The sequence below is a fragment of the Microchirus variegatus genome, assembly GCF_963457635.1.
Source record: "Microchirus variegatus genome assembly, chromosome: 9".
Taxonomy (NCBI): Eukaryota; Metazoa; Chordata; class Actinopteri; order Pleuronectiformes; family Soleidae; genus Microchirus; species Microchirus variegatus.
In genome coordinates this window covers 20,019,415-20,307,772 of record NC_139810.1, presented here as the reverse complement: position 1 = coordinate 20,307,772, position 288,358 = coordinate 20,019,415, and the positions used below count along the sequence as shown (strand labels likewise).

General features: G+C 41.7%; 6 protein-coding genes across 13 annotated transcripts; 4 read left to right on the top strand and 2 right to left on the bottom strand.

Moving 5' to 3' along the window:
• Positions 1-9,030: 9,030 nt before the first annotated feature.
• On the top strand, positions 9,031-81,617 carry rerea (arginine-glutamic acid dipeptide (RE) repeats a; the record flags this gene model as incomplete). Of its 6 annotated transcripts, XM_083894646.1 has the most annotated exons (22): positions 9,031-9,391; positions 18,339-18,409; positions 44,586-44,691; positions 46,213-46,309; positions 48,036-48,140; positions 53,264-53,312; positions 53,958-54,082; positions 54,950-55,049; positions 55,701-55,799; positions 63,560-63,640; positions 73,475-73,637; positions 73,757-73,849; positions 74,363-74,562; positions 74,811-74,972; positions 75,067-75,180; positions 75,268-76,646; positions 77,184-77,406; positions 77,499-77,646; positions 77,722-78,216; positions 78,899-79,063; positions 79,157-79,337; positions 79,442-81,617. In XM_083894646.1, the coding sequence occupies 22 exons, from the start codon at positions 9,031-9,033 to the stop codon at positions 79,473-79,475; spliced, it is 4,551 nt and encodes a 1,516-aa protein (XP_083750772.1). In that variant the 3' UTR covers positions 79,476-81,617. The 6 variants fall into 6 exon arrangements, with proteins under 6 accessions (XP_083750772.1, XP_083750770.1, XP_083750771.1 ...); XM_083894644.1 differs by having other exon boundaries at positions 77,499-78,216; XM_083894645.1 differs by having other exon boundaries at positions 77,499-78,216; positions 79,157-79,353.
• Positions 81,618-150,617: 69,000 nt separating this feature from the next.
• samd11 (sterile alpha motif domain containing 11) lies at positions 150,618-205,155 on the top strand (the record flags this gene model as incomplete). The annotated part of the gene is made up of 13 exons (XM_083895280.1): positions 150,618-151,320; positions 152,349-152,440; positions 163,518-163,693; positions 175,406-175,515; positions 183,129-183,221; positions 187,548-187,712; positions 194,992-195,145; positions 200,367-200,482; positions 200,723-200,801; positions 201,810-202,600; positions 203,529-203,662; positions 204,480-204,590; positions 204,841-205,155. 13 exons carry the CDS (start codon positions 150,618-150,620, stop codon positions 205,117-205,119), a joined length of 3,003 nt encoding a protein of 1,000 aa, XP_083751406.1. The 3' UTR covers positions 205,120-205,155.
• A 2,518-nt stretch (positions 205,156-207,673) lies between these two features.
• On the bottom strand, positions 207,674-225,973 carry noc2l (NOC2-like nucleolar associated transcriptional repressor). Its single transcript, XM_083895377.1, has 18 exons — positions 225,946-225,973; positions 225,426-225,566; positions 225,138-225,321; positions 224,597-224,840; positions 223,912-224,002; positions 223,739-223,817; positions 223,510-223,620; positions 223,287-223,400; positions 222,129-222,317; positions 221,215-221,354; positions 218,872-218,983; positions 216,898-217,011; positions 215,491-215,592; positions 214,783-214,926; positions 211,635-211,748; positions 211,340-211,478; positions 209,286-209,384; positions 207,674-207,909 (listed from the first exon to the last, which is right to left on the bottom strand). Exons 1-18 carry the CDS (start codon positions 225,963-225,965, stop codon positions 207,779-207,781), a joined length of 2,268 nt encoding a protein of 755 aa, XP_083751503.1. The 5' UTR covers positions 225,966-225,973; the 3' UTR covers positions 207,674-207,778.
• Positions 225,974-229,103: 3,130 nt separating this feature from the next.
• Positions 229,104-236,553, top strand: klhl17 (kelch-like family member 17). Its single transcript, XM_083895288.1, has 11 exons — positions 229,104-229,332; positions 230,090-230,211; positions 230,295-230,516; positions 231,809-231,925; positions 232,013-232,226; positions 232,447-232,591; positions 232,815-232,982; positions 233,091-233,179; positions 234,241-234,314; positions 234,448-234,629; positions 236,259-236,553. Exons 1-11 carry the CDS (start codon positions 229,119-229,121, stop codon positions 236,485-236,487), a joined length of 1,776 nt encoding a protein of 591 aa, XP_083751414.1. The 5' UTR covers positions 229,104-229,118; the 3' UTR covers positions 236,488-236,553.
• A 9,153-nt stretch (positions 236,554-245,706) lies between these two features.
• On the top strand, positions 245,707-259,293 carry plekhn1 (pleckstrin homology domain containing, family N member 1). The gene is made up of 16 exons (XM_083894467.1): positions 245,707-245,822; positions 247,483-247,573; positions 247,735-247,896; positions 248,868-248,948; positions 249,342-249,432; positions 251,211-251,338; positions 251,904-252,053; positions 254,176-254,256; positions 254,348-254,423; positions 254,666-254,811; positions 255,065-255,217; positions 255,730-255,972; positions 256,551-256,706; positions 257,846-258,097; positions 258,290-258,350; positions 259,100-259,293. The coding sequence occupies exons 1-16, from the start codon at positions 245,749-245,751 to the stop codon at positions 259,282-259,284; spliced, it is 2,130 nt and encodes a 709-aa protein (XP_083750593.1). The 5' UTR covers positions 245,707-245,748; the 3' UTR covers positions 259,285-259,293.
• Positions 259,294-259,300: 7 nt separating this feature from the next.
• Positions 259,301-267,065, bottom strand: perm1a (PPARGC1 and ESRR induced regulator, muscle 1a). Of its 3 annotated transcripts, XM_083894466.1 has the most exons (5): positions 266,981-267,065; positions 265,064-266,205; positions 262,709-264,979; positions 261,520-261,636; positions 259,301-261,210 (listed from the first exon to the last, which is right to left on the bottom strand). In XM_083894466.1, exons 2-5 carry the CDS (start codon positions 266,178-266,180, stop codon positions 261,074-261,076), a joined length of 3,642 nt encoding a protein of 1,213 aa, XP_083750592.1. In that variant the 5' UTR covers positions 266,181-266,205; positions 266,981-267,065; the 3' UTR covers positions 259,301-261,073. The 3 variants fall into 3 exon arrangements, with proteins under 3 accessions (XP_083750592.1, XP_083750590.1, XP_083750591.1); XM_083894464.1 differs by having other exon boundaries at positions 262,709-266,205; XM_083894465.1 differs by having other exon boundaries at positions 259,309-261,189; positions 262,709-266,205.
• Positions 267,066-288,358: the final 21,293 nt, after the last annotated feature.

Sequence of the window (288,358 nt, the reverse complement as noted above, 5' to 3'; positions counted from 1 at the left end):
CTGCGTTTTCTCCAGCAGAGCAACTGGCATCATAAATAAGCGAAGAGCGCGCGTTCTTAGAGGGACGAGGTGTCTCCTGCTTTGACGTCGAGCAGAGAGGAAGGGTTGAAGGGCATGTTGACCCACATGTTCTGGAAAGCGAAAAACAGACTTTTCGGTGGCCCTTGTTCCCCATTAATTATTGTTTGATGCTAATAAAGGAGGGGGATGGGGCATGTTATGAAACCTAATTATTCATTGCAGAATTTCCCCTCCGTGAGCATCGGTGCCCCTCCCCTTGTGCACAGAGAGGAAGCTGCCTGTGTTGTCAATTGAGTAAAGCAGACAACAATGTCCCCTCAGCCTTTTAAGGAGGGGACGGGGTGAAGGGCACAATTTTCCTGAGTGATATACGAGGAGAGACGGCGATATATGTAAGGAGCTGCTGAAAGAAAAAGATAGAAGGTCAAGGCACATTACACTCGAGCCATTTATTGGCTGAGCACATTCTCTCACCTGGACTGCAAATACAGTTGCTCAGAGGCTGCGTTTGTGTGTGTGAGTATGTATTTATATATATATATACGTGTATGTGTGTGTTACACATTTTAGATTGACACGTGTATATGAATGCAGCACTGTAGAGAATGTGCTCTCAGTGACTTTTTATAAGCTTACAGTTGCTGTTGGAAGCAATTTTAACAAGGCTAGCTCCACAAACCTGCCCGTTAGATTTCCAAAGGCATAAGCACTGGAGGCTGATTTCCCATTCATGAGAGCAGCATCTGGTGTGCTTAAACACAATGCAAGCATGGGATTAGTTAAGAATTGTGTGTCATAACATTGTGATAATTGGGTTCACTTTGAACGCTCACTCCAGCACCGTATATATATATGCTATATGTCTTGTTGTTTTCGTCTGCTTTTGCTTTGTTAAATATTATGAAGACAAATCAGCCATGTGATGTCTATGTTTAAAAAGCATGTGTTATTGCTACAGGCAGGGCCAAGTACTGTTTCCATTGTCATTAATGGCCCAGTGACAAGAGAAGCTGGTGAGGCTGCCATGGTCAAAACGTAACATTAACATTCCAAGAATATCTGAGGCTTATTCACAGCAACTGCACAGCCAGTTCACTTCACCTTTGGTGAAACAGCAGCCTTGTAGTCAGCCTGAGCTGTGTTGTTTGGGCAATATTAATGTACCATTGTTTTTGCACAACGAAGGATGCAATGTGTAATCTAATATATTGCAGTTGTTTAGTGTTTGGAAAAGATGAAAAGTATGCAGCTTGTGTTTGCTGGAGGCATAACACACTATCAGTTAGGGATCAAGTCTCCATTTCACACATGAACAAGCAGAGTTAATCTGTGCCTCACTACTGTACACTGTGCAATATCCAACCTGTCTCTCTATTGTCCCAAAACCCCACTGTTCCTGGCTCCTGCTGTTAAAGATTTGGAAAACAGTCATATGCTGTCGCTGATGTATATTTTTATCTTGAAGACCCAAGCATTCATAGCTAGTAAACCCAACAGGTCTGAGACCTTCAGACTCTTTAAAATTAATTATGTGTATTTGCAGTCTCCCTGTGTGTGGCCTGTGTGTTTGTGGCAGCGTGCACTAAAATGCCACTGCTGTAAGAGGCCCAGTCCCAGCCACTGCATGTTTTATGAGCTGTCCTCAGAGGATATGGGAGCTGCGAGCTCAGATCCTGCTTGTTGTAGCAGTGTTTTCATCACTTCTGACCACTTTCCCTTACCTTTTTTTTGAATGTGGGAGAGGAAGTGCATACAGAATCAGGCGATAGCTACAACACAGCTGTGCCTGTGGCTATAGTTATAAGAAGAGTGGCCAGCTGCATGGAGACCTCACTGACTCATGATTCATATTATTCCCCTCCTGTGCGCTGCTTTCCCCTCTGCCTAGGATCACTGGCCTACACCGCTGAGATGGTGGATGACAAAGCTGAATGCTACACTGAATATTGCACTCGACTCGTCAGCCACCCAACCTCCACCCCCACTGGCTGCTGTCTTCTCCTTAAACAAACACATAACCAACTGGAGAACGTTCAGTGTCTGTTTGCAGTGCTCACATATTGACTTGTGAGTTATAGCGCTGCACTGTGGAATAATGCTAAGTATAACAAACAGAACGACATGTTAAATTCTTTTTATTTTGCAAATGCTATTCATCGGTTGGTTGGGTGGAGGTTGGTGGTTAAAGAAGAGACATTGGGATAGGATATAATAGCTCTTCCTGATCAGTACCAGCTGCTTTAAGACTGAGTGCAGTTTGCTGCCTCGCAGCTAAATAATACAGACAGAAAGAAGATTTTGTGCACTGACCGAGTGGCTTTTGTTTTTGTTCTTGAAGACTTTAATCAAAATGACATGCTGTGTCAGTCTGCAAACCCCAGAACTATGTCATCTATCACTGTGATCGACTGTGCTGCTTGTGTTAGTTTTTCCTCTGTGTTGGCTCGTCACTCTGTGTGGCACGGTGATTAGAGTTGGTGGAAGATGTAGGGCAGCCGCGTGAATACATTTCCTCTTCTCCTTCACTCATTTGGACTAGCAGTTGCCGTTGAAGTGACGAATAGAATCATTAAGTTGATAGGCAAATCTGGGAGGAAGAGACGGGGATATTTGATTGCACAATATCAGCTGAAGTGGTACATGATTGAGTGCTCAAATATTAAATTCTCAAGAGCCCTTTCGTTTTATCAGATGAAAATATCTGTATTTCCCTCCCCCAGAAAATCTTTTTACTCGACACATCTGATTGAGAAAATGTCATTTAACTCCTCTCCTCCTCCCCCTGCTTGAGCTTTCTCCTGTTTTGGAGAGGGCGATATGGCAACAATATGATATCAGGTTATTTTTATTCATATTTTTTCTTGTATGATTTTGTTTTTTACATTGATTTTTAACTATAGATCTTTTACTATTTTGCTATGTAAACATACCCCTAAAAGGAAAAAAAAATCTATAATGCAGCATTTAGGCCACAAAACAGTTGGCAATTTTGCCAACAAGTACGTAAGTACACTCGGTCTCAGACAGTTGGACTTTTGCGAGATAAAAGGTACTTCTTTCCACTACTTGCTTGTCTGGACTGCCTTTATCAAATGACTGTGTTAAAGTGGTTTGTTTTGGTCTAAAGTTACCTGTTGCCTGGGCTGGCTGCAGTGTGGCTACTCTCTCTCATCTGTGTCACATTCAGTTTATTGTTTAGGACGCTGTCTCTTCAGGTAGTTCCGTTTTTATTTAATTTTCAGCCACGGCTTCCCATTACGTACACTCAATCATGAATCAAACAGGGTGACGATTGAAAAATCCATGGCACTGCCTGTAGTACGCTATGGATGGTTAATCACCTTTTCTTCAGGGTGGGCATGGAATATGTGAGCAAAAAATAAACTGATGCACCTCTCTGGATCTCTCTGCCTTGACAGATCATCAACACCTTCTTTTCCTTCGTGATCCAATATTGTCACAACACCCACCCCTACTCCCATTGTATGGAGATAAATGTTTGCATATATGATACAGATATTTTCTTGAACGTGTCCCTGGTGTGTTTTACCGCTTATGACCCCCGCTTCACCTCTGAGCAAATTCCAATTACAACAGCATATAATTCACCAAAAAATTGAATTGTCACCGCCTCCCCAGAGGTGAAAGACACTAGAAAGCCTTTTTTGATTCAGAAACGTTATTCACACTGCAGAAAAGCAGCCCACACATTTGCAAGGAAACCCAATTAAAAGCCACATTCATGATAGTGCTGTCTGCTGCCACATACTTAGCATTTTTTTTGCCTCTCTTATCAATGACACATTGGGAGAGGTCCTTTTCTGTAACTGTGAGCAGGCTTACGATTATATTTCTCAAGAGGGCCTCATTTAGAAGAAACTGGAACGGTGACAGTGGACAGCCCTGGCCTTTTCCCCCCAGGAGTCAAAACACAATGCCCCGCAAAGCAGTCAGAGTTACTGATATGGCATTCAGCTGTGCTCCACCCAAACAAATGTGGCAGACTGAGAAATACTGTGTCTTGACCTGCGTGGTATTAGGCTGTGAAATTAAGTTCTCCTTACAGACTCTTAAGGTAATAGACTTCTTTGGCTTTGAATCCCTTGGGGAAACCATACAAACGGGGTCTACAGTAGGATTTAGCCTTCTTTCAGAGAGGTAGAGAAGGCTGAGATCACACCGTTTGATCACAGTTTCTGTGGTTAGAAGGACCTGTGGCCGCTTAATATTACACAAAGTATGAATTTATCAGGCTGTAGCAAAAACTACTAAAATTAAATACCGCTGTATTAACAGGACTAAGGCATTGTTTGGTTTGGTGCAGTACGGTACAGTTTAGAATGGCAAAACCCTCTCAGGCCAGTGTTTTGACTGAGAACAGTACTTTTATTTGGTAGACAGGGAGTTTAGTGATGTAGTACTGGTGAGGTTGAGTGCATCACAGCAGACAACACAACATCCAGCAGCTCGTTTTTTTCAGTTTGTGGCAGTTTGTCACAAGATGTCAAGCTTTGTGCGAGAGCAGTCTGCTAGTGACATTTTTCTGTTGTCCAATCAGCTGCCTGTTATGGGTGGAACATGTCTAGCTCCACCTGGACCGGACCATACCATTTTACTCTGGTACCCCAAGGGAAGGGTACTAAAAATGGAATGGTTTGGGACAGTTATTTTGGTGCTTTTCCTAATGGAAACGTTAAAAAATAGATACATACCGCACCAAACCGAACCGTTCCACTCGATGGAAACATGACTTAAGAAGACAGGTGGTGTGTCAAGAGCACCAGTGCTGAAATACTGTGCAAAGGTATTTTTCACTTCCTCTTAGACTGGCACAGCCTCGTAATATCTTGCACTACGGTATTAAACTCCGTATTCACAGTGATAATACCTGTTATTGACCCAGGTATATTTTTTTGTTTCATCATTGTTGACTTTGGCAGATTATTGTTGCCAACACCGTCATTGTATATGGGAATCTGTTCTCATGAAGCAGCAGGGACTTTGCTTTTTTACCATGGGAGTCTCCTGGCAGGTTTAAATGTTGATGTTGCAAAGCCCCAAGCTATCTTTTCTTGAGAATGGCTTCTACCTACTAAACTAACCCCGGATGCTGGCTAAAAATAGAACCTTTGTGAGCTCGGCTTTAGCAGAGGGGAAAAAGATGTGGGTACTCATCAGTGAATTGAAAAACAAGTGGAGCAGACAAGTGTCTTTGCCCTGCCAATGTGAACTAAAACAGAAAGGGTCTTGAGAATAAAGAGAGATTGCAGCAGGTAAGATAATGCACACAGGACTACTGAGAATCCCTCATGAAATGGCCTACCCTCCTACCTCCAGCTGAGCCTTTCATTGTGCTGTTGTTTTTTAGGGGCTTTGGATGGCAGCTTAGATTAGATCGCACTGAGTAATGGATTGGAGCTGACAAAAACCTGCTGCAGCTCAACATCACCACACCTAGGATCAATGCACTGCTGAGGATCTTGTGGGTTTATTCAGATCAATTTGAGTTGCCCCCATTGTTATTAACCCTGTATGTATTCATGCTAACATTGTTCTCCTCTAATCTGTATTCATGCAAGTATTTCATTCAGTCCCTTTGCAAAGCCGGGCCTTAAATCCTTGCCAATCACATTTTGCCACTTCATAATTCTCCAACTGAATATGCCATGAATTACTTTTCAGTTTCTGTCCACAAAACTGTGTGGATCTCTGTGCCAGTTAATTTATTTTTCAATTCTATTTTGTACTTTAATGCAGATATTCCACCTTTCTGTTTTCTATAAAAAGCACACCATATGAATCAATGCCTGCTTTTGCAAATTTAATCCAAAACAAACAATTACTAGAATTTTGGTAAGATGAAACACACATGCTACAGCTTTATCACACTGAAGAGTGATTATGTGTATGTCCTTAGATATTGATTAGGGCAAAGGTTGAACATTTTTTCAAATTAATGCTAAGTGATGATCTTCTCAATTGTCTTGTTTTCACTACAAACCAAAATAACAATAAATAAATAAATAATAAACACCCTTAAATGTACAATTTTAAGAATATGTGAACGTTTAATTATTTTTTCAAAAAAATATATTCAAACCAATTAATGGATTATACAATTAGTTGATTATTTTGTAATAAATTAATTTGTTGTCACAGCCCCAGTTTTCATTAAATCTACAAAGATGAGACGAGAGTGGATTTGTATGTGGGAGTAACTGGAATGAATAAAACATTGCGTTTTAAAAGGCTGTTCAGTTGAGAGAGAGAGAGAGAGAGAGCGAGGGAAAAAAAAAATGTTCACTAACTGAAACCTGCTGTGTGGCCATTGTGGGGGATGATGTGTTAATCGAGCCACAAACTGTGTGGTTTTTCAGGCCAGAGGTCTCATTTAAACAGGCAGCGAAAGGAGAAATGTATTTGAGCAGGGCCCTGCTGGCTTCTAGCCCTCGACTCTCCATTGCACTAATGTAAATGGTGGATTAGGTGCTGTTGGCTGGGACCTCCTCTGCAGCCACTGCCCCCGCCTTTATTTCTCCACTAAGACAGCTGGTATCTTTCAAAGGCTCTTGGCCAAGTGATTGATGTGTAATAGTTCCAAGCCTCACCTGCCCCTTTACAGCGTTATTCATCGCACAGGCCGCTTTCTACCAAGCACTTTGTTTCTCTGTTTGTGTGTGGAGAGCCCTCTCTCTCTGTGTCCATTGTCCCCGTCCCCTGGTCTTCTCACAGCCATCAATACATTATGACTTTTCATTGCCGCGCTGTTACTACCTCACTTCTCACCGACTCGCTCCTTTTTCACTCGCTCAATTTGTGCAGCTTCACATTGTGCTTTTAGCTCTATCAAGCCATGGCGACTGAGGTGTAACAGATTACCCATAAGCCACATGGGCATATTGTTAATTGTCTAATAAAACACAAACATGAACAAGAGAATGTGCTTATGAAGAATTATATTTGCTTTCAGGCTTAGTAAATACAATTATTTTAACGTCAGCAAGGTGCTTTGAAATTTAAAAGTTGGATTGAGGCAGTTATGTAAAGTGTATCCAGATGCTAACTAATAGCACCTAGATTGTAAAGATACTTATTGAGGCTCGTAGCTGCCCACAACTTCAAAGGAGAACGGCCCAGACCTCCATTTGCAACAGTTCAGAGTCCTCTTTGGTTTCAGTGGAAGAGGCTTATGTTACTGATTAGAGGAGAGAAGAGGTGCTTAGCTCATACACAGATTCTGGCATCCTCCAGGATTAGAGCTGAGCTATCAAATGGTACCTTCACAAATGTTTTTTATGTACCTCACACTTCCAAGACACGCAGCCAGATCAGATACTAAAGCGAGGTGCAGTGTTTTGGCACGACAATTGAGGAATACAGTAATATTCAGGGTGGGTGTGTGTCCTTATGTGCAAACGCAAACCTGTGTTAGTGAGCCCCTTGCAGCTTCTGTATGAACTAATGTGTTCTTCTGTGTATATGCTGGCAGCCCAGTGGTCGCCGTGGTAACTCATCATTAGGTGATTAATGGGGCTGTGACGAGGCTGCGGTGTAATCAGTCCCGGTGTTTGTGTTGAAGTCGACGACAAGAGCAGCTGCCCTGTCAGTTGGTGTCTGCTCAAGAGATGACAGCACCCGCTGCTGAGGAGCGTCGTCGTCAAACGTGCCTCATTGTGTGTCTCTGTGTGAGTGTGTGCGCGCCTGCCAAAAGCTTTTCTTCCACCTTCCTCTTCTATTCTTCACCTCACATTGTTTACCTGGCTCACTCTCCGTTCCTTCCCCCCTTTGACACTTCCTCTTCCATCCTGCTATCACGATTATACTAATGTGGAAGCTGATTGCCTGGTCTGATCCCTGTGGGGGCTGAAATGATTATTTCTACTTAATTCATTGTGGCGGTGGCGTGGGGGGCACAACAGTAGCAGTAAAAGAGAAGCCTCTTTTGTAGGCACAGTGTGTCGGAGCAGTGTAGTGCAGACAGCGGGCGGCTTTAGATTTACCCACTTTACTATTTATGGAGGATTTCATTACTTTGCGAGAAAGTGGTTGCTGAACTATTTTGAGTGAACGACGATAGCTGGAAATGGCAGTGGTCCGGGCATGGCAAAATGACTGTCCTAGCTTTGCTCCTCTTCCTTTCCTTACCCAGTGGATTGCTGTTCTTCCCTCAAGAGCTGTCATGTCACATTAACACAGTGGTGACTGTCAGCCAGGGCAGAGGGCTGGGCTTGGGTGCAGTCCAGTGAGCCTGAGTACACACACACACACACACGGGCACACACAGATGAGTAAAAGTGAGCCTGGTGTCATCACAGATGGTCTTCAGAGAGGCTAGCCAGTTAACTCTGTCATTGAGCTTTATGCTGCAGCTCTCCTGTGGCATTGCAAACGACAAGCAGCGTCTCGTGCTGAAAATCCCCCATGATATATAAAGTCTGAGCAATTCTGCCGGCTTAACGCAGCACTGTCTTTTTGTGTTTGCAATTACAACTTCCTTTTAGCTTATTGTGCCATTGTGCACTGTACAAACAGCATTTGTCTTTCTACTTTTCCTGCTCTCGTTTTTTTCACTCTAATAACTCTGCTTCGCTGCCTTCTTGAGCGAATGGAAATGTTTGAGCAGGAAACTGGGAGTTTTTGTTCTTTGATAAAGCTACTCTGTGCTCTCCTGAGTATACTTGGATGTGGAATGGAGCCAAGAATGGCTGTGATGTTGAGAAGAGTGCCTGATCTCTAGTGCTTACAATGTACAATCTCCTCTCGCACAAAATGGTCCTTTTTTTATACTGAATGTAGTTCATGTACTGTGTGGAAAATGCTGTCATTACTTGATGTTAATTATCTTTCCTTTTCTTTCTTTAACAGCTTTTCTGAAACACTGGGGTTGTTGGTGTGGCCAAGTTTTCCCTGGATTTGATTGGTAAATTCAGAAGACTGAAGCCCAGGCTCACAGTCTACCTTTCACGGAGGCCCAGCCGTGAGAGGACTGAGGAAGGCACGTGGCGGATCATGACGGCCGACAAAGAGAAGGAGAGGGAGAAAGAGCGGGACAGAGACAGGGACAGAGACAAGAGAGAGGCTGGAAAATCCCGCCGGCAGGACGGGGACAGGTGCGACCGTGAGAGCGAAAGCTCCAGGCCCCGACGTAGCTGTACGCTGGAGGGCGGAGCCAAGAACTATGCAGAGAGTGAACACAGTGAAGACGAGGACAATGACAATGGCAGCACAGGTGGAGGCAGCGGCACAGCCGAGGAGACTGGCAAGAAGGGCAAAAAGAAGACGCCTAAGAAGAAGTCGCGCTACGAGCGCACAGAGAATGGAGAAATAACTTCTTTCATCACAGAAGATGATGTTGTTTACAGACCTGGAGGTAAGTCCCAGTCATGGCAAATCCAGTGGTCAGCAAATGACTCGCACTCATTGGCCAGTCATTTTCCATGTCGGTTAACTGATATTTATAGAGGTTACTTAAAACAAAAGGTCACACATACACTACTGTTCTAAAGTTTGGGGTCACCTATACAATTGTTTTGTGTTTTCCAATAGAAATAATGATTTTTATTCCAAATAATAATTTTGCCCGTCAAAGAACCAGCAACACTGTTTTCAGCTGTGCTAACATCATTGCACAAGGGTTTTCTAATCATCCAATAGCCTTCTGGAAATGGGCTTCCATACACCTATGTATGTATTCCATTAAAAACTAGACGTTTGCAACTAGAAAAGTCGTTTACCACGTTAACAATGTATAGGGTGTATTTCTGATTCATTTAATGTTATATTCATTGAAAAAAATGATTTTCCTTCAAAAATAAGGACATTTCTAAGTTACCCCAAATTTTTGAAGGCAAGTGTAGTTTAGTCCACTTGCCTGTTTTAAAGATTCAAATGCTCGATTGATCAGTAATTAATTTCTCCACTGAGGGACTGCACATTTTCGTAAGCAGCACCTCAAACACAACAGTACACTAACATCGAGAGGCCAATATGTCACACAGTCAATTCCAAGTTGGCCCTTTCTGCTTTGTTTCGGGCAATAAAAAAAAGATTGGTGGTTCACTAGATGACGTGATGTGACGACGACCATGACAATGATTCCATCAGAACCTTTTGACTCACTGAGAGAGTGCTTTCTTCTCCGGAGCCTAAAGGTACTTTTGTTTTCATGGAGAGATGTTTGAGCGGCAGTACATCGTCTTTATTACATCAGATGAATGAGGCTAAAAAGAGAGCTAACCTTTTCAGCTGTAAACATGGCCCTTCCTTCCCCTACTGTTTATAAATTAGCTGTATTAGAGTGGGGGAATGTCAACGCTCACTGTCGGTTAGAAGCAGGGCATGCTGGCGGGGTGTGTGCGTGTGTGTGTGTGTAGTCTTCTCTCTCATTTTCTCGCCTGCTGAACAGTGCTGCCATGCAACTAAATCATTGTCGCTATGTCTTTTCGTTTATGTAGCAGCTAGCGAAAGGTCAGGTGGGAGATGGGGGGTGGGGGGGGGTGCGTTGTTTGGATATTTAACAGGAGGAATAGAAATTACAGTCTCTTGTGTTTTCAGGTTTCTTCTACCGTCTCACACACACGTTCACACAAACACTCAGCCCTCCTTTTATGCCCTCAGCCACTTAACAGACGGCTTAAAGTAGGTGCAATGAAACAGCTAGACATCCCTACATTACACACTCTGTCTTGCTGTGTTATCTGGTTGGCTGAATTATCTCTGCACTGGTATCAGTGGAGGTCCTCAAGCAAGCAGTCACACTGAACTAACGCCTGGTTGTTGCTCACTCTCTATTTCTGTCCCTCTAACGCTCTGCAACGGACTATATTGAAGACATTCTTTGCTCCACATTTCATGTTTAATAGAGAGAGCACCAGTGCTTTGTCTCATAGTCAATCATGCAGAGAGGGAGGGTGGGGGTAGAGAGAGAGGGAGAGAGGTGTGAAGAAACATCGGAAGCAGTCAGTCACATCAATGAAACATTCAAAAGGCATATAAACAAAGTCGACTGTCTCAGTGGATTTGCTCTGCTGCATATTTATATTTCCACGTTGGAGGAAATGGTTTCCTGTCTTCTCATTCAATTAGTTTGGCAGGTTTAGAGTGGCCTGAGTGTCAAAGCCTGCTCCCACCATGTTTACTAGACCTGTTAGATTGGTTTAGATTAGGGATGAACCAGGATTGGCAGCCCCAGCACTGCAATACTAGTTTGTAATTTACCTCCTATTGTCAAAATGGAAGATCCTCTACCTCAGCAACTGACCTCCCACTGTCTCTGCTGTTAGCTGTTCAAGTGAAAAGCTCTGTTATGTGTGTGTCTATGCAGCATGTGTTTTCCTCCTCCTGCTTTGTTCAATGGTAGCAACCTTCTTGCAATCAGATTTGATGTGTGCAGCTTAGGCAGGCACAAAGCCTGCGATGGATTATGCTTTACTAAATGTTAAATCCCTTTATAGCCGTCCAGTGACACACAATATGTAAAACTGACCACCCTCGGAGAGGGATTTACACTGCCCCAGACATGGGGAGAGGGAAGGAGTTGTAATAGTGAGCAGTGCAGGAACTATAAAGAATCTTTTAATTGCTTTTGTCATATTAAGGTTTAGCAACATACATGGCCCACATCAACACAGAAGAAATGGGTAATCTACTGTTAAAATCTCCTGTGTGCTCCCACTCTCCAGCCATCCACCAATCTCTGCTTAGCCGTTAGAATCCCTTGAAGATGGCTCGGGCAGCTTAATACACATTGATTGGATGGGGAAGGGTGTACGGAGAGGTTCAGTTGGCCAGCAGGTGGGCCTGCAGCTAACTCTAGTGCTGCTCCTCTTTATAAAGCATGGAGGACGTGTCTGTGGTGGAGAACTGCATCACGAGACATTTGCTTGATTGAGTGGAGGATGAACAGACCAACTGGATCTGTGGTTGAGCTCTCACTGCTACTCCAGGCCTCCAGAGCTTCTTTTTTTTTTTCCACACTCGCCTTCCTCCCCAACCCCAGATTATAGTTTCTACAGTGGGGTGAATACAAGGCACCCACAGAGTAGATCCACTCACTTATTCACACACACACACACACACACAGCATGTTGATCATCAGCGTTTGCGCAAACTCACAATACGTGCTTTTAACTGTCTGTTTATGACAAGCACACTCCTGCAACACACATTAAAGCTCAGACACACACAGCTCTAAGCATATTGCTCCCCCCTCCCCCCACTCCACTGCTGCAGGACTCTGCCTGGCATTGCAGATGGCTGGGTGCCATAGCATGTCTCCTTGCTCACTAACTAAGTGGCTGGCTGGTTTGTTAAAAATGTAGACAGCTAATGAAAATCACCTGCCTCGCCTCCTATGTGCCTGTAACTGGGTGTATGTCACACAACATGGATGTTACAGTCAACCAACTGAGTTTCAGGGCAATAAGGGAATACTTGCACTAATGTATTAATTTCTGTTATTAGCTTTGGAACAAAAAATTGCTTCAGAGTTGGGACTAATTTAGTTTCTATGTGCCAGATTCCAGGTACCTATATGAACATTTTAATTCTATTCCACTTATCTGTGTCTTGAAATGTATGTATTGCAAATAGGCGTTATACATATGCAAGCACAGTACATGGCTGCCTGCCAGGAGGTTTTTATTTATCTTCCAGGACCTGTCTTTTCAACATAACAGCGTCTATGTTTGAATATGAGCTAGCCATAGAGCTTGTACTTTGCAGGTTCCAAGTAGCCACGGGTAGCAGAGTGAGAATAGACTTTGGAAAATGGTCAAAAGCCTGGCTGCACTGCAACAGACAGTGCAGCAAGGACTTTGCCGGCATCGCTGAGGACAGCACGGAGCCTGATGCGCTGTTCTCTGTAGTCCATCCTCACTCCACTGTGAGAGGGTTTTCTTCACTGCTGTGGGAGCACTTTTTTCAGAGTCAATAGGCAGATTGAGAATCAATAAAATTTACCCAACCCTACTTATAATAATGCATTGTCTAATACAGAGAGAGTAGACTTTGTTGTTTGCACTGTAGATGCAGGCATTAATTTAGTTTTAGCTCAGTCAACAACTGAGCAATTGTAAAAGCTTAAAAACATACATTTATTTTTAAACCAAACACCAATTCAATTAGACAAATGTGCTATTATGCAAGCACGAGCAAGGAATCGATGTATTAAATAAAGTGTGTCCACCTCTGCTACACCAGCTGGCGATTTCATTCAGCTTATTGTTAGGTGGTTGCTGGTTTAGCTGGTGGCTAGTTGTTAGCATGTCCATCACCATTCATTCAGTCTTGCTGCCAGCCATGAATGTTTTAAATGTTGAACTCTTTCACCTGACAGAGCCAAAAATTGGTCTCCTCGTCAGTCCGACAAACGTACCATGGATTTTGTCGTGTTTTTGTCACTGCCTGCTACTTCTCTTATTTGTGGGTTTAAACTGGGGGAGGGAGCTGTGGTGCTTTCACAGAGCCACCATGATTCTGACTCTGGTCCGACTAAACATATACATGCAGTAGAGCTTTGATTCCCAATCACATTAACTGGATGTATGAGTCCAACTTGTTTACATGGTTTTCATTAGTCTGGTTTTAGTTGAACTTACACAAAATATTTTCTGACTGATGCTGAAAATGACTGCACCCAAGCATTTCATTATTATACAACTAAACACATTTTTCCACAGATGGCCATTGAAATCAGATCAAAGTAAATTATTCTTCATAGGAACACATCACATCTGAGTTTTGTTTTCACTATGTATTCTCTTGAGAAGTCGGTGCAAGTGTTTCAGTGAGCGTTGGATTGGTTATTCCACAGCCAAGACACCGGAGGCTAGAACTTGATTAGCATAGCATATCCCCTCTGCTACAAAGGCTAGCTGTCGATCATTTTTGCTGTTTCCAGTCAAGCTAACAAGAGGGACAAGCCCTCTGAGTCCTCTCACATCGAAACAGCAGTGTGAATCTCTAGCCTGTCGCTAACTGAACAGATCTATTTTTAAAAAGCCCTCTCTGCTCTCCCATCTCTCCCCACGCAAGAGACTCTGGGAAAAGGGCTTTTTAGTGAAATCCAACCACCTGCCGACTGCTAAATGAGAAAGTGTGGGCTAGCCGAGAGGGAATGGAGAGGGGGAGGTGGGGGTGGTGTTGTCAAAGAGCCTCTGTTCTCCCTTAGGAGCGCAGTCAGCTGTGGGCCTGCCCTATTGTAGAGAGCTGATGGTATCACTTGCCAGGTATTTCCCTCTGCTTTTCCAGTGAGAAGAAGGGAGATTTGTTGGGCTGGTGGTTGAGGGGAGAGGAAGGAAAGTTGGGGAAGAATCAAGTGTCTATGTGCCTCCAGGGCTCGACTGCCTACTACCCCACCCTGCTGGGATTGGCCCAGCAGGAAATGGCACACGGCAGCTTTGGTCATCAGCAGGTCTCCTTCACAGAGCCACTGTGGGTGATGGAGGGTCAATAAATAATACCAACCTCTCCTTAAGATTTCTGTCTTTTTTTGGCCCTCCAGTCTGCTCACACCCCCGTGGTTCCATTATTGCATTCCTTGTGCTATTTAATTTTAGGATCAGTGCACTCAAGGGGGTGCAGCTCTACTGAAGCTTTGCGCTGCTCTGCAGCAAGTGCAGTTTGAGCCAAGCACCACTTATAACAATGCAGGTGCATCCCACTTCATGGCTAAGACTCCCCAACCCTAAGCGCAACTTAAACAAACAGCCCCTTGATTTAATAAGCCTAGAATGTCCTCGTATTATTGTTGTGTATAGCCAATCTCATTTCATAGATCCAACCACCCAGCCTCACTGTAAACAAAACACTGGCATATACAACTGTGTTCACAACGTGACTCTTCCATTGTTGCTGCGTCGCAAAAGAAAGCCAGGCTGATATCGCCTAAGCACTCCCCCCCTCCCTTCTGCTAGAATGCTGCAGCAAATTAAACAGCATCTTATTTGCTTGACACACAGAGGAGGCTTCTCTCTTTAGCTGAGACTAGGTGTGTTTTAGATTAGACATGCTTGGCAGTCATGCGAGAATAGCTGGCTGAACAATGAGTTACAGCTGAGAAAATTGCTGTGTACGTGTGTGTGTGTGTGTGTGTGTGTGTGTGTGTGTGAGGGTCACGTGGGCCATAACAATGAATATTCTGTTGCTTGAGCTCCGCAGTGACAATGTCATTGGAGATTCAACGATCGTGAGGATCAGCTTTCAGTGAAGTGTCTGGGTCTGAGACGCTGAACTCGGTAGCTTCATGATTATCTCGCCGTGTCGAAGTATTGAACTTTCTTCGCCCCTTAATCTGTCCAGGTGCTATGGCGGTCAGCAGTGGGGCCGAGCAATGTAGAAGTTAGATGTATGGCTGCTGAGGGAGTAAGAACATTCGTCTTTAAAGCCCTCCCTCAGTGAGTGCTACATCCATCCAGCTAACACATACTTCAACCCTAAAAAACTCCCATCCCCCACACGGACCCCCACCGGAGCTAAATCCATAGTCCCTCCCTTTTCCACTTCTCCACTTGAGCGAGGAGACCCACTTCCAAATGCACAAAACGGCAGGAATGTTTAACAAGCCAGGCAGACCCTGGAGGAACTGTGTGGCTGTGCTTCGATAGCCCCCTCCCACCCCCCCCTCCCCCACCTCCCTGAGCTCTGCAGCCTCCTCGTCTCGTTCAAATAGCTGTGTTTGAAACACTAACTTGGTTTTAACTTTCACATTCACTGAGATTCGTCTTGTAGTCTCATTCAGAGAAATGCCCTTGAGGTAGTAGATTTTAGTGCCCAGGATGAATTTAAAATGGGCTTTTCGACGTTCGAAGAACAGACTTGCTTGCTGGCTGTGAATGATTAAACTAGATCCCCGTCTCTCTCTCTTTTTTCTTCTTCCCACCACCTATCTTTTTTGTCTATGGCCCTGTCAGTCCTTTATGCCTGTTGATGTACTCTGGGGTGTAGACACAGAGATCTGGCCTCTCTAAATGAATGTGGCGACAAGGTGAAAGGACACTAAACCCTAATTCCCCCAATTTGACTCCTCCGAAAAATGTCATCTCATTCAGATTAGTCTCTTTTGTTCTCTGCCCTCCCCCACCCCTTCCCTCCTCCTCTTCCCTCCTCCGCCTCTACCCACTTCTCTCTCTCTGTCTCAACACACACACACACATGTCGCTCACAGATCACACAATAGCGCTGATGGATATTTTCATTCATGTTATCTTGTAAATGACTTCCAGGGATGGTGTAGAGGAGAGAGAGAGAGGGGAAAAAAGCGAGAAGAGGGGCAGTCATGAGAGCGATATAATGCGTCACTCAAAGCTACTGAGGGTGATAAACCCTCCCTCCCTCCTGTTTCCCTTAGAACAGCTCATTCAGCCCACAGCAGATAACTGGCCCACCCTGAGGTTACACACACACACACCCACACACACACACTCTCAAGAACAAAGCCCGTGATGTCACAGATGCACTCACCAGACACCAGCCCCTCTACAAATGGTATCTTGGGTGTCGGAGCCATTTAATATCTTTGCCACCCCTCTTTTCCTCTGCATGCGGTAAGATAAACCACAGCCAGATCGATAACTCTGTTGACACAAACAAATAAATAACAGATGATGGCACTGCCAGACACTGAAAGAAGCTCGCTGCACATCTTTGACTTACAGAAAGTGAGGCTTTAGTCTTTCACTAAAGAATAGCTCAGCCTGTGTTTTGGTGAAATGAGCACCTGCAGTTTTGTGTTGTCAGTGTAAATCATACCTATGGTGGCCTTTTTTTTTTTTTTTTTGTAATCCAACCTTGCAGCGCTGTGAGAACGTGGAGCAGAGACGCTTTCCATCTTAGACGGCTTATGTACTGTATATATGAATGTGAGCACCGGCGCTGTGCTCCATTGACCCAAGTAAAATGCATTTTATCTCAGTTTGATAACAGAACGCTTGTGTGTCACAGAAGTCAATGATAGTCTGTTATGCTATACTTACAGCCAATCTTTGATAATAATCCTTAAAAAAAAACGCTGAACAATCATTCAATAAACATCATATTTCATGCAAATTTTGCAAATGTTATGTGAAACAATTTCATTTTTAATGTGCAATTAAATTCTTCTATTTTTTGCTCTGTATTTTATGCAAATCCATTTTTTTTAAATGTAATGCAACCAGGATATGCAGTAGTAATGTTTTGACGGTGTTGTGGTATATGCTCATTAAAATGTTAAATCTGTTACACAGTGAATATTGAACTGAACCTTGGATTATATTCAATGATATCTCCAATTGCAATATTTATTTGAAAAAAAAGTATTTTCCCCAAATTGTTCAGCTGTCGTCTTGTAGTTTCTAGACTAGAGCTGCAACTAACGATTATTTCCGTAATTAATTAATCTGTCGATTATTTTCTCGATTCGTTTGGTCCATTAAATGTCAGAAAATGTTTAAAAAATGTTGATCAGTCTTCTCAAATGGTTTAGTTTGTCCACAAACTAAAATTATTCAGTTTTAAGAATTACTTTGTTATGTGGAGCAAAGAAACAAAGAAAATATTCACATTTAAGACGCTAAAATGATTAGAAACCTTGTTTTAATAATGGAAAAAAAGCTTCATCGAGTAATAATCGATAAATTGTTTCAGCTCTATTGTAGACTTAGCAGTGACCACTGATCACCTCCACCTTCTCCGCCCCGTCTTCTGCTTCTCAACAGAAGTGGCCGATGTGTGTTTTTGTCCTGTGCAGCATGAATGTTGTTAAGGAAACAAGGGTTCACGACCTGGCCATACCACCAGTCACATTCAATTAAACAGCACCGTCAGCCAGGGACACCTCCACACACACACACATTACAGGGGCTGACACCTGAGAGTTATGCAATGTGGTGACATTCTGAAACACGAACGAGAATGTTTTGTTTTTGCGATAAGCTAAGCCAAAGTGAACTGGATAAAGTGTGTACAGATGTGATGATAGAAGTTGTCATCTGATGGAAATGGGTTACGGTGATGGCTGCGGGGTGGGCTGAGGTTAAAGTGAGTATTGCTCACTGGTGTATAAAAGGAGTGGAACAATAACATAATTCCCCCTTGGGCGTAATGTTTGCTTTGGAAAGGCAACCTTGTAGCGTTCTGAAAAGTCCTTAATCCTATTACTCGCATTCCAATTGAATTTGACTCAAGGAGAAAAATGTCTTTTTAGTAGAGGTAACGGCACACAGAATAATGTATTACAGAATCTGTACGCAGGGAAATATGAAAGCTTTGGAAAATGTGAACATTATTGTTCAAAGATAAACATCTCTCTTCTTCCCCCTCTCTCTTCTCATTTGCAGATTGTGTGTACATCGAGAGTCGGAGGCCCAACACTCCCTACTTCATTTGTAGCATTCAGGATTTCAAGTTGGTGAGTACATGTTTTTGCATTCAGCGTTTTTGAGCTCTTTTATGTCCCTGTGTCCTCACACCAGCCTGAGGTTTAGCACCAGCCCACGCACTCATTCACCCACTCATTCACCCACCGACTACACGTCCCCTGCTGAAAAACACACCACCCTTTTTCTAGAGAGGGGAAGAGCGTGTGCATAAGTCATCAAACACAAATCATTTTGAAGCGGATGTTTTCACATGAGCTGATTTCGTAAAGATCATTTCTTTTGAAGGGATTAGACTTAAATATTAACCACCTTTGTGATATACTGGCAGTGTAATAATGCTCAAAGTAGAAATCGAGATGTTTGTTCATGCACTTAATTGATTTAATGAATGATTTTCTTTCTCTTTTCTGTACGACCTAATGTCCTTTGCTGAACAAAGAATGAAATTAGTTTTTAATTTGCTGCTTAGGATGGCTGATTCATCAGAATCGGCCTGATTAAGTGAGGTGGTGCTTCGTGTGAGGTGATCTCTATCTCTGCAGTTTTTTAATATGTCCAGGATATGCAAAGTTGATTGTGGCTCGCATATACACATACTGTATATAGCCAGACACAGTTAGAGTAAGCTGAAGCTACTTTGACAGTCTGTTGGTGTGGTGTGTGTATGTGGCTGTGTGTTTTTGTGTGTGTGTGTGCTCGCCGTCCAGAGTCGGATGACGAAGTCGCTCCGTCAAAATGATAAATGACAAAAGGTATTGTTACGTCCAGGAGGAAGCAACTTCTAGCCCCACGATGAACACACACACACACACAGCACACAAGTCACACACCTTACGAGTTATGAGCAGCACTTATGAGTGTAATAAAATTTCAGACTCGCCATTAACGACCATCAGTTCTTCTTGATTAACTTTTGTTTAACTGTAACCACTGATAACTGTTGACAAAACCCTACCATGATGGTTTATCTGGAGTTGTTTTGTGGACGACTTCAATAGCCTGTGTTTTGGCTTCCCCGTCCCGTCGTAAAGTGCTTTCCTAAACACCTTTTGCTCATTATTATCACTTATTTTGAGCTTTTTATGACATGTTCACACTGTAATTTCAATGAAGCAATTAAAAAAGCGGTATTTGAAATATTTTAGTCTATATTTAACTCAAAGAAGAACTTGAAAATACTAGATTAACTGGATTTCTAAGGTTTTGTCTTCAGAGGTCATTGCACTCAACCACGTCTAGAGTTCATCAAATGTCTAAAATTGATTATGGAAGTGAAAGTGATTATTTTTAATTGGTCCTTTGTATGGTTTCCACCTGTCATGAGTGAAGAGTGGAACATTTTTTGTACGTGTGGGTCATGACCACAATTTAATGGGCTGAAGTATATTGGATATAGGGCTGGGCAATATAGCGGTAATATCTATATCATGACAGATCAGATGAGAGAGATTGTGATCTGGGATGATTTTTTTCAGGTTTTAAAAGGCACATTTTTTGTGTGTTTATAGGCAATTTCAATACATCAAAATATCCGTCATTTAATATTAAAAAGCCAAAGAAATACACTACCATTCAAAAGTTTGGGGTCACCTATACACTTTTTTAAAACACACTTTTATTCATCAAAAGAGTTGCAAAATGAATAGAAAATATAGTCAAGACATTGACAAGATTAGAAATAATGATTTTTATTCAAGATAATAAATTTACCCTTCAAACTTTGCTTTTGTCAAAGAACCAGCAAAAAGTTTTCAGCTGTACTAACATCATTGCACAAGGGGTTTCTTATCATCCAATAGCCTTCTAATGTGATTAGAAAACACAATGTACCATTAGAACACTGGAGAGATGGTTGCTGGAAATGGGCCTCTATACACCTATGTACATATTCCATTAAAAACCAGACGTTTGCAGCTAGAATAGTCGTTTACCACATTAACAATGTATAGAGTGTATTTCTGATTCATTTAATGTTATATTCATTGAAAAAAAGGTGCTTTTCCTTAAAAAACAAGGACATTTCTAAGTGACCCCAAACTTTTGAATGGTAGTGTATAGTATTTATTAAAAGCCATGACACCTAGCCTTACAGAAATATTGACTTGATTTATGTGGTCATATATATCAATATATTAAACAAAATCCCATATTGCCCAGTCCTAATTGGAATATGTAGTCGTGTGAGTGTTTGGTGCCAGATGAATCGGTGTCTGTGAGCAGTTGCTGTTCTTTGAACAGATGAGTTGAGTATGGTGCAGAGGGGCTGCTGAGGATCAGCCAGGCCCCAGGGGGCCAAAGTAATGGCTGCCAACAGCCAGGGTGATGATGGGAGGTCAGCTTCAGAGGCCACACACACCACTTTTGCAAAAGGTGTAGTAGTATGAGTGTGTGTGTGTGTGTATATATACAGTATGTGTGTCTATACTTACATGTGCAGGATGCTGTTTATTTGTGAATACTTGAGTGTGTGTAAGTGTGAGAGTGTGTGTGTGTGTGTGTGTGTGTGTGTGTGTGTGTGTGTGTGTGTGTGTGTGTGTGTGTGGAGGGCAGTTGTTGTGTGAAGAAAGGGGTTGTAAGGTGAGCCCTGCAGAACTGAGGACAGCCTGGCCCTGCGGCAGAAGCAGGGCTTTAATCGGATTGCTCCCAGAGAGTGCTGAGGATTGCAGGAAAACCCTCCCTGAGCTCACACATGCGCCTACACCCACTCACACAAAACGCCATGCACCTGCACCTTGATTAAGAGCACCAGAAGAGGTCTGGGGCAGACATAGATAATTGTCCAGGGAGAGAGAGCGGGAGAATACGGGATCCATTAGCTGACCTCTATCTCTCTTTTCTTTCTTTCCTCACTGTGTCTCTCGCTCGCTGTTGCTCCCTCCCCCATCCATCTGTAATTAATGAACAGCCATCTGCATGCCTGTATGTGTTTGAGCAGGCTGTACCCTTGTCGTCCTATGTTAAAACAACAAGTCCCGCTGGCTCTCTAAACAACTACAGTGTTTTTCAATGAGCCCACTTTGTGGCCGTGCTGCAAATCACAGAAGATTGGCACTGCAATCTCTATTTACTAGACCAGCACAAAATCTTCTTTTAGAGTGATAGCTGCATTAGCTTGTAATTGCACAATATAAACTGCCATCTACTTGGCCAACCTCAAATCTGCTCCTGTCACCCTGCTCTCAAAAACTGGAACATGTGCTTGTGCCACTGGAAGAGGGTAAAAAAAAAAAAAAGCATTCATCCACACATTCTGCTATTTTGTTGAACATCATGGTCGGTGTAATCGCATTTGCTTCTCTGGCCTGATTTGACTGAGCAGGACAGGGAGCAGGCACATTTGAGGTCTGTGTAAGTGAACCACACATTAGACGTCAACTCATTCCCTTTATTTCCTGTCCGCTCGTCTCTTCCTGTGTCTGTGTCCAACCCCCACTTCTTCTTGCTGTGCAAATTATCGATCAGCCAACCTCTGTGCGGGGGCCAAGGCTTTAGAGGCAACCGAGGGGAGGGGATTTTCACTGGTCTTAAAGCAAACAGCCTAATCAACATATTGATGAGGTTGCCCTCATTTTCCGTGTCTCTTTTTTTCCCTCCCTCACTGTGTAGACTGTAACAGTCACACTCTGTACTTTATCTAATGACCTGTGAATCCAATTAGTGCTGTGTAGAAATCCTGAACGCAGCCATCAATCTCTCCCGTGGTGGTGGAAGAACAAGGATTGAGGCCCCACCTCTCTGTCAGTTCATATCTTTTCTCCACTGTGTGTCGTCTGTATTGGGACGATTTCGAGTTTACCTGAGGCTTTTATGCACGTGCACTTCCTTATTGCATCCGTGCACTAAAGAGGAAGCCCATCAAGCAATAATGCACGCTAAAGAAACATTGGGGTCATTCTGAACTTCAAGGACAATCGTTTTCTGTCGTTTGTTTACTCCACAGTAGCGGCTACAGTGTCCACAATAACCCCTGTCACATATTGATCCAGCACAGATTTTAGCCTCCTGCCTTCCTCCTAAAATGTCTGCCAGCACACAGAGGTGAGCAGCAGTAGGAGGCCATCTTAACCGATGAAGGAAAGAAAAGTGTAATGAAATTGTCAAAATGTAGACGCTCGATCGCTGTGATTCTCCCACGTCTTTGTTTAGATAATTAGAATAGAATAGGGATAAAAATAGACGATATGTAATCTGAAAAGTCTGCATAATTAAGCATTTAATAACATTTATATTCTGTCAGTATAGTGTCTATAAAGGTGCATTCTGAAACAAAATGTGTCTATTGTTTCTGCAGGCTTCATTTTAAACCCAGTGCCATGACCGTGTAATCAATGGTATTTTGGATTGGATTATTGCCGTGATCCAGTGGTCATATTTATATAGCAATCATTCATTTTAACATGCTCACACATACGAACAAACCTATGTGAGACAAGAAAATAAGCTGAAAAACAAAAACAGGACAGAGAGCAACCTGCAGCCATATCTTCCCACTGACCCATGACTTCACCAATCCATCCTGCTTTTCTCAACATGATTGTCTCCTCCATCTCCATTTCTCTCACTCTCACTGTCACTCCTCCCTCATCCCCGCTCCTCTTTATCTACTGTCACTCACCCACCTCTCTCCCCATGTTCTGATTATTGTGTCCGTGTCCTCGAGGCTCATTGACCCCCACCCCCCTCATAGGAAAACAAAAAAAAAAGAATCTACCTCCCTCTTTGCTTGTACCTAACCTCGTTTGCTGTTATTGGCCAAGTCAGCTGTGTTTCCTCCTCCTTTACCTTCCCCTCATTCCTCTCTTGCTCCCTTTACTTTCGCGTAGCATTCCCCATGTTCTCCCTCCCTCTTTTGCTAATGGAGTGATTGCAGTCTTTCTCCCTCTGGGAACGAGAGATTGAGGAGGTGCCCAGTACACCAACACGCACACATATTCTATCTCTTGCTGTTAGTCTCTCTCTCTCTCACACACACGTAAACAAACATGCATCTTCAGACCTGGATCTCGGTGCTCATGGACATTTAATTAGATGCCATGTGCAATGCAATTATCTTTCCAGGAGTCCACCTCGTATGTTGGGGACCTAATGAGCTTAGAAGAACGAGAGATTTTCTGTGTCATATACTCAGTGTATTGTGTGAACTGTGTTCACTGCCTTCTCGTTCTGTTCCCCCTCATCTTGGCATCAGTTTAATAATGCAGTATAATGTAATGGCCATCTCAAGGTTGAACTCACTCTGTTTGCACTGTGTGCGATGTGTGCAAGCGGATCTGCGATACGCTGTGCATTCACACATGTCCAGTGGATATATTCTGCAGAGGTGTGTTTGTTCAAGCTCCTAACACCGCCAGATAACACATACGGAAATGCATGTGTGTGCATCAGTTACCTCTAAAAATACACGTGCTTGTGGCAATAGATGTGCGTGTCATCTGATTAATAAGATGTCTTGAAACATAAGCTGTATATATTGGAAAATGGGTTAGTATTTCTCAGTTGTAGGTGTGGGTTTGCATGATCCCTGCATGCCTAATCAGTAATTTGGGTTTACTCGTATAAAGAAATAAAAACCGTAGGGGCATCTTGATTACTCATATTGCAAGTGTATCCCATGTATTTTCAGCAGTGAAGAACATAAAGAGAATAAAAGACCACAAGACTGAATCATCAGATAGCTTAATAAGGAGGACGACGACACCAATTAAGAGTTTTCTTCCCATTTTTCACATAACACTGCGGTGTGACACAATAGCTTTGAGAACTAAAACAGAAAATGGAGACTTTGAATTTTCTTTTATTTCTTAATGAAGCACAGAATACCAGATATTTTATGCTAGATTACGTATTCCTGCACGGCTTTATCTGGCTACTTAGGTTTAAAATACATGGACATGTGAAATGTATTATTTATGAATGTCCTCAGCTCTCGGTGTGTATTAAGGACATATGTCCATGTGTGGCTACAAGTACTGTAATATCTTGTTTGTATTGGACAGATATGACGGCATGGCTTTCCAATTGTCATATAAACAATGTGTGTACATCTCCCACACACACACACACACACACACACACACACACACACACACACACACACACACACACACACACACACACACACACACACACACAGTGTTAAATGTATCACACACAACTGTTTCCCGATGGTCTTAGCAGGTGCTTATCGTACAGCGCTGGAAAATACCACCTTTTCATCGCCCATAATTAAAAATGTTTGATAAAGATGCAAATATATGTGCATAAATATGCATGCCTAACACGCGCAGTTATTGGGCTTTCTATGGAGCCTGAGTGTAGCCCTAATGGAATCCAAAGTGTTGAGAAACAATGTCGTTCGTTGGTGAATCAGTTTTGCAGCTACCTTGTCTGCACATATTCAGATTTATGCAAAAATATCACTCATTATACAATTTGGCATCGGGAAGTAGGGTTCCTCTCCATCCCCCTGGTTCTTGCCCAGATTTCTCCCTTTATTTTAAGCCGTAGCCCAGTGTGAATCTTGGAGTCCATGAAAACCAGATTGTATTGAACAACTTGTTCATTTCTTTTACCTGGAGAATCTCTGATTGGTGGTGTGCTGATATTCAGATGACAGAAAGAGGCCGACTAGACACAGGCATCACTTGTTTCTTGTCAGTACCTAGAAGGCTGGGTTCCCTCTTTTTATCTTCCCATTTCTTCCTCTGTGACCACTCTGCACCCCCCCCCCCAACATTTTGAAATGCAATTATGGATCAGTGAGCACTGCCATCAGTCGCACTTCTTGTTAATATTTATCGAGTGGAGCAGCAGCCGCTGCCATCTCTTGAGAGAGGGGCGCTATAGTCATTATGGGCAATTGTGTGTGTGTGTGTGTGCACACCGTGTGCTGCTCAGCTCTTTCTTTCATTCCAGGGTCCATTCAGCTGCTGTAAGGGAGCTGGTACATTTCACAGGCATGAACATGTGGAGGTGCAGCCTTTCACGATTGTGTGTGTGTGGCTGTCTTAAGTGTCTGCTTGTCTCAGTGCTCTCTGTGAGGAAGCAGCTTTGACAAGGGCATCTAGGCGTCTATAGACACGGCTGGGCGACTGAGCCTGCTGCAAGCTGTTTGATTGAAGCGTTCTGCCTCTAATGTTCCCCATTGAGTTGCAGCCTTAAAGCAATAGAACCATGGCACAACAGCCACTAAGCAGTGAATGGCCATTCAATGTCACTTTCCTCCAAAAGGAAAACGGACCAGAAATGGTTACTGACATTAAACTTCATAACTGAGGTGAGCAGGCTAAACACATGAGAGGAACACATTTTATTTATTATTTGAACAAATTAATTCTGCTCTGATTACCAGGGTTTATTTGACAAATAGCCCCCTCCCTTTGTTTTTCCTCACAGTTGGCTGTGACTAAACCCTGTGAGCAAAGGATTTTTGTTTTACTGCTGCTTTGGCAGTATCAGGTGACTTACCCCATTATGAACATTTTGATTAATGCTCCTCTGTGTGGAATTCACCCCAGCAATCCTGCCGCCCCTCGTGTTCACTCCCACCCACCTCTGTCCATACACACTTGACATTTCACTGAGGTGAAGCTATCACTGCCGTTCTTTGTAATAACATTAGGTCATTAAGCTAAGGTGGTGGGTTATTTGGTGCCGCAGCTGCTTGTTTCTATGCGAGCATGTCCTAAATCTGAGTGACTGACAAGTGCCTGTCATTACTTGAGTGTGTTTGCAAGCCCAGTGCATTTCTCAAATCAGATTGGAGACAGGCATGGCATCTCTCAGACTACTACAGCCTCTCTTTAGGGAGGTAGGTTAGATTGATTGTCCGCGTGAACACAGAGATGAATAAATACAGCAATATAAATGACAAGGTTGAGATAACAACACACTTCAGATCTAGTGAGTGGAGGAGGCTGTATTCGGCTATCCTTGTGGGTATTAATCCAAGCCAACTCTCGCCTTGGCGCATCGCTTCTACTCTCCCTCTCTCACATTTCCCTCTTTTCATCTTTTTGGACAGATAACACTTTTTTTCCTCTCACCCTCACTGCCCTCCCTGTGCATTAGCTAAATGCTGCTATGGAAACTAGTTGTTCAGCCAATAGGATTATCTCTTTCTCTGGGATAGAAGGCAGGAGGGGAGGGAAGTAGAGACGGACTGAAATCAAAATGGGGTTTGTGTGTGTTTTTAGATGGAGAGGGTGCGGCCTCTGGACAGTGGGGGTTGGTCAGACTGAAGCGCCAGGCAAGCGCCCATAGCATTTTCACAAGGCTCTTTAAAAACTCAATCAATAGCCTCCTCTTTGACGCACCACTGTTAAATTATTCAGCAGAGAGGCCCCCTTTGCCCACTCTTTCCTCTTGGAGTTTCGTTAATTGAGTTTACTTTCAACGAGCTTGGCTACATCTCTCACACAGTTGCATGCAAATGTGTCATATCTTTTGTGTGTGTGTAATGGATGACGTTTGGACCTTGCTTATACATACATCCCTAATGCTAATTCCACCTCTTGTTGCCGTGTTGAAATATTCAGCGGTGTCTCTGGCACTTCTCAGTATTTTTCCCTGACGCATCACAAGTAAAAAATGCTTCCTCTGATGTCTTCACCAACATCTGAAGCACATGCACTGCGCTCTGGCGTGGAGCACTACATTTTATCTCAAAAGCAGAAGAGCAAACAGACGGCGTTATCTTCTTTGGCACCGACTTTGAAAAAGGTGGGGGGGGGGAACAAATGTACCAGGGATGACAAGAAAGACGGGAAGATTTGATGCTGTCAAAATGTACAGACCTCCCAAACCTAGCTGTCATATGTGAAAATAATAATTATAGGGCATGTTTAACTACCTGACCAGGTCCTTCTGTTGAAAAGAGTAGACTCCTGCATGGGGGGGCTGCATGCTAAATTAGAGGTTGAGGGCTCCTTTGAAGTAGGGCAATGTTAATAGTGCCTCGGGATCACTGGGGCGAGATGGTTTTCACAGCAGATGTCACAGACTTGTGAGTAATATATATTTTAGTAGTTCTATGGAGAATTGTTTCATAAGTCTCTTGTCGTTGTTTGGCTTCACCGTGTTGATTGTAGTCACCAGACACTAAACACCTCTGCGTGGACTGGTCAAGCTTTAATTGGATTGGCCTCTGTTCTGAAAATGGTCGGCTAATTTTAACCCGCCTCCTTCTCGTCCTCCCCTGACATTACATTTCCACTTCTTCCGGCCTTTTTTTTTCAAAAACCCCTTACCACCCTATGTGCCCCCCCCCTCTCACCTAGCTAAAGTGGGTATCTGGCTTGCTTCACCACTGGTTCTCAGCTCTGCTCAGTTTAATTTCCAGCTTGTCCAATGTGTGACATACCAATAAAAAAAAAAGATGGAGAGAACAAGAGAGAGAGAGGGGGGGAGGTGTTCTAAGAGGGAGGAGGTAAAGCTGTGGAAGTGCAGATTTACAGTGGTATCGGGTTCACACGCTTCCACTAGGGCCCAATTTTTTTTCCCCACTCTTTCTCTTTTTGTCCATTAAAGAACACATGGTGCAAATTAACTCTCGTTGGTTACGGGACCAAAGGGAGGAAGGGCAAGGACATTGGTCAGAGAGAGGAGCCACACACACACACAAGAACAGTAAATTTCAGGGTTTGTTGTGAGGTATTTGGAATGTCTATTATGTTGTGCCTCAGAGGCTGCTGCCTCACACTAACCTTAAAACAACAGCAACATCACCACAGGCTGCCATCTTAAGCAGCTCCCCTGCAGCAGTGATCAACATTCATACAAACCCTCTGACATTCTGTACATGTGTTACAACTTGACTCGTTGCTAACTTTATCTCCTTCCCATCTCTGAGTAGTTGTTGATCTAATGCGACACAACTGGCTAACATGTGCTTGCGCTTTGATCGTGAAAGGGTAAGATCGCTCAGTTTAAGATGCGTTTTGTGTGCTGTGTGTTTGCCTTCCCCCCTAACCCCCCCACCCCAACAGTGGACTGGACTCAGTTAAAATATGTGGACAAGAAAAATCTCTTTTAAACCTAGAAACCATCAAACCAAAAGCCTTCATGTCATCATGATTTAGACATTGGAGTTCCTCCATAACCAATGGATAAAAGCCTCGAGTGGCTCACAACTCAAACTCCTGTGCTCATATGAGGATTTTAAGTAGGTTTTGTTAAAATCTTTTGAACCGTGAAATGCTCCATTATCCCCACAACCCGAGTCACATTTTCTCACACAAACAGACGATTATCCTTAAAACTATGAACAATAACAAATATACACAAATTATACATGGAAACCGAGCAGACGGGTGGTACAAACAGGTATTTTAGTTGATGACACATTTAAACAGGTTTTCCCTTGGACATGGAAAGGCTGTGTGTTTTCCATGCAGTGCGTCACATTTCCGCCCACAGTGGCTGTGACTGCTGTTGTATGTGCTTTGATGGGTGAGTCTAAATTGTGTTTGCCTGTCTGTCACCGCCGAGGGATCACACGGACCGAGGGAACCACAGCTGCGAGCGCTTGGAGACGCTTCGCCACTCTTTCACACACATGCATACACATGATTGTGTAGCAGTCTTAGTAAGGACACTCCTATACTTAAAGCGTTCCCTGGCCGCTTACCCTAACCTTAACCATCACAACTAAATACCTAACTGTAATCCTAACCATAAAACCAAGTCTTAAACTTCAAAGCCAGCCAACATGTCCTCACAAACATAGGTTTGGATGAATTTCTTCTGACACTGAAAACATTGCACACTTAATTATTCTGTTATGTGAAACCCTCAATCCTTTGTTGTGCTTAGCAAAAACCATCCAGCGCACACCTCTTTATTCTCTCGTCTTCTCCTCTCCACCCTTAGTGCAGCACATACCTCAGCCTCGTTTTCTCCACAACACTGTCTCTCCACTGAGACTTCACACTACCACTAGTTGATATTATTCTGGCCTGGATCTTAAACAGTGCACTATGAAGAAGTATAAACACTATCCACAATGGTAGAGACATTTCCTGGCATCAAAGGGCCAGGCTGTGCTATCCCCTCAGTAGCTGTATTCATTTCTGCACCCGTCACGCTCAAACGCTCTTTGTTCTTCTCTTTATAGGAATGTACTTAACAGTTTGGCAGTGTTGTGTTTGTGAACAGAGCTGCCTTTGTTCCAGCAGACAGTTAACACTTGTGTACAGAGCAGAGGGAGGAAAGTCTGTGTTTTTCAGCCTACTGTTAAATTAGCCTAAGCACTGTCTTAATGAAATGAAAAAGAAAGTATTGACCTCCCGTGAGTCCCTCTTTTTTTAATACAGTTGTCAAATCCTTGTGTCTTTTATCCATTGGTTTCTCCTCTGCCCCTGCGCTATTGTAAAAACCAAGCTGCCGTTCATGGCCGTGTGCGTGAGGAACTTGATCTGATATGCTGTTTAATTCCTTCTATTACTTGCATTCGAGCTAATTGAAATAATCATAGCGCTTTTTTTTTTATCCAGATGGGACTGGCTGTGTGTTTATGGGATGACTAATACATTCAGCTATATAGACTTTCATGGCAGCATCTCGAAAAGCTAACCTCGGGCTATTGAGCTTAACAGCCCATTTATAGATTGCTGTAATACCCTCCCCATTTGAGGGTGAATAACTCTTTATAGGCTCTTGCCATTTGCACTTTTCATATTCAGTCGCATCGCGCACCTTACACCACGCTATTTTTCCTCAGCTTCTCCCATCTTAGTCTCCTCTACTGTCTGGTTCTTGTGATGTATCTTCTGTCTTAATGCGCTGTGGGATGTGGGGCCTGATTAGTGATGTCACAGCACGTGGGTATGTCCGAATCAGTCCACAAGAACACAAGAAAGAACACAATCCCTCTCTTAAGGAAATCTTGTCTTACTCCTACCTTCACCCTCCTCTCCAGGTGGAATGGCATGATTTAATGTGCAGCCCTGTCGAAGAGGGTAATGGAGTTGGCGGATGAGTGCGAAGAGCTCTCTCCATCAGCAAGTAGAGGGGGGTGTTGGAGGTGATTGAGACCCCTGGCTGTCTTGGTGTGCTCCATGTATAGACGGTGACCTCTTGTCATCTCTCCCCTGCAGGGCCAGGGTATACACATTTACACACAACACACACCTCATTTCTTAGTGGTGTGCACTTGTGCTTTCACTCCTCTAGCTGTAGATCTGTGACGGTACCTGTAGGAGACTGATGGATCTTGCTGTTAACAGATGGCCAATTTTTTTATATTTTTTTTAGCCCAAAACATAATCTCTAAAAATGATGAGTTGTTTTTTTGAATGTGTGATAATGAGGCATAATATTATTTATTTGTCAAATCCCTGTTTTGAAACTGCTAATTCATTTAAATTAATTGAAGTCCCTTTGTTTATCAGATCACATAGCTTAAATACAAAGTCACTTTGAGCCATGTCTCTGAGGTTAAATTGCAGTGCAGTGCAGTGCAATGCAAGTGCAAATTCAAACAGTGAGAGCTACAGAGGGAGAATATTGATTACTTACATTGATCACACTTGCACCGTCCTTGCTATCTTGTTTGGGTTCCTGGCTACCTGGTAACATTTACAAACGGTGGAGCTCAATTCTCCACTCTTGCATCCAGTCCACTTGAACATTAAGTGGAAAGGCAGATCTGTTGGATATTCTTTAGAGATAAGATTTAACAGTCATTCACTGCGGACGGCTCAGAGACTCTGCTCAACTCAGAAATACAGCAGCAACTGTCCATAATTAGGTGCAAACTGTTTGCTTCCTGCCAAAATGACATTTAAATGCCAAATGGCAGAGCCTGTGTATATTATGTGGGATCTCTGGCCTTGCTGTAGACTCTCTGCTAGATTATTGCTGCTGCCAGAAAGATGTTACACAGAGATAAGTGTTCGTTCTTGTGGCATTGGCCTACATTGCCCTTGTTAGCTCACCAGCCAGGACTCCCCGTCCACAACCTTTCACACTCTATTGGCTATTGTTAGCAGAGATGCTGTCTGGTAACCAGGAGAGGGTTGCTATTTAACTCGATAATGTGCAAGTGTGCACAGATGACTCCTGCTGCTTGCACACATTATCCAAAGCAGTGTGGCTTTATTCCAACCTTTAATTCTCCTCACACAGCTGATTTTGGATTTGGTCTTTTGTCTTTGTGGCTCTGACACCCACTCTCTGCTGTTTCATGTAACTGCTCCGACTTTAGCAGGCTGGCTGTTAGCTTTAAGATGGTGAGTGAAGCACTGCAGGCCCATATAAGGAGTGTGTGTGTGTGTGTGTGAGAGAGAGAGAGTTTTGTGAAAGCTCTGCTCAGAATCACTAGGTGTCTCGAGCCCACCTGTCAATCCGCACCACCCTTACAAAAACCATCAGAGCACAGCCAGCTTAATGCTAGCCTGCTTATGTGTTATTGCTAACATGCTATGACAATAATGTTTATTCTGGTCATATGTCATGCCAAGCATGCTGTCATTTGCTTAAATGAAAAGAAGCAGTGTTTTCTCTGGGCTGGTGCAGCAGCCACTGCGATTTAAGGCTTTTAAGCAAGGCTACGCCTCCCTACATCCCTGCTATGGGTTCCAGCATGAGTATTGTGCACTTGCATCACTGTGTGTGAGCAGCTTGTCTAATCACTCCTAGCTGGCGGGCTTGGAGGGAGAGGTGGAATCAATGCAGTGGGGCTATGAAGAGGGGAGAGAGAATGGAATAGAGGGAGGGAGGACGCTGATCAATATCATAGCAGCAGGGTGGGGTAATACCCACTTCATGTAGCACCTCCACACACGAGGTGGATTGTGGGAGTGAAGCAGGGGGTTAACAGAGGAAGTGAGAGGGAACAGGAGAGGGAGGGGCGACAGTAAAAAAAAAATAAAGAAGAAGAAAAATAAATCTCAGTGCCACATGGTAAACAAGAAGCTATGTGTCACTCACCAGATGAAGTGGCACATTTAACATTCTCCTCTCTCCTTCAACCATCCCAACACTGCTGGGGACATTTTGCTTGGCAGCTGCCTGCCCATTGGCTCAGGGCTGGTGACGGGCGTGGCTACGCTGTGATAATGTATGGGCTGTCATGGCAATGATATCCAGTGTTTAAGAGAGTCATCAATAACCCCACCCTGTTGTGTTCCACAGACTGTTAGTCAGTGTCTACTGGATCATCCCATCATCAGCCTATCATATCAGTTCTACACACACAATCTATTACAAGCATCCACTCTGTTACAAAGAGCCAGCTGTGAGAACATCACCCCTCCACCCAAGGACAGGTTGATGTCAGTCATTACACCAGAATGGAAAAGAAAAAAAAAACGCAAGAAGCTGCCAATAAGACAGACTGAACACGGAATAGCTTTGCACCCAAGCTGTAGTGCATAAGACTCTCTTTATTCTGCCTGTGCTTTGTCGTTGAGGTTGCGTGCACCGTGCTAGATCTTGCGCTGATGCTGATTGCATGGTATGGTGAACTGTGTCTCCTTTCCGCTTGATTTAACTCCAAAGCCATGACTAGGCTGAGCCAAGCAGGCTTCACATGGCCGTTTAGAGCTGGGAGACAGGATGTGATGGCGGACAGCTAAACTGAACACTGTAAACGGACACTTCCTCTGCGGTGGGTAGGAAGTCCCCGCCAAACCATATGGTCACACTGGGATGCACAGATCCTCTGCATGTGTGTGTGTGTGCGTGTGTGCGCATTCTTTGTTTTTTTTTCCCCTCTCTGTTGGTTTCTAAATGTGTTTGTACATTTATTCCTCTTCCTTGGCCTCTGAATCATGTTGCTTCAACTAATTACACTGAACGGCCTGTTATCTAATATGCTTTACAGATGGCCTTAAAGGTGTAGGCTGATGAGTCTGTGTGTGTGTGTTCTTGTATTTGTTACCTCTTTAGGAACTTTTCTGGCTTAAACACTGGCCCTGTCAGGATCATTAGTCATCATGGAGACCAAGACCAATTTCTGAGTAGCTGGTTATGGTTCAATTGTGGTGAGGGATAAGTCTTTGTTTAAATGAATGGGAGTCGATGCAGAGTCCTTACAAGGATAGATGTGTGAACCTGCGTGTCACCTTTCAGTGATGTTGGCAGGGGCAAGTTGAGGGTGAATGTGAGGCAGTAGGTGAGTTGTGGAGAAGAAAGAACATTCTCAGACACACCACTGACCTCTGTGTCCTTTTGCTCCTCTCTCTTTTTTCTCCCCCTCTCACTCACTGTGGGTAAACAGTCATTTCCCTGTTCTCCCTGACAGAGTGAGTCGAGGCGAATGATTCCCCCCGTCTACATCAAAATCCTTTGCCTTCCCCTACCCAACCCTGGACACTGCAACACAAAGCAAATGCAGTCTGAGCCTGTGTGGGTGTGAGTGCCTTTTCAAAGTATAGCTTTTGATTTACAGGCACACACACACAGATAAATGGGAGGAGAAGACTTTGATGTGCCTGGGTTGCAGAGAGTAGAGACGTTGGTGTGTTGTTCAGCCTCTTTGTCTGGTGTTCTCTCTCAGTGGGTGCTCTGTGTGTGTGTGAACCATAACCAGTGTGTTTGACATGCTGCTCATCATGACTTCAATGTTTTTCCCATGTTCTCTGTGAGTACTTGTTTACTTTGCTTAAGTATTATAAGTCTTCACAGAAAAATACAAATAGCCATGATATTTTAACAAAATGTCCATGATTACTGAACAAAAGAAAGAAAAACTTGAAATGATACAAAGAGTAATTGGGAGACATTGTGACAACCTCTGCCACTGATTGGTTGCTGGATCTCTTACAGAAATGGCTCTCTTTCACTTGTCTGTTTTCAAGTTGTCTGAGTTAGCAGATGTTCTTGCACCTCCGTATTTAGCTCTCTATCAGTGCTCATTAATAACCATTTTAAAACTTAACATTCTGTGCTGATGTGTGTGTGCTTTCTGCTGCCTTGCTGTAACACTCTAGACTTTTGCCTCAAACGTATTTTATTCTGACACTGGGTAACTCATTTGGCTCTGAAACGCTGCGGTAACCTTCTGATTTCATCATCCCTTTGATACATTCAGAGCACCAGAGGCAGCAAAGCAGCCCTACTGCATGATAGAATCTCCCAAATGTTTTTTACTGTGCTTAGGGTTAAAAACAAAATATTATATTTATGTTGCCCACTAAATTCATGGCCACTTGTCATATGGTGTGACCCTGGCCTCTACTGTCACTAATTTCCCATTGCATATCTGTTTCCTCTGCTCTGTTTCTCCATGTCTAAGCCTTTTAGCCCCTCCCCCCACACATGGTGCAAACACAGGTCAACATCTTTTTACGCTGTGTGCAATAGTGTGTTATCAGTCTCTCTAACACTAACTAAACATGGGCTGATGTTGACCCCAAGTGTCAGGTTTATAATATCAGCATCAGTCTGCTGTTACACCTGATAAATATGGGAGGTTTTAACCAGGCTGAACTCATAACATTATACATTTAAATAAAAGTGCTGTCAACAATCTATTGTACATTTAATGTGTTTATATTTTTCTCTACATGAAAACATTTATTTGCTGCTTTTCAACAACTTTGGACATATTATGAAATATTCTGAACATATAATTGGTTCATTTGCATTTATGTCTGAAGGTATACTGTAAAATCGAGGTGTCCGAATAACTAGGAACAGGATTGTGCACAGTTTTATATTTCCAACCTCTTTTTGACTGTGCAGAAATTTAAAAACAAGGTTATATATTATTTTTTTTGTTGGATGTATGCAAATCTGTTTTAAAGGTATTTTTCATTTGACAAATGCAGTTGTATTCACAACACATTTAGTAATGTGTTACTCCCTTTATTAATGCAACATTTCTTTTTACCTTACTGCACGTTTTATCTTGCACCTGCACTGGTGATTTTTTTTCTTTCTAAACATTAATCATCACATACTATTTTATTATATTGCTTGTGTTGATTTTTAAATTCAAATTAGCTTAACGAGGATGCAATAACAAATACCCAGTTGACAGTGTGCGATAAGCCATAGGCAAACCATTGATGTTTTTTTTGCTGCACTGCAATATGTGAAATCTCTTAATTGGTGTTTTAATTGCTTTTGGGAATAAATAAAAATGTCAGCCAATAATGTGATCACCAAGTAGTTGACAAGTCGTCCTTTTCTGCCAATTTAAAAATGCCTTTTGAAATTTGATTCCAGATTTGTTTCATCCCATGTAATTATTGAGTTGAGGAAGCGGAGCAGACAGTGCTGTTCCGCCATGAATTAAACCTCATTTCCAGGTTTTCTCATTTCAAATAGACTGAAATGTGCCTCACTGACACTCACCAAAAGCCCATCTGTAATTGAGTTACAATATGGTGGCTGTTATTGCCAGTGCAGACTGAGAGTCATGCGGTACAGCTTCTTCTAGTATTGGGTTGGGCCTGCCTTGTTATTGCAGCTGTGTTGTCTACAATACATCTCTTGTTGCAGCACAGCGGGAGGCTGCTTAGAGCTTCTTGCCAGTGTGTGTGTGTGCGCCTGTGTGTGTGTGTGTGTGCGCCTGTGTGTGTGTGTGCGTGCGCACTCGCACATGTTTTACAATTACATTCTTCCACAGCACTGAGACTACAGTGACTGTGAGTATCGTTTCCATTTTGTGAGCTTTAACTGTATTTGGTGAGAGGTCTGTAACATCTTAAAGTCATTTGCTAACACATACTCGCCTGTTATCCTGCTACATTTGCATCCACTCTGATATATCGTGACACACGCGGGGTTGGTAATTTGCATGCGATTATTTGCATATTGTACAAAGCAAGCTTGCCTGACAGACCACCCACTGCTCAGCGAGTGTGGCATCTGGCTTATACACAGCTTACATGATGTATTGCTGATAGGGCCAGTGTCATCACCAGAGACTGAAAAGCAGGCAAGGTCACCTTCAGACACGAGATAAGGGGGGGGGGGGAGACACACGGAGATGGATATCTTCAGAAGCAGTGACCAGATAAAAACAATACTATCAAAACTGGTTGAGCTCATGGTGATGTGATCCCTTCAAGGCTGTTTGCCGGTTTCATGTGCAGCATAAAGATCTTTTTTCTGCATGCTTGAGCTCTCAGTCTCTAGCTGTGCATCCCACTCCTCCTTCTCCTTGGTGTGTGTGCTCTTAGAAAGTGCATTTAGTCTGTGTGTGTGGAAGCTTCATAAATATTCCTCTCACCTGTGAGCTGACCACACACACCAGCACACTGCCTATAGACACTCCTCTGATGGCCTGACAGCTGCTCTTGAATAGAAAAGACCTAAGCATTCATGAACACACACTTACACGTTATTCTAAATCACCGCTTTCAAAGCACAAAACCCATCACTCTTTTTGAAGTGGCACACGTCCATGCGCAGACACCTCTCCGACTCCCCTATGAGTTGATATCATTCACAGGCGCACACAGCGCTCTGCTCTGGGTCAAATCTTTTTTCTTTTTTTTCTTTTTTTGCTTTTCACATTTATTACAACTGCATTAACCTTCACTGTAGCCTGAAATTAAATGTACATATACTGTATATGTGTGAAGACGGTAGAGAGATTAGCATTGGTTTAAGCAAGACCTTCTCATTTCCTGTCTTCCATTACAGTGCTCAATCAGCCCTTCTCTGCCTTGCCCCTCTGTGGGCTGCCACACACACACACACACACACACACACACACACACACACACAGGGTCTGGATTAGCTGGCTGGGCAGACATCCAATATGACAAGTACACTCACACATAGAGAGAGAGAGAAAGCCAGAGATAAAGAGCTTGATATTCATGTCCTTTTCTGCACACCCCTCTCTCTCTCTCCCTCTCTCCAAGCAGTTCTCCCCTCTATTCTTCCACAGCAGTAGTTCAGTCAGTTTTGGTAAGATGTCTTATTAGCTCACCAGGCTGTGCTAACAAGGCAAAGCTAACATAATGGATCAAAGACAAACATGCTCCCAAACAAAACACCAGACCGTTTAAACACAGACACAAAGTGCACAACCCAAAGGAAGCCCTTGGCATCCAGAAGAGCATTCCTCGGTCTTTGTGTTTTTGTGTCTAACTCTGAATTCTGACTCATTGTTATTAGGTTGACTGTAGACCAAACGCTGCTCTAAGAAAAACATCTTGTGCTGTACACAGACACACACACATATGTTGTTGTTCTTGGGTGTTGTTATGGCAGTTGGCATCCGCACTGCTGCATTTCGGCTTTCTCGTTCCTGCGTCTTCTCTGCCTTTTTAAATGACTGGGTTTGTTGATCATCACACTCCAGCAAACACGCACACAAACCGTAGCCAGATATCAAAGCAAGGTGGCTTCGAAGGCGGTAAATGAATGACTATAGGCAGAAATGACGGTCCTTTCTGGCAGGTTTTAATTGTATGTCGTCTGAGAGTGAAAGCTTGGAAAATGAAGTCAGTATTATCATCTGAACACCCAGACATGAGCTCCACTAACTGCCTCCATCTGTCCTCAAGCAGCCCGTGTTTGAAGTCTTACTTGGATCTGCATGTTGGTCCGTACCCTGCTCGTGCTGCAAGCAGTGACTGACATTGACTTTTTGACTCAAGGTGGATGGTAAATCACCAGCATATTTTATATCATCATTTCCCTTTTTTGTGACACGTTTAATGTGTCATTAAAATAAAGTTTTACCTTGAAATCAAACTTAAGAGAGGCCTGATTAAATGATTAAAATCTTTTAATATATTGGTTCAGAGGTTAATACATTTATTAAAATCCAGAATGCAAACAGAAGAGGTTTCAGTTTTCAGTGTAGAGGCTCTGATTGATCCTAGGACACAGACATTCAGGCAATGTAACGCGTTTAGTTCATTGTCACAGATGTTCTCCTGTTACATTGTTTTATTGTCAATGACAAATTCTTGTTTTTGTCAATGGCATACGGACAACACACAACTCGTCACCACAACGTCTACATTATAGCTTCGCCCCGATCATGTCAATCAATTCCTTTATCTCCAAACCTCCAGTTTCTCACAGGAGACAGGAGTGGCTTCATTCTACTTTTCCTCAGTGGGTATTTATAATTTTTAAACGTTGCCTTGTTCCCTGTAAATGTCGCCACATCACTGTTAATTAATCTAACGGTAGCTAGCAGTGTACCAGCGGCAAGCGGTAGTTAACCGCTTTCAACAAAGGCCCTACTCTCTGCCTCTTATTGGATGTTCTTTGTACGGTTGTTGGTTTGGTGAGATGATTGTGAGATCGCTGTGGATGTGTTTGTGTTTTACATTACATGACTGGTTTAGTATAAACATTTGCCTGCCAATGTGCTGGATACACTCTACACTAGAGATTTACTCATCTATCTGAAAATAGATGGAATAGTGTGTTGATTTCACACCCTGGAGTTGTGATTGTGCTCTCACTAAATGAAGAGAGAAGTGAGCGTGTGTGTGTGTTTGTGTGTAGACTAAATCCCTGAACACGCGTCGTCAGATCCCTGGTGTCCCTTGGCTGTGTTGTGCTGCTAATGATCATCATTATGCTACAGATCTTTAGAGGTAGTCCTAAAACACATTCTCTATTCTTTTATCCTCTGTCCGTGTGACTTTCACAGTGCCGCTGCCTGAACCATCTCTTAACTCTGGTTAAATTGCGTGAGGAAAAGAAATCCCTTGCAGAATAAGTGGACAAAGCCTGGCTATTTTATGAAGTGAGCAGCTCAGGCTGGTGTTCTCCGTCCTCCCCTCCCCTCTCTGTCTGGAAGGAGGGCAATGTGGTCAACATCATGCTTTTGTCTTGTTATTTCTGCCATTTATTTAGACCCATTTGAAACAGAGGAGAGATGAAGCAAAGACTGTTGCTTTTCTAATTGTTTGTTATTAGCATGGCGTGAGGCAGGGTTAGAGTCATGTGTGGTGCTTGTGACTCCAGAGTGTTTAAAGTATGCCAGTGGTTGACCGTATGATCCCTCAGCCCTGGGTTTTTAGCCTGCATCATCTGTGAGCTCATGTGACACAAACCCTTCTTGGTTTTATTTCCCCTCTCCATCTCTGCCACCATCACTCCTTCTATTTCCAGGATGACAGCAGAACCCTGTTGACATGCTCTGATGTGTCGGTGTAAGTCGACAAATTGTACAGTGACGCGCGTATGCCATGAAGTGATTAATGCACGTCTGCTTGATTTGTTGAAAAGGAGGTTTAAATTTGAGGTAGATATGAGCTGTCAAGTTCAAAGTCACACACACACAAAGCGCCACAAAAAAGCCCACTTTGAAATGGCAAATGCTCATCCAATCAAACACAGAGCCTAGTGACAGATGGGCCTTGTGCTTTCAAAGCAGAGGTCGTCGATTTAATATCCAAACAGGTCAAGCCAAAGAGAGAGACACCCCTGTGTAGGCATGGTGCAAAGGTCCTGCTAGCACCGCCACCACAGCTGGGGCTCACCTCACCACCTCCCTCCCTTCCCCCATTCCTCTCCCTGCATTCCACACTCTACATTTGTTCTTGTTGCCAGGCGAGGAAGCAGACTGCACTGTTCCTCCTCTCAAATATTTTAATCTGCATTGTTTGGGGTTATTATATGTGCATAACAGAATGTAGCTTGAGGGGCAGGTTATCCTTGGTTGCACCAAATAGCTCGAGTTCTCACCGAGAAGCCATTAAGGAAAGGAGGATTGCAGAGTGGAAACCTGCTGCTGCCTCTGACAACGTGATTTAGAGGTGTCTCCTCTTACCTCTGACACAGAGTCCCAGCCTGCCCTGCTCTACTGCAGGCTGCGAGAAGAATGGTGGTGCTTATCCTGAAAGCCTGTTATTTGTGTGTGTGTGTGTGCGTGACAGAGCGTGCTCATTCACTTGTGTGTGTGTGTTTGCTCAGCATGCTGGCATTTCTTTGTAACAACCTCCTTTGTCAGTCACTGAGATGTCAAAGATTGCGTGAGCACAGCAGATTCTTGTACCTCACCAGTGTATGTTCACACACAGTTTTCCAAATGTGTGTGCACGTGTGTGTGTGTGTGTGTGTGTGTGTTCTGTTGTCCAGATGGAAGTGCTTATTGCTGGCGGATCCCTCTGTCTCGGGGAGAGCGCAAGAAAATAAGAAAGAGGGAAAATGAGGAAAGGAAAAAGCAAAGTGGAAAAGCCTTCCAATCAGATCCATCTTCTTTTGTGTGTGTGTTGGTTTATGTAAGTGTATGTGTGATCGTCCCAGCCAGCTCTTCCTGCCTGCCTCCCTCCTCTAATCTTATCATGTCGAAGCAGCAGATTAGTCCTCCCAGATCCCATCTCTGCCTCCAAATGCCACAATCAGCCTTTTGTTCTTTGCTTGTGCTTGCTCTCCTCTGGTGGCGGGCAAGGTGAATACTCCCACAGTCCACCCTCCATGCCAGTTTGAGCTTCTCTCTGTCAATGTCACACAGCTACCAGGCCCTGATATGCCATACCTGAGCCTCCCCTGCCCCTGAGGTGTTGGCTAACTAAGCTGTTAGCTCTACATCCTGCTAGCCTAGCTTATCTGCCTGACATTCCTGGCTAACACTGAGCTGCTGTTGCTGCTGCTGCTCTGTTTGACCTCCCCCCCTCTTCCCTCCCTCTCACCATCTCCTTTGTCTGTGTGTTTGGGATCTGTCTTTCCTTCCTTACTTCTGGCTGCCACCATCTGAAGGAAGTCATAGATCCTGGCTGCTGATGTCACCAGTTAGAGGGGGGGTCACTAACAGAGTTAGCAGAGGAAGAAGAGAGTGTTTGAAAAGTAGAGAAAATAAACAGAGGTTTCCTGTTAACGAGGTGCACTGGGGTTGTCGTGTTTTGAGTGAGAGCGTCTGGTTTTGTTTAAAGCGCAGCTCTGGTGCTACAGTGCAGAGAGGGGAGAGAGAGGAGCAGGGCGTCGGGTTTGAGGGTTACAGGTTGTAACAACGCACTCTTCGTTTTTGTCACATCTCGGCTTTGCTGCGACGTAATGAGCACATTGTAAAGGCCACTGTGAACAGATGCGGGAGAACTTGACGGCTTGCTGTTGCTGCTGCCGTGCAGTCCAAATACCAACAAATTGACAGGAGTAGTTGCAATGAAAATCACTGTAGTCACCTGATCTTTTACCAATTTTCTTTACAAATACAGCAAACTGGTTTCTTTTCAAATGTAAAGCTTTTCCTTGTTAAGAAGAAGAAAAAAAAAGAGGAACATCTGCCCTGTGTTTCCCCCTTACCCTCCAAGCTTTGTAGTGGTGTGGTCATACACAGAGGCCCCAGCTCCAGAGTTGACTGCACACATGCAGTCACACAAAGAAAATTGCACAGCCATTATGGATTCAAGGGGCCAGCCACCTTTAGCTCGTCAGAGGGTGAATTAACTCTCTCACACAATGCCTCATTTGTCCCTGAATGCTTTTAGAAAAGCATTGATTTGTTCTGAATTGTAAAGGAAATATTCTTCTTATAACCTTGAACTATTTTCCATCATATCCCTTTTAAAGATCCCCCTCTATAATCATAGCCCTGTGTGATGAGTGTGCCCAAGAATGCCACAGGCCAGGCTGAGCCACTGGAGGGAGGGGAGGTACCATTGTGTTCGGCCCCAAACCATGACTCTCAGATTTATATCTCCTCTGTGAATAAAGGGGGGAGCCTTGTACCCTGGGGGTTTCAGCAAAGCAGGAGGAGGATAGTTGTAATTTTAAGTCAGAGGAAATGAGAAGGTCTTGCTCCTCCTACCTTAATCCAACAGCTTTCTCTCTTTCCTCCTCTCATATGTCCTTTGCTCTGCTCCCTTGCGCTGTCTTTTTTTTTTCTTCTTCTCCTGTTTCATTTCTTTCTCTCAGTAGTGGGTTAGTAAGTCTTTTGGCCTTTCCGCAGCGAGTAGCATTCCCAGGGTTTAGGGCCCAGGAGGAGGGAGTGCAGGGCCATGTTTAGCCTCTGGCAGGACAGACAAAGATGGCTGACATTGTGCGGGGCTCTACAGGCAGCATGGAATGTCTCTAATCAATTCAGCTTTGTGGTTCCCTGTTATATAGTCTCTCTCTGTCATTTTCTATGGCAGGCTTAGCAAAACCCCAGACAATACAACTCGTCGTTTTTGTGGCGAGTCTGAGCTGTCTGTCATCCCCCTTCATTTTCTCCTTGTGTTATCTACTCATTTTTCCACCCCGCGTGTTTATAGAATTGTGATAATTGAAACCTATGCTTCACTCCCACTACGTGCTCCATATGTTGCATTCTGTCTTTCTCTCCATCTCCCTCCCTCCCTCCTTTTTTTTTTTGCCTGAGAGGGCTTAACGCCGCTGTGAGCTTCTAAACAGCAATCTGCTCTGGAGAGCAGCAGCTACTCTGTAGTGACAAGGTTACTGATTATAGCTGAAGTAACACTCTCTCTCTGCTTTGGTTCATTTGCTAGGTTTTAAAATAATCCTGCCTTGTGAATAAGGTGCAAAACCTGTGTGTGTGCGCGTCTTTCTTCCCTGCTTCTGTTTTTCCCTTAGTGTCAGGTTGTTCCAGATTACTTTAGCACCGGCAGAAAATGAAATGTTTAGGGTAGCAGAGCAGCAGCATTTACAGCTGCAGCTCAAATATTAATTATGTACAAACACCGCATAACAACTCATGCTGCCTTTTAGTGTCGAAGGCAGCGATTTCTATACAGTGGATAGACAAGAGGTTGGGATGGGTGGGTTAACTGCAGGGAGGGGGAGGGACATGACGTCATTGCACACATTTCTTCACACACAGTATGTCTACGTGCTCAGGGGTCTGTGTCTCAGTCCATCAGTATGGCTCTCCGCTGAATCACAACCTGTGTGTGTGTGTGTGATTGTGTGGTGTCGTGCGCATACTCACACAACCATTTAGAGCAGTATATGCAGCTGACTGACTGCCAGCTGCTGTGTAACATGTCCAGCCTCACTTACTCACTCCCTTCTTCCTGCTCAAGGTTTGTGAACGGGAGGAGCGAATGAAAGAAAATGGTGGAAGAGGTGGTGGAGTGGAGGGGAGGTTTGGGCTGGGAAAGGTGGAGTAGAGGTAGAGAAAGGGGGGAGGAAGGAATGGAGAGAATGGGAAAAACAGAGGTGGACTTGAGGGTTTAGGCAGATGATGATTTGCTTGGCTGCGTGTGCTCACTCTCCTCCCCAGTGAATTAACAGAACAATGTACTGTAAAGACTTTCAATATCTTTACCATGACCTCATGTTCCTGCACACACACACACACACACACACACACACACACACACACACTTAAACAGATACAGTTATGAATCTTGAAAGTGCAGATGTTAAACAGTCTTAGATTACCATAGATTTTTTTTTTTCCCCCTTATTTAATTTCTTCCATATGCTTATTTCTTCTGCACTCACTGTGATGGTGCAGGTGTCCCACTTGGTTAGTTCAATGCATTGCAGTGCAGCCGAGTCTCTAATAAAGATGACTGGGGGCCAATAGGACTGTGTCGCAGCACAGCATTCCTTCTAATGTTCTTTTCAAACTGCTGTGACGGTCAGTTGGGCTTATGTGAAGGCACAATAAATATTTTACAACATGAAATGAAAACAGTATTTTGCCCTTTTCATCTCTCACCTCAGTGTTGGCCCCAGTTTCTACCATTTTCTTCACACCCACCCCCACCGCACACTTTCCTTTTCTCAATTCCCTCTCCAGTAGTTTTTCATTGACTGGTCTCAGTGAAGCTCTCTTCTCACCTCAGTGGTGCCACTTGCTGGCCGTTTGGAGAGTTGCAGGCCTTTGCTGACTTGCACATTATTGAATAGCCAGTAGGTGGCAGCACTGAGGGATCATTGCCAAGTGTGGCATAAAGTCTCTGTATCTTTCCATGAGCAAACTAATATACACACACACACCTATATATATGTATATAGGTGTGTGTGTGTGTGTGTGTGTTGAATTAATTGCTTATTTGATTAGTGTCATAAAGTGAAAATAAACCAAGATTGGAAATAGATAGAATAGATGTCAAACATTTAAACACTTATCCTTATCCCTGGTTATTCTCTGTCCATATTACTTCCTCCAGCAATTTCCATCCCACTGTTTACTTCATTAAGGCTCCAAATGCTTTTGGCAATCAGCGAGTGTGACTCATAAACAGTGTGTCTGCACAGCATCACAGCTTGCTGCGAGACAAGTTTGTGACATTGTAATCACACGAAATCATCTCGCCTTATCCAGCGTGTCAGTTTGTTTTCTTTGTCACCTGCTTACCTGTTCTTCTCTGTACCTCTGTGTTGCAGAGTAAACGGGACCATCTGCTGATGAATGTGAAATGGTACTACCGCCAGTCAGAGGTTCCAGACTCCGTCTACCAGCACTTGGTGCAGGATCGCAACAATGAGAACGGTGAGACTGCCTTGTGCACACTACATACATATTTATTATGTATATATACTGTATATATAGATACACAGTACACACTTGCATTCAAAGTAAATACACTTGCACTTGCGTTCTCTGTAACACAACACTCCGTTTGTCTTCTACACTTACACGCACGCGCACACCTGCCTCTGCACTCCAGGTTGTACAAAGATAAAAGAATCAATTGCACTTCAAACAGAAACCAGAGGACAGTGTCCCAGACAGCTGAGCCAATCCTAAGGCTCCGTGCTGTTCCCTGGGTAACGCTCCTTCAGGCCAGACAGCAGTGCTGTCAAGTGTTAATACCCTACAGTGTCATGAGGCCCTTGAGCGCGCGCGCACACACACACACACACACACACACACACACACACACACACACACAGCCAGTGGACTCATCGCACATACGCAGCCACTGTTTTAGCAAAGGAATATCAAATCCTGATGGCAAAAAAGGAAGCTCAACATTTATTAGAATAATCAGATTAATCGGTTATGACATCTGTTGTAATTTTCTCAATACTCTTTTAAATTGTACAACAGAAAGTTAGCTTGTACTTTGCTTATGTGACTGTAAGCACTTATTGTTCTCACTGTGAAGGTTTTTTTTGTAATATTCAGATACTTAAAGCTTGTTTTTAATGTTTTCTTCATTTTCTAAAGGCACAGACTCTTGAGTCTATTTCTGTTAAGAATGCTTTTTTTAAGCACAGTTTTGAGAAAAAGCAGCAGTGTTTACACATCATCACAACACATACACACACACACACACGCGCGCGTGCCTGTAAGCAGCTGGCTGTTCTCATTAACTAACGTGCCCCTAAAGGTTGAGATTTTCTCAGTTTGCCACAGTGAATACAGTAATCTCTAAATATATTCTGAATACAAACAGCCTTGAAGCCAGAGAGTAAATGCTTATGCAGTCACGGTGACAACTTAAGAGGATTTTTCTTTCTATTTCTTTCATATTTCCTTACAATTATTTGTATGTCTCGTGTCAGAGGGAAGGAGTACATTCAGGTGTGCCATTGAGGTTATCAACCAAAACACCACGGATGCTGCTCCCTTTAGACGATGTTCCAGTGCAACTTGACACTCGGCTATTTGCAGTCCTTCCTCGCAGCAGGAACTTGGGATTATTAGAATTGATGTCACAAGGCCACAGCACAGTGGCCACGGCATGCGACTGCTCGGGTCGTTTGTCAACGACAAGTCCAAGCTCATTCGTGGTGCAGCTGATGTGTCTTAACCCCACAAGGGTCATTTCACAAGAGAGCTGAACATTATGTTCTCTCCTTAGGGAACTGTCCTTTATTGGCTTTATTGAATTATGTGGCATAATATTGTTACTTTGGGTGTACGCAGGACTGTGCTCATAATTTTATTAGGGACTTCAAGTTCCCTCTTTGTCACAGATGAATGACTCTGCTGTTGTTTAGCATAATATATATGTATATAAATGTGTGTGTGTATTCATTGTACCTATGTTTTCCTTCCTTACAGACTCTGGCCGGGAGCTGGTTATCACAGACCCAGTGGTCAGGAGTCGAGAACTCTTCATCTCTGACTATGTGGACACTTATCATGCTGCTGCTCTCAGGTCAGCAATCATATCATACACTTACAGTACACACACAAACTGGCAGCAATACCAGTTCATAAGTCGTCATAGCGGCTGTGGTAGGCATAGAAGCTGTGCATTCAACAACATTCAGTCTCATGAAGAATTTAGTGCCCTAGTAACATCAGTCAGCTTTTATTTGTGCTGTTTTTATTGCTGTACCTTGAGTTCAATTCACATACAGAATACAGCAAAGCACTGTTCTGTTCCGTTGAAAATTGTTTCTTTTTTAACTCTTGTGGTGACATGTACTATAATGTAGGATGCATGCAGTCCTGTTAGACATGAATTATATTCATCTATATGCATTATTGGAAAACAATATGCCCTTTTATGACGACCGTATTTTACATAAATTTAGCGATGTTGTACCCAACAGTCACACAAATTCTGTGTCAAAATGCTTAAGCATACGAGCTAACTCCATCTGTGTTTAGATGAAATACAGACAGTGTTATAACTCTTTAATACAGTGCATTATATTTACCACGATACATCTGTGTTTTAAGGTAGATAAAGTAGTAAAATACTGCATAACTCCTGTGTTACTGGAGGCTCTACATAAACTAACTGGTGTTGTTTTTATAGTAATTTGCTTTGTAGTTCCAGTAAATTACAGGTATAAAAACTATACCAATGCAATCATAAAAACTTCATGCAGTATAAATGTCAGCACACACAAAATGTTATCTTAATGTGTTAATGCTTCTAATCACTGTACGGGCTCTTAAACAATAGTTTTCAGTGTGTCTTTGTTGTATATGTGTATACGGTATATATTCTACATATTAAGTGCTTTCAGGCAGTGCTGTGAGAATAAAGCTGATGTGCATACACACACACACACACACCTGTCAGCACACAGGTCCTTACACAGGAGAACTGTTAGCACCCGCTCATTTGCTCCATATATTTGTCAGGAGGAAAGCACTGGGCGGTGAATTCTTTTGGTGCACTGAATTCATATTTTCTGTGTCCCTGCCTGTGGCTCTTCATTCATGCCTGGCTGAACGTCTCCCCCTCTGTCTTTTACCAAAACCATCTGTGAGCAGCACAGCAGCGTGCAGTCAGAGTCGTGTCTTACAGAAACCGCTGATTTCAGGGCAAATTAACTGCGACTTCTCATACACAGAGCAGCCTTTGATTTGACTTATTCTCCAGGCTTTAGATAAACGGGAGGGAATTCCAGCGGGATGCTGTAATGCTGCAGCTTTGTGAAGACGGCCCTTACGTACCACCCATTAATCTTTTCAGGGGGGGGAGGAAGATACTGTTTTCTCTGTAAGGCAGCGCAGCTCCATATGCCTAAGATGTATGTTATTTTAAAACGAGCCAGACTCCAGTTCACTGGAAACAGGAAATAGCACTAAGATGTGGTCAAGCCTCTGCAGGAGCGAGGCAAACAGGTTGGATACCTGTCCAGATCTCTCTGATGTGCGTCTCCCACACTCTCCTCAGCTACATTAGTCGAGACAGATCTGACATGTTCAGCTGGTGTTCACGGGTTGACTAGCTCCAATCTGATGTCTCACAGCAAAAGTCAGCAGCAGGCACTGACAGGAACCAGATACCTGCCGCTGTATCCGTCACCTTTAGTTAATGAACATCTCCAGAGCGTCTAATTACATGATCTACATCTCCTCCTGATTTTGGCCTCACATAGTTGCTTTTGTTGTCTAATTAAGCCTTATCTTTTCTGTTACAGGGGGAAATGCAACATTTCCCACTTCTCAGACATTTTTGCTGCCAGGGAGTTCAAAGCCCGCATTGACTCCTTTTTCTATATCCTCGGATATAACCCAGAGACCAGGTGAGGAGCTTTTTTATCTTGTCCATTACACTGTTACAGTGCCTTTACGAACCCCCCCCCCCCTCCCAGAAATGCCAGAAATCCTCACACCTCTCACAAAATAATTTTCATTATCAGTAATCTGACAATTATTTTACCAATTAATGTTCTCTCCATTTTTTTGGCCAGAAAATTGTGAAAATGTAAATTTCTGGTGTTGTCCTCAGGGACACTTGTGATTTTCTGAGCATCATAGAAATGATCTATTTATTTTAGCCATTAGCTGAGGCTTTACAGTATCCTGACCTAATTTACATAATGATGAGACCAGATGTTGCTGTATTTATTATAGCTGCAGCAGGCAATAGATGTATTACTGAATTACTGAACGTCTTCGCTAATCAATGAATCATGTTTTGTTTTTATATAATTATGTGATTATGTAATTTGTGACATTTGAAGACATCAACATTTTAATTTGGTTTAGGAAACACTGACCAACATTACTTAGTTGAACAATCGATAATCAAAATAAGATTATAATGGCCACAAAATACATTCTTTCTCTACATATTGTTCATGTATCATCTTTACTGTTTTTAATTCTGTCATATATTTGTTGTAATATTTATAGCAGTAGCAAAATGCTATTCAAGTTAATGAAAACATCTTCAGCATGGGAAAGTCTTTTTTTTCTCTGCTTTTGTTGACTTTTTGGCACAGCAGTTTGTCTAATGATGCTCTCTGCTCATTATTGCTGAATCGGTCTTCTCAGTGCACCAAGAAAGGTCCTAATGTTGTATAATTACGGGGAATGAGCCCAGGAACCCTCCCGTGGTTTTGTAATTGTTTGAGCATTTGTTGATATTCGTCAAATTACATGTCAGCTTTTAATCACCGATCTCTTGAGTTAAATTAGGATTAGAATGGGGGAAAAAAAAAAATCTTCATGGAGCTCATCACTTTGAAGTCATTAGTGTAATTAGTTAGATAAGTTATTTTGACTTGTCACAGTAGGAAAAGTATAGTTGTGGATAATAAAATTAATGGGACTGATTTATTTAGCTGCTTCAGTTTCAGGACCATGGTGTTGTTGATGATAGTGGTAACTGGTAACACAACCAGCAGTCACTTTTTTCCTGCTATCTCCTCAGAAAAACACATGCTGTAGTAAATGATGTGCCACAGTGGTTTTATTACTGCACAGCTGCAACGGATAATATTGACCATAACCCATCATCTACAAGTGCAACGCTTTCCTTCCATGGCACAAAGAAAGAAGTTTGAAAGCCATTTGCAATTAATAGCCTTCTATCTTTGCAATGTGGGCACACATTTCTTCTCTTTAAATGCAGAATTGAAAATGTCTCATACATAAACCTTTATGATACCTAGATCATCAAAATTGTATCATCCAATCACAAACCAGGTCAAAAATAACATAAAATTGCATAAACAATATTGCAAAACATACTGATTTGTTTTGTGTGTAGCTCACAGGCTTTTCTGAAAAGCGGGTTCAAGAAGGAAATTAGTGTCGAGCTTGATTTATGTATCACAAAAAGTGAGATTGCTTCACTAATCTGCAGCACTGCCCCTGGATGTTAGAAAATAGGATTATATCAGTAAATGTGACCAAAATTAAATGGTCCTTTACCTGTGATATAAATCTGGATTGTTTTAAGAGTGTTGGAAAGAGTTTGGCTAATGTAAATACACAACTTAACAAAAGATCTAACAGTTTAATATTATTCTTGTTGGTTGTTTTTCATCATTTTGAAAGCCCCCTCAGATCACCTGATCCTGGTGACTGAATGAATGTAGACGTTCAGGGAAAATTATTTTTTATTATCCACTGTTGGAGTCTCACGTGTTGCAGTGACAGCTGCCCTTGTTATTGGCAGTGAGGGTTGCCAGTTGGAAACCCCCCTCTCCAGGGCCCCGCGGAGTCTCAGTCAGTCTTCCCCTCCCACCCTTCCTTCATCCTCTGATCGCTTGGTATTCAGCGCGTGCTGTCTGCAGCCTTGCAATTTCACTCATGTTTATTATGGCGAGAGATGAATTCCGTGTCCTGCACGCGTGTCTGTCTGTATGTCTGCCTCCGCGCGCGCGCTTGTGTGAGTGAGTGAGTGCGCGCGCGCGCGCTCTCGTGCGAGGTCGTAGCACATGCTCAGTAGTGTCCGCAGAGAAGCGAGCGGAGCTCGCGACGCCGTACGTGCAGGCTGAGGTCACAGCACAAGCTCAGTGAACACCTCCGGAGCGAATGCCTGGTTCTCCATTTTGAGCACCTAGAAATAGGTGGGAGAGGGGAGTTGATTCCAACGAGAAGTGCACACTCACAGTGTCACCAGACAACCTTAGGGCTCGATGTCAGACATGGACGATTTGTTCAGTCCCCGGAGGTAGGTCCGCCATCATATTCTGCTGCTTTCTTCTGCCGTTACCAGTTGCTGCGCGAGTGTCTGCTCGTCTCTTGTTCTCATTCCTGCTGCCCGACAAATGTGCGCGATGTTCGCGAGCCGTCTGCATCACTGTCACGGCGATGAGCGCGTGTGTTTGTGTGGAGCGGCTGCGTGTGTACATGCGCTGGTGTGCACTTTGTGTCTGCAGACGGACAGACTTGTCACTGCAGCTCGCTGCTTTGCGCCATCACACAGGCAAATCCCGTCGCATCAGTCCCGCATCATTGTGCTGCAATCACAGTCCCGACACATGCCAAGTGTCTGCCGTACAGCCGCGTGTGTAACGCGGATAAATGCGCACAAACCGTGGTCACAGGACGGTGATGGGAGCCGGAGCGTCTGCTCCTGGCTCCATTTTGCAGCCCGTGTTTACAGAGTACAGTCAGGATGACATGGCGCATGTTGCTCCGCTGTCGCTGCACACAAAGCTCAGTCGGCTCTGCAGCCAGATGTCGCGTGCACACGCTGTTTGTTGTGCTACTTTAATAACATGAAGTTGGGTCTGTTTTTGCTGTGCTGCAATTATGTCAGTGTGCCACGGGCTCGCTCTGTGATTGGCTGAAATTGATGGAGGGGGTGGGGTTATCCTTGATTACACACACACATACACGTTCTCTCTCTCTCTCTCTCCCACACACACACACACACACACACACAGTTGACTAGACAGATTATCACGTCGTTGTTTAGGTTTAATAATAAGCCTGTAATTACTCGTACAAGATTGTGCGCTAATGTAGAGTTTGGTCTGAACTTGTTGTGTTTTGTGTTGTTTGTTGTGTAAGGCTGCAGGCTTTGAGGAGCTTATTACACATGAGAAACAGTATGACTTGGCACAGTGTTATAACTCATAACAACACAGATAATACCTTTGTTATCTGTATTTAATACAAGCCTCTGATTCTTTTGTAGGTTGAAAGTATAAAAATTAAATAATATAAATGTATTAAACTGGGACATTTCAGCAGCACAGTACCAGGTTTGTAATAATAATAATAATGATATAATATGGATATGTAATATAGTCTCTGTTCATGTTTGCCTGCAGCCTTTCTCGAAACTACTAAGGGTCTCAATACCGCCGTGCAATTGTATTCTGACTCCCTCGACTGTCTGCTCTCAGGATTTACCTGAATAAAACACACCTGTCTTCAGACGTGCCGTTCATATTCTGGTGCCCAGGTTCTCATTTGTCATCCTTACAGTCTCCTGCCAGACACACAGCAGACCTGGCCACCTTCATATTGTCAGGAACACATTTGGAGAACTTTCTCTGCAGGATACACATACCAGACTCACTCGTATATATGATGATGTACAGCACTGTGACAAAAAATGAATATGTCAATAATAGGTTGCGATACTGTGAGCATGTAAAATGCACGATAATGTATTACTTAGTTTTATGCTTCATTCAGCGCTAATTTAATCTCAGGGAACACTTTATTATTAGTTTATTATTTTCACATTATTCACTTGTGAAAATCCTTTCACTACGTTCCCTCAAATCGTACAAAATGGCACCTGGTTGTGTGAAAGGGAAAAGTCATTACAATACCTTAAAATTTAAATCTGAAGCACTGATGACGCAGGAAGTATCCACATATATCTTTATTAGCATTATTTATTGCCTTGATGTCTCGCAGTCAGCCAAGTTCTGATCGCTTTGAATTTAGTTTGTCTTATCTGTTGAGAATGTTTGCAATAAAATCAAAGTATTTCAACATGTTCTCCTGGCAGACCTCAGGTCATTCACTGCAGATGAAATCCAGTCATTGGCCTGTGCTGGTATCGTCCGTTCCAGTGCTTCTGTCAGCCATAGTTCATAAGGGTATGAATTACCCTTTCTAATCACTTTACCCCGTCAGAGAGGAGGTGGTGGTTTGTTAAGAAAGGCGAAAGGTGATTTAAGTCAAATGTATGCCCATCATGGAGCTTTGTGGTTGTAGGACTATAAAGAGACCAGAGGGCTGCGGCCTCTTAGGTTTCCACCAGGTCTGCATGATGGAGTGCGAGCTTCTCTGGGTGCAAATCACGTTGACAGATTCTGGGCCGCCCCACACTTGGCTGTATGAAAATCGGCGCTGTTACCTAGGCAACAGAGGGAAAGGCTTTTCAAAAGGAACATCTTGTCATTTTCTTTAATCCACTGCAGCTGGAGATTCAGAACACTATTATTAAATTGCAGTTGCTATGGCTACCGAAATTTGTACCGGCAGCCGTTTCGGAGGCTCTCGCCTTGCATATCCAGAGCCAGCTCCCTCCCTCCCACTCCTCCTCCCCCCTTTTGGGGGATTCTGTTTTATTGCTGTATTCGCAATATTAAACCTGCAAATGTGCTCCGCTCAGCTCGCTATGCAGGAACAGACGCCCAGGAATATTCTCCTGAAATATTTATTTTATTTTTAGCATAAAACACTATACCCTCACATAACCATAACTGTTTTGGCATCTTAAAGTATAATCCTGGTCCCTTCTGAATGTGCAGTGTTTTTGTCCCATTCATGAGTTTTCTTTCCTTTTGTTCTCCTCACAGTTATGATGCCCAGTTGTGATGTGGTAGTTTATGCAGTTGTTAAGCTGATTCAACAGGCCCAATGCAGGCAGATCTCTTTTAGTTAGCTTTGAAATGTGGCCAAGAAAGTATTCTGTTTCAGTCTGCTGTCTTTTGTCTCTTCACAGGCGACTAAACAGCACACAAGGGGAAATCCGAGTGGGACCCAGTCACCAAGTAAGTCACTGAATGACACGCGTATCATGCAGCAGCTGACTTGATTCAAAATTGCCTTGAGGATTTCAGTGTCACACAATTAACTTAAATATGACAAATGTTTTTTTCATGAAAAGTTCTTATCATTTAATATAAATAAAAACAAGATATACTTTCTCCCACAACATGGCTGCCAATAATTCCCTGTGCAGTGAATTTAATGTGGATCCATCCCAATTTTTGAAACGAACTGTTAAAAAAGGAACAGTATTTTTTTCATTTATGACACTTTTTTTTTTTAGTAACAGCTGTTTAATCAAGACCCTTGAAACTCAACATATGGCCTAGTTCACATCGAACTTCACTTGTGTTTTTTTCACGGTAGTGTACTTGGTAATACTGCATTACTCATTAATGGCCCTTGTCAGTCAGTCAGATTAGTGTGAAGGACACAGAAGTCATATGAGTGCAGTCTTGTGTTGTGTTAAGGTATTGAATCACTGCGACTGTAACTTGTCCCCATTCCCTGCTGCCAACACTCAGCCACAGTGAAACGTTGATGACATGTGGTTGAAAGCTGATGTTTTCTTCAAGCTTGCGTGCTATTTAGAGTGTGACACCACATGTCTTTTTTTTTTTTTTTTTTTTTTCCCCGACCCTCATCAGGCCAAGCTCCCAGAGCTGCAGCCTTTCCCCTCTCCTGGTGGCCAAGCTGTGACCGAGAATGAGGAGCTGGTGTGGATGCCTGGTGTCAACGACTGCGACCTTCTCATGTACCTCAGAGCCGCAAGGTAAGGACACACAGGAATTCAGATTTTTCAAACAGGGCAAGGTCTAACCTGGTTGGCGGGTATCACAACTTGGGTTAAATATAGATGGATAACTAAATATACAACCCCTAAACAACCCCTTCTATTTAGCCTGGTGTCAGACTACAGCTGTGGTAATTCACAGACAGAAAAATAATTGATATTCACATTTATAATCAAAAATATACTATACATAAAAGACAATAAAATAAATGGAAATGGTATTCAACAACAAAGAAAGACAAAAAAACAGTACAAGTTTAGTATGCCTACCCTTTACATCCAAATTGGTAGAAGAATTGGTTGGCAAGGAGTTAAATCTGTCAACAGAAATTAAATGTACATTTACCACATTTATTTATTTATTTTATATATTAAGATTCAAGAGTCTTTTATTGTCATTATGAGAGCATAACAAGACTTTGCAGAGAATCCCGGCTTAAAGGCACACACAAAAAAAACACAATAAATAGCAGTAAATGCCTATTTGCCTATTTGCCTATTTTACTGTTTTATTTTATTTATATCTGTATATCTAGCTCTTGTTTCCTCATGCTGTATTTTCTTCTTACTTTGTAAGAAGCATCTGGAACAAAAACAATTTCCCCACAGGGATTAATAAAGTATTCTGATTCTCATTCTGATTCTAAATAGAACACAAATACAGACATAAAAAGCCAAAATTCACTGAAGTGACAGAAACATGCTGAGTCATCACCATGTATTGTTTTTCAGATCTGAAATTGTCTGTATTGTGATATGAGATTGTGTTCATGTTGCACAACTGTACTGTAACCAGGTGTCAGTGGTCTTTTTTTAATGCTGATTTCCTCCTCGTTGTGTTCACAGGAGTATGGCTGCCTTTGCAGGGATGTGTGACGGAGGCTCGACAGAAGACGGGTGTCTAGCAGCCTCTCGAGATGACACTACATTAAACGCACTTAACACTGTGAGTAGCTATGCAGGGAGACACAAAGGCATTTTCACTTCTAACCATGTTCCAGGTATTTTGTCCTTAGCTTAGTTAAAAGGCACATGTGCAGTGTTGGTCAATGTTCGGGTCCCTGAGCCAGGAGTACCCCCTTCCTCCCTGCAGTCAACCCAAGCTCAGAGGCTGACAACACATTAGATGTAATGAGAGATTTGTTCACCGCACTGACAATGAATGCAGAGGAATCAAGCACAAGGAAGAGATTAGAATCATCACAAACAGGGCATTTATATGCCGACTCTATAAACTGGAGAATTAACATAGCGGGCAGGTCATTGTCTCTCGACCTTCCTCTCCATTTGCAATTCCAATGAGCAGTGCTTGTTTATTCTCAGAGGAAGAGCTCCAGCGCTGCCTGTGTCACCCAATTGAATGCGACACAGAGCTGCACAGCGAATGCCTTTGTCACTGTGTTGTATATTTCCTGGCTGGTTCTTAAAGCTTTGTGCAGCATTTCCTCTGATGCTCTGAATTAGGTTGAGATTTCCAGTAAAAAAAATAAAAATTGTTTCATATAATTTATCAATACAATGGAAAAAAATACACATCCTGCTCTAAGAAAATGTGATTACATTTGTATTATTCATTTATGTATTTAATTGTCCACAGCTTCACGAGAGCAGCTATGACGCAGGAAAGGCTCTCCAGCGCCTGGTGAAGAAGCCGGTACCCAAACTGATAGAGAAATGCTGGTCGGAGGATGAAGTGGTAGGAGAAGCTTTGTATTTTACAGTGCATTATAGATATGGTGCTCAATAAATGATTTAAAGCTTATTATTGTATTTTGCCTTCTCCTGGTATTTCTTGCTGTCTGTCAGAGCTGCTTTTGTGTCTTTAGAGGGAGCTGTTGGGAGGAAGTTAAAACAGAGCTCTTGGCCCAGTCTCACGAGACATTAGTGAAAACTCGTCAGTTTCCAGCTCCTCCAAAGCTGAAGAGCAGCTGCATCCTGTTTATGACCCACAGAATAAATCTTAAGCATGGAAGTCTGGAAAGGGGAAAGATTGAGGCTTGGTAATGTTAGCCTCCATTTGAATTTAGATGTGAATTTCACCGCAGCTGCTGAAGAGCTGGAATCAGAAAATGGCAGCGCTTCTCCTTGATCAAACACGGAGGGTAGCAGGGGAGTGAAAGCGGTGGATACAACCGTGTCAAAACGGCTGAGTGCTGCGGCTTTGGCCTTGATGCTTTATGACACAGTGCACTACACATTTGTGAATCCACTCCCTTTTAAAGATAACACCACTAACTGATCTGAGGGCAGATCTAAGAAAAACACAAGGCGCCCCACCACTGAAATTGCTTTGGTTAGTTCTCCCTCCTCCCGGATGAATCATCCTTTTTTCCGCTTTGATATTGTTTTGTAATGCTGGAGCTTGGCAGTCTTTTCTTGAGCTTTGAATGCAGCAGCTAAGATCCAGTGCAAGTGAACGGGTGCATTTATCTTGTAATTGAACATGATAGGTACATTTGAATAAAGCCAGAGCCCCCTTAGCAAGGACCACAGTGAATCACAACAAATTAAGTCAGCCTTACCTTTGTTGGGCTAGTTATGTTTTTGCTTGTATCGGATGTTGGGCTCAGGCATGTTGATGGAAAGCTTTATTACCACACGTTACCACAGCAGGTCAACCACAGACCACTTGTCAAAGAAACAGTGCAGTGCAGAATCTGAAAATAACTTGTTTTTAAACGATTATGTGATCACATAAGTGATTCAGTGTTCCATTTTTTTTTTGTTTTTAAATCTAAATTTTGCATCCTAGTGTAAATTATCTGTAATGATGGATCCTTACATATTCTTTAAAAACTAGTAGGGCTGACATATGCTATCTCATAAATTAACATATGGCATATGTATGCAAGGCTCAAGCATGTCTTGAATAAACCTAGTGTAATTGACGTTGTTTACAGCAGATATTTTTCAACATAAATAGCAGGACAAACACAGGTTTAACTAATAGGGTTCTGCTCCAGGTTTAAGAGAGCCAGCAGGGTTGTGCTATTGTTCAAGTGTAAGGGAAGGTCACCCTAAATACTTTAGAGTAAGTTATTTTAAATCAACATACACGCTTCCCCTATTTTTCTGGATGTGTTCCAATAAAGTGGTTGTAAAATAATTATACTGTATGGTCATTATAGAAGTGCTAAAACAGGGCAACCCTGTCTGTCACACTCACACACAGGCAGCAGGAAGTGAAACCTTCAAAAGTCTGGTTATGTTTCACTGGAATTGATGCTGATAACAGTAAATAGTTGCTTGTGTTGGCTTTCCTGCTTAGCTTACAGACCTCGTTTTCGGCACACATAAACAGGAAGTCGGACCCTTAGTTATTTCTGTATTCAAAAATAAGGTCGACAGACCATGGTTGGAAATCACTGGAAGAGTTATATCCTCTGGGGCAGAAGCTGTAGCTAGCTGTTTTGGGCTCAAACACTTAGTTTTACAAGCAGGTGATGAACATGCAGACACACTGGGTTTTGATCACAAGGAGTCTCGGCATTTATTTCTTCCAACAAGCATAGAACATTTACATTAGTGCTAGAAACACCAAGGCGATTCAATTAAATGATGCAAACATGAGTTAATAGTAACAGCTAATCCTTGAAAAGAGCTGTTCCTGAATTCAATCATTAAAACAGTCATTCAGAAAGTAGATACATATGCAATTCATTGATTTATTGAGTCTGAGCTTCTTCAAGTCGACACATATATTGAATTCATCACAAATAAACTACATACAGTATATGAACAAACATGTATCCACATATCCATTTAAATATTGGCAACCTTTTTTTCTTAGCCAAAATAAGATCTGCATGCACATATTTTATTATTGTGACATTATACTTGAAATAGAACTGTTTAAATACTCCAAAATGAGTTCAACTGAAAGATGATTTATAACATTGGAAGCATTGCTTGGCTCGAGCCCATGTCATTTACTCTGGGTCAAGTTTTCGTCATCCACACAGGAGCTGTCAGGCACTTCTGTGCACACTGTTAGTCATGTGCTGTGTGTGTGGGTGGAGGCGGTCAGCAGGCGCATCTGTGCTCCACCTGCCCCTCCGTGTCCACCGCCTGGAGAAGCAACATCTTGACTCTGGCCAGCCAAGGACACCGCTCGCAGTGATTTGATCACCACTTGTGCCTTTTCAGTCCTGCGGCCTTGAGGGATGGGTGTAAATGTGGCATCAACCTTGACACACTCATGGAAACAGCCCTGCTGCTCTTCATTTATTTATCACCCCACACTTGGCCTTGCCTCTCCCTTCCTTTTCCCATCTCTCCCCCCCCCAGGACTTGCTTCATTATCCCTGCCTGCTCTTTTTTTTATCAACCCAACCCTACTTTTCTTTTAGAGATGTGAATAAAAGTGACAGTGGAGGCCACCGAAATGACACTGTCACCCTCATCTCGTCTTCCCCCTTTGACTGCTCTTGCGTCACCACCACCACCCCCAAAGAAAGATGAGACCATTGCAAGTCATCATTTGTGAGCGGTTTCATTACAGCTGTGGAGGAAGTGACACTGTTGTAAAGCAGTTTGTTTGTTACATTTTTATTGTCCTCTGGCAGACTCTCAAATTTATTTTGCTTCGGAAAGATTTGCGATACTCAACCTGCGATCAATCTTTCACTGAGATTATTGGTTCAGCTTTAACAAAAAATAAAATCCATCACCTTGATGCAAGCACCACTTCGACTGGTTCATCCATCGGAGGTGATGACTATAGAGAGAACCAAAGCAAATGATTTTAGAATAACGATTTCACAGATCTGTCAGGAGACTGTTGACGCTTGAGAAAGGATTAAAACACTAAGAAAAGAGAAAGTATTGTCATGGGATTGGAAAATCATCCGAGATATATACTAAGTCTAATCTGAGAGAGTATGTCTCACTTGTCTTATCAGAAGACAAAATCGATCCTTACTACGAACACAACTCTTTTATCCCATCCCTTTGAATTTGCAGTCGTTGACTGAACTCTTTGAAACCTGGAATAGACGACATTTAAAGTGTCAAACATATATATAATATTTTTTTTCCACTGATGCAGTCTCGTGAAGGACCAATACTTCTACTGTTTGAGTGACTGCTTGAAGTACAAGAGCACAATACGCTAACAGGATGTGATTATCAAGAGTGGGAACGACTTCTGCTTTTCAGATCAGTCTTGTTATAGCTTGTTTCTAGATGAACAGGTTTGCTGGCTGAAAGTGTGTGTTTGCACACACTTTCATAGAATGAAGTTGTGAATCCTTTCTTGTTTTGCTAATAGTGTGATCCTATATATACAAAAACTAGAAGTTACACAGGCAGCCCTTTTCGTGTTGGAAGTTATTTACAGTACCTTTTAATTGGACATGTTTAGTTACATTTTAAGATATGAAATGTTAAATCTAGGTATCACAAAGGCCATTTTATTCCTCCTTTGACATCACTACTTTTCATAGTAAAGCTCATTTTATATAAAGAGACATATTTTTTTTCAGCCTTGGTGAAGCCCCTGTAAAGGATTCTCGCACTGCCAAACGTGATATAATGGAATTGTCTCTGTGCATGGAGCTGCTGTCATTGCCGAGTGTAAATAAGAGCTGCTAATAACATATTGGCCAACAGGAGGTGCCATATAAACAATCAGTAGCAGTAGCAGCAGTTGAGCTGTGTGTCGCCATGTCAGACACAGAGGCTGATCTATGACTGCTGGGGAGCGGGAGGTCTATTCCTCAGCCAGCTGCACTATGCTGCGGCTTATCTCCGACTGTGTCTTCAGCTGATGGATGACTAGAGCAAGAAGACGACGGAGCTGCGATGAGAGGGAGGGGAAGAAAGGAAGAGGGCGTAAAAGGAGAGAGAGAGAGTAGCAGCCCCCCCAGTGGTAGAACACCAACCTATAAACCTGAGACACACCAACCACGCAAAAGCACCACGAGACGTGTCGCCCCCACATCAACTGCTGCAGGCTGTCGATAATTTTAAAGCAAATTGAGATGTTTTATTGGAGAGGGAGAGGGGAGATGTGTCTGCTCCTCTCATGTTTTTGTGCTCAGCAGTGCAGTTTATCACCCTTATGCTGCTTTGCCTGCAATTCTTTTTAGACTGGTTTAGTCACTTAATAGGAGGCAGGATGGGTGTGTGCTGGAATTTCCTGTCACCTTTTGTGTCCTTATAAGCCAAAGGAAGCAGATGATGTTACTCGATTCGTCAAAGCTGGCTAGAATATCTATAGGTTTAATCCATGAGCAACACCTTTTTCATTGTAGGCAAAGGTTGCAGAAGAAAATATTTATCAGCTTTTATTTATTGTGCTTTTTTTTAAAGTTTTGTAATGTAGAAACATCTCTCTCCCCTTAAAATATTTTTTTAAGCAAATCAAAACTTAGATTTATCTTTATCTAACGGTGTCAGTGCAAAGAGGATGTGGCAAGTCTCCCATCTGTCAGTCCCTCTTGAGGTGTGTTGTGATTTCCTCTGTGCTCACTGTGGCCAATTTTGAGCACGACTTGCTCATTCACATGAGACGCAGCAGTTTTCTCTTCAGTTTTGGCCATCAGAACCATTGTCCTCGGGCCTCTGGGTTTACACACAGCAGGCTCGGAAAGGTCAGCTTTTTAAAGACAAGTCAAATATAATGACTCCATATTGAGTGAAAGTGGCATTGTTTGCTGTTGTCAGTGTCGTCATGGAGTGACATTTAGCAGGAGTTATGTTCCATGTGTGAGGCTGCGCTCTGTTTGTCATCATGACACCATCTTTGTGCATATTACTGCATTATCTTAACCAGTTTTACAACTCCCGACAATCAACTCTGAAGCAGGAGGTGCGCTCACACAACAAAGCCCTATTGAGTATTTTTCTTTCTCATTCTCCGTCTCCTTTTATGTCTCCCCTCCAGCCTCACAATAGTGCACTGTTTGACTATGAGGGGAAACTTGGGGAGGGTGAAAAGTGCCAGCTCTCAACTCTGAGAGAGAAGCCTGTTGTTTCTGCACAGCGGATGGCCATTTGGTAGAACTTCTTGCTCTCTCAGCCCCTCCTCCATCGCTGCGTTGCCTAGCAACGGAGGGCTGGAGCAATCGGAGCAGGGGCAGAGCGATTCAGGGAGCAGATTGGCGGATGATTTATTAGCTGGGCTGGAGAGCAGTGAGCCCAGGCAGCTGAAATGGAGCCTTAAACTGGAGCCGACATGTAGAGAAGGGAGGGGGGAGCCAGCGAGAGAAAGAAAACAGAGGGGAGGAGGAAAGTGGGGAGAGGAGAAGAGAGGGGGAGCATGCACACAGCTCCTCTGTGGAGACGAACAGGCTGAACAAATACAGTTGGGCAACATAATTAACGTGACATAATTAGGACGTGGACAGGTCTAATTGATTTTTGTCACAGCCCAGTTTAAACCTGAGGAAAATGCTACCTTTAACAGAAATGTATTCCAGCCCACTTAAGGTCAAATCAAATCATTTTGCATTCACAGCTACATTTTTGAAGCTAATATTTATTTTTGACCGTTTGACTACGCTTGTCCTTCACTGTCAAACAACCCATGTGATGTTGATCCTCTGAATCTCTCGAGGTGACGGTTTACCTGCCGTGGAATTTTTGACGGTAAAAACGGTAATCTGCTCTCAACCCCTATCATGTGTGTGGTGGCTCCTGTGTTGGTGACGGCTCCATCTACTGGTTAATCAACTGCTACACCTTGGCTCTGATAAATGAACTACTGTCTCTCTCACTGATTAGATTAAGGCTTCTTTAATCAGCAGCTTACAAATAACTCTCACATCTATTTTTCTTGCATTTTTATGTTTGATTATTTACCGTGGTTTAAATTAGACTTATACTTATCTATTTTTCTCTTTATGGTAAAACTTGTTATGTTAATAATTCCTGTTGCTGAGATAAGGCACTTTTCTATAGCCTGTTATTATTTAACAGTTGTGTCTTGCAGCTGGCGTTGTTAGCTCTGCAAATTTGGCCTTTATTCCCCAGTAAAGCTGGTCATGTAAACAATCTGTGGTTACATAATGCACTTTAGATAGCATGGAGAATTAACTACTGAAACACTGAGCAGGCTCCATGTCTGGTTTTCCCTCCAACTCGTCTCCCTCCACCACGTCCGAGAGCTTTTTCCACACAAACTGACTCAGCCTGCCTCCGCTCTCAGACTGGCCGCTCGCAGGGCTTATGCTTCTCATGTGTTGTTATATGTTCACTCAAAACTGTGCATGATGCATTTAAAGGACCACTGTTTCCTCTCAGGGAAATATATAGAGCTTTGGTGGAGCTTTAATGACAGACTATGGCCTGGGACTTTTCCTGTGTGGTTCAGAGACATGAAGCCCTGCTCATGCAGCGCTACATGATCGAAAACAGGCTGAAATGAGCACTGTGACCAACACTAACGTGAAGCGTAGGACTCCACTCCGGGTTTTCCAGCCTACTGCGAACCAGAGGCTCTCTTGCAGAAAGATCACATGTAAAGCCTTCCCCTTTGTAGTGGAAGAGCAGAGAGTGACAAGCTATTTCTTCCTTGTAAAAAATATGGATTAAAAAAGCAATGCGCCGTCACAGACATTGTGGATTTGTCCCTAATTTCTCTGTGGCTGGGTGTAGAGATCTGTGCTCTTCTCCCTGAGGACTTTTCTCTGCTTTTTGCTGGAGTTACTTGGTGGAAACGCTTGGCTGAGATCACTGAGGGACGGGGCTCGTCTCTGGAACAAGAAAGTAAATCTGTTGGTTGTCTGCTCCGCTGGTCATGAATGTTTTCAGCCTCCGCTTTTTATGGCTCGCTAGCTTGTGGCTTTTAAAGGAGAAGAAATATATTTAGGTGATTCAGCTTTTTCTGGTGTTGAATAATTTCTGTTGTGTTTTGTGATTGTCGAGATGAGTTCTGTTTGCACGTCAGATTTATTTCGGTGCGAAGTAGTTGCAGTTTCTTCTATCGTGCTGTTTATATACTTTTCCTCATGTTAGGTTACATTTGCCAATTTTCCATGTTGGCATGTTTTCTTGCTTTTTCCAAATTGCCAGAATATATACACACACAAATGGGAACTTTCCACCATGTGCTGCAAGTTTTAAAGCTGTCAAGTTTAAGGTTTTGACTTTGACTTGAACTTATTCATACCTTGGCTCCAGTAATCATCTTTTGATTTGTCATTAAATTCATGTTTTATCTTAGATGAAAAGAGGAGCTGAATCTCAGCGTCTCTCCCTGCCTTACTTGTCATTTCCTCTCTCGGTTTGCCCTGACATGGCTGTGTGCGCTCCGGAGTTTAAACAGCCATAGAGAGATAGATGTAAAAACATCTCTAACCACAGACAGTAAAAAGAAAGCACTGTTTCTCTGTGTTGTTGAAAGCCAGTAAATTTAAGCAGTAGCAGTTAAGCTCACTAACTGGTCTTTTTTTTCTCCCTCTCTCTCTCTCTCTCTCTCTCTCTCTCGCTCTCTTCCTCTGTGAAAAATTGCAGAAGCGCTTCATTAAAGGATTGAGACAGTTCGGCAAAAACTTCTTCAGGATCCGGAAAGAGCTGCTGCCCAACAAAGAAACGGTAAGATGATTTATTTCCCTTTCTTGCTGTGTGTGTGTGTGTGTTATATAAAAAAAAATTGCTTGTAAATAATTGAAGAATTGAGTACTTGAACATTTTAATTCTGATATTTTTAGCAGAGCTCATCTTTAACTTCAGGGCTTATTGATAAGAAGTAAGAGCAGCCTGCCAACAACTTTGCTGCAGTATTATCATCTCTGCTTCAGGCTGTTTGGATAAAAAAAACATGTTATACCTGAGAAAATCAAATGCTTAAATGCACAGAACATTAATTAGCACCCTCTCTTCGCGAGTTGTAAACAAGAAGTGCAGATGTGATGTGAGCAAGTCTGAAGAGCAACCTGTTTCATCTGCTATTTATGGGGAAGTGTCGTCGTAGTTTTTTGTGGTTGTTTTTGGTTTTTTTTACGTTTTCAATGTGGTGTGCACTGCAGCATAATGGCTTCTTTGAAGATTAAAAAGCAGGTTACATGTGAGCGTTTCAACAATAAAGGCTTGAGCAGAGTGTGTGACGGTGTCAGACAGATGGCAGAAGAGAAGTCACAGCACATTGTACCTCTTTCAAGGGCTCAGCCTTTTCATTTTAACCGTATCAGTTCATATACTTAAATAAAGTTTAAAAGTAAATCATTGCTGATGTCATCACTAGTAACTTCTAGTGTGTTTTTGTATCAATAGACCTGACAAACACTGGGTTAAGAACCTGAGCTTTGCATTTCAGTCATGGATTATTTATATTTTATCATATTTGTAACAGTTTTTTGTGCCTTTTAATAATTTTAAGCTTTGTCGGTTATTGTCAAAGCTTGTGATTGTAGGAGAAAAAAGAAGTGATTTAATATCTTATCTCACCTTATGGAACTCATATAATAGTGTTATAAGTTCCTCTGTTAGTGTTTTTCCCTCCTGTGTGTGTGTGTGTGTGTGTGTGTGTGTGTGTGTGTGTGTGTGTGTGTGTGTGTGTGTGTGTGTGTGTGTGTGTGTGTGTGTGTGTGTGTGTGTGTGTGTGTGTGTGTGTGTGTGTGTGTGTGTGTGTGTGTGTGTGTGTGTGTGTGTGTGTGTGTGTGACTGTGCACATGCGTGTTAATGTGTTAATCATCAACTGTGTGACCTGTTTCATGGTACAAATAGGACAAATCCAGGCCAAACAATGATTAACAATAGTTGACCTTATTAAATTTGATAATCGCATACTTTGTTTGTTTCTCTAGTTTCCGCTGACATGTGGCATTTTACTGTAATCTTTTTGTATATATCTGCACAGGAAATAATCTTAAGAGAAGTACTTTTTATACCCTGGCTATAATTGGCAAGAAAGGGAACATGTTTTACAGTACTGAGTAAAAGTCTCAGGGCACCACCAGCTTTGTTGTTTCCATGTCTCGCAAATTCTGTGATGAGTGGCATTTGGATTGGAATGATGTGACTGTGGATATATTGAATAAACCTGGCATAATATTAAGAATACAGCAGATATTCTTTGCCATGAAAGAGTAGGACACATTGGTAAAACCTCACCAATAATATTAATTAGGGTCGACTTCAGGTTTAGGAGAGCCACACTTATTACTTGACACAATACTTGAACCTGTAGAAGCTGGGTTGTTTTTTTCCCCCTCTCTCTGCATACACGTATTTATTTTGCTGGATGTGTCTCAATACAGTGGTTGAGAAATAATTATACTGTAAGGTTATTATAGCCTTGCTAAAACAAGACTAAGACTTGTTGTTGATGGGTCCTCAGCACCTTTGACTCAGCTGTTTAATCTTAGATTCGCATTTTGATTCACCGAGCAGTGTCGATCTGCCTGTTCCTGTAAAGCTGCTCCTGCTGGAAGAGTGTCGAGACAGTGCTTACACAGACATAAAAAGGTGTTTGGTGTACTTCTCACCCACTTCATTTCCTTATGTGCTGTGAGCTGAGGATACATCAGCCCTGCTTTCAAAAAACCCCCAAACATATTGTGTAATATTTTTACTCCACGGCTCTTAAGTGCCACCTCTTCTGTGCTACATTTTTATTCCTTTAAAAACCCATCCCAGCCTCTTAAATAAGAGATTAAAGTGTGCAAATACCGTTTCCTCACAAAGGTTTCTTCAATTATTTTTACTGGTTTTGTAATATATGACCAGTCCAGTTGATTGGTTATAAAGAAGGTATTAATGCAATTCAACCTGGAGGGGGAGCCGTCCTGGCAGGAGAGGTAATATACCTCCTCCAGGATCTGGGCCTGCCACCACCACAGAGCACAGAAAGATTAATTTTCCCCCTGCAAATGGAAAATAAACTGCCCTTTAAACATGTGAAAAGAGAAGAAAAAGACTGGAAGAGCAAGGGGAGGGTGATGTGTTGGCTCAATAATAGACACTAAAAAGCCTGGCTTGTCACAAAGTGCAAAAACAAAACTCTGCTTGTGATTGAACTTGCTTTTTTGAAATGCAGGACTAGGTTTTTGTCAAAATCCCAGAGAAGACTGTTTATTTGCTGACTGCTCATTCCTACATCCTACCAGTGAAATATGATAACAGCGCCTGAAAATGTTTTAGGTCATGGAAATGACAGATTTTCCATTTAATTCCAGTAACAGACACATATTTCTGTTTCTCCACTCGCATGCTTTGCCACTGGAAAAGATTTGCTTTGCAGAAATGCAGGAGTTCTGACTGGATCACTAATGTTGAGTCACAGTGCAGAGCTTAAATCCTTAAAGCCCTGATATTCAGAGCATCAGTACAGTGCGTCTGCCCATCTCTGTTTTTCCCATTAGCCCCCTTTAGCCGCGCTGCCCCAGAAGTGCCAGCAAGGCTCGGACAACCAGTGCCAAGGGTAAAGCACCCAGCGCTGTGTAAACACACCAGGCCTGACTAACACTCTGGAATGCTTTATATAAAGTCACATAAAGGCCCAGAGGGGGGAAGTGGGTGTGTCGTCTGACCGTCTGCAACTGACTTTGCTGCCACCATTTCCTTCACTCCAGAGAGGACGTCATGGAACACGAGCAGGCTACTCCCAGTGTTTTAACAAGTAAATACGCTGAAATGGCAGATCTCAGACAACAGATAACACCTGATATTTGTACGGGGAGAGGTTTTCATAAAGATGTGGGTTTCATGGGATATATCAACAGACAGAATTTCCTGAGGTGATTTGTGTTGGCTGCAGCTCTGTTTGCTGTGAAGATGAACATGGTTATTGACGGCTGAGGAATGGATGAAATTAGAAAAGCGCAAGTTTCCTCACAGGACACACATTACTATTAGTCTGAAAATGAAATGTTAATATGTTAAATGTGCAAATGAAACATTTTAACATACCTGCACAACTGCTTAGTTAGACGTTCCTTTTTTCACTGTGCTGAAGGCACAAGTTTACATGCACAAAATATGCATGTAAAAAAATATGTAAAAAAAAGAATACTGCTGCACAATCGAATGTTTTTCAGAACAGCTTGTGTCTTTATGTGCTATGAGCGGCATAAAAACAGGTCGTTGATTTACTTTATAGTTTCAAATGAGTGTGATTATAGCCTCATAATAGAACCTAGTGTAATAAACTCAATTCAATTCACTTGCATGGTAAAACTATACTACAACAAAATCTTTAAAGAGTGTGTATTTTCACCAGTTTCCCTTGAGGTTTCTGCATCCTGTTATTCTCTTGTGAGCCCATTGCTTTACTGCACTTTCAAAATATTAAAACACCTCTATAACAATTTGCAGGGGGAAAAAATGTAATGGTGGTATTTAAAAGAATAAGCTCATGATTTACCATTTAGTCAGCTGTTAGCAGCAACAAGATTTGTAATATTGAAAGGCGGGGGGGGATAAATGAATAAAAGTGACACTGATGCAAAGAGTCAGTTGCTGTTTAGTTTTGCCACAGAGGTGGAAACAACAGAAAGTTGCTGTGGCAGGTGAAGCCACGCTGTGTATTTAGTTTGTGTTGACAGAGCCAGAGTCAAACATTATTGTCCTTGGAAGACAAACGGCTTGATTTTAACAGGTGGGAGAGCAGCAGCAAACATCTTAGTTAGCTCTCTTAATTTAACACCCCTATATGCATTGTTTTGTGCTGTTATTTAAAGCTTTGACTGTGTGAGGTGAAAGCACATCACTATCATTTTCAGAGCAAATGATTGATGTCTGTTTGGTGTTTTTTTGTTGTTGTTTGTGTCGGCAGTCAGATCAACCAGAAGGTGATGGGCTTAGTGCATCTTGTGTTCTCTGAGAAAAGAGAGCACTCTGCCCCTCAGGCCCTGTCATTTACAGGCTGGCCAACAGGAGAACAATGTTCTCAACACAACCTCACAGCAGATGTTTGCCCTGCTACAATCTGTACAAACGTCAAGTTGAATTCATTGCCATGTCCTGAGCTCAGCAGCCAGAACCATGGGGTTCAGTGTAATTATAAATACTTTGGTTCAAACACTAATTAAACCAGCTACAGGGGCCGGGTCCAGTTGGCAACAGCTGTCAGCGGAGTGACAGAAATCTGCGGCGTGTGGTAAATGATATAAGTCGTTTAGGCGGTAAAAAATCGGCTGATGGAAGCTCAACCAGTATGTACTGATGTTCTTTTGGTGACAGGCAATTTAGTGCAGGCTGAATGTGGGATAAATCTCTTCTTAAGCTTTTCTTTCTCAGAGATGAATCTCAGAGAGCTCCAGCTCCCTGTGTAATTGAGTTCTTTGGTGGGCTTCATGTTGTGAGTTTTGGGGGGAGTAGCTTATCAGCAGAACACGCAGGATCGACCCTCCAGCAAAGAGCCACTGTTGCCATCCAATCTGCTTTCACTGGCGAAAGCGCTTACAGCAGGAAAACACAAGTGCTGATTCTTCAGCATGTGCGTCCCTGACCTGTGAAAGCAGAGCTTATTCAGTGATTCTCCAACAGAAAAGCTCTGCACAGCAGGGAATGGCTGTCTATTTAACCGCCTTCACGTTCATTCTGCTGCTCCACCAGCCAAGGTATTGTGACTATTCAGTTTCCATCGTCTGCTGCTGAGCTTAAAGGCATCACTGTGCTGTAGGTCTACTTTTACATCTATCTAATACTACTAATCTACCTTGAATATTGTAACTTAGATTATATTTCATTAAATTCCTAATGATTCAAATTAAACACATTCAACTAAAATTAAGAAATTTTACAAACTCCAAGATATTTCCTAAAATAAATGTATTTGAGATTTCTTTTTAATTATTTGCCTTTTCTATACCTACCTGATATTAAGTCTCGTGTCAGGGTCTTTTGTATCCATGTTAATGTTATTACAATATGTTAATTCAAGTTAAGTTCATGTTTTGTTTGAATAGGAATAGTGCTGCATGCTATTTTGAAAAACAGGTGATTGATTATTGCAAGTCGATACAAATTGCTATAAATCAAAAATATATGAATACATAAAAAAACATAAGTTACATTTTAAATAAATAAAAACAATATAAATCCAGCAGTTTTCTGCCTACAAAATAGTTTGGGTATGAGCATGTTGCTATATGGGGGGGGGGGGGTTAAAGTGCGTCCACATTGTAAGAAAATGATGGATCGATATGTTTTAGGGTGTTATTTTATGTCATTTGTATTATTTACATATTGTTGCTGCTATAGTTTAAATGCTGTAGTAAGAGTTATGGTAAATAAACATGCACTTTTTCGCTTCACAACCTGATAAACGGCCCCTTAGGCATCAGAAGTACACTTCTGACCCACTTCACCACATAAACATTTGCAATGTTGCCTCCGCACAGTTACACTCAGAACAAGGGTGATAGGAAAGTCAAGCACCACTCACTGAAGCGATACACTATACAACCTGTCACGGGCAATGAAGAATGCCAAGTTCAGGGGTCGAGCGCAGACATAATTAAACCGAGTTTTGATTTAGCTTCAAGAAATGCATTCCCTTTTACCTCGCTGACATGAATCAGGAAGCAATCCTCCCTCCTCCAGCTGCAGACTGTGGAGGAAGCATGAGCAGCACAGGTTCATGCTGCACTAATGGATGTTTACACAACTCACTATCCGTCACCAGAGCCCAGAAATCACATGTTCCCTCCGCTCCCTGCACCCCTGGCTGTGCCTAATGTTTTTAGCTGAACATTTTTATTTGTCAAGAGACTTTTAAGGAGGGTTTGTGGTTGGACTCGGGGTTGATTGTCCATTGTTATCCTCTGCTAGCTCTTTACTCCTCCCTCTCGGCTCTCCTCCACACTCGGCCCTCCCTTCCTCAGCTCTCTCCTGTTCTCTCCTCCTTCCCTGCTCTCGCCAGTAACGGCCTTAACCGTTTGGCTTCATGTCAAAGCAGGGGCCTTTTGTGGCTCTGTCACAAATCTGCCAGGAAAAACAGAAACCATCTGTTCAGGCCTGAGCCTGAGAGGGGATGAGGGTGTAAATACATGAGTTTAGCCTTCGCCTTCAGCCCTGCCCATGCACACAGGACCACCAAGCCCAATAGAGGATCTTGCACTGCCCCCACCAATTACACTCTAGCCTTTTGGGGTTTAATGGTTTTCCCAGGTAAGTCCTATAGCTAGGAAGATAAAGTAGCTTGTAACTCAGGAACTCAAGATAAAACTGAAAATGATCATGTTAAAAATACTTTTTAGTAATATATGTCACAAAACATAGTCCAAAAATTAGCTATCACTTAAAAGAGCACAGATTGTTAATTTGAGGACTGAAAATTCTTACGTGTAAAGGGGAGCATGTAATTTTGGACTCTACATCCATTACACAAACACACTTGTTTGCAGACGACCATTTTAAGTGGTAATAACTGGAATGGAAGCTCTTGAGTGTCGTGATAGGAGGGTAAGCCCTTTCCTTGTTGGATAATCCACCGGCCAGAAAGCTTCTGCAGATGGATGCAGTCTAAAAGGCCTTATAAGACTGAGCTTATGCTGTCACTATCTCATGTTCTGCAGAGCGGTAGCACATTCTGTGTTGCTCTGCAGTGATTTAGTGGACTAGGGGAAATTATGGTGCGGGGGGCTAGGGCCAATTTAGATTTCTGTTTCACGTATTTCCATGAGTTTTCACTGGATGCGGGCTAGCTGTTTTCAGGTAGAGATTTGTAGTCCTCATTTCAGGAAGAAAATTTGAAAGCATCAAATGGTCCACGCAAATGTTCTGGGAGTCAGGTAGAGGAACTGAAGGCAATGAAAGTGAGTGTTGCTGTGGACATAATGTGACATATGGACATAATTACGCACACGATGGACAGTGTGTCACTTCAGAGGAACCCGTAGTTGTCATGCAGCCACGCTCAGCGAGGTAATCGGTCAATCTTGATGCCAATTTATCACAATTAATTACTTTAAAATGGAAATCACAATTTGAAACAATGCAGTTAAAGGATTTCCCAGGCTACAATTTATTATTTTTATTTGTTCTTTATTTTAGGCCAATTAAATTTTACATTTTGCAAACTCGTCTCATCCTTGCATTAGAGTGCTGTAGTTGATATGTTGGTGGTGTCTAATCTCACAGAAGAACAAAAGGTGCTGAAAAACTCGCTGCATGAGGGTAACATTACATTACGGTAATATTTTGTTGTGTTTGTCTTTGAACAGAAGCCCCTTTTTTTCCTGTTCTGCGTGGAAACAACTTTCCAACTCACCAAATTTACTCTCAATTTGTTAAGCTGCCTCTTTTTGTTTTCCTGTATAAATTTACATCCAGCTGCACCATCTCATCAGTGCACCTGTTAATTCCAATTCAGAAGCCCAACTTCATGTTTTCATCGGCCCTTGCCTAATGTAATGGTACTTGACACAGTATAAGTGATGGAGAAGCAGGGTGACCTTTCCCTGTGTGTGCGCCAAGCTGAGGCCATGTCGTTGTCAGCCTGAGTTGAGGAAGCAGAGAGGCACTGCTGGGAGCAGTCGTTAAACACAGAGCAAAGCCAACGCTCGGCACCACTCGACACTTTTGATCTGCACATTTCAATTAGATTTCACATCAGGATGCTTGCCTTTTTCCCTCAGTTACCACCTGCGCCCCCTGCCTTCCCAAATGGCCGGCCATGCTGGAGAGCCAGGCGCGCTCGGAAATGAACAGGAAGTTCTGTTGCTGCCTAATATAGATACACAAACATGCGATGGCATAACATAATAGAGCTTTTAGCTGATATAATAATCATTAGCCGCTCTGTTCTCACGGTGAGCACCGACAAAAACGCTTCCAGCTATTTGAAGGCCTCTAAATGTTATGTAAGTAATGTTTTGACTCTACACACTGGTGTGTGTGTACAAAATAAATCTTTATGAGTGATGTCATTGTGACAGTATAACAAGTAAACAATAGCTGATTGGTTTATATGCTTGACATGAAGAGTAACTTTATTTAGAGTCCTACTGGTCCTAAAAACTTAGCACAAGCTGTGCTGAAGCGATGAGGAGTGGCTTTGTACATAATACAGTGACCCTGAAATTTGAGAAGGTTTCATTGAGCCCAGAAGCCTTTGTTGAGTGTTCCCTGCACTGCTTTGCTTTATGAGATGAAGTTCTACAGGTGCTGGTAAATATGAATTTCCCAAAGAGCCACATGAAGGGAAATCTTATATAACTGGCAGGAGTCCACCATTTTGTGCCGGTCAAAGCTGTGGTCAAATAAGGCATAGTTTGTTCCTTAATATCAGACTCTTGGAAGATTAAGGAACAGCCACTAGACAGTTCTTGACCTGTTTCATTACAAATGCTTTATAAACATCTGATTCATTTAATAATAAAATCAGCTGATGTTGACCTTAATAATTAATCGGCCATACCAATCTGTTCCTCTAACAACAAGTCAACTAACCTCAAGTTTTGTTACCCATTTACTTGCAGTTATTTAATCTGAATATTATTTAATTACATTACACATTACAGAAGCATTTTATGGCCACAGCAACGTTAAATCAAGTCCTTTCCGGCCGTTGTCTGTTTTGCTACATTTTAAGATGTTGCTAAAAGCTTTAAATGTGTTTTAGAAAGTGATGCACTGACTAATTTATGTCACGCCTCTGTGCTGAAGTGCAGTCGGAAAAACAATCAATAGCCATTAAACCCTGTGAGCTTTGTTGAGCAGCAGATTACCAGACCTCAGACATTAGATGGTTGTCCTTTAAAACAGGTGACTGTTCACCCTACAGTCACACAACACCTTCATGAATTTGTAATAAACCTAGTGAGGAACATTATAAAGTTCATGGTGAGGGGAGGGGGGAGGGTGCAAAGCTCCAAAGGAAAATAGATGATTTGACAAAAACTCAGCGGTAAATATGCGCAGGCTTCCTTACCAAAGTGTTTTCTAATCCATGATTGCATGCGTTAATGTTTCAGTTGGGTATTGATTTCCTGGCAGCCTTTTGTACACTAGATTTATCCACCTCGCTCACTGGCAAGCGTGCCACTCTGAATGTTTGATTAAAGTTCAATTGACTCTTCCAGTGAAGGGGCAAGGAGCCATTTCACTCCCTATTTGTAGCACCAAAGCTCTGCCTGACATGTTCTTTTGTTCCCATTCAAGCTCCTGCCACCCAGGCAGCCACCAATGCACTGATCCTAATATCCCTGCATTCAGCGAGCCTCCTCGCCTAATCCTGGGACAGATGAGGCTGCAGCACAAACATGCCCGGTCAATGACAAATCCTGGCATGGACTTAACCCATTGCTATATTCCAAATTTTTTTGTCCAGCCTTATTGCAGACATTATTCCAGTTTTTCATTCAACTTTAACAAATACACCTTAGATCATTCAGATCGTGAAAAGGTGCCCGTTTCCTGATTTCACCTGACCACAAATGTGTGTTTGTATATTAACAGCATTTATTATTTGTGTCATTTCAGGGAGAGCTAATCACCTTCTACTACTATTGGAAGAAGACCCCAGAAGCAGCCAGTTGTCGAGCTCACCGCAGACACCGCCGCCAGCCCGTCTTCCGCCGCATCAAGACTCGAACTGCTTCGACTCCTGTCAACACTCCCTCACGTCCCCCCTCCAGCGAGTTTTGTACGTATATGTGAGCCCTTGAATGGCAGCTGAGGGGACAGTGGGCGAAGTTACCTGATATCATTTGCTCTTGACAACGGTGTATATATGAATTGCTTCTCTTTGTCTTTCTTTTCCAGTGGACCTCAGCTCAGCCAGTGAAGATGATTTTGACAGTGAAGACAGCGAACAGGAGCTGAAGGGCTACGCCTGCCGTCACTGTTTCACTACCAGTAAGACACTCGTATTTTAAACAGACACTCACAGTCATCATGTGGACTTGCTTGGTTATTCCTGTCCTGATTGGGATCAGTGTGAGTCTGCACAATGCAGAGCTGTGTGACAGATGGGCATGAGAAGATGTCAGGGCTAATTTGATCAAATTAGACATGAGCCCACAGCTCGCTCACTGTCTCCATATCATTATCCGTCCCTTCTTCCCACACAGCTGGCTCCCAGTGCCAGGCTTCCATCTGATCACACTTTGGTTACTGCCATAACAACAGGGGTGGTTAATAACTTTGGCTCGATTGTGTTTACCTACACAGACCTTGTTAGCACATGAATGAAAACACATATATAGTATGGTAGTTTGATGTACATCGTTCTTATTTCAGAAAACTCAAGATTGTCTCTATATTGGCTAGTATTGCTGTACTCCTGAGGTGATTTCCGTGTGGTGTTTGTACTCATCACCGCCCTTGTGAGAGTGCGTTGTTTCACAACTGTAAATGGCTTTTCCTCAGCCTCCAAGGACTGGCACCACGGGGGCAGGGAGAACATCTTGCTGTGCACAGACTGCCGCATTCACTTCAAGAAGTACGGAGAGCTACCCCCCATCGAGAAGCCTGTGGATCCGCCACCATTTATGTTCAAACCTGTCAAAGAGGAAGAGGATGGACTCAGCGGGAAGCATAGCATGAGGACCCGACGGAACCGAGGCTCGGTGCGCACACACTCCTGCTTTCCATCCATCTCTATTTTCACCTTTAGAAACCACAGTCTCAGAGCTGGACACCAATGCAATAAGCTTATCTTTTTTAGACAATAGTATAGTGACTGCATTGGTGATCATTGTTTCATACCTTTTTGTTTACATTAGTAAAAGTTTAAAAGCTTTAAGGTGATTTAAGTTCACACTTTTACTTCTCCTAATATCACTCATGGTTTATCTTGACTTTTTGTCGTCATTAGATGTCAACTCTACGTAGTGGTCGTAAGAAGCAGACAGCCAGTCCCGATGGCCGAGCCTCGCCTACAAATGAGGATTTGCGCTCCAGTGGACGTACCTCACCCAGTGCAGCAAGTACTGACAGCACTGACAGCAAAACAGACTCCATGAAGAAGCCAAGCAAGGTAAACTTAACAAAGACTCACTGAAAACCGTGTTTTTCTATGCATGTATCTCTTTAAAATGGACACTAATTGTTCTGGTGTTCTGGCTCCTCAGAAGATTAAAGAAGAGGCTCCTTCACCGATGAAAAGTGTCAAACGGCAACGAGAGAAAGGAGCGTCTGACACAGAGGAGTCGGAGAGGGCCGGTGCCAAAAAGTCCAAGACACAAGTGAGTCTGGTGCTGTTTGTTTGTCCTTCAGGAGGAAATCATACACTTGGTGTCATGATGTTCATCCTCGTCTCATCTGTCTTTCAGGAGCTTAGTCGACCAGACTCACCCTCAGAGGGCGAGGGTGAAGGCGAGGGAGAGGGCGAGAGTTCTGATGGGCGTAGCATTAACGAGGAGCTTAGTAGCGATCCTAAGGACATTGATCAAGACAACCGGAGCTCTTCTCCCAGCATCCCCAGCCCCCGAGACAATGAAAGTGACTCGGACTCCTCTGCCCAGCAGCAGCAGCTCCTACAGAGCCAGCACCCTCCTGTCATCCAGTGTCAGCCAGGCACCTCAGCAGCCTCCTCAGGACCTCCGCCACCTACGACCTCAGCCCCTTCACTGCCTCCGCAGGTTTCCCCTACAGCGGCCTCTGTCTCTCTACCTCCCCAGCCTCTGCCCCAGACGAGCCCATTGTCTCTTATCCAGTCAGGGCCATCTCTTCACCCTCAAAGGCTTCCTTCTCCACATTCACCTATGACCCAGGCTCCGCCTCCTGGGCCTCCGCCTCCACCTCAGTCATTACCCAGCTCGCATCACGGGCCGATGCCTCCAATGCCTCATCCACTGCAGCCTGGCCCCTCACACATGCCTCACCCTCACTCCATGCCCCCTCAGGGTTTCCCCGTAGGTCAGTCTCAGGTCCCACCTTCACCCATCTCTGTCCAGTCGCAGCAGAGGCCGCACACGCCTCCCTCCCAGTCCCAGCCATCATCTCAGAGTGGAGGTCCGCCTCCAAGGGAGCAACCACTGCCCCCTGCACCTTTGTCCATGCCTCATATCAAACCCCCACCAACAACACCCATTCCTCAGATGCCCAACCCACAGTCCCACAAACACCCGCCGCACGTATCTGCACCTCCGTTTCCTCAGATGCCTTCAAACCTTCCGCCACCACCTGCCCTTAAGCCCCTAAGCTCTTTATCCACCCACCATCCTCCGTCAGCACACCCGCCGCCCCTCCAGCTCATGCCTCAGGGGCAGCAGCTCCAGCCTCCCCCAGCCCAGCCTCCAATTCTCACACAGTCCCAAAGCCTCCCACCATCAATCAGCCACCAGCCTCCTTCAACTCCTCTGCCGCCCTCCGCAGCAGCCTCACACCCAAACGGTCCACCACAGCCGCCATTCTCATCGCATCCTTTCAATACAGTTCTACCTCCAACTGGCCCCCCCTCGTCTTCGTCAAACTCTATGCCTGGCTTACAGCCTCCATCTTCCTCCGCACCGTCCTCCTCCTCCATCTCCATGCCGCTCCCTGCCTCAGTAACTTGTGCCGGTCCGGGCCCAGTGCTCCCTCCGGTGCACATCAAAGAAGAGCCTTTGGATGAGATGGAAGAACCAGAGAGCCCGCCCCCTCCACAGAGAAGCCCCTCCCCAGAGCCGACTGTTGTCAACACACCCAGCCATGCCAGCCAGTCAGCACGGTATGTCTGCTCACCCCTGACCCTCAAACACTGTCTTAAAAGAGGAAAATATTCACCTCATCAAGCTTTCATTCATCTGTTGAGCTGCTTACTGTCCTGAGCCCCGAACACAGAGAACAACAACAAAGGGAGAGTTTTGAGGCTTTGATGTTCACACCAAATCAAAACAGTCCACAATTAGCTTTGAGCTCTGAGTGAATGATGGCAGGAATTATTATGGACACAGAGCAGAGAGATTAATTACCGTGAATCCAGACATCTGAATATGTGTAGTTGCCCTGTGCTTAAGTGCTTCTTAGACTGCCAATGAATAGCAATGAGGACTTAATACATAACAGCAAAGGTGAAAGCCAGGGGAGTTTGTTTCCTTTTTGAATAATAGACCAGTGAAAGCTGAGACAAGCTGTCTTTTCATCTAATGAGACGTTATCATGACCTGAAGATAAATGGAATAGCTTTAGTTTGTTTAGTCTTTAACTGCAGCATATTTCAGTCTATCTGAGTGTTAAATGTTTTTCTTTCACTCCGTCTCCACAGGTTCTACAAGCACCTGGACCGAGGGTACAACTCATGTGCCAGGACAGATTTCTATTTCACTCCTCTGGCTTCATCGAAACTGGCCAAAAAACGCGAGGAAGCGCTGGAGAAAGCCAAGAGAGAAGCAGAACAGAAAGTCAGGGAGGAGAAGGAGCGAGAGAGGGAGAGGGAGAGGGAACGAGAAAGAGAGAGGGAACGAGAAAAGGAGGCGGAACGAGCTATGGTGAGTGATGTGTTGTGTCTCGCTTCTCTTTGGCAGTAATGGCTTATTTTTTTCCTGTTTGACTAAACCTTGTTTTTTTTCTCTCATCACAGAAAGCCTCAAGTTCTCACGAAGGCAGAATGGGTGAACATCAGATGGTCGGCCCCGCTCACATGCGTCCGCACTTCGACGGCCCCCCCACCACAATCGCAGCAGTTCCTCCGTACATTGGCCCCGATACTCCTGCCCTGCGCACGCTCAGTGAGTACGCACGGCCACACGTCATGTCCCCCACCAATCGAAACCACCCCTTCTTTATGTCCCTCAACCCCGCAGACCCTCTGCTGGCCTATCACATGCCCAGCTTGTATAATGCTGACCCGGCCATGCGGGAGCGCGAGCTACGAGAGCGGGAGATGCGCGAAAGGGAGATTCGCGAAAGGGAACTGCGGGAAAGGATGAAACCAGGTTTCGAGGTTAAACCTCCAGAGATGGACACACTCCACCCTTCCACAAACCCCATGGAGCACTTTGCCCGTCACGGGGCCATCACGTTGCCCCCCATGGCCGGCCCACACCCCTTTGCGGCTTTCCATCCGGGTCTGAACCCATTAGAGCGTGAACGTTTAGCCCTCGCTGGGCCCCAGCTACGGCCAGAAATGAGCTACCCTGAGAGGCTGGCTGCAGAGAGGCTCCACGCTGAGAGGATGGCCACAGTGGCCAATGACCCCATCGCCCGTCTACAGATGTTCAATGTTACGCCACATCACCACCAGCACTCGCACATTCACTCCCATCTGCACCTCCACCAGCAAGATCCACTACACCAAGGTGAGCCAAAGCCCTGCAAGTATCACTCAATGTGTTTTCTGCTACTTTAAAAAATACACAGCACTACTACTGAAACTATAGATCAAATATAAAATAATAAAATATTTTTTACAAATTATTTTACTAATTACATTGAAAAAAATCCTGTTTATTTGGGCTGTCGTTTTTTTAATTTGAAACCTTTGACCAAAATGTTTATGAAAACACTGCAGTTTAATTCATAAACGGTGAAAAAACATACACATCCTATGTTATTTAAATTATTTTACTCATCAGGCATAATCAGCATGTTGATAAATTGACCTATATTTTCATGTCATTTTTTAATGTTAAATTGTTTCTGTGAATTACTGTGTAAAGATGGATGCATTTTTATATTTATCTATTAGTGAAAGAGCTGTTATATATCACTGGTTATAACATGATAGTATTATATTCACTGGTTTTTACTTGACTGACTGATTCTATCTGCACTGAAGAGTATGATATTTTTTAATTTTATAAGATGTTTATTAAAAGCTTGTTGTGTGTTCAGTTTGTAACCGAGCATTAGACAAATACAAGTGAACCCTGCACTTTATATGAGCAGAGACATGATATGAAGATCTGTCGCATGCTTTGACTGTGATGCACTGTCATGTAATGAGTGAACCTTGACCCCTAAGAATCTAACCCCCAGTAGGTGGTGAATGTCTTGTGTGTCCTGCAGGTTCGGGGGCCCACCCGCTGGATCCCCTGGCAGGTGGACCCCACCTGGCTCGCTTCCCTTACCCACCCGGCGCCATCCCTAATCCACTCCTCGGCCAGCCGCCACATGAACACGAGATGCTGCGCCACCCAGTCTTCGGTAAGCTCTCAGCCAACGCTTACTGAATCCAATCTATGAGATGAAAGCGCCTCTGCCAGATTTCCTGATGAAACATTTGTGTGTGTCCTGCAGGTACTCCATACCCACGGGAACTGCAAGGAGGTCTGCCACCGCCCATGTCTGCAGCTCACCAGCTGCAGGCCATGCACGCACAGTCAGCAGAGCTCCAGAGGTTAGCCATGGAGCAGCAGTGGCTCCATGGACACCATCACATGCACGGGGGGCCTCTGCCAGGCCAGGAGGATTATTACAGGTCAGATAAGCACTAGGTAACGAATCAAAACAGCATTTACACTAAACTCACCAGCTGCGCCTTTGATTGACAAGATATTAACTCTGGATGTTGTTTGTGTTCAGCCGGCTGAAAAAGGAGAGCGACAAGCAGCTGTAACCCAGCCAAGGGAGGCGTGGACAGACAGGTGCAGGACACAGGAAGTTGTTACAGAGCGAATACGCAGAGGCTCAGCAGGAGCCGCGTCACACATTCAGTCTTGAAGATCAGCAAAAGCCAACTGGATCGTCTGAGAGTTCTTCAGATTTTTTATTTTGGTTTCTGTTCTCGTCAAGGACGGTTTTCTTTTGAATTATTATTTCCCTTCAAGACATTGACTTTCTTTGGTATATAGCCAGTAGTGACAGCGTCCTCAAGACTCCTGCATGACAAGCTTCCCTGACATTTTTTTGTAGGTGCTAGAACAAGACACTGTGCTTATCGACAAAAAAAAAGAGAAAAAGACAAGACCGGTCAGGCCGTTTATTGAAAAATAACAAGTGCTATCTTAAATTCAACATTTATTTTAATACATTGTTGGAGGTTTTTCATAATTTTAAGAAAAGCTACAGCATGGCGTTTTTGAGTCTGTAAATAGTATATATAAACATATAATTATTATTATAATTATTATTATTACTAGGTGTGGACTCCAAACCAAGTCGTTTCAACCTCCAATATACTTGTTTTGAAGCATTATCCCTTGTTTCAGAGGGGAGCACAATGGCATTATATGAGCAGTTTCTGAGAGAGTTGCAGTTCAGTTGTGACGTTCCTCTGACATCACTGTGTTAGATTTAGTCCCACATTACACCATGTCCACCATAAACCATGTCCATCTGCTGCGTAACCTGGATTGTCAGAATGTGTGAACTCAAAACGCGCTGAGTTGACGACGTGATTCACTTGAAGAGGCGACGGCGCGGTCGCTCCGGTTTCTGCCGAGTGCACGTGGAAACCGCCCATTTTTAAAAAGAAAGAAAAAACGTTTGCACTGAAAGAGTTTCCTTGAGCTCCACTCAATTGGTTTTTATCCATGTTTTTTGTTGTTGTTGTTGTCGTTCAACATCAATATTTAAGTCCGCTTAATGGAGAAATGCTTTTTACAAAGAGTGACTTCTTTAATTCTGATTTTTAAAAATGTGGATACCAGAAACATATTTGGCTGAAATTGACAAAATAATGATAATAAAAAACACTTTCTTCTTTTTAACAATTGGGACTGGGAATTTTAGCATTGGTCACAATAACATTGTTTTAAAAGTGTGAATGGTTGGGAGCTGGTGCTAGTTTGTTTGTGTTGAGGTTGACCCCCCCCCCCCTTCTTTCACTGGTCCAGTCATCCATGTTGTTGCAGGTCTCAGATCAGACGACGTCGTCCTCCAGCGTTAGGCTGTGTAATGTTCACTGTGACACTAGAAGGGTCCTGCTAACACGTGACCACCAGTATGTAGAGGGTGTATGAGTGTGTGTGTGTGTGTGTGTGTGTGTGTGCGTGTGTCCTCACAATATTATATGCCTTGGTTCCTTCGGGATTCACGCGGCCTCCTGGTCGTCAGGATGAGCCGTGCGTCTGTGTGCCACTGACTGTTACCAGTAGTGTTGACCTGTCTGTCATATCGGTGCACATGAGCCCTTCATTCATTTTTATTTTTTTATTGTTTTTTTTAAACACCATGATTTTATTTCTGCATTTGTCCTGTGCACTAAGACTGTTTAACTGTCATGAGCATTTTTAGTCAACTAAAGAAACTTGTGTTTTGCATCTAGACATGGTCATACATCGTCTCTCGGAGCGCGATCATTTAACTCATTCCCCTCCTTTTTAATGATCCAAAAAATAGTCTGTCAAGCTCCCAAAAACAACCTGTCACTCTGTCTCGCCACCTCCTCCTGATTCCTGTCTCTCAACATTCTCCTCATCATCATCATCATCATCACCATCATCCTTTGCCTCGTTTCCGGAGGACTCCCTTTGCCTTTTACTCCCTCTTTTTGTGTCTCCAGAACCTTTGATGTTAAGTGTTGTCAATGGTTTAGCTTCTTGTTTCAAAGCGGCAATAGCAGAATGTAAATTCTGACTGCTAAGATTTATATATATACTGGTATCTTGAAGCTTATTGTATATATGAGTAGTCGCCATGGGATGACACAATGTAAACAAAAAGTAGAAATAATAAGAAAATTGTGAGTCCTGTGTTCTCTCCATTTGAGTATTTTGTAATTTTTTTGAAAAATTTGTGGAATTAAAATAAACGACTAAGTTACACCACAAGACACAGCATTCGTCTTATTTGATGCTTTTATCTCTTTCTAAAGCAGCAGCAGTAACGAATGAATCCTGTTTTTACAGGTAAACCATTTTTATTTCTCACTCCTCAAAAGCTGAATGACAAAGAGAAAAAAAGGGGGAATCTTTGTTTGTACATTTGTGAAATGTAATTCTGTCGCCGAGCAGAGCGTCTCTTTTGATAACACTCGTGTCCCACATTTTTGAATTTTGACAGGGAAAATGTGTTTGGGGGGAATAGATGGAGCGCGCCGTCCCCGTTTCATTTCACTCTCCCATTTTCTCAGCCTCGCAAACACCGAGCTTTAAGAGATGATCCCAGCAGCAGGTCGTGAATCTCCCGAGCTGAATATTGCTCTGCTGTGGCATAATAACATCAAAGCCCAGACTAAGCCACAAGGAACACCTACTCGGGGCTGAGACGCTCGCCTATCAGCGCGGCTGGCCTGTCATTTCATCCTGTGTGTGTGGGGGAATGATAGACCAACAATCTTGTGATGGTGTGCTGCAGCGATGGCTGTCATTTTGAGAGGGGAGCTATTATTCCGCTGCTGCTCTCTGAAATGATGTCCTGTCCTCGGGAAAATCGAGGCTCCTTGGATGCTCTATCCTGAGGCTGTCATGTGACGGCCGCCTCGCGAGGAGGTGCTGCTTGTTTTCCGGCGGCTCGCCTCACCTCCCCGCAAGAAACAACAAGACGTCAGAGGCAAGCAACGCTGGCTGCTTGAATAATTCATCTCCCCTCCTCCTCCTCCTCCTCCTCACCGGCGATGGAGCGACTGTGACTTGTGTCATCTCAAATCCTTCTCATAATGTGTGTAGCCCTCAGGCGGGCACACAGGGAGACAGAGTGAATAGAAATGTGCTCTCCCTCCGTCTGAATGGCAATATGTCTTTTGTTATTGTGTTTGCTGCAGCAGCAGAGCTCGGACATAGATCCTCCTCGTTTCCTCCGTCCTCCTGTGTTTCTTACCTGCAGAGTTCAGTGATGCTCGGTGGCAGAGAGAGGAGCCTACATTGTTCCTTTAGTGCATTCAGTCGGAAGGGGTAGCCACGCTCTGTAGCTGCCCAGTGTGTGACCCTTTTAATCTGAAAAACAACTCTGTTCATATTCACATTTATTCCTCGTCCACTGACTGAATAACATTCAAGAGACCAGGGTGTTTTACACCTGGTGTTTCTTTAAAAGCCATCATCCTGTCTGTTAGTTTTATGTGGTGCAGTAATGAAAAAAAAAGGCCCCACAGTGGCTCCATATTTTCCTCTTTCTCTTCAGCGCTCAGTTTTTCAGGCGACCTGTAGTCGAGCTTCGGCTCCATCCAGTGATTCGGCCACAGCTGTAGGAATTTGATACATGCAAATAAAAGTCATTATGTGCATTTAGAATGCAAATGAACCCGGCCTCAAATTATGCATAAAAGCAGTTTATTTTCAACTGAGTTTCGTTCATGCATTTCACTAATCTGAATATTTACATATCACTGAAACAACCTTCATTTTCCAAGGAAAGGTTAAAGGAAGACTTTTATGTAAAAAAAAAAAATTATAATAATTATATGTGGGAGAAGAAACTTTCGAAATGTGCTTAAAAGCTTTTTCCTGAACCAGTGAAATTAGAAGTTAAGGGACATTATTATTATTTTTTTTTTTACTAATACTCTATTTTTATATTACATATTTAGAATTGTTAAATGGCATTATGTTTACATGGTGGTGTTGTGTGATTGAAATACATGCATGTACTGCATACTTCAGCTTAAACACTATATTATTATGTTTTAAACTGTTGAAAATAGAGCCTTCATAGTGTTTATAGTACTTAATGTACTAGTATGCAACATTAAGGAGAGTTTACCTCTCAGAAATTCAACAAGTATGTTTGTCTAAGTGCATAATCGCTTAAGAATAAGAGTCTTTTCTTTAGTTCAGGGCCTTGCTTCATGGGTGACGCCATCTTGTGTCTTCTGTGTGTCCACAGCAGCCTGAATAGAACGTAGTATGACGTCCTTTCTGGTATTTGAAGGCCACCGTAGATCCCACACACGCTTGAAAACAAAGAGAGATAAGTGAAGCGAGTCCTCTGATCTGCACAGTCTGCACTTTCACCATTAGATGTCACTCATTTATACGCACTGGGCCTTTAGAAGCGTCAAGTAAGTGCTGCTAAAACCCTTTTTAAAAAAAAAACTTTTACTTCAGTAATTGTATCATCATCATAAGAAGAAGAAGAACTACAGTCCCACATTATATCTTTACAGTTGGACGCCATTAAAAGTGTTGTTGAAGAACAAAATGGTTGAAGGAGGGGAGGACGCTGTGGAGCCGCATACCAGAGAGTAATATTTCTTCAGTAAGACTTGGCTGCCATTTTGACCAGCCTATAATATTCTGTCCTGGCATGGGTGCTGTAATGACTTTCCCAGTGTGTGTCAGTATCAGTTTATCTGTGTGTATGTGTTTGCGTCGCAGCCTGCTGTGCTGAGCCGCTGCAGCTCCCATGCTTCTAATGATATCCCACACTCACATTCCTATCATAGCCGATCTGGATCCCCCCCCCACCCACCCCTCCCTGTCTGCAGCAGTGGATCAACCCAGAGTGCGGCCACAGGCCCGGCCCAAGCATTCCTCACCCGCTCCCAACACGCACACAAACTCCCTCAAGTGGCCTCCACTCTGTGTACCACAAACCTCACGCACACTGCCTCTCATTCCCCCTGCTCTCCTTCTCCCCTTCTGCCTCTCTATTGTTTGGGTTAGATTTCAGGGGGAGCGGCCTGTAGCCCTGTAGCCAGAGTGGTAGGAGCTCTTTGTTCAGCAAAGCGTGCCAGGTTTGGTTCCTCGCTGGCAGAGGAGAGACAATGCAAGTCTCACACACACCAGACTTCCAGGCTCCTCTTAATGTGTTGTCATAAAACATGCAGCTGGCAGAGACTTAATGTTCAATGGGACTCTGTGCTGCTGCTGCTGCTGCTGCTGCTGCTGCTGCTGCACACTGAGCTCTGGATAATGCCCCTTGCAACTGTCCACGTCCATGTTTTTTCTCACCTGTGCACTGTCAGAGTCACGTAGACCTGACATTTCAGCTCCACAGCGCCGGCCGTTTCAATTCATCCAGTCATCCAGTGGAAAATCGAAGAAAATCATGAGTCTGCAGAAATGTCCCCTCTCTCTTTGTCATCACAGGATGGTGACTGGATATTGGTTCTGTGAATGGAGCTCTGCCTTCAAACCCTTTTTTTTTTTTTCCTCAGATGGAAATAAGACTTTCAGGCTGTCATCTGATTCATCTCCAGTCTGCTTTAAAGGAAAAGAAACCAAGACCCATGCTCTAGCTTTAATGTAAAGGTGTCTTTTCTTTTAGCCTCATGCTTACATATATATATATATATATATATATATATATATATATATATATATATATATATATATATATATATATATATATATATATATATATATATATATATATATATAAACACAGACCAGTCTATATAAAGCTGTTTTCTTTGATGTAGAGTCTGTTTGACATTATGGACACAATTAAAAGAGCACAGCATCACTTAAATGTGCTCTTATTCTTCATGTAGGTTATCCCATTTGATGTTTATCTTTAATTTGTGAGCCCTCTCAATCTTTATTTGTCCCGTTTATTATGGCCTGGTTTGTCCTTGAATGAACACGATGTCAGTGTGATGTCATCTTTGACTCTGACAGTGTTTACAGCCACTATCATCAGCACCGTCCAAGAATATTTATCACTCTCTCTGTTTACTCTCACTTGTGTTAAACAGGACGCATCGATAGAGTTATGTGATTTATACATGCAGCCGTTTTCTGGTTTTATTGTCTCTTATCATAGGATCTTTTATTTTTATTTACAGATATGTCAGAAAATGTTGCTTTTTTGGCAAAACTATAGTGACCCAAATCACAATCTAAATCATGACCAAATTTGTATATCATATAGCAACTCTTTTTCCTTTTTTCTTTTTTCTTTTTAAGTAGACGCCCCCTAGCAGTAGTATAAATAACAGCAATCTAGTACCTTGGGTGTATCGTCATCGAGTAGCTTCAATGAGGAGTCCGGTGGCAGTTTACTCAGTGGTTAAAACATAAGTAATATATATATTATATTATATATATATAAATATACATATATGTGTGTGTGTGTGTGTGTGTGTGTCATTATTGTACCAAGGTTATAATAGTTTTGGATTTTTCATTAGTTTTAGTTTTTATTTAGTTTTGACCTTTTGTTTTTAAAATGAGTTAGTTTTAATTAGTTTTTAGAGCAGGTTTGTCAGTTTTTTTAAATTAGTTTCTATCTGCTGTAAATGCTTAGTTTTAGTTTAATTTTTATTAGTTTTAGTGTTAGTTTGAGTTTTTTTTGTTATTATTATATGGATTATTTGCCAGCTGCAAGATTCAAAAAGGTCACACAATACTTAGTATTGTGTCGTTAAAAAAAACAGCAAAATGTGCCGTGTTTAAAGTTTATTAGAACAGATGAACAACCGTCCCTGAGTCAAATATCAGTATCCAAGAAAATGAGTGAGTGAGTGTGAAAGGTAAAAGATGTAGCCAACAGACATGGACATAACAACATAAATAATTATAATAAATAACCCTCATGGGACACATCGCATTGTTTGTGAGTCAGGAGTCTCAGGAGCTCAATCTGAGGAAAAACAATAAAAGACGAGAGGTTTGATTCTCTTCGATGAACCAAATCGACCCAATTAACTACATAACAAATGTTTAGCTTGTATAGCTTTATGTCCCACATTGTAAACACAAACTAATTAAAACATTTTATTATGACTGAATGAAAATGCTGTCTCAGATACAATCTTTCAAACCCAAACAAATGAAAACTAAAAAAATAATTTGCAAAGATGAAAATTTAAAATTTGAGTTAGTTTTAGTTCGTTTTTATAAACACACTATTCAGTTTCATCTAGTTATTGTTATTTTTTTCTAGTTTTTATTTTTGTTTCAGTTAACAAAAAAATAGTTTTAAATTTAGTTTTCGTTTTTTTGTTAGTTTTTCTTAACTATAATAACCTTGCATTCATTGTACTGCGGGTCGTATTCAGGGGTGGACCGCTGTACCCTCACTGACGATGGCTGCCCTCAGGAGCACAAAGGGAAAAACTCAATTTGTCACTTAATAACATCCAAAAGAAGTATTTCAAACACTGAGGTTGTAAAATAGCACATTAAAACTTAGTGATGGAGGCAGCAGTGGACCAACGATCAACTCGTCTAAGATATATTTATTAAAAATTAAAAAACGATAACACTTTAGGAAATGAAGCTTCAGCTTTTCCCTGATTGTACATTTAAGTTGCAAATATTCCAAACATTCCCTGCCGTTGATTCCATAACGTGATTACTTTTCCTGAAGCTGCAGTGAAGACAGATGAGCTTGTAAGTTCTGCAGCTGCTGCAGCCAACGGTGACGCAGAGTGAAGGAGTGGGCAGGGCTTTAAGGTCAAGTTAAAGGGAGAGTTTGTTTTTGTTTGGGTTTTTGTGTGAGATACTGTCACATGACGCTTGGTCCTCAAAGAAAACACGATACGATGTGAGCAGCGTGTGAGTTCGCCGTTTGTGAGGATCACACTGGGTTTGTCGTTCTGTCTCGTTTCCCCCACAGTGTGTTTGTTTGGTGGCCACAGCTGGTGTTTGTCTCACATGTTAAAGGTGCATACGCGACGTTTCTTTCCCCTCGTGTGATCTGCAATTCCCAGCAGAGGAACAGCGACATGGTGACAGGTCACCTGTGGTGAACTGAGCTTTATTATTATTATTAGTATTATTATTATTGATGTTATGTGTTCCTGTAGAACCTGGAGTGAGTGATCTGACAATAGATTTCCCAGAAATCTTCTATTTCCCTGAGACAGAGATGACTTCACATTGCTCTTGTTTGTTTTTTTGTGACGTCTTTTGTCTTCAGAGCCATGCTTCAGGTAAGAACTACCAAGGAAAATGAAGGAAACCTTGAGAAGAGGACGTCTGTCCCTCTTCCAGGATGCACAGACGTGCAGTGAATGTTGTTTGTACAGAGCAGATAAAAAAAAAGACAGCAACGATTTTATACAATTATGACAATAATGACGACACACGGTGATGTATCACGGGCTCCAAATGTGCAGATAATGCAGGACCGACCCTGGACTGTCTTGTTGTGGGGGCTTTATTGACTCTGCCGGTCTCAGGGTAGCAACAGCACAAACGTTAAATAAATCACCGCGAGCAAATGGCCTCCACTCCTCCGCAATTTCCTCGGCTGCCATCCGTCTGTGGGTCAGGACTGATAGCGTGCTGTCAGGTGCCTGAGCCAGTATTGGCTTTTGCTGCAGTGTTGGCGACAGGTGTGCTCTCCGTCCTGTTGTTCTAAGGTCTAGGACGGCAAAGTAAAAGGTGGACTAAAGGGCACCCGGGGGCTAAGATGTGCGATTGGACCTGCTGTTCTCTGGCTCAGAGGCTGAAACACACAGGGAGCACCCCTGACCTTGTGTTTATGTAATGACCGTCTCTGTGATAGATGACGTTGCCACAGCATTTACCTGCCGCACCACGGGCCTGTCCACTCGCCTTGACTCAGATGGATTGGCCTTTGTTTTTTCCCCCCCTCACCTCCACCGTGTAATTAATCTTCAGTGTGAGCCCGTGGAGGAAAGGAGAGCTCTGTGCGGCGGGCAGCAGTCACCGGTGGGAGAGTGGAGGCAGCTTTCAAAACCCTGAGGACAAGCGCCACCAAGGAGATGGTGAAAGAAGATGTTTAAATGCATGTTGCTCCCAGTCTCCTCCTCACTCACCTTGGTTATCGAGCAGAAGGAGGAGGCGAGTACAAGATTTGTCCCTGCTCCACAGTACAATTTATCTTGGATGGAAATAGCATTCAGCCGTAATAGACTCTCGCCTCTTCTCTCCTCTCCTCTTCCCTCTTCTCCATCACCATCAGATATTTTACACTGAGGCCTAATTTCTCTGCACCTTTGGCAAGAAGATAATAAGCCAGAGAACTATCACATTAGTGCTATTTTCCTGCTCTAACTGCATCAGCACAAACACTGCAAACATCATATAAATGAGGACTGATGTTATAGATAGATAGATAGATAGATAGATAGATAGATAGATAGATAGATGGATGGATGGATGGATGGATGGATGGATGGATGGATGGATGGATGGATGGATGGATGGATGGATAGATAGATAGATAGATAGATAGATAGATAGATAGATAGATAGATAGATAGATAGATAGATAGATAGATAGATAGATAGATAGATAGATTAAAAAAGGAAATATATTTCATTTGAAAGCAATTATACACTTAAACAAGAAAACATTGATATTTCATGGGAAATACTGTACTGTTCTTTGTTTCATTTTTGTTTCCATTTTCACCAACTATGTAAACACGCCTGAGCAAAAAAAATCGGATTGAATTTGTGAAATATGGAAAAACATCACTGTTCAAAGTTTCCTCTGCTCATTTTTATGAACAAAAATAGAAGAAAAATTGTCCATTTCGTGACTTTTGCACAATCATCACTACTCCAGCCAAAATGAATCCTCTTATCTTAACAACACATAAGAAGACAAAAAAAGAGACCTTTTTCTAAAGCCTGAAGATGTGACCTATAAACACACTCCCCCACAGGATGTCCATATAAGGAGTTGTGTATTATTCCCACTACAGTTTACCATGGGTGGCACAGATCTGTTTCCACATGAGCACCAGGGTTAAACGTGCTGTATCCATATATTGCAAATACTCACAACAGTGGTTTGTTATTGTATTTAAGCCTCCAACCTCTAGTGGGCAGCAGACTTTCAGCCATTTCACTCTCTCTCCTTCCCTCTTATATTTAGCCTTGTTCATTGTATCCCAGTTTATCACAATAAATCTCATCATCATCATCCCTGTATTGGAATATTTATTCTCGCCAGTAAAAAACCCTATATTGAATTTCCTAAATGTTACACACTGGACCTTTAAAGTAGCACGATGATCGTTGTTTAGACGATAACTTTCAGTTTTTCCTGTGTGCCAGTTGCTCACCGTGTCATGAGAAAGTCTCTCCCCGTTTGTTCTTGCCTCAGTGTTGTGGGTTTATATCGAGATCATGTGGTTTAACACTGAGCTTAGAATTTGATCTGACACTGAACCCTTGCCACGCCTTCTGTGTGCTGTCGCTTTCACACTGTGTTATAACACAGAATAACGTCGCCATTCACAATGGAACAGTTGATATCTCTGTTGATGTTTGTGTAAAACCCTCCTGCAGGTGCACCGGTAAGTTACTAATCAGTGGTTGTGGTTACTGGTTAATCCCTCGGCTGTGAGAGCAGTGAGGTGTTGGAAAAACTGAAGCCTGCACGACATAGGAGCTAAATCGCTAATCCTCGAAGTGAGTGAGCTGAATGTGGACAAAATAGAAGGAAGTGCAGTGTTCTTTGTTTTTGTGGAAGTCTTCATTAAACGGTGCTGCACAGAGGGGCAGGTCAGCTTAATGAGATGTGATGTGGAGCCCGGAAATAAAAAACAGTTGTGAGATTGTGGAGCACAACAAATGGAGGCACAGGGAGCCGTTGAGCCTGAAGGTTCAGGACTGAGTGTTAGTTCACTAAATGATGCAGAGTGGATGCTGGATAATCACCACATTGCACATAAAGTCTCCTTTAAAAGATCCCTCACAGACTGGACTGCATTTTCTTCAGGCTCCTGCACCACTTTATATCTCCTCTCCACACAGGAGCCAAATGATATTGTTATAATCAGATTTGAATGGAGTTTTTTTCTTGCCATGAAAAAAAACAAAGAAGAAAGAAAAGTGTTTACTGTAGCTAACAGAGCACAGACACATCAAGTGGGGACTCACGCTGCTCATCACCATTATCCATACTCATGTTGAATACTTCTCTGGAGCAGCCCCTGGGCTCATGGTGAAACAGTGCATGATTTAGTCGAGCCCTCCTCCCTCCCTGTAAACTCTTCACTCTGGCTGCAGATTTAATGGGTTTAGCAGCTGTTGAGGAAAAGCAGTGAGGGCTTGTGGCATATGGTCCGGTTAGAACAAAGAGCAGCAAGAACACCACACAAGCTACGAGTGGCCGAGCCCGACGCAGAGCTGCCACAGGGGGTTACAGGCAGCCGTTCCACTGCTTTACAGCTGTATATATGACTGACTTTTCTGTGGTTGTTGTGCACAATTATCTTACATTATTTATGAGCCTTCTAGAGTGTTGGTGTTGAGGTGTTTTTGGGTTGACATTTGCAGGGCTGCATTTATTCTCTGTTAATAAGGTTTGCAACAGTCGGTGAGTGAGCTGTTAATTCATGAAGTGAGAGCAGAGGAAGGTGGATTTCAAAGGTTGTTGACAAGGCTGCCCTCTTCAGGGAGTGAGGCAGCTCCTCCAGCACATCTGCTTCTCCTGTGCTGCACGGTGATAGAAGGTGGTGCAGAGTCCTCTAGTGGACATACTGAGTGTTTACTGTTTAATTCAACATGCACAACAGGCTCAGTTTTGCCCTGAATAAGAGTAAGACTTCAAATTAATGATGATAATCTGAAGTTTTTCTAAAAAAGTGAGAGAAAGATGATTTTCTTTTGCTATTTTTCCACACAGACGAACAATGAACTAATACGAATGTTCTGCCTGAAGCACTTTTTTTTTTATTCTGCTGCCTGCAAATGTGATCAGATTATTCACCGAAAACTAATTAACTCAAAGCAAATACACATGATAACACTGAGCCTCATATATTTATATGATTAGCATCGTCGTCATCGTCGTCGGCTTCAAATGCAATATTTACAGACAGATTGAAAAAATAGTTTTGCTTGGACATTTCTGGTTGCATCTACAATCGCCAGCTGTTGTGGACACACACACACACACACACACACACACACACACACACACACACACACACACACACACACACACACACACACACACACACACACACACACACACACACACACACACACACACACACACACACTGATGTAAGTTTTATTGTGGTTTGCACAGTTGCTGTGTGCACATATGAGCTTCAACAGGCAGCAGCAGCAGCATGTGTAAACAGTGATAAGGTTGTTTGTGTGTGTGTGTGTGTGTTTTGCTGGGTTTCCTAACCGTTGGCAAACACGCTGTAGTGCCATGTTCTCCCACTCAGTGCTGACAGAAACAGCTCAGCCCGTGTGGGAGTGAAGTGTGGCAGCTTTGCTAACTGTCTCTGCTCGTACACTATCAGCTCCTACATCAACATCAAGTTTGTGTGTGACTGCAGATGCAGGTGTGTGTGTGTGTGTGACTGCAGATGCAGTTGTGTGTGTGTGTGTAAGTGGGTAGTAAAAAAAAAAAAAAAAGAAGCCGTCTCTTGCTTTGTCTACTTGTTACACACACACACAAATAAAATGTCTTTTCACCAGATTCACTACAGAGAGGCAGACATGGAACTGAAATAGTAAACACTTGACATCTTGAAAAAGAGACCTGACACTGCAGCCTGTGAGGAGGGAGGAGGGGGGAGGAGGAGGAGGAGAGGGAGTGTGAGGAGGCGTCTGTCTGAACAAAAGCTTATCAAGTGTAATCTCCACCAGTGTTGCTTGTCAGTCTCATCATGGCTGACCTTGTCTCAAGCGCCGATATCAGCGTGACCCTCTGTCCCGACGTGGCTGAGAGGACGGACTCAACGCCCTTTGTTTGCCTGTGAGCTTCTCACCCCCAACACCAGCACTGAACTTTGTTACTTATATTGGATAAAATCGTATATTATATATATTATATTATCGTATTTTACAACATTTACTTTAATACATAACATGCTATTCTGCAGGTCATTGATGTGATTGGATTATTGTAGGTGGATTATATGAACTAAAACTGCTATGACATTAATAATACACTCATTCTAGATAGATAGATAGATAGATAGATAGATAGATAGATAGATAGATAGATAGATAGATAGATAGATAGATAGATAGATAGACATTTCTTGTCACTTCAGCTCTGACGAGACATGATGCACATCTGTTGAACCCGCTCAGAGTTGAAGTATTTCCTGTTCCCAGCAGCTGACTGTGTGACCAAAAGAAAAGTAAGTGGAGTCTGACAGCCTGTTATGTGCAGAGACAGTTTTCTGTTGGCTTATAAAAGACAAATTCAAGTTGAATTTTTGACTGCAAGTGTGTGTTTTTGTTTGTTTTTGTTACGATAACTCAGTGTAAAATTTTGGCTTTTCGCTCTCAAGGAACAACATTCCCACTTATGGGAAAGCAATGAAAACACATTTGTCAACATCGTGGAGGCACAAAGACAGTCTGGATCCACTAATGTGGAACATATCCAGTGCCTTACACAACTGTGCAGTCGTGTTCTGAGAGGAAGTGACGTTGTTTAAAGACAAATAGTGATCACAGATATTAGTTCAGTCTCTGATCAGATCTAATCTTCCTTATCACATCAATTTCCAAACCAAGAAGTCAAATGACAGGTGCAGGTAAATAAACATACAGCCTCAGAGGTCTGCACTAACTGTTGTACACTTCAGCAGTAAAACTGGAAGTGAGATTTACTTTAACAACAGTAAAATAATTTCTCTTTAATCTCAGGTTAATCAGTTTAAGGTTGTTTGTTTGACAAATGAAGGATCAGTATTTTACCTGCAAAACATCCTGTGATATTACTGATATTTTAATGTTCCCTTTATTTGAATGGCGAAACTTAAAGGACCACTTCACTTTTTTTTTATGTTTATGAGTTAAATGTGTTATTTGATCATCAGAGCGTGGATCTAAGATTCATGAAAAAAAAGAACTTCCTTGAAAGAAGAGAAAAGCCCTACACTGCTCTTTATTGTTTGTTTCTGTCAATTTTTTTTATCAGAAAAAGAGTAAAAAATAAATAAAAATAATAATAATAATTTAAATGGGTGAAACAGCTCTTAAATATGTTGACCATGAACTGTATCAGTAAACTGAATAAATATTCAGTTTACTGATACAGTAAAAAAAATGTAGCCTTTTTTTTTTTACCTTTAGGTCGTTTCCACAAGTGTAGACGTCTGTTTTGTCCCACCTGTAATATAAAAGTACATGTTAACACTGTGTATTTAACTGAAATAGGATCACATACTCAAGATATCTTTTGACAGGTACATTTATTTATGACTATGGCTGTTGTAGTGGTTAGCACTCGTGCCTTTGTTCTCCCTGTGTGTGCGTGAGTTTTCTCGGGGGTTCTCCAGTTTCCTCACAGTGTCCAGAAACATGCAGATTTGGGGATTAGGCAAATTGGACGCTCTAAATTGACAGCTGGGATTGGCACTCGACCCTCGTGTGGAGGATAAAGCAGTAGAAGATGAGTGAGTGAGTCTTTTTATTCATGAGTAAATAAACATTCTTCACACACAAAAAGGTCTCATCCTTTATTAGATATTTTAATCATTTATAAAAACAGTTTATATCTGTGTGTCAACACAATGTGAATGCTGTTTTAATGGGTGCATTCAGGGTACAATCACAAATCAACATTTTTGTTTAAAATTGCACAATATTTATCATCATTTATTAATTTCACTGTTACAGACATTTAATCTTTTGTCTGAGCTTTGATCAACAGGATAGAAAAAAACAAAAAAACACTGTTGTATTCTAAATTGTCAACGAGACATTTGTGTCTCTCCAGAAGATGGAGCCATAACCATGTTGTGTTTCCTCTGCTGTGCTGGAGGTTAGTGCACCTCAGTGCAGAGAAGAACCAGGAAACAAAGAGCACAGCTTTAGAGGAGACAGCAGATGGCGCTGTGGAGTTATAAGCTGGGCAAAGACCTTACAAATGTCCACCAGTGGAAGTTTCAGCTTTGAATGACAGGAAAACCTAAACAATGAATTAGTTTCTGTGAACTTATTGGTGTAATGTATTAATCAGTGCACTCAAAAATAAGTTAGAGTGTTATTAAGGTTGCTTATTTTTGACAGTTGGTTTCACTTCCCCTCTCACATGAGCTTAAATTGATTAATTCTTTTAATTCAAACTTCAAGTCAAAGTTCAAAGACACTGTGACTGTGTCCTCGTGACAGAGTTATTGTTTAATATGGTGTGAGTGGAGCAGTGTTCCTCTGGCCTTCTGTACGGCCACCTCACACTCACACAGCTCTTTCTTTGCCAAATCAGACAAAAATCACCACTACGCCCAAAATAGGATTACAGTAATTTCCACAAAGATTAGACAGTAGGAGGAGAGCAGGGCTTGTCTCTCTGTCTCTGTATATATGTGTGTGTGTGTGTGTTTGATTCACCATTGACATGCATTGTGGCCTCTTCCAGGTGCATCGTGCTCAAACAGCAGCAAATGTTCCATCGTGAGCAGAGATAAACATCAAAACTAACGAAGATTGTGAATCCACAAACCTTATCTATGTGAGCGTCCGTGTCGCTGTGGTGGTGAGGCACGTTTTTATGAAATACTGTGTGTTTATTTAAATGGTTACCACTGATCATGTTTACCACACATAATAAAAATATCAGAATTAAACAGAGATATGCTGGCTGGTTAATCCGTCTTATTATCTATCACTTAATGAGCCTGAGAGCTGTGGTCTAAATTAGTTTCCAACACACTGACTTATCAATTTTTTGGAAATTCTCTGCCATCAATGAAAAAGGTTCTCTGGGGAAAAAAGGCATTCAAAATATTTTATAAATGTACAACTTTTGTTTCTTTTTCTGTCTTAGTGATGCTAGTCTAACATCAAAGAAACAACTGGTGCCCCCTACAGGCAGTGAGGATAATGACAGGGACTTTTCGATATCTTCATTTTTTTTTTTTGAAACTGAAATACCTGAAAAACATGGAAGCAAAAGCAAGTTTTCTTTTATTTAACTCATGTATCACAATAACCCACTGCATGTCTGCCTTGTCTTCAATTAAGTTTGTCCATGAAGTATTAGGGCCACATGTAAAAAAACAAAAAAACAAAAACAAACCCCAGTATGAACTGAGAATATTTTTCTGACCTTAAAATCAGAGTTCATGCTTGTTTTTTTTACATGTGGCCCTAATACTCTTCCATAATACTTCCATTAAACTCCATTGTCAAACATGTCTGCAGAGTCCTGTCTCACTTGCAGCTACAAAAGTTAAAGACCGTGTAAAGCAAACACAGAGAGTAAAGACTGAAAACTTGACATGAAAATCCTCACCGTGCTTCATCAGCTGCTGTTTACCTGTCTTTTTCATAACTTTATGGACTGAATTCAGAACACTGTTGAGTTTATGCTCCTGAACGCAGCACGACGACATCTACCAAACTGTATGTTGTAGATGGGCACTTATTTTTAAACGTCGATGGTGCGACCGTGTTTTTGAGTCGCTCCTTTGTTGTCCGTTGTGTTGTCACTTCACCCCACAGAGGGGGAGTGAAGTATTGTTTTTAGTGGCTGTGTGTGTTTATCTGTTTGTGCTTCCACACTTGCACTTGCGCTTGCCAATATGACCACCAGAGGCCGCCAGAGGCTTGTTGAGGGGTGAACGGGGTTCGATATCGTCGTTCGTTGTTGGACTGGTACAACATCATGCTACATGTCTCGCTGATGCGGTCATTGGGCACAGTGCACTCCTGCCGACCAAGTTAAGGTAATTTTACCCTTCCAAACTGTACCGTACCAAATCGAACTGTACCATGATGGACACAAATACAGTAACAACATGAATATGTTTAACGACAACATAAAAAAATATATTTTGTGCACAATATACATTAACAATCTAAATGATGGTAAGTTTGCATTTACAGATCAGGTAGCGGCAGCTTCGGAGGAGTGAACATCTCCTGTTCTGACTGCAGCTGGGATGGACCACTGTGCGAGGAGAGGACTGGACCGCCTGTGAGTGCGGAGGGGAGCACGGCAACACCCGCTGCTCACCGAGAAGCAAAACAATACGTGCTTTCACTTCAAAATCTGCAATAACACCAGAAAAAAGTCGCTAGATTTATCATTAGTCGCTTTTTTGAAGAGTAGCAAGTGGGGTCTGAATACTCGCTAAATATAGCGACAAAGTCACTAAGTTGTCAACACTGGTGTGTGTGTGTGTGTGTGTGTGTGTGTGTTCTTGTACTTGCAGCATACTGAGGACCAGTGAGTGTTTTAAACCAACAAAGTGAGGTAATTTTTACGGAGTGAGGACATTTTGGCCAGTCCTCACTTTGTTTTCATTGAAATCACTTCTTTAGGTTTCTATAACATGCTATACTCAATTTGTCAAAGATTTTAATTTTGGACGACTTAATTTTGGACGACCATAATTTTTTTTTTCAAATTTTGGACCCAATTTTTTTTTTCACATTTTGGACCAAATTTTTTTTTTCAAATTTTGGACCAAATTTTTTTTTTCAAATTTTGGACGACATAGTATAGAATGAACCAAAAATTTTGTGCCAATTTTTTTTTTCAAATTTTGGGTCAAATTTCTTTCAAATTTTGGGTCAACATTTTTGTTAAAATTTTGGGTCAATTTTTTTTTTAAAATTTTGGGTCCAATTTTTTTTTTAATATTCGAAGACATAGTATAGTATGACGGTTTTGTCAAATTTTGGACCAAAATTTTTTTGTCAAATTATTTTTTAAATTTTGGTCGACATAGTATAGTATGACGTTTTTGTAAAATGTTGGACCAAAAATTAAAAAAATTAAATAAAATCGAAAAAGTTTTCCAGCCCTTTTTGCTCTGGGGCTCCACCTGCAGACATTTTATGGTACTGCAACCAGTAGTTCTTTGTAGATGTCATTCATGAAGTAGATATTTGTAATTGTGTTGATTTATAAAGTGGAAATGCTGGTCCTCAGTATGCAGCAAGTACAAGAATGTGTGTGTGTGTGTGTGTGTGTGTGTGTGTGGACACTGACTCGCTTTAGTGGGGACCAAAGCAGGTGAACGTTGCTTCAGTAATTTTGGTACTTGTGTATTTACATTCTGTACAAACACTGACAAACAGCAACAGACAGAGAATGATGCTAAGCTAATTTGAAACATTTAAAGGTGCCATATGTAAGAATGTGGCCAAAAACGGTTACTACATTCAAATTCAAAATACCGAGGTCTTTCAGATTTCGTTTTCTGACGTAACTCTCAGAGACTCTACTGTCTGCAATGATTGGTAGACGGCAGTAGGTGGCGCCACATGCCAAAACATGATTTCAAAACATAAACATGATTTGCAGTCTGCAAAAGATTTTTTTTAATGCAAGTATTTTGTCTGTACTGTTGTTGTTGGTGAGTTCAGTTTGTTATATGAACATTATTCCTGAGTCTCTGTGACATATTAGAAGGATTTTATGGCCAGTTGCTTTAGATTTATTACATAATGCACCTTTAAAATGTGACATTTTATTCATTGTTTTCCTTAACAAATGAGAATAACGGCACAAACGTAGGAGGTTATACAGCTTCTTTCCTTAATCAATAACTATATGCTAAAATGTAGTTGCTGTGTTTTTGTAGTTTATTGTATACGTTGCTTTTGATGGGGTGATGATACCACTACCCTGTAATATAATCCTATGTAAGGCTGCATCCATACTACTATATTTTTAGCAGTAGCATTGAGAGGCAAAAAGTAAGAGCAACGATTTCTGTCATGAGACTGATGACGACGTGAATGTGAAACTGAAAGGAAATGTCAGGTCAAGTTGTGGCCAATAATGACTGATCGGAAAGTATCTGTATTTCCAAAGATTTCAGTTTCTGCCCATCCAACTAAAACGCAGCCCGAGAGTTTCAAATGAAAACGGAACCAGTTGTAGTAGATTTCAAACTTCTGTGGTTTGGGGCCTTGAAAACATATTATTGCAGACAGCAAGTGTATCCTGAACAGAAATTAAACAAAAACATAGTGATCTGTATGTGCTCTAAATATAATATACTTTCAGGAAAACAGTGCGGACCTAGCAATGATAATGGTGTATATTATTGCTACAGGCAGCATCTTTCTTACATGCTACCTCACAGTTAGTATTATTATTATTCTGTAGTGAGTTGTGTTTCCATGGACTAGGTCATTTTCTGTTTTTTTTCCCTCATAATTACATTTATTATTGTTGATCATTTTGCATGTGTGTCAATGTGTGCATGCAGCCATGCGCTGTAGTTTGTGCTTGTGTGTGAACGAGTGTGTACTTGTGTGTGTTGTGGGTGATGTTGACTTCCTGAGGCTGATCACCACCCTCTTCAGAGCATCTTGTTTTCGCCCATCTCTCTGCCTGTGTGGAAGTTGTGTGGGCACCCTCTGGATTGCCTCACCGCCGAAGCATGCCGGACCCTGTTATCCAGCTATCCATCTGTGTTATTGATTTTTTTCCCCCTCTTTGTAGAGTTTCATCTTTCCTCCACTTTTCTGTAGAGTGATGGAGAGGAGGGAGCGCAAGAGAGAAAGGAGGGGCGAGCAAGGGGGCAGATCAGAGATCTGAGAGCCGGTGGTGGTGGTGGTGGTGGTGGTGGGGGAGCAGAGCAGCAGGAGGAGCAGAGCAGTAGTGGGGCTTCTGAGGGTCGAGGTGTAAGAGGATGGGGGGGCTCTCCGCCTGGGCTATGGATGAGCAGAGTGAAAAAAAGAGAGGCTCTCTTGAAGTGTTGGAGCTCTTCTCTCTCTCTCTCTTTCTCTCTTCGTTTCTTTCTATTCTCATGGGACCACCGCCCCCCTCCCTCCTTCTCTCCTTCCTCCTCCATCCTGCTCCGAGGCGCCTCTGGTACACACGCTCCACTCACCACCCCCTCCTCCTCCTCCTCCTCCTCCTCCTCCTCCTCCACCTCCTTCGCCTCTCGCTCCGTCCGCCTGCCTGCCGTCTCTCCTTCCCAGGGGGCTTGGGCAGTGCTGGCGGCACAGCCGTGATTTGCAGAAGATTTGTCTAAGTGAGAAGCAATTAGTGCGCCTAAGCACTGCTAATGTATGCGTGCTGGGGCTGGGACTGGGGCTGGGGACGCCGCCGCCGCCGCCGCCGCCGCCGCTGCTGCTGCCCTCCTGCTTGTCGATGCCAAGGCCAAACCAGGCCGCAGCATCATTTAAGTTCTCTACCTGTCTACTCCTTTTATCCTTCATATGAAAGCATCATCATCGTGCTTTCACTCCCCCTGAGGATGATCCAGTATCTCTGATTCTATTGGTTATATAATTAGGTGACTGAGTCGATGTAGCTATTGTTATAACAGTACATATTTTAAAACCATAGTGCGGGGCTGGTATAAGATTTTATCATGCATCGAAAAATACTCCTCTTAAGTCAATTGACGTCAGTCTTCAAAATCGGGAATTATGCTAATTTTGCACATGAGTGGCTTTAAAATGCTGTCTAGCTTAGCGGCGTAATGTCCTGGTGATTTATTTTGAAGTGCCACAAGGGGGAGCCTGCATCTTTCCAGTCATTCCGGTAATTTCTTTCGGCCATCTGGTCAAAGCTCTGTCCCCATATCGCAAGTAATGCTTTCATGACATTTCATCTGTTTGTGCACATTTACCTTAGTTACAATAGCATTGCATGCATTAACATGATTACGTTACCCAAGATCTGAAATTACAAAAAAAGATAAAAATTGAAGTTTCCATTAATAATCTGTTGAATTGCAGTTTACGAATAATCCATCGTCTGTTTACAGTGTCGTTCTTTTCATTTTAAATAGCTGTTTATATTACTGTAAACCGTGTGGAAACTTCCATGAAAGGAAGCAGGTTAGTGTGGAGGCTGTGATCCTTTCTACTTTCTCAACTTCACGAAGGCTCGTGGATGTTTGCTTCTGCCCCACATTTTCTGCGACTTAAATTTCCATTGTCGATTGGTAGGAGGCTTCAGCTTCAAGTCTGTTTGCAAGGTGGAGACATAATTTGAGTGCAGCAAACCATCCACACACTAGAGAATACACTCAAATGAACACACACACACGCACAATAAAGTGGAACAGTGGTGGGTGGTAGGATTCCCTTTGAAACCCGCCGTGTAGAAAGTCTTGTTTGCAGGCGTGCATGCATGAGGGACGTTCTGCATGGTGCGACTCCCCGGCTACTTGAAGATGAACTTTGCCCTTTTCCACACGTTCCCTCTCTCTGAGACAAAAACAAGATTAAGTCTGCTCGTTTGTACGCCGTGCTTTACTGCTTTCCAAGTGGAGGCCTACATGGACCGTGGGTGGTTTTGGTGCAAGGTGCTCGTTAATTAAAGATAGGATAATTACTGGTGCTTCTTAGCGTGGCGCTTGCGGTGCTGATAAGAGGATAATCCTGGAGAGAAAAGCGAAGATCGAAGTGGTCCCCAGTAGACCAGGCCCTGCTGCTCAACTGGGCCGGAAGAAAATGCATTCCCCCCTCCTGCCCCCCCCCATCCAGTCTCTTCTTTAGAGCCGAGAGTACGACTCAAAACCAGAGAGTATAGAATATTCAAGGAGGCTGCACTTCAGCAGGAGGAAGCCTACATAAAAGGCTCAAAGACATTAGCCACTGCTTGTTAGGCTGAGAGTATTTCAAGCTTCTTCTTCTTTTTATTTTATAAAGCTACATTTACTGGTTTTCTTCAATTACGATTACAAAAAAACACGAAATCCTGTTGTAATATAACAGTGATGCTTTTTGATCTTTATTTTTCAATGACAGATTCACCTGAAGAAGAAATTCTGGCTCTTAAAAATACACAAAAAACATTTAAATACATACATTCTGCGTATGCCTGCTGTTCACGCTACGGCTTGCCAACTTTTTCAAGCCCTGACAAAAAGCTTTGTTTGAAGGGTTACCCTAACCCTAACCCCATCTCCAGGGATGCTTTTTTGTCTGGTCAGGCAAAAAACAACAACAACAGACATGAAAATGATTTTGATGCAGTTACTTACATTCACTCACTGATTGGTTCAACAACTCAACTATCAGTTGTGAACAAAAAACACTTGGTTTAATTGAAAATGTACGAGTCTGGATTAGAGCTATTCATAATTTCCATATCAAAATCGCTCCGTGAGACGAGGCAATAAGCTAATCACAAAGGCTTTAGAATATATGTTATGCAGCACATCTGATTTAGGGTTGATAATTTACTCTTAATGGTTTTAGTAATAGTATTTAATCTCTCATCCTCACATTAAAATATATTGCTGTGATTGTATCAAGCCTGATTTAAAAGAAATCGCAAATTAATCAAAATTGTGAGTAGCTATTTTCCCCAAATCATTCATTCATAGCATGGCTTGCTCAAACACACTTCAGCAGGGTAGATATGTTCATGGTCATATGATCAAAATTCCTTCCTTCATTCTAGATACACAAACACACGTAAATACGTAAATAATCACATTCACAGTCCACCCCACCAGCATGGCTGTAAGGTAGCCTGGGCCGAGTAGCTTTCACGTGTGTCTCTAACCCTTATTTTGTCATGGAGTTAGCCATTAGCACTTGGTGGGCTGTTCCCATATGCTCTGCCTCCACAGATCTATAATTCAAGGGTGGCAGATGTCTCTGTGCATTATTCATGAGTTCCGTCCCATGCCGTGCTAGCACGGGAGCCAGCGGCAGAACCGTCACAAAGTCCTTGCATATAGAGGGCCTCTTCCATGTTGACCTGTGCATGCACCTTCTCTGCAACTCCTTCCCGCAAATGAGCCACAGCAAGCTTCTTAGAGTGAGGGAGAGCTGCAAGTTGCTCTCAGAGGACAAACAGTATCAAGAGATTTGGAAACCACATAGATGTTATGGTGATGGTCTTCTGTTTAGTATGTATATTTTTTTAAATTTTTAAAAAGGCATTTCTTGGAGGAGATCTCAGCCCTTTAACACTCACTTACCTGATGAACATATAATTGATCATCATAGTAGCCCCTTTTGAAGGCTAAATCACAAAAATGACACAAAACATGGTATCTAATAGCTATATGAATGATTTAGCAATGTAGCTTTCCATCAATAATATTTTGGATCACCTTATTTTCCGTGTCAGTCTAGTGTTCCACACATGCATACTCAATCTCATATTATATTCCAGTTTCTCACCAGGAAATCATCAAAGGTGTGGAATATTTTTTTCTAAAATTTCAAAAAAACAATTTTTTCCAAACGAATATTATTTTCAAAAAGTTTTTCTTTTCAAAAGTGTACTTATTTTTTTTCACAAAAGGTTTTGTTTAAGTTTGCTGAAATTATTATCAAAAAAATTTCCTTCATCCAAAATTTGACAAAAAAGTAAAAAACATGTACAAAGTTTGACAAAGAAGTCATACTACAGTATGTCGTCTAAAATTTGACAAAATGTCCAAAATGCTACAAAAAAGTCATACTTCCATATGTAGTATTTGACAAAAAGTTTTTAATTTTTTTTCCAAAATTTGACAAAAAAGTAATCGGTTAGTATATCATCCAATATTTGTCAAAAATGTCATACTTTAGAATGTGCTCCAAAATTTGACCAAAAAGTTATACTTTTTGGACAAATTTTGGACCACAATTTATTTTTTTAAAATGTTCACATTTTGGACGATATAGTATAAAATTTGACAAAAACGACAAACTATATACTATGTAGTCCAATATCTGACAATTTTTATGAAAAACATTTTTTTCGTCCAAACCTTGACAAAAACGTCATACTATACTATGTCATCCAAAATGTGACCATTTTTTGAAAAAATAAAATGTGGTCCAAAATTTGACAAAAACGACATACTATACTATGTAGTACGTCATACTATACTCTGTCACCAAATTGTGACCATTTTTGGAGAAAAAGAATTTGGTCCAAAATTTGACAAAAACGACATACTATACTATGTCGTCCAAAATCTGACAATTTTTTTGAAAAACATTTTTTGGGTCCAAAACTTGACAAAACATCATACTATACCATGTAGTACGTCCTACTATACTATGTCTCCAAACTGGGACCATTTTCGGAGAAAAAAAATTTGGTCCTAAATTTGACAAAAACGACATACTATACTATGTCGTCCAAAATCTGACCATTTTTTTGAAAAACATTTTTTGGGTCCAAAACTTGACAAAAACGTCATACTATACTATGTAGTACGTCATACTATACTCTGTCACCAAAATGTGACCATTTTTGGAGAAAAAAATTTGGTCCAAAATTTGACAAAAACGACATACTATACTATGTTGTCCAAAATCTAACAGTTTTTTTGAAAAACATTTTTTGGGTCCAAAACTTGACAAAAACGTCAAACTATACTATGTCTCCAAAATGTGACCATTTTTGGGGGAAAAAGTTTGGTCCAAAATTTGACAAAAACGACATACTATACTATGTCGTCCAAAATTGGACAATTTTTTTGAAAAACATTTTTTTGGTCCAAAACTTGACAAAAACGTCATACTATACTATGTAGTACGTCATACTATACTCTGTCACCAAATTGTGACCATTTTTGGAGAAAAAGAATTTGGTCCAAAATTTGACAAAAACGACATACTATACTATGTCGTCCAAAATCTGACAATTTTTTTGAAAAACATTTTTTGGGTCCAAAACTTGACAAAACATCATACTATACCATGTAGTACGTCCTACTATACTATGTCTCCAAACTGGGACCATTTTCGGAGAAAAAAAATTTGGTCCTAAATTTGACAAAAACGACATACTATACTATGTCGTCCAAAATCTGACCATTTTTTTGAAAAACATTTTTTGGGTCCAAAACTTGACAAAAACGTCATACTATACTATGTAGTACGTCATACTATACTCTGTCACCAAAATGTGACCATTTTTGGAGAAAAAAATTTGGTCCAAAATTTGACAAAAACGACATACTATACTATGTCGTCCAAAATCTGACCATTTTTTTGAAAAACATTTTTTGGGTCCAAAACTTGACAAAACGTCATACTATACCATGTAGTACGTCCTACTATACTATGTCTACAAACTGGGACCATTTTCGGAGAAAAAAAATTTGGTCCAAAATTTGACAAAAACGACATACTATACTATGTCGTCCAAAATCTGACCATTTTTTTGAAAAACATTTTTTGGGTCCAAAACTTGACAAAACGTCATACTATACCATGTAGTACGTCCTACTATACTATGTCTCCAAACTGTGACCATTTTCAGAGAAAAAAAATTTGGTCCAAAATTTGACAAAAACGACATACTATACTATGTCGTCCAAAATCTGACAATTTTTTTTAAAAACATTGTTTTGGTCCAAAACTTGACAAAAACGTCATACTATACCATGTAGTACGTCATACTATACTATGTCTCCAAACTGTGACCATTTTCGGAGAAAAAAAATTTTGGTCCAAAATTTGACAAAAACGACATACTATACTATGTCGTCCAAAATCTGACCATTTTTTTGAAAAACATTTTTTTGTTCCAAAACTTGACAAAAACGTCAAACTATACTATGTCTCCAAAATGTGACCATTTTTGGGGAAAAAAAGTTTGGTCCAAAATTTGACAAAAATGACATACTATACTATGTCGTCCAAAATCTGACAATTTTTTTGAAAAACATTTTTTGGGTCCAAAACTTGACAAAAACGTCATACTATACTATGTAGTACGTCATACTATACTCTGTCACCAAAATGTGACCATTTTTGGGGAAAAAAAGTTTGGTCCAAAATTTGACAAAAATGACATACTATACTATGTCGTCCAAAATCTGACAATTTTTTTGAAAAACATTTTTTGGGTCCAAAACTTGACAAAAACGTCATACTATACTATGTAGTACGTCATACTATACTCTGTCACCAAAATGTGACCATTTTTGGAGAAGAAAAGTTTGGTCCAAAATTTGACAAAAATGACATACTATACTGTCGTCCAAAATCTGACAATTTTTTTGAAAAACATTCTTTGGGTCCAAAACTTGACAAAGCGTCATACTATACTATGTAGTACGTCCTACTATACTATGTCTCCAAACTGTGACCATTTTTGGAGAAAAAAAATTTGGTCCAAAATTTGGAAAAAAAGGACATACTATACTATGTCGTCCAAAATCTGACCATTGTTTTGAAAAACATTTTTTGGGTCCAAAACTTGACAAAACGTCATACTATACCATGTAGTACGTCCTACTATACTATGTCTCCAAACTGTGACCATTTTCAGAGAATTTTTTTTTGACAAAAACGACATACTAAACTATGTCGTCCAAAATCTGACAATTTTTTTGAAAAACATTTTTTGGGTCCAAAACTTGACAAAAACGTCATACTATACTATGTAGTACGTCATACTATACTCTGTCACCAAAATGTGACCATTTTTGGAGAAAAAAAGTTTGGTCCAAAATTTGACAAAAACGACATACTATACTATGTCGTCCAAAATCTGACAATTTTTTTGAAAAACATTTTTTGGGTCCAAAACTTGACAAAACGTCATACTATACCATGTAGTACGTCCTACTATACGATGTCTCCAAAATGTGACCATTTTCAGAGAAAAAAAATTTGGTCCAAAATTTGACAAAAACGACATACTATACTATGTCGTCCAAAATCTGACAATTTTTTTGAAAAACATTTTTTGGGTCCAAAACTTGACTAAAACGTCATACTATACTATGTAGTACGTCATACTATACTCTGTCACCAAAATGTGACCATTTTTGGAGAAAAAAATTTGGTCCAAAATTTGACAAAAACGATATACTATACTATGTCGTCCAAAATCTGACAATTTTTTTGAAAAACATTTTTTGGGTCCAAAACTTGACAAAACGTCATACTATACCATGTAGTACGTCCTACTATACTATGTCTCCAAACTGTGACCATTTTCGGAGAAAAAAATTATTTGGTCCAAAATTTGACAAAAACGACATACTATACTATGTCGTCCAAAATCTGACAATTTTTTTGAAAAACATTTTTTGGGTCCAAAACTTGACAAAAACGTCATACTATACTATGTAGTACGTCATACTATACTCTGTCACCAAAATGTGACCATTTTTGGGGAAAAAAAGTTTGGTCCAAAATTTGACAAAAATGACATACTATACTATGTCGTCCAAAATCTGACAATTTTTTTGAAAAACATTTTTTGGGTCCAAAACTTGACAAAAACGTCATACTATACTATGTAGTACGTCATACTATACTCTGTCACCAAAATGTGACCATTTTTGGAGAAGAAAAGTTTGGTCCAAAATTTGACAAAAATGACATACTATACTATGTCGTCCAAAATCTGACAATTTTTTTGAAAAACATTCTTTGGGTCCTAAACTTGACAAAACGTCATACTATACTATGTAGTACGTCCTACTATACTATGTCTCCAAACTGTGACCATTTTTGGAGAAAAAAAATTTGGTCCAAAATTTGGAAAAAAAGGACATACTATACTATGTCGTCCAAAATCTGACCATTGTTTTGAAAAACTTTTTTTGGGTCCAAAACTTGACAAAAACGTCATACTATACTATGTAGTACGTCATACTATACTCTGTCACCAAAATGTGACCATTTTTGGGGAAAAAAAGTTTGGTCCAAAATTTGACAAAAATGACATACTATACTATGTCGTCCAAAATCTGACAATTTTTTTGAAAAACATTTTTTGGGTCCAAAACTTGACTAAAACGTCATACTATACTATGTAGTACGTCATACTATACTCTGTCACCAAAATGTGACCATTTTTGGAGAAAAAAATTTGGTCCAAAATTTGACAAAAACTATATACTATACTATGTCGTCCAAAATCTGACAATTTTTTTGAAAAACATTTTTTGGGTCCAAAACTTGACAAAACGTCATACTATACTATGTAGTACGTCCTACTATACTATGTCTCCAAACTGTGACCATTTTCGGAGAAAAAAATTATTTGGTCCAAAATTTGACAAAAACGACATACTATACTATGTCGTCCAAAATCTGACAATTTTTTTGAAAAACATTTTTTGGGTCCAAAACTTGACAAAAACGTCATACTATACTATGTAGTACGTCATACTATACTCTGTCACCAAAATGTGACCATTTTTGGGGAAAAAAAGTTTGGTCCAAAATTTGACAAAAATGACATACTATACTATGTCGTCCAAAATCTGACAATTTTTTTGAAAAACATTTTTTGGGTCCAAAACTTGACAAAAACGTCATACTATACTATGTAGTACGTCATACTATACTCTGTCACCAAAATGTGACCATTTTTGGAGAAGAAAAGTTTGGTCCAAAATTTGACAAAAATGACATACTATACTATGTCGTCCAAAATCTGACAATTTTTTTGAAAAACATTCTTTGGGTCCTAAACTTGACAAAACGTCATACTATACTATGTAGTACGTCCTACTATACTATGTCTCCAAACTGTGACCATTTTTGGAGAAAAAAAATTTGGTCCAAAATTTGGAAAAAAAGGACATACTATACTATGTCGTCCAAAATCTGACCATTGTTTTGAAAAACATTTTTTGGGTCCAAAACTTGACAAAAACTTCATACTATACTATGTAGTACGTCATACTATACTCTGTCACCAAAATGTGACCATTTTTGGGGAAAAAAAGTTTGGTCCAAAATTTGACAAAAATGACATACTATACTATGTCGTCCAAAATCTGACAATTTTTTTGAAAAACATTTTTTGGGTCCAAAACTTGACTAAAACGTCATACTATACTATGTAGTACGTCATACTATACTCTGTCACCAAAATGTGACCATTTTTGGAGAAAAAAATTTGGTCCAAAATTTGACAAAAACTATATACTATACTATGTCGTCCAAAATCTGACAATTTTTTTGAAAAACATTTTTTGGGTCCAAAACTTGACAAAACGTCATACTATACTATGTAGTACGTCCTACTATACTATGTCTCCAAACTGTGACCATTTTCGGAGAAAAAAATTATTTGGTCCAAAATTTGACAAAAACGACATACTATACTATGTCGTCCAAAATCTGACAATTTTTTTGAAAAACATTTTTTGGGTCCAAAACTTGACAAAAACGTCATACTATACTATGTAGTACGTCATACTATACTCTGTCACCAAAATGTGACAATTTTTGGGGAAAAAAAGTTTGGTCCAAAATTTGACAAAAATGACATACTATACTATGTCGTCCAAAATCTGACAATTTTTTTGAAAAACATTTTTTGGGTCCAAAACTTGACAAAAACGTCATACTATACTATGTAGTACGTCATACTATACTCTGTCACCAAAATGTGACCATTTTTGGAGAAGAAAAGTTTGGTCCAAAATTTGACAAAAATGACATACTATACTGTCGTCCAAAATCTGACAATTTTTTTGAAAAACATTCTTTGGGTCCAAAACTTGACAAAACGTCATACTATACTATGTAGTACGTCCTACTATACTATGTCTCCAAACTGTGACCATTTTTGGAGAAAAAAAATTTGGTCCAAAATTTGGAAAAAAAGGACATACTATACTATGTCGTCCAAAATCTGACCATTGTTTTGAAAAACATTTTTTGGGTCCAAAACTTGACAAAACGTCATACTATACCATGTAGTACTTCCTACTATACTATGTCTCCAAACTGTGACCATTTTTGGAGAAGAAAAGTTTGGTCCAAAATTTGACAAAAATGACATACTATACTATGTCGTCCAAAATCTGACAATTTTTTTGAAAAACATTCTTTGGGTCCAAAACTTGACAAAACGTCATACTATACTATGTAGTACGTCCTACTATACTATGTCTCCAAACTGTGACCATTTTTGGAGAAAAAAAATTTGGTCCAAAATTTGGAAAAAAAGGACATACTATACTATGTCGTCCAAAATCTGACCATTGTTTTGAAAAACATTTTTTGGGTCCAAAACTTGACAAAACGTCATACTATACCATGTAGTACGTCCTACTATACTATGTCTCCAAACTGTGACCATTTTCAGAGAATTTTTTTTTGACAAAAACGACATACTAAACTATGTCGTCCAAAATCTGACAATTTTTTTGAAAAACATTTTTTGGGTCCAAAACTTGACAAAAACGTCATACTATACTATGTAGTACGTCAAACTATACTCTGTCACCAAAATGTGACCATTTTTGGAGAAAAAAGTTTGGTCCAAAATTTGACAGAAACGACATACTATACTATGTCGTCCAAAATCTGACAATTTTTTTGAAAAACATTTTTTGGGTCCAAAACTTGACAAAACGTCATACTATACTATGTAGTACGTCCTACTATACTATGTCTCCAAACTGGGACCATTTTTGGAGAAAAAAACATTTGGTCAAAAATTTGGAAAAAAAGGACATACTATACTATGTCGTCCAAAATCTGACCATTTTTTTGAAAAACATTTTTTGGGTCCAAAACTTGACAAAACATCATACTATACTATGTAGTACGTCAAACTATATACTACGTCGTCCAAAATGTGACAATTTTTTGAAAAAAAGAATTTGGTCCAAAATTTGACAAAAACGACATACTATACTATGTAGTACGTCATACTATACTATGTCGTCCAAAATCTGACAATTTTTTTGAAAAACATTTTTTGGGTCCAAAACTTGACAAAACGTCATACTATACTATGTAGTACGTCCTACTATACTATGTCTCCAAACTGTGACCATTTTTGGAGAAAAAAAATTTGGTCCAAAATTTGGAAAAAAAGGACATACTATACTATGTCGTCCAAAATCTGACAATTTTTTTGAAAAACATTTTTTGGGTCCAAAACTTGACAAAACGTCATACTATACCATGGAGTACGTCCTACTATACTATGTCTCCAAACTGTGACCATTTTTGGAGAAAAAAAATTTGGTCCAAAATTTGGAAAAAAAGGACATACTATACTATGTCGTCCAAAATCTGACCTTTTTTTTGAAAAACATTTTTTGGGTCCAAAACTTGACAAAACGTCATACTATACCATGGAGTACGTCCTACTATACTATGTCTCCAAACTGTGACCATTTTCGGAGAAAAAAACATTTGGTCCAAAATTTGACAAAAACAACATACTATACTATGTCGTCCAAAATCTGACAATTTTTTTGAAAAACATTTTTTGGGTCCAAAACTTGACAAAAACGTCATACTATACCATGTAGTACGTCATACTATACTATGTCTGCAAACTGTGACCATTTTCGGAGAAAAAAAATTTTGGTCCAAAATTTGACAAAAACGACATACTATACTATGTCGTCCAAAATCTGACCATTTTTTTGAAAAACATTTTTTGTGTCCAAAACTTGACAAAACGTCATACTATACCATGTAGTACGTCCTACTATACTATGTCTCCAAACTGTGACCATTTTCGGAGAAAAAAAATTTGGTCCAAAATTTGACAAAAACGACATACTATACTATGTTGTCCAAAATCTGACAGTTTTTTTGAAAAACATTTTTTGTGTCCAAAACTTGACAAAACGTCATACTATACCATGTAGTACGTCCTACTATACTATGTCTCCAAACTGTGACCATTTTCGGAGAAAAAAAATTTGGTCCAAAATTTGACAAAAACGACATACTATACTATGTTGTCCAAAATCTGACAGTTTTTTTGAAAAACATTTTTTTGTGTCCAAAACTTGACAAAACGTCATACTATACCATGTAGTACGTCCTACTATACTATGTCTCCAAACTGTGACCATTTTCGGAGAAAAAAAATTTGGTCCAAAATTTGACAAAAACGACATACTATACTATGTTGTCCAAAATCTGACAGTTTTTTTGAAAAACATTTTTTTGTTCCAAAACTTTACAAAAACGTCAAACTATACTATGTCTCCAAACTGTGACCATTTTCAGAATTTTTTTTTTTGACAAAAACGACATACTATACTATGTCGTCCAAAATCTGACAATTTTTTTGAAAAACATTTTTTGGGTCCAAAACTTGACAAAAACGTCATACTATACTATGTAGTACGTCATACTATACTCTGTCACCAAAATGTGACCATTTTTGGAGAAAAAAATTTGGTCCAAAATTTGACAAAAACGATATACTATACTATGTCGTCCAAAATCTGACAATTTTTTTGAAAAACATTTTTTGGGTCCAAAACTTGACAAAAACGTCATACTATACCATGTAGTACGTCATACTATACTATGTCTGCAAACTGTGACCATTTTCGGAGAAAAAAAATTTTGGTCCAAAATTTGACAAAAACGACATACTATACTATGTCGTCCAAAATCTGACCATTTTTTTGAAAAACATTTTTTGTGTCCAAAACTTGACAAAACGTCATACTATACCATGTAGTACGTCCTACTATACTATGTCTCCAAACTGTGACCATTTTCGGAGAAAAAAAATTTGGTCCAAAATTTGACAAAAACGACATACTATACTATGTTGTCCAAAATCTGACAGTTTTTTTGAAAAACATTTTTTGTGTCCAAAACTTGACAAAACGTCATACTATACCATGTAGTACGTCCTACTATACTATGTCTCCAAACTGTGACCATTTTCGGAGAAAAAAAATTTGGTCCAAAATTTGACAAAAACGACATACTATACTATGTTGTCCAAAATCTGACAGTTTTTTTGAAAAACATTTTTTTGTGTCCAAAACTTGACAAAACGTCATACTATACCATGTAGTACGTCCTACTATACTATGTCTCCAAACTGTGACCATTTTCGGAGAAAAAAAATTTGGTCCAAAATTTGACAAAAACGACATACTATACTATGTTGTCCAAAATCTGACAGTTTTTTTGAAAAACATTTTTTTGTTCCAAAACTTTACAAAAACGTCAAACTATACTATGTCTCCAAACTGTGACCATTTTCAGAATTTTTTTTTTTGACAAAAACGACATACTATACTATGTCGTCCAAAATCTGACAATTTTTTTGAAAAACATTTTTTGGGTCCAAAACTTGACAAAAACGTCATACTATACTATGTAGTACGTCATACTATACTCTGTCACCAAAATGTGACCATTTTTGGAGAAAAAAATTTGGTCCAAAATTTGACAAAAACGATATACTATACTATGTCGTCCAAAATCTGACAATTTTTTTGAAAAAGATTTTTTGGGTCCAAAACTTGACAAAACGTCATACTATACCATGTAGTACGTCCTACTATACTATGTCTCCAAACTGTGACCATTTTCGGAGAAAAAAATATTTGGTCCAAAATTTGACAAAAACGACATACTATACTATGTCGTCCAAAATCTGACAATTTTTTTGAAAAACATTTTTTGGGTCCAAAACATGACAAAACGTCATACTATACCATGTAGTACGTCCTACTATACTATGTCTCCAAACTGTGACCATTTTCGGAGAAAAAAAATTTGGTCCAAAATTTGACAAAAATGCATACTATACTATGTAGTACGTCCTACTATACTATGTCTCCAAACTGTGACCATTTTTGGAGAAAAAAAATTTTGGTCCAAAATTTGACAAAAACGACATACTATACTATGTAGTACGTCATACTATACTATGTCGTCCAAAATGTGACCATTTTTTTGAAAAACATTTTTTTGCTCCAAAACTTGACAAAAACGTCATACTATACTATGTAGTACGTCATACTATACTCTGTCACCAAAATGTGACCATTTTTGGAGAAAAAGAATTTGGTCCAAAATTTGACAAAAACGACATACTATACTTTGTCGTCCAAAATCTGACAATTTTTTTGAAAAACATTTTTTGGGTCCAAAACTTGACAAAACGTCACACTATACCATGTAGTACGTCATACTATACTATGTCTCCAAACTGTGACCATTTTTGGAGAAAAAAAATTTGGTCCAAAATTTGACAAAAACGACATACTATATATACTATGTCGTCCAAAATCTAACAATTTTTTTGAAAAACATTTTTTGGGTCCAAAACTTGACAAAACGTCATACTATACTATGTAGTACGTCCTACTATACTATGTCTCCAAACTGTGACCATTTTTGGAGAAAAAAAATTTGGTCCAAAATTTGACAAAAACGACATACTATACTATGTCATCCAAAATCTGACAATTTTTTTGAAAAACATTTTTTGGGTCCAAAACTTGACAAAACGTCATACTATACCATGTAGTACGTCCTACTATACGATGTCTCCAAAATGTGACCATTTTCAGAGAAAAAAAATTTGGTCCAAAATTTGACAAAAACGACATACTATACTATGTCGTCCAAAATCTGACAATTTTTTTGAAAAACATTTTTTGGGTCCAAAACTTGACTAAAACGTCATACTATACTATGTAGTACGTCATACTATACTCTGTCACCAAAATGTGACCATTTTTGGAGAAAAAAATTTGGTCCAAAATTTGACAAAAACGATATACTATACTATGTCGTCCAAAATCTGACAATTTTTTTGAAAAACATTTTTTGGGTCCAAAACTTGACAAAACGTCATACTATACCATGTAGTACGTCCTACTATACTATGTCTCCAAACTGTGACCATTTTCGGAGAAAAAAATTATTTGGTCCAAAATTTGACAAAAACGACATACTATACTATGTCGTCCAAAATCTGACAATTTTTTTGAAAAACATTTTTTGGGTCCAAAACTTGACAAAAACGTCATACTATACTATGTAGTACGTCATACTATACTCTGTCACCAAAATGTGACCATTTTTGGGGAAAAAAAGTTTGGTCCAAAATTTGACAAAAATGACATACTATACTATGTCGTCCAAAATCTGACAATTTTTTTGAAAAACATTTTTTGGGTCCAAAACTTGACAAAAACGTCATACTATACTATGTAGTACGTCATACTATACTCTGTCACCAAAATGTGACCATTTTTGGAGAAGAAAAGTTTGGTCCAAAATTTGACAAAAATGACATACTATACTATGTCGTCCAAAATCTGACAATTTTTTTGAAAAACATTCTTTGGGTCCTAAACTTGACAAAACGTCATACTATACTATGTAGTACGTCCTACTATACTATGTCTCCAAACTGTGACCATTTTTGGAGAAAAAAAATTTGGTCCAAAATTTGGAAAAAAAGGACATACTATACTATGTCGTCCAAAATCTGACCATTGTTTTGAAAAACATTTTTTGGGTCCAAAACTTGACAAAAACGTCATACTATACTATGTAGTACGTCATACTATACTCTGTCACCAAAATGTGACCATTTTTGGGGAAAAAAAGTTTGGTCCAAAATTTGACAAAAATGACATACTATACTATGTCGTCCAAAATCTGACAATTTTTTTGAAAAACATTTTTTGGGTCCAAAACTTGACTAAAACGTCATACTATACTATGTAGTACGTCATACTATACTCTGTCACCAAAATGTGACCATTTTTGGAGAAAAAAATTTGGTCCAAAATTTGACAAAAACTATATACTATACTATGTCGTCCAAAATCTGACAATTTTTTTGAAAAACATTTTTTGGGTCCAAAACTTGACAAAACGTCATACTATACTATGTAGTACGTCCTACTATACTATGTCTCCAAACTGTGACCATTTTCGGAGAAAAAAATTATTTGGTCCAAAATTTGACAAAAACGACATACTATACTATGTCGTCCAAAATCTGACAATTTTTTTGAAAAACATTTTTTGGGTCCAAAACTTGACAAAAACGTCATACTATACTATGTAGTACGTCATACTATACTCTGTCACCAAAATGTGACCATTTTTGGGGAAAAAAAGTTTGGTCCAAAATTTGACAAAAATGACATACTATACTATGTCGTCCAAAATCTGACAATTTTTTTGAAAAACATTTTTTGGGTCCAAAACTTGACAAAAACGTCATACTATACTATGTAGTACGTCATACTATACTCTGTCACCAAAATGTGACCATTTTTGGAGAAGAAAAGTTTGGTCCAAAATTTGACAAAAATGACATACTATACTGTCGTCCAAAATCTGACAATTTTTTTGAAAAACATTCTTTGGGTCCAAAACTTGACAAAACGTCATACTATACTATGTAGTACGTCCTACTATACTATGTCTCCAAACTGTGACCATTTTTGGAGAAAAAAAATTTGGTCCAAAATTTGGAAAAAAAGGACATACTATACTATGTCGTCCAAAATCTGACCATTGTTTTGAAAAACATTTTTTGGGTCCAAAACTTGACAAAACGTCATACTATACCATGTAGTACTTCCTACTATACTATGTCTCCAAACTGTGACCATTTTTGGAGAAAAAAAGTTTGGTCCAAAATTTGACAAAAACGACATACTATACTATGTCGTCCAAAATCTGACAATTTTTTTGAAAAACATTTTTTGGGTCCAAAACTTGACAAAACGTCATACTATACCATGTAGTACGTCCTACTATACGATGTCTCCAAAATGTGACCATTTTCAGAGAAAAAAAATTTGGTCCAAAATTTGACAAAAACGACATACTATACTATGTCGTCCAAAATCTGACAATTTTTTTGAAAAACATTTTTTGGGTCCAAAACTTGACTAAAACGTCATACTATACTATGTAGTACGTCATACTATACTCTGTCACCAAAATGTGACCATTTTTGGAGAAAAAAATTTGGTCCAAAATTTGACAAAAACTATATACTATACTATGTCGTCCAAAATCTGACAATTTTTTTGAAAAACATTTTTTGGGTCCAAAACTTGACAAAACGTCATACTATACTATGTAGTACGTCCTACTATACTATGTCTCCAAACTGTGACCATTTTCGGAGAAAAAAATTATTTGGTCCAAAATTTGACAAAAACGACATACTATACTATGTCGTCCAAAATCTGACAATTTTTTTGAAAAACATTTTTTGGGTCCAAAACTTGACAAAAACGTCATACTATACTATGTAGTACGTCATACTATACTCTGTCACCAAAATGTGACCATTTTTGGGGAAAAAAAGTTTGGTCCAAAATTTGACAAAAATGACATACTATACTATGTCGTCCAAAATCTGACAATTTTTTTGAAAAACATTTTTTGGGTCCAAAACTTGACAAAAACGTCATACTATACTATGTAGTACGTCATACTATACTCTGTCACCAAAATGTGACCATTTTTGGAGAAGAAAAGTTTGGTCCAAAATTTGACAAAAATGACATACTATACTGTCGTCCAAAATCTGACAATTTTTTTGAAAAACATTCTTTGGGTCCAAAACTTGACAAAACGTCATACTATACTATGTAGTACGTCCTACTATACTATGTCTCCAAACTGTGACCATTTTTGGAGAAAAAAAATTTGGTCCAAAATTTGGAAAAAAAGGACATACTATACTATGTCGTCCAAAATCTGACCATTGTTTTGAAAAACATTTTTTGGGTCCAAAACTTGACAAAACGTCATACTATACCATGTAGTACTTCCTACTATACTATGTCTCCAAACTGTGACCATTTTTGGAGAAAAAAAGTTTGGTCCAAAATTTGACAAAAACGACATACTATACTATGTCGTCCAAAATCTGACAATTTTTTTGAAAAACATTTTTTGGGTCCAAAACTTGACTAAAACGTCATACTATACTATGTAGTACGTCATACTATACTCTGTCACCAAAATGTGACCATTTTTGGAGAAAAAAATTTGGTCCAAAATTTGACAAAAACGATATACTATACTATGTCGTCCAAAATCTGACAATTTTTTTGAAAAACATTTTTTGGGTCCAAAACTTGACAAAACGTCATACTATACCATGTAGTACGTCCTACTATACTATGTCTCCAAACTGTGACCATTTTCGGAGAAAAAAATTATTTGGTCCAAAATTTGACAAAAACGACATACTATATATACTATGTCGTCCAAAATCTGACAATTTTTTTGAAAAACATTTTTTGGGTCCAAAACTTGACAAAAACGTCATACTATACTATGTAGTACGTTAAACTATACTCTGTCACCAAAATGTGACCATTTTTGGAGAAAAAAATTTAGTCCAAAATTTGACAGAAACGACATACTATACTATGTCGTCCAAAATCTGACAATTTTTTTGAAAAACATTCTTTGGGTCCAAAACTTGACAAAACGTCATACTATACTATGTAGTACGTCCTACTATACTATGTCTCCAAACTGGGACCATTTTTGGAGAAAAAAACATTTGGTCAAAAATTTGGAAAAAAAGGACATACTATACTATGTCGTCCAAAATCTGACCATTTTTTTGAAAAACATTTTTTGGGTCCAAAACTTGACAAAACATCATACTATACTATGTAGTACGTCAAACTATATACTACGTCGTCCAAAATGTGACAATTTTTTGAAAAAAAGAATTTGGTCCAAAATTTGACAAAAACGACATACTATACTATGTAGTACGTCATACTATACTATGTCGTCCAAAATCTGACAATTTTTTTGAAAAACATTTTTTGGGTCCAAAACTTGACAAAACGTCATACTATACTATGTAGTACGTCCTACTATACTATGTCTCCAAACTGTGACCATTTTTGGAGAAAAAAAATTTGGTCCAAAATTTGGAAAAAAAGGACATACTATACTATGTCGTCCAAAATCTGACAATTTTTTTGAAAAACATTTTTTGGGTCCAAAACTTGACAAAACGTCATACTATACCATGGAGTACGTCCTACTATACTATGTCTCCAAACTGTGACCATTTTTGGAGAAAAAAAATTTGGTCCAAAATTTGGAAAAAAAGGACATACTATACTATGTCGTCCAAAATCTGACCTTTTTTTTGAAAAACATTTTTTGGGTCCAAAACTTGACAAAACGTCATACTATACCATGGAGTACGTCCTACTATACTATGTCTCCAAACTGTGACCATTTTCGGAGAAAAAAACATTTGGTCCAAAATTTGACAAAAACAACATACTATACTATGTCGTCCAAAATCTGACAATTTTTTTGAAAAACATTTTTTGGGTCCAAAACTTGACAAAAACGTCATACTATACCATGTAGTACGTCATACTATACTATGTCTGCAAACTGTGACCATTTTCGGAGAAAAAAAATTTTGGTCCAAAATTTGACAAAAACGACATACTATACTATGTCGTCCAAAATCTGACCATTTTTTTGAAAAACATTTTTTGTGTCCAAAACTTGACAAAACGTCATACTATACCATGTAGTACGTCCTACTATACTATGTCTCCAAACTGTGACCATTTTCGGAGAAAAAAAATTTGGTCCAAAATTTGACAAAAACGACATACTATACTATGTTGTCCAAAATCTGACAGTTTTTTTGAAAAACATTTTTTGTGTCCAAAACTTGACAAAACGTCATACTATACCATGTAGTACGTCCTACTATACTATGTCTCCAAACTGTGACCATTTTCGGAGAAAAAAAATTTGGTCCAAAATTTGACAAAAACGACATACTATACTATGTTGTCCAAAATCTGACAGTTTTTTTGAAAAACATTTTTTTGTGTCCAAAACTTGACAAAACGTCATACTATACCATGTAGTACGTCCTACTATACTATGTCTCCAAACTGTGACCATTTTCGGAGAAAAAAAATTTGGTCCAAAATTTGACAAAAACGACATACTATACTATGTTGTCCAAAATCTGACAGTTTTTTTGAAAAACATTTTTTTGTTCCAAAACTTTACAAAAACGTCAAACTATACTATGTCTCCAAACTGTGACCATTTTCAGAATTTTTTTTTTTGACAAAAACGACATACTATACTATGTCGTCCAAAATCTGACAATTTTTTTGAAAAACATTTTTTGGGTCCAAAACTTGACAAAAACGTCATACTATACTATGTAGTACGTCATACTATACTCTGTCACCAAAATGTGACCATTTTTGGAGAAAAAAATTTGGTCCAAAATTTGACAAAAACGATATACTATACTATGTCGTCCAAAATCTGACAATTTTTTTGAAAAAGATTTTTTGGGTCCAAAACTTGACAAAACGTCATACTATACCATGTAGTACGTCCTACTATACTATGTCTCCAAACTGTGACCATTTTCGGAGAAAAAAATATTTGGTCCAAAATTTGACAAAAACGACATACTATACTATGTCGTCCAAAATCTGACAATTTTTTTGAAAAACATTTTTTGTGTCCAAAACTTGACAAAACGTCATACTATACTATGTAGTACGTCCTACTATACTATGTCTCCAAACTGTGACCATTTTTGGAGAAAAAAAAAATTTGGTCCAAAATTTGACAAAAACGACATATTATACTATGTCGTCCAAAATCTGACAATTTTTTTGAAAGACATTTTTTGGGTCCAAAACTTGACAAAACGTCATACTATACTATGTAGTACGTCCTACTATACTATGTCTCCAAACTGTGACCATTTTTGGAGAAAAACAATGTGGTCCAAAACTTGACAAAACGTCATACTATACTATGTCTCCAAACTGTGACCATTTTTGGAGAAAAAAAATTTGGTCCAAAATTTGACAAAAACGACATACTATACTATGTCGTCCAAAATCTGACAATTTTTTTGAAAAACATTTTTTGGGTTCAAAACTTGACAAAAACGTCATACTATACTATGTAGTATTTCATACTTTAAAAAAAAAAAATGTTTGTCCAAAATTTGAAAAAAAGGCATTGTTTAGTATTTTGATTCAGGTATATTGTTTAATTTTACAGTGTTAATTGTCAACTATGGTATGGTACCTTTCAGGTGATGTCATGGAGTAATCCAAAAGTAATGTAACTACTGGTGTAACTAATTACCTTAAGCAGCGCGTAAAAACCTGGGACTCTTGTCTGAGGGTCACTTTGCCATCAATGGGAAACACCGGCGTCTCCATGCCGAGCCTTCGTACCCCGAAGTGCAGACCCCTGTTATCGAGCTGTGTGTCGGTCTGTGTCTTCCTGCCACACACACCTCCGACCTGCGACCACTAACCCAAACCATCTGCCGGTGGACTCCAGGGTCTCCGAGTTGTTATGCGTGCCTTGGTCCCAATGGGGCAGCATCGAGTAAACAACGAGCTGCTGGTGTGTTTTAAGTCCACTTGAAGCTGAAATCAGCTGAGCGGCTAACAGCTGGTGCCGTTCAAAACAACCGGCGACAACAAAGTAAAAGGTATACATTTTATTTCGGAAATGTAGTGGAGTAAGAGTAAAAGTTGTCTGCAACTGATCTGCAGATGGACATTGTTTGGTTTGATTCTTGTGTTGGATGTCGCGCTCATGGCTCTTCCATTGACGACACTCTCTGCCATGGCCAGTGCCCGGCAGTTTGTCGACAACACACTCTTGTATTGGCTCAGCTCGCTTGGAATCTCGGAGCAGGCACATAAAAAAGTATGAGGTCCCAGGTACTATCACTCATGGAAAAACAAAACAAACAGTAGAGTCAAGCTGTGCTGTGCCATGCCGTGCTGTACTGCTGCTGTGGAAAAGTGCCATTAGTAGTCACTGTAAATGAACCATAAGATAGCACCAGACATATTTTTAAAATTATTGAGCAGACAAAAATTGAGAGTTGGTGGCTCTTTAGTAAGTGGCTTTCCTTGTGTCCCTGCTGGCAGTCATGATTTCCATGAGGACAAGTGTTTGTTTGTGTCTCAGGCTGGTTCTCGGCCGAGGCAACACCCTCAGGGACGTCAATACTGATCATATGTCAGTATCTCAAAAAGCTCAACTATTACCGAACTATTGAAACTAGTGTTTTATGAATCTATTGACCTAGTTCTTGTATGACACCCAGTATAACCGCAAATTAGTTAAAATGTCTTCTATCTGTATCTGCACCAAAAGAAAAACAGTAACATCTGGATTTTTCTTTGTAATGTGAGTTTAATACTCTCATTATTTTTTGCCATTGTGTAATAGTAGTATAGAGACTTGTAGGTGCTCTGGAACTGAGGAAGAGGTCAGATTGCGCGTGTGCACGCATAAGTGTGAAGTGTCTACACTGTAAATCACACCTACATACCTGGAGGAGACAGCAGCGTTGTGTGCCAGTAACCTCAAAGAGTGGGAGATAAAACACACACACACACACACACGCGCGCACACACACACACACACACACACACACACACACACACACACACACACACAGGCACACCCAAGATCACAAGCCACCGCCATCACCAAGCCCGACCGGCGCTGAACTGGCAACCTGATATCTCCTCCGGAGCCCTGCGGAGGGGGAGAGTGGGTGTGGGAGAGAAGCTTCCATAAAGTCTGTCCCGCCGGTCAGCCGTAACCCGAGCTCACAGCAGACAGCCGTGGTGCCTCGCAGTCAGGCACGGAGGTGTGTGTGTGTGTGTGCGTGCGTGCATGTGTGTGTGTTTGTGTATGTGTGTGCGTGTGTGTTTTTAGACGGGATGACATGCTGCCACATGCTTGCTACCACTCTTGGGTTCGGGCCTATGTGATTGTGTAGATTATACACACACACACACATTGACACTAAGGCCTCCCCTTGACTTGAGATCTTTCTGACAACTTTACACGTACATTCCTTAAACCGCTCTGAAATGACTTTGTGCAACGTGTTAATGCATCGTTTCTGTTTTCCTGTGACCCTGCCTCTCTGTGAAATTGATACTGATGACGCGACGACGGGACCTTTGTCATTGGGCCACTGAGCTTTTATTCCTCCAGGCCTCAGACTTTTTTCTGCGATATCTGCTTCCACTTTGCTGCCTTTGAGCTTCCAACGTAACCGTCATCCAAAACATCTGACATGTCAGCAAACGGCAGACTGCCGTCAGCTGCCATATTGCTCGCTGTGGCTGCCCTTTACAGATGCGAGCGCAGTGTTCAGGATTGGAGGAGGATGAGTGGGGTGGTGGGGTGATTGTGCTCGTCTCTGCGCTGGCATTGGAACAGGAGCCCCTTGTGTGATTGCAGCGAGTAACTGAGGTTAACGGAGTCACAGCAGAGCCAAGACGGAGCCTGGGATATTGACAGGTTGGAACCTGAGGGCTCCTGCAGGATAGGAACACACTGCCAGAGGGCTGGTTACCACCACTGCCTGCTTGCCTCAGAGGGAGGGAGGGGTAGGGAGGAGTCGAGGGGGGAAGTGGAAGGATGGAAAGAGTGGTCGAAAGCAAGAGTTTTAGATTTCTTCTGCTATAATCGGTAAAAACAATCTCATACAAAAGGTGTGACATGAGTGATTGTGTTGGATGATATGGTAGCATTATGAACACCTGCGTCCTCATGTGACAATGCCAATTGGAAATTAATAAGCAGAATATCCACAAACAAAGTAAAATTCCACATGAAATATCAGAATGAAGAGAGGCTTTGACTATTGTTGGTGTCAGACATGCTAGACTGAATATTTCTGAAACTGTCAGTCCCTCTGAGATTTTCACACACACCAGCCTCTAAGGAAACAGAATGGTGTGTCAATAGCAAAACAGTCAAGTACAAGAACACTCCTCAGTGATGAGAGGAGTCAGAGGAGAGTGGCACATCTGGTTGGAGCTGACAGAAATGCCTATGGTACCGCACAGAAAACCACTTCTTAACAACTGTGGTGAGTAGAAAAGCATCTCTTTATAAACAACATGTTGATCCTTGAGGTGGATGATCTACAACAGCAAAAGACCATGTCAGGTTCCACTCTTGCAAAGAAATGTGACAGTTGAAGACTGAAAAAAACATTAATGGATCCGATGAGTCTGGATTTCTGCTGAGGCTGCAGATTGGAGTGTTGTAATAAAGCATCAACAGCATGAATCCATGAACCCAATCTGCCTTGTGGCAATGGTCCAAGCTGGTGGTGATGTAATTTGTGAGGAATGTTTTCTTGGTACACTTTGGCCCCTTAATGCAAATCAATCATGGTTTCAGTGCCACCACCTATCTGAGGATTGCGGCTGACCATATGCATCCTCTCATGGCCATCATTTACCTGCTGATTTTCTCTGTCACAAAATGGCAGGCTTAAAAAGAAGATGACAATCACTTCAGTGACCTTTTGTGGACTCCTACGTCACCACATCTGAACCCAACAAAGCACCTCCAAGGAGTTAGGCATCGTAAATGACAATTCTGCAGAAACATCATGATGTAACAGAGAATATCAAATGATGCAATGAACATGTGTTATTAAAAACTGTTTGAGCAAAAGGAAGCCTGACCTAGTATTTGTATGGTGCTATGACCTTGCTCATAAGGGCAAGGGAAGTTTACCTGATTTATATATATATATATATATATATATACATACACACGAAAAAAAATAAACTTTTGTGATTTAGGAGTATTTATCAAGTTTCTGGGAACAAAACTGTGTTGTGTGTAATAACTGATGTCATGGCTGATTAACTGGCCCAACCCTCTAATGGCTCTACCTCTAATTTCAATTAGAGTTTAGCTTTGTGAAGCAATAACACATTTGGATCAAATCCTGGCTGAAGACAATGATTTTTAATCACCACTACACACCCAGAGTGTGATGCAAAAACCAAGAGAATGTAAGAAAAAAAAAAAAAAAAAAAAAAAAAGGCTCACGACATTCATAATAACATAATTAAAAGCTTGAATTCAAGTTAGTTGTGGTTCATTCTTGCAGGTTTTTCCCTTGCTGCTTTCACTCAGCAAGGAGCCGAGTGTATGGTCTGTGTGGTTCTGGGTCATTTGCCATGGTAACGGTTGACAAGGTCAGATGGTGATTGGCTTAGCTGAGCAAGGTGCTGGCGGCTGTTTGTTGATTCTCTGATAGGGGTGACCTATTGCTGACCTCTTCTTACATCAATACTCCCTCCTTAAACTTTCATTTGTCATCGTTTGCTCGTGCTCACCCACAATTGGGAGCAATTAGAGTTGTTTTTTTTTGTGTCTTAATAAAACGGGTTTGGCCTAAAATTAATTTGGATAGAAATATATTTATCCATTATTATGCCCTGAAGAAGTGATTGAATTGTATGGATGTATTGTATCATGTCAATATCTCAGGTCTACAACGCACCACAGATGGATTAAGATGTGTACGTGGGTTTTGTACTGGAAAAAAGGTGAATATGTGGTTGGTAAATTTCCAGTCACGAATGATTTCAGAGAATACTATTTTTTACTCTGTTTACAGAGAATCTGTGTGGTGTAGGGAGTCCCTCCAGCGCAGGAAAGCCTTTAAGAAGGTCCTTCCTGTCTCTTCACCTCCTCTTCATTGCACTTTTGTTTCTTTCTCTCCTCTCACCCCCTCATTCTCACTTTCACCGCCTGTAATCCCTGACGTGGCCTACAAGGTTAGTGTGTTCTACTGCAGACTACCATGGCTTTGTGTGGGCCTATGTTTTTTTTTTTTTTCTTTCTTTACCACTCAAATGTACGTCTCCATTCTTGGGTCACCCTTTTCCACTCCCCCACACAGGGAAACACCTCACTGAAAGAACTTGCGGTTGATTTGGTGAGTGGTTGAGCAGAAGCATTGCAGTCTTCCACAGTGTGAGTGACATGACATGCTCTGCTATTAGTTCCTGAAAGTGGGAGGTCAAAACATGGTGTACGCCTCACAGCATCCTCTTTACTGGGTATCAGACTCCAGCTTCAGTAATTTGTTGCCTTATCAACAACGGTGACAAGAATTTGCCTTAGTGTGGCATGAAATCTCATCATGAAATGTAAACAGCAGCAGACATTAACTGTGCAGTGCCATAGATGAATATTGTCATAATCTAATAATTCCTTTCATAATAAGATTAGACAATTAATTTCTTACAGTGGGTTGTATAAACGCTTATGATAAGCCTTCATATGTGAATTAGCAGAAAAATTACAAAACCTAAAGTTAATGAAAGTGGTATTCTATATCCAAAACAATGGAAGGAAATGGTTTTACCTGGAACTGTTAAAAGTTGTTGTTTACCTCTTTAAGTGATATAAGAATATTAAGGCAAATGTTAATGTTGACTCACTTTAACCTTAACTTTGTTTAAAGGTGCCACATGTAAGAATGTGGCCAAAAACTGTTACTACATTCAAATTCAAAATACCGAGGTCTTTTAGGTTTCGTTTTCTGACGTAACTGGCAACCCGTAGTTGCTCAGCAGCTGAGAATCTACTGACTGCAATGATTGGTAGACGGCGGTAGGTGGCGCCACATGCCAAAACATGATTTCAAAACATAAACACGATTTGCGGTCTGCAAAAGATTATTTTTAATGTGAATATTTTGGCTGCACTGTTGTTGTTGGTGAGTTCAGTTTGTTATATGAACATTATTCCTGAGTCTCTGTGAAATATTAGGAGGATTTTATGGCCAGTTGATTTAGATTTATTACATAATGCACCTTTAAGGTTTTGTGTGCAGACCACAGTTTTCCAGATAAGGTATTTACGAGATGGAAACATGCAGTACTGTATTTCCTGAATGAATGTGCTCCATAGTTATTACTTCATAGTATATCATGTATTTCCACTGGTTGTTTCAGTGACGATACTGAGCCCATTGGTCCAATCTCTAACCCATTTCAGGGAATTAGCATATATCTCGCATGACTCCTGTTAATGTCTGTCTATGAATAACCACAAAGACTTTAAATTTCAGTCAATTGAAATGATTAATAAATGTGGGCAAAGATAACAGCGGAGTATTTCGTCACAACGTGTACTGTAACGAATCAAAACGCTGCTAATAGACTGTGGCTCTGTAGGTGAAATTCAGACTCGAGATGTGCCATTTTTACACTGATATAGTCATCAGATAATACCCACACATCATACCCACACATACACAGAAGTCTTTAAAGCTGTAGTCCGTATATTTTTGCCTGCAACATTTTTTTCTGTTGAAATCCTCTTCCATTTCCTGACACCCGTCAAGTATTACAAGTTTGGAAAAGCCTGCAATGGCGGGCTTCACGACAACAGACACATCCCACCCTCTTCCGACTGTCTTCTCGTCAAAGCTCTGCTCTGCACTCTGCTTTGTATACATCGATTACGTCACTGTCTCCAAATCGCCTGTAAAAACACTTGACATTATTATGATAAACCCCACAGGTAGGCAGGTTGGTGAGTGGCAGCTATTGCCAACAAAAACAAGCTAGTCTGTCTGAATTAAATTAAACTGTTTTTTTGTTTGTTGACAGCTATCAACACGTGAAGAGGATTTTTAATGCACCGGATAAAAGTATTTTAGAAACAAAATAAGGGCTGGGTTTAAGGCTTTAAGAATAAAAAATAAATAAAATTGTGATTGGTGTGAATATAAATGCAGTCGCCCAAATAAATAACAAACAGAAAGTTCAACTAGGGCTACAAATAACTACCATATTCGTAATTGATAAATTTGTCAATTATTTTCTTCATTATTCAGTTTCTGCAATTTCTTTGTTATAAGAAAACATCTGCATCAAAGAAGGTGAACACTCTGAACTAGTTTTGAGGATTAAAAACATACTTAAGCAGGAAGTATCCACTTCACAAACTGGCCCGCATTGATAGAATATTCAGTTGAGCTTTTCACAGCAGACATTTTAACATGTCATAGCAGGAGAAACACAGGTGTAATTAATAACATTGATAACGACCGCATTCCATTTAGCTGACGCAGTTTCAGGGTCCTGGCGATGTGTATGCTGGCTCGCTGTCATGTCTTTCTGGCTCATTTAATGGACCGGAGCCATAGTTGATGTTATTAGTAACACCTGTGCTTTTCCTGCTATGACAAGTCTGTGTAGTCTAATAACTGATAACAAAGTTTTCCACTCAGTTTACGTCTCCTCTTTGAGTGATTTTCTTCTATTGCGGTTGAATCTGTGCTTGGTTTTTCTTATTTTTTTTTGCTGTGCACTGACGTTCCTGTGTGAGATCGACCTGTTTCTCCTTCGTTGGATATTCTGTGTTTTAATTTCATTTTTTTGGGAGATAGAGGGATTTACACTGTATGTGCAGTCATTGTGGCTTCTTATCGTCAAGCTCGTGTTTGATTGCTGCCAAAGTAAAACCCTTCTCTGTCACATAAATATGTCACATAAATCCACAGATCATTGGTTTAACTCTGGCGTCAGTCACTCCCTGAACCTTTTGTTCTCTGCGTATCTATAACACACTAAATGAAGCCTCTTGGAGGTTTTTTTTTAGCAACACTAAACTTTATCGTAGAATGAATAAATATTGGAACTCAGCCTCCGTCTCCTCTGGCCTGTTTCAACATTTAGTAGACATGTGGTTGACTGTGCGTGTGTGTGCGAGTTGCAGTGTATTATCTCCAGAGCATTTGGCTGTCATGGGGTTGGGAGGGCTGCACTGTGGCCATGGCTGCGTGGAGCAGCAGCACAGGAAACGCGTCAAAGCGCTGAGAGCTAACTGGAACCAGATGTCTGAGGCTACCGGCCGGGGGATTCTCACCGTGGAACAAGAGCGTCAGCGGGGGAAGTTAACTTCCCCCTGACTGTCTTGCTGTCTTCTCTGTCTGCCTGTTTATATGAATCCTCTGTTGTTTTTGGTTTTGCCTTCTCTCCTTCTAACAAAACGGCATGTTTTGTCCGTAGTTTGAAAGCAGAGGCTTCTGAAACGGTTTTCTTGAATTTTATTTTTCTCTCATGCACATTCTGATTAGACAGAAATGGTTGGACTCCCATTCTTATATCAAAACCAAATGCACCAGACAATAGAAACTATGACGTGTATCATTCAAAAAATACCCCCCCCCCCGCCAAAAAAAAAAAATGATAAAATCATTGTTTATAAAATAACTCACTGCTCATCTCACGCAACTTTATACAACCCAGCTTCTACTTTTACTACACCATTTTCTTTGAAGCTCTCCAGAGTGGGTGATGGAGTTGGCCTGCTTTCTATGCCTGGAAGCATCGCCTGGCCTCCTCCGCTTCACTGCCCCCTTGACTTTCTCTTACATATACAGTACAGCGAGACACACACCCTCGCACACATGTGCGTTTAAGCACACATGCGCATCCTCTGAGATAAGCTCTTGACTTATTCACTCATGCACAGCAATTGTGCATGGCACGTGCTCACACATGGCGACCCATGCACTGCTGATGCTGCATGTGCACGATGCCAGCTGAGCCTCCAGTCTGCCTGTGGCTGCTGACGCCTCAACTCCATCTTACCCCATTTTCCCCACCATTGGTGGATTTCCTAATACAGGCCACTGGACAACAACAACATTACACACTTACTCATCCTCCTGTTCTATAATAAATCAACTTTTCACTGATAAACTGAGGTTTGAGTGCAACTCTGTGACAGGCCAGCAATTATAAACGGGGCAAGACGCTCATAAATATTGACACAGTTGTGTGGAGAGTGGGCTCGTGTTTGTGGACGTGTGTCCATCAATAGTAAGATACTGTAAATACTCCACCGATGGCTGGTCGAAGCTATTTGCTTTGCTGCTTGGGGGTGAATTTGCACATCCTGGTGGTCTCGAACAGCTCTGAATGAGAGGGGCTTTCAGCAGGCTGTTAGTCTTATCATCAACACACACACACACACACACACACACACACACACACACACACGCACAAACACACTATCCCCTCTGACCCAGGCCGTTTCCTGCCTCTGGCTGATCTATTGGCTGACGCCTGCCCTGTGACTGCAGAGAATGGGAGAAAAAGAGGAGGTTAAAGAAAATGTGTGTTCATGCTCGCCTGCTCGTGGCCTGTCCCAGCAAATCGATATCCGACTCGTATCCGTGAGCTGTACCTGACCCCCGGTCGACCTTGCTCAGCATTGGTGGTTAGATTTTTTTTGGGGGGGGGGGGGGGGGATTGACTTTTACCCCCTTGCTGATAAAGGTCTGAGGCTGTGGAAGTGTGAAAAGTCATGACTTAAAAGTGTGAATCTGAAGAGGCAGCTACGAGTCTGAGAAATGGTGAAATAACAGAAAAAAAAAAACTTGCTCCTGTTGCTGGTTATTTTTTTACAGTTGTTCACAGTATAGTTCAAAGAATGATCTCGAGCTTTCGTCAAGACACGTCATGTCATGACGCATTCTAAGTTCCAACGTGATGCTAAACTGCAACAATGGAGATATTATCGTTTACAAGGAAAAAAAAGAAATTACCTCAGTTTTTACTTCAAATTTTATGTGTATGACTACGTTGCGCTCACGGCTGAGATTCTAACAGTGATTGTGTGTGTGGGGCGCCTGTGTGTGTGAGACCAGCACACAACTTGCCTTGACGTTAGTTTGCTAGTTGGACTCATCCTTGCGTGTTGTTGGTGTGCGCTGATAGAGGCTCCAGCTCCTGGGCTGAGCGGGGCTGCGGGTGCTAGCCGCCACTGGCACTAATTGAACTCTGCCGCTAAGGTATGATGGGGAGGAGGGGGGGGGAGTGCTGTCAGCGCGGGAGAGAAAAGAAAAAAAAAAGGAAGGAAAAAAAAATAGTGGTGAGGGCGAAGTGCCCCTGGGGGGTTGGGTCCCTGCCTGCTTGCTTGCCTGCCTTTCGTTCTCCAGCTCCTTCCCCCTCCTCGTCTAAATAGCCGTGCCGGCGCTCCAGGGCTTCCTGCGCCTTATCTGCTGATAATTGGGCACTGGAGCTCCACAGCTCGCTTATGAAATATAGATTCCTGACGGAGGGGAAGGATGGGGGAAGGAGGCAAGGTGGTGTGGAGGGAGTGTGCAGGCAGAGAAAAGCCCCCGGTTGTATCAGAGATCACGGAGCCTTGTGGGCTCTGTGGTGCTGCTCTGGCTCGTTTAACAAACACAGTCCCAATAGTTGGGGCGAAGGCCTCTGTGTTCAGCAGCCCACACTGTCACAGACAATTGAAAAACTATGCTTTGTTCCTGTTGTTTGTTGCACCCACGTCGCTCAATAAAATGCGAGGATGAACGCTTGTTGTCTGTCACAAAGCACTGGAAATCATAAACACAATTTCAAATGCTTTGAGGGAAATCGGGGAGTATGGAAGGCAACCGTCATTACTCTATGCTCTTGTTTGAGCGTTTGCATATTCAATGCTGTAAGTGGTGTGAAGGAGTAGCCTGCATTGTTTTGGTGTTATTTAAGAGTGTCCTGATGAGAGTTTGTAATGAAACTTGGTATTCCTCTGTGCATGTATGCAAGAGGATGATGATGTTCTCCTGCAGTGGGAATGGGATGCTATCTGCAGTCTCATGGGAGAACATTATTGGATCACAATGTGGAGACTAATTCCCAGAGAGAGAAGAGTAGGGAATACTCTGCTGGGTGCTGGATTCCTCTCATGCTGGGTGCTGGATTCCTCTCATCCATGGCTACTTTTGCTTCTAGCTTTGAAAAAGGTTCTTCATTATAGTTTCCTTTTTAATAAGCTAATGCAGTGGTTCTCAAACTTTTTATACCAAGCACCACCTGAGAATAATATTGAACTCTTATAGTATAGTAACACCATTATCTCTAATGTTAAAATACAGAGGAATAAATGGGTCGAGCAAACGGTCAGCTACGGTCTTTTCACATGAAGCAGATTTATTCCCAATAAGAGAATTTGCTCACATACTACAGACACCATGATAGCGAAATAAGATTAAGATGGAACGAGAGATTAGGGAATTATTATTTTATTTATTTATTTATTTTGTTATTAATTTCAATTTCTACACAATCTGGTCAAAATTCCTCAGGGTTAGAAAAGTGTTTTTGATCTTTCGAGTACCACCAGAGGAAGGTCGCATACCACTGGTGGAACACGTACCACAGTTTGAGATCCGTGGAAGTAATGCATTTAAGAAATGTCTAATTTTCACAACCGATAAACAAATAAAAGTGGATTAGACAGTCCAGCATACAGGTATTAGATGTAATACGCAGAATCAACAACATTTTTTTTTTCATGCATTCATAGGCCGATTGTACCTTCTCAAATTCATACTCACACACATGTCTGTGCATGTCCCAGTTAGCTAATTGGGCTAATGACTGTGGAGCTACCTGCTTGACTGTGACAGTCAGGAGGGGTTTGGTGGTTACAAAGACAGATTGGTGGGTTTGGACTCCTCAACGTGCGCAAGATGCGTGTGTTTCTTCTGCTCAGTGTTCTTATACTTGGGTCATGCTTGATGCGTGTGCACTGCGCGACAGCTGCGTCGCTGACCTGCTGCGTCTCTGCTCGTCTAAAACCTAATTTATGGGCTTGTTTTCAGGCACACTGACCAGGGAGCAGGTTTGCATGTCACTCAATGCAGGGACATTTAATTGGCACTTTATTGTGAGTAATATGCAGAAAAAAAAGACGATCAAAAGATGTGGATTCATTCAAAAATGTCCTAAAGAATGCTCAGTTGAGTATAATTTGATTTCTTGAATTTGATCCAGAGGAATGCAGGATCACTCGCAACAGCCACATGCTGGTGGACACACTCACACATAGATAAGTTGCGTGCTATCCTCAGACTTATGGTCATAGTAAATAACTATAGGACATTCTGGTCATGTGCTATGGCGATTAATACAAGTTTCATTTTTTTTTCTTTACTTCTAGACGGGTAAATTACGTTACATCCGCCAAAAGACTCATCTGTCCATTGACATTTGGTTACCATCAGGCTGCGATTAACGGGCCAGTTTTGGATAGTCTGGAAACTGTTTGGGACAGAGCAGTGTCTCTCCAATCCGCCTGCAATGTGTCAGAGGCTGAGTCATAGAGGGCCAGACGTTTCCACTGGGAGAATGTAACAGTCCACGGTGGCCACATTCAGCTTTGTTTATGCGGCCCTGTCCGCAGCCCTGTCGATCTGGCAGCAGTTCCCTCGATTCCAACCTCTGTCCCCCAACCTGTTCTTTTCACCCTTCATGACGTTCTTCCTCACACTCGGTGTGGGGCAGGTTTTGAGGGCGAGCAGTGACCTGGGCAGTCGTGTGCCTCTGTAGATTTTGGAGAGCCACTAAAAACAGAAGACAGTGTGCTGCTCTGGAAAGACTAAACATCTGTGCAGACAGCATCCACACTGGAGCTCCTTTGATGGGTGGCTGGTTTGCAAGCATGTGCATCTGCATGCATCTGTATAAAGACACTCGCCTTTTTATAGTGAAATGGAAGGAAAAATTCTGCTCTGACTTTTTTTTTTTTTTTTACTTTATTTAATAAATACATGCCATATCACCAACATGTGAAACCTACCATTACCTTGACTTTTACACACGGGAGTGACTTCATTGTTAGCTTTGTATTTATGCTGAATAAATGGAAATTTAACCCATGCTTTGTTGTATCCATATGTTTTTTGTAATTGTAATTTGTAATTCTTTAAATTAACTTAATTGGGATCGTGTTAAACTGGATTCTCTTTTGTTGTTAATTGCAGTGACTGCCAGGATGTAATCGTTTCTATTTTTTTATGTTTTATATTTGTATAATCCAAAGCCAAGGACAGTATTTTATTAATTATTTACCATTACTTCGTCAGTGGAAGTAACTGGGCTGAGTGAGACCAGTTGTGGGGTAAACATTAATGAGCTATGGGCTGCATGATGTGGATGCTAGAGCACATCAGGAGGCATTGGGGCCTTGTATGCTTCAGGTCAGCAGTTTTCTTTCAAACAAGTTCATGCCAGCCTTGGCATGTGGAGTCCAGCTCCACAAATGTGTCCATGGTTTCTGGTGGTCCAATTATGCAACTCGTTACTAGTGCTTTGTACCCGAGCAAAAGGAAATCGCTGTTCTCAAACATGGCAGAAAAGGATCTAGACTATGAACCATATATTAATGGCTAACTCACTGTAAAGGAAAAATCTGTAATCTGAGTAATGAAGGTTTGCATGTTGTGTTGCAAAACTTCCTTTATGAAGGAGAGTAAGTTAAGTCATGAATAAATCATTTTTGACCCAGATGTTGTGCACTCTAGTGATTTGATTCCCTGAATCCATTTTCCTTTTTAACAAGGCTTTTTATCGTGAAACCAGCAGAACCCGGCACAACAACAACACCCACAGATGCTTAAAGACAGAAACTTTACAAGGGCACTAGTTCTCCTTGACACACTCGGTTGTTTCAGGTACTTGGCAGGAGGCATTTTGGGGTTCTTGCCACAATTCTCCTGTGGATTTAAGTGTTTTTGGTCTCTTTGTGTCATCTCAGTTTGACTCGATGTCCAGATCAGGGCTCTGGGGGCGGGGTGACAGCAGTTCTTCTTGTCTGTGAAGATATTGTAGTTGTATTTTGGGTTATAGTGGCACACTATCATTTTCTAAATGAGTTCCATTTTTATAAATTCAAATCTCTTAATTTATTTTCAAACCAAACTGTTTATTTTTCATCCATGCATCCTCACAAATTTGATTATATTATTTATAAATATATTATACTATATAATATTATTATTGTATGGCATTTAAGGGGCTTTTTGTAAATTTATATTACTTGTTTATTCATTTTGGAGTATCTTTCATTCTACATACATAAAATAAAGAACACGGAACTTGAAAAGTCTTTTCACTTAAGATTCCCTTATTAGTCCCGCAGTGGGGAAATTCCAAGTACTGCAACCGTGAATTAGTGAACACACACACAGCACACAGTGAGGTGAAGTACAAACTAACCCGGAGCAGTGAGCTGCCTGCATTCAGCGGCGCTCGGGGAGCAGTGAGGGGGTTAGGTGCCTTGCTCAGGGGCACTTCAGCCGCGGACTGGTCGGGGATCGAACCGGCTACCTTGCTGTCGCAAGCTCGAAGCCCTAACCACTATGAATGTGTTATATTTTCTTAGTGCATCAAAACAAAGACCCCTGCATTGTGTATTTCAACATATAGCTTGTTACTTTTTTCACAACAAGCAATACTTTTATGTTATTTTTGTATCCTTTTAATTTTTACATTATTGTTTACATTTACTTAAAAAGTACAACTTAGGCATTGTCTGGTAAGTTTGAATTTTTCCCAGTCACTTTTCTGACACAATAGTTGGCTTTGCTGGCACACAGATGTGTGTATTCTACTATTGTCTTTCCCAATAAACTTATCTGCTCTCTATAATTATACACATTGTAAAGTCTTTTACACTTGCCACAAAAGAATAAAAATGCACATCTTTAAAGGCAAACAATGTCCTGAAGTACTAAAATAAACTAAACAGTGTGAATTTATACTGTTTACGAGACAAGTGCAGTTAAATATGAGCACTATAACATAGTGGAGGCAGTGCATCAGCAAGCAATGTGTATTTATTGTCTCCTCCTTATACACACAAACCCTGACCTGAGCACAAGTTCAGTTTAGTTTATGTCATGAGATTACATGTTCATAGGGATATTTTTATATAACAGTACCTGGAATGTCTTTGTCCTGAAAGGTGGTGTTTTCACTTGACCCCTGCGTGACCTGGGTGATGTTTCTTATTTAACACCTGGATGATGAGTGAGGAGACTCAGCCAACAGTGTCTCCCTTTTCCACACAGGAAGTTAGGATTCTCTGTGTAGATGCAACACAGGAATCACAGAGAAGAGAAGGAGGCAGAGCTGAAACCCAGTGCTCAAACAACGCAGGGAGCTGTCAGATAAGTAGAAGAGAAATTGAGGGAGAGAAATGAGTGTTGCCTCCCCTACTTTTGAAGTATTTATGAGGACCTTCCACTAAAACTAAAACTTCTTTCTAACAGACTTCAGTCAGCCTAGGTAGAACTCGCCTTAGCCACTGAAGCTGTAACGTATTCATCATTCAGTTATGCTGGGACCAGCAGTCTGTGTGTGTGTGTGTGTGTGTGTGTGTGTGTGTGTGTGTGTGTGTGTGTGTGTGTGTGTGTGTGTGTGTGTGTGTGCGTGTGTGTGTGTGTGTGTGTGTGAACATGTATTTGTTACCTCTTTAGGACATGGCATTAACACTGACCTTTTCAGGACCAGACGTCAAAAAAAATGTGATCCTAATGAGGCAGAAACTCATTTCTGAGGAATTGGATAAATTTAGGACCAAGATTTGAATTGTGGTTAGGTTAAAGTTAGGGTTAGACATGTTTTGGTTAAGGTTAGGGATACAACTTTGGTTAGTGATATGTCTTATGTCTTTCATAGACATCATTCAATCATAAAAAAATATATATATCTTGCTTTTGCCTTTCTCTTAATTGACCTCATCATTTTCCAATTCACATGACGTGTGTCCTTTGCCTCACACACCTACGCATTGACATGTAGACAAGCATCAGTGCATACACACACACACACACACACACACACAAATACACACTCAGAAAACTGCTATGAGAGTGAGAGCTGTATTGGGTTTTCTTCAGGAAGTGCGGCTCCTCCAAAGCTCTGGTCAGATGAAAGGCGAAGAGCTGCATCGATCGCCTCAGAGCGGGGGGTGGTGGAGCAAGTGTGCGTGTGTGTGTGTGTTAGGGGTTGTTGTTGGGGGGGGGGGGGGGGGGGGTACAGAGCCTGTGGTGTGTCTGCCTGATGCAGGGCTGCCAGCCAGGCGAGGAGCAAAAGGCCAGAGGGGTACGAGGGGCAGGGAGAGGGGGTGGTGAGTTGTTGCCGTGGCCCTGTGGCTCCATCATAACCCTAACCCTGGCCCCTGACTACAACACACACAAACACATTCTTGCACACATTATCGGCACCAGTGTGCTGTTGTTGATGAGAGCTGTCAGAGAATGAAACATGCTCATGAATGATTGAATGATTTTCATCAGTTATTTTGCTAACTTTCGGGGTATCATTAGAATATGTTACATACTAGTTCAAACATTAAACCTTGGTTGCTTTAGTTCTCTAATAAGCAGAGGCACCTGAACATGAACCCTGCATAAAGGAATAGACCAACACAGTCATTGGATCATGGCAAAAAAAAAAAAAAAAAAAATATGTTATGATAACACTCAGTCTTAGATACTTTGAAACAGTCCCACAGATTTGATGTTGCTGTTCACAACATTGATTTTCTGACAGTTTAACATCAATGGTATCTTTCAGAAAAATATTCAGATTCAGATGTGTAATATAATAGCAAAAATTATAGATTTTTTTCCCCCTAAAATTCACTTTGAGTGTTTTTTTTTTTAATTCTTCCGCAAAGCGTCTTTACATTTTCCAAGTTACAAACTTTAACGTTTTAAAGCAACAGGTAATTTGATGGGACAACATGCCCGTAATCTTTAAAAAAACAAAGCTAAACGCAGCACCTTCACATACAGTTCCACATAAAAAGAACAGTTTTGAAAGTAGCTGACAGTGAAAGTCCACAGCACAGAACATTAAGTTGTGAATAATCACGGGTCCTGCAGGCATCAGATACTACAGCCATGGGCGCACTATAAATGAAAACCCATTCTAGATGCACTGTTAAAATAAATACAAGTTAAACAGTTGACAGACCTTTTTCAAAAACGTGAAACGTGAGCACCATACTGACTCACATTGCAGAAGTAAACTCTTGTCTTGCTGCTTCATCTGCATCTTTCTACCAGAAAACAAACCATGTCAAACAAACCACGCTGTTTGGAAGCCCTCAGAGGCCGAGGGTTGGTTCGACTGGAAAATACATAAGTTTGTGTTTTGTACTTGAGAGAAAGATCTGGAAATAGACAAATATTTGGCTGTAGTCCATATCATTTATCCCTTAAACTCTTATCTGATTAATTTGAGCCAACACAGGACCATATGTGGACTTGGGCTGGGTGTGCCCGACCCTCTGTGCTTTGTGCCCCGGGGGAGAGATCGGCCAGGGCGGCTCACTAATTGAAATGTGTTGGCGACTCATCGACGTCTCGGCTCCAGTTTCAGGGCTATTTCGAACCGCAGTGCTGATTGCTGGTTTCACATCACACAGGGAAAAAAAAAAATCAATAGTAGCTGGGAGAGCCAGGGTTTATTCTTTACAAGAAGACATTCATGCTTTGCACAGGAGGGGTTTGATATTTATCATTTGTCATTTTTGCCCGTGCAGATCATCCTGAAACTTAGAATAAATCCAAATTGCTGACTGATAACTGGCACAGTTTGTGTTGAGTTTCCGTTTGCGAACAGTGTTCACGTGGCCTGTCGAACCAAGTAATTATTTGACTTTTTAATTTTGCTCAAACTTTTTCCTGTTTTTTTTTTATTTTTTATGTTGAACAGACAGACAAACCAGTGACTTCTGCTAAGAAACCAAAGTGGCCTTAAGTGGCTGATGTGATTCACAAGTATTTTCTGCACATTTTAGAAGACTGAAGATTTCTACAAGAGAAACTGTGAAAAGTTTGTCTATTCACAGTTTCATTGCAGATTGGTGGATACCAACACTTGGAAATATGATATAATCTAAATGGCGTGTTTCCACCGAGTGGAACAGTTCGATATGGTACATTTTGTTTTGTGTTTCCATTAGGAATAGCACCAAATTAACTGGCCCCAATCATTCCATTTTTCGGGAATCATTCCCTTGGGGTGCCAGAGTAATGGTACGGTACAGATGTAGCTACACCCACCACAGTCAGCTGATTATATGACAGAAAAGAGCCACTCCTTTGCGAACGGTGTGTCTTCAACGCCTGCCGTCTATTCTCATACAAAGCTTGACGTGTTGTTGAGACAAATAAAAAAAAAACGAGCTGCTCCGTTGTTGTCTGTGGTGTCGCGTTCTTTGTCAAGCTACGTATCTTGCTGACGCAGCCATCGAGCACAGCCCTGACCATGGGATTCACCATTCCAAACCGCACTGTACTTTACTAAACCGGATTGTACCATGATGGGAAACACAGCTTTACTATTTCCAATATGGTCAACAATGTGTCCGAGCAGATCTATTAAACCTTGAACCTCCAAGTCCTTACCATCACCACATTATACTGCTGTGCATTAACTTAACAAGCTCACAACGTTCGTCTTTGTAGTCGTAATTTTGCCCATTATTTTGATCTTTAGTTGCCTAATTTGGTATTAAAATATGGTCATATATGGCACTGCTCATATCAGCTATTTCTCTTTTTATTGCATTGTTTGAAATCACCAAGTTGAATCTCTTGAAGGCTAATGTAGCCTACTATCTGGGCTTTGGCAGTTGGCGCTGCTACCCTTCAAACACAGAGTGAGCCCTTTGAAAAATGGATTGCGGAAGAGATAAGAAATAATTTATGTTCCTATCACTGCCTCGCACAAATATGGTGGGGAATACTGTGCCAATAACTCCCACAAACTCGGAGAGGCACGCTATCTTTTACTGCACAAATTATTAACGGCGCTGGGGAGGAAGGGGAGACGCTGTGCATTTTTTGCGAGATAGACCTGGCTCATTGCTTGTTGAAGCTTTGAGTTCACCACAGAGATTTCTCCATGTATATCAAAGGTAAATTCAAAAACGTATTTAAACTCAAAAACGGAAAAATACACGTTGAATTTTTAATTTTATAATTTCCTGCCTTATTGTAGTGACTGAAAGATTCATGTAGACAAACTGAGAGGCTGTGAAGTGTTTTTTTTTTTTCTGTGTGTGCATGTGTGTGTATATGTGCTGTGAGTTTGTGTGTGAACAGGGAATAGAAGGAGGAGGAGGGGAGGGAGTGCAAAGGGGAGTGTTGAGGGAGGATACTCGGGGTCGGGTGTCCGCTCGCCTCTGTCGGCTGGCGTTGACAGCTACAGACGCTGGTCTAAAATGAGAATCCTCTTGGGCCGCCTGCCTGCCCATCCAGCAAGAAAATAAATCCCATGTGGAAGAGCCGCTGCTTGGGATCACAGACAGCCGCCTGACCCCCCAGATCAGCCAGGGGAGGCCAAGGGCGCCGGCACGACAGCACAATCCCCGCCACCACCCCCCACCCCCTCCAGGGTCTAATGTTACTCTGCCTGTTTGCCAACTCTAAAATTCTGGAGCTGCCGCGCTGTGCTCCTATACTTGTTCAGTGTTAAAAGAGTTTTAGGGGATTTTTGGGTCAGTGTTTGTGTAAAGATTTAGCTTGTGGCCTGGGTTAAACCGTAAAAATAGCACATAGGTCTCTGTGTGCTTACACTGTTAAAAAACTTAAATCAATGGGGAAATTTAACTTAAACCTTATTGAATGGAGGGGGGGGGGTGTTTAGAGACCATAAACAGTGGCCCAAACACTGCCTGGTGGGCAATTAGAGACACATACTGCGAATGAAAAGTTTTGAAATACCATGTGCTGTTTAGCACTATCACCAGATGGAGCTTATTGAAATGCCAAAGACTCTTGTCAGAAATTCAGCACTCTGATCCACATTTTCCCCCCTCTAATGTGTGATGTTTCTCCGTGTCTGCTGGTATTGCACACTCAAAGGCCAGAGACTGTATCCCCTGAAACATTTTCTGATATTAAATTCCTCAAATTCCAGCTTAGGGGAGCTAAACTCCCTCCAGGACCCCTGAGAAGTTAAGCTAGAATGAGAGTGAGTCAGCAAAGGTAGCATCATCTTTAAAGGAGCAAATAAACTTAATGAGTGTGAACAGCAACAACAGAAGGTTGACCTGAAGCAAACGTGTTGTCTTGCTTCTTCTACCTTTCATTCTGGGACGGCACGGCAAAGAGAAATTGTACAAAAACCATAGGAGAATAAGATGTATTGCACTGGCTAAGAAGCAATGTGATTTCCAGTTGAATGTGATCGGTTATCAGCATGACATTTCATCATGGTCCACATTATTAGACCCATTACTGGCCACCTTTACACCTGGCATTCGAATGCGTTTTTCTCTGATCAGATGGAGATCGGATAGCGCTTCACAACATGCGTTTACACCTGGTATTAACATGCGTCTCCCGTGTCCACATCAAGATCCCAATGCTAACCAATCACAGTCCTGCACCTCCCCCTCTGTGTGCTGCCATATCAACAACAACAACGACAACGACTAAGTGCATAATGCTATAATAGTAATAGTGTACACACAATAATTGTTTGTTCACAAACCAAACGAATACAATCTAGTGAAATAACAACAACAACATAAACACAGCCTTGTATACAAGGACAATGCAAACCATCAGTGATGGATAGACGCGCTTAATGAGGAAGCTAACTGCGCAAACAAAGTCTTGAACTCTTTATCGCGACATCTGACAAATTATTTGAATATCTGCACTCAAATGCAAACACGTTGCATAGTGGAACCACTGTCAACGTGAGCTGAACCATGCTTACGAACAAACTTATCATACACAGTTCTGAGCAGCTCTGTGTCTGTTAGCACTGTGCTAACGCTGTCATCGCTCGCGCTGCAGTGTTTGTGTGAGCTGCTGCCTGCTCCACCCCACACAAAGAGTGAAATTCTCCGACTATGACACAAGTGTGGTTTATGTTTCAAGATCTGACTTTTTTTTTATTGATTGGCAGCGGCGATATCGGAAGTGAACAGCTCCTCTAATGCAGACGCACAGCGTTCACAGTGCTTGGTACAGAGCAGCGGTTCCTCTGAAGCAGCGGTAGCTGTCACGGAACGCAGTTTTAAAAACATTTGATGCGATAAATTAGACATTTAGAATAAAAAAAAAGTGATTTATGTACCAAGTTACGTATTCTTAGTTTGGCAGCGCCGATGTCGGAGGTGAACAGCCCCAGGGCGCTGCTGCTCATAGTGCCTGAGACACAGCAGCGTTGCCTCGGCCTGTCCTGTTGAAATAAACCACTGGCTCAGGCTCAGGAACGGATTTTTCGACGATTATAAGATGCAAACTTTTGAATAGTGTTTTTGCATTGAACGCCCATCCCTAAATTTAAGCCTGAAATTTCTTCCAGGCTTGCTGAGGGCTTTTCAAATAGCTTCTGGCTTGGGGTCCAATATATCGGTCAACAGGACTCTTCTGTTTTTTGAAGCAGGGTAAGAAGTTGTCTTTGACAAGCAAAAAAACTGAAAAAGCAGAGGAGACTGAAATTTTGTCACCGCTGTCATGTTAACTGTGCCTATTTTAAACAACATATCTATGGGTCGTAATTCCTGCATATGACCCACAGGTAAACCAAAATGTGCTTTTCCACTACACCATAGTCCCCACATGACACAACATGTTTTTTTTTTTTGCTTTTCTCTGGATCAAAATGGTTCTTACTGGAACCATTAGTGTCACCAAGAACCCTTGAAAAACCTTTTCTTCTGGAAAGTGTTTTTCAGAAGCAAAGGTAGGTTATTTTAAGTTCTTTTCCAGGTAGAACCTCAGCCCTTGTAGAAGGACCCTTTTGGAACCCTTATTTCTAAGAGTGTACAGTTTCTACACTGGAAAAGGCTTGAGCAAGACGTCCTCAAGAATGGTATAGAAGACAAGGATCAAAGACAAGAATCAAACCGAACAATGCTGAACTGTAGATCAATTAAAAAGACCTGAAATCATAAGTAAATCTTCAACATTTAGCATGGAAATGTCTAAAATCTCAGTATTTAACAGACGAGTCTGGTGTATTTAGCGACAGCACTGCTGAAAGCCTGTGATCGCGAGCCGCATCACAAACCCTGCCGCTGTATTTGAGTTCAGTGATTGTGTCGGACAGAGTCTGTGCTCCAGTGATGCAGGAAGTACTGAACGATTCTGTGAACCATTCCTTTTAATTAACTGATTCTAATTATTCGGTTACACCGGAAACAACTGCTTTACGAGTCGCTAGTCACTAGTTTGTGTGCCTCACGTGTAAAACGAAGTCACAGCACTTTCATGCAGCTGTGTTATGATGGCTCCGCCCACATTGAGGAGGTACTTCGGTAATGGAAAACAAGCTAAACCTTGTCGAGCCATGCCGAGGCAGGCCATGCTGGGACTATGTAGTGGAAAAGCGCCACTTGCCTACGTTTGTGCTACCATTCCAACACAGTGAAATGCACTGGAGCCCTAAACACCATCTGAACATGTCTCCATTTAACTTATTTGGAAATACGTTTTTTTTTAACAATGTGCCAAATTTTCCACCTCCCTCAATTGTCAAAAACCGTAATGTGACTTTTCAAATATCTATGTCTCTCTTCTTCATGCTTCTTTTAATATGCAGATTGCAAACTGGCTGATGGAAACCCAGCTAATGCGTCATTGCAGAAACAATATGCCATTATCGGATAATCCACAGTGTCAACAGTTTGCGTTGACTAAAGAGAAACCTGTGAAACCTGTTGACAGTGCGTCATAGGGATAAATACCAACATGAGAAAATGTACAGTCTTCTGGTTCTCATTCAGTCACAGAGAAGGCCATGTTTGGAAAACATGTTTGGATGCTCTGGGCCACTCAAAAGTTATATTTTTAGTATGTGGCTTTACACCTCAAGCAAAAGCGTGGTGCTTTTTGTGTCTTATATTTTTATGCTGGCCTTGCTTCCTACACAAAATTCAGACTCTGCTCTAAATAGTTAATTACTCTCGCCTTGTCTCCGGCGCTGTCTGGGTGAGGATGGGGGGGGGAGAGAGGGAGACGCTTCTTTCTGCCTGTCTTCCTCTCTCTTTTTTTTCCAGCAGGGGCAGGCCTATATATTTTGCAGCTCATGTCTAAAAGGCTGGCTCCAAGCGCTAGGGGTGGGCTCCCGCTCTCTGATGGTTTTCCAGTGAGTATTTGTCAGGTCAGACTGTGCACCGCCCGGCGGTCTCCGCTCCTCTCCCCGGGTTATTTATTACCTCTCTCCCCCGCCGGCAGCGCTGCGGCTCCGGGGCTGCTGCCAACAACCGGCGCAGAGGCGGGGGCCGCGTTAGGGGGGTTCCCGCCGGACGATGAGCAGCAAGAAGGAGCAGAACAAACATGAACTGCATTTTGAGGAAGGACAGAATTTGAGCCTCGTAAACATGGCCAAGAAACTGTCCACGACATTTTCATTAAACATCATTTATGGTTTGCAAACACAGGACTGATGTCATCAACCCAGGGATAAACTACTGTTTTGTTTACACAGTATTTTAGGTTCTTCTTCCTATTTAAATTATAGAGTAATTAAAACACATTATCTACCGCCAATGAGGTAGTTCAGTCAATTATCTGGGCAGAGACTTAATGATTAAAAAGTATTTATATTATTGTAATTAAAATGTCTTTATTCTAAGAGAGCCCATTTGTTCGGCTCACCTTTGAAGCTCGATTGTTATGGACATTTCTGACTTCTGGTTCAATGTGAATCGGTTAAGAAAATAACCATTAGCTGCGGTCACCAGCGTTTGTCCACGATGATGCTGATTCATAATACAACCATCACATTTCCAGTGAAGTTTGTGGGGGAGGAAGTGCACTGTTAGGCCTGGGTCATACTTTCCATGTCCATGTGTACGCAGAGGTCCACTGGGGTCATGCACATCTCCATTTTAATTCCACATGGACAGTATGCTCTGACAGCGCATGCGTCCTATGAAAGCACAACACTTTACAGTCCAGTTGGTGGCACCATCTTGTTTGGGTCTAAAGAGACAATGAAAAAAGACTGTTATGGAAACTTGCTTGAAGATATATGAGGAAGTCTGCCAGTACCCAGACTTCTGTAATGGTTTTCTGTGAGAAATTGGAACGGAATATGAGCTTGAATAGACATGGTGGAATGAATTGACTATGACCATGGATGTGAACATTTGAAGGAGTTCTCTCCAAGCCCTTATTTTTTTTTATGTGAAGCTCAACCATTTATATTTAAAGTGTTCTAGTCTTGGTCTTGGTCTCAGTCCCTCACAGTCTTGGTCTTGTCTCTCAAAAAGGGCTGCAGCTATCGAATATTTTTGTAATTGCTATTGTTTTTTTTTGATAAAAAAAAAAAAAGAAAATCATATTACTCGATTAATCGAGGAATAATCGGTAGAATACACAATTACACAAATATTTGATAGCTGCAGCCCTAGTAAGCTACATTAGATCAGCTAACATCAAAGTTTATGTTAGCGTTAGCAACTGGATGCTTTTGGCTGAATCATTGAGGTGAACTAATCAGTAGTCTCAACCAGAATCAGTACCAAGTACAAAAAAGTATTGGTTTTTGGTAAACAACCCTAGTGAGAACACATTTTGAATTGTTATTTTTTCATTTTGTTTTGTTCATTGATGATAGAAATATGCTTTTCTTCTTATGGATGTACAGTCATGAAATTAGTGAATCTGAGTTTAAAAAGTTGGATAAAATTGTCTATCTTGAATTGGAACAATATATAGGTACTAATAAAAAACACATTTATGATGTGAAACTAATCTATTCTTTTAAAAAAACATACAGAAATAACTTTAAGTTGCATAACTAAGTTCAAAATTCAATCAATTGGAGAGCCGCATGTGGCCCGCGAATTTGAGACCTCTGCTCTCTGCTTTAGACCTAATAGAGCAAGAAACTCTCAAGTAGAGGAGACTCCAGTGTCGGTCACTGTACCCTGGTGAGTAACAGCTTTACCTTATTGATACTGTACAAGAACAAGTCAATCAGCTGCATCTGACACTCACCAATCTGGCGTGTGTGAAACCAAAAGCTAAAAAATTGAATTAAAATTAAAAATCACTAAAAGTCATGGTAGATCTATACGTAGATTATCAGGATCCAATGAAGAGAAGAATAGAAGACTTGACAAGCACAATCTCTGCTGTATAGTTCTATGCTGATATTGGGGATTTTCTTAAAACACTTGGTGCAATAATCCAGTTGTTCCAAGTCCAATGTTCAGTGTATCATGTAACTCTGAATAATTGTGCTCATAAACTCTGTTTCACAGTATAATTATATGTGAAACTGTTTCTGTTTCAGTTCACTTCAGATGTTTTTCTGAACAGACATTACATTCATATTCTCACATATTCTATTTATTATTCAGTTGTATTTATTAATTATAGAAATTAAAGGGTCATATTTCGTATAAAATACTACATGAATTATAAACATTACATTATATCAGTGACTAATACTGTGTTTTGATCTTCTATACCATATTTTTTATTTTATTCTTGAGTGCACTCTGATTCTTAAAAATGGCGTTTGAGAGACACCGACATTGTCGTAGTAACAAGTCAGACAACAGGATTTGACTGTCACATCACATTTCTATGAAAATGACACAAAGGCTGATGGAAAATTTGACTTGGCTTGCACAAACTAACCTTTGAAATGTGAAAGTTGAAGTGTTGTCACCGTATAAGTTTGGGGAACCCCTCCGCGATGAAGCACCAAGAGTGAGTCACAATCAGGCACCGGCGTGGGCGTAGGAGTGGGCACGGGTGTCCCCTTTATGACTTCAGTTTCACCAGGGCTCTCCCAGCGGTGCTGTCTCCAGTGCCCACGCACACATCAACAACGTTTCCACCGAGACATTTCTGTGTGGTGAGATCTGGTTTGATGAAGAGATAATCAAAAAGCTTCTCTTCTGAAACGCCGTGTTCCACTTCCTCGAAACGGTTTTGTAAACATATGCCATAAATGTCACCAGCTCAAGACTTAATGTCAGTGCTGCAGCTCGCTGTGCAACATGTGGGGAAATGACATGATTTAGTTGACTTTTTTTTTCCTTTCCGATATCAGGCAAGCCCTTTTTTTATTTCTGTAAAATGTGATTTTAAATTCGTTTTGGTCCGCTCCTAATACAAAACACTTCTGTTTCCATTAACTTCCTTTTCTGACATCACAACTTCTCAGCTCCAAAAGGAAAAAAAGATTCCTTGTCTGTCATCACCTCTGGTGACGTAGCTGGCGTATGTTTTTGTAAATGTCTACTGTGTTTGCCCGGTTTTTAGCTGTAGGTATAATACTAGCTCTGGCCAGGCTGCGGTCTCTGGCCTTTCCGTGCACCACTTCCGCCTGCGGTGTGGCGTGCCTCTTTTCTGTGTGTGTGTCGGAGTCAGTTTGGCCTGATTTATAGGCCCCTAACACACAGAGCTTTGGACCCCACCTCTGCTGCTGAAATGGCTATTCCATGTGTCGGTGGTGGATCCACCTGGGTGGTTCTCCACTGATGGGGGTCAGATGTGATCCTGCTCACCAGCTCCAGGAGCTCAGGGGAACAAGCTGCACAGACAGAGTGGAGAGAGAACGCTCACAGAAGATGTGGCTCGCAGTTTGGAGATTTTACTACAACTGATGGAACAAGCTCGCAGCACCATATATTATGTATACTATATACACATGACGTGAAAAAATACACCTGATACACGTTGTGTTTATGTACATGTTGGAAATAAACAAACGACGTAATAAAAGATCTCAACATTTACGACTCATTCACCTGTCACAAGAGTCTAAAGCTGATGCTCACACGCATATACTACCACATACAGTATATGCATTACCACTTAAAGCTCCCATAGAACGGAAGTACCGAATTAACGCTGTTTTTTTGGTGTGTATCTGCGCCATTACCTTGTTTATGAAGCCCTGAAGGTTCGAAACAGTGTCTTCTGACTCTGGGTCTGACTCTGGGTTAAAGTCATAAAGGGACTGCGGCGGAGAGTCGTGACGAAGCTATTTTTAAACATTGTTAAAACAATGTTTTGCTAATGATGAGCAGTGCATTCGCCATTCCAGAGGGGGGAGCTGCGCTTCTGAGAGCGGGTGTGCTGATTACGTCTTTTCCAGATATTGGCCAATCACAAAACAGTTGGAAAAGCGCTTGCTGGCTGGCCAATCACAACACAGTCTTCAGTGAGAGATTTCTATCGGCTCATTTACAGCAAGTAGGAGGTTTTAGACCATAAAAACAAGTTAATGCGATAGGACCACTCTGTGGTAGCTTAAGGCTGAATCCCAATTCCACCCCTTAGATTCAGAAACACCGTTGACAATTGAAGAAGACCGCAATACAATCATTACACATGACTGTCAAAATTAAAATACTGAAAATACATTTGTGCGAGTCTTTAACGGCCGGCTTTCAAACTTCACTGACAGCCCTACCCCTCACATGAACGCGCAAAAACAAGGGGTAGGGGGAAGGGGGAGGGCTCAGGGGTGGAATTGGGATTCAGCCTAAATATACTAGATTATCAACGGCTTTTCTGACGTTTTTTTGACACCTTCCTTTCTTTTAGGTTTATTTGCAGAGTAGGAAGCTGTTACCTGTGATGGAGAGTCGGTCCTGTACTGGAAAATACCTGTATGTGGAGTAGTTGTAGTGGAACAGCCAATAGGCTGCCTTTCTCTTGAACTGCTCTGTGATTGGTCAAGGCCAAACCCATTATGTTGACATATTTATTTGTGAAGTGTCATATTCTCACGGTTCACTTGGTTATAATGGAATTATTGGTCAATAACACACACACACACACACAAAAAATCCTTATTCTGTAAAACAGAGTGAGTGGGGGGTTAACACTGACTGATATGTTCACACGTGTGAGCAGTTTTCTCACCTACGTAATTACAGTGGGTATAGTTTCTATGGGTTGAGTCAGGGCAAGCTGTTGTCCCCGTAGGTGGAGTATAAGAAAGAGATGGTTTAATTTAGACATGACCTGCCGTCAGACGTCATGGGTAGATCACGGAGTGACGTGTGCCATCCGGGCTAAGCCTTGATATTTCAAGAATGAAGGTCTAGTGTAAGCCATTTAATCATAAATTCCTCATGTACAATCTGTTTGCCTAAAAGGTCAAAGCTTTAATCTAAGGCTGTGTTCAGATATGGCAGAAGGCAAGAAGTATTTATCCTGTCAAACTGTTGTATGACTGGGGTTTTTTGAGAGGTAGAATTCTCTTCTGAAAAGTGTTGTGGACGCTGCTCTGTGTTTTCAGTCATACTCCAATGTACTGCAGTGTTGGTGTCATCCTTGTTTGTCTTGACATAAAACAAATCCCTTCTTGGGTGCAGCATGGGAATGTCATAGGGCAACAGGAGGTCTTAACACCACGATAGGGAGAGGGTCATGTGGAGCTCATAGGCTTAATGAGCATTTTGTGACCTTCTTTGACAATGGTTTGTATCTAAAAGACATTTGTTTACATTGCAAACTATGGAATTAATGTGCTTCACTTGATTCAGAAATCTCCCTGCGTTGTTTCACATTCTTGTAAAATAATCCTGTATTATTTAGTCAGACTTCCCTTTGACACAATAGGCGTCAAGTTTTTTGTCTCATTATGTCCAAACACACGCTGAAATGATTGAGGTAACTGTGATCCTGCGTTATTTTTGTCACAAAATGAAAAAGAAAACAAAGGACACCACATGGTCCTTTATTAAATATCGATTTGAAGGTAAGCAGTGGTTGATTTCACTTATTATGAATTTGTAATGGAAGTAATTGTAGTGAATGACTACTTCAGGACTATTCAATTACAAACTCAGTTGGGCCACATTTTCAAACCAAGAAATCTAGCATTTTCTACAGCCAGTTGCTGCAGCAGGTGATGATAGTACATCAAAAAGTCCAATAAAAATCATCAAATCATAAAAGAAATAGCAATAAAATTGTTTTGCTCATACCTGTCCTTCTCACACTACAAAGTGCGTTAGAAAAAAAGGGCCCAGTATTAGCTGCAACTATTTCAAATGAAAATTAAACATGTTGTGTCATCTCATGGGCAACTCAAAGTGCATGAAATCAAAAATGTACACAATTTTAAGCAATTGTTTGTCTTTGAAATTAGATAAACTTATGTCATGTGACCCAAGGACATCTCACAGTGCCTTTAAAGGACTCATATTATACCCTATTTCTCTAAGTTAACCTAGTTCCCTGGTGTCCTAATGAACATGTCTGTGACATGCTTTGGTCCAAATACCTTAAGGATGAAGCACCACAGCAGTTCAATCACTCTGCCAAAACAACCCTGTTCAGAACGCTCGCTTTTGAGTGCCTGTCTCTTTAAATGAAAATGAGACACAGGAAACTACAGCGTCACTGAGGCTCCGGCAGCTAACAGCAGTTAGCATTTGGAAAATCCATCATCCAGCCGGCACATTGCCGTCATATATAACATGTATCCAGTGTACACGTAAAATCCTCTGAGGCTGGAAGTTTGTGTAGAACTCTGTGCTGCACTTTAGGATACTATTGGCCTCGCCTGCACTCTCAGGTTTTTTAGGGACAAAGCGGAGCTCCTCAAGACAACAATTCCAGAAATGTCTCATTGTGACGTCACAGTGCGTGCAGAAGTCAACATCGCATGTTTTATCTTCTGTACTTAGACTGAGGCGGACCACAAAAACATGAGTGAGTCATCTTTTTTCACACTTTGCCTACTCATAGGGCCTCCAGAGTCCCAAATATAAGTATTAAAATGATTTAAAAAAAAATATTTTGCATATTATGTCCTCTTTAAAAATCCTTCAGACCACTGTAGGTTGAGGGACAGTGAAAAGTGTTTCTCTAGTTATTGCTCAGTGTTGGTGGAACCACATGTTGGGCCACCAATACGTTGGTTATGGGCCATTTGAATTGACTGGGTCTACATTAAAGAAGCAAAGCATATAATCCAATTGACTTGAATCATATTGAGGTACAATCATAAAAAAAGTATCTCCCCTGAATTATATTATAGTATCGTCGTCCTCTAGTCTTTGGTCTTTTTTTTCTGATCATCACAAGTTTCACATTGAGCTGCTTCGTGTGTTGAATCCACACTGTCCACTTCCTGACTGACATGGTGGCTGTAAACCCCGGCAGTGACGGTCGTCCCTCGCTGTCCCCCCTCCTGTGCCGGGGTTCTCGCCGAGCCTCCGCTGTTTAAATGGGCCAAGTTGAGAAGCGGCGGAGAGTGCAAATCTTGTTTGGTCTGGGTCTGTGAACTTCAGCGTGACTTCAGCGACCCACGCAGGGGTTAAAAACAACTCTTTACAAACTTTCGACTGTATTAATGTTGAGCAAATGCTGTGGATCTTTAAGCTCGTGTCTGATTTATGCCATATGCCACATTAGTGTAATTAACAGAGGGAATATATCTTTTTTGTCTACATTTTATTTTTGAAATAACTTTATTGGCTGTAATATTGTTTCTTAGCCACGTGCAGGCTCCCCCACAACCGAGTTTTATGTGCGTTGCTGTAAAAAGCGAGCAAAAACAGATTAAAATTGAGTCACTGATCAGTGAATGTTTTTTTTTTTTTTTTTTTTTTTTGAAGCATGTCACTTTAAATGTCACTAAGGACAAAGAAATAAGAAAGACGCCGGTAACTGTCACCCACTGGTGACATGTCCGCGGCTCAGAGCTTCCCAGCTTGTCAGGTATTAACAGAGCGAGTGTGATTAAATGTGGGAGGTTGGATCTGTGAGGCTGGCGGAGAGAGCTGCTGCCGCTGCGAGCTGGAACCTACTGAATGGGAATCTATCCGGCAACTTCAGCACACCGCTGTCTCACAGCGACACGGGGGCTCTGCGTAAAACCAAGCGGCGCGTCTCCAAGTCTGGCTCAGCCCAGCTCACGGACGGAGAGGACGCTCAAGTTGGATCGAGCGAGCAGGTTTTCACTTGTTATCGGCGCTCGGCTCCCACGAACATGCCTGCCATCAAAAAGGAGAGGCTGGATGGAGACGACATGGCATTGACCGCCTTCAACCAGTCCGAATACTTGGCCCCTTTAAATGCCGCCGCCATCCCCGTGGTGACCCCTCATCCGCCGCCCTACGACCACATTTTCGCCCATCACCGCGCGTACTTGGGGCTCCACGACTCGGCGGCGCTGCATCACCAGCATCTCCACCATCACACGGACGACTTAATGCTGGAGAGGTTCTCCTCCATCCCCGACTTTCAGCCCTTCTTCGACAACGGGGAGCCGTGCATCGAGGTGGAGTGCGGGGAAAACAAGGCTTTGCTTTATATCAATAAACTGTGCCAAGGCAGCAAAGGACCTTCAATTAAGTACCGGGGTGAGTGGCTCACCCCGAACGAGTTCCAGTTTGTCAGTGGACGAGAGACTGCTAAAGACTGGAAACGGAGTATTAGACACAAAGGTAAGAACGAGCGTCACTGAGCTCACGGTTTGGACATCTTGTCGTGATTTACACACTTTTTAAACGCCGCTTATCTCGGGCGCCAACTTCGTTCTCGTGGCTGGGTGCTGTGTTTTGGAGTGAAAGGGTTACAGCAGTCCGTGCGTAAGGAGACAGATGAGAAAAGGCGCATATCCTCCACACACACAGACACACACACACTCGCACACACACCGAGGCTTCGGCACAGAGTTCGGGCTGCGGTTCTTCACCCAAAAAAAACCCGGGGCATCTGGATCAGACTGCACCGGAACTGAGGTGAAAAGTTAGGCATGGGTCATTCAGTGTTTGACAGTGGAACTGTGTTTTTAAATCATTATGGGATGGATCGTTCCGTCCGTTTGGTGAGGCTGCACTTGTGTGCATGTGTGGTTACACTTTTACACATCTTAGGATATGATAAGTTTGGCAGTTTTTTGTTGAAATGTTCATTCAACGTCATTTAAAACATGTTTGTTATGTTCATGCAGCCAATTTAAAAGGTCAGCTATTGATTAAAACACTATTTGGTATCCATAGACTCACTGTTATTGTTTGGTACTGATATTTTAGATTCTTTTTGCGCACACAGATAACACGCACATAAACGCACACTCAAGTTCATTCAGGCAGAGCTGACGAGAGGTAAGCTGTGTGGAGGGGAGGGTATCGCCCCCAGGTCAAAAACCATGGTGTGATAGTTGAATACACTGATTCTAATAGACAGGTGACAGTGGGCTGCTGTCTCTGTGTCTCATCACTCAGTCTGGACTGTGGTAGATTTTAAAGAGTGTGGAGCCAGAAGTGCAAGTGCTGACTCCTCCAGTTTCACATTATCTGCTGATAATATTTCCTGAAAACTTTGGGTCTGGAGGGAGAGGATGGACTGAAGAATCAGGTGTGCTTATCTTATCTCTCTTATCCCAGGAGATGACTTTAGTGGCTGGAGAACAAATCGAATGGTTCAACATTCCCTGAAAGTCTCTTATTGTGTGCTTTTCTCATTCCAGGGAAAAGTCTTAAGACTCTCATGTCCAAAGGAATCTTACAGGTGCACCCTCCGATCTGTGACTGTCCTGGTTGTCGAATTTCATCTCCAGTGGTAAGGATATTTCATCTTCTGTCTGACTGCTGTTGCTGCTGCTGCTGCTGCTGTAACTGGATGTTTGTCTATTTGTTGTGACAATGTGATAACCAGGAGACGCTACAGATGGGATTTAGTTTGTGTTTGTCTCTTTTCACAGCGTATATGTAGGGTTAATGTGACGCTGTGTTGTCACTGGTGATTGTCCTAACTTCTAAAAGAGGATATTAGTTTTAAAAAGTCCAGCTATGTTTGTGGTATTTGGTGTGGTGTTGTTGCGATACACATTTCTTGGAGTTATTTTTGTATTTCTATGTCAAATTGATGATAAATGTCTGTATTTGATTGGCTTTTATTGAGTAAAGCCAGTTTTTGTCATGGTCATTATCAATGTTTGGTTTTTTGACCAGATTATGGTCCTGTAATTAATAGATTTAAATCATATGGGTTTATTTTGAAAGCAGATGTTTTTGAAGATATTTATCTTGTGTCATGTATGAAACATTAGGTGTGAGCGTGTGTGTGTGAGAGAGTGAGAGTGTGTATGGGAGCCTTGTCTCTCTTTGTAACCTTGACAGTGAAGAACCTCCAGGCACACGTGTCATCTTTGATGATAATGTTTCTCAGCATGAATATCGAATCCACTCTCACCCTTTCACAGACACTGCGAATCAAGCAGCCTTTTATTCGGAGGCACTGAGCCGGCCAATATGGCTGCTTGACGTAAGGTGTCATTGGCTGTTGGGCTCTTCTGTCTTGTTGAATCAGTTTCCTCACCTGGCTGTTGAACTTTTGTGCGCCTCGTGCTTCCCTCGGGGCTCGGCCCAGGGCACCATGCCAAACCTTGAGGCCTTGCAGGTGTGTCACAAATACGGCATCACCACTCTGCGTCTGTGTGTTTTTGTCAGTTATGAGCAAGCACGCTGCCGGCTCACTGTCGCCAAATCTGTTCACACAGGTTGTGTATGTGTGTGTGTGTGTGTGTGTGTGTTTGCGTGTGTGTGTGTGTGTTTATCACCACGGAGTGCATCTGTCGTCGCTCCCAAGCACTAATCTTGAGGGAAGGGTGTAAGAGGCTTAGCGAGCTACTGAGCGTGGCTACTGCTGATTATTGTGTGCAAGGCACGCAAGGCAAAGGTGGGTTAGATAAGCCGGAGGTGTTTGAGTGATACAGGTAAACAGGTAACGTTTGAAGAAAGAAAGAATGAAGACCTGTACCCTTACACGCAGGGTTCAGCCAAGATGAATCTCCCGAGGGAAAATGGGGGCATGAAAACAGAGTTTAAGAAAAAAAAAAAAAAAAAAAAAAGTTCATGTCTCATTTTGAAGTGCAGAATTTCAGAATCGGTGCACATTTGCTTATGTTTAGGCTCATTACAGATATCAAAGCCATTAGCTTCTGGCTTGCAAGGGCTTGTACCGTTCCACTTGAGTTAAAGCTGTGACGGCGTAAAACTTTGTTATTGACGTAAGCAGGGATACGAGAGCATTAAGGGTTGATGGCGGCGTTGCCTTCACTCTTTCTTTCTTGCCTTGTGTGGTGGTGAAGCCTGAAGTCGAACCCACCAATACCACTGTGACACACATGTATACACACACACACACACACACACACACACACACACACACACACATGCACAGGCAAAGTCTGTTGGCAGCTCATTGCGAGGCAGTGAGGGTTACGCGGAGGAGGGAAGGCAGTGGGACTTGTATGGCCTGTACTGGCGTCTCCCTCTCTCCCCACTGACTCCCCTCAGGGCATGGCAGCCAGTACTCCTTCACTGATGAGCTCTCTCTCTCTCTCTCTCTCTCTCTCTCATACTCACTCTTGCACACACACACACACACACACATATACACACACACACATTACATGCCTGCCGACTGACACAAATTACCTCATGCAGACATTTATTTTGAAAGTTTGACGGCTGAACTTGGAGTGATCTTGTTTTGCTATTGGCATGAGTCAGGCGATCATAAAAAAAAAGGTGTGCAGCAGCTGGTGGGGAGACATTTCACCTGCCTGCTCAGGTCTCGTGGAAGTTAATTTGCTGTGTCGGCCCAGACACAAGCTGTTTGTAATGACACGACAACCAAGTCAACTGTTATTACATGCAACCGTTTTTGGAATTTAAATAATAATCATTATAAAGTTCATCCGCACAGAAATTTTAAGCAGTTTATGACTGATACGCCGTTAATGATGAGCTGCCAGGGTGTGCTGCCTCTCTGTTAAAGCCTGTTATTATGTGATAATCAAGCACTTAAATGATTTCTCTCTCACAGTCATTTTAAGCGTTATTACAGTCGCCCCTTTGAAGTTGTTCAGTGCGTTGTGTTGTCTATGTTTGCGAGAGACACCGTGCAGCGTAACTTTTGCATGTTAACAATATGACACTGAATTATTCATGCGCGTTGATCTTGATTCTTAGCGCCGTGTTTGTACGCATGTCTGTGATTATTTTCCCACTGTTGATGTCTGAATGACTTGCCTGTTCGCTGTATGCATTTGTTTGTGTGTGTTTGCGTGTGTGTGCGCCTCCTCCCAGGAGAGCTGGGCTTTCTCTGCCCTGTTATTTCAGCGGAACTGGCGAAGGCCGGGAGGAAATTACACTCGCCTCCTCCGGCTTCTAAAAACCTCCTCCAATCAAGGACTTCTCTCGCAAAGCGGAACTTGAAACGCACACACAGACACACGCTTACACGCACTTTATATACACAACGTATCGCTGAATGTTGGCTTTGGAGAATCTACTTCCTTCTGCACGCTGCTGCTTCAGTTGTATGTGTTTGTTGCACTTGTGTTGCTCCAGATATGTTGCTATGGTAACAATGGAATCGGTCATTGGCCCAGAAGTGTGCAGAGCTGTCATCATGTGAAGGGTGTTTGTGCACTTACTTGTGTAACATCTCACTGTGAATCAGACAAGTTAGAGATTAAGTGAGCCTTTAATGAGATTTTTGTTCAGCGTGGATCTTAATCTCGCTGCGAGAAATGAGGATGTCACTGTTGCACGATTTGTTAAAAAAAAAAAACCTAAAAAAAAACAGAGAAGCATTGCCATGCTTAATGGAGATCACGGTTCTCTCATGATCCTCCCACTTTACATCAATTTAAATGTGTAGGTACCTAATATAGAAGGAAATCCAACAGGAAAATTGAATAGTTTTTTTTCAAATTGTGCTTTCATAACTTTTCTAAATCTCTTGTGTCTTTCCCTCGCTCTCACTGGGTTTATTGTCCTCGATGCAGTTTTTTTTTTTGAAGCTGATGAAGTCCTATATAAAAACAATACAGAATCTTTTTGTCATTTAGAAACAAGTTGACGTAGAGATATTGTGTGTTTTTTATATATATACATATATATATATGGTTAATCGTGCAGTTCAGTTTCATGTAGAAATACATCATGAATTGCATAATGTGAAAATGCTTAAGTTGCTGCTTTTGGTCTTTCTATTAATAGTCGGGTGAAAAAAAAACTGATTAATATTTGTTATTTCAGCAGATACAGAGCTGAATGTTTGTGTTAGCTTTTAAACAATGCATCCACGTGTTTCATTGAGCTTCTTTATGCAATGAATAAACTCTGCTCAAAAGAGGCTAAATTAAGGTGGAGCATCTGTCAGCAGAATGTGGTTTATCACACTGAAGTGTGTGTGTGTTTGCGCCTTAAATTTGCCATTGATTTCCTCTGAATCCTCTGCTGTTCTGCACACACACATACATAATGTTTCTAAGGTGATACTAGGAAGTAAAAGTCCTCATTGTTTTGCTCATCTTTATTAACATTATGTAGATAAAGATGCATTGTTGTGATCATTTTTGGAACTAAGGTCAAACTAGGAAGCAAAACTCATCAGTGTGTTTGATGACCATACTTTGATAAGCAATAGCCTGAGTGTGCTGCTCATTATTCTGTAGATAAACATACACTTGAGTGTTGTTTTTGTTTGTTTAAATGAACCGATCAAACTTTAGATTAGAGCTGAGTGACCGCTCAGAACAAACGAATCAACAAAAATCACAAGTTAAATTCTCAACCACAACCTCGTGCTTGCTTTTACTTCCCTTATTTGCGCCAGTTGAGTGAAATCCTGGTCGTTACCTGCAAAGCTCTCTCGTGGCAGTCGTGGCGGCCCAATCAAAACACAGCGAGAGAGAGAGAGAGAGAGAGAGAGAGAGAGGGAGAGAGAGAGAGAGAGAGGGAGAGAGAGAGAGAGAATGGGAGGAGGAAGGAAAACAAGAGGGAAAGGGGAGAGCGAGAGGCGCACATGCATGCTTGACTGCACTGCCACTGACCTCCCAGCACCGCCAAACACTCCCGCCCCTTCCCCTCCGCATCACCGTCTCTCGCCCTCTATGCACCTCACCCCCTCTCCTTCCTGAAGCCCCATCCCTCCCTCCCTCCCTCCCTCCCTCCCTCCTTCCTTGCCCTGTGCCGCTCCACTGGGCTGCAACTGCCCGCTCGACTCAGCGCGTGGGGGCTGAAGGTGCAGGAGAGTGTGTGTGCGTTTGTGTGTGTGTGAGGAGGAGGAGGAGGAGGGGGACACAGTCGCATGCCTGTCCGCCCTACAGTGCTTTCTCACTTTTGTCTTTTTTTCTCTCATGGCCTTGAACCACCAAGTGTTGCTGAGAGACTACACACACACACACACACACACACACACACAGTCTGCACACATCTTTTGAGAAATGAATAATGTAGAAAAGTCTGATTTGTCATACGTCTGATTATTACTTTGAGTAAAGAAAGCATAATGTTCACGTTGTTTACTTGGCTGATGTATGCTGTGTTTTCCCCTTCGGTCTGTGTCCTGAAAGCTTGTTGAATATACTGCGCGCTGACAACGTGACAAACTAGCAGCGACTTAAATTTATCACTCATGTGTCGGCACAAGAGAAAACAAGTGACGACAGTGAGTTATCGATGAGATTTTTACAGGAAGGGCAGGGGCAGAATGCGTTTTCTCACAGGACAATGAATTCAAATACGATCAGCACATACAAATTGTAAGCCTTGTATTGCACGTTTTAACTTAAATTAAGTGTACGTTTGTGTTTTATCTGTCTTCGTTTTTTTGTTTCTCATTACCTCTGTGTTTATTCACAGCCTGTCCTAATCTTTGCTTAATCTTTGGAGTAGATATGGCAGTAAGTGTGTTTACGATGCACCCTAATAATCGACTGTAACCAGATTACAGAAAAAATAAAAAATGATGTTGTTTTTTTTTTCATTGGCAAAACAGTGACATATATTCTTGCACTGTTTAGATTCTGCACATGCATCAGAAAGGTCAGGGAGTACAAGTGATGCAAATGGGTGTTTTTGCACACCAACTGTGTCATGCCTGGGGGGGTGAAGGGAAAAATACAAAATCAAAAAACGTTATTTTAGGATGACAGCAGCGCCGCTTTTGCGTCACAGCTAATGTGAGGCGTTCAAGAGAATGTTTTAACGCTACTGCATTTGCGGTACCATCATGTCTATCAGCCAGATCATATAAACTTTATTATCGGGTTACTAAGGAAATCGACTTAGTGCAAACCAATTTACACACTTAAATCAAAGTACTACTTTAATGAGATTATTTACGGTAATCAGGTTATAGCAGTCACGTTTGCATGCTACGCAACCTCAGTGCTACGGAAGCTTAAATGTATTGTTTTTGACAAATGTCCTTCACGTAGGTGCACCTGTGAAAATGTCCCAGCATTCTGTGCGGCTGAGTTGGAGATAAGGAAGTGAGACTAAAGAAAGTTAAGAATTTTTCTGTAATTTGTACTTTATGATGAACTGAATCTCGCACACGAGGCTTGCACAAACACATACACACACACACGCACACGCACACGCGCGCACACACACACACACACACACACACACACACACACACACACACAGTAGAGCGATTGTTTATTTTGGCCTTGTTTCACAGTGCTTACGTGAGTGTGGTAATGACAGCCTCCCCCCCCACACCAACCTCCCCTCACTCAGTTTTTTCCCTCTCTTACGCGTCGTCTCCTCAATCCCCCTCCTCCTTTTCCCCCACCGCTCGCGCCAAATCGGCCCTCCATCCCGCCTACACACACACACACACACACACACACACACACACACACACACACAATACATGCTGCGAGGTAACGGCAGACAGGCGCGTGACTCATTAGGCATTCGTCCCCCAGGGAGATCGCTGGGGGGGCGCGTGCGAGGGAGAGAGAGCTCTGCAGCTGCAGGAATGTCACGGCCGGCTACCGCTGAGTGTGTGTGTGTGTGTGTGTGTGTGTGTGTGTGTGTGTGTGTGTGTGTGTGTGTGTGTGTGTGTTCACTAATGCTAGCTGGAGCCAGTGGCAGGGTGCTGAATCTTTGAGAAAATAACGCAAAAAAGAAAGACAGAAAGCAAGGAAAAACACACTTAATATGGCTGTTTTCCTCCAAGAGATGTTTTTTTTTAAAGACTAAAAGTGCATTTAGAGTGAAAACATTACATTGCCTTATACATTTAGCTTGGATTTAGCGCCCCGTGTGTTCGCTATAGCTGTGAAACGAACCTGTATTGGTTTTCAGTTGAAATCAAACTCCGGGCCACGGATTTATGATTTCAGGACGCCACCCAAACGAGTTCCAAACGCACATGTGGCTGTAAATGCAAGCATGTTCAGTCGCCATATGTTATCGCTGATGTTGTTCCTTCAATTATTAAACTTTATTACCCACATCTACCCATTAAATGTTAACGTATGAAGAGCATATATTGTCTCGTAAAGATCGCGTCGTTGTACTTTTGACTTTGTGCCATTTCTTAAGATTGTTTGTTAATACATTTAGTGAGTCTCGTGTTTTTTGTGTGAATTATATTATATATTTATAATTAGCCCACATGAATACGGTGTAGTTTTGGTAAAGCCAAGTTCACAATACACGACTTAAGAGTCAGAGGATACCTTTGCAACTCACTGTGATGTTGAGCTTTAGGTTTAGGTTTTCAACTATGCTTTAAGATTTAGTCAACAACTGTAAACCCCACTGGTGTCCATATGTGCTGTGTTTATTGTTTATTTTCCTCTAAATGGAAACATAGTTTACAGACTTGACATCATGTTCTATTGAAGCAGACCCGAAACTAGTGATTGAGACTATTAACAATCAGGAAAATGTTTAGTCACGCTATAAATTAAGATAGACATAGACATTCAAACAAAACTTCTTTTTGAAATGCCCCCTGGTGGCTATACAATATATTTTTACTTCCGCTTTGGCATCTTCCTGTAGACCACGTGTGGTCTTTGTTTTAGTCTAAAAGTTCGACTGCAGAACTATTATTGTTGCAGTGCTGTGTGTGTTTTGATGTTGCATTTCTCATTTTTTTTTCCTTCCCCCTCTGATGAAGCGTGTCCTTGTCTGTGATTGGCTGGAGTCATCACAGACTCAGATCAAATTTCCAGCATGCTGAAAATGAGATCGGAGTCTGTGACACGTCGGGAAGGCGACAGTATTTTACATGAAACGAATGCCGACTTGGCTGAGACTTGCAGAACTGGTCGGCGAGCAGATTGTCAGATAACATCGTGTGAACTTTGTTCAAATCTCAGCCCTGATGACATTCAGTGCTGTTGCAGTCGTAAGAAGACTATCTACGATCTACTAAAGCTAAAACACATTATTGATCTGTTAAGATCCTCTCAATTTTGTGCATTTATATCAACTCTCTTTCAGAATCACTTCACAATCATTGTACATTGTCCATATTCATCTAACTAGCATATTTATTGAATAACTGTAATAGAGCTGAAACGATTAATCGATTTTTAATCGATTACTAAAATAATCGTCAACTATTTTGAGAATTGATTATTCGGTTGGAAGCTTTTTTTCATTATTAAAACACTATTTTTGGATTGTTTCAGCTTTTTAAATGTTGGTTTGTGGACAAAACAAGACATTCGAGAACATCGCCATTTCCGGGTTTGACAAACACTGATCAACGTTTTATGGACCAAACGATTCATCGATTCATCGAGAAAATAATCCACAGATAAATCAATTCCGAAAGTAATTGTTAGTTGCAGCTCTAAATTGAAATTATAAAGTACAATTCACCATATGTTGCATCTGATGGAGGATTCTTGTATTATACCAATGTATTTTTGAATTGTTTAAGTTGTGTAACAATGTGGTCAGTGTGTCGTGAAACATATGCGTCTTTCTCTGCGTGTGTGTGTAAATGTGAAGCCCAGATATATTTTTTGGCTGCCTGACTGTCAGACAGAACATGTGGGAGGCAATATTCATAGAGGTGCTTTTAGTGGGACTTTTATGAGAGACTTTTTTCCATGGCTTAAAGGAGGTTGACCACACACAGTAAGGTTGCTTCAGCACAGGCACGTGTGTTTGTGTGTGTGCATGTACGAGCCTGAGCGTCCAGGCGCCCTTCCTCTCAGCAGCAGCCCCTACGTGGGCTGCCAGGGGTGTGTTTTGCTTCGTGTTTTGTTTCAGAGAGCCCACCCCCGTGCTGCGGAAGTGTTGCCGGAAGCAGTGGGAGCTCACCCCCAGTTCTGCGTCAGTGCCACTAAAGAAAGAATCGGGGGCTTTCCGGGAGGACGGGGGGGGGGGGGCAGGGGGGACAGGGAGGGGAGGGGGCTGTCAGCCTGGGTATGTCACGGCCATGTGGGTGGTTGTCTACACGGTCACAGACACACATGCGCACACCCTCACAGTCACGACTGCTGTTAAACAAACTATTCTTGTATACACTGTAATGCCGGCTTGCTCCATGTAAAGTCCCCTGCTTTGGAGGGGAATTCTAAGGAAAAGGAACAGGTGTGTGTGAGTGCTGAGTGTTGTGCATGTGTGTTTTCTCTGACAACATGAATAGAGCAACAAACAAACTTTGAGGTGGAGAAGTCTGGTTGTATGAGACTGATTTTAGCCACCTAACAAAAGACCTACCGAATACAATGTACAACTGATAAAGTTTGGTTTAACATTTGCTGCGTTTTCATTCTGAAAACTTTCAGATGCCTTGTTTTACTAAGTTTGTGTCATTTGTCTAAAGTTACAAAATAACACTTCTGAACTTTCTGATGTAGGGAAGAGTTGACAACTCATTGCATTAATGCAAAATGATTGATTTTCTCTATGGATATTGACATGAGACAAACTTCAGTTTCCTGTTGATCTTGGGCAGACCTACTCTTATGATAAATAGGCGATCGGCCTTTTGCTAAATGATGTTTCCAGCGAGGGTGAGCGTCCACGTCTGAGGCTGGTGACAGCGGTGTGTCAAGTCAGGGCTGACAATGTGTCAGTACCTACTTTAACAGATGTGCGCATGAGTGCAAGCACTTCCTTCCTGCGGCACGGCCTTGTGAGGAAGTAGAGGGAGTGTAAAAAAGTGATCCACTGTCCTCAAACGCTGGAGCAGAACTTGTAGAAACCTTTGTCGGGAAAGAAAAAAGGAGGAAAAAACCTTTTTTTTCTGGCTAGGGATGAAAAAAAGAGAGCCTGCTCATCCTGGGGGATGTTTTCATCTTTCTGTCTCTGTCCTCAACTGTTTTTAATGTCTGCCATTTGAGAGACTCCAGAGGGGCTGCACCTGTTTGCCTCTTGGCTAGGAGCCCCCAAATCCCTCCTCCTGCCCCCCCCCCGTCTGCCACTCATGCTGCCGCACCTCCTGGGATGGAAAGAGCGAGGGAAGGAGGGAGCGGGGAGGAGTGGTAGAGAGCAGGATTGCGTGTAGAGGAAGGGATAGCTTGAGGGCTTGAAGGCGTCCGGGGGTAAGAGCAGTGATGTCGGCACAAACAGAGAAGGAGGGGGAGGGGGATTTGTTTCAAATCCACGTCCACTCTCCCACACTGGACAGACCTTATATCTGTGGTGCTTTGAGTCATCTTTGGTCTCTCCCTCCTGCACAGACCCACACCTGTTCTTCCCCGTTTAATTCATCCTTATTCCCTCCCTAATGTGACCAAAGCTCCGATACTCTCCTCTCACCACTCCTGTCTTAGTGAGAGATCCTTGTCAATCTGCAGTGACCCCTTCAGGTCACATTAAAGGTCACCCAGCTTCACTTCATAATGACCTTAGAGCCACACTCTTCTAAACAAGTCAATTAATATATATATATATATATATATATATGAAAATATGTATAAATAAATAAAATCAGTTTGGTTTAAAAAGTTTTTTAACGTCTGTGTTTTTGAAACAGCAACAGGAAGTTGCTTTATTACTGCAGACATATCTAGTGTTAGATGTTGGTCATAGGTGCCAACTGAGGCTGCTGAACCAGTTTTGGCTTGTTTGTTGTATCTTATATCTGTTGATTATTTGAATGCATATGTTTTCTATTAAATGATGATCACTGCAATGCCGTTTACAGCTTCCACTGCCTGTCATGTTACAAAATGTGCATTTAAAAATTAAACTCAAATGTTGTATAACACTGTTCATTACATATGAGTGTATGTTCAATAAATGTTCAAATATATGATACATTTCTTGGATAATATTAGTGTTTTTTGAAGCTGCATTAGCACCTCCTTCTGTGTTGGTCCAGTCAAATTGGGTAAAACAGGTGTTAACTCTAAATTCAGACAGCTATCACAGCTCGAGAGTGTCATAGGTCTCTCAGTGCCAGGGCTCTGACAGTAAATCCAGCAGAAAACCTTTTCACGTAGCCCACACTGTTTCCAATCAGGGGCCAAATCTCCAAAAAGAGGTTGTCCTCTGAGTTTTTGAAGTTGCGGTGCTTGTGCCTCGCTCAGCAAACACGCTCATGAGGTGATGTGGGGAGGAGGAAGGGGAATACTAATGCAGCAACTGACAGAAAGTTAGCTACAGGCAGTAAGATCACTGACAGCAGCCGTAATGTGTTCTTTTAGGAGGTATTCACTCAGCAAGGAAACAGAACACAAGATTCTGTGTTTCCTGCTAAGATTCCATCGTGGTGGAGTCTTGATTGTGAGAGCTCATTTCAGCCTCAGAACACATACGTGTGTTTTCATGTGTTTGTACTTCAGGGACAAGTAACAGTGACTCCTGATGCTAAAATGTATGTTCTATTCTTTTTGTGGAATGTTGTGCAGAATCGTGGGCGCTTGGCTGAAAAACGCACCATCCCCCTTCCCCCCAACCGGGTGCCCAAGAAGGAGCTGGCCTCCATCTTCAGCAGTGACGACAGTGAAGGCAGCGAGCGGGCCAGTAGTGATCATGCCCACATAAAACAAGAGGACGAACTGCATTATAGTATCATGAAAAAGAGGTGAGGCTCTTTTTGTGTGACTTTTTTTGGGGGGAATTTGGTGCAGTCTGAAGGACGGCGCGTGCGCATGCACGTTTCACATGTGGGTCAATGCAATTCAGAGAGCAGTTAATATCCTAGATAGTGATTGGCGGGTCGACGCATAATCTGTGGGTCGGTCGGGCGAGTTCGGGTGGATTTAAAAGGGACGGTTAAAAGACAGCACCAAACAACGTATGTGTCTTTCCGATCAGCAAATGCACAAATAAATAACAATCAACATAAGGATGACATACGGTTAAAACCACACATGTCGCTCATTTTAAACATTAATGACAGCAGTGACAAAAGCACTCTCAAATCTAAAGAGGTATCTGTAGCATTTACATAAATCACCCTTGCCAAAAATCTTTCTAAAAGGATCACTGTTCTATATACCCTCGCCTCTCTGTGCTGGCCAATCAGCATCTCAAGCGAGCGATCGTGTCATAAAAAGACAACAAAAAAACTATTTGGAATAATTTGTGTGTTTATTTCTGTTTATTCTGTATTATTATCTAACCGTTAGGTTGAAATATCCATATATAACAGCAATATCAGCACCAGGGAGCACTCCAGAGTGAGACCTCCTGATAATTGTAGAGGTATAATAAGATAAATAAATACATAAATGAAGGATTGCTAAATTTGTAGGTTGTCGGTCGGGTTCAGGTTGTAATTATAATATACATTTAAGGGACGGATGGTTCGGGTTCAGCTTTTCATAAGTGTGTATGTGTGTGTGTGCGTGCGTGTGTGTGGGTGCGGGTTGACCTGTGCATTACTAATTCCAGACTTCTTTGAATGCAAAGAATGCAAACTGTTATAATTACAAAGGTTTGAGTGTGGGTGGAAATGCATACAGTTATTGAGTGAAATCCCCACAGAAGGAAAATATCATGATGTCCACTGTGTATTTGTCTTCAGATTAGGGATTAGGGACGATACCACTTTTTTTGTGTCCGATACCGATATTAGTCTTATGAACTATATATAAAGCTGTTAATTCAATTATGCTGAGTCATTTCAAAGACATAATTTTTTAAAAATCTGTAACAAATATCCAAAATGTCTCAAAAAGAAGAATTAAGCAGCCCAGATTTTTCATGCATTTCGTGCATAGTGAATAATTTCTAGGTATGTTTGGATTGTGTTGGATTTTATATTTCTATCTGTCCGATATCCGATCCAGTGATTTTGACCAGTATTGGACCGATGCCGATTCCCATCCCTACTGCAGATCTTCAGACGCTAAGATTATACATGATTCACTTTCATTGTGAGGTGTTGCCATCATTGCAAACGCGATATCAACACGCGTGATATACATGGCGCAAACATCCGCTTGAACTGTGAGAAATGTCCCCCCCCACACACTCAACACACTCAGTGTGCAGCTTAACTTTCACACGATCATTAATATAATGGGCTCAGTGTTTCCTCCACTGTTCATTTGGAGCAACGCTTGTTTTATCTCAGGTCAGTGTGTGTTTTTAGCCTGTTTCTCATATCATTTCTCTCCTTTTGTCCTGCCCAGTTCTGTGTCTTGCGTGCGAGCACTAACATACAAACACACATGGAGTGGACGGAAGATATTTTTAAAAGATGACTTAAAAGCGTCTCTAAATGTAAAACCAAGGCTGAAATATTAGCACATGCAATGCACCCTTGCATGTAAATAGAGTATGGCTGCGACTAACCATTATTTTCATAATAGATTAATCTGTTGATCGTTTGGTCTTTTCTTTTAAAAAGTGTTTATCAAATTATTATTCAGTTTTAATGATTTATTTATTATGTGGTGCAAAGAAACCAGAAAATATTCACAGTTAAAAAGCGGAAAAATCTGAAAACTTAAAATTTTAAAAAATAAAATAAAAAACACATACACCGTCAACGTCATTTCCTTACACCCTGGCCTTCAAAATAAAACTCTAAACTTCCTGTACAAACATCATCATAAAAAAAATAATCTTATATTTACTGTATATCAGCACATAACAAACGCTTCCACATGTCTCTTCATTTATCGTGGGGGATAACGCCATCGCAACATTCAGCAAGTTATCACACGTCGCATGTTTTCCTAATATCTTGCAGCCGTACTTCAGATGAACACGGACATAGAAAGAACCGTGTTTTCAAAAATATGCTCACGGTTTGCTTTGGGATATCTGAGGGAAGGATGTGTGCTGAGCTTTAAAGTGTTAATTGGTTTGTTGTTTTGCGTATTGTTGCTGCTGCCAAGACTCAGTGAAAGATAAGTCACCCGAGTCTCAACTGTCTGCTTAATCCTACTCGGCTGCGTTGTGGGAGCAGTTTGATCATAGTAGAATAAAAAAAAAAACATGATATGTCTCATGAAGTAACTCGTTTAAATGTCCAACTGTTGTTGCTGTTAAGAATGCATTAGAGATGAAGGTATGAAATAAGTGAATAAAACTTAAATAATAAGAGACACTGAGGCAATAATAGGAAAAAAATTCCAGTACGTAAATATGGACAGTTTCTGATTTCTCACCTGTCAAACTTAATGTGATTTGATCAAATCAAGCAAGGCTCAACAATAAGGTTGGCTGGTATCCACTAGTGCCCGGGCTGTATTACTAAAACAATTCTATATAGCATTGAGCAATGATGCAACGGGTGGTGCCTGTTGTTTTTATTTTTTAAAGACCTATCATCATATTTCTACATTTTCATAACCTACTGACACTTCCTGCTCGCGGGCCCCGAGATACCAGGGGAACCTGACACTGCACAAATGTTCCTTTGTAACAGGAAAAGCAGTGCGGAGTCATCCTATTTTTTTGGGAAGTGCATGCCTCCCTCCTCCACTCCTGCTCTCTGGCCACCGTGCCTGTTGCTTGCCCCTCTGTTCCAGTCGCTCACCCTCTCAGTCTTTATCTTAGCCAAAGTGGTATCATCACTCACGTAAACTCCATGGTGACGAGATTCGAGAAAGGTACGCAGTATTGACTCACTTTTATATTTGGTCTCCACCTCGGCAATAACTCCAGTTCGTATTGACTATGTCAGCCAAACGTTATAAATTTGCTGTCTTTGCTCTCTGAAATGAAGATATTTTTAATCTGGAATAAACATGGATTTGTGATTATTCTGCATTTGTATGGTTCAGAAATCAGACAGGTTATAGACACATAATGTAGAAGGTGGTCATTGATTAACCTCAGTGAATCCCCAGCTGCATTATAAGCAGCCTGTGCAACCTCATTACGGAAAGGGGATGTTTTTCATCTCTTGAGACTCGCATGTGACACGGCGGACAGCACAGCAACTTGTGAAGCTTAAAATGGATCCACTAACCTCGTTTGAGAGGGTTTCCCCTCCCCCTGACACTTGTGCCGCTGGCGTGTTAAGATGATAATGAATTTAAAGAACACTTATGACTAATATGTCAAGCTTTTACCCTTTGAAAGGCGGCGGACTCGCTGGAGCCGCTGCTGCTGCGGTCTGTGCCGGGCATCCGTCTCAGCCTTGTTTTATGCCTTAGTGCAGGTCTGGACGAACGGGATAATGGGATGTCCAATCACAGAAATCTTATTTCCATTGACCGCAGCTTCGTAAGTGAGTCGTAGAAGGGTCTTAACAAATTGGATTTGGCCAATGGATGTGAAAAATACAGGGCCTCTGTATACATGTGTGTGAGTGTATCTCTGCTGTCTCATCCACACATCATCAGGGCTGGCGGCAGCGCCGTGACGCACCCACTCGGCTGCTACAGCTCGCCCACTGTTAACCGCTCTTAAAAATGTATTAGGTACATCAGCACTAGGGCTGGGTGTATTTCCTACAACCTTATCATACGATACATATCGTGATACAGAGGCCATTTTGCAATAATATATATTGCGATATATAGTTATTTTGAATTTTTAATGATCACATCGTTCACAGAATTGACTTGGCTTGATACCGTTATCATGTCCGATACAGATATCACAGCCTTGAGTTTACCAATATCTGTAGAATACAGATTTTTTTCTTTTCTTTTTTTTAAACTAAATTACCCTTGTCTGTTTTACTTTTTCTTCTTTTAAAGATTTAAGATTTATGGGATTTATGGGATTTTTAGAGTAACAGTTCAGTGTCATCTGCTGGCCTTATTTGACGCTGCACGTGTCTCAGGACTATCATCACAGCATTTGCTGAATCGATACACACATCGGCAAAGTGTTTTCCTCACAATATTCTGTTGTATTATCTTATTATTGTATTATTACTTATTATCTAAGTGGTATGTTTAGGGCTGGGCGATATATCGAATATTTATCGTTATCGAAATTTATAGCGATAATCGACGTCATTTTGCCGTTATTGATACATTCAGAAAAAAAGAAAACAAATTAAAAGTTGATTTTGGCTGTGTGTGTAGGTAGGCAGGCTACCTGTATGTTCATTCCCCCTTAAAGACACTCGGACACTTATATCAGGCAAATGGCTAATTAAGCATATTAGGTGATGACGTCATTTAGCAACTTCTAACTTATCGTTCAATTATCGTTATCGAGGTGAGCTGCTCAATATATCGTGATATTGATTTGGGGCCATATCGCCCAGCCCTAGGTATGTTTCAATTATTTATCTACGTGTTTATCCTAACCTCACAAAGTAAATTCAATATTAAAAGAATACTTCATATTTTCTGTTCCAATTCAGCTCTTCAATGCATAGTTAAATCAAACAGTATAACTCATATATAACTCTGTGTAGTTTCTCTCGTCTTTATTTGTCTTTGTGTACCGTGGTTGTTGACTTGGCTCAATGTTCGCACCGGACTCAGATTCATTATCAGCCTGGTTTTAACCTGATTAGTGTTGGTGTTAAGTCAACGAGTTTACGGACAAATCGTTTATTTGGTGCTCCATAAAGCTGTGAGTGCATCCGAGAGCAATACTTAAATATAGCCTGACCGCAGAGCTAAGCCAGTAATCATTGACACAATAAGATCATTGGGGTATCAACAGCTAAGTCTAAAAAACTAAAGGTTTTGTTGTGTGGTGTTGCCCGAGAGGCTTTAGCTCGTCTGGGACTTGACTTCGTGTTGGTGACTCTCGTTCATTAACGCTGATATATAGATTTCATCTTATGCACTAAATATTTGATAGCAGTAACTTGGGATTCGAGTGTCTGACTCAAGGGCAAACAAAGCTTACCTAAGTGTTTGTTTCAGTTGGCCGTAGATAACAAGGCTTTGATCAAAAAGTGCTGACTGAGAGTCTAGATCCACAACCACTGTGGACTTTATAAGTTACACCCGCTGACGTCTGCCTTTCACTGTGAGCCCTGTAGAAAGAGCAGAAAAAAACTGTTATTAACATTCACCAAACATCAAATCACCTCAATTTCACAATTTTTTTCAATCAGGCACAGGATTATTTTCTCTTTTATCACTTCACATCACATCAACTGTTAAAGACGCAGACGATAAAGTAAGCAGGACGATCTGCTCACCACGGAGAGGAGCATAAAACGATCCAAGCTGTCCAATAAGTCTGACTGTCAGAGGGTTTCACTGTGTCATTTTATAAGGGCCATATTGTTTTGTGTTCATCCACTCAGCCGGGGAAACGCTGTTTGAAACAAGCAACATATTGGATTTAACATAACATCCTGTTGGTTACTGCTGGGGATTCTCGTCTTTACGAAACAAAGCTATAGTCTTATTTACTGTGGGTGTAATTCTGATAAATATCATCATTGTCTTTAAAGCTCTAGTAGGTAAGATCTCTCGTTAGGTAGCGGTTCATCGTTAAGTCTCATCCCCAAGCTGTAAAAACACTACAATGTTTGGCTCTCTGTGCTCAGACAGACAGATGCTCGTATGGCATATGTGACGGATGACCTGAGGCAAACTCTCCTCTGATATCGACATTTGTTTTATTCTCCTACTTTTTATTTCGACTGTTTTTTTCTCCCTTTTTAGAGACTGCTTTGCAGCATAGGCAGTTGTTGCCGACTCTTCAAGTGCTGCTTTTGATATTGATTGATTTAAAAAATGCGGAAAAGGTTATGATGGAATTGTCGCTCAATAATGTGCACATTAGTGCCAAAAATAGCCTACTTTTAAATGTTTTTAATTGTGTTCCATTGAATCGCTGAGGCAGATTGAGCTGCGGTGCTTCATGCTTTCATTTTGCATATACGAGCCACACTGTCTGCGTGAGATGTAGCAGAGTTTGTTATAGAAGTGTGGCCCAGGTCTGAGATAAAGCTGTAGACATGGAAGACATTCTTCACTATAGTTGCATTCAACATATCCACATTAACAAATACTGTTATTTGTACTGATTCTGCATTCACCACTGGCAGACAGAGAGAGACACTGATGCTGAGTTAGCTACTGTATGTCTGTTGCATGTGACATTTTGTCCTCTGGCTTTATTGAACAACTGTGTCATTGCCTTGTGCCAGTATGGGGTCACGGACAGTGTGAAATTACTGGAAATGGCTCTCCCCTAAAGCACTAATTAGTGAGCTTGGAGGTTTTATAGCTTTCCAGAGGAGCTTTCCACTTGAAGACATTTTTTTTTTTGTCCTTGTTTACACATGTTTGCCATGGCAACAGAGTCACAGCAATTTAGTTGTTGATTGGGCGTTGGCTGTAGCAGCGAGATTGGTCTTTGTTTCCACATGGAGCCGTGTTTTGTCCGCTCGCTCCCTGTCAAAACACAGGATTAACAAAAAGATGCTCAGCAGTGCTCCAGCAATTTATTCCAAGATTTGGCGTCGACGGATGGAGCATGAGGATCATCATCGTTTCCACGCGCAAAGGACACAGCGTTTACTGTTCGTCTGTTCCTCTTATACATCACACTGGAATCAGCTGAAGATATTAAGAGCTTTGGTCTCGTGTTGTATCCACGGTAGCGTGCTCTTTGAAAGCTCAATGGGAAAACACCACATAGAATACCAGGTTTTCTAAATATCCTTTTCTGAATTAGAAAAAGATAAACACCTCAAAGCAGGAGCTCAAATTAACAATAAAACTGTAGCGTGCGCCTGACTCAGTTTACGAGAGAACCTAAATGCAACATGGCCATATATACTCCATATATTCCATTTACTTTACTTTGGGACAAATAAAATAAGCTTATTCTTATTTATAAATATTTATATATTTCTGTATTTATTCATTAGCCCCTGTCGCTTTGAGCAGCCGATCTACTTGTTTTCAAGTATTGTTTACAGAGTCAGATGAATCTTCTATCTTTATACCCTCTTTAGATGTGTGTCCATGTTTCGTGAATAAAAAAAAACGAAATATTATTTTATAGAAACTGTGAATATTACATATTGCCTGGTAGTATGTGAGTTGTTGCTGTGGGTCACCTGTGCAGGTTACAGTGTGTTGTGTTGTGCTGTTGTCTTGAGACCAGAGATTAAACCTGTGCTCACCAGATGTTACACAGCCACCTCTCTCTCTCGTCTCTCCCTCTTCTTTCTCTTCACACCTCCACCTCCACCTCCACGTCCCTGCTGTGTGTCTGTCAGCGCTTTCCCAGCGATGGTGTCAGACACGGGCATCAGGCGTCGTGGTGCCTGGGCTGCCGGGCCTCTGCCAGCTCACACTGTGACCTCCAGCTCCGTCACCTCGGCTGCACCACGTGCCAATGCCACAGCAGGCCACTGCTGGGAGACACTGAATCAATGTCCTTTGCCAGGATCTGAATCTTCTCATGTCCACTGTAACGGAGCGCAACCGTTCCTGAAACAGAAAACTGGCATTTTTAATTTCAATCAATTTCTGTTTGTCATGTATACTAACCTCCACCAAACAGGTTATTTTTGTGAGCAGCACAAGTCAAAATGTGTTAGGATGGATGTTGATGAAATTCTCAGGGCATGTAGGTCAGGGCCTAAGGGAGAAATTGTTAGATTTCGTGGTGATATGGATCTGGAGCCAGGATTTTTTTGATATATATATTTATATATTACATTTGTTAACCTTGCGAGATGGGGGGGGGGAATGTATTCACCCCGTGGGAAACGGGCCTGGTGGAGGTTTGCACTCTGAGTGCTCAAGTCAGAGCCGTCTCACTGTCGCTATGTAAAAAAAAAAAACAGGGAAATATGACGAATGCTATGATAAATGTCAAAAGCAGAAGTGCTGAAAGAAAGAATTATGAATTAAGAAATATGTCAGATATCAGTATTGGATTTCAAAGAGTTTAAAGAATTAAAACTGGGGCTTTTCTCTATTATTCTTGGATCACATATTTCCTTACATACATCAGGAACATGTTCTAACTTATTTTGGACAGCACATCCTTTTGGTCAGGGGATTCCCTGGAAGAGCAATTTCAATGCTCATAACATCCTTTGTGGGCCATACTAAGCTTAAGCACACGGACATTATGCTTGTGTTTTTTCATTGGCTGTGATTTTAATTGTGATTTTTTTTAACTCGCCTTTATTGGTTAACTTTTGTATTTCATCATCAACCAGAGAGAAATACTACAATTTCTCTCTTTTTTCTTCCTGTATATGGGCCATAGTACAGTGGTAATTTGTGACAAAAGATAATTTGTCATTTTGGAATGATTTGATTTTGTCTGGCTGTCACTTCCTTAACAAATTGCTCCTCTTAATGAGGTTTCAGCTTCCTAGCAATTAGCTCACTCATCATAATACTGTCTCTGTCTGAATGTGGTCCTCTGAAGAGCTTTGACTTCATGCAGGAGCGTTTCTCCATGTGAAATCTCCAGTTTAGCTGCGTGTTCACCTGCCGTAAAGATGTCAGTCGTTTCCACCCCGCGCAGTAAAAGTCACCAAACAGGTCGCAAGACGCATGGTTCACGTTATCATTTCTCTTGGAACTTTCTTCTGCACAAACGTCTTTTCAATGATGAAGCGTAACAGAAGTGTCATTTAATTTATCCTCACTGTGACCTGACAGGCATTAAACCCTGATTATAATTTTATGTTGATTATTTTTAGGGCTGTCAGTGTTAAAGTGTTAAGATGTTAATCGCATTTAATTAACTGCCAACCTTTAATGTGTTATTTTTTTAAATCGCATGCAGGATCTCGCGCACCATGTGTCGGCAGAGATTTTTTTTTTTTTTTTTTTAAACTATCAAATAATGGACAGCTTGTGTCGAAATCTCATTTCTTATGCAGTACAGACATTGTGATATAATCAGTAATATTTGACATCGTTAATATCCACCACAGACTTTTGTATTTTGACACATTTTGAGCTTGGCCATTTTCTGGGTCAGTGTGTCTGTCCTGTGGCTGGGGATGATGGGGCAGTATTGACCAGTAAAGGGATGAGCTGAGGATGAGATGATTGTCTCCGGCATGCACCTGGGTGATAAGAAGCAGCTCATGTCCTTCTTAGCTTTTGGGCCCGACAGCTACAATATAATTCCCCCGCTGTCCTCTCCATAGCCCCCGTCCTACCCTGCTCTGCCCTCAGGAGCTCCTTAGGGAGTGCTGACTCAGGTGACTGGGTTTTAAACACCATCCCCCTTTCCATCTTACAGGGCTTGTATATGACCTTGTCTCCACCCACAGAGTGAGAGGCGGGAGGGGCAGAGGGAGGGCAGAGGTGGGTGGGGATAGGACTAGACCCTCATTAGCCCAGGCTGAGGTGGGACAGCTCAGGAAAAGTGTGCTAATTACCCCACTAATAATGTCCTTGCCGTTTATGGCTTAGAGCAACCACTTTGCCACGGGATAATAACCCCGTCACCTCTTTGAGAAGTTCAGGATAGCATTATCTCGATCACTTCAAGTGATGGACAGAGAGCGATGGAGATGATTGATGTGTTTGACTGCAGTCTATGAGTGTCGCGTGGTTTGTTGAAGACACCGTGACACAGATGCATTATTATATGACTTTAAGCACAATTAAAAAAAAAAAAAAAAAAAAAAAAAAAGCGACCCTACATTTCCTTTTGAAGATAACCATTGGGCTCAAACACAGATAGCTACTAATTTTAGCAATTTACACTAAAAAAAAAAAAGGAGTCTGTCATTAGTCAAGTTTGCAATCAAGCATCTCCCTGCTTAGCAACCAGTGGGGATTGTTGTGTCTGGGACTGTTTTCTGAGTCACTGGATCTCTGTGACGGCAAGGTGACTGGTGAAACCAGCACGGCCAGCATCAGGCCCTCTGCACTCCCCTTCATCTTTCCTGTTAGTGGAAAACAGCTTGGCGACCGGCAGCCTGACATTACAGTGGGAGCCTGTAATCATGGGACTGTAAAAACCCAAATCCAGCAGCCGCAAACATTGTGGCCTCGTCATAGTGGTGGCAGCTAAGAGCCATTCACCACTTTTGCCCCATAAACGGTGCTTGCTGTGTCACACCAGAACCCCTTCATGGATGATTCTGCTTTCAATAAAGTTGTCGGTTAAGCCTATAAAGGAGAATTGTGCTGACAATCGAGGATGCTGATGCTGTCTAAATAACATGCAAGACTTCAGCGTGTTTTTTTCCCAGATTAATTTGTGCACAAAGTGACAGTTTACAAGAACCTTCCTGTTCATTTGGGCTTTAGAACATGCTTCGCTGTCATGTAACAGTAGATGACATGTCAACTAAAACACATTTGACCCTGTTCTTCTGCTACCATACAAGCTGGTTGCCATTACACTGCGACTATACTTGTGCTGCATGGTTGCTATCCTCCCCTCAAATGCTAAGCGCCTATTTCCCATCATTATGCGATTTAATGCGATCAGGATGGTAATCAGATTGCAAATGAAATGCCTCCATGACACAATTGTGTGGGTCCACTGGTGTGGGGAGGATAGAGAGGAGGTGGGCGGAGCATTTGGAGGGACAGAGTGGCTCCAACCAGATCCAGGCCTAATCTGTAAACCCTGCTCCTCCTGTGGCTGCTGAAGGGCACGACAGGTGTGTTCATGTCAGGATGGAACCGATTTGTTGCGAAGGACCTCAGATTTAAAGATTTTTTTGTTGTTGTTATTCTGCCTCTGTTTGGTCTTTGTTTTGCATGACAATTTTTCTTAATCAAGAAAACGTGTCATACACAGTGCATGGATTCATTGTGTTAATACTGGATAACATTGTGTATAAATACTATATTTTGCGAATAATTAATACCTTTTTGATATTTTATCCTAAATATTCATAATTTGTCCTTTCAAATTTCACAATTTCCTCTAAAAACAGCCTCAGTTTAGGGTTTTAATTGGTTAATACATCTTAGTGTGGAAGATGATAGGGATGAGGCCCAGAAGTGCTGGATGCAGAAGTCTGTCAGTGTGTATGACACACACACACACACACACACACACACACACACACACACACACACACACACACACACACACACACACACACACACACACACACACACACACACACACACACACACACACACACACACACACACACACACACACACACACACACACACACACACACCTCAGAGGTGAGAGCTGGTTTACAGGACAGACACCTGTAGCTGCAAAGTCTGTGTGGAGGCATGAGTCTCAGAGAGAACAGGATTCCTGTGGTAAGGATCAGAGTGTGTTAAATGCTATTGAATGTATGCTCTGCTGCTTTAGACTGCATTGTGGAATTAAGATTGTGTTTGGACATACTTTTAAATCAGTGTATCCTCTCTTTCCCCCTCTCTTTTTCTGTCTGTGTGTGTGTGTGTGAACGTATGTGTGCATGGATGTTTTGTTCCAGTCGTGACAGCGATCTCTCTTCAATCATTTCCAACCTGCACCACACCAGACAGCACGGCATGCCCGAGGGCCACTCAGCCTCTGACCACAGCACCAGTACGGGGAACACAGGTAGGACTCACAGCGGTGCTGTATGTCTGTGTGTTTAAAGGAAACGTAGAAAGAAGAATGTCCCCCCCCCCCCCCCCCCCTCTGCCACCGTTTGCCCACTCTGATGATATATCTTTCATTTCATCTCCCGTGACACATGTAAACGTTCCATTCCCCTCCGCCATTTAATTTGCCCTAATTCGCGTGATTGGAGGACTTCTACATAAGCGTATTACTCATTCCTGAAGGTTGCTGTAGAGTTGATTGCTTAGCGTTCTTCCCACATTCTCTGCCGCACTCCAGGATTTTTGTTAAACCCCTTGTTTTAAATCACCTCTGAATAAATAGCTTTGTTTGCCATTAATCCATTTCCATGTGAGCAGAGGAAGCCGTGGTGTGCGGACGCTAAGCTAAGAGCTTTTCTTGCAGCTTACAGACAGAACATAGACAGCATTTAATCACAGCTATTTGTCAAGTAGCGTGCACGAGGACATATGGTTGTGAATCTGCCTCTGTGAATATCAATATTCAGTGACCAGCCCACTCAGGACGCTTCTGCCACTGTGCGTGTTAGTTATACCTCTTTAGATATTCACATACTAAATGTTTGTGCAGTTTACTGCATCCTAACAAGGTATGACTGATGGCAACTGCAAACTTTCCACATTATCATATAATTGTACTTAAAAAAAATAACTACAAGACTTAAATAATTACTATTCGTTAATTATTTTTTTGTTAATTTCTCCCCGATGCTGGTGTTTCCCTACAAGAAAAATACCTTTGAATTAGTTATACTGAAAACATTCATCATCAAATCCATAATTTTAAACACATGCATTTAGCCCTAATTAAAGAATGGATTGGCTTCTTCTTCTTCTTTTTTTTATCAGTGTAGACCATACCTTTGCTCCACTATTGCCCAGGGTTTGACCCTGTCCCTCACCCCATTAGCCAGAGGCACAGCGAGAGAGAGAGGTATAATCAGCCCACACCCAACACCTCCGTACCCTCTCTCTGTGTGTTCATCTTGTTTGTCTGCCAGATTAATTGTCCATACGGCGCCTGTGATATGGGTCGGGGTTGGGTTGTAGGTAGAGGGTATTAAGACTGCTCAACGGCCAGGGTCTTAGACTTAGTTTGGGATGGATTTCCACCTAAATACTGGTCTAATCATCTGCTAATTTTGATGGAGACATCGGGGCCCTAAGTAGCTGACTTATGGAGAATGACAAGAGGCAGTAGAGGTGGGTGGATGGTGTTGACGCAGGAGGGATGAACACAGTATGGCCTTCACCAGAGGGGTCGAGGAACCTACAATGTGAGTCCAAAATGATCAGCCACTGGTTCTGATTCTGAAATGAAATTAGATGCAAAATCATATGAGCACGTGTAATATGTATACAATTTTGAGGAGTGGATCATTCGACTTGGAGATCGGTGACATTGTGTTTGCACTGTCCTGCCAGTCGACTCTGAGATTTGATCTGATCTGTTCTCCGAAAGTTTTAAAATCTAAGATCTAAGAGGGAACTGGGAATAAAACAGCAGAGAAATTAAAGAGAGATCAGGGATGCAGTGAAGAAAGGAGAGAGAGAGACAGAGGAATGAGATGAATGAGTGTGGTGGTGGTGGTGGTGGTGGTGGTGGTATCAGGGGAGGGCAGACGGCAGCTTTGTGTGTGTGTGTGTGTGTGTGTGTGTGTGTGTGTGTGTGTGTGTGTGTGTGTGTGTGTGTGTGTGTGTGTGTGTGTGTGGGTCAGGAGGAAAGGGAAGCAGGTTTGCCGGGGCCGTTGCTGTGCCGGAGTGGGCCGTTAATTAAATCTGAGGGATAGACAGGAGGGCTGCCTCCCTCCCTCCGCCTCCTCTCCGTCCATCCCTTCCTCCCTCATTCGCTCTCTCACTCTCCAGCTGCTGGCTATTCGGAGGCTCTGTGAGAGGTGGAGGGGAGGGAGGGATTGAGGGGAGGGGAGGGAGGGAGAGCAGGGGCGCCAACGCTGAGTGTCTGGCTGCCTGTGGAGACTGTAAACTGTGGCTCTGTGGTCAGACTGGAGACTCATACAGGCAGATAAGGTGTTTTTGGACCGCTGCTCTCTCTCTCTCTTTCTCTCTCTCTCCACTGCTCTCCTGCACTCAAGACTCCCAGAGGCAGCTAATGTCTGTTCTTGTGTGTTTGTGTGTGTGTGTGCGCGCGCACACCTTTACGTGTGTCATTTAGAATGTATGTTTTTTTTTTAAATTGTTCCATTCCGTGCGTGCGATTATGCAGCCTAGTGTGTTTTGTTGCGAGACGTACGAGTGCTTTTAAAGCATTGCCAAACCCGTTACTGCACGATTAGCATAAAAAGGCAGTTCTAAACAAAAGTAAACACTTGAGGATTTCTGATTATATTAGCTCTTTCGTACATTAGCATGGAGGGAAATGAACAGTGTAAATATTTTAAAACATCCTACTGGTCAATAGGAATTTAATTGTACTGCCGGAACAAAATGGAGTCTAAGGGTTTTAACTGTATATGCCGTTAATGCTTCGGCTAAGAATTCACTTATGAAAAACAATAAATAGCTGAAAGTAAATGGAGAAAATAAATAGTTTAATAGTTAAGTTCTTTCTTTCAGGGCAACTTTTTCTACATTTGTGCCAACTTTTGTGTTCAACAGTTATCTCTGTGTTGGTTGCAGTTAATTATTTTATTACTTGACAGGTATTGTTGTGAATTTTTTTTTTTGTGATGGATTACTTACATTTTCAACAATGCTTTAGCAAAATCAGATTCCCATCTTGTCAATATTTGGCTGTTAGTTTTAAATAAAGACTTAATTTGGTGAACTGCTTCACTATACTGTGTGTACGTATATAATTATATTATACACACATTTTTTAATAATGCTATGTAACAATACTTTAAAAAAACTTTAACAGCCCCCAATATCCAGTGAGATGAGAATTGTTTTATAAGAACATTATGTATTATGTGTATGGAAATCTATAGTTGCTTAGCAACAGCCATTATAAACAGAACAAGGCTATATGATGATATGGAAAGGTTAGTTGCTTGTTAAGTGTGAGCTGTTCCATTATCTCCAGACCAGAAACACTGACCATTTTATTGTTGTGTGTTGTAGTCCTTTCCATTTTGAATACATGGTTTAGAAATAATCTCAAAAGTAGAATTAGATCTATCATCTTTTTATAACTAATTTCTACCGTCCCAGCAGGTTCTCGCAGTCAGAAAACACCACGTCTGCTGATAGAAACATCACTTCCTGTGCATTTACATGAACAAGTAGTAGGAAGGTTGGCCATATTTTAGTCAGATGACGACACGTTCTCATCCTCCTCTTTAACGCTGTTCATCTTGCCCCTTCTTTCTTAAATTCTGGCTTCCTTGTAAAACAAAACAAGAAACACCAGACAGCAACAAAACAAGAAAAAACAATTAGAGGAGCAGTTTGTTACTGTGTGTGTGTGTGTGTGTGTACTTTCGCACACATTGGCAGTCGTGCATCCTCCCCTCAGCATGAGCAGGAGCACTTCTCTCCCCTTCTCCGTCACCCCTCCCCCGTAGTTGCATTGGCCCGCGAGCCAATCAATGGCAGGGCTTTCAGGGCCGACGGAGGCCCCGGCGCACGGAGGGGTGATCAATAAGTTATTAGCACCATTCTGTCAGCTGTAATGTGGAGATTGATCGGGGGGCTGCGGCTGGCGGCTCACCCCACATCCCTGCCTGTCACGTCCCCCCTTCCTCGTGTGGCCCTCCTCCTCCCCCCAGCCTGATAAAGATGACAGATTAACGGAGTAAGAGAGGAATTAAGGAGTCTGGCTGTCTGAGCTGTCACCACGCTCCATGGGATGGAGAAAGGAGAGGAGAAGGGCTAAAGTTTGAGGGAGGAGAGGAAATCTGAGAGTATAAGAGCGAGGGAGGAATGCTCCCCTGCGGATGGTTCACCCTAGTGATGTCACATGAAAGAGAAGTAGTTTAGGTTCCTGCTGTTCTCTCTTTTTTCTTGGTGGGTGGAACACCAGATAATGGGCAGAATGACTTGTAAGGTGGCAGAGGCGGTGAGACGGAGGTGACAAAGTGTTGTTGCTTTTAAAAAGTTAGTTTGATCTGTTTGCCAAGACCCTGTTTAGACCTGGTTTAACATCTGTCTTCAGTGATCCGATCACAGGTGGACATCCTTAAGTAGGACTGTTCACACCTGCCAACTCCTGGATGCAACTTCTGTGACCACATAGGATCATTCAAATACACAAGATTGTGCTTTTAAATGGACATCTGTACAGATGTGTCTCATGGTGATCCGTGTCAATATTGTGGAGGTGGCTGCAAATAAATTAACAATTGTTATTGCATGAGCGCTGATTGGTATAAAAGAAAGAAAAAGAAAAAACAAATTACTCTGGATCAGACAGTCTCTAATCTGTCCTGAGGATGGATTGCGTTCATGCAACTCAGGAATTCAATTCAATTCAATTCAATTTTATTTGTATAGCGCCAAATCATAACAAACATTATCTCAAGGCACTGTACATAGTGTGACCACATGTGTCCTCCAACCACCTTTGAATGTGGTCTCTGTGATCAGATCTTAGGACAAATTCACGATTAATGTTCAGATTCTGCACATGATCTTGATCAGAATGAATGTCAGTACCAGGTCTGAACATACCAGGTCTTTGTTTACCATAAATGGCAAGAAGTGAGGAAAATCATCAAATAAAATCATAATAGCCGACGCTGCTTTTTCTGAATTATTTCACTTTTTACAGCTAAAGCCACGGCCTTAAACCTGAAATAAATCTCTCAACTCTAACCACTGAGTGACATTAACCAGGAGGTGATATGAACAGGGTAGACAGAGTAGAAAAGCTGACCGCAAGCTGCACTAGTGGGAGTAAAACAGCTAGCATAGATGATCGAGCCGGTGCTCGGGGTTCGGCATTAAAAGGGAGTGCCGGTGCTTTAAGAAGTCTCATTTAATTGGCTTTAAAAGCTTTCCAGCCTCAAATCTGTGGCCCTTGGGCACTTGCTCAGGAGACGGAGCGCCTTGAATGAGGTCGGCTCAAGAGACGACTCAAGTGTGTGTGTGTTTGATCATGAGAGGGTGCGGGTGTAAGCATGTGCATGTGCAAGAAGGAGTTTAACCAATGGAAGCTTTCTCTCTCCCCCTGCTAATATTTCAATGATGGGGTGAATAGAGAGCTTTAATATTTTCTTTTGTCTTTTTTCTCTTTTGATCTGCTAAAGGAAGGCTAACGTGGTTTGAAAATGAGAAGAAAAACAGAGTGAGACGTCTTAATAAAATAGATGAAAGAAATAGAAATTGTGAAAAACAGTGTGTGTGTGTTTGTGTGTGTGTGTGTGTGTGTGTGTGTGTGTGTGTGTGTGTGTGTGTGTGTGTGTGTGTGTGTGTGTGTATGACCGATTAATTACCTTTTCTGGCATAAACACTGACCTTCTCAGGACTAGTTCTTTATTAGACCAACACCTGGTCCTAATGAGGCAGACTCTAGTTCCTGAGGAACTGGTTAAGATAAGGATGATGCTTTGTTTGGGATAGTTGTGTGAATTTGTGTTTGTGTGTCTAGTAGCAGTAGTATTTATGTCTTTGTGAGGTCCAAAAAACATGCAAACCTATCTTTGTGAGGACATTTTGACCATTGGCCCCACAACTTTAAAGTGCTTTTTCAGGCTTAAGACTTAAGAGGTTTTAGGGTTAGGGTTAGAATTGGGTTTAGGTCAGGGTTAGGCACTTAGTTGTGATGGTTAAGTCTGTATCATAATGAATATGATGTGTTCTTGTACGTTGTGAGGACCAAAAACTTATAAAGCGTGGACATTTTGGCAAAGTGAGGATATTTTGACTGGTTCTCACGTTCTATTGCTTTTTGAGGGTTAAGACTTTGGCTTTAGGTTTAGGATTAGAAATGGCCTAGGGTTAAGGTTAGGCATTTAGTTGTGATGGTTAAGGTGTAAGGGACTAGGGAATGCATTATGCCTATGATGTGTGTGTGTGTATGTGTGTGTGTGTGTGTGTGTGTGTGTGTGTGTGTGTGTGTGTGTGTCTGTGTGCTTGTCAGTTGTCTGCTCCCACTGTGTCCTTAGGATGTACAGGAAGTACATTTCCTCAGGACCTGAGCTGCAACTTCAAACAGTGGATCATTAGTGAATCTCCTAACAAAACAAAACCCTCCGAGTCCTGACTAAATCATGTTCTGTCTCCACTCTCGCTCTCTGACTACCTGTATTTTTTATTGATAAAAATGGCCAGGATGGGCTAGAGGTCAGATTTCACTCCGGTGACTTTCTTCCTGTTGGGGTTACGGTCACAATATGATGAACAGTCACACAGCTGTTTATTTGCTTAGGTATTGCTATTGTTTTTAGCACCCTGTTCATTGTCTCCGTGCTATTTATACTTGCTGTGCAAATGATGAAGAATTGCTTTGTTGAAAAAAGAGATACACAGGGAGAGAGAAACCTCCTTTAGGGAGGAAAATAAACTGAACCCCCCCCCCCCATCCCTAAAAATATGCATATGAGAGAGAGAGAGCGAAGCAGTTGCTTTTGTGGTTTGGCTGTCTGTGTGGAGGATAAACAGTGTTAGAGAAAAAACAGAGGTGCATGAGATAGAAATAAAGAAAAGACAGTTAGAGAGAGAGAGGGAGCGCAATGACACACACAGCTTCTTCCTTCCTGTTGGCGCTGTGTGTTATGGGCTCTGGGTCCCCTCCCTCTCTGATTAGGCCCGTATTGATTTGAGGTGTGTTGGGGGTGGGTGGGTGGATGTGAGGCGACGGGGTGGGAAAGGAAGAGTGGGATGAGAAGGGAGGAGAGCAGGACGCAGTAAGCGGTGCTGTAATTGTACACTGGATCCTCTTAGGTGGCAGGGGAGGAGGTCAGGGAGAGGAGGGAGCAAAGGAGGAGGACGATGCAGGGAGGGTGTTAATGGGAGGTGAGAGAGAGAACCGATGGAAGGAGAGCGCAAGTACACCTAGAGGAGAAGAGAGGAGGTGTGTTTATGAGTGGAGGAGAGCAACAACATGGGGGTGAGGGGTGAGTGAGGTGGGAAAACTAAAAATAAACACATAATATAGACATAAGTAGGCTGAGAGGAATTTTCTCAAAAACAGCTGAGCCTCTTTCATCGTTGCGGTTCACTCCCAGGGTTTAGTGCCAACATCTGGAAAAAAGAGAAAATAAAAATAAAAAGAATGAGCGAGAAGAAGAACAGTGATAACATTTAAGGACACAGGAAAGAGACATTGGAGGAGACACAGGAAGACAGAACCCTCCGCCCTCCCTCAAGCAGACAAACCCACACGTGAATGAGCCGGGCAGATCTGTCATCCACAGCGGTGCAGGCCTCCTCTCATCTCTGACAGAACAGGCACATCTCCAGACGCCCCTGGCTTGCTTCACTCGCTCGGTTTCTCTCACTCTCTCCACCTGTCACTTTTTTTTTTTTTCCCCATCTTTGACTCCTTTTCACTCTCTCTCCACCTTCTAGCTCTGCATTTGCAAAGCAACCGCCATGTACGCAGGTAGACGCAGACCAGAGCGGTAATATCACGCGTTTACTCGGGTGTTTTGTACTGACTGCACTTTGTCTTTGTGCGTGTGTTTACAGATGCCCTTCTAGGCAAGAGGAGAAGCTTCTCTCCCAGCAGCAGCAGCGAGTGTCCCTCTGACAGCAAGAAGTCACGTAGCGTATCTCCCAAAGGTAAGAGCTCGTAGCATATTTGTGCTTTTGGTTGATACAGATGTGTATGGGCGTGTGCGTTCTGAGAGGAAGCAGGTGGACGGGTGTTAGAGTGACAGGATGGAAGCTGCAGAGAGAAGAAGAGGGAGAAATGCAGCGGTATTGATTTAGCTGTTGGTGGTCAGAGTGTTGGGGTTAGTGTGATGATGGCAATGCATGCACATATAGATCCCCACACACGTGCTCACTTTTCTCACACACACTCACTGACACACTTCCATGTCATCTCTCTATTAACCTTCTCTGCCTTGCACAGTTTAAATGTGCATGTGCACACAGTCAGGGAGATAATGACCAAAACAAACTACTAATCATGGAGATAGTTTTAGTTTAGGTATTTGCATTTCTTTCAATGTATAGTGTTGGAACACTTTTCATTGGAAGTACTTTCTGTTTTGTTGTTTCTCGTTTTCTTTCCTTCATGCAAAGCACATAGAGTAATAAAATGTTATATATAAAATATATAACATTAAAATATCTAAAAACTACAAGAATGCATTTTACATGAATTTTATGTACTTAAATTAGCTAAAAAAAATTCCAACACCTATACAAATCCGTATTTGGTAACACTTTAGATTAGGAAACATATTCACAATTAACTAGGTGCTTACTAACATATATAAGTAGCATATTAGCCCTTTATTAATAATCATTAAGCACATATTAACACCTTATTCTACATAACCTTATGATTTTCCTACATAAGATGTTAATATGTGCTTAATATTTACTAATAAAGGGCTAGTATGCTACGTATATGCATGTTAGTAAGCACCTAATTGTGGATATGTGTTCCCTAATCTAAAGTGTTATTTATATTCAAGGTAATGGACTGTTTCATTTAGTTAACCCGCTTTACTCGTCTCCACTATTGTGAAATGACCATGGAGGTTTTCACAGTACTTTGACTGACTGCTAGAACAGGCAACAACATGTACATCTTACACACACTCAACTCTCCTGTGTATTACCTTAAGGCACATAGCAAATGTGCAACCACATTTTCTTATTTCTGTATATGACAGCTTTTAACTCCCGGGGCAAACCCTTTATGAAGCATTAGAGTGAGTGAGGAGGAAAATATTTGGCACTGATAATAAGCCAGTGTGTTATCTATGGTTTTTCCATTGTATTGTGTGTATCTGTCACTGATGGATCACACCACTGATTACCGTTTGCTGCACGTTCTGCTACCGACGCTCGCCCCCGGACAACAATTCCCATCATCCTGTGCTGCATCGATAGATTGAGAAATAACATACTTTGCCTCCAACAACCTGCCATTTAAATAGGATACACGATTCCCAACATATAACACTTTATTTTTAACTTTTAATTACGAACCTTGCTGAACACCATGGCAAGACGATGCCCCTCTGCGGCTCTGGAATCCAGTCACCGTCCTCTATTATTCATATCTCCCTGGTGTGGTGTGAAACCGGGCCCCCAGCGTGGAGCCAGCACGGCCACCAGGCCCTGTCCCTCTGGACTCCTGCAGAAGACTTCCTGACTGATGCATTATACAGCAGGCAAAAACCCAGGGCGGCTCACCACACATCCCGTCTCATCTCTGCAGACACACACATAGTCAAACACCATAAGCAGCACAGTCAAGATTTAGGGAGTGGGGGTGGATAGTTGAGATGATGATGATGAAGGCAGGAAGGCCTCGCTGAGATTAAACTTTTCTTTTACAGGAGGGGCAGCAGCGCATATAGGGTTACAAACAAAACAACAAATAACAGTACAAGGACACCACAATATTCATGAAATATTCATAAAATGTTCATCCAAAAGAAAAGCAAAATACAGAATGATAATAATATGAAATTATAACCCATAAAATGTACAGCGTTCAGCGGTGAAACGGGACAAAGTGACTCAGTTCAAACTCTACACTCAGACTCACGTGAGTCCAAATTATTCAAAGTTAATTTAGAAACATTCAGCTGCGCATACATGGGAGTGCAGATTGAGGTCTCTAGAGATCAGCATGAACACTTCAATGACCTTTGCCCTCTTGGGGGCATTTGTCCAACAGTAGCCTGATCTGCAGCGTCCTCTTCGATCACTGTGGACAGAAGAAAATGTTAGTTACTTGTTACTTAGACACAACCCAGCTTCTGAAAGATGCATGGATTTATTGGTGTGTGTGTGTTTATTTATCTCTGTTCGTGTGTAAGTTTGTGTTTATGTACTGGAGCTTGGATTTCTTTTAAGCCAAATGGAGCTTGTCGGTTTTTATTCTGACTTCTTGTTCCTCAAAGAGGGTGTGCCATTAGGTTTTTGGTTACTGAAGCAAGCAACCAATGTCAATGCCATACAGTAATGTGCAAAACTCTCAGGGCAACACCAGCGTTGTTGTTCTTATGTCTGTCAAATTATGTTATCATTAGCATTCAGATTGAAATATATGTATATATATATATATATATATATATATATATATATATATATATATACATACATATATATATATATATACATATAGCAAACTGTAAATGAGTTAAACTCATATAACATGCGTATTATTGTGAATAAACCTGGCACTTAAAGTGTAAACCTTTTCACATCAGATTATTTCTTGACATGACAGTAAACATTTGACACTTAAATCTGTAGAAACTGGGGTTTCCTGTGTATAAAAATTTGTTATTTTTGCATAAGAGAGACAGTTGCCATGGTTTTGCTCCTGACAACTTTAAAGGGCTTTTTTAAGGACTTGGTTTTAGGGTTGGGGTTGAATTAAGAGTTTGGCAGAGTGATTTTTTGCATGTGTGTGTGTGTGTGTGGCCTGCTGTTCAGAAAAGTGTGTTTAAAACAACATCCTTAACTTAACCTCTACCTATAAGTGTGATACATTTTTTTGCCCAAGTTTGACACACATAATGAGCTAATGACTAATGCAGGTAAAGAAACTGCTTTAGCGGGAGAGAAAGCCAGAGAGTATAGCGTATGGATGGAGCCACGGAGCTTGGATGCTGTCTGCTTTTATTTCAGTTGCGAACTTGGCACCCCCTGCTGTGTTTTGAAAGTGAAAAAACTTCAGACAGGCACAGACGAGTTTCACACACACACACACACACACACGCACACACACAAACCTATACACTCAAGGACCTTGGGTGGATTAGTTGGAGCTTGGCGGTGGAGACAGGGATGCTTGCGTGCTTCCTCCCCCACCTCCTTCTCACCACCTCCGCTCCTCAGCGCCACTCCTGCTCGCCTGCCCGGGGCCAGGCTCAGGTTTCAATAAGAAGGAGGGTGGTAAAAATAACCCCTGCTTTCCTCTGCTTTTCCCTCCTCCTCCTCATCCTCATCCTCTTTCTCCTTCTTCTAACTCCCTAACCGCTGCCCCATATCCCCCACCGTCCTTACCTTAGATCATGTTACTATTGACAGAAAGGAAGACAGAAGGAGGGGGGTGGGGGGTCGAGGGGGGGATTATGTGTGGGGACTGACAGCTCGATGGATATCATACACCGCATCATCTTCACAACACCTTAAACACAGCACAGCGGTGCTCCCACACACACACACACACACACACACAATGATGAAAATGCTGTTGTTCTTGTTCTTTTATATATTATTATTCTAATCATTCTTATTAGTCAAAATAAAGAAGCAACACTTCTTATAGACTTTTACACTCTCAGCCTCTGTTAGCATGGATACTGCTGCTGCACCTTCTGTGCAGAGAAATGGAGAGTTCATGCTCGGGTCAGTCTCAGTCCATTAACAATGCATGCCTGTATGTGTATAGCTTCATCTAAAGAGGCTCCCAGTCCATCAGCGCTGACTTCTCCATAAAAAATCTGTGTATGCATATCTTCTGGCTCATAGTTGAAGCAGGGTATATGTCATCGAGTGCCGTGATTATGTTAACGGCAACGTGTCCTCGCTTTCACTCAATAATGTTGATTTTGATTTATCCTTACTATACATACAGATTATGAAGCAAAAATGACAAAATGTGCAAAAAGTATTTAAAAATATTTCTTTACCTTTGGATTCCTCAAAAGAATTTCTGGTGGTGCTCAGAGGAATTGTCAAAAAATAAACTGGTTCCTGAACGGCAGTGAAGATTTAGGGAGATATGCTCACAACAGTGACTAACATGGAGGTGAATGTGGACTCAATATGCTGAAACAGTGTCCAGCTTTAGATTAAACGTACGGTATATTAGAGCCTGGGGTCTGATTTTTATCCTGTGTTATAATTTAGATTCCAATCGTGTGCTGATCAGTGGTCACATTATAAATGTCTCCCTCCTATTCTCAGAAAACTCCCAGAGTCCAGTGGTGGAGGCGGGCGGCAGCCACGGCCACATGAGCCCCGAGGATCACTACAGGCGCATGATGTCAGCGCTCAACGAGCACGGGTCCTACGAGGAGCAGCAGCAGCGCCTCTACCAACTGGCTAGCAGCATGGGTCTGCCGGGCCACGGTCAGTACATGAGCCTAATATTTTGTATGTTTGAGACCATCCTTCTCATCATCATCATCATCATCATCATCATCATCACCACTCAGTACATTTGCACAGTTCCATAACTGGAAGTTAAGCTGGCAGAACAGCTACTGTGGAGCATGTGCAGAGATATACACATAGTAGTAATTTAACTTCCATTCTCATTAACTGGGTGAATTTGAAAAATTCAAAAATCTGTGTATCTTACACTATACCATATAGTCCTCAATGCACAGTTGCTGTTTTTAATTCTCTCTACCAGTAAAAACTGACACATTGTTTTGAAGTAACTCGAGAGTACATTTGATTTCCTTCAAACAAAAGAGTTTCCTTAGGAAGCACTTTCACACCACCTTCTACATACTAGTATATATCGTTCTTTTCCTTCACCCATTACCAAGTCTCCGTGTTGTTGAGCTGCTTTGCAACCGCCAGGATGAAGCACAGTGTTCATGGCACCGTGCGAAAGGTGTGCCACACTGCTGCCATTGTAAAAACCTCAGCCACGGAGACAGCTGACATTTCTATTTGCGGTGCTTGCCCACCCAGTGTCAGAGTGTCACTCAGTGTGATTTCTGACCACCAGGTCTCTGTGCTGTTAACACCCACGAGGCACTCGCATGCATCAACACCACAATTGATCCGGAAGCTCTCATTGGCCGCGTGCCAGAGCTCTAAATTTCCAACAGTGTATCTCAATTTCGACAGACAATTAAAATCTACTGACACATTTTGTCGTATGATGGGGATAAAAGGAAATGAGTAAATGTGTCTTGTTTAGGATTTTATAAGTTAAAAAGTATTTCCCTCCGCCTGCCATGTCACATTTTTGTTCAGAATGCAACACAAAGTCCGTCTAGTCTTTATAACATCTTTCACAGTAGCATAAATCCAATCGATACCCTGGCTGAATTGTAGTTTGAGCTACTTTTATTTTTATTTGATTAGTAATGAATTTTAATTGCTGGCTGCAAATCTGAGGGGCGAAGCCTATAAACGCTTTAATTGCCTTTTCCCCATGTCTTAGAAGAGTAAGAGGCAAGATGCAGTGCATTATGGGGTTTTTATGGCCTAGGGTGAAGTCTGATCGCTGCTTCCTTTCCCCCAGAAGCCTTCCTGGTAAGAAACAGACGCCGTGGCGCAACACAGACGCGCTCGCTCCGTTTCTTCACTTCCACATTCCAAAGGGTTTGATCGTTTCCACACTGCTTTATTCAGCACTCGTGCATTCCTCTGCTAAACCTCATTTAATCGACTTTCTGTGCGCAAGTGAAGCAGAGACAGAGATAAATTGACATCGTGAGCACGGGTTTAAAAAAAAAAAAAAACGGAGTAGAAAAATGGTCAAAGGAAATGAGGGCGGAAGAAGAGAGGTGAGGGGAGAATAAATAAATAGCTGCCGCGAGAGTGAGGAATTGAGAGGAAACCCAAACAAACAATCGCATGATTTATTAATGGTGATTAGATCACACTCTTAAGCACAAAGTCATTAAAAATGCAATGTGGGAAAATTTCTTTCTAGCAGCGTGTGTTTACATCCACTGTTGTGTTTGTGCATGTCAGATCCTCTAAGTGGATGATGTGCCATTGGCATCGAAGGCTTTACCAACGCTCCCTGACAGCTGAACATTATATTCTTGCTCTGGCAACTTTTCTCCATCTAAACCTGGACAGTATATGTCGAAAACTTTATCATCTTCCTCTAAATCCTCTCTTTCTGTTATCCACACACATTTTTATTTAAAATGGCATTTCTGAGAGAGTATTACAAATCATAATTACAAAAACCTAATAAGAACGACGATTTCTGTGAAGAAACAGACAATGAAGTGAAAGTGAACCTGAAAGTAAGTCTTAACGGAACCTTTCGTTCACTGTAATGACAGGCACAGGCAGGTCTATATGTTAAAACACAGCCTGAGGTTTTTGATACAAAAATGGAGCCGGCAGTGTTTTCAGACGTGTTTATGAGGCCCAAAAAGCCTGAGTTGTGTGGATTATTCGGAGTAGAATTTATGCATTTTTGAAGGAAAATGGAGCAGTGTGTGGATGCAGCTGAGGTGGGGACTTGGGGACAGTTGTTTTGTCTCTGGAGAGGCTTCAAGAGCAAGAGCCCCTTGACATTGACCTAGTCTGCCATGGGGGCCCCTGTGACCCCCTTCTCCTCCCTTGTGGGCCTCTACCACCACCACCACTATCTCTGATACATCTCCCTCTCAAGCACTGCTTTTATACCCCCCTCCACTCCTCCTGCTTTCCTTACTCCCACCTCCAACTCTCCCCTCGCCTTGGTCCCTGCAGAGCACCCTTTCATGTGTTTGAAGTGCAGGGCACAGAAAATGAAAGTGTGTGTGTGCATGGAAAGGGGGCAGGTGTGAGGATGAACTGTGTGCATGTGTGTGTGTGTGTGTGTGTGTGTGTGTGTGTGTGTGTGTGTGTGTGTGTGTGTGTGTGTGTGTGTGTGTGTGTGTGTGTGTGTGTGTGTGTGTGTGTGTGTGTGTGTGTGTGTGTGTGTGTGTGTGTGTGAATGTGTAGGTGTAAGGTGGTGTTTGAGAGGTTCTCTCTGGACCTGATGGGCAAAAGAAGAGTTGGGATGGGGAGGAGGGGCTGAAATTGGAGGTTGTGGTGAAGGGGGAGCAGGGGTTACAGAAATGGCCAGGAGGGTTTTCCCTCTTTCTTCATATGATGAAAGGAGAGAGAAAAGAAAGACAAAGGTGGCGGTGGAGATTCAGATGAAAGTGAAGGGAGGGGTGGGATAGAAGCGAAGCGGCATCTTCTCGTTTGTCTCCTGCAGTTTAGTTTGGTTTAAAATATGAGGCTGTACACAACGTCTCTCCATTATCATCCCAAAGAGCTGGAAAACTCAAAGTATGGACAGTCACACACAGTCAGTGTGACAAACACACCACAAATGTACTGCTGGTTTAGCCATTGCTACTGGTTGAATGCCTCTCCCAGAAAAGATACGTAATTTCCTTAATTTTCTGGTGTATGGCACAGATGGATGTGTGCTTTTGTGCACTTGCCATTCGACCAAATCCATCACAAGGCCGGCCCAAGGTACAGCAGCGCCGCACTTTCCTCTGCATTCTCACGCAGAGGAAAACTCGGCTTAACTGAGGGGATTTATGCCCAACTCCAGGAACGACGGCAGGAAGAAAATGGGCTGGCACAAAGGAGGGATAAGCAAGATGGGATTGGTCGTGAGTGGTAAACTGGGACCTCCCAAAATAACTCGTAAAGGAAGAAATGTGAGTCTGCAGGTGTTTGTTTCCTCAGTTGAGGACTCTTTACTTCCAGCAGCTGCCGAGTTGTAAGGGAGTTCATTCTGATCCGTTACGACTACAATGAAACGTCGGTCATTATTTTTGATCTAAAACGCAACCCCCGCGTTTCCAAATTAAAGTGGAGCTCGCTTTATATGAAAACGTAGTACTTTACAAGACGTCACTCACAGATAAATGATGTTGTCCCTTACCTTAATCTTAGCCATCACGACTAAATGCCTAACCCTAACTCGTAACCTAAGTCTAACCTTAACCCTTAAACCAAAGCCCTTTTCAATTTAAGTCTCCTCAGATGGTCAAAATGTCCTTACAAAGATAGGTTGGAATAAATATTTGACCACACAGTCAACAACAGCCATGAGTGTGAAGCCCCAGGTGACCCTGATCCTGTTCACATGATGAAAGAGAACCGGACTGAGCAGGAGAGAGAGAGACAGAGAGAGAGAGAGAGAGAGGACCTAAGCAAGCATGAAAGAGAAGCTTTACAAACATGAATGGGATAAAAAAAGAAAAAAAATACAGTAACAAATACCAGATGGAGGAATTATAGTAAAACTATATATACGTTATGTATTCTTGATGCACTTCAGCTGTTTAACATATAAAGGTCTGGGCCACTGCTAACACTGACTCATCCTTTTATACCGCACTATACTATTTTATACTAAACCAAACTGGGTGTCCAACCTGGCAGACTAAAGAGGCAATTAATTAGCATAACACTTTTTTTATTATTATTATTTAATTAATGTATATATTAAATTTTGTAATTTTTGTGGGTGGGGTCTTGTTGGTGGAATTTGGACTAATGACCTCAGTATTATTCATCCATCTTCTACCGCTTTATCCTCCCTCATGTGGAGGATAAAGCGGTAGAAGATGAAGGATGAACCTCAGTTTTAGATGACTGCTTATGTCCCTGCTCAAAGTCATTGAAAGTTTAGAACAGGAGCTCACCCAAGTGAGGTAATATGTGCTTGGATGTTATATTATGATATTTTTAAGTGAACGGAGATTGAAAAAGATGCTGTATTTATTTATTAAGTGACGTTATGTGTGTAGAAAGTTTTCGTTCTTTAAACTCGACCCTGCAGTCTCTTCCTTGTGTGATATTTTAGCTGCGTCAGAGCAGGATATCGCAGGATCTGCTCGGTATTGATTGAACGTTCTCTTTAAAATTTGTCTCTTGATGTCTCCTAACTTTTACGTTCGTGCAACATTAAATCACTGGAGGGTCTGTTTACCTGACACAGTCGTGCACAATAATTGGTGAGGTGGGATTTTCAACACCGTAAACTCTTAGAGGTCAACTGTCCCACCCTGTGTATGCAAGTGCACAGCAGACACTGTGTGTGTGTGTGTGTGTGTGTGTGTGTGTGTGTGTGTGTGTGTGTGTGTGTGTGTGTGTGTGTGTGTGTGTGTGTGTGTGGAAAGGGGGTAGGGGGTGGGGGTTTAGAGATAAGGGAAGGATCAGAGGGAACTGGAGATCAAGAGTGCACACAAACACACATGCATGCACGCTCAGACACACTCACATACACAAACACCCTTGTCTGCCGCCAGCAGAGTCCCCTGTGGCCTGGCGCAGCAAACAGATCGATACACCGGAGCTAGGCCGCATTAATATCTGTCGCTTCACCCCCCTCCCCCGGCTCCCACCCCACCCCGCGCCGGCGCCCGCTCAGCTGCTTCAGCACACACAGAAACACACAGTCAGGCACGCATACGCAAGCATCTAAATCACACAGACACACATCACACCTGCACCGGCGGCGGAAATGGCCCCGAGCTCCTGAGGGATCTGTCTAATTAAAAAAGTGTGTGTGTGTGAGTGTGTGCGTGTGTGTGTGTGTGTGTGTGTAGGAGGGGGGTGTAGATAGATTGAGGCAGAGAGAGGGCAGGATGGATTTTTCTCTCATTAGAAGCCACATCTCCTGGTGTCTCCTTCTCCGGCGAGGGCAAAGCGAGAGAACTGAGGAGGCTGAGAGAGAGAGAGAGAGAGAGAGAGAGAGAGAGAGAGAGAGAGAGAGGGGAAGAGTGAAGGAATAGATGGAATGAGGAGAGTGGTAGAGGGCAGAAGGTGGAGAGGACAGGGCAGCCTGAGATCGAGGGGGGGAAATGTGTGATGATGATGATGATGATGATGTTTCCATGTGCGTCTTACGTGAGAAGTAAACACATTTATTATTAATTATTCACATCTTTTTTTTAATTCAAAGGCACAGAATTGTAGTCACAGTTAAGTGATACAATAAGCAAAGCCTTATATAGTTCCCCATATCATCGCATCTTTCTAAGCCATTCTTGTTGGGTTGTTGTTGTTTTTTTTCATTTTAAAACATCATTACATTCCGCCATTTTTCACTGCATCATTCCAAAGTTTAAAAAAGTTCTAAGTTTCCCTGCGTGGACCTCTTTATTACTTCCAGAGCATGACGGATGGATTTGAATTCCGTGGGCTCATTTCAATCACCTCTGCCACGCTACTAAAGCCAATCCCTCACATCCATAAGTGCAGGACAATAAATAACTTTTTATTTACACAATCAATGGCATTCATTAACCATAAGCTGGTGAACCGTGTGGTAGGTGGGCACGTGTTCTGTTTAAAAGTGCCACTCAAACCACATCTTAGTACTATAACGGGTGTTAAAGCAATCTGTTGTCAAATGTTGATATTTGAAGGTTCATCTAATTGAAGACAGTCAACTCTGAGTGAAGCCCAATTTATACTCCTGCGTAAAGTGCTCTGCGTAGGCTACGCAGAGACTCTGTGTCGACGTAGAGCCTGTCGAAGAGCCTCTGCGTCGTCTCCGACTGCACAAAATTTTTTTTAATCTGTCAAGGGACAACGGAGACGGCAAGAGCTGCGATTGGTCCTCAGGACAGACCCAGCGTAGCTGCTCTGTGCCGGCTCACAGTGCACCGAGCGTCCACAGACGTGGGGCTGATCCCCGCCGATAACGCCGCTGCCAAACTATAAATACGTCATATCTTAAAACACACAGCACATGTTTAGACTCTAAATGGCCAATTTCTCGCCTCAAATTATCTTAAAACTGCGTTCCGGGACACAGAAAAGTGAGAAACGGCCACTGTTTCAACAACAACAGTCTTTCTCTTTCTTTCTCGGACGCCATTGCTCACTGTAGCCTGAAGCACAACAACCTTGCACAGCGACCCCTACTGATCGGGCGGGAAATTGCTGCGTGTATCCGTCACCACGACGCAGAAGTATAAAGGCTCCAGTCGTCTCCGTGGTGACGCAGACGGATAACGCATACGCAGTCGGAGAAGTATAATGTGGCCTTTAAAGAGTGAAATTTTCAGTGAAATCTTGCAAACGAACGTCAGAGTGGTTTCAGACAAACTCGCCAGTATCTACAGTACGCTGTGTTGAAGAAGAGCGTAATGTGCTAAAAAGAATTTCCAAATTCTAAAATAAAACGTTATGATAAATTAGTAATGCTGTGTTGCATACAAACATTTATTTCTGTTGTTGGCATTTTATTCAATCACATTATTTTTAAGACACGTTTTGCTGTCAAAATAAAAATCTGAATTTACGTAAATAAACAAGTAAAATGGAATTTGGCAAGGAATAAAAACCGGATTTCATAGGGCTCTAAAAGTGGCTTCATGCACCACAGAGAATCATGAACTGCTCTGCTTTTAAAAATGTGAGCTACAGTGCAGCGCAGTTCTGAGCGAGAACAAACCAACTCTGACTGCATCTCTGCTTTTGCATCCGACCTAAGAAGTGTGGTGAATCTGAAAATGAGAAGTCTTGGACTTGAACTGTTCTGTTATTGTAAATAGACGACACCAAAAATAATACTGCTGGGAGCCAGGGTTAGGGTTAGGGTTACCTCTTTGCCTCAACTATTAATCCCTCATCATCTTGGTCTTGTCAAATTTTGATCTTCTCATCCCTCTCCTCTGTGTTTTCCCCGTTTCTTCTTCTTCAGAGTTACTGCGTGCCCGTCAGGAGGCATTGGCTGCAGCTCTGAGGAATCCAGTGGCCTTAGAAGCTCATCTGCCCTCGGCGGGTAGTTCCTCATCATCCAGCCAGAGAAGAAAGCAAGGTCTGCCACAGCACCGGGACGCACATTACGCCGACAGGTGAGAAACAGCAGCAAAAACATGCTTGAGACTTCACTGTCAATTTCAGCCTGTTCATAAGTATCTAATGAAACAGGAAACATGCTCTGCTTGAAATAACACTATTATAAATCATTAATAAAGCCCAGGACCCACATCTCCTCACACATATACCTTTTTTTCCACCTGTTTCCGAGCAAAAGATCTGATCTCATTTTTGGCTTTCTCATCGTGTTGTGGTACAAGTTTGTTGCATTATGTGCATATGCGTGTGCGCACATGTGGGTGCATCTCCAAGTACACAGCTAAAGTAAGGATCCAATAACCTCTTGGCTAACACTGTGGAGCTGCACGCCTGCATCCCTGGCTCTTCCTCCCTCCTCTCCCCCCAGTGCTGGCCCCTGCGCCTCCCAAACAAAGCCGGGGGCAGCGGGAGTGGGCGGGTAATTGCTTGTCGATTATTTATGTGGCGCGGGTAGAGGCGGGGATCGATAATAGGCCGGCGGTGCGGCAGCAGGGGGGAGGGTGTGTGTGTGCGTCTGTGTGTGTGTGTGTGTGTGTGAGATACAGTGAGAGACAGAGGGGGGGTGGTGGGGGTGAGGGGAAGGGGAGGGGATGTAAGCAGGAAGCAGAACGGCCAGGCGCTGTGTGGTGCAGCTCTCATAGACTGTGGGGGTGTTTTTGTGTGTGTGTGTGTGTGTGTGTGTGTGTGTGTGTGTGTGTGTGTGTGTGTGTGTGTGTGTGTGTGTGTGTGTGTGTGTGTGCGCGTGCGCGTTGAGGTGAGAATAGGGGGCCGATTGTTTTGTTTGTGTTTGTTTGTGCCATTATACGAGCCGGCCGTCTGCATGCATGTTCATCTATGCAGACTGAATTTGGGGCTGTTTGTGTGAATATGTCTGCTAATTTGTGTGTGTGTGTGTGTGTGTGTGTGTGTGTGTGTGTGTGTGTGTGTGTGTGGGGCCAGTGGTGCAGTGTGAATGTAGTCAGTGAGCTGTGGCTGCTCTCCGACAGCACACAGAGTAATTAGCCACACAGGATTGGGGAGAGTTAACAAGGCCTTAGCCTTCATCCATCCATCTCTGCATCACTCCCCCCCCCCCCCCCCCCCCCCCCTCCTCGTTTATTGTCTATTTTTTTTTTTTGGTGTAAATAAAGCAGCTGCTTACACCGCACAGGCACGTTCATTATAAGTTCATAATCTTTTCTGTAGTTTTAGCGAGGGTTTGTATTTTATATATTGGGCTTTGTCCTTTATTTTCATTAAGGGATCTCTGCGCCACTGACTGCATAAAACATTTTTAGTTTTAGTTTTCTTTTGAGGGAAGATCTCCTTGTGTTTCAACACAGCAATACCATCTGGATTTCCAAGTTTAGTATGAAAGAAAATTACTGGTCTGGATAAATCCCTGATGCCATTCAACACCTCTAGGCTAAAATAAATTGCAAAATGTATGTGGAGCCCAACATCAATGGTGCTGGTTCAGTTTGTAGTGTGATTCAGATTTAACTATTGTGATTCAGTAGCATCTTCTTTTCTTTGTTCAGTTAAAGTTGAATGATATATTTCCTCAAGATAGTTTTCCATTTATCTAACTAATGGGACATAATGTGTTTTTGTTGAAGTTAACTGCTCTAATAATAAAATTAATACAATTTTTCCAAGTAAAAAACTGTGTTCATTGAGCTAGTGATTTAAGAAAATAAAAATAAATGCTGGGCTAAAAATGACTCAAAAAACACAGAACAGCGCCTTTCAATGAACGTGCTTCAAATGAAGCTGAAAAATTACTTTTAAAACTAGAGATAACACAGTGAAACACAACTTCCAATACTTTTTTTTTTTAGTTAAACTAGCAACTGTTACTTTAAGCTATTCATTTTCATCAAGTTAGTAGAAATATCATGATTCTGTGGAGAAAACTGTTGATATCATTTCACACAAATATACTTATGCAAATAGCACAAAAAATAAGAAAAATATGACCATGAAACACGTTCATGAAGTGAAGTGAATAGAAAATTAAAATTCAGATACGTGCTGAGTAAAAGCAAAAAAAAAGGGAAAAAAAACAGATGAAGACTGAGGTAGAGTTAGAGACGGATGCTCAGCTCTCTCTCTCTCTCTCTCTCTCTCTCTCTAACGCTCTTCATGGCTCACCTTTCCATCGACCCCTCATCATTGATTATCTGGGGCCCATTAGGGCCCATTGTTAAAAACAAATCATTAGGGCCGCTCGATGGGCTTAGAGCCTGGTGCTCCATTTGTCTGGCCTTAAATGGCACTAAGCTCACCAAGCATCTGCAAGGCAAATAGGGGAGGGATGGAGAAAAGTAAAGAGAAAGAGGTGGGAGAGAGGGAGAAAGAGAGAGAGAGAGGAAGTGGAAAACATGGGAGCTTAAAAGGGCGATGAAAAGGGGAGACGGTGAAAGAACGCAAAGTCGGAGAAAGAGAGATGAACCAAAATAGGGAGTGAGGAGATCCAGAGAGTGTGAGATAAGGGTAGGAAGGGAGGGACGGAGAGGGGGAGAGAGAGAGAGAGAGAGAGAGAGCAGGAGAGAGAGAATGAGCGTGGAGGGAGCCTCATCCATTTTAATGAGCTTCCTGTGTAAATGTGTTCCTGCGGAGAAGGAGCTGAAGGCGGCCGCGCGGCGCTCCTAATCCCCCCACGCTCCCATCATTAAGGGCAGCCGTGTCGCTCGCACTCGCGCACACACGCACGCACACAACACACACACACACTCACACACACACACACACTCACACACACACACACACACACACACTGACGCCACTCTGACAGGTCGTCACACAACAGTGAATTCCCCATGAGCCCCTGGCCTCACTGCAGGCAGAGAGAGAGAGAGAGAGAGAGAGAGAGAGAAGAAAAAGAGATAGATAGATAGATAGAGTGAGAGAGCAAGGGGGGGGGGGGCAGAGGATGGGGGGGTTGCAAACATCCTGTGATATAGTTTTTCGTAATTAAAAACCCACCTCGCAAATGTGAATTTTGACTCGCGTACAAAAACTAGGTGAGTGGTTTCTTTTTGCCTCGTCTTTTTATAGCATGTTTGTGGTTTGCGTTAGGACGAAAAAGAAATAAAGAAAGAAAGAAAGACACACGCGCAAACACACACACACACACACACACACACACACACACACACGCACGCACAAAACGCATGCATGCATGTGCCCAAGAGCAAAACAACTAATGTCTGCCACTCCTCCTCCCTCAAAATTACCTCCTATAAAAGGAGTAAGAGAGGGAGAGATGGAGGAAGGGAGTGTCAGACACACTCTCTCCCTCTCTCTCTCCCCCTCTCTCTCCCTCTGTCTCTCTTGCTCCCCGTGATTAGGCCTAATTATGGTGGCGCAGACGCCTGGCAGCCTCAGTCATGCAGCTTTAATTGACCGTTATTCATCTGCGGGCTAACGCCAGGCAATGGTAGGCAGTGTAAGGAGAGGGAAGAAAGAGATGGAATATCAGAAGAGGTGGGGAGGGGGGTTTGTGTGTGGGGGTGAGGGCTGTGATGGGTGTTTGCCATGCAGGAGCCATTGCAGGGATGAGAGTTTTGGGTGCCTCGGCGTAGCCTAGTGGAACTGTGCGTTGCAAGGCTAATTGCTAGCCCAGAGGGATTAGGCCAGGTGATTACACACTGGGCGGTGTAATTACATAAGCAGCGGCTAGCAGGGCCCCGGCTCGCGGCTCCGGGGTCACGCGCCGCAGCAAGATTAATTGGAGCTGCCACTGGAGTGCGAGGCACCGCCGGAGAGAGCGGTTATACGATTAGCATTAACATTTCAGTGGCGGAGGCGATCGATGAATGGTTTTTACCCCCCCCCCCCCCCCCCTTCCCCTTTTCAACCCCCCCTCTCCGTCTCCCCACTCTCTGATGTGTGCCCTCCTTCTCTGCAGTTCCTCTCCCTCTCTCACCCTTTAGTGAAGTGGGAGACATGCAGGCGCTAGCTAATTTGAACATGGCTGCAAAACAATACTTGCGGTTGCATGCGTCCCAGTGTTGGTTTTGATTTTGTTGTTTACCTCAGCTTGTTTCCATGCATGCGTTCGTGTGGCGGCAGTCGCACTCAGCTGAGCTGTGATAGCAAGCTCACAAAGAGTCAGGAGAGGTAAGAGGAAGAGCTGTGGGTGGGAGGCTGGAGAGTGAACTCAAAAAAAAGGCCAGAGATCATCATCCTCATCATCATTATCAGAATCACTGTCCAGTCCAGACCAGAACCTGTGCACAAAACGGAGAGAAAAATTAATTTAATGAGAGACAGAAAAGTGAAAGAAATATAAAGAGGCAATACAGGACCAAAGCTGAGGGGACATGAAATGGAGTGATTGATGACGAGAGGAGAGGGAAATGCATTACGGTGAAAGAATCAGAAGTGCAGGGAAAAAATCAGAATGAGGCAGATTTTTAGAGGTCACGGAGGAGTGGAGCGACGGGAGTAAAGAACAGGAAAAAAGATGGTCAGGAGAGCAAGCGCTCGAGAGAGAGAGAGAGAGAGGGAGAAAGGTGAGAGGTGCCTTCCCCCCCCCCCCCCCTCAAGGAGGACAAAAGACGGAGCAAATAATGGAGAGGCCTTTTCAGAAGCAGAGATTGTAGGACGCTCCATCTTTTCACTGGCTTCAATACAGCCGAGAGAGCGAGAGGTAGAGAGGGAGAGAGACAGGGAGACGAGAATATAAAAAGGGGAGAAGAGAGAGAGAGGAGGGATGAGTGTTAATTAGAAGGTCCTTCAGCCCGTGGCCCCGGTCAAGACACAGGGGCCACCCCAGCTGTGGGAGCATGACACACTGGCATTGTGCATTCAGCTCTCATTATGTGTGTGAGTCGAGAGTTGTATGTGTGTCTGTGTATATAGTATTCTGTGAGTGTGTATGTGTGTGAGGGAGAGAGAGAGAGACAGCAGGGGAAGGAAAGGCTGCAGTCCAGGGTACAGCAATGGCCAGCGGCGCTGGTTGTGGCGTGGCAAGACTGATGAGGCACTGGGGCGAAGCGGGGGCCTCTGGAGCGCACACTGATAAAAATACACTGCACACATTGGTGCGGCAGTGTTCACACACACACTCACGGAGATGGAGCTGAGACGTACAGCAAAGAGAAACAAGAAATGATTAAAACTATTCATTTAACCTTCATGCATTATACATGAGCCCACACTTAATACTCTTATCATTTCAATTAAATCCATTGTAACAATGTCTTTGTGTGTGTGTGTGTGTGTCCACAGAGAAATGTCCCACCCGCCGCCCCTACTCTCGCCTCCAACGGCCCCTCACATCGCCTTAGGACCTCACCTGCGGCCTCCTTTTCTGGGCATGCCTTCTGCTCTTTGCCAGGCCCCTGGTGAGTCATCGCCAATGTCAGCGCTGAACAGAGAACACATCAACCATGCCTGAAACAAAAAAAAAAAGTCATTTTCACATACTGACATGCACTGAAATGAAGGAAATTAAGTTACATAGCTGCTGTGTAAGAAACCAGAGGAGTCATTTTTTTTTTATGTTTGCTCAAATAATTAGACAAATATTTAAATAAAAAATTGCTTATAAGTGTGTTTGTATTTTCTTCTTGTTTGTATTACAGGCTATGGTTTCCTCCAACCGGCTCAAGCTGAAATCTTTGCACGGCAACAGGAGATGTTGAGGAAGCAGAATCTGGCCAGGTGTGTGTGTGTGTGTGTGGTGTTACATCGTGTGATAAAGGCAGCGATGTGGGTTTACAGTCACATAAAAACCTCAAGCTTTGAAATAATTTGATAGATAATCTTATGGACAGACTTTTAGGTTTTAATACATCAAGTGACAACCGCTAGTCACTTGAGGTCCACCATCAGGATCGGAAGCCTTGAGATTCGCGATCTTGCCTGCATCATATTGATGTTTTGCAAAACGGAAGTTCACAAATGTCACCTGCAACCACGAGCCTTTGCGGACAATACCAGCTGTAAATCACACATGGTGGTTTATCATTTATTGTCCTCTAAAACGTGAATAAATGGCATGAATGGTATTGAAGAAGACCTGACATTAACAGCTGTGTGTTGGCTCACTTTCCCATAGACTTCCATTCAAATTAAGTTGCATAGTTGCCCTCTGGTGGCTATTCAGTATATTCTTACTTCCTATTTAACTTCAACCAGTAAATCTGACAACTACACTACCGTTCAAAAGTTTGCGGTCACTTAGAAATGCCTTATTTTTGAAGGAAAAACGCTTTTTCAATGAATATAACATTAAATTAATCAGAAATACACTCTATACACAGGTGTATAGAGGCCCATTTCCAGCAACCATCTCTCCAGTGTTCTAATGGTAAATTGTGTTTGCTAATCGCGTTAGAAGGCTATTGGATGATTAGAAAACCTTGTGCAATGACGTTAGCACAGCTGAAAACATTTTTGCTGGTTCTGACAACACAAAGCTTAAAGGGCAAACTTGTTATTTTGAATAAAAATCATTATTTATATCCTTTTCAATGTCTTGACTATATTTTATATTCATTTTGCAACTCTTTTGATTGATAAAAGTGTGAGTTTTAATGGAAAACACAAAACAATTGGATAGGTGAGCCCAAACCTTTGAACGGTAGTGTACATCACATATGTGAAATACTGTACAGACGTAAACACCTGGCCTGTATTTTAAAGTTCCTGAATGTTTCACTTCCTCAGACTGGAGATGTCGGCAGAGCTGCTCAGACAGAAAGAGTTAGAAAGTCTCCACCAGCGACAACAGCAGCAGCAGCGGCTTCTGGGCTCCGACTCTCTGGGGGCTCTACCTCACGGGCTGCCCCCTGACCATCCGGCCCTGCGGAGCCTCCACGACATCCCAGAGGGCCATCCTCTCCGCGAGGAACTGGCACGCCGCTCAAATGCAATGCTGGTGCTTCGCCATGGGGCCGCCGCACCCCTCCTAACGCTCAACCACCACCAGCAGCAACAACCAGGAACATCCTCCACACCCAAAGACGCCCTGGCCCAGAGCTCCACTGCTAGGCTAGATGCCGAATCCAGGAAGGCCCTCCATAGGGGTCCCCAGCTACAGCTGCGCGCAGGGGACCACACAGGAGGAAGAGAGGATAGGGGACGGCAGGGAGACAGGGAGGTGCACGACGAGGAGATGAAGGACTCTGACAGTGAGACAGAGATGTGCACGGAGAGACAGGAGAGAATCGTTGCCAAGTCCACGAGTAAACCCAGGGACAGAGAGCGAAATGTGGGTAAAGAGACTGGCGGCAAGGGAGTGTGTGACAATGCCAAGGAGACTGGAGAAAGCTCAGGCAGGCTGAGCGCCCCGTGTAGCTCGGCAGGTACAGAGTCGCCCAGTCGCCTCTTTACCCCGGGACTGAGTAAGGCTGATGTCAAGTACCACCTGCCACCTGGATTCATGCCGCCACTGCCTGCACTTCACGCCCAGTCGTTCCCTTTTGGATTCCCCTACCCCAACCCTTTCTTTCACACGGGTAAGAGACTCACACACACACAAAATTGAAACCTGACATGTGAAACCCATTGGTGTCACCCTATGTCTGCGTGTCTCCAGTGGGGAGACCTCTCCCTGTTAGGGGCCCTGCCTCTGACCCCATGATGACCCTCATGCGCACCAGCAGCAAAACAGTCACATGGGCAGGGAGGGGAGAATATGTTTGTTCAGAGTAACACGCACGCACGCACACGCACACACACACACACACACTATACAAATGAGAACTTTGAGCAGTTATATACATACATATATATACACACACACAATATACTATATATTGCACTAATACAAGAAAACCATACTAAACTGACTAATATTAACTATATTAATATGCAAATTCCCACTATGAGCTGCAAAATGACTGGCGTCTGATACCATGATTCTAAAACTGTTTTGATTATCTCTCAGTTTGATTAAGCAGTGAACTTACTTGTGATAAAGGTCCACTGTGTAAGAATCGGGGGAGAATTAGTGACATCTAATGGTGAGACAGCAGAACACAACCAACACAGGACTCCTCAGTCCTCCCTCTCCCATGTGCGTCAGGGAACCACAGTGGCCTTCACAAACCAGAGAAACTGAAAGAAATCTTTCACAACTTTCTTCACACTCTTACTTCCTTTGCCGTTTCCTCTTATTTCTCTCTAGTTTATGCATCTGACTTCCATGGCCGACTAAGACAACCAAATTCGCTTTTTTTCTTAGTTATTATAGTATATTCGAATTTATTATGAACCCGTCCTTAAAAATTCTTTCTCTACGGCTTCATTTGGTCTGAACTTGCAATTTTCAAGTTCCGCATCACTGAAAATGTGAAAGAAGAAGAAAGAGCCTGTGTTTTAATGGCAGCTTTGTACCCACTGTTTACACCGACACATCATTTCCACCCACTGCTGCTCTTTCAGGCTCTGTGGGAGGTCTTTTCATGGATGGGGAGGACTCGGCCACGGCAAATCCTGTGGAGGACATCAGCAAGTGGAGTGTGGAGGACGTGTGTGGCTTCATAAGCAGCCTGGCCGGATGTGCTGAATATACACAGGTGAGTACGTAGGGGGAGGGAAGAGAGAGAGAGAGAGCGCGGTGGGAGGGGGTGGATGCCAGGGGCAGGCTGACTACAGAAGAACAGTAGAACATTGACCAAAATATAGATTGTTATGGAGGTTAAAAAGTGAAAGTATTGTGAGTGTGAGTGGATACACAAGTGGCCGTGTTTGTGGGCTTTGTGTGAATGAGCGGTGCATGTTCACGTGCGTTTTCCTGTGAATGTGTGAGGGAAATTTGTATGCACAACAATCTGTTCCACAGTGAACACATTTGACCAGATTTAATAAATAAATAAATGAATGTGTCCTTTTTTATTTTAAGTGTCTTATACTTAATGTATAGGACATATTTTGTCAGACTTTAGTTGCTGTAATCATTCCACCTGTGGCTGGAAAGGATTCGTTCCCAGATAAACTCCAGCGTTATAGGAGACAGAGTCCAGTCTGTGGTACAGTGATTTCTGGTCAGTCAAATTAAGTGGTTATATTCTATAAAAAGGTCTAATAAACTTGGTAGAAAATACCTTCTTTAGAAAGCCCCAGAATGATTATTTGTCACATAAGAAGACATGGACTTCACTCTTGTCTCAACACTGGAGTTGCACCAGGAACAGATTTCTCCACAGTCATGACGAACAAGGAAAAGTGGGTTTGTCAACAACTTCTCCACAGGTGGATTCTCTTTCCAGTTAAATGTGGAACATTTTAGAATAGAGTCACTGCTCAGTAGGTTGTGTGAGTGAATGTGTAGGTTTGTGTGTGTGCGTGTGTGTGTATTGGGTCCTGTGGCTGAAGCAGCTGTGTCTTCGCCAGGTGTTTCGGGAGCAGGCCATTGATGGAGAGACATTACCGCTGCTCACTGAGGAGCACCTGCTCAACACCATGGGACTAAAGCTGGGGCCTGCGCTCAAGATCCGCTCACAGGTACACACACCACAGACCTGCGTGTGTGTTTGGGTGTTGTTGTCATGTGGACTCGAGAGTGAACCGCGCGTGTGTGTTTGGTTGAATGTACGTTTCTGTCCATGGGCCCACAGCTCACTGATAGTGTAGCATAGTGATTCCCTCAAGCTAGCCTGCCCCACAGACTGCTCTCTCGCTCTCTCTCTGACACACAGTACACAACATTAGTCCAACAGGATGCACTGACAGTCATATGGTCTCATCTCCTCAGGTGGCGCGTCGTGTCGGCAGGCTCTTCTACATGACTGGATTTCCCTTGGCATTCCCATTTCCACCTTCTGCCGCTCTGCGCCACACAGACCAGGATCCCCTTACCACGCCATCGGACACGCCCCTGCCCCTCTCGCTGTCCTTTCCCCACAGACCCACCTCCACCAGCAGCAGCTCTTCTCCCTACAGCGGCCCCACTCCCGGGTGCTCCTCCCCAAAGCAGGAAAACGGCAATGGCTCCACGGTGGCCGGAAGATACGAGGCCAAAACGCCATCGTAGGAGCTGAAAGGCAGGGGTGAAGAGAGCAGCCCTGCCTCAAACCAGCCAGAGAGCCAAGGGAAGGGGGGGGGGGGTTGACTTGAACCACAGATCAACTCCTAAGCTCTATTTACCAGACTCTCGCACCTTGGGACCTTCATGCTAAAATTTATGGGAAAATATTGGACTGGAATAAAAGGGACCTGGACAATAAGTACCACATCCGGTAAACCAATCAGTCCGAGTTCTCCTGCAGTGGCTGTAACCAAGCAGAATCCAAAGAAACTGGGTTGGAAGGGAGACACGTGAAGCAACAGAGGAACAGAGAAAGAGAAAAAGGAGACAGCTGGTCACAGACCGCCTGCCAAAAAAAGGAGCGAAGCCTGCCACAAATGCGACATTCTTGCAAGTCAGACAGTCAGACGCTAGCGGAAACTCTTCCTTCCTTCCTGGGCTGGAGGAAGGTCTGCTAACTCACTTGTTTTCTCTAGTCTGTATCTCTCACCACAAGCCCTGCAGAACCCAGGAATTAAGACAAGATGCCTCGCCCCTCTTTTCTCTCCTTCCCTTCCTCCTGCTCACTGACTTCCTGAAGCCAAACAGCAGCGTGGAGCCGTCTTTTTTAGAGACTGGAGTTTTAAGCATAATGCTGAGCAGCACCAGCTCTGACCGGCTCCCGCTTATCACTGCAACTATGCATTCCACTGTCCCAATACCAAAGATGACCGGATGTGTGGAATTGGATCCATGTTTCAGTGCGTCTGCTTCTTTTTTGCATTAATTGTCTAAGTCAAAGACTGGTCCTACAGGGGAACGCTAGGCTAGTGCCTCAAACGATGGACTCAATTTGGGGCAACACAGGTCGAGTGGTCATTTCCTGACAAATAAAGACTTAAAGTGTCAGTGAAATGGGGGGAAAAAAGCCCATCATGGCATCTATGGCCGCGGCGTGTACGGCATTATGTCATTGTACGCTTCTGTTGACTACTGTGGGAGGTAGAAAAAAACATGCAAAATTGTACAGAACCATGCTTAAGATGAAAATATCCTGAAGGTTACATACGTGGTACTTTTACTTTTTGTTAACTGTAGTTGCACGAATAAGGTTTTCTTTACTGAAAAATGTGACTTCCTGAACTTTGGTGGTACTTATGTTCATACTTTTGTTCTGCCATTTTTTTTAAGTGTTATATTAAAAGATGCTCCAATCTTGAATGCTACTTCAGCATATAAATGAGGAAAAAAATATTTATAGGACTTTTGATGTAGTAGATAAAGCAGATTATGATATGTATTATAATTAGCCCTTCAGATGGATTCCAAAGATACTTTTACTTGGTTCTCTCTTGGTTGCAGGGAAAAAGAAAGGCACAAAGCTCTTAATGCAAATGTTTTGATTTTGTTATGGAATAATTTTTAATCCCACGCAAGCAATGAATTAAAATGGTCTTTAGATTTCCCTTCAAAAGTTTTGTCTTCATCCTATTTTTCTATTCACCTCACAGGTGAAATAAATCCTAAAGAAATTCCCGTTCTCTCATCTGTCATGATTGTGTGCCTGTGTCAGAACACTGTATACATGCCCTTTCCTCCTCAGGTGTTTGAAGTTTTTGTGTAAAACTGTGCAGGAGGGAGTTTGCGGTCTTCTGATGCTAAACCATGGGGGACACAGCTCAGGTCAACACCAGCTGTCAGAGTGTGAGGTTCAGCTACAGGCCAAGGCCAATCCCCCGCCTGTGGGGGATAAACCTGACCCTCCTCATACACCCACACACAGGACCAGAACCAGGAATAGCCTAAGATTACACTTACCTTCCTCTTTCAGGAATTTACTCTGAAGCCGTACACTGTACTACTAAAACTCAGCTGGGACTTCCCCTCGCTTAAGGCTGGGCGTCTGCAGAGCGTTGTGTATTCATTTGAAACGACTACAGAGGAAATGTGGCAACTCAAATTAAATCTTCCTTTGTGGTATCGATGTCAAACAACTGGTCTACCCTCCCTGTTGTACAGCAAACGCATGTGATAAAAGAACTTTAGTTTTCAATGGTTTTATGCTGGTGGATGCTGTAGTAAGTTAAGAGAAGAAAAGCTGTGTCTGAGCATGTGAATACACCGACAGAAAAGACAGTGGTCGGGAGAGAGGGGGGGGGGGGGTGGGTGGTGGTTGGGTGAGGAGCTGGCAAAGAAACAGACCAGCCAGTGTTGCTGCTCTACCACCTGGGCAGAGAGATTTGGCACAGCAACAGACACCACCCTGCCAGCCTGGCACAGCACTGGTGCCTCGGGGCTCAACACCCGGCTCTCTGTACCCCCCTCGTCTTGGCTGGGCCAGCTTTGCTCGGCCCAGCTCAGTGAGGCTTGTACTTCTCTTTCCAAAAAGCCTGTCCTCATCAAGCCTGAGGGTGCCTATAGGTGTGCACATACACACACGTGATTTATTTAAGATGCACTGATGCATCAACAGGAATGCACATCACTCGCATTGTAGGCAAAGGTAAAAGTTAAGGATTTTTTTTTAATATAACTTCAATGTTTTCAGAAAATGATATCAAACACATTTGTACAAGTGAAGTCATAAAAAGTGAAGAATAGAGCAAAAGTCCAAATATACTGTAGAACTGTTGAGTATACAGTCGAGGGCTGGTCCAGCGGAACATACGTGACCTCAAGCGTGACCTCAGTCGTCATCCGACAGCTCCAGGTCCTCCACCACATCCTCGTCTCCCTCTGCCAGCTTTATCAGAGACGAGGACGACAGCGGCTGAGGAGCCTTGGACTCTTTTTCATCTCCTTCGTCCTCGTCATCATCTGGAATATGCACAGTAAACGTTTTCAGGTGATAGAGAGAATACAGAGCCTGACAGAGCCTGTAAGTCTGATTTAACAGTGTGAATATAATGAATGTAGTTACAAGTTAAAAGTCATGGTTCGTAGCATCTTATTTAATAGATTAATCTGTCAATTAAGTTCTTGACTGACCGATTAGTTGTTGTTTTTTTGTTTGTTTTTAAAAAGCAGACAAATTTGCTCAGTTTCCCAAAATACAAAATGATGATCTTGTCAAAGAAGCTGAAAAAAACAGCTTATTCCAATAATTAAATAACCAATTAAATGGATTTATTATCAAAATAGTTGACAGTCAATCTAGTCATTCATTTATTCATATACCTTTCATTTCATCTGAGAAGGAAAAGACAACTATTAAAATGATTGTAGCAGACGCAGCAGAATAAACATGGTAGGTACAAAGTAAACACTATTCTCTGCAGTGTTTTATATACAAATAATGGTAGTAAAAACCAATATAAACACAGCTGGTGTGTTTATTTTTTATGTATCAGCATTATGCTGCATAATCACTTTAATGTTATAATCATGACTTTTAGGCCTGACACACACCCGAGGGTCCAAGGGGAGACGACAAAGAACTGATCGCTGCCAATGAGCGATCAGTACGTGCGGTACGTTTTACGCCCGCTTTAGAGGAAATGGCACGCGCGTGTGTGCTCGGTTATAAGTAGTTTTACTTATAACCATGGTGAACTCTCCTTGATTCATCATAAAGCCAACAAGGGTCAACAGTGTCGCAGACCTGGGCTCATCGACTAAAAGACTAATCTAGCCTTCAATAATTATGATAATGAGATAAAAAAAAAACAATGTAAAGCCACAAGTCTAATCTGAAGGTCTAATATAATAACACCAGTCAGTTCTATGTAAATATTAGTCTTGTGTAATCAAAATGAATATATACACAAACTCAAAAATTACAAAGCACATCACACAGAGTTCCTACACATTCTCCGTAACTAAATGCCATACTTTTCCAGTCTTCGGAGGATTTTTCAGTCAATATTAAACATCTAAATACCAATAGTTAGATGTTTATGATGTAAACAAATAGCCCTGGGAGAACTTGCATCGACCCATGACACGGTCGGTGCTGACAATAGGTGGCTGGCTTGACGACACGTATGGAAACAAATTAAATAAGCTTCATATCATCTACAGGTTGGCTATGTTGTTTTGATTTGTATATATTTAGAAAGTGAGATATTAGTCTGGAAACTACACAGACATTTTTTCATACTTATCCAGACCTGGAAATTACTCAAATTAAACTCCATACTTTTCCATACTGCATAGGAACCGTGAGACAAAATGATGACTGATGATGCACCAACCTGAGTCTCTTCCCTCGTCATCACTCATGTCAGACAAGTCTTCAAGATCATCATCATCATCGTCATCGTCGTCATCCGACCCAAGGCCGCCCTTTTTACCTAAGTGGAGAAAGTGGAAAAGCTTTATACAACATTGAATTCTGTGGGTGATACTTTGTTTAGACATTTCGATGCTTGCGTCTCAGCATCGCTGACATCTGAGGACTTTGGAGACACTCATGTGGGCCAGGTATCACAGGCAGCCGGAAGAGTCTCTATCTTCCTGCGATGGGAGCCGAGAGTCGATTAAAGACGCTGCTGCAGCACTAACACCCGTGACAGTTGACTACCGGCAGTTTCAGACATCTTACGCTCAAGGCCTAAATATAGCAAATGGAAATAGCAGGCAGGCTCCACTGCTACGATGATGATGGAAGAGTCGCTGTGCGAGAAGTTGGGAGTTCATCTGAAAGTGTGTGCGCAGTATGAGTAAGTGAGCGACTGTGTGTCTTGTAGCCAAAGGGACAACTGGGATCCACAGACTTTGAAGTTGAGGTGTGATGAGAGACTGGAGGCATAGAAGAGGAAGAGAGGGAGGGAGGAAGAGAGGGAGGGGGGAGAGAGAGGCAAAGCAGAGCTGCTTCCACTCTCTGTTATACTGTGTACACAGACACAAACAACATCTAAGAAAACATTCATTTACCAAACAACACACACACTCAAACGGACACAGACACACAACCGCCCCCTACTCTCACACTCCCCCTCTTTCCGAGAGCGTGCAACACCACAAAGAGTTTTTTGGTGAGCTGCTCAAAAGCTTTTTGGTTCTTCAAGACTGGACGATAAGGTGATGGATGTGCCTTTGTGCGCCGCCGTTAAGTTGTGTGCGCACGCGTTTGCGAGGACATGCGGGGGCAGCTGGCTGAAGCCCGCAGAGCCAGAAAGAGAGCTAGAGAAGTCAAATGAAGGCAGTCGAGAGGAAGTGAGAGAGGAGTGGGAGCGACCACCTCTGGCTGTTCCACTGGGCTGGTTTGAATTAAAAAACCTCCGCTGGGATCCGAGCTTGTACTTCCGGTCGGGGGGTTTTCTGTTTGTGTATGTGCACGAGGGGTGGGAGGGTGATGAATATGAGGTGTGCGTGTGCGAACAGAGAGGCCCGCCCGCTGCTCCACGGCAGCTGCCCATATATTTGTGAGGACTCCCGACAATAAAGTCCAGATGCATGGGAAAAAAAAAATGTCGCTTACTCCTTTCCTCTGTGACCTTGGGAAAAGCTTTTTGAGCTTGGAGTGTAAAGGCGAGGTCACAGCTGCCAGTGACCTACCAATGACCCACAGAGGATGAGACACATATGGGGGTTTTCCGATATATAGTTCAAGCACTACTCGGTTTTTGCTTTTCCGTCACGGATAGTACCTGGTGCTTTTTTTAGTACCTGCTCTGACGAGGTTCCTAATGAGCTGAGCCGATACTGAAAAGTCAACAGACTGCCAGCCACCGATTGACAGAGTGTCATCACTGTAAGAGTCATGAGCGCGCCGTACGACACAAGAATCAAACCCCCCCATTTTTAAAAACCGGCAAGAGCACTACAGCGAGCATACATGGCACGTTTGTGTTGCATATAAAACAACTTCGCGTAAGGCCCAAACTGAGTAGAGCTAAACCTGTATAATGGAAAAACACCAAGAGTCTAAAGAATAAAACAGCTGACTAATCTATCCGAGTAGCAGATTTTCTACTCAGCTACTTTGGGGTTTAATTTACCATTCCTGTAAGTGGTCTCTGAGGACGTTTTAAAAACTCAACTCAGAGACTCGTGGCAAAGTCTTAGGTCGTCTGTTTCATGAAGCCAAAGCCAAAGCACTGCCACAGCGACAGAGACAAAAATCAGACACATCTGTCAATACATTATTACTGTGCTTTTAGTAGAAGATCAGGCCATAATGAAACTCAGCCCACTGGAGGCCAAGGAGAACCATGAATCATAACATAGTTGTTCCACAGATTAAACAAACCTGCCCCTGTGTCAGGACAGTGTCATATTTGAGTGGATATGAGATTTGGTTTACCTTTAATTTTGAAATCGTCACCGTCATCATCATCCGAGTCACTGTCAGACTGAAACAGATCCTTGAACTCTTTCTTGTCCTCCGCTTTCTTATCCGCAATCTTCTTACGCTTGATCTCGGGGAGATCCAGATCCTCCATCTTTAATAAAATACACAGTCAGAATAAAACACAAGCTAAAATAACTGCTCCATCAGTTAAGATTTCCTCCTTACAGCAGGACTGTTTCATGATTCATGTAAAGGAGCACTTGTTGGTAACATTATCATCACAAGATCGCTGGCATCGGATATTTACCCTTTCTTTGCCAGAGATCTCCAACTGGATCTCCTTCTCCCTCAGCTTCTTCCACTGGCTGTAGTACCTGCTGAGAGGCGTTCCCTCTTCCTGGAGCCGCTTCTCCCAGGCCGCCTGCCAGAGAACAAGGGGATTTTAATCTTTGAATATATAAAGGCGGAGGATAACTGGAAATTCTGTATATAGTGCTAAACCTAAGAATGTGGTGATGTTTAAATATACCTTAAAAGATGCCTTTTAACCAATCTTACTATAATGAAATTTCACATCAAATGATGAAAAGGAGGGACACAAAAGAAATTTGAAGAAAACATTAAAAAACACAGACTAGAGCAGGGCAGTAGAACACCATTTTTAATTAAACCGATACATCTTTGAGTGCAGTATACTGGAAAGGAAGGAAAGGATCTTTATTGTTTAAATTTCAAGGTCAGATGGAGGGGTTGATCGGAGCCGCTGCGACTGAGCGTGCCGCCACAATGGACCAATCCAACCGGTCGAACATTTATGCATGTTTTCATTGTGGGAGGAAACCCACACAGACACGGGAAGAGCATGCAAAATCCACAAAGACAGGTCCCAGAGCGGGAACCGAAACCAGCACCTTCTTGCTGTGAGGCAACAGCGCTAACCACTACCAGTACTAAGCCACGAAGCAACTGTACCATTTATCGCTATAAAGCCAGGTTTACTTTTGTATCTCTTCAGAGGAGAGAAAAACCGAGGGAAAAACACTGTGAGGGAATGCTGAGGGAATTAAAACAGAGTGTGGAGAAACATATCCGTCGCGCCATCTAACTCCACTGTCGCTCATACCAACTGTTTTCTTCTCTCTCTGTCCCTGTGACACATGCAGTCACACACACTGCTTTTCAGCCAAAATATACATGGTAATGATTATTTATTTCGTCCATATTGTCCACCCCTAACACAGACCAAAGATACCTGGAAGATAAGACCACCGGATCTTCCCCAGCCTTCCCCTAAAGGTATTTGTGGAAGATATTGATTAGGCCCAATCATATTACCTGACCAACAAATCCAATAAAGTGAACGGACCTCAGCCTCTCGCGCCCGTTACTTTAACACACTTAGCACAGTTTACTATGTGGCAATTACACTTGGTGACATGTTCGCACAAAGGCAGAAAAAGAAAATGGAAAAGCGACCCAAGAAATCAGCCTGCACTGAGAAAAAAACGAGACAAAAAAGATTCCTTATGACATCAGACACCGTTGTGACTTGTATTAATTAGACTAGCTCTCAATTTGGGTGACATATCGATGTCATTGGGGGAGATGGTGGCCAGAGGGCAGCCATGGCCTTTTCCACAGCAACAGCAGCAGCAGCAGCAGCTCTGTCCCTTCTCTTTCGCCTGCAGTTACACCTCGACCACAATGCCAGGGAGTGTATGCCATGGCGACAGCCGCTGCTGAGCAAAGAGTCAAGGCGACAGGGGCTGGCGCTACTGCAGTGCTGTGCTGTCTGTTGTACTCCGTCAACACACACAGAGACGCACACACATACACACACCTACTCATTAGGCGGAGGCGCCTCTGGTTCAAAAGCCCATAAGAGCGTCCAATAATCACAGGGTTGTTGTTAAGCACGCTTTGTGTTTACATGGTGAAGTGCTATCAGCTGCTGCCTGTAGGGGTCATAGATGCATGATGGCCTGCAGCCTCAACTTAAACCCACCAGAGCCCAAAAGAAATCATCTTGTCGTACTATTTGTTAACCAAAGAAAAGTTTCCGATACTGTGACAGGAAAACCACACTTACCCCTTGCTTCTTTAACATTTAGGTTAGACACCATTTATACGTTAGTGCTCAGTGATGCAGGCATTAATAATCAAATGATTAGCATTTGAAAATATATGCAACATGTTGTTGCTGTGGAAATCACTGGCTCGTACTTGTACAAACCATCAGTAATTTCCAATTCAAATGCTAGAGCTGGCTGATTGTTGATTATTGTAAACACAAATACACCCACCACAGCAGCTGGCACCTTTTTGCCAAAAATCTGGCAACCTGACAACCAACTCCTCCTCATAGTGTCTGATTAAGTGACAGACTCAGATTAATCCATATTAATCTCAGTTTTGTGAATGCTGCTTCTGTTAAAGCGGAAGAAATGTCCAACGCGACATCTCAGTATTTAAAGGTCATAATTGTGACTAAAGGAAAAGTCCACATCATGTACTAAACTTAGTAAAAATCTTCTTTAGCAGAATTTGGATGCAGACAGTAAAAATACTATCATGACATCAAGCGTTGACGAGTGCAACCATAGAGGCAACAGTTGAGACTCTTTCGGTCAGTGGACATGACAATAGAAAACATGTATAATTTGGTAGTAAAGTAAATAAAAAAATAAATGTCAACATCTTAGTCCAATTGCAATAAATATAGTTTCTCAGTCAGACTAACACACCTGAATAATGTGATCAGGAGACTACTGCATGAATATGTGTTATGGGACCAAAGCCAAGCTGGCACAGTTCCTATCCTCCAGCTTAAACCCATAAACAATAGGAATGGACTGACGGATAAGACAACAGCAATAAAACCATGGCAAAATCCAAGCCAGTTTATTTCTTGGACTGACACGGGAGACCGTTTTTATGCTTCGTCACCTTAAAGAACTCAATATTTAAAAGTCACTCTCTTACTGTGATGTGCCCTTAAAAAATAAAATTTAAACACAGAAAGAGAAGGTACTCTTGTGTTGGTCGACTCAAAGTGTCAACAAGAACCATTTTATAACACAAACAAAAAATAGTTAGAGCTTAGCAAATAATCATTACAAACTCAACATTGCAATTTGAAATAACAAAATTTCAAAATTTTCAAAAAATTAAAGACATTTTGAATATAATATATTACACAGTATCTGTCAGAGAAATGACAATGAGATGTTTTAAATCATATCACGCTAAACTGTATGAAGTAATATTTTTGTGTATCCTGTCTGCATTAAAAAAATTTTTTAAAGCAATTTTAAAGTAAAAAAAAGTTTAAAAACAACAAATCGGACAAAAAATACAAATGGGCAAAAAAGGTAAAACAACAACTCTGGAGAGGGACTGTGTACATTCAAGAAAAGCCCAGCTTTCCTGTCCCTCTCACTCAGTCACACACTCACCACAGCGGTGGCATCAGCCACTCCAAAGGCGGCCTTCTGTCTCCGTCCTGTGATGTGGCTGCTGTTCTCCTGTACCTTCTCCAGCAGCTGGCGTACTGGCTTGCAGTAATTGGCCACTTTGCATTCTTTCAGGAATGCTTTCAGCTGCAGGGCGATAGATGGGGGGGGGGGGGGAAGAGAGAGAGAAAAAAGGACCCAGTTTAAAGAATCATCATTCCACCAAAACTGTGTAATTCAGGCACAGCAGATAGGGTTTGTGGTTGTTTCCCCTACAGAGAACAGATCCAGCCTGGCAAAGACCTGAACCAGATCCTTAGTCATGTATTCAGATTGTGTTGTTACGAGGAAGTGTCATTACTTCATGTGTGTTCTGTAAAACTCTATACATGAATAAAGTCATTTCATTCAGACCAACACTACCGTTCAAAAGTTTTGTGGTCACTTAGAAATGTCCTTATTTTTGAAGGAAACACACTTTTTTTCAATGAATATAACAATAAATGAATCAGAAATACACTCTATACATTGTTAATGTGGTAAACGTCAATTCTAGCTGCAAACGTTTTTAATGGAATATGTACATAGGTGTATAGAGGCTCATTTCCAGTGTTCTAATGGTACATTGTGTCTGCTAATCAAAACTTTGAACGGTAGTGTAGATCACCAAGTCCAGTGTATGATTTATTAATAATTCATTGTTTGTGTTACCTGAATGATGGTGGGTAGGGCGAGTTCTGGGAAACCAATGGTGGAGGCCTGAGTGTGGAAGTATTCCAGCATCAAGTCATACAGCTGGTCAATCAGTCCATCCTACAGTGATATAAAAAAGATTCACACTTAACAGATGTGCAAAACTTCCCTCTTTGCTTTGCTGCAGTGACAGTTTAGAGAGATGAGTGTTTCAACCCACAAGAGACACAGTTATAGTTTTGATGGTAAGATTAAGACATACTCATCATTCATTAGGAAAAAACAAAACTGAATAATGTGGTTGTACATGTCAATTCTATGTCAAGAAATAACAACTTGCTAATAAAAGAAAAATAGTAAGCAGAACGTCTACTACATCTGAAAAAGTCACCGGCGATACGGAACATGCAACTCGCTACAAAGAGCAAACAAGATCATTCAACCTTCCAAACAAAACCAGGTAGTAGGATATCCAAGTGCATGAATGATGAGAAACAAAATGGAAATTCAGTGCAATGATAAAGCTAAGCGCAGAGTCCTTCTGTCATGTAGTCTGTCACCTGAATTTGTCACCTATGGCTTATAAACAAGTAATTTACAACCAGGAGAGTGTTTAAGGCAAAATCATACATTTCTTGCAGAAAAACTTCGCTTTGGTCTGTGCGACTCAAATGTTATCATTTCGAATGTTCACAGAAAAAGATTTGTGAGCGAGTAGACTGCATGGAGAGTACGTGCAAGCCTTTCGCCGTTTTTCAACCTTCTTTTTGTATTAACTTTCCAACAAAATCCTCATAAAAAAAATGCAAGTTTGGCGAGTTCATTATTGCCTATGAATTAGGAGGGAACCCTTAATATAAATGTGTAATTCTACTTTTCATAGAGACTGATTCACATAACCTTACTTGGCCAGAGTCAAAAAGCTTGGTGGTTCACTCTCAATGCAAACTTGTTTTTTTAAGTAATTGTTTCATATTAGACAAATGTGTATTTGGTTATGTCTATCATGAATCTATGAGGCAGGGGTTCATGGCAGCTGCCCAGGTGACTGGAGTGAAAACAGCCCGAGCAGGCAGAGTGCAGGGGATTATCTCAGAAGTCCGTGCAGCAATCCTCTTGGATGCAGCACTGAGCATGGTGACTCCAGGCCAGGTTTAGAGTCCCGACAAGGGGCTTTCATCATTGCCCTCAATCCCCGCCTGTACACACACGCAAGCTAACACGCTGTGCTCGGGGGGGGGAGGGGGTTAGCATGAAAATAACATTAACTAAACCCTGAACCACTTATCTGATCAGCTGTTGCTCCTACTCAATGGAACCAAGACCCAAAGCGCAAAAGGAACACACACACGGAACAGTCATTAAAGAAATGTTTTGCACTGTAAAATTAAGACAGTGAAGTAACAAAGACACACGAATGCTTACCTTGAAGGCTTTCTCCATCAGGTTGACTTTGCCAAGCTTCAGGATGACTGCAAAGTTGATGGGTTTCTTGCTCATTCGCCCTGGCTTCTTGTTAAACTCCACTTGTTGGAAGATCTGTGAATCAAAAACCATCAATGTACAATGTTGTTAAACAACAGAATAGTAAAGACAAACCTCACACTGAAGCATTAAAAAAGGTCAGGCTGATGGCCAACAAAGGCCTTAAAATATTATGATCCTGACGCATGCAAATGTCTGACATTAACTTTGTTTATGCCTTTGCTTCAGCGTCATTGTTGGTTCAGTATGACCCGATTACGGGGATTAAAGGTTGAGATTGCCATCTCACATCCGTACCATTCTTGTGAACATGATATATCATATTGTGTGGAAGGAATTTGATTTTCATGGGGCGCAAAAACTGGACCGAAATTTGTTTGGAGGTCAAGGTTAAGGTGACCATAACTCTTCTAAAACTTCATATACTATCCATATCTAGTAATCATTCACACAAATCATTGAAGAGATGACATTTGATATCAGCTATAGAGTAATATTAATTCATACAATTTGATAACCATGACACACATTGTACATGTAGCAGTGTTGTCGGAGCACTGACACATTTCTATCTTAGTCAGTGAAAGTACACTCTCGCTGATGTGTGGGCTTCTCGTCGACAAGCTGTAGCTCTCGCATCTGCCTACAGTGCACAAGTGAATTTTTGCCTTGTATTTGTATATAAAGCTATTTTTGACACCCACTATCTCTGTATTTCTGTGCATTGGTGTGTGTGTGTGTGTGTGTGTGTGTGTGTGTGTGTGTGTGTGTGTGTGTGTGTGTGTGTGTGTGTGTGTGTGTGGTCGTTAACGTGCTCAGCGTGTGAAGCAGAGCAACGCTCCTGGCCGGTGCTGTCTGTACAAACATAGGATGTGGTGGCGGTCTGCGGGGGAGCCAGGGGGAAGTGGGAAGGCATGGGCCAACCCAGACACATGCGCGCGCACACGCACACAAACACACACACTTACTGAAGCAGGAAGCTCCAAATCATACACCCCCCTCAGAGATGCGAGAACACACACAGGCACAGACACACAGTAGGAAGGGGCTGCTTCTGCTGCTCTAATTAAAACAGTAGCAGCATACCTCAAGCCTGCCTTTAACAAGGGGAACAGCATAGGAGAAAAAAAACACAGGAAATATAATGCGTCACAAATAAACCCAGCATGCTGTTGGGGATGGGGGTGGTGGCTCTGAGTGTATGTGCAGAGAAGAAAAAAAAAAGGTGGGGAGTGGGCTATAGAGGGAGAGGATGTGGTCTGCACAACATGTTAGGACCAGAGTCCAAACCACAACCGTGCCCTTATCAGGTCGGTCAAACTGCTGCACACTCGCACACATGCACAAATACCACTCCCAGAGGGCTGAGCTAGCCGCTGTCGCTCGCACAACGCTCTCCTCCGTCCAGCCACATCACCACAGCACGCATAAACACACGTTTGCACAAACGACACACAGTCATGTGCTCAACACCTGACCCAGAGAAATGTTGTCAGTTGGGGACTTCAGATTGGTTTGATAACAAAGGTGTTTCTCACTCACACTCACACACTCACACACACACACACACACACACACACACACAGTGTCGTACCCTTCGATGCATTTCCTCCTGTGCCTTCAGTTGAGGCCGTTGAGACCAAAATGCATTTCATACCCCACTGATGTTTTTTTTCCATAGCTAACCACTGATGGAACATTTCATCACTTCTACCTTTTTAATGTTTCCACTCGCGACAAAAACAACCAACTGCTGTTTATTCTGCACAATTTAAAACTATTTGAAGTCTTCAGATATGCATGGTGAGATGGTATTGATAAGACTTCAGATTGGACTTGCACACTAGACCTTCTACTTTTTCTCTCGTCAACATCATGCACTGATCCTGTGGGACGGGAGGTGACATGTCTTACCTCCAGGAGGAAAGGCAGCACCGGTACAAATGTGTTGGTGCTGCTCGACAGCAGAGTGAGGGCTCTGCAACAGTGCATCCTCAGAGGGAAATACTTTATCGTGGGCACCAATCTGTTTAGAGATAGAAAACAGTGGTCAGTGTCTCCACCTGGTGTTGGAAAATATAAAGCACATTGTGGGCCCAACTGAAGGTATTAGAGTTACCTTGTGATAAAATATTTAAGTCAAACATCATTCTTTACATCTTTTAAGCATTATTTTAAAGTCATTCTATAACTGTGTGGCAGTTTTAATACACATGTAGTCTTATGAATTATTAGTCTAATAACGTATGTGCAATGCATTCAGCATCACATAAATCTGCTGTGAATAATTTTGGTAAGTCAAAAACGACTGATAGGACATGGATCCATCACATCAAGTTTGATTATGCACAAAAGCACTATAAAGAATGTTATAAATCATTTATATTAATTGTAATAGATGTAGAGCTCTTGACCACAAATTCAATTTACACTCTATGGTGAATTATTTACCGACTGCATCACGAGCATGGCATTAAGGTACACTGTCCAAGATGTACAGGAAAAAACCCTGTTAATATTAATACTGTACATAAAAAAATTAGACAGTTTGGAAAGGTCGACATGGTTTAGTCACGTGCAGAGGAGGGAAAGTGATTATATAGGACAAAGAATGTTAAAGATGGATAACACAAAGAAGGTTCATGGATGTTGTAAAGGAGGACATGAGGACAATGTTAAAAATAGAGAACACAACGGTAGGGCAAAATGGAGGCAGATGATCCGCTGTGGTTCCCCCTAAAAAGGAGAAGTTGAAGAAGAAGAGGAGGGCGTTCCAGAGCCAATCCAAACAAATGGGATGTTTGTAACGCGTTTTTGCGTTATGTTTGAAGAGGCATTTTGACTGTTAGCAATTCCGTCTACTTACATACACAAGCGAGCCGTATATGTCAAATCGATACATATCGATATGCAAGTATGAGTATACTTTCACCATGGTCCCACATATCTTCATTCTAACAGATAACGACATAATTTCACGCCATAACATGAAAAACAAGTTGTGATAAAATTGCTGTGTCTAGAACAAGTCTACACGCAGAAAAGTAAAGTTTGTAGCCTATTCATGTGACTCCATGGGTGCCGCCATTATTCTCCGACTTAATTTTGGTGAATAGGAGGTAGGCCGATCAGCCCCAACTTCGCGAGTAAGAGGTCCCACTTTGACAGGCATTCCAATGCACTTTTTCTAGTTGGAGGTAGGATAAGTCCCACATCCAACTGGTTTGGATGGGCTCTGGAACGCAGCATATGCACAAGGAAACGGAACAAAACATAAACAATCTTTTTCTCTGTTGTTTTGAAAAAGTTTCCCGTAAACACGGTATAATTTCATCATTTCACAAAACCCCCACAAAAACACTGTAGTACACATGCCAGGCCTGTAAGTGGCACTGTAAAGCTACACCAAAAAAATTATACAATCACAGAGACTGAAACAGAATAAACAAAGCCAGGGAAAAGAAAGGGAAATAAAAGTTATCGTAGAAGCAAAAACAAGAAAACGTTTCAGACCCCTGGCAACATTTACAGGGTATATGCAGGAATCCTGAAGTTAATTTCAATACATTTTTAAGACTTTTTCAAGACCGTTTTAAAAATATTTTAAGACCTTATCGCCACTTCAAGCTGTGATCAGCAACACATATTTAACTTACAAAACAGTTTGAGTTTGAAATTAAATCTATAGAGCACAACCATATAAATGAACTCATAAGAGCCGGTCTGACTGTAGACACAGAGAGGGAAGCACTGTGACCACACAGTTTGTGAAAATAGGTTTAATTTCCCCCTCCTTTAATTTTATAATTTAGTTTCACTGCTAATCAATCAACATTTTTTTTTTTCTTCACCCTCATGTCTGAACTCAGACGTGTTCTAGTGATATCTAACCTCTTTTCGGGCTGGCTTAAGTTACTTTTCATAGAAAGTATTTGGAAACATGACCAAACAATCGCCAAACTCAAGAGTATGACAAAGATAGGGACAGTGAATGCCAGTGCAAGAGAGAGGTGGGACTGTGATATCATCGTTTTCCTAAAGCAGCGCATTAGTTGTGTTCATGAAAATGTAAGTGCTGCATTTTAAGATTTCCCCACTCTGGAACCCGTTTTTCAAAAATATTGTTTCAGGTCTCCAAAATGTCAATTTCTGTGTGGATGAAACACCAATGTCATTAAAAAAAAAAAACCTATGCATATTCAACTACACTCGTTTCTGTGTGGACAGGCTGTGAAAACTGTATATAAATACACTCACTTGATTGTGCCTATTATGACCTGGCAGAGTGGATAGATGAGAGGCTGCAGAACTTCGCTGGGGTGCAGAGTGCTGAGGACACGACACCACAGGTAGAGGCAGTGGATAAACTGCCAGTTATACACCGACTGATACGTTTCCTATAAAACATACACACAAGTCAAGTCATTGTCTATTATAGGAACTAGGGATGCATCGATTGATTGGCCAGTGCCCAGTGACTGGCCATATACACAAAGTCACAGACACAAACGGCCGAGCTGTGGATGTTCAAACTCCAAACACAATGCAAGGCTGGTGTTTTGAGATTTTCACCAGAACCCATTTCTGTGTGGACGGCCCCTGTATCATTGATTTAATTGTGCATCTGCGCTTGATTGCTCTTTCTTTACTAGTATACGGATGTCTGTCACAGTAAATTGAAATTGAATTTTGAAAACTGAATTTGAATTGTGAGAACTGATGGTGAAAATATACTGATTTTTTCCAATGCAATGATAAAAATGAAAAGGTCAAACTCCATGAAAAAACGGAAATCAAAATCGGCCCAAAAACTGGCAATTGGTGCATCCCCAATATCAAATCAGCACCTAAAAGAACGTAACAACAAAATGATATTTATTACTAATAATGTTAATCAAATTATAAATAAAGCAATCTGCCAATATGAATGTTTTCCATGTAATTGAAACTGCAACCTTATATGTTCTTATGTGTATAATAATTTACTCAATCATTGATCTCACATTTTTCAAACAATATCAAAGTTCACACTTCAACTTGACCAGTGCTTCACTGTAATAAGAATAATCCTTTAAAAAAATTATAAAATGTCTGGATATCTGTACAGTTGGTCTTAAAATAATATTTAAAAGTATGACAGCAGATCCTTAATCACACACTCAAAAACCAACCTTTTTCTTCATGGTCATGGCGTTTCTGAGGTGGATGGCCAGCTGTCGGATGTAAATAAAGGCGTGCTGGTAAGTGGCCTGTGTGTCCATGGAGTACATCTCTGTAAGAGTCCGTTGCATGAAGTTGATCATGGGCAGCGCATTGGGAGACGTGAACTTGCAGTTTTGTACATAGGAAATGTACATTTGCTGCAGAGAGAAAGAAAAACACGTAAACAGAAGAGATCAAAACACACAACCCTTGATCTCTGTGAAGTGAAGTGATTTTTTAGGCCATAAAATATACTCTGCTCTTCATCCATGTTATAATTGAAGACAATTCAGACAAGAGTCTTAGGCGAATAACACACAAAAATTATCATCTTTGTCTCATCATCATGACACTCCACCCACCCTTCTTCACAACATGTTCCACCCTGAAAACAATTTTCACTTGGGTTCTTAAAATACAGTACTGTGCACCACTAAATGTCTTGTTTTAACAATGCTATAATGAAATAAAGAATAATTATTTCTCAATCACTTTATGAAACACATCAAAAAAATAAGGGAAACATGTATGCAATTTTAAAATGAAAAAAAAAACAATAACCCCAGCTTTCTAGGTTAAATTATCAGTATTGAATGTGACCTATCCCAAAAGTTGAGACCTTGGTTGGAACCCTAATGTATTGATAAAATCTATGTTTGCCCTACTACGTAATGCTGAGAAATATCTGCTCTGAAAAAGGTCTATTACATCAGGTGTCTTCTAGACATGTTTGAGCATTACATACACGTGTGACTTAAAATGCTTGAAAGTTTGCTAATATACGACCAACTTTCACCCACATCGTTCCAATCCAAATGCTAATGATCACAATTAGCTAATGCTAATATGACAGACATAAAAATAGTCTCAGTACTGTACTTGTTTAACCTAAACAATATATTGGTTTCATATTAAGCATGAAAAAAATTGTTAATTGTAATATTGTAGGTTGTATGCTGGATGGATGATGTTAAAATAAATAAATATCACTCCAAACAGATGTGTCAGTTTACAGACTTCTATGGTTTTAAAAAGGTACCTCGAGTATCCTCCCTGTTCTCATCCATTTTACATTTAGGTTCAGCGTCTACTCCCCTGATCCCCATTTTATGCTGCATTAAACTCACCTTGAGAATAGGTTTAAGATACGCCTCCTGCTTGTGTCTGCATAATTTGTTGAGGGCCAGAAAAGCGAGAACCCGGCAAGTTTCCTCCCCTGTGCTCCACTGCTTCAGCAGTTGCTGGACACAAAAAGGAAAGGGAAAGTTAAAGAACCAATTTTAAAAAAAAAGTTTCCTGACTGAATACCAAAAAGACAAATTCAACGCATGATTCTGATTTATGTCATACCTTCATCAGATGGCGACACTGTTTAGGAAGACAAAGATAATATGGCACAAGCTGGTTGGCATGACGCAGGACAGCAGTGATGACAGTCGACTCCGTTAGGCAAGATAAGAGCTACAGGTGCAGAGGGAGACAGGAATGGAAAACAAGAAAAATACACATTGAAGTTACTCCTCATTATTTAATTATATCATACTCATGTTCATTTTTTAACTGAGGCATCAAAACAAACCTGAACTACTCCACCAAGATACATCTTGATGTCAATCTGATTCTTCTGCCACTTGGGACTGGACGATGGGAGCACTAACCTGAGAGCAAAACAAAAACAGAATGAAAAGTGACCAACCTTTTCTACCACTACATTCAACAAAAAGATGCAAGATGAAAACATCTGCTTCATACTTTTTCTGGTCTTTATTCGGCTTTAGGTTGAGCATCCTCTGCATTGCCACATACACATCTCTGATGCAGAACAGGACCAGGGCGTTGAACACTGCAAACAAGTGTAAAAGGTTGTGTTTGACCTATTCACATAGTAACAACTACACTTTGAATCTGTGAGAGTTCATCAAGACACACAATAATGTAGCTTCATAAATGAGTACATGTTCTGGTTTCTGTGCTCCATATAACGAAGAAATCCTTAAAACTTAATTATTTTAGTTTGTGGACAAAACGTGACATTTGACAACATCATAATTTCCAAGTTTGGGAAACGCCAATCACCACATATTCTGACGTTTTATGGAGCAAACGATTACTCGAATAATCCAAAACATAATCGACAGATTAACTGATTATGAAAATAATCGTAAATTGCAGCTCTACAATAAAGTGAGATATAAAGCCATCGCTAACATTACTTATTTGTTTTCCTGTATTTAAACTATAACATCCATGTTAAGATTGAACCCATCGGCTCCACAGCTATCCTGCAAAACTTCAGGGTTTCTTGTGAAATGCTACTGACACTGACAACGTAGGAATAAACTGTACATCACTGACAATATGCATTGAAATGTAATTATTTTGTGTTTTTCCAACTGCATTAGTAAATGTCACAGCGTATACTCATATTAGGACCTACCTGAGCTGTCAGCCACTTTGTATCGACAAGGACCACTTGCTTCACCCTTTGTGGTAGCTACAGCAGCTTTAAAGGCCTGGGTGACATCCCTAAAGAGGCGAGGTGTGGGTTCCTTCTTCATCGCGGCTGTCCAATCTTCAATCATTTTCTCCGTGACTTTGATGGTCTCCTCTGACTTCTTGGACTTTTTCTTACTTTTCGGACCCTTGTCATCATCATCGTCATCCTCACCAGAGCTGGCCTCCTAAACATGAAACATGTCGGTAAGAAAACGTTTGTTTTCAAAGACAAGAGGAAGCAAGACACAATGCATCCTGAAGATGGAATGCATTCATAAATGCTCAACAATGTGAACAGGTGTCATTTAATCACCTTCAAATGTCTATTATATAAATAAATCAGGGCTGAAAACTTATTCAGGACCCATTGGATGTGTTCAGACCTGAACTTAGCGCAGTCTACTTTTATTCGGATAGCGGTTACTACCAGGTAATGGAGTCAACTAGAGCTCATTATGAACACACAAACTCTACTGGCTTACCTCAAGTGTCGATGGCAATTTGTGGTACTTCTTTTCATCCTCATCGTCGGAACTGTCTGTGTCGTCAAAGTTCAGAAGGGTTTGGTCGTTGTCTTGCAGAAACTTGTAAAACTCTGGATCTTTATTCTTCAACCTGGACAGCTGCGCCTTGTGCTCAAATGCCTTGCCTTTCTTTATGTCATCACTGTATAGAAAAATAAGTACAAAAAGATAAATGCTAGTCTGTCCCTGAGAGTGCATGATGTTAGAAAGACCACAACAACAACAGTGCCACACATTGTGTCTTACGTCTCAGCAGCTGCAGATTTCAGCGGTTTCCTATTTTTCTTCAGACCATTCTGTTTGGGAGTCTCTTCTTCAGACTCATCTTCACCTGCCGAGTCAAAACCTGACAGGAGGAACTCATCTAAACTGAGGTCTTCTAATTTTCTGAAATAAAAAAATGACAAAAGTTAAACAACTGAAATGAGTTGGTCTACATGGGAGGGGAGCTTTTCACGATACTTGTTCATATATTATATACATTAAATATTATAAAATTCTACATTTTAATCCTTAATATCGCATGCTCATTGATAACAATGTTTGGTAAAACGATAGAGCACTGAGTTTACAAGACGCAGTAGCACTGAGCTAGCTATAGCGGCATGAGTGGCTAAGAACTACCGTTCGCTAGCTTACTAAAGACGATCAAACACCAAACATTTCACTCATTACACGAACAACGGTTTCACAGATGTAACGCGTATGGAATTTCACCTTTAAATGCATAATAAACGACAAAACAGTCAACAATTTGTACACGAACCTTTTCTGTTTCCCTGCCATGCTGGATTCAAAACGTGACACAGTCAAACTTCAATACCCACAATGCCTCAGTAAAACAGAATCAGAAATTAGTTTGATGGTTCATGGGTAGTGAGCGCAATGAAGCCAATTTATTCGTCATACGGGGAAAAACTATTTTTTTGACACTTCAACTATTTTTGGCTTTTGGTAATAAGCGAAAGTCAAATAATTTCTTTTGGTTGACAAAAAATAATAAAAGCATGATTTATAAAAAATAAAATAAAATAAAAAGTCGGCGAGCAGAGAAACCTTGAAATTTCACTGCCGAAGCCGTGTAGACAAGACCAAACAGTGTTTTGATGCTACACGTGAGGTTTTTAATTAAATGGTCAGCTGCTCTGGAATCAACCCATCGAAAAAAGATTGTCCATTTTAAGGATTTTGTCTGCAGTAGCTTCACGCAACTACAAAGCTGGGCAAGATTACGAACAGGAAGAAAGCAGCGCTGTCACATCGACACCGACGACGACTGGTGGTGAGGACTGGGTTTCATTCGCCTGTCAATGCAGAGCTAGCGTTAGCTAGTCAGTCCATACATAGCTCAGGGCATTTTGACTCGAAGCACTTTGACGTTGATTATATTTTGACAGAACATTGATGAGCACAAAGTCTTGTTTCCATGGGAAGGAATACCATGTCCGATTTAATACATTATTTGAGTTATAGTTAAATGTTCTTGTCCGGGCTAACCGAAGGAAGACATGGCCCAGATTTTGACCAATCACTGTGCTTCTAATCAACACCCCGCCTCTCGTGACGGCGTTGACGTGTTTATCGATCACACTTCCGGACTCTGATCAGACGAAAAGGGTTGCTTAAGGACGCATTTGCCCACTCAAAATAAATAAATTAACACCCACGGCAAACTATTAAAAATGCACTTATACATTTTTCCGTGTCTTTTCACCTTACTCCTGTTCTCCCGCTGTATCTCAATTCAACATTTACGAGCAGCCTTTATACGTTGACATCCAGTAGTGTGAGGTCCACCTTAAAAACCCAGTGTCAGCTGAAATGCATTTTTTTTTTTTTGCATTGACGTCAACCGCGTACAGCCACACAGCACAAAACAGACGCCTTTTTTCACATCCCCTATGCTTAAGTCAGAATGTGGACAGATAACCAGACACTCGTGCCGAGTTCCAACCAATTTGACTGCGACAGCTGCTGATTTATCTGCCATCATTGCGAGGAAGACACTGTGTCAGAGGATAACTGCAGCACAGCTATCGGTAAAGATTTGACACATTCATTCTCTGTAACGCTGCTCCTGCAGCTGATAGATGCTCGTATTCAAAATAGATGGAGTGGGGGGTTGGGGTTTCTCCAGATCACCTAAGGATGCTTATGCATGAATGGTAACATCCTTCACCCACACAACTACAAGCTTGTTTACACTGATGCTGTGTGGATGTCACATAAAGTTTTGAGCCACGCAGGGAGAGAGAGAACATTTTAATATACATGTCTGGGATGAACAGGACAAGTGCTTTACTCGGTTGGTTTTATCTGTGGCAGCAGTTGTGTTTGTTTTGTCTGTCCCAGCCCTCCTGAGCATCCCTGTGTCAGTCTTCAGTATTGTCTCATGTTATTTTCCTTGGGCATGAGAGCAGACTGTTCCCTCAGAGAGGAGGGAGGCTGCTGTGTTTTGCGGTCTGGTGTGTTTTGGAAAATGTAACCGAAAGCTAGACGCCAGGCAGCTGTTGTGACATTTGAGATGGTCCTCAATGGCAGAGCACAGAGTATTCAGTTGTAGAGGCGAGTGCCTCTGAGCAGATGGCGACATTATTATGATACACTGATCCCAATATTAAAACTAAATACCTTAAAACTTAAATAGAATCAATAGAATGACTTTAAATTAATTGATATGTGTCTCTTTAGTTTTGCCTGATTATTTGTTCTGGTTTCTAAAGCTGGGGTCTTAATAAAGACACTACTTGTTACAACATTTGTAAAGAGTAGTGTCTTTGTTGATAGGGGGATTTAAAATAAATATTATCGCACAAATAAAGGGCACAATTTAAATTCAGTTAGATTTGTATCATGCCAAATCACAACATACATTATCTCACTTTACATAGTAAAGCAGAAACCTTACAATATTATAGAGAGAGAAGGGAAACCCCAACAGTACACAATGTTCAAACACTAGGCATCAGTGGAGAGAGAAAAAAACTCCAAACAACCCCTTTTAAGAAGAAGAAATCTGGAACCGGACCACACTCAAAGCTGTGTGCGGTCATCTGCCTGGGCTGGTTGGGGTGAAACATTTTGAAATAACTGGAGAGTGTGTGGCACTGCAGGATGCACTAACTCAAATGGCAGGTCATGTTGTAAAACAATGCAATTTTAACCAGTCGGCTTCTGCTCATACTTTTCTACCTTTGTAAAGTATGACAATTAAGCATATGTGTGTGAAAATGTCTTCTTTGTTTATCGTCTTATACATGGGATGTTTTTCTAATTTAGCCCTCGCTGTGTGTACACCATACAGTAATCAGTAAACTCACAACAACTTACAAGATGCCTCGTGACAATGGTTATGCAACGGTCTGAAGTGTGTTCTCCATCTGAGAGCAAGGCAGCTGAGTGTACAACGAAAAAGGCCAACTCAGGCAACATCCATTCCTCCTACCCTGCCTACCCGAGGCTGCAGCTGGGGTGAGGTGGTGGTTTTACTGTGAATTCTGGCAGAGTTAAACTTGTTAGAAACCAGACAGTCTAACTGATGAGAGGCTTACGTTGATTTGATTCCTGTTTCAGTAATAATGCCCGCCGTCTGACTCTCTCTATTGTCATAATAAGATTTAATCAGTCTTGACACTGGGTGTCAAATAATGAGGCCAGTCAACCAACTACAGTTTGTGATGTAGTGGTGTTTCCGTCATGCTGATAGGCTTCCAGACTTAGCTGTCAAGGCGGATGTTGTCACACTAACAATAGGTACAATGATTGTCCAGGACATCTGTCATAACACCTGTAACCCTGCACAAAAACTAAGTCTCTTCAGATCCCACCAGGATTTCTTATAGTTTAATAATGTTGCTTTCGACTGACAGTCATATGTTTTTCTCTGGGTTCCAGTTGTCCAGAGTGCGACCAGGGTCCACGACTGCCACACCAGGCACCATGATGGAAGGGGGCATGCAGTTGCTGAACCGCGATGGCCACAGCATCTCGCACAACTCAAAGCGCCACTACCACGACTCCTTTGTGTCCATGAATAGGATGCGTCAACGTGGCTTGCTGTGTGACATTGTGCTCCATGTCTCCAACAAGGAAATCAAGGCACATAAAGTGGTGCTGGCATCCTGTAGCCCCTACTTCCACGCCATGTTTACCAGTAAGTGCAATCCATGTTGTCTCATTTATTACCGTTTCCACTTCAGTTTGTGCTTTTATTTGTGAAATCCATGAAACCCAGCATTATTGCATGCCTCACACATTCTAAGCCCTGACATCAAACTTTGCATTATTTTGCTCTGTTGCTCATAGTTTGATGAAACAACAATTCATGTGTGCAGTGAACGCCACCTCATCCATTCAGCATCACCGCTTCCTTCCCCCTCTTCCTGTCTGTGGCACAGGTGGTCAGATGAGGTGTGTGTTTGTCTCACATTTCCTCCAAATACAAGACCTTTGTTAGGTTACAATGTGTCTCCTGACAATTAGTTTTCTGGCTTTCAGACCCAGTTGCTGAGCCTCCTCTCACTTATCCGACCCTACCACTAATTGACTCATTTCAGCACAACCTGCTGATCTTTCATGATCACTGAAACAACAAAATCACAGCTCCCCATATAGATACTGTTTGTAATTTTGTCGAACTACTAGGAGATGAAACTGACCCTTTGTTCAACTGGAACGCCCACATTTCTCAACGGTGTATAGACTCAGACATTTCAAATGCCTCCACAGTTAAAACAACTGATAGAATGGTCTGACAAATGAGCTGTGCAGATATCAGGCAGCTGTACTGTATACATTAGGAGCTGCCATGTGTCAGCGTGATTGAAAAGGGAGGCAATTATATCAGCCAGATTTACAGATTAGAACTTGTGGGAAGAATGTAACCGCTGTCATTGTGTGTGGTCATGCAGATGAGATGTCAGAAAGTCGACAGACCCACGTGACCCTTCATGACATTGACCCACAGGCTCTGGAGCAGCTCATCCAGTATTCTTACACAGCTGAGATTGTGGTCGGAGAGGGAAATGTGCAGGTAAAGCAGAATACTTTTTTGATTTGACCTAAGTGCAAGAACACATTATAAACTAACTGTGTATTTCTACTTGTACTTGCCAGACATTGCTCCCAGCGGCGAGTCTGTTGCAGCTCAATGGGGTGCGGGACGCCTGCTGTAAGTTCCTCCTCAGCCAGCTGGACCCCTCCAACTGCCTGGGCATACGAGGCTTCGCTGACACGCACTCCTGCAGTGACCTGCTCAAGTCGGCACACAAGTATGTCCTACAGCACTTTGTGGAGGTGTCCAAGACAGAAGAATTTATGCTGCTGCCGCTGAAGCAGGTATGACTTTGGTGATCTGTTTCTCTCCTGCTATGTCTGCAACAAAATAGTGACTTTAGAGGAAGCAGCTTTAACAGATATGTGCATTGTAAAAAAAAATAGTCAATAGTAAATAACTAGAAATCTGCTCTCATTATTTTATTCAGTGTTGTTATATTCTGTAAGCACATAACTTGATTATAAAACATTTAAATGTAAAGGCTCCTGTCTGGAAGGTAAGCAATAGTTTATTTACTGAGCTAGATAGGTAAACATGAAAAAAGCAGCAAATTAGAAGTAAAGCAATTAAAAGTCTTAAAACCCTGCGTAAGTAATATCAACTAAGAATAACTGTGTTACAGTGGTGGAATTACTGATGTGAAACAACATAACACAAGATCAGCTAACTTGATGAATGAAAGCCAAGTGCTACTTTTACATTGCTTTAGGAGATGCTACGTCTATTTAATCATTCAGATTGTCATGCTGACATCCTGTTTTTCAGAAAAGTTTTATAATATAACTCATGGAAAACAGCAGTGAGTAAACGCAGTCAATCCAATACTTTCTTAGGAAGAAGTGCAGGTGACAGGTCACCTGTGTGTGTCTGTGTGTGTCTGTGTGTTCTACATAAATCGGACACACAGCAGTGACTCACTGCTTAGTTCGCTGAGGGTTTCTTTTTTGTTTCACCAGTTTATCGTTATTTATTCAGGCAGTGTTTCAGGAGAAATTGTTCTCCGTTGAGTAGAACAACAGTAAATTCCTAAACTAGAAGGATAAATTGCTGAAGTAGCCACATAACACCAGCTACTGTACTCGTGTGTTGTCAAAAGGGCACTCCTAAAAACGACAGTATTGTTTGTAAAGAAACCGCCCCAGTTAAATAAAGGTTAAATAAATGATTAAAGCAGGCAGGGTCCAAATTTAAACAAAAGGGGGGGCCCCACCACCAAAAGTCAACATAAGACCTGCTGACATTGAAAAGTTGGTTCTCAAGTCTAAGGGGAGTCATGTTCATGAGAAAAAAGTCTTGAAAAAGTCTTAAAAAGTTATTGAAATTAACTTCAGGAACTATGGAAGGGAATAAAGCAGCAGTGCGTTCAGCAAACAGAAACGAATGCTGTCTGTATCCAATGTAATTGCATTTCTGTGTTGACTGTGATCAGATCTGTCATTGTCCTGTGCATTTTTTTCTGTTTGCTCTCCTCAGAAAGTTACAGTTGAATTAAAGGCTCTGTAAATTTAAAATTCATTGTGGTAAATCATTATAAATAAAGTCTCTGCCCTTCTGCTTTGTCCTCCTTATCCAGGTCCTGGATTTGATCTCCAGCGATAATCTCAACGTGCCATCCGAAGAGGAAGTGTACCGGGCTGTACTGAGCTGGGTGAAACACGATATAGATGGACGCAGGCAACACGTACCTTGGGTAACTCTCAGAATTGTTTTGTTGTTTTGTTCCATCTGTAACACGACCCAAACTGACCAACCCCCATCATCCTCTGTTTACGGTCAGCTGATGAAGTGCGTACGGCTTCCTTTGCTGAGACGAGACTTTCTGATGAGTAACGTTGATACGGAACTGCTGGTGCGTCACCACTCGGAGTGCAAGGATCTGCTTATCGAGGCTCTGAAGTACCACCTGATGCCGGAGCAGCGCGGCGTCCTCAGCAACAGCCGGACGCGCCCGCGGCGATGTGAGGGTGCCAGTCCTGTGCTCTTCGCTGTTGGTCAGTTTTGCACCAACGAGAACGCAATTATTTTTTTATTTTTTTTATTATGCCATTTTCTTCTTTTCTATCACATCTCGCAAAGTTATGTTTTTTGTTTTGTTTTTTAATTTGGATATCTACTATAATTGTATCAGAAGTTTGATTTAGATTTGCTCACAACATGTCAACATTACTGCTTGAGTGTAAAGTTTATTTGTTTTAATTTTGTGTGATGCAGGTGGCGGTAGTTTGTTTGCCATTCATGGCGACTGCGAGGCTTATGACACCAGGACAGACCGCTGGCACATGGTGGCATCCATGTCTACTCGGCGGGCACGGGTGGGCGTGGCAGCCATTGGCCACAGACTCTACGCTGTTGGAGGGTGAGTAATAACAATCTTGATCAAATCTATTTAGGCCACCATCTCAACTCTTATTCAAACATGATTTTGTAAAGTAAACTCAACCTTACTTTAATCAAGAGGAAACTTGGCAAGTGGAATATAATCCTAGGTGCTCAAGTGCAAAATGAATTGCTTAGTCCTTCTGAAAAGTCTTTTAGTCCCTTTTAGAAAGGTCTTTTAAATTTGACTTGCCATGCCACAGGTACGATGGCACCTCAGACCTTGCAACCGTGGAGTCTTATGACCCCATCACCAATGCCTGGCAACCCGAGGTTTCCATGGGAACACGGCGGAGCTGCTTGGGCGTGGCTGTCCTTCATGGACTGCTGTACGCTGCAGGAGGTTATGACGGAGCTTCCTGTCTCAACAGGTATACATACGCAGACTGAATACTTACATTCTAGACCTGATCATTAAGACAGTTATAAACAATATAATCATAATTGAAGATGAACTAAGGCTTGTTGTCCTCACACAGTGCAGAACGTTATGACCCTCTGACCAGTACATGGACCTCAATTGCTGCCATGAGCACCCGTAGAAGATATGTCAGAGTTGCAACTCTGGGTAGGTAATTGCCAGAAAACATCACAAACTGCTCTGCCGATGTGTTTAACTTTCTACATTTAAATCACCAGGGAGTAGTACTGGGCAGTATACTGGTTTATACCGAAAACAACGGATATCGCAAGACCGGTTTATGAAAGATGGAACGTGGCGTAGCAATATACCTATTCACTGCTGCACCACACAAGCTTCAGGGCTTAGCTGAAGGAAGTAACTGTGATAGTAATTGCAGTAATGATCAATTGACTCCACCACCTTAGCAGAACACAGCAACAAGAATGTATACAGTTAAAGCCTTGTTTATGCTCGTGTGTGACACTGTGGCACGGTGCACTGAGGCGTTTATGTTCAACGTGTAGTTCGTTGCAGTATTAGCCTCAACAGCAGGGGGTGTACAACCATAATATTCAGTGAATAAGCAAGAAGTCAACAACATGGTGACCTGCGCTGCATCTATATACAACTTTAGCAGAGTTGTTTATTTGTTTATTTGGCTGTTTTGTTGCGGGATGCCTTTTTATCAATAAGTAACACAGATGACGTGCTATAAACACAAAAAATGAACGACACTAGAGATCTCGCTCAGTGCTCTCGGACAGAAGAGTCATACAAATGACAAGCGGACCTGCTTGACCCGAGTTGCCGCGCGCCGACAAAGTTACAAAAATTCAGAGGTGCACTACCAAGCATCGCGACACCTTTTGGAGCCGGGGCACCCGGCCCGACACAGGATATGTCATTTTTGTTGCGTGCACAGGACGGTGACCATAAACCTAGCTTAACACACTCACACTCAGTTGTGCTGCTCCTTCTCTTGCTCGACCACTCGTGCAAGACGAGCACACATACACTCGCTCAGCTGTGCCTCTCTTTCTCGCTTGAGCACTCACTCATGCTCATGCATTAAAAATACCGTTGTACATTGTGAAACAGTAAAAATTTAGATATGTTACATTTGTGATGGGGTCATACCACCCCAGCACTGCCAGGGGAGTTACCACTTTGGTATTCAAATCCTAATATTTACATTCTGTGAGTGTTTACTCCCTTTTCCTCTCCAGATGGCAGCTTGTATGCAGTGGGAGGTTATGACAGCTCCTCTCATCTTGCAACAGTGGAGAAATATGACCCTCAGGTAAAATGTTTACTCTTAAATTTATCATCAAACTAATGTCTGTTGCCAGGTTTGGATCAGCAGAAGAAACAAAACCATGACATTATGGGTGACTATACACGTGTGACCTCATTTCTCTTGATGTTATAAACAGAGCAACACATGGACTGCCATTGCCAACATGCTCAGTCGGCGCAGCAGTGCTGGGGTCGCTGTGTTGGATGGCATGCTTTATGTCGCAGGAGGCAACGACGGCACCAGCTGCTTGAACTCCGTGGAGCGGTTCAACCCCAAAACCAACACGTGGGAAGGAGTGGCCCCCATGAACATACGCAGGTTAGTCTGGAGCCAGAATCCAAAACAATAAAAAAGAGAACATGATGAAAAAGGCAGCAAATACTAACATGTGCGACTGTCGGCACTTACTTAAGAGAATGCGGTAAGAGAATGGTTCTACAATAGAAATACACAGAGGCTTATTGTAAGAGATCAGAGCCACCAGAGTGGACTAGATGGCTGCTTACATCCACCAAAAAACCAAAACCACAAGCCCTGCTTGTTTTATTACAAAGGCAGAGATGCCACTTGAAAATTGAAATTTAAACACTAAAGAAAATGAGCATGCTAATGGACTCTGATGCTCAGTCACTCATTATAAGCTTCTAATCAACTTGTTGTATTACAATCTATAGAGGGATTTGCAGCATGTCCTTTTTTGACCTGGCACATTTGAACAGAGATGGATTAAAACTAGAAGGGCTGATGGCATATGACAAAGAACCTGGCATCTAGGGAATTGAATTAAATTATTTACACCTACGCCAACTGAGCCATCAGGAAACCTTGAGGTTCTACGATGCCAAGTGCACAGGGTCTACTGAGAATGTGAGAAATTAACTTTATCTTCTTTTTTGCTTTTTAACAAAGCTTAGGTCAAAATGGTTGGATGGTCCTAAACCTCAGTGTTGCCTCAATTTAGCCAGAAGATAAAATCTCTTCTGACGTGTGATACGGAATCTGCATCAGGGAGGGAGATTTACAGACCTATCAGTCTAGGACCTAATGATACATCAGCAAATTCAGTTATTTCTCACATAAACACATTATTGTACAACATTCGTAGTGAGGACACACAAAGATGTAATGCATGGCCTTATCCTTACAATTAAATTGCACCCTTTAACCTGATCCTAATTCTAACCCTAAACCTAAAGTCATCCCTAAAACCCTTTTAAGTTGTGAGGACCAAGACACATTTTGCTATTTTGCTTTGCCTGTATATTTTAAATAAAAATAACCCATTACACTGTAGTATAGCCTGTAATCAGACATACAGTATTATATATAGCATTTTAACGTGATCCAGCTCAAGACCTGAAGACCCTTCCCACATATCTTTGTATACAGAATAAAGACATCCCTTCCCTGAATAGTTGATGTAAAAATGGATAATGTCTTGTCTGTGATGTTTTCCCAGCCTCTGGAGTACACTGACAACGGTTGAGTGTGCAGCTCCATGAATGCGTTAATCATCGAAGTGCTTTTCTTATTAAATTGCCAAAATGCTCCACTTAACACCGAACATCACTCATCTGTCACTTCTGTAAAGCCACGTTAGCTCACTTAATATTCATTTATTTTTGTAATGGCTCCGAGTCAAATTAATCTTGATCCTGTGTGGACTTTGGAAAATCAACAAATCATTTTTGGTGATGGTAAATGATAATTTTCCTCTTTTTATTGCGCCTTCCATCAAATAATTCCATTATTCTTCAGGTCCTCCGTTAGGATTAATAATTAAGTTAATATTATTGACACATATTGATTTTTTTTATCACTGTAGATTGATGATCAAGCTTTTTAAATTAATATAGCAGTTATTGTTTCATTTATAATTCCAATCCACACTCAATACAACAGATGTCAGTTGGTTCTTTATAATAATTAATTCAATCTGTTTTCCAGGAGCACACATGACCTGGTGGCTATGGACGGCTGGTTATACGCAGTGGGAGGAAACGACGGCAGTTCCAGTCTCAACTCCATCGAAAAGTACAACCCGCGCAGCAACAAATGGGTGGCCGCGTCCTGCATGTTCACAAGGCGCAGCAGTGTGGGTGTGGCTGTGCTGGAGCTGCTGAATTTCCCGCCGCCCTCCTCACCCACCCTCTCAGTTTCCTCCACCAGCCTTTGACACGGGGTCACTACTTGGCTGAGCTCAGCCTCTGCTGCTACAGCCCAGGCTGGCTCTGGGAAGAGACGCAACTGCTCTGTTTGAGATGAGCTGGAGGAGGAAGAGGACAGATGTGGGAAAATAAACGGGCGGTCGGCAGCTTGTGGATGCCTGAGCGTCGACTGTACAGCTCCACCAGCTTCCACCCTCCTCGAGTACAGAGATATTACTCAGTAAAGAAGCAAAAACTGTTCTCTCCTCAACTTCCTCTTCCTCTCACTTACACTCCAGTGTTTGATACACTCATCGTAAAACATGGTGGGCACTACTGTAATGTGTAATGTAACAGTTTTGGGTTTGGTGTTGCCGTCTTCTGCAAATTTTTTTATTTATATGTCAGGATTTGTTTGTTATTTTATGTATACAAAAGAAAAAACTGAATGAATTTGCTTTTGGAATGTAGCATTTGAAGTTATACCATGCATGTTTAAGTACTGGCACTGACTCCCCAACAGGAGACTAAAATGTTGTAGTGCTGCTGTGTTGCACTAGGTGGCAGTAAGAGGCAATGTTATCAACCAATTCTTTCCACATTACAAAAGAGCATGGATACCAATGTCATAGTACAGCTCGGCCCTCAGAATATTATTCAAAGGCAAAGCTGTTATGATGAAATATATGTATTCATAAAATATTTAAATTGACATTGTTTAACAAAAAAAGCTTATATATTGAAACAAATCAGATCTATGACTATTTAAGAGTGATTTTAATATATATATATATATATATATATAACGTGTGTAATGTGCATATCGTCATTGGAAATGACAAAGAGAATGTCAGTGTGAGAGAGGTCGTTGTTCAGTCTGTGTGCGTTTGCGTCTGAGAGAACTGAGAGTTGCATTTTGACATGCAGCAGTTCATTTGCATTGCTTAATATTTCCTCACTGCCACAGTTAAGACCTCACATGAAAGTGAACCACGATACATTTGTGCTAAAGGCTTAATTCCCTTGCAAGTGTAAAAAGATATAGATGTGCGTGTAGTCATCGCACATGAATCGGCTTAAAATGACATTAAAGCAGCAAGTTCTACTGTAGTTCACCTTCAGCATCTCAATATTTGACTTGAATGAGTAATGTTGACACTTGGTGCTGTCATATTTCCTGTAACACTATCAAGTGTAATGTCTCCTCCTCATATTACCTCATTTTTGAAGTTGAACTAGAAACAACATTTTGATTAATCACAAGTACACATGCAGCTTTAGAACCTGTGAGGTGTGATTCTGGAGTTTCTGAAATGGATCATTTTAAGTCATGGGATTTAGTTCAGCTCATAAGTGATTCAGTGATACCATGCCAGACTTCTGGGAAGTTGCCTTTTTTTCCTTATTTTGAAGGATTTCGTTTTTCAGTTTTATTTTGTTGATCTAAATCTACCTTAAATTTAATTTGCGCGTTCGAGAGGACCCTGTAGAATGGAGGCTGTGATGGTTAATTGGAGATGCTGTTGTGGTGTAAAGTTAATGTGAGCAGAGACAAACTTGAAGAATAATGTGCACAAAACCACTTAAAACTTGGGCCTCCATTCTGCTAATTGAACTGTAAATAAAACAATTGCTTAAGTTATGGATGTGCAATTTCAATGTGACGGTATCTTATTTTTTTATAGTTTGTGTTAAATGTGGTGATGATTGTTTATTTATATTTGTTATTTATGAGAAACCTTAAAATATTGAATTTTGCACTATTGTGAAATGGAGCAATACTTAACACTGTAAAAAAAATGAAATAAAGCTGTTTTCAAATGTGATTATTTATTTGCATACAGACTGACCGGAAGATAGAAATCCATATTCTGGAAGCATCAGGTTTTATGGCTGCATCTGAGCGTATTAGTGACATGTCGCTCTAGAAAGAGAGGCCGTTAAACGTCCAATGGAAACACACAAAAACACATGCGCACACGAAAGATTGTGTTGCTAACAGTGTTTGTTGCTAGGCTCACCATACACTGTTGCCTGGTACCTTCCTAACATACTCCTGTCACGGTGATCTAAGCAGACAGCTGAACACTCTCACTTTACCCCTCTTGACCTCAGGCACATGGCATTCACACCTGTGGCTGCCTCTGCTTGCACTCAAACCTATGAACTTCCACTCTCAACACAAGCAGGCCAATTACAGTGCACAGAAAAAGCAGAAATACCACAAGCTTTGAATGAGACAAAAGGTTTAAGCAAGATTAACTAGATTTTGTAAACAATGCATGAGGAAATGTAAAGGCCTGTGTGCATTTAAATGGAAGTTGCAAAACAACACAGATTGTTGGTGACACACAAATGCAAAATGATTGAAAGAAACAGGAGAAAGTCAACCCAGCAAAGTATGTTGACATGCACAGTTTAATCGAGCTACGGTGGTATTCTGAGTACGACAGACAATAAGACATGCAGAGGAGAAAAATGATTTATTGTAAATCTGACTCTGGTGCCGAAATCTTTCTATAAGCTAGTTACTATAGAATCAGCTTCCTGTTGACCTTCCACAGAAAAACAAGTAGTGAATGGCAAGATGGACTGTAGTTCTGTATGTTTGGTACCTGCTGTACATTACGTTAATCATGATATAAATTTGATGGAGCATTGCTCTTGTGGTCGCTGTGCTGTCAGAAGAAAGATGCCGCCGCCCCCGTATGATTCCCGGCAACAGTACTGCAGTCTATACGCCATCGAATTCTATTTCCGGGTCAAAGACCGGGTAGGAAATGTTGTCTGACTCCAGTCCGACTAAAGGCCACATTATACTTCTCCGACTGCGTATGCGTTATCCGTCTGCGTCACCACGGAGACGCCTCGAGCATTTATACTTCTGCGTCGTGGTGACGGACACTCGCTGCAATTTCCCGCCCGATCAGTAGGGGTCGCTGCGCAAGGTTGTTGTGCTTCTGGGTACAGTGAGCAATGGCGTCCGAGAAAGAAAGAGAGAGAAAGACTGCTGTTGTTGAAAAAGTGGCCGTTTCTCACTTTTCTGTGTCACGGAACGCAGTTTTAAGATAATTTGAGGCGAGAAATTGGCCATTTAGAGTCTAAACATGTGCTGTGTGTGTTAAGATATGACGTATTTATAGTTCGGCAGCGGCGTTATCGGCGGGGATCAGCTCCGCCTCTGTCAGGACGCCCGGAGCGCACTGAGAGCCGGCACAGAGCAGCTTAGCTCGGCCTGTCCTGAGGACCAATCGCAGCTCTTGCCGTCTCCGTAGTCCCTTGACGGAGTGACGGACACTTAAAAAATATTCCGTGCACCCGGAGACGACGCAGAGGCTCTTCGACAGGTTCTGCGTTGACGCAGAGGACTCTGCGTAGCTACGCAGAGCACTTTACGCAGGAGTATAAATTGGGCTTTAGTGAATACATGCAGGAGTAATCGGACTATGAATCGCATTATCCAGGTATTTTAGTCCAACGAAGACAAGCTCGATTTTAGTTGGACTAAAGTGTTTACATGATATTTTAGTCCAGAAAACCGAATTATTGTCTTAGTTCGACTAAAGTTGAACTTTTAACATGCACGTAAACACACCGAATGCTGTGAGGAAGACACATATTCTGCAGCTTTGTCTCACACACACACACAAAGGTTTTTCATTTATTTTTTTAACTAATCATCATACACAGTTACCGTGTTACTGTCTCACTTTACTACTGTAGCTGTTATGCATCCGGCATTTCCATCAATTCAAAGCAGTGTGGTAATGTGGCCACAGAAACGCACAGAGAGACTTGCGTACTGAAGTTTACTCAGCATTGTGTGAACTCATTTGGCAATGGTTCGAATTTGATGGACATCCGTTTAGATTTAAAAGTTACATACTATAGCTTTAAAGTGGGCAACCCAACATTGGTGTTAACATGCTTTGCTACCCAAAAACTGGTAAAAGTTTATAGTTTCCTTCATAGACCAAGAAGAACAAGTGGAGTAGTTCTGACATGTTTCTGGCAAAGTTTCCCACCTGACAGTGAAGTTTGAACTGAAACTAAAATATTGATGTGTTCTAGTAAGAAGAATTTATTTCCCTCCGTGTCACTAATTGCTGTGGCAGTGAATCACCTTTGCTGCTATGCAGACAGCAATACGTTTACAGACCGTCTCCTCCTTCCCTTGGTTTCAGCCATTGTCATGGTCTTATTGGGCCACGGAAATGCTGTCACCCTCTCTGAATGGTCTGAGGTGTCAACTACACAACTACAGCTTCTATGAGAGGACATGCACTACTTCGCCTGCTACTTAAGATAAGATAAGAGTAGGCTTGTACTAGAAAATCATTCGGCTCCATGAAAACTGTTTTCACACAAACAGACACTGGATGGACAAAATAGTGACATAATATCTCTGCTCTAATGTCACAATTGAAATTGTACATATTAATCTGTGGGATTGAACTTTAAAACGCTTGGAATTTTAATTACATCTACATTATTTCATCATCAGAAGCTTTGAAGGGGCCACAAACCCATCCCAAACTCTTCAAAAAATGGTAATGTGGAATAGAAAAATCACTGAACCACCAGTCACTATATATTTTGGTCCATCAAAACACCTTCAACTTTATAGTCTCTACTTATGGTTTGCCTTATTTTATATATTTGATTTAACATGACCAGGATAATCCCATTGAGATTGCAAATCTCTTTTCTGAGGGTGTCCTGTCCAAGAGGCAGCAGCAACAACAAACACACACATCCACAAAAGAACTCATCCAAAATACAAAAAAGGCAGCTCATTTAATGTATGTACTGTATGTGAATGTTTAACCTTCTTCCATCAACCTGCCTGGGGACTACATATGTAAATTTGCTACTGAATATCATGTTTGTCTTTGGGGGATTCCCACAGTCTCTCAGACATTTAAACCCTCTGTTCTAAGCCTGTCATACATGCATACATACATGTATTATCTGGCACTCATGCGTTCACAGCTCAGCACACAGTCTCCCACTCAGTATCTGCTATGTTTGGGAGAAATTACTCAAAGATCTTATGCGAGCAAAGGGCAGTAATCCGGAGCCACTGGCTGTTTGTTATGACTATCTACAATACAATATACTCAGAAAATAGACTTAAGGAAATAAGTAACAATTCCCAGTATCTTAGATTTTATCTTTTGCTTTTGCATTCCTGATGCTTTCCAGAAATTCCCAATGATTATCCAGCAAAAAAGTAAAGTAAAGTTAGATTTTTTTTCTAAATAACTTAATTCCTTTCATGGGTCGGTTTGAGATTTTTTTGTCCCTGCCCATTGCCAAAATCAGTTCTCAGTCACAGCATTCCCTGTCATTTCGTGTGGATCTTGATGTACATATTTGTACATATTTGCTTGCGTGGCATTTCTACATGCACTGTAATAACACAAGCTTGTAGTCAGTGACAAAATGGGCACATGTAGACACTGAAATACTAAAATGTGTTTTTGACAGAACTTGTCTTCAAAGAAGGTCCGAGGTCCAATTAAGAATTCTTTATGGCCGTCATGTGTGAGAACTTTGGCACGTCCGAGTCTCTGTTGGACACCTGATGTTGGGGGCCTCATACCTCAACTCGGTTTTAGTGGCCTGAGGTGTGAATTTAGCACCACAGCTCTCACCCACTGAGTCTGGATAAACACAAATGAATGACTTCTCGGGAGAGTCAAAGTTCAGCCCACCATACGTGGAGGGAATTCCATGATGAAAATGCATTTTATGTTTCTGGTTTTCAACAGATGCACATCTGATAAAATTTAACTGGTGATTTCAACTTCAAGGAAAAGACAAATTCAATATAATCTGCTCATACCCGTTACATAAGGCCTTAGTAAAGCAGAGAGGGCCTTACTGAGACACTCTAACACACCAAATGTAAATAGTTTTAGGAAACTGCTCATTCAGGAATTGTCGGCCCCGCTGTATGAAACAGAAACGAGAATTAGCTGTTTGTTCAGCGTTGCTTTGGGCAAAGTATTTTCCTGGTATTTCCCTTTTCTATTGAGCAATGTTACACAAAAGTAAGGGAATGAGACCTACCATTGTGAATTTACCCAATATATGTTACATATAACAACAGGCACACTTGTTACTAAAGTCTACTTTACACAACCCAATTTTCGCAGTTGGGACATGACTGGTAGTCACTAAATTTCAAATATTTGAATTTGTTTTGGTTACAAGTTTACAAACTTTTTAAACAGCTAATAAGCTACAAAGTCTTGCAAATCTTGGACTTCAACATTTAGCCAATGCCAATATAATGAGTGTCTGCCCTGAAAAGTACAGATAAGAACAATTCCAGACAGTTCCTGAGAGGTTGTCAAGACTGACGGAAGGTATGATTCATCCTCTGGGAAAATTGAATGAATAAATGTTGCAAAGGTCACCCTCTCAATATTTGTTTTTATAACATGGTGGGAATACTATGTCTGGGCACAGGTTTAGCCACTGTCAGTTTTGTAAACAACACAGAGAAGCTTCCTTGAATGACTGAATTGCGAAATCTGGGAATAGGTGGATTCTGCTGTAATCTTGCATCATGATACACTTTACACCAGAAACTGGATTTACTTGACAGAAGGAAAAAAAAAATCACCTGTTTGTTTTGTGTTTGATTGTCTTCCTCAAGGAATACTGCGACAGAGCAGTGAGTCACTGTTGTCTGCATGTATTTTCAAGTTCATTTTACTGCTTGACATCATGGGACGAATGACGTGCATCACAGTGCCAGGTACAGTTGGATTTCCCAGTAAAAAGCCAAAGTTAAATACAAAACAAAAAGAACCTCGGAGGATCACACATAATAAAAGTGAAAATATATCTCTGTCTGTCTGTCTATCCCGAGCCTTTAATGTTATGCTGATTCCTGTTAAATGAGTACAACGTAAAGTTTATTTAAGTTTACTATTTTGGATTTAATTTTAGTGCCATTTTAAATGTTACAGTTTTTAAATGTAGGATTACAAAATAGGGCTTGATTGAGGTCAACAAAGTCAGACAGCTACTGCTGCAAAGATACATTAAACAGTTCGAGAGTGTGAGGATTATCACTATACCACAATTTAGACTTAGACTTTATTGTCCCTGAGAAAAAATAATTTAAACGATAAATAATTCATTGTTCACAACATAAACATATTCAAAAGACAAAGTCCACAAAAAGTTCTATTATTGGCTCCACAGTGCAGCACAGAGTTCTACACAAACTTTCAGCCTCAGAGGATTTATCTGTCCAGTTGATACATGTTATATATGATGGCAATGTGCCTGCTTGAGCCTGCAAATGATCACTTTTCCAAATTCTAACTGCTGTTAGCTCCCAGTAGCCTCTGTGGCTGATGTCATTTCCTTTCCCTTAAGTTTTAAGGGATCTTTTTTTAAGATACTAAACAGAGCGTTCTGAACAGGGCTGTTTTGGCAGGGTGATTGAACTGCTGCGGTGCTTCATCCTTAAGCTATTTTGACCAAAGCATGTCACAGACATGTTCATTTGGACACCAGGGAACTAGTTTAACTTGGAGAAATACAGTATAATATGACCAGTTTAAGATCTACTGTATGATAAAGCATTAGATACTGGATCCATCCAGTTCTAGATACCACATACTAAATGGAGTTCAAATTAATATTGCTGATATATTGAGGATTTGTCCTAGATTTTATTTAAGTGATTTATGTCTTGATAATGGCGAATGTGCCTGTGTTGGAGGCTACAGTTCACACATCGCTTATCTGAGTGTAATTACACCTGTATCCCAAAGAACAAGCCAAAGAGTCTATGCCAATCATGCAAAACCAAAATGTACTCAGTGAACTACGGGCAAGATAATGTAGGTAATCCCTTTCATCTGTGTTTACTTCTACTCATGTGATACAACGTCTATGATCAGCTTATACATCTCGTCAATCACTTAATAACACGTTTTGTATTCACTTATTCCACATGCAAATCGACCTGTTCAATTCATTGATTAATTTAGTGGACCTTGTGATGAGCTCAATCAAAGAGAACAATAACGCTCGTCAAGTGACCAAATCTTTAACACGCTGATGTCTGTTGCTGCCTCAGGTGCATCCGTTTTAACAATCCAGTTTAACAGGTTGCCATTACCTGAGAGCAAGCAGCACACATTCCCGGCACGACTACGGAATAGAGCGGCTCATCACAGACAATGACCTAATTAATGAGCAAACACAGGATAATGATGAGTGTTTGACTCCTCTGTCTGATTTCAGCCACTTTAAAGAGAACAACCCCAAAAACATACAGCTGTTCTCGCCTGAGTCATCAAATCCTACCACCAGTTTATTATTTGAATAAACTACTCCCAACCATAACGTGATCAATGTCATCAATAACTTCACACTGAATAGATCAACTAGGCTTGTGCCTTAACCCGTTTTTCGTTTTTTGTTGACTTTCACTTGAGGCGGTGGATTTGTCATTTATGAACAAACACCTTACATGCAAACAATGTAGCCCATGTTTGCGTCCACACCTCGCCTTATGAAAATAAGAGGCTTTGAATACACAGACATCCTATATGTGATCGTCCGTTCCCATCCTACTAGTGACAGATGACTTCCCACAAAAGAAATGACAGAGACATCACTAACACTCGCTCCTGCCGTTTAAATATTTGAGTAACTCTTAACCTACTTTTAAAGTTCACACTATTTTTCTCAGAACAAAACCCACATGGAAAAATACATATTATTATCAGTTTCTAATGACACTTATGTTGAACTGTGAGTCAATAATAAACAGGCTCCTGAAGCCTGCAGGCATTTTTCATGTCTGGGCATGTCAATGGAAGCTCCCATCTTTTCCCCTTGATTGACACACACACGTCCATCAGAGTCTTTAGTGACCACTCAGTACTGTAGTGACCCAACAATGAGCCCCATTTGGCTCCTTGAAGGTGTGAAATGGCACACTCCTCCTGGACAGACCCAGCACCCACCCCCTGTCTTTGTTGTTTGGATTGCTTTAACAGACAGAGACACAGAAGGTGTGACTCCTACTGGTTATTCACCACACTCTCACACACTTGACACAGCCCCAAACTCCACCCCCTTTTGCGCAGACACACTCTCACAGGTCTGACTACTGCACCCTGCTCACTCCTCTCTCAGTACAAGTCTGACCTCAGCAGCAGAGAGAGCACAGCACTCTTCTTGGATTACACTCATACATCACACAAGAGATTTTCGTCTACAGAGCAGAGAAAAGCTTCACACACCACAGCAGCATGGGGAGCAGCATGTCATGTGTCCCCCAGCACAACTTCAGATTTTCCAGTAAAAGCTTTATACGCAGAAACAGGTAAGAGCAATCAAACTTGTCCAGGTAGTGTGACTGTACTATTGTCATTATGTTCATTCAGGACACCTGAGTGACATTTGTTCTTTTAGACTTGAATTCTTGGTATTTCTCAGGGATTGCGCAGTTAAATGCAGGTTGTGAATTCTCTGAGGCCAGGGCCAGGATCATATGGTTGTGCAGCATACTCTGGAAGTCATGTCTGAGTGGTGCTGGTGCCCGACTGGCCAACGGTGTTAATGATCCAGTTACCATTTGCCTCTTCTTTGCATCTCTCAGAAGACGATCTGCCAGCTGTCAGTGAATCTGGTTTCCCTCCAGAATCAAGACCTCATCCCCATGGTTTTTATTATGTTCACACAAGAGAAATTATAGTTAACAAATGATATGATCTGGTTTTTGAAACCTGATAGATATTACATGACCTGAAGGTGTTGAACGTTTACAGACAATGGGTTAGTCTTGGAAGGATTATTTGCCTGGGCATGTTACCATTGGTACAGCCCACTCTGCTGGACCACCACACCTGATTCTAATTAACCTCTGCTGCAGTCCTCTGCCCTGAGCTGAGAGAGGAGCTGGGGTTTGATTTGGATGAATGTGCCAAGTACCGCTTTGCTTTTCAAATAAAAATAGGAGGCAGGGCAAACCTGGAAAGCCTGGATTTTTAAACCCAACGGCTCTGGTTTGAACACCGATATGCCTTTCCGAGTTCGATCGATGCTTCGGCACAAGGACAATACACTCAGTGTTCTAGTTTCTTTTGTACCCCACCAACTCTTTTGTGTTGGGGAATCGGGGCCAGGGTCAGGTTTTTGCAGCATGGTGCGAGTGGCATTAAATGCCACAGCAATAATTCAGAGAATGTTGGGTGTGTAAATATACTACCTGTCTATTATCTACATTCCTCTTTCACTTTGCAGCTGCAGACTGCACCAGTGTGCATGTTATTGATATTCCCTCCTGTGTGTGTAAGAGTTAAACAGAGGACTAGTGGAATAGTATCATTCACTGAACACTAATCAGTGATTGATGCTGGACATGGACTTCCTGATGAGACAGGGTCTTGATTCCCACCACGGAAACAAAAGCCTTGCTGTTGCATCGAGGACACTGGCACACACATTATGTGCAGATAAGCAGATCAACTGCCAGCTGAGATTGTAAAAGCAGTACCCATGTCTTATCATTGGAGTAAGGGAGCTTCCGCATAAAGATGTGACACTAATTGTAACAGATGAGGGTCATACGAAACAAAGAGGAACATTGAATGCTGATTTTCCTGTGCTATCAGAAACATAAGACCTGATTGTTCTTATCATTTAATGGCAGGCGTTGATGGATTGGGGACAAACAAAGGGGTCTCTGGTTGAATTACTGTATACAACAAGAACATATAACAACCAGTCTTTAAAATGTTGTAAGAACTCAACTAACTCTGAGGAAAAAAAATTTAAAAACAGCCATTGACACTAAACTTGAAACACAAGCAATAGAGATACAACTTCAGTGTTTACTTTGACTCAATCATCGACAGTGAACCGTCATGCAGATGAAATGTTCCCTGTTGACACTGCAGTTAGGAAGTTATGTTAACAGGAACAGGCAGCAAACACTATAGGAGTGAGTGGTAACACGTGGGTTCTTCCTTTCTCTCTTGCAGCAGCCGCCTGTTTCGCAAAAAGAATCCCCAGGAGGGACAAGAGAAGTCCAACAGCATCATCAACATCCTGTGCACAGTCACCCCCAGGAAGGTAAGAACCTCCCATCAGATTGCAGGAGGTTGTGATAACATGAAACTCACACCAACTGCATATCAAATACAATGACTCTGTTATAAATACATGCACCTACATTCGATTTATATCTGTATGCCATCTTGTTTTTTTTTTACTAACATTATGACTGATTGCAGGAAATGTCCCCTAAAGACCTGCAGACAATAGAGAACTCAAAATGGGATCCTCCATTTCCTTATGACCCAGCCAGTGGCTGGAAGAAGAGCAGCATCAACGTAAAGAACTACGGAAGAATGATTCACAGCTCCAAAGTCCGTTTTCGCTTCCTCCACTGCCAGGTGGGTAAAATAACTTTATAATGACTATGTTGAAAGATCAGGAAAGCATCTAGAAAGGAAGACAAAGCCAATGCTGCACAATCCTGATTGTGGTTAATGAGGTCTCCAACAATGACCAAGCCCTACAATGACACATCATGCCAGTCATCTATGTGAGCGCTTTGAGTGTCAAAACCAAAACAGAAAAAACAGGTGGAGAGTAACAGGATGTTTCTCTGAGGCCACCAGACACACTGAAACTGCTGGTGTTGACGTTGTGGCAGGCTGTGAATAATCCAATTGGTTTTCCTCAAAGCGCACCACAGCCTGTGTTCGGACATGCTCACTTCTGCTGCAGTTGTGAAACATCTCCAAGAGAAAACCTCAGGGTAGAAAGAGTTTCTCTGATCACGGGAACTGATAGAGGACATGCTGTCTCCTCACTGTGGGAACTGCAATTAATCAAAGTTATGACACAATAGCGCTGTCAAAAAGTAATTGAGGGAAGCAATGTCATCATGATACTGAAAGAACAAATTGTAAAAAAAAAAACGCAAGTGATGTGGCCAAGTATTGACGAACAAAGCCACATATTCCAATTGGAGAGGATTGTAAAAAAAAAAAAAGGCTTAAAATCACATTTTTGTTGAATGAATATTTTGACTAAATTTGCCCTGTTAATTACCCAGGAATTGTTTCCGATGAATGAATAGATGATACTAACCCAAGATACTTCAAATCATATGTTCAAACTCTACAACTTATATGTAAACTAGAAAAGCACTCTGAGAGCGGAGACCTCCACCCAAGGCAGCTCAGCCCCCCACAAAATTGCGATAAAAAAAAGGGATATCGTCTACGGATCACGACCACTTTAAATCACTTTTTCCTCGTGCCATTGCGGACATTTCCTGAAAATTTCATACAAATCCGTCTTTTTGAGTTATGTTGTATGTTGTAGTTATGTTTATTCTCACTTCATATTTCCACAGGATATACACGATTGCTACCTGGATCTCTTCCAGACACACCTCCATTTTGTCTCCAACAACACAACCGGACTAACATATCAGGTAAGTCAATTTCTGACCGATTGCCCTATTATTTGTCATACATGTTTTTATGGTTCATATGGTGTGTCTATGGGGCAGAGATCTGCGTTATGTCATGCTATCTTTTGACACGCGTACCGTGTCAGTCAGCAGCGTGGCGGCAAACAGAAAGAATGATTATGTTACGTCTCTACTCATAAAGCATGAGCAACCATTAATCATCGCTTTACTGTTGTCTGTTTTTAACTCATCTCCATGACAAAAACAGGCAGCTTCGGACTTGTACTTAGCTGTAATATACTTTACACTACAGTGATGGCAGACAGTTATATTATTGGGTTACATTTGCACAGAGAAATTGTGAATGAGAGAATGTTCAATGTCTAATGAAGCTTTATTTCATTTTTATTACAGGGAACTCTTCCATTGAAAGAACTCAGCATCTGCAACCTGCAACAGAACTGTAACCACAGCCAACCCCAGGAATTCGCCTTTCAAATTAATGGTAAGTTCAACTATAACAGAAAGCGTCGGTTGGCACTGACCCCTGGAATGTGATAATAATAGTCTGTTTTGTAGTTTTACTGGTTTGTGTTTTAACTTATCACACGTTAAAAGTGATTGATTAGCTAATCCAATGTAATACACTGTAAACCACAGCTGGAGAGAGAGGTACAGACTTTTTTTTCTTCCGTTATGTTCTGCTATGTTTTTAATTACAGATCAAAGTATAAAACAAAAAAAAGTCCTCACATAAAAAACAGCCAGAAACCACGCGCTATTTTCAAGCTGCCGTATTTCTTATGTTGTCGCATTCCAGTGATTCAAAGGTGCCGTGACCCTCTTCACCTCCACTCAACCCCTAGACTAACTAGAGCTGGGCCCCCTTCATCCTTGGTCAGGGGACCAACGTGGCCTAAAAGATCCTGCTTGTTAGACAACAGGTGCACTTCAGTCAGCCCAGCTGTCGAGGCAGAAAAGTACAGCTACCGTTCTTAGACTTGTCACTGCATATAATATATGGCACATTCTGGAAACCGCTTAGATTAATGCCTGAGAAAAAAAATGCCACTTATCTTTTGAAATCTCAAAGAAAAAACTTAATTTCATAAATTTTCATTAAGTATAAATGACATGCTGTAGGGTTTAGAGGGCTTTGGTTCTGCCACGAGAAAGAACCAAACGAGTCAAGTCAGGGAATTATGTAAAAATAATCATTTACAAAACTCCCAGTCATGAAGAGTGTAGGGTTTCTATGTTTATATTTCTTAATCACATTGATCTTACTGAAACTTGAACCATCCCTGCTGTCACAATATTGACACTCCTAAGTGTTGTTTTCCCAAATCTGTCTTTGCCAGATCAAGCTTGCTATTTTTGTGGTATTGTATTCCCATAGTTGCGGTGCAGACTTTTATTTACCATATGGGACGCATCACTTACAGGAAATGCATAGAAAAAAGTAGCGGAAGCATGACAACATTCTGACTCAGTTGAGAGATGGTGGTTTCCTCTGAGTGACCTTTGATTCTTTCCCTCACTGAGCTGAATATATGAATCAGTACAGTGGTGAGTTAGTGCGTGACAAAGCAAACACAACAATGCGAAAGGGCCTGTAAAGATCCCTTTATACTTTTACTCAGTTTGAATGAATGTAAAAGTCATACAACAACAATTGTTCATGCCAGTGATACACAAAGAATGACACAAAGTCTGATTATGTGCTTACGGATCCAAGAGTTTTCACTGCCCTTGTGCTGTTTGAAATGAAGTAAATAACTTTTAGAGGTAGCACTTCAGTCAAGTTGCAGTGAGGAGAAGGTTGAACTGATTCCAGAGTCCAGAGCAGCAGTTTAAGGAGCAGTCAGACAATTACAGCACAAAGCCATGGGGCCTGGGCTGCTATCTGTGCAAGTTATCTGTGGTATGTGTGGGACTGATAGATAGAAGGAGATTCCAGCTCTTTTCATGCTGGACCCCGTTCATTCCCCCTGAGTCAACATTGTGAGGGAGTGAGAGTTTGTATGGACTTTTAAATGCCAGATGAAGCAGGTCACGTTGAATCCCCCGCACTAGGTCTTACATGTGGTTTTTCGGTCTTCGACATATGTTAACATTTATGGTAAAGATTGCACACATTTTTGTAAACAACCGGGAAAGCAGAGTGTAAACTATACTAATGATTCACGACTACGTCAGAAAACTTTCGGGAAAAGGTTTGGACAGAGACGCCTGGATGATGCTTTCCTTTTTTTGACCATGTTACCTTTCTCTTCCCTGCAGGTGTGAGCGTCAATTCCATCATTGTTTACTGTGCCAACCAAAACGAACTGGATCTATGGTTTGGTCTTCTCAAAGAAAACATTGAAGCAAACGGAGGCACTGCAACTGCACCTGAAAACTACACCAAAGTAAGTTGGAGAACACAACTATCCTCGAATGAGTGAAAATATTGGAGTTGTACCAGAATAAAGTTGGTTCAGAATAAAGTATTCTGAATCTGAAATGAAATTATGCTGCGTAAAAACTTGCTTTTCCATAATTTCATAAATGACAACAAGTCAAACAAGCACTTGACTGTGGTCATATTTTAATCTACCTGGGGGATTAGCCAGACAATTGCATTAGTGTCAGCTGCTGTGGTGAGTCAAGTAGGTCACTACTGGCTCTCCCGGAAGTCTGGATACTAAGGAGTGGCCTTGACCACATCACAGCCAATATCAAACCAACACTCACATCTGCACAGGGATGAAATGCTGACTCCACACCCACAGGTGGTAAAATAGCTGATGAAGCAGCTAACAGAGTGTGTCACAACAGAACCAAATAATGAATAATGTCTTTTCTACGAACAGACATTCAAAAAACCAAAATCAACATGCTTGAATGAGCTTACAGGCAGTGCTATGTTCATATTTACATTTATGATGGACTCCGTAACTGTAACTTCCGCCATCCCTTGTCTATGTGCTGCAGGTAAACCAAGATGAGGCTCCTGAGGGCAGAGAGGAACTCAGAAACTCCATCAACAGTGAGCCCATCTATGAGTGGGAAGGCTCTCAGCGAGACAGCCTGGGCCCCATCACCTACGTCACTAAAGTCCGACTGCAGCACCTGCCCTGTCAGGTAAGACAACACTGCTGTTTATCTCATGGAAGTTAATCTATGCTCTGTGTCCTTTTATGGCAACGTGCAGCCATGGTTTGAATGAGTTCACCCCCGTCACGCACAGAAATGTTTTCAAACACAGTTTTTCACACGCATATAATCAGGTTAACACGGGCTCTAAATCCAGGTGACTCACATAGTTACAAATTGCGCAACACCACACATTACCTCAACAGGACAATATAAGGAATGACAATGACGGGTGGAGTCTTCATGTTTTTGGCAAATGGCACTCCTGCTGTAGGTACAACTCCAATATTTTTGTGTCAGACATCTTCAACCAACTGATAACTCTTTGCTAAACCAGACAGAAGCATAAATTAAAAAACAAAAATAGCGCTGAGAACTTCACATATCGGCCAATATAAACTGCAGTCATGACACAACGTGTATGGATTTGTATGCAAAATGATTCTCAATGGGCACTCACTGCAGTCCTTTTTGAAGTGAGGAGATTTAGGGCCTGGTTGTGTGAGAGGCATTTGCCCGGCTCACACGGTGATTCAACTCTTTTCACAGCTGGAATGTCAGCTGTCTGTTCAGACACACCCTCCGACATGGAGAGGAAACATAAACTCAAAATCTGCCGCACCTTTAAATGCCCTACAAACTGGTTCAGCTGAAGCTCCCACTGGGATTTAAACTGTGCCGCTTAACAGAGTATGAAAGAATAACACTGGTGTTTGTTTTAAACGTTCACATTGGGTCTCACGATTGCCTCTGTGCCTTCTATTATTCACCGTATGGCAAGGCAGGGCTTATTTGAGTCAAGCTTTACATTTGACGTAGTCAAAGTTTTTTCTTAATTGTGCCAAACAATTTATTGTATTTAAAAGGGAGAAATGTGTCCACATGACAATATCCCTCACACTTTTTGGTGTCTCACTAAAAATAAACCTTATTTTTGAACGTGCAAGTAACTAAAGACTTCCTGTTTAAGTGTCACTTCCGGCATTCATTTCCTCCCTGTATTTGTGAACGGAACGAGTCTGTGTTCTTGACAATGCTGAGCAAACACTCGTAACTATTGATAACAAATCAGAATGACAGGTCACTTCCACATCCATGTAATGTTACAGAATGGGAGGAAAGCAGAAGCAAGTGACCACTTATGTAGTATGAGGATATTTTTAGTTACTTTGTGCTGCTGCTCTGTGAATGAATGAAACGAATGAATTAAAGTTGGCAATATAAACTGGTTTTAATTACACAAACTGATACACGGGACACCAACTCAGACCATGAACAACACTTGATCATAATTAGCTGCCATCGTCTTGGAAGTTTTACTAGTGTTTCATAGTCCAGCTGCTCATCTGGCACTTAATGGTCTTCTGAGGGATGAAATGAAGAGACATAGGGACGCGTTGGTGGCTTTTTCAAAGTTAAGGCTTTTCGCCACAGTGGGTTTCTTCATTTCACGGAGGAGTAGGAGGAATAATGTTCGTGTGGTGCTTTGCATCCACATTCCTGTCTCATTTGGGGCACACATTTAAAAGACCCCTGTTCCATCAAAGCCATGTGCTTAAACCAACTGCTGTTATTATATATATAGATATATATATATATCTATATATATCTATATATATATATATATAGATATATATAGATATATATCTATATATATATAGATATATATATAGATATATATATCTATATATATATATATATAGATATATATATATCTATATAGATATATATATCTATATATATCTATATATATAGATATATATATCTATATATATATATAGATATATATATATATATATATATATATCTATCTATATATATATATATAGATAGATATATATATATATATCTATCTATATATATATCTTTAGATATATATAAACTGTCAAAGTTGCCCTACCTGCTGCGTAAAACTACACAACTACTTACCGCAAAGTGGAATTCTCTCATACAAACAATGGCTACTTACAATATATGTTTCTGCCGAAAATAAGGTCTATAGGACATTATATAGCGAGAATATAAACAAACTAAAACTATAAATTACTGCCAAAACACAACCCAACACATACATAAAAGCTCACGAACAGCTCTAATCTTGTGTCCACAGGAACAGAGTGACAGAGTACTGGTGATGTACCCAGCAACACTAATCATCCTATCTGAGGAGAGTGATAGGCTCTTTTATAAGGTACCACTCATCTTTTAATGCTTTCTGTGTGTACAGACATTCCCATTGTTTTTTGTTGGACAGTTGTGACTAACAGTTTTTCTAATTACAGGGTAAACTGGCGCTCAACATGATTACTGTGACCACACCATGCCAAGACATCAAGCCCAACACCTTTATGATTGAAGGTAAGCATACTGATTCACTAAGCTGCTGTTGTGACGTTGAATCACACACGTTAATGAGCGTACATTCTTATGCATACTTTACAATAATGGCCTTTTCCATGAATCCGCTCGCGTCACAGAGCGTAACCCCACCATGAATGAGCTGGTTTTATCCCCAGTGAATGACAGTCTGACTAGAGCACATTCCAGTGAGCAACTGGACCGAATGAACAGCTTTGTCCTTCCTGCTTCTCTCTTTCCAGGGAAGCTCATCAACCCCATAGTGGTTTCGTGTCTGGATAGAACCACGTTCTGTGACTGGATCCAGCATTTCAAAGCTGCTGACGTGCCCGTTCTCAGCCCTCCGCCCCCAGTGTATGACATCATATACACCCCAACACAAAGAGAGGTGAGACTCGCCTTACTTTTCTTTTACAGATCATTAACAATTACACTGTTATCAAATGAGCCGTAACTATTGACCAACCTGGATTGTGAACCTGCGGGTGGGGAGAATTTAAGTATGAATGAAATCATAAAAGAGACAGATAACATGGACCTGCTTCTTTTTTATAAATCAACATTCAGCATGATTATGAAATCAAGTCTACTGATCAAATATCCCAATTGACACTATAATCTCTGTGTCCTATCATCTCCAGGCTCCACAGTTTGACAAGTGGAGTGGAAACAGCCAAGGACGAAGTGATTCTGTGAAGTTCAGCCAATCAACAAGTGGATATGGGCCACACAACCTTCAGTTACCCATTCATGAAGACAACCCTCTCTCCCCTGGATACGCTGAACCCCTCTGTGTAAGTCAGGCTTTAAGTTACCTCTCAGGTTCAACTATTCCTGGATGTTACACAGTGAGCACAGCACAGCAACAATAAACCTTGTTTGTTTGGTGGAGCTGTGCAACACCACATTTCTTTTACATATTAATTATTAAGTGTGGTCTAGAAATAAAACAGCTCATGTTACTGCCACAGAGCCTTTTACTTGACCATCCTCAGGGTGTCGTCAGTCGTCTTTTACTTCACATAAAACACAAATCTTTGATGTGGGACTTTGGGTTGATAAAGGCTTGAAGTACTGATAAACTACTCAGCGTTATCAGGATACCCGTCCAAACTCCCCCAGGAGAAAGGTTGTGTAGACGGACTGCCTGCCCAATTAGCTTGAAGTGGAGAGGGCTCCGTGCCCAGTAGACTGTGTACAGAGGAGAAACTGTTTATCATGTTTGCTGGTTCAAATCCCTGGTGTGTTACTTGTCACAACAACTATGCACTGACTTTTGTCCTGGATGTGCTTCTTGTCTCTACAGTACAGCTCCAGCCGCCCATCGTCAACTGAGACTGCCCGCCTGGGCAGCAGGACCAACAGCATGTCTTCCCACACCAAGGGCGAGCGCGACCTGCGACCTTTATCGCAACGTTACTCCTCGCCACAGCACAGCTCTTACCTCCAGCCAACCGAGAGCTCGGTGCGGTCCCAGGTCTACAGCACACCCTACTCTGCTCTGCACCGTGTCAGCCCACAGCGGCTGGAGAAAGCCCCGCTTGTCAAAGTAATTCAGCCTGGCATCTAACTTGATAACCTAATATTCCCTTTGAGACTGTTGACTTACTTTACATGTCACATGTGCAGCAACTAAAATAGACAAAATAGACACAAGAGGCTGAGAGGAGTGTGCAGTGTTAACAAATGGTGTAATGGTGGCATTGTTGCAGGATTGGTGTTGAAAGAATGACGTGACGATGACACGAAGAACAAAATCTCTATCATATTTCATTAAAAGAAACTCAAGCCACCAACCAGGAAACGTTTACTACAGCGATATATACCTATCATTACTATAGCCGCCAAGAGAGCAGTTTTTAACTCAACACTGACAGCTGACCGCTGATTTACGAGACAACAGATAGTTCTCACACCAGCTCTTCTGCAGATCGTGATAGACATTAGTCCAAATCCTCTCCTTGGAAATCTGATCTGATTTATGTGGTTGGCTTACGTGAATCTGAAGAGTGTGAGAGAGGCAGACAGCATAATAAAGACAGAGGGGCGGACATTTTCCCCCTCTCGTCACCTTGGTGTTTTTAAACTAACTTGGGGATTTTGTCTGTCTGAATCTCTTGTGATTAGTCGAACAGCTGGAGCACACCTCAAACATCGCTGAACTACTCCCTGAACAACCCCCAGCGCCACTCTGACATGTGTGCCCCCCGTCAACCCTTGTCGCCACTGTACGATGAACCCTGCACTCCCGAAATCTACTCCCTGGATGAGGCCAGGCCATTGGTAAGTGGGTCATTGATACTGAATCCATAGGCTCAATTTACACCTGCACAGCCTCTCTGATATCAAGCAGTGCACGCACTCCCGCAGCCAAAGGCACAGACATAAACACACACACACACACACACACACACACACACACACACACACACACACACACACACACGATCAGTGATAAAATAAGTAAGAACAGGTGCTGAAATGTGTACCTTTATACACCAAGCTGTCGCCGATCTACACTGAAAAAAATCTACTTTATTTAATTTGCTCGTCTTTTGTCATAGTGGTAGTGTTTTCAGATCACCAGACACAGACTGTAAAGATCTAAAAAAAAAAAAAAGCAGCAATAGTATTTCAGCTCAGTCATGTTGTGGGCTGTTTATGTCTCAATGGGCAGCAGAATATTTGTTGCACAGCTGGATCATTATGTTTTGGCTAGTTATGGATATGTGGTGATGTATTGGCACAAATATGTTCAGCTCAGAAGCTTAAAAGATGTAGACACAAACAGAAGATGCCTATATAAGAATAAAAATATCTAAAAACCAGAGACGGATATAAATATAAAATAATAGTATGGTAACACTTAAGATAAGGGAACACATATTCAACATTATCTAGGTGCTTACTAACATATAAGTAGCATACTACCATTTTATTAGTAATCATTAAGCATGTATTAACACCTTATTATACATAACCTAATTCTACCTCGATTACAACATGAATTAATATTTTTCCAACATAAGGTGCTTTCGTGTTTAATATTTACTAATAAAGGGCTAGTATGCTACTTATATGCATGCTAGTAAGCACCTAGTTAATGGTGAATATGTGTTCCCTAATTTAAAGTGTTACCAAGAGTATTTACATAGGTGCAAGTTGCCGTGGCAAGTAAATGAAAGCAGCTGGGAAGTGCAGATGCAATGACCAATCAGAATGGAAATAGAAGCGATAAATAAAAATCAAATTGTGCAAAAAATGTTTATAGAAAAGGTGCAGAGTTGAGATTGAGGTAGATGAGAAAGTGCAGCATCATTAATCATAACTATCATCAGTATCAGTCGATACATATAGGTATCAATCATGAAACAATGGTTTTGAGACATCCCATAAAACTTGTTCTACTTTTTTTTTTAAAGAACCAGAGGTGGGAAGAGCCAATTCAGCACCTTTACCACCATCAGCAGCTTCAGGAGCCCCCGCAGCTACTACCCTCCTCCTTTCAGCTCCACACCCCTCCCATGGGCAAGCGCTGCAGGAGAAGCCTGGTTCTGACCAACTCCCAGGGACAGACTGTGATCTTAGATATGGAAACTGGACAAGCAGAGCAGAGAGCAGAGGCTGTTTCTAGGCTAAAGCTTCTGCCTATGCCCGGCCAAATGCAAGAGGAGGTGAGACATACGGTATACAGTGCTCCTCTCTCAGGACACTCCTGTTTCTGGAATGTTGTGATACACAGAGTGTACTCATAGTGCACTGTATGGTAGCAGCAGAGCAAGTCTCAGATATTTTAGGAAACATGAGAATGTTTGTTATTGTTGATCATGGGAAGTGACCTTTTGCCTTTTCACATCTGTTGACAGATAATTCTCCCACCGAGGTCTGGGAGGAGCGCCAATCAGTTGCCTTATGGTTACTCACCAGGTAAGAACTAAAGGAATGCAACCATAAACATGAGGAAACATTTCATATACATCCATTTAGGGCGCTAGTGTGTTAGTGTAAAACAAAAACGAAAGGGAGCTTGACTTGATAAAATGTATTATTCTATTGAGAAACCATAGGTGCTGAAATTTTAAATCACAGAAAACACTGTGGCGTCACATTTCCTCACAAGAGCGAGTTATGAAAGTCAGCAACGTCTGCCGCCTCCCTAAGTACAACCAAGGACACGGAACATAGTTCACACGCCATTATACCTTAAATTAAACTCTGCAGTCACTCTGGACCGATTTAACTCTGCCTGGGTGTCTGTCAGCAGGTAGATAGGAGGCCAAATGCTACACAATTGAAAGTGCAGGAAATGCAACAACTGTGCCATTGCAACTTTGCTATTTGTGCACAACTTCTGTGTCAGGGAATTACAGTGAAAGAAAACACTGTCCCGCCACAGGATTTGCACCTCCAATGTGACTGACAGCACACGCAGCACACGTAGCAACAGGTTCTTTGATTACACATGAAAACAAAACGGAGTTTACCTGGTGATGTCAGATTATTTGACAGGTTGCAGTACAACTGTTGCATGTTTCTGTATTATTAAAAGGATTGTAACACTAGCAGTTTTACAGTAAGATCATACATTGGAACGTCCGAGTTTATTCAGTCAGGGCGAGGTTTTGTCTTTTATTTTGTGGAACTAAAAGCCTGGGAATCTTCTCTCGCTCCTATAGATCACCACTCGTACCTAGAACCCACAGAACCAGATGACCAGGAAATGGACTATGACAACATTTGGGAGTATGACTGTGATACTGGAATGATTCAGCCAACTTCCGGAATTTCGACACATTGGGCAGGATTAGACTATGGGGCCGGAGGCCTTGGTGCCATGGCAACCCAGCAAAGATGGTCATAAAACAAAAACAATAGCCCCGGCCACTCGTCTGGACATGTGCAAACACAAGATCTCTATCAGAGGGATCATAAATGCCAACAAGCACAGCCTGCATTTCTGCTGCAAGCGTACAGTGTGAACCAACACAACCCATAACTGTGGAGTCAGATGTTGGGCAGTGGAGCAGAGGCAGGATGAGTGTGCAGCACAGCGGGCGGTATAAAAATACACTAAAAGTGACAGAGATAGACTTGAACTGTCTGATATGTAGCATTCAACAGTGAAGACAGCAGATTGCACTAAAGGTTTTGTATGTTGTGCAAGAACTTTTTTTTAAAGTATTTTTCTAACATGCTGTCAAGTTTACATTTAGTTTCAAATTAAAACTATAAAAAGCATTCCATGAGGGCTTGTTATAGTAAAGAATGTATATTTTTGTAAATGTTGTACATTATCACTATTATTATTATTATTATTATTATTTTATTATGCTACTTTATTACTTCAAATAGATGTGGGACTAACTGCCTTCAAGGTGCTAATGTTACTCTAACTACAACACAGAACCGACATCTGTATGGCTTCGTTTTTATTCCATTTCTGTTTGAGGTTTTTTATTTATATTTGGAAATAAAAGAAAAAATATGAATCAACCCAAGTTTTTGCAAGTCTTATTTTAACAACACTTTGACAAGTTTTGTAAATGCTGTAAAGTAAATGCAGTAAACTACATACATACTGTATATAAATCACAAAAGATGCAAGTCTAACATAAACAAAACAGATATAAAACACTCACAAATTCTGGGATTTAAATGCCAGCATGTGTCCCCATTTGTGAATCCAATAAATGGTAATGCTGTGAGAATTGAAATTAGCTCACCCCTGCCACCTGCTGGAGGAAATATGCATGAAACCTGAAAAAGGGTCTCCTCTTAAAATGTTAAATTACCATTTATTATGCTTATCATTTTTAGCTTGGTATTCTTCTTTCTTTTTTTAAGTGTAAAATCCTTAGAGAGAAACAGTTTTGTCTAAAATATTTACAAACTGCAGCTCAAATTCATCTGTTCTAGCTCAGGCAATCATTTTGAGCCTATGTTGCCCTCTAGTGATTAAAAAGTGTAACTTCATGTCTGAGAAACCCCAACAAACAGCACACAATTCATAAAAAGTTGTTTTCTGTAGTTTATCCAAAAAAAACACCAACATCTCACACTAATAATATGAAAAGTGCTGTAAAGTCAACTATAAATTATCAATCATGAAAATAAATGCCCTTCATTAAACATAATCAATACTGGCATCAGATATCAGCTTCTTGTACAAATTAAATGAAGAGATATGTTGTTTTTTTCAGTAAATGTTACTGGAAATGTTTTATCACAATCACTTAAAATCTTCTGCAACACAAAAGTAATGCAATGGAAACAAACGTGTTCCGACAGCTTCATTCTAAATCATTTTTAAAGTCTCAAGTTAATCCATTTATCTCAAGTCCATCTAACATCACAACGCTAGAGCTCAGCTGCTAATCTTACTTACTGAAACCTTATTTACAAACGTCTTAAACCCGTCTGAAGCTTTCGGTCTGATGAATATACACGTCTCATCTTGCCTTTGCAGAAACAAAACTTTGAGTGTACCATTTTCAATTTCCCTTTCATCAAAAATGATCAGTGAAACTTACACTTATTAGGTCATTTTTACATGTGCAAACATGGAACGGCACATCGTTTACGTCGTCATAGTCTGAGTCAGACTCAGGTCGTCCAGCGAATCATATCCAGTGTTCATGGAAAAAAAGAAATCAGGACTCGGGTGGGTTGGTGTGATGCAATTTCTTCTCACTTGCTGCCGCCTGTATTATGACGTACTTACGCAGGTATCCGATTGCTGACAGAGCGCTCACGTTTGCCAGCAGGACTGTGGGAAAATAAAATACACCTGGAAAGTGAGTCATCGTAAAGCTCATGAGACTTTGCAGCCTACCATTGCATTTATTAATATGGCATTTCCTGAATGGAAGTCGACTTACAGAACATTATTTAAAGTCTTCAAAATGCTAAAATATACAGATTTTAACTATTGAAAACACAGAGCGCAAATATCCACAAAGGCCACTCAGTTAAAGGTAAAGTAAAGTTATTTTGAAACAAATCCTGAATCCAGATCAATACCAAAATGTAATTGTTTTTTTCTTGGGCCATAACCTACATCTCCATATTAAAGCTACATGTGAACAAACAAACATACCAGCCTTCCAAGCATCTCCAACTTGTGGGTTTGCAGTCTTCAGGACCCATGAGGCAAACGCAATACAAACCAGGCACATGTCTGACTGTTTGAGTGGCAGCAGGGAGGTATCCAGCCCTGAAACAGAGTGGTGAGATACATGTTTTTACCTGTTCATCTGAATACAGTACATGGAAATAAAAGTGTCACAACAACAGCTGAGTTCAGTGGAGGCTTTATAATTGGCATGAAGACACCAACAGCTGAGCCGTGACATACTGTATGAGGACTACCTGTCCTGTCACATTGTGACCTGGGTCAAAACCCAGCTTCTGGGTGTTTGAATCAGTGACTCTCATGGCTCTCTAAAGGTCAAATTGAGGCTTAAAAGGGAGTATTTACTCATAAGGATGATTTCCCCCCCCCACCCACCCACCCATTTCCTTATGCAGCCAAACATAAATTATAGCATGACACTGTCAGCTTATAGAAGACACTCACTGAGGGTTATCACGTACATCCCATTCATCTTCACTTTCACCACTGCAGTCCAGTGAGTGTCCTCTGACAGCTGAGGCACAGGAGTCTGACCCGGTCATGACTCCAGCAGCTGACTTAGTGGGTGATATATTTCACACTACAACTGTCCGCAAGGCAGGGGAAAAAGAGCTCCACTGGAGGAGAGTTTAAATACTGTAAATATTGAAAAATGTTTCGATAATGTTCCATTTCTACAAAATTTAAAAAGTGATGTTATATTGTTATGTGTATATCATTTAAGAGATTGTACCGTTATCTCCCATCTGTTAGAATTCATTCAGGAGTTGTTTTGTTTAAAAATCTAATTTTATAATAGAATTATATAATACAGCTCATTTTATGATTATACAATTTTATGAACAGAACATTGCAGAACAGCTTTGTGCAAATAATGAATTATTCTCAATATCTCTCTGAAATCAGTCTGTCTGTGTCAAATTAGAGGGTTCTGCTTCATCAGTGCATGTCATGAGATAGGCTTTAATACTTTATCCACAAACATCTCAAATCACCCTAGAGGAACTCCCAGTCTCCGTGAGTTCCTCTAGTTACTGCTGCTTTAGCCTCAAATGAAGATAGGAGGTGGGCTACTGAGCTCACAATTTACTTCACTCCTCCAGCTACAACAAAACCTTCAGTGATACATTCGTGTTCATTGTACTGCACTTACTTGGGTTTACAAGAGCTGTCTCGCATATTATGAAAGGCTCCTGCACTAGGTGTCTGGAGATCCTGTCCTCCAGGTGGTAGAGAAGAGGATCAACAATCATCATGTTTTGTTTTCCCATAGCATTACTGGGACAAACTGTTCCTCTTGGCTCTGCTCTTTGCCTCCTCACAGGTGCACAAGAGAGGGAGTCTGAGGGAGTCTCTTTCTGGACGTTGAAAAATGTAATATTCCTGAAAGAGAGTGCTGTGTTCCAGAAGAAGTTCTGCCTGAGGTCACCATCTGTGTAGAAATTGTCATACATGTCTGTAGAAATCTGAGATGAGCTTGCCTTACGGCTGAACCTGCTCACGACCCTCACAGGAGGACTGCCGTCTTCTTCTTCACCAGATTCAGAAGAGTCATCAGAAGAAGAAGAGGATGCAAAGAAGCAGTCGTACGCCTCAGGGAACTGCAGATTTCTATTAGCTGAACGAGAACAGGAGAAGATAGGAACCCGCTCATCGTTAGCCCGCTCTTCTGCTGTGATGAGAGGCCAGAAGATGCTTTCTGTGTCAAACTCAGAGAAAAAGTCATCATACGTTTCAGACACAGAATTCCCTCCAGTGTATAAGGTGGATGTGTCATCTGCAGCAGACTGGCTGGAATTTGACTGATTTGCACCAAAGAAGTACTGAAGAATATTTGAAACTGAGATGTTGTAGCCATCAGCCATAGAGGAAGGTGAATAATCCATGTCTGTTACTTTCTTAGGGATTTGCTCCTTGGACTTTTCTGAATCTCCTTTGGCAAAGGCATAAAGATCGTGTACACTTGTGTTTTTGGAGAGCCTTCTATGGTATTTTTGAGCAATTTCAGGGAGGACCTGTTCAGAAATGTCACTCAAATGTGACATCATACTCTGAGGGTAAATGTCAGGACTTAGACTCACTGGGATGTGTTCGTTCTTCCACTTTACACTTCTTGAAGAAGAATCCACAATATTCGAAACCGTTTCTACAGAATCAGGAGACACATGCCCATTTGTTTGCATTGGTTTGGACTTAAATTCCTGTTCCAGTTGTGCCAAAGAGCAAGACTCATTTGTAACAAACATGTCTGCCTTCTGACTTTCCTGTAAAGGTTTGAGGTATACGGCTGGAGCAGCTTCGCCGATCATTCGCAATCCCAGAATATCATTTATTGTCAGCCTCTCCATTTCATTCCAGAAGGATGACATGGCAAATGCTGAGTGTTTGGAATCTGGTGCATTTTTTGGTTCACATTCAGCTTTGGATGCTGTAACAACATCTTTTGATACAGACTGACTTTCAGGTTCAGGTTTAGCATTTTCTTCCAGGATTTGTGAGGGTTTTTCTTCTCCTTGACTTCCAGACTCATTTCGACTGAGGGATGAGCAAAAACTACCAGGCAAGTCCGTAATATTTTGATTTGAGCGTGACTTTACTGGTTTTGTGTGCACAACACAGCAGGATGATTCCTGTGTAACATCTGAAGGAGTTAAATCTTGAAATGAGGGCATTTCGATCTCTCCCTGACTGCTGTCCGTTTGCATGGATGCACAGATATTCTTAGAAGCCACTGATGGTGACACTGCTGAATCAGTAAATTCATTTCTGACATCAAATGACTGTGGGTTTGTGTCGAGGGCAGGAGTCTTGTCCAGAGCAGAGCTAAACGTGTCTGCGTCACAACAGTCGATTTCCAGCTGTTGTTGAGGCTCAGTCTCACTCTGACACAGTGTGTGGTTGTCCCAAGCAAAGTTTCCAGCCTCTGCAGCCAGGACTGACTTAGCATCAGATAGTATGTCATTTTGGCCGGCCCCCACAGCAGGATCATGCGACTCTGTGCATGGTTGTATACAGTCGTTTATTGATTTGACCTCTGCTGAACATGTTAGATTAGGGTGGTTTTCACAACCAATGATTGTCTGTTCTACTTTATTCGACTCGTTGAGACAAGTGTCCTTTATTGTACTGTCCTTGTGTGATTCACCAGTTACACAGTCAATCACTGAAACTGGCAACCAGGTATATTTATTCAGTGCGGTTAATTCCTCTTCCTGTGACGTTGTTACCACATTACCACTGTGATGACTTGTACTCCGTAAGATACATGTTGCATTGTTTCCAGCCAGGCTTGTTGCTTTACATCTTTCTTGTCTAAGTGTTTTCTCGGGTAGATGTGTGTAATGGCTGTCCCATGACGGAACAGTAAGGCAGAGATCCTTTGTTTTCATCCCAGCAGAATTCCTCACTGGAAGATTGCTCGAGACTGTATACAAAGAGGACAAATGTGGTTCACTGAAATGAAAAAGATTCACATTGTCAGACAAACATGGACTGGTTCCTCCTCTACCTGCATACAGCTCCTCCTCGGAGTCACTCGGTCGAATGAAAACCCGCCTCTCACATCCATGTGTGTTCTCAGGCGACTCAGAGCTCAGTCGTTTCTTCTTCCTTCTCTTCCTTTTGATGGAAGCAGATGGAGACAATTCTTGGCTTGCTGATTTGTTTAAGCTCAGTGCATCAAACTGAAAACGGGGGGTTTGCTCTTCCTTCAATTTAACATTTGTAAACATTTCTTTGTTGCTCGGTGAGTTTGTGTTGCACTTATTGCTAAAAGATAACAGACTGTGTGTTTCTACATGTTTCTGCTCGGCATCCTTCAGAGGTGTGCACATCTGTACCTTCATCACTTTGTCTGTGGGAGGCGTCGTTTCTGAGCAGACATCCTTGTATGTTCGGTTATGAGACGGAGTCCGTTGCGTTTCATCATTTACTCTGGCTTCATTGGAGGAGGAGTCCTCTCTGATGACCAACTCTACTTCAGGGTAAACCGATTCGTCCGTGCTGCTGTGAAGCACCGAGTAACGGGCTGCAGGTTCGGGGGAAATGCTTCGCAATGAAACTTTTTTCATTGTGTTTCTGTTGCAGATCGTGTCGACAGGTCGTGTGGTCTCTTTGCCAAATGCTGCTTCCCTCCTGGCAGGCAGAGAGTTGAACTTGGGGATGTTTATTGGCAATGTGCAGCTGTTGGATTGTTGCCCATCCCTACACTGTTCCTTCTCTAGTACTGCCTCACTATTTTTCCTAGTTGTAACTTGGCAACTTGGTCTCTCAGGCTCTGTAACATTTTCCAGGCTTTCAAAAAACATATTGACAGATTGTAGGTGTATATCCTCTTCACTGCCTGAGAGGATGCTCTCTAATCCCCCAACGCCATGTTTACTGATGTAATGCTCTACAGGAGAGCCCTCACAGTTTGGGGGGCCGTTGTTCTCCGGGGGGGTCACCGTTTGGTCTACTTTCTGAGCCCTCTTGGCAAGGATGGCTCTTGTATCATCAAGGTCACTCATCCCTGAGTCATCCACACGTGCTAAAGGAGGAGGAAGCATGTTGCACGCCTCACACTCTGCAAAGAAGCTTTCCCAGTCTCCGTCAGAGATCTCCACACTGTATTGAAATTCATCCATTTTCACTTAAAGAGTGAAATATGACCTATAAAAAAACAAGAGGTACAACAGGCATTTTCCAAAATATAGAGATTTCATACAAGTAATTGTGTCATCATCTCTTTCTTCAAAAATAAATGCATTACAAGCATGAATCCAAGATCTAAACTGCCTCAAATTTCAGTTAATTTTCCATTCAGTTAAATCAGCAAGGGAATTCATTAATTGTAATACAACTTAATAAATACAAGCATGTTGATGAAACACATTTAAAAACACACACATTTGGGCTTAACGAATTTGAATAAATATCGAACTGTGATTAGTTGGGAAATGTGTTTGCGATATGATTCGCTATATCAGAGGGAATGGTCATTTTTACATTATTCTCATTTTCATTCAAAAAACATATTTAAAATAAATAATGTGTGCTATTTGTGCAGCCCTGTGAGAAACAAAGATGTTCTCTTCAGTCTGTTGAACAAGATGCGTATAGATCAAGACAATAATTCATCTAAAATGATATTTTGACACACATTTTGGCTTGAACAAACATTGCGCTTCTTGCGATTTGAAAATTGCAGTTAGTTGTATTAACTGTTCAGCCGTAATACAAATACAATTTAATAAAGAAAATGCAAAATTGTGATAATAGTTTGTTCCAAGAAATTGCTTCAGGGTAATAAATGAAAACAAGCCAGGGAGCCAAAACTTTAAATAAAAGTAAATAACAATATGACAGTATTAATTATTAGTAATATCTGCATTACTAGCTGTCTGCATATTTAAACATATTAAACAAATGTGTCAAGGTTGCCTACCTGTCAGGTTGCAGCTGTGGTCCTAGTGTACAGCAGGTGAATGGGCAGGAGAGTGGAGTCTCAGCAGCACCATGCTGTATGTTCTCTGGCAGACGTTCTTTTGCAGGAGCATGCAGTGCCACAGGCCCCATGATTTGATAAATATAGAGCGATGCTCCTCATCACGTAATACACGCAAAGTTCTTCAGCACCCAAGTCCAACAGAGGCATAATGTTTCAGGGCTTGAAATAGACTCTCCACGACAGCCAAGCTATTCAACTGCTCGTGGAGTGATATTGACTTTATAATTGTTCGTCTTGATTAATAGTGAAATGACAACATTATCTATGTAGTATCTGTATTTGCTTCAGGTCTATTTACTCTTATTTTCTAAAATAATAACAAAAAAATAATTATTGGTAACAGTGGCAGCTGCTGATGCCCTGGACTACAGTCAGGCTGCCTCATCAGATGAGGTTCACATGAGGTGTGTGTGTGTGTGTGTGTCAGCTGAATCTCACATGTGACATCATCAGCCGGCAGTGGATCTGCATATTTCCCATGCAGTCAGTCCAGACGCAGCAGGAGAGGAGAGTGGTGGAGTTGCAACACGAGGGACTCATGTGACTCATCCGGACCTAATAAAAAAATAAAATACAATGAAAGGAAATCATGTTTCAGTAAAGTTCAGTAAAATATGTCTTTTTATTATTATTGTTATTTCACATGAAGGTTTTATTGCTTTTATTTTGTTTCACTATAGTCTGCTCTAAGGGTTAATTAATATGTATGAGCATTATTTCATTACATGGCACATATGAGAGAAGTAGAGTGGGAGGCTGTGCCTTTATAGTAAATAAAAGGTTTCTTTAATATTAAATATGAAATTGTAAAAAGTCACAAATTGATGGATTTTACCCGAGGCTCCCTGTAGCTCCTTCCCTGAAAATCAGATTATGTATATTTTACTAGTCGCAACGTCTTGTCTTTAACATTACATTTAACAAATACACATAATTTATAATCTTAACCATGTAACATTATGACAACAAAACCGGAGCAACTGTCGTGCTTCAGATGTGAAAGCGACCATTAGGGAAAGCGGCTTATCTGTCAGGGACTTAAGGCCTTTGTTTGGAGCCATCAGTAAGAGTAAGGACACTGTGATTACGGGGCCATCCTTGCTGTCAAAATGTCACCGACACAAGAGATACCAAGATAACCTATCAGTCCTGATCTCATTATCGGCTGTTAAACTGTGCTTAACAGATGCCTAATGTGCCTTAATTGCAGTTGAATGTGTTGATTAATGATGACGTAGTTTACAACTTTAAGTGTTTTTATATTATTATTAGTCATTTTTTGGAGGAAGGTATCAAGATCACAGAACTCCAAAGCTATAATTTGAGAAATTTGGCTAAGAATTTGAATCTCACTCTTTCAAAGGCTTTAACTACCGTCTTTATCTACCTAATTTTCATGTCTATAGATATTTATGAGAAAAAAAAGACCCTCTAATAAGCCAAACCACAGCCTGGGCTGTGTGCCCAAGAGGGTCCTCTCAATTCAGCAGCTGTGATAAAGGGAGGGCCTGTGTGGCTGCTGCACCTGGGGCAGCGGGCCGTTTTGACATGGGTGGGATTCTGTTTCCATCAACAGGATTAGGCTCTTATGAGTCAGTTCTTGGAGTTAAGTTTGGGCTGTTTCACAGCAGCTAATGTGACAGAATTCCACCCTAATTGTTTTCCACGTCTGCCCCGGGAACTCATCGTCAATTAAACAAAGCCCAGTAAACAGATGCATTCAGGAGCAGCTCAGTGACAAGATGTTTAAACAGAGACCAGTTTGTGTATGGTCCCGTTACTAAGCATCCTTGGTTGGTGGCATCTTTTGTCTCAAACCGGGGTGCAAAGACTTAATTATGGCAAAGGGTAGAAAAACAGAAAACAGTAGACAAAGATTCCCATTTTGAGTGTTCAGCAATTTGCAAATGCCACACAGGTTGATGTGGACTTACAGACCGAGGCCTGCTTTGTTCTCTCACATAATTGTAACTCTCAAATACATATACATGGTTTTAAAATGTGATTTGAGAAGTAAACTTGACACACCTTCTTTAACCGTTTCTCACTGTGTCAGTAGAAATGGGCGTCAGTATTAGGAAAAAGGCATCATCAATAACCTCAAATATTTAGTTCAAAATGTGTCAAATGGAAAAAAAAAACACACCTTCTATCAATGCAATACATTTAATGTAGCTATTTAGTGATGGTCACAGAGTAGTGAATGAAAAATGATTAAAGTGTTATCTGAGGTCAGTCTGGAACAAACTACCTGAAAACTTGAGGTCTGTTTCCTCCAGAGAATGGTTTAATGTTTTAAATAAGCCCTTAAATGATGTTTGTCTGTCAAGCTATTCTTATTTCCTTTGTAATGTATTTAATATTTTTTTTGGAATTGTTGTGATTTCAATGGGTCTCATTGCAGTATCCTTTCATCCGTTTACTCTTTTCAAACGATTTAATTGCTCTTTGGATTATCTTAGTGCACGAAATGTGCAACACAAACACAATTACCTTGCCCTGTAATTATTTACGAGGGGTCCACCCCCATTTTAATCAACTATAAGTTTAAAAAGACCAAAGAGCTGACAAATTAACAGGTTTCATCGTGTGCTTTCTCTTCACTTTACTTCCAGGAACATTTTATTTCAAGAGGAAAAGTACCTTTTAATCGAATATTTCAAAACTCCAGGAAGAAGCTTGGTCCATATGATGTTACCTGGAGTACTGGTTGATTAAGTGACTGAAGCGCCCGCAGGCACTCGAAGGGATTATTACTTTCAGACAATGGTGAGATTTGATCACTCTCAGAAACAAAAACATCATTGTCCTCACCTGAAATGTCAAAGTCTCACTGCACGTGAACGTCCACACAGCCGCGTCCACTCCTCATAACGTCTCTTGCGAATTAATTTACTAAATTTACTTTTAGGTTTATCGACACCCAAAACGTCAACACAACCGTGCAGTACTCGGTGTTAACCACAAGATGGCGATTAATAACCGCCGTTTCACAACAAAGAGAGCAATTCAGCTTCACTGGTGTTTTATAAGGACAAGTTTAATCTATTAAAAAAACACAGCATTTATAAGCATTTGCTAAAACTCGAGTTGAATTTCCAGCTTACCTGGTCGTGGTGTTGTTCTTTTGTCTCACTTCATGCTGCTGGTAGACCTTGTTAGTCGTGGTCGCCATCTTGACTCGCCACAGGTGTAAATAGTCAAATTAATGATGGCTGCGTTCCATTTAGATTCCCGAGTTCCTGCTAGCTCACTGTCCTGACTTAGTTGAACTGAAAAGAGTTAATGTTATCAGTTAACACCATTGCTTTTCCTTTAAAAACATGTCAAAATTGACTTTTTGGGGGAAACAACAAGCCTTTTCCTTTATTGACTTTGAGTACTTCTATTTATATCTTTGTGAGGTCCAAAGAACGTACAAACCTATCTTCGTGGGGACACTTTGGTTAGACATGTGTAGTTAAAGTACAATATCTTCCTGGAGTAGAGCAGAAAGACGCATTAACTGGTAGCAGTCAAGTGAAATGAATGTGTATGTTCATAAAAGCAAAGCAATTAAAAAAATACATTTATTTTGTTTTAACAAAATAATATTTTGACAAAATAAAGGATGCATTTAAAACTTCCTTCTTTTACTGTTTGTGTAGAATAATAACAATGATGTCTGCATAATCCAAAATAAATTATATTAAAACCATGTGCCAATAGTATAGTTGCAGGACATCCTACATTAGCATGAGGCCAGGTTTATACATAGCAGCGTATTTAGAGAAACAAATATTGCTGTCATATATTGTTGTCATTTGATCAAGCCGCATAAATAGGATGTCGTGCGCTGCCAAAGCTATGGGCAGCAGTGTAGGGAGAAGGATAAAGCCATGCAAGCCAATCAGAATCCTCAGAATCAACAACAACAAATCTCCACTTTGGCCGGAGTTTTTAGAATAATAAATAAATCATCGTTTTCTGTGATAAAAACTGGGTTTTTTCGTGTAAATGAGAGGGTCCTGAGAGGCAAAGAGCAACGAGTGATGTTTGATGTGCAGTGTTGTGGGTTTTAGTGTGTAAAGAAACTGTAATAATGAGCGAAACAAACACACGTCTCCATCTCCATTGGAAATTATACCGGTGCACGATGTTGTTTTCTTCCACAGCCAGTGACGCGACAAGATCTGAAAATGTTTCTGTCAGTGCCGAAACCGGCCGACTCGCAGCGATCCTCCTGGATTGTGTCTCTGTCACTTCATGGCTTTTATGTCAGTTCCAGTTGGGTCTCAGTGGAGCTGTAAGCCAATATCAATAACGACAAACCCAGTTTACATGTATGTTTTCATGGAACACTCCCTGAAACATGGTCAGGAATAAAAAAACCCAAACATGTTGTTTTGATAGGAAACAAAGCGGACTTGATGAGAGCTTTAACTATAAGCTGCACAAAAGATTCTTTCATAGCATGCTATGCACACTCAACTTCTCACAAACCCTGTGCTTGAATCCATTGGTTCTATCTCCAGTTCCTCGTTGCCCTTCACCCTCATTAGACATTCAACCACATCATTACCCATTAGCTGATGTCGAAGTATTTTTAGATCTCCAGACAGCACGCCAGATTCTTCTCACAGTTTCCAGCCTTTAGGCAGTCTGACTCTTCACACATGAAACGATTTGGTCCATTTTTGTCACCACTTCTTCCCCGAACAGCTGAAATGATTGTAAAGAAAGTCAAGTGAGACCTGCACATTAGTGGAGCAGTCACGTCTCGCCAGCTTTGTGCCCGAGGTGCGGAGTGACCCCAACTGACTCTGGTCTGTCTCTGGTTTCTGTCTCGACCGCATACAACTCTACAGGCCGCGTCAACACAGTTATATATATATATAAAAAACAATGCATCAAAGTTAAGTCCAGCATGCATTTATTTTGCATTTAACTTCTTGTCTTTACTTTTCAGATGTATGAAAAAAGCCTCTTCAATTCTCTACATTATAGATTTGTACTTGTACGTATAATTTATGTTTGTTAGACTCTGTCATTCTCTTCACTTCAGCTCCAGTTATCAAGCCTAAAACAAAAGTTCTAATGTAAGTTTAAGCATCCTGTTTATTTTGGACATATTCCAGTCAATCTCAATGAAACATTGAATGAAAAGTTAAGATATTTTAATTGAGGCAGTTTTGTGCTCACTGTCAGTTCCTTGTCTCTGCTTCTCAGCAGACAACGCTGTTTACTCTGGGTTAACTATACAGCTCAGTCATGTGAGGGATCATTCTTCTCCTCGCAGACTCGCTGGGTTAATAAGTTATCTGAAGACAAAGAGCTGACAAGCCTGACACCACAGACCAGGCAAAGGCCTTCCTCCCTCGGCCAGGATCACTGGGGTTATCAGTGGCAGGGGAACAATAGGAAGTGCTCAGACCAATCACACGACAGCACTGCTCCTCATCTCTCTCTTACATGGCTCCGCACAGATCTGGAGTGTGCTGCTGGCAAACAGAGCTGTTCGCCCAGCACTTTCATCACATGTAAGACAACCAGGCTCCTGTGCTGTCACCACCACAGACGGCATGTGAAACCGCCCTATGACCTCTCATCCATCACAAACTCTTGCTGCCTGATGTTGACAACGGTCATGGCACGGTGCGAATGTCTCTTCACAGCACTTGTACAGAATCCTGTTCGAGGCAACAACACACTTATGAATGCACGCATGTCAAGAAGGCAGGAAACATAGTCCACATCTCGAATATGAGACCACAGAGTATTTTTACTTATGTTCAAGCAGCATGAAAGGAAATTGCTGCACAATGCATCCAATAATTAGTACTAATATGCTTTGTCTTCACTATGAGTGGACTGGTCTTATTTTTCCTCTCTGCATTTTCCTTAGATGTGGTTTTGTTCAGCATCCATGGTAATCATTCATTAATTCATTCATCTTCTACTGCTTTATCCTCCACATGAGGGTCACTGGTGCCATTCCCAGATGACATAGGGTGAAAGAAGGCTGGGTACACCCTGGACTCTCATGCTCAATTAGAGTTCCAATTTACCCAAATCTGCATGTTTTTGGACCGCAAACTCCATGCACAAAGGCCCTTAATCCGACCGGGTCGCAAACCTGGGTCTTCTTGCTGCAAAAGCAACCACTACACCAGGGGTCTCATTTTAGTTAGGGGTCACATACAACACAATTTGATCTCCAGACAAATGGGCCAGACCAGTAAAATAATAGCACGATAACCTATAAACAACAAGATCTCAATTGTTTTCCCTTTTGCTTTACATTTAATTAAGTGTGTTTTTTTTAATTTCTTGATAAAAATAAGTGCAATTTCTGCAATATTATGCAAAAGGTTACCATTTACACATGTGCAAAACAATTTACAGAGAGATCTACAAAGGCTCAAAACATTTAGTCATAACATGACTAATAATCAGTTAAGTCAATCATTTTAACAAATTCATCCTGCGGGCCGGATTGGACCCTTGGGTGGGCAGGTTCTGGTCCGTGGGCTGTACGTTTGACACCCCTGCACTACACTAACCGTGTGGCCCCATGATAAAGAACCTGCAGAGAAATATCCCTTTAACCCACTGTAACAAACAACAAACAAACAAACAAACAAGGCTAACAAGTTTGCCTCATTGATGATTTCTCACGCACCCCATTGAAAAAAAAAAAAGCTGCTACGATAATTCTTCTGATTCGTCTTCAGTCTCACGTGAAAGAAGTCACACATGGTGATCTAACTCATCACGGTGAAGCTTTACAGAACTTTTCAGCTCAGTGTTTTTCATTTTTCATTTTACAGCTTTCAACTTTCACTCTTCTGCTTCAAGGTCATTGGTGTTCACTGACCACAGCTACCTGCTACCTGCTCACCAGACCAGACAAAGGGTTAGATTTAGAAATATATTTGATTGATTGATTGATTTTTTTTATTAGTCCAAATGGGCTAACAAGACACCACTATGAATAAAAAGGAAATAAGAGTATAGACATTTGAATTGGAAGAAGTTTTCTTATTTTATCATGATAAGGGCAATGCAGATGAAAGTATGGCATGGTCGAGGCTGGAGCCAACCTAATTCACCTTATTCATGAATAAAAAGTCAGTAAAATAATTTAAAATACTTATTACAAAAATGAAGAAACTAAGCAAATTCAGTATTAATTCTAATTGTTCAGTGAAAAATTATATAAATGTAATGTTTTCCATGGAGCCACTAGAGCATCAGGAGAGAGGAACCGTACCCGCTGCAAAGGTGTTATCTTTGGATTTGGACGGTAACATGATCATAAAGTCATGTTTTCATGGTGTCTCCTCCCCAGCAAGGAAAAGGCGTACTGCACGGGTTGCAACCTTGTCAAAACCAGCCTGTAAATCACATTTGGCAACTGCAACCGTGCAGTGCACACCCTCCAGCCTGTAGTACATGTATCTGTGTATTTTGCGTGTGTGGTGTGTGCCCTGGCTGCCCTCTGGTTCTGAGTCAGCCAGCTGGTGAGAGTGGGTGTAGAGTTGCTGCAAACGCGGGCCGTCCCCTGAGTGACTTCAGTCATCTTGCAGCTTTGTCACTGGGCAGAATGACTGAGAGAGGGCACGCATCCTTCTCTCTAAAGAAAAACTGCCACTCCACAACCTATTTGTGGTCTAACAGAAACATATTTCCACCGCAGCTTGTTTTCTTCCTGTGACTGTGGATCACCCACTGTGTTAAAATGACTCTCCCTCTGAGAGCCCTCAATGCATATGGTTATCAATAGCTGAGGTAAACTGTGACCCTACACCTCCCTGGTTTGTTTAACCACAGCTGGTTGTTTGTGTCCTGACATTTGTTAATGATGCGTCAATCTGAGGCTGAATGGTACATTCTTGTGCTGACACTTCACGTGTTTTTAACTCTTTTTTTTGCCATTGAGGTACAGAAGACTGTGGATCAAGTAGGAGTGAAAGGCAGCTAAATTAACACAACCAGTCAGTCAATGCAGGTCTTTGCCACCTGAGAGTGTGGAAGAATTTGCATTGAGACCATTCATGCTACAACACAGTGTGTCCCTGACAAGTGCTCCTGTGCTTGTCTGAGTCTCAGGGGGTAACAGCTCTCCAAGGGGAAAAAGTCTCTTCTATGTGTATGACGCCAGACGACCACTGGAGAGCTTAGGTAACAACAGCTAAGTTGAAGCTTATTTGCTTGGTTGTTGCCATAACACAAAGGGCAATAAGTTGTCTTGGCTGCTGTGGTCCCCCCTGCTTAATGAGGCACAACAAAAACAAATGGTCAGAGGTTAACGTTGCGATGCTGTCAGCTCCTAAAGCCTCTTAACACAACAAACTTTTCACACAGCAGAAGTAACTGGTGGCAACTGTCGGGGCACGTGGTCGGGCTGAGGCCACGCTCTCGCATCGGCAGGATGGGAAAAACACTGGTAACACATATTACAAGAGAGGATCAAGCGCAATCATGATCCCATTTGAGAAGACGTCAAGGATAAATGCATTCGTGCATGAGCATGTGGCCACTGATTATCCTGTCACACATAGACATTTGGTTGGAAGTGGAGCATGGGTTTGGTAGCTACTAGACACTAGGAGGGGAAAATCATGATTTTTCCAATACTGGCTCGAGCAAAGGCCTTTCTTTATGGAGTTACATTTTCGCCCCCCCTGTGTGAAAATGGTGATTCATCTCTGTATGTTGGCCCTGCAATTAATGGACTATACCCCTATGTCCATGATGGTACTGCTCGGTTTCATTATGTCTAGAGGAGCTTCACAGTACAACCCTCATGATGGCAGGATGGGGTTAACTCAGATTTTTTAATGTTGATTGCATTACAGCTTAAGTTAGTGTGAATGGACAACATGGTGGTAGAGTCTCATGAGAAGATGTTTGGGGTTTTATATAGGGATTAACCAGATTATCATGAGGTTGAGACAAGCTGCAGCATTTTTTAACATTCTGGAAGCACAGAATACAGGATGGCATACAACCTGTATATCACCTGTTTCTTTACAGCTAATAAAATATATATAATAGACTTTGCTTTTCATCATATTATCTCTGTATACCTATACTATGTAGAAATATTCTTTATATTTGTTGTTTCTTCCTCTGATCAACAGAGATGATCCTGATAAACCTGAACGCTTGGAGAACTTACTTATCTGAAAAGGGTTTTAGTTGACACATTTCATCACATTACATATAGCCTGATATAAACCATACAGTAAAAGGTATACATGTCATGTAATATAGTATTAGTGGTCAATTACATATAAGCCTGTGGCCTGTTTCAGTTCTTCACTACACTGTAAAATATTGGAAAAATTTCACACGGAAAGGATCAGGACCAGATGTGAAACTCTGTACCATTTTTGCTTGGAGGAAACAATGCTAATCAATGATCCAGTGAATGAGCGGCCAAACAACGTGAAAGACTAAATCTGAGTCATTAGTCTTTCACCAGACATGAGTGATTTCCTGTAAGGCTGAGGAGGAAGCCAGGAGAAAGGATCACCTGCCAGCTTTCTTGGCCCTGCTGCTGCTGGCGATGATGATGTCATTACTCTCCATGGGTTCACAGCAAGTTTTCACCTAATCGTCCAATGATTGTTAAACCGCAAGAGGACTGCAACTGTGTTGTAATGTGGTCAACGCCTACGCTCAAAGACAAAAGGTTCTGCTTTGCAGTTCTTTTTGAAAGTCTATATGAAAAGATTTGAATGATATATATATATTGCTGTCTCAGATCCAAAGATGCTTCATGTTGTGAAACTCATGGCTCATTTTACTCCACTGCGTTTCATGATGAAAACAAACCACACAAACACAGTTTTATGCAAATAAAGTTGCGTATGTTATGTTGTCGGGAAACCTTCAAAAAGTCTCAAAGGCTAAAAAACACAATATTTTATTTTGACTCGAGCGGTCAGGGGTGATGGGTGGTTGGCAATAAAGACCATATACTTGAACAAGTCTGCGTACCAAATTTTAATTAAACTACACAGGGCATGACATGCTGGGAGAAAGCCTACCCCCACTGTAGCCTGGGAAAATGCCAACTTGTCTTGAGAACTTCCAAACAATCATTCCTTCCCAGTCCTCCACTCTCTCAGGGCTCCCACTGTGTTGTAATATAACCTTAGAAGGGGGTACCAGGGGTGTGAGAGGCTAGTGCTGTCAGTGGGTACATTATAGTAGAAGCTGCTGGACAGCCACACGATATTAGTAAATTTTAGCTGTCGCTTTGAGGTTGCTGAGGTGAACATCTCGGTTTTGGCAGGTGGGGAGCCGGGTGGAGCTCGGGCTTTCACAGTAGGTTCTACTTGATTAAAAGTATTCCAGCACAGTGGTGACCGGTGGTACCCGACTGTTTGGCATGAGGAAACTAACAGCATCGTATATTACATTGATCAGCTGGGGCCGGCGAGTGTTCCCACAACAATCAGAACATGAGACGGTGAGCATGTGGAGATGAAGATTTAAACAAGTGAGGTCTTTTTTAATATTGTCTTGCTGGGAGAATCAAGCTGGGCTCTGTTAGCTTTCAGTGAGTTTAAAGGTTGGTTACTGCAGCTTATCAGTTTTCGACTCCGACTAACCTGAGTGTGCCAACGGTGTACGACAACGAGTTTGATGTCACAGTTGTTATTGCGGTAAGAAGAGAGATGTAATCTAACGTTTAGTGATTTATCTGTTTGATGATGCTATTATTTTTCCTTTCTTTCATCTCGAGGGTTTTCAGTCATACTTCAAACCCTCTTGCTTTACCAGCACAATGTTGATGTCGCCAGTCTGTCTTCACAATACTTTTAGTGCTTTTCATGGAAAAGCTCCATCTAAAGGCCACAGTATACTTCTCCAACTGCGTAACCACGGAGACCCCTCGAGCCTTCATAGTTCTTTGTCGTGGTGCCGGATACGCACTGCAATTTTCCACCCGATCAGTAGGGGTCGCTACGCACGGTTGTTGTGTCTCTTGCTGCAGTGAGCAATGGCGTCCGAGAGAGAAAGACTGTTGTTTTTGTTGCAGCTGAATAACATTGAAACAGTGGCCGTTTCTCACCTGAAATAAATATTTTCTGTGTCCCCGAACGCAGTTTTAAGATCATTTAAGGTGAGAAATTGGCCATTTAGAGTCTAAACATGGCAGGACGTTGTCGGCTGTGATCAGCTCCGCCTCTGTGGACCCTCGGTGCGCACAGTGGCCGGCACAGAGCAGTGTTAGCTCGGCCTGTCCTGAGGACCAATTGCGGCCCTTGCCTTCTCTGTTGTCCCATGACGGAGTGGCGGACACTTAAAACATATGTTGTGCACCCGGAGACGACGGAGAGACTCTCCGAAAGCCTCTCCGGCGACGTAGAGGGGTCTCTGTAAGCTACGTAGAGTACTTTACGCAGAAAAATACATTGGGCTTTACATCTCTGACATGATCCTATACCTCACACACCCGCCTGCACCCTGATAGCACCCTGGTCTTCAGGTCAGGGGCTGACAAGCTTTAGGACCAGAGGAGATTGAGACTTTCAGGCAATGGCTCCCGAACTATGGAACACGCTGCCTGATTCTTTTAAATATCAGCAAAAGACAAGGGTTTTTATGTATGTGTTTTGTGTGTCTATGTGTTTTTCTGCATCCATTGTATTTTTATATGTCCTTTACCTGTGAAAGGTGCTATGTACTGTGTAAATAAACTTTACTTACTAAGATAAATCACATCACATCACAAACTTAAGAAAATGTTATAATACTGTAGAAACAACTGGAATAATTCATCAATTTATCAAAAGATCATGTTGCACCAGTGCTGTTGCCTGCGTTGCCTCAGTGACTCTCCGAACACATGGCTACTTGTTTTACAGAAACAATCTGTTATTGAAAACAGGGACTTTGGGGCTCAAGTCTCATGGAGAGCAGTTTAAAAGACCTCTGCTTTCACTTGCCCCCACCTTTCAACTCCCTCCTGATTTCACCTAAGGCCAGAGTGTCTCTTTTTTACTCCTGCTGTTTCACCTTCTCTTATATGACCATCCCATGTTCCCCTGCTGTGGGCCAACCTGCCATGTAAAGAACTTGGAACCATTGAAAGAGAGAGAGGGGGGGGGGGGGGCTCCACAGGTAAGAGCTGCCTGAGGACAAGCTCTCCCGCTGGTCACATCACTTGCTCACACTCTCTGCTGGAGGCTATCATCCTTCTTCTTCACCCAGAGGCACATATGCACTGCATGCTCACACTCACATGTGCTAAAAAGGAGAATGGGAGAATGCAACCTGTTGATTGCTATGTTTTTGAATGCCTGTGATGTTTATTGTATTACTTTCTCAATGTGACCTCTTGGGGTCACACACCTGCTGCCATAAGGCTTGTTATCATGGTCAAGGGACAAAAAGAACCATCTTCTAAAGCAAATTATATATAATATGTGTTTTATCCCAGGATTATTATTTTTGACAGTGGGAATGTGTTTAATGGGCATTCACAATGGATCAATACTTGGGTTTTAATGGCTTTGGTTAGCGGGAACACAAGACCCTGGTGAATATGCTAATTTCTTCTCTATCTGCTTCATTTACTCCAACAATTCCAATTCCTGCATCATCTCTGCTGCAAAGCGAAGATATGCCTTCATCTTTTGGCTGATAGCGTAGTCATTAGTCATGAATGTTTTAAGCAAATGTTACTTTTTATTACCTGGGACAACGCCCAATACTTTTTTCCCCCCAACTAACTTCATATTAATGGTGATTCAAAACCATTCACCTGCTATTGAGTTTAAACTGTAATGTTGTTTGTTTCCAACAAGTTTTGGCAAATTTTGTGTCACATTTCCTCACACCTGTAGCAACAGTTCCAGAACCAGATCAACCACTGGCAGTGGGAAAAGTGTTAATCGCCTTTTTTTTTTTTTTTTTTAAAGAGGGCTCACCTGGCTTCACACATCCCAGGTATACCTGCTAATTTTAGTGTGAACGAGGCTTTAGTGAAGTGTTTCTGTGTGACCTTATTCACTCCCATCACGCTCAGCTGTAGCACAACACAGACAAGTTGGGTGAAGGAAAAAGAAGTGGGATGTGGATGCAGACAGCCACGCACTGAGGCAGTCCCTGCTGCGTCTTGGTTTCAGTCTGCAGCTATTTCAAAGGTTATTGATGTGTGTGCCAAGTGAGAGCTTTCTAAGCAACTACCCTGCTGCAACAGGTTACAAGTCCGGCTTCCCGCTCATTAGGCTCTAATTGATTGTAATCTGGCCTTTGAGAAGTACTGGCCCACTATGGGGTTGTTCTGCACATGTGAGTGCCCCCACTGTCCCTTGTACTTGTCCACCTCACTCAGCAGCAGGGTCTGGAGTACAGACACAATTGGCCCTCTCAGATGGAATCATTAAAGCGGGCGGGATAGCATGAGCTCTTTCATGCATCAGGCCTCTGTGGACCAGCTTGAGACCAGGGACAGTGGCCACTCTGCCTACCCTGTGGGAGAGCCCCATCCTGGGCAGACTATTGTTGGCCTCACCCCTCGACTGGCTGCCTGTGGTTCTGGCTGCATTGGCTTGATTTGTATGCCAAAGTCCTGGACTAAAGACAGCCATGCAGGGGAGCTGGGTCAATATTGGTTTTGAGAGCTGAAGGAAAAATGTCAAAATGTTAAATTCTATTGACTTCCCCCCACTGCTATTTGTTTCTGCGGCAAGACGCCTAGTGGGCCATTAGTGTAAACAGGGTTTTGTCTTAGGGCTCAGGCTCCAGCGGGAGACTCAGAGAACAAAACTAGAGATAGAGGCTCTGGAGCGGCTTAAAATGGCTGAGCTGTGAGGCTGCAGAAAGACAAAGACAGAGATACAGCAAGCACACTGTGTTCATCACCTCTAACACCGCTGAAGTAGGCCTGCCTTCTTTCAAATGGTGCTGTTTATTTGGCATTTATAAAGATGAGTGTATTGGTGAGTGCCTCTTTTGTTGCTTTAAGTTTTCTGGTGTATTTCCTGTAATCCTCATCTTTTCTATGCATGTTATGGCTTTTTTTTTTCAACATGCAAAGTCCTCCACTGCATGGTAAACATGAAGAGCACCTGTTTTACAGCATCCTTCTTCCTTTAGCTCTCAGTTTTCTCCTCTGTCTCTGTTTGCCCTCCAGGAACATGGGATTCTTTTTCAATTACTTCAATTAACACAGAGCAATAAAACCACTCTACTTGAGTGTGTTCACACCCTTTTCTCTTTGCTTTCTCCTCTGGTCCTGCCAGCTTTCTTTTACCGATCTCCCCCCTTATACTTTATTAGGTCGCAGGCTTTTGTGCTGCAGCACCAAGTCACTTCCTCTATAAGCAGACAGGGAGGGAACATGGAAATACAGGAGGAAAGACACATAAAGGCCTAAAGGGGCAATTCTTTCACTAAAAACTATAAATTGTGTTTTAGTAAAAGCTTCACTTCAAAAGATGTTTTGAAGGTCTATGGGGTCGTACACGTGAAAACGATTCTAAAGTTTGTTATCGGCTATTTATCCACATGGAAACAGTGTTTTCAACGGAGCTCTGAAAAGATATATTTGGGTTCCGGAGTGGGAACATCTCAAAACACCACCCTTGCATTTCTGTGTATATATAACCAATACTTTGGGAAAACAATGATGTCATATTCCCACCTCTGTCGTGCGCTTGCATCCCCTGTTGCTATCGTCATTGTCATCTTCTTCCTCTTTTTGTGATTGTTTGGTCTGTTTCGCTTCATGATGACTTTTGTTTTCTGTCTGGCGTTGTTTATTCTGTCTCTCTTTCTGTGATTACATACATTGTAATGTATACTTATAATAAAGTTTGTGCGCTTTCTGTGTATTGCTCAATGTCTCCATTCTGTTTTTGGCACATTTCTGTGGCAGTGTTACAGCGCCATGCACAGGCCTGGCAAATGCAATTTTGTGTGGATGAAGACATTTCTTAAAATATTACAATGTTACAGAAAACGGAAAATATATAAGCATTTATATATAGACAAAGTTCTGTTTCTGTGTGGATGAGGCTGTGAACAGTTTACTTAGCATGCAGTCATTCTAGAAACAAAACGTGTGTGTGTGAAATCACACGTTACTAAGAGGTGACAAATTGATCCCATTTGACACTAAAGGACTAACAAAGCTTACAAAAGGGCGCAATACTGATATTTACCAGCACTTCTTTCTAAAACAGTGCCATAAAGTAGTATAACAAGGTTTACTTAAACCCTCCCACTTTCTCAAGCAAATAACATTTTCATTGCTTGATAACCTGTCACGCAAAACACACCTACTTACTCTTTGAGTGACATGTTTTAAATACGTCAATGTTAATATACAAATAGTGCAGTTTAAAAGATAAAACATGAGGAGAACACTTCTTTTCTTTTGCTCGTGAGGGAAACATTAAGAGGCATGTGCACACAGGTTTCTGTGTGAGTGTGAAAAGTCTTTGTTTTAACAAGGTCTGTAGGTTTACTCAGTGTCTCTGACCTGGATGACCAACTGGACAGGACTAGACCTGCTCTGTCGCTGCTGCAGACATTAAAACCAGTCAGACTGTCCTGTCCGGTCTGTGTCAGTGACCCCATCCAAACCAGCTGGCTTTGCATTCATGCATAAACTAGCGATAACCTCACTTCATCTGGGGATCAGGTATAAGAAAGCACACGGTGTCGCTATAGGCTGCACTCACACATGCTCAGTGGCCGAAATGCTCCCTATTCATTCATCCAGCACCATTCTCCTTGTTGCTGGTGACAACTGTGGACACCACATCGCAACACTTGCTCCGAAAGTTGACCGTGACAAATACAGCTTTGCTAAATTACGGTTGCTGTGCTGCCAGCCGCTCATTACATGCATTAAAGTGAAGAACACAGTAGCAGTGGTGTGCTTCACTTTCTGCTAAAAGTCTACATCAAGAAGTGGGTTACATTTTTATTTGCACAACTGACATCACTGCTTTTCTTCAAACCTGGCAATGCATGCACAGTGTTCATCGACTTCCAGGGAATAACAGTTATTCAGCCTGACAAATTATGGTATAGTTGATGTTTAAATTTAAAGATAAGTCTCTTTGGGTTGTTACACACACACACACACACACACACACACACACACACACACACACACACACACACACACACACACACACACACACACACACACACACACACACACACACACACACACACACACACACACACACACACACACACGTGTATATATATGTGTGTGTGTATATATATGTGTGTGTATATATATATATATATGTATATGTATATATGTATATACACACTTTAGATTAGGGAACAAATATTCTCCATCAACTAGGTACTTACTAACATGCATATAAGTAGCATACTAGCCCTTTATAAGTAAATATTAAGCACGTATTAACACCTTATGTAGGAAAAATCTTAATTAATGTCATAGATTAATGTCAAGGTAGAATAAGGTTATATAGAATAAGGTGTTAATACGTGCTTAATGATTACTAATAAAGGTCTAGTATGCTACTTATATATGTTAGTAAGCACAAAGTTAATGGTGAATAAGTGTTACCCTCTATATATACACATATATGTGTGTGTGTGTATGTACATTATTAGTATGAAGATTTAAAGTGGAAAAACAAAATATTTATTTGAAGTTGAGAAAACAATGGTTAAATCAATTCAATCCCCAACCTCAATCCTGTGGTCCCAGTCAAGATAAAGACAGATCTAATTTTAATCATTGCCTCTTTGAGTACAAAAACAAACAAACCATATCATCCAAACTTTAGTAATGGAGTGAAAAAAAACATGTCTTACAATCGCTGCATAGTTTTAAACATAACTATTCCAAGACACTGTGCACTTGTTTTCCTGAAAATGACACCAGCGCTTTAATTTCCTCTCCCGTCTACGTAAAAAAAAAGTGAGCCGTAATAAGTGGGTGAGAATTCTGTCTCAGAGTCAGGAGGATAAAGAAGTTACAGTACAAGCTGCATGAAAGACATCTGTCACCACTGTGAGGGCGCGCACACACATGAAAGAAATATAACAGTTGTAAAAGGAGGCCACATGTGGTCACAGCACAATATCCAGATCCCCATCTCAAACAAACAAGCCACATTTCCCCTCAGTAGGGGTGAGTTTGCATGAACATATTTGCTCATTGTGATGACCAGCTTTCTGCCTGCCCCTTCTGCTGAGAGAGTCAGCAAACATGTCTCCCTCTCCTGTGGACCAGCTGTAAACCAAAGAATGAAAGGCACAGAACAAAGGACGGGGAAAGAGAAAATCAGAGAGGTGAAGAAAAGCGAGGTGAAGTTTGCAACCGGGGAGAATGAATAGGCCTCGTTTGACATGGACTAACTGCCACAGAGTGCTGTAGCTCTTCTCAACCACAGAGGGAAACTTTTCAAAAATGGTCCAAACACAAGTCATTTCAATTTTTTATAGCCACAAATATATAGTTTTTTTTTTCTGGGCAAGAGTAACTGTGTCTAAATAATGATCCTTGTGGGTTTGAATCACCTCCAGCTTCCTGGGTTTCTTCCTCTCTGTGTGCACTCTCCTCAGTCATACTCGCCCTGTTCAGAACCTGGTGTTAACATCAGTCCTCAGTCATCCCATCACAGCCAGCTCACGGCTAAGTAGGACTGTTCACTTTTGGCTTTAAAACAGTGTCCTGGGTCTCCTGTGACCACATGTGGTTGGATCTGGGCATCCCCCAGATCATTTTAATTCAAATACACACTGAGATCATGACAAAATTGTGTTTTTAATGTGTCTTGACTGCACAGATGCATCTCCTGCCAGACTGTTTGAAGTCTGTGTGTGTGTGAGGAATTCCAATGAATCAAAGTTTTCTTCACTCTGGAAAAAGGTGTTAACCATTTTAAAAAAAAAAGAGAAATCATATATGGCGATCAGAACGATTATAGTGGTACGGCCGTACATATGAATGCTTCATGAAGGTCAGGGATGTGGACAAATGTGTGTCCACACTGGAAGCGTTCAAATCTTTGTGCAATCTAACCATGATCGGATCAGCGAGGACGCTTGTAAATACCATCTCTGAAAAAGGTCACTAAAAGGAGCCAAAAAAGCCAGTATTAGGGCTAAATGTGTGTTGCCCTGGGGATCTCCTGGAAAAATCCTGACTCCACACCAACACCTGACACCTCCCTGTGAATGATCCTCTAAAAAGTGCTCCCCTCCTCTCCCAGGCCAAATCAACTGGGCAATTTACACACTCACCGCAGAGAAGATTGAAGGGATTTGTGTTCACTTGTTCTGCTGCGCTTGTGAGAAATGACTTCAGGTTTCCTTCTTTCAAACTGAAGGATATAGGCAATGTTGGATGTCCAATGAATCACCTTGAAGTTTCCTAAACACAAAATGAAAACAGAACAGATAAATCACCTGAAAAGTCACACTTTGTTTATTAAAATCCACAAAATAACGTCACAACAAAGCACCTGTTGGCGAGGCACTAACCCTTCCCTTTGCCCAGGAAACAGCTGCTTATCCTTTGTTGTCTGGAGTTTTTGGTTTATGGACAACATGCACCTCTGGACAAAGACGCGTCCCTCCAGATGACAATGGCCTAAGTAGGAGGCAGAGTTGAGGGCATGCAGTGCTAAATGAAGTGCAATGTCGGCCTTTCGCCTGTTTTATTGGGCAGTCAAGTTGATGGTGCAGCTCCGCTGGGGGCTGCAGTAAAAGAGGAGGGACGATTATTTCACACTTAGGTGTCTATCCTGCTATCAAGCCCATTGACAGTTACACACAAACAATGTATACACTCACATACACTGACACAAAGGTATGATACTGGAGCGAGCTGTTGTCATTCAGCTATGGCAGCAGTGTATCGGTCTAACAATAACAATATTTTTTGACCTTATTTACACTCATTGGATCGATTTGATCAAAATTAATAAGGGGTCTCAAACTCAAATGACCTGGGGACCACATGAGGTTCAAGTCTGGTCAGTAGGGGGCAGTCAAGTGAAGAAAAGCCTGACTGTGAGGAATAACAACTGTTGAGTCAGGGTGGGCGATGTTAGCTTAAAATTGATATCACATTATTCCATGGTGAGATCACAACAACCTTTGTGACAACATTTTACATCATAAAAAATATGTAAATAATCAATAATTAATATGTAAATCGATGGAAAGGCCGTGAGTTTGCTTCAGTTAGTTCATAAAAAGACCTGAATGGCAACACACAACTGTGTAACGTGACAAACTGCAGCAGCGACAAAACGCCACCGTATATCAACAGCTATTGGTGCAAATTGATGGACGTCATTAAGTTGTGTTCTGTTGTCCTTTCTGTACCGTGACACGTTTCTGGCACCACCCACTGCTTATCTATCAATATTTGCTTTACAGCCAGTGATGAAAACACATTTAATGAGCCGTTGAAAAGGTTCACATGGCGGCATAGTGGCTAGCACAATTGCCTCACAGCAAGACGATTGCTGGCTCAAATCCCGGGTCCAGTGAATATTTCGTGATTGGTTGCTGTAGTGGTTAGTGACTTTGCAGCAAGAAGACCTGGGTTCTTGACAAGGCATGGAGTGTGCATGTTCTCCCAGTGTTTGCATGGGCTTCTCCAGTTTCCTCCCACAGTCCAAAAACATGCAAAATGGGGATTGGGTAAATTGGACACTCTAAAGTGAGTGTGAGAGCGGATGGTTGTTTGATTGTCTCTATATGCGGCCCTGTGATGGACTGCCGGACCGACTCTTGTTGGATTTTGTAATGACAGTAGTACAGCACCACCACTGTATAATTATTATGATCCTTAATATCTTGGTAGTTTACATGATCCTCAGTCACTCCTGCCTCTTTTGTGTCCTCTCGCTCAGCACATGCATGCTCCTTCACCTCAGCCTGCCTCATGCAGCTCCATCCTCAACACTCTCCTTCCAGCATTCTTTGCTTGTGCTCAGATTATTAATCCCTCTGCCACCTCCAATTTTACGTCCCGTCTAATAATAGTCCATACACCACAGCTGATGTCAATGTCTTATACAATATCTTATCGTTTCTCCATCAGTTCCAGCCAACACCTCCATCCTCACTCTCGTTCATACACACATTTAAAAAAAACCAATACATTTATTTACATTCTGTGAACCCGAAACTACAAGTTGATCATTGACAATGGCATGATTTGTTTTTATATCAATGGGCTTCACTGGTGGCTCCACAGCATTGAGTATTTTGATTTTTTTTATTTTGATTTTCTTTACTCCAGCTTTCGTCCAATCCAATCCAAATGTATTTATAAAGCACATTTAAAAACAACAAAGTTGACCTAAGTGTTGTACAATTAGACATTAGAAAACACTAAGACCAGGGCCACTCCTAGTCAGGAGGGGGCCAGTCAAGTGAAAAAAGGGGGAAAGCAACTGTAAGGGTGGGCGATATGAAAAGTATATCACCATAATCTGATATTATAACACTGTTTTTGATATTTCCTAGCATTTAAAAATAAAAGTGTTTTGATAGAACAATATATAGCTCAAAAAAAAAAAAAAAAACAATATTGCTGTAATGTGAATCTTTGCATTAAAAAAATATACAGAAATAACTTGACATTCAGTGATGGGCCACAGTAAGTCAAGTGGAGGGCCGCATGTGGCCCACGGGCTGCGAGTTTGAGACTTGTGATCTGACTAAGACCAACTTAAAACCAACAGAACATTAAAATAATAAAAACGTTAAGACCAATAGGAAAGGAAAAAAGAATTAGAATAGGTAACTATCATGCCATGATCATCAAAGGATAAGGATTTAGCCTCAGAACTTGTTTCCTTATCCATGAAGTCAGAGGTAAACCAAGGATGCACAGACTGTAACTGGATGGTATCTCACTAAGGCATTACTCTTTTCCGTACTGAGGGAGGCACTGTTGGATTCGTTGGCTCACCTAGAGGCGTTTGTGAAAGACATGTCAGACAAAAATATGATTAGCCTTTTAAACGGCTGCCAAGCTGCAGCCTGGGAGGCATTCGGTGGCTCTTATTGTTTAAATAAAAATTCACTATTAAGAAAAACTAACACTGCAGTTGTTGACTTTCCTCCTTAAAACGCAAATCTACGTTTTCACAGCTATTCAGCACAGGATTAGACGTGTTTTCAGTTGGAAACCTGAAAAAAAAAGCCAACCTCCTGGTGCTTGTTTTTGCACACAATGAAGTCGCTGATCCACTATGCCACCGCCACAGGTGCACAAATACCTGTGTAAGCAGAGTTAATACTGATAAAACCTCCTGGAAGGAGAAAAAAAACACTGCAGAGGGAAAAGTT

Coding starts and splice junctions, on each gene's coding strand:
- noc2l (XM_083895377.1), bottom strand. CDS start 225,965: ATGGCAGGGAAACAGAAAAG. Junction 221,355..222,128: donor CCATGACCATGAAGAAAAAG/GTTGGTTTTTGA, acceptor TATGTTTTATAG/GAAACGTATCAGTCGGTGTA. Junction 207,910..209,285: donor TGACGAGGGAAGAGACTCAG/GTTGGTGCATCA, acceptor TGCATATTCCAG/ATGATGACGAGGACGAAGGA.
- klhl17 (XM_083895288.1), top strand. CDS start 229,119: ATGATGGAAGGGGGCATGCAGTTGCTGAACCGCGATGGCCACAGCATC. Junction 229,333..230,089: donor CTTCCACGCCATGTTTACCA/GTAAGTGCAATC, acceptor GTGGTCATGCAG/ATGAGATGTCAGAAAGTCGA. Junction 230,517..231,808: donor TGCTGCTGCCGCTGAAGCAG/GTATGACTTTGG, acceptor CTCCTTATCCAG/GTCCTGGATTTGATCTCCAG.
- plekhn1 (XM_083894467.1), top strand. CDS start 245,749: ATGGGGAGCAGCATGTCATGTGTCCCCCAGCACAACTTCAGATTTTCC. Junction 247,574..247,734: donor GCACAGTCACCCCCAGGAAG/GTAAGAACCTCC, acceptor GACTGATTGCAG/GAAATGTCCCCTAAAGACCT. Junction 248,949..249,341: donor CAACCGGACTAACATATCAG/GTAAGTCAATTT, acceptor TTTTTATTACAG/GGAACTCTTCCATTGAAAGA.
- perm1a (XM_083894464.1), bottom strand. CDS start 266,180: ATGGATGAATTTCAATACAGTGTGGAGATCTCTGACGGAGACTGGGAA. Junction 261,637..262,708: donor GACAGCTCTTGTAAACCCAA/GTAAGTGCAGTA, acceptor ACTCTGTTTCAG/GGCTGGATACCTCCCTGCTG. Junction 261,211..261,519: donor TGGAGATGCTTGGAAGGCTG/GTATGTTTGTTT, acceptor CTCACTTTCCAG/GTGTATTTTATTTTCCCACA.